General features: G+C 45.4%; 1 protein-coding gene across 1 annotated transcript; it reads right to left on the bottom strand.

The window, feature by feature from the left end:
* Positions 1-59807: 59807 nt before the first annotated feature.
* On the bottom strand, positions 59808-233060 carry GRIN2B (glutamate ionotropic receptor NMDA type subunit 2B). Its single transcript, XM_054386527.1, has 12 exons — positions 232650-233060; positions 179384-179982; positions 138117-138231; positions 90763-90971; positions 90272-90443; positions 89436-89589; positions 87777-87902; positions 84973-85202; positions 68453-68613; positions 66238-66425; positions 63534-63772; positions 59808-61715 (listed from the first exon to the last, which is right to left on the bottom strand). Exons 1-12 carry the CDS (start codon positions 233058-233060, stop codon positions 59808-59810), a joined length of 4512 nt encoding a protein of 1503 aa, XP_054242502.1.
* Positions 233061-288358: the final 55298 nt, after the last annotated feature.

Genomic DNA, 288358 nt, shown 5'->3' on the forward strand with positions numbered 1-288358 from the left:
AGCTCCAGATGGGAAGCCAGACCAACCACTGCTGAACTGCTGCTATAGCTGCTTGATGCTTCAGAGTGTTTATTTTTTTTTTTTTTTTAGTTTGCTTTTGGTGCTTTTTTTTTTGTTTGTTTGGGTGTGGGGTTTTTTTGTTTGTTTGTTTGTTTTTTTCAGTGAATAGGTTCCACTGAAACTCTCCATATCTCTTGATGCATTTTGAAGTCTGGTTTTGGCTCACAGAGTGAAAAAGAGGCATGTCAGAACTCCAACAGCTTGGGCTTCAGGAGGAGGTATGGCTTCTCCTCCAGGTCTCCTGCCATGGCTTGTATCCAGCAGCAGGTTCATTCACCCTCCATGGTTACTTGCAAAGATGAAGAGCCTGGCCTCAAGACTGTGGCTTCTTCCCTTCTTCTGGAACATGTGCTGATGTGTTTGGGGGTGGAAAGGAGAGGGAGCTCCACCATCTACGTTAACAGTGACTCAATGTGTTATTTCTGGCAGCTATTACACAAGAGGCTTTTTTTTTTCCCTCTACATTAAAATTCAGGAACCCAGGAAGACATCTAAGGGCTAGACTGCAGGATACTACATTCTGTAACTCAGAGCAATACCAAACTGTATAAATATATATAAAGACCACCCCTCCTCAATGTTCTTACTGTGAAAACCTTGCAGACATCCAGTAACCCAAATGTCCAAGGCCTGGGCAGCCTTGTGCTGTGCTGGTGCACCTGCCTTGGACTGGCATTTCAAGCTGTCTCCCTGCAACTACCACCCACAATGGCACCACCCTAGTACAGCCAGCTGCAGAGTATGTGTCCTGGCACACAAAGGATGGGCACTCATATCCCTGTCACTGGGCACTGGGCTGCACCACAGTGCCTCAGCTGCAACCTTTGAGAGAGGACAGAGGAGCTGAGGACAGAAAGAACCTCTGAGTTACTCAGCAGAAGGTACACAACTGTTTCAATTTTTGCTTGTTTTTTTTTTTTTTTTTCCAGCCATCTCCCAGCTGAGCCACTCAGCCCCTGCAGAGTGTGCAAAGCTCATGCTGGTCATGCACAACCTGGGGGCAAGCTGAAGCCTCTGGGGCCAGCACTGTGCTTGGTTCAAGATATGTGATGCACCCCTGATGGCTGGGCAAGGGGGTTGTGGGGTGCAGCATACCTACACCTCATGGGACCCCTGGGCATGCAAGGCACTATGAAAGTGCAAGGCACCATTGGATCTATTGCTCCATGCCCTCCATGCCCAGGTCATTCCACCCTTCCTTCAGGTTTTGCACAGGGGAACATCCACCTCCACTTTCTTTGCTGCTGACCCCTGTACACTGGCAGCCAACATGCAGAGATTAACCTTTAAATGGCTTTTACACCCTCCCTCTGTACCTCTGCCCATTCCTCTGCTGGCTGCTCTTTCCACATGCCAGCACATCCCTGGGATCCCCAGGGGCCACTGCTGGCCATGCAGCTGAGCTACTCTCCTCTTCTCTGGCATGCCTACCTGTGCCTGCTCATCCCTGGCATCATAGCCCAGCCTCAGTAGAGTTTTCTCTGGCCAATTTTGAAGGAATCACAGAGGTTGGTGACTGCAGGGTGCACAGGATGAAAGAATGAGACACACAGAGAGAAAACAAAGATCCTGGATGAGCAATAAGAAAAAAAAGGAACCCTTCTCACAGATTTAAGGCAGGACAGTAGTGCCAGGAAGGTAGAGGATGCCTTGAAGCAGAAGTAATTCTCTGCTGTGGTAGCCCAACCACCTTACACAGCCAAGCCAGGTCCATGGCACAGAGGTCATGTGCAGGAGCATTGCTGTAGGGAAAGTAAGACATGTTTGACCTGCAAGATCTCAACTCTGGATTTGGAGCTCAGCCTCCAGCCTTCAGTACTTTGCAGTGTGGCTCCTGGCTGCAAGCCCTTCTGCCTGCTCAGTTTTGTGTCCAAGTTTTTGTCTCTCCCTCTCTCTCCCTCACTTTCCTGCTTTTCTGGTCAAATAGGAGCTTCATCGTGGGTTGGATGGGGCTGGAGCACCAGCTGGGAGTGCAGGGGGAAGGAGCAGAGAGCACAGTGGTGGAGACAGGTGGTTGCTCCAGATGGAGGGGAGGGGACTTCATGGTGGGAGGCAAAGGCAGGGGAAAGGAAAAGCTGGAGGGAAGCAGAGGGTGAAGAGCTGGGGTGGAATGAGCTGAATGAGAAATTGTAAGAGGAATGGACCTGGCCATTCAGCTGGGTGCCACACATCTCACACTGCAAGTGGCTTCTCTCTCTCTGCAATGTTTTGGTTAATGCTGAGAAAGGGAATAAAACTTGTGAGAGCCACATATATATATATATATACATAAAATGAGGGGTTTGTGTGTTAGTAACAGCAATCTATTTACAGGCTATAAATTATACACTGTGAACGTTGCTCAGAGACAAGACATTAAAGAAAGTAAGAAAGAGAAAGAGAAAGAGAAAGAGAAAGAGAAAGAGAAAGAGAAAGAGAAAGAGAAAGAGAAAGAGAAAGAGAAAGAGAAAGAGAAAGAGAGAAAGAGAAAGAAAGAGAGAAAGAAAGAGAGAAAGAAAGAGAGAGAAAGAAAGAGAGAAAGAAAGAGAGAGAAAGAAAGAAAGAAAGAAAGAAAGAAAGAAAGAAAGAAAGAAAGAAAGAAAGAAAGAAAGAAAGAAAGAAAGAAAGAAAGAAAGAAAGGAAGAAAGGAAGAAAGGAAGAAAGGAAGAAAGGAAGAAAGAAAGAAATAAAGAAAGAAAGAAAGAAAGAAAGAAAGAAAGAAAGAAAGAAAGAAAGAAAGAAAGAAAGAGAAAGAAAGAAAGAAAGAAAGAAAGAAAGAAAGAAAGAAAGAAAGAAAGAAAGAAAGAAAGAAAGAAAGAAAGAAAGAAAGAAAGAAAGAGAAAGAAAGAAAGAAGAAAGAAAGAAAGAAAGAAAGAAAGAAAGAAAGAAAGAAAGAAAGAAAGAAAGAAAGAAAGAAAGAAAGAAAGAAAGAAAGAAAGAAAGAAAGAAAGAAAGAAAGAAAGAAAGAAAGAAAGAAAGAAAGAAAGAAAGAAAGAAAGAAAGAAAGAAAGAAAGAAAGAAAGAAAGAAAGAAAGAAAGAAGGGGAAAGAGAGGAAGAGAAACATAAAGAAGGAGGAAGCTGTGAGCTTCTGAACCACCTTCCTATCTCTGCACCTCGTGTGTTTGCAACAAAGGTCACTTTGTGTGCAAGAGGAACGATACTGAAGAAGTATTAGGGGTCATCTCCAGAAGCCTGAACCCCTCTTTCCTTCCTGCCATGGAGGAAATGTGTTGGAGCATTTCTGAATGAATCAGAGCATTTTCTAGGGCCTCCTCTGAGTGCCAGAGCACAGCACCGTGAAAAATATTGCACAGGAGCGGATGGCCTGTGGGATCTGGCACTCTCCTGTCTGCTGCAGACACAAGTGCATGGGCCACCTGGCAACCTTTCCTGGCCTTGCAGCAAGCAGCTTTGGAGTGCTTCAGAAAAATACCTTGCTGTTCTCCCCCTCTCTTTGCAGTCTCTTTTCTTGTTTCCCTCCCAGGAAAACCTCTCCCTCCTTTTGCCATTGGGCATTGGAACCCAAATTCATCTCCCAGAGTTAGAAACCAAATCATACTGCCTCCCTTTGCAGTCAGAAAAAAAGAGAGAGAGATTGAAGGCTTGGCCTCCCCATTATTTATAAGAAAAAACAGTATTTATTTGAGTCTAATATTTAAATATCTAATACTAGATGGGATAGGTCTAGGCTTTGTGAGAAATCCAACCAATTGTTTCCATCAAACTTGATGTTTGTGTACAGGACAAAACCCTTGAGGAGTAAACATGGGACATGGCAGAATAAAACCCAGTTTTATTTCAAGTGCAACTACTTATAAACTTTTCCATGAATCCTGAGGCTTCAGAAGGGATCACAGCAAATCTAACATGGCTTCCTCCTCTGAATCTTCCTGACCTCTTTCTTTGGATCTCTGAGCTTTGTCACCTGATTGTTCCTTTTTTTCCACAGCAGAACACTTCCCTTTTTCTCATCCAGATTTCATAATATTTTTAATATTCCATTGCTTGTATTTTTATACACTGGGAAAAGAATAAGAGGGCTTGACCAAGCTTGTCTATGGTATTAAAAAACACTTGGTCATCACTGAGGTTTCCCCCATCCATCCTGTATGATCAAAATGGAAAACCTGGAATGTGAAACCCACCCATTCTACAGCCCCATCATGAAAAGCACCATTTAGCCACCCTACTGGCACTGAAAACATACCCTTGAGTGGCAACCCACTGCAAAACATCTGTGAAGGAAGTCACAATCCAGATATGGAGCAGTTTTGGATGGTAGCCTACACAGCCTTGAATGCAAGGAGCATGTGTGTAGGCATACAACACTGAGATCCAAATCTTTTTTCTGGTACACAGATTTGGAGTGCTCAGGGTCAACCACATTCTGCAGGCAGGGCTTCCCTGCATTTCAGTGAGGACAACAAGGGATGCAAATATGGAGAACTGGAAAAAGATGAGAGAGATTTGTTTGACAGTCTACTGAATCATGAACAGTTGAGTAATGAGTGGCTGAGTAACTGGCTGGGTACTGCTTGGCATTGTTTCAAGCCACCTGTTGCTCAAGAGGAAGGAGCAATTTAATCCAATCATCCTCAGGTTGCAGCAAAAGGAAGATTCATAGATTCACAGAGTAGTTTAGATTGGAAGGGACATTAAAGATCTTCTAGTTTCAACCCTGCTGCCATGGGCAGGGATGGCTTCTGACTTTGGATCTGTGTTTGCAGGACAAACTCTAAGCCTCTCTTTATGAGGGGTGGCACATATATGTAAGATGGTGTCCTGTTCAATGCCGTGTAAGGAAATCAGTAAGATCCGTGAAAGCCCCAGCAAAGGGGAGCAACAGCATTGCAGTGCTTGGCATTGAGAGCCTGCCCTCAGCAGCTGCTGTTGCAAAGCAGCCTAGGACAGCTGCCATGCAGAGCAAGCCTGTCCACGATGAATGCCTGTTTGGCGACCTGTGTGCATAGGGACTTTCTAGTTCCACTCAAAAGGGCACAGGAACAGCACTCCAGATGAATCCAGGGGTAAATCTCATGCAGTGTTGCACAGAGATATCTGAACAGACTCTTAGCAAAATGCTACATCATACAGGGTCCCCTAAAAGTGTTCAGAGGTACTGATTTCTGCCCTGGAGGGATCATTCAATGCAGAGCATTCAGCAGATACCATGCTGCTGAACTCTCTTTGCACCGCAGCAGTAGTTCTTCCCACAGCCAGTAGAGGACATCCATGCTGGCAGTAATGTGTGGGCTGGGAACTAGCAAAGCAAACATCACTGCCAAATGAGCAGAAACTCAGATCTCCAGAGTTTTGAGTTTGGCTTGGAGGACAAGTCAAGCAGCAGAATGGATCATCCTAGCTAGTCCTCAGGGAACAGCTCCACCTAAGCACAGTGCACCCTTCTCCCTCAAGCTCTGATCTTGCCAGAACTCAAAATACAAGCAACATGAAAGGATATCCACAGCTGCTGATAAATTAGTACATGCTGCCTTCTGAGTCAGTGCTAAAGCTGAATCTGTCTGCATCAAATTAAAGGGCTATGTTCCTTCCCCAAACCCTGGCACCTGCAACCTCACCTCGTTCACAACCCCTGAAGCTCAGAATTGACTCCTGGACCAGTGGCCTTAGCAAGCAGACTGGCATCCTGTACCCTTGGCAGGGTCTTGCAGCCAATCTGTATTTTCACTGGTGCAGTAAATCAGAACTGAGTAGTCTCCTGATCTGAGCCTTGCAGGGCACAGCAGTCTCCAGAGCTACTGTCTGTAGTTTCCACGCTCATGCCCTTCCCATGCCAGAAATCCCTCTTGTCTTTGTGCCACACAGCCAGGCTGTAGCTGCTGCTCCAAGGGCAGATGCCTCACAGGGAGACCCATCAGGACTGAAGTTCTGCAGAATCACATCTGCTTCTTTGTCCTCATTTCCCCCAGCTCATGTATGATTTCATTCAACCTAAATCACGACAGCTTTTCCAGTCTACGTAGGCAGAGCAGATCCCTTCACAGTTAGATTTATTTTTTTAATGAGTATTATTTTGAGGTGGAGGTGGAGGAGATGGTGCTTAAATGCAAAAGTCTGAATCTGTAGCATGAAAACTGCACTCAGCCTTAAGGAAGAAGGTGGCAGATTGATGGAGAGCATCACCGTGTTGTGAAAGAACACATAGGGTGAAGATGCTGCCAGATGGGAAGCTGAATGCTCCCTGGCTCAGTGAGCATAGATATCATTGGTGGTGTACACACCACAGGCACATTCTGCAAACAAACTTCAATTTTAGCTGTAGCTGCCACCAAATTCTGACATTTTCTCTTTGTCTATAAGAAGCACCATAATATCCTACCCAGATGATCTGGGAGCTTGGAAAATCCTTTCCTTATCCCACCTGGCAGATCCCAGATTCACACTATCCTCACACAAGTGACTTTAGCAGTCACAGGTAAAAGAGACTAGAAAAATATTTCCCTCCCTTTCACCTCTCCAACAGCTGGAATCTGCTTGCAGCAAGTCATCTGGGAACAGTGGCTCTTTGCAGAAGGGAAGATGGTTTCTATGTGGGTGAGATTGTTGTGAGGGCTCTAGGGAAGGAGAAAAACTCCTCTGTTACTAAGCAGGGATCTGAAGGCCGTTGTTGGGGGAGAAGGCAGAAGAATTTCCATAAAAGGAAGAATTATTCTGCCTGCAGCCAAACCACCTCGACTCTGATCTTGTCAGATCTCACAGTAGCAGCAGGGCTGGTCAGCAAGGGGAGGCAAACCTCCCGGGGTGAAGCATGGTGTTGTGGTGATTCAGAGAAGAAGGGACAGAGCTCCTCACCCTTTGTGGTCAGTAAACACATAACCTGCCTGGACTTCTTCAGCGTTTTTTACTCATGATCTGAAGAGGAAGAGCCCTTTGTGATCTGGAGGGTGCTAAGTGCACATTACATGGAGCACCTCTCTGGCTTTCTCATCTAATTGCAGTGGGATTAATTAGATAAGGCCACAGGACCATCCCTATCTCTCTACTGTCTGTCTTCTTTTACCTGAGCTGCTCCAACTGGTTACCAGCCTTGGCACTGTTTGAACAACTGGGTATGAAAAATGGGAACAAAGCAACCCATTGCAAAGCCAGCCACTGGGACCAGAGTGACCCCTTGCTTGATTAGCAGGACCACTCCCAGGAATGCACAGGATGGAGGAGAGGGAACTTTGAGCATAGGATCTCCATCCATCAGTCCAATACCAGAGTCACCATGACTCACTGTGGACTGCAAGGAAGAAGAGGTAACCGCAGATCCCACAGCCCCCTTTTCTGCAGTGCTCAGGGATTGTCTTTTCTCCTTGCTTCACCTCTGAACTGTATCCTGTACAGACTGCAGAGCTGCAGAGGCTGACCCAGCAGCAGCACCCTCCAATGTCCTTGAATCCCTGGGACAGCTAACAGCAGGGTTAAGTGCACTCACAGCAACTTTCCTTCAGCTTGATCAAGCCTGTGTAGGTTTCTCTCCATGTGCTGGTTGTTTAAATTCACCATAAGACAAGTAGGAGGAAGAGAATAGATCAGCAAAAGTAAATAACCAACTCTTGTCCTACTGCTCTTTGGCCAGTAAAGAGATAAAGCAGAAAAGAGAGAGGAGGCTTTTTGCCCCCTGCATTTAGAAGCTGAAAATGGAAGAGCAAATGAAAAGTGTGGTTGAAGATAGCACAAATCCTTGATAAAACCTCCCTGAAACTTGATGAAAAATTTTAAAGTGCATCAGGAAAGCTGGGATTTTCTAAAGGATAAAGCCATCAGACAGGAAAAACTGAGAAGATACAGACACAGGTGGCTGATCTGTGGCTCTCTGGAGGAAGCAGGGCTGCAGAGTGAGCTTTAGCCTTCATGGAGCCTCTTGGCTGAAAGTCAGGGTTGGAGCATTATCATGAAGGGGAAGCACCCAGCATCTTCAGAGTCTGCTAGGCCTCTCCTGCCATTTCAGGAGGCAGCCACAACTTGCTGGCATTGTAGATGCAGAGGCTGCAGGAACAACCAAGAGCAACAGCATGGCCCTCATCTTTCCTTGCTCTCTGTCCACTTCCTTGCTTTAGGGGGAACACAAGCAAGCAGCACACTTCATGGCTCCCTGCCTCACCTGAAAAGCAGGGGAACATGCTTTACTCTGGGCACAAAAAAAGGCCAGGGTGTTTGCAGATGTGGTGTGGAGGTGTTTGTGAAGATATATAGATACTATCACAAACCTCAAGTCTTGGTTTTCTTTAGTGTTTCCTGCAGGAGAGCAAGCAGAAGCACTCTGTCTAGCTTTCCAGACCTGCACTAATTCAAGCTCCCCCAGTATGAAAAGATTTGGCCTGAATAACTTACCTGCCTTTCAAGGATTTCACCCCTTTCTCATTTCCAACAAATTGATCCCTTTGGAACAGGCCTGCAATTAAGAAACTGTACAGGGGACTTTGTCATCAGGTAAATAGAGAACATGGTGTCTGGAGAGAGAATTTTTCAATGAAGATTAATTAGGCAGAGTTCCTGTCCCATTCTGTCTGGCAGTGTTTGAACAGTGTTTGAACATGGCAGAGAAGCACTAATGCTCTCCCTCCCTCCACTTGCACATCCAGCACCCTCCACCCAGCAAGCAGCCCTCAAGGAGGCTCTTCAGAGGATACAGACAGCTTCTCTAGTCACAGGGCTTTTTTTGTGGAGGAAGAGCTGCTACTAAGAGTAGCTCCTGCAGCAGCAGGGACAGGGGCCAGAGAAAACACACTCACTCTCCATCAGAAAGAACCACATTCGTTTGCCTTATGTGCTGTGCAGGTTACACCCAACCCAGGAGGGGGTGGGCTGAAAAGAACCAAGCTCCAGGTGGTCAAAGAAACCTGACCCAGGTGGGCAGAGAGACTTGATCCCCCCCTTCCCAGGGGGAGGGGTCAAAGTCTATTCCACTCCCACTTGCTGTCCACAACCTTTTTAAGGGGAGCCAGTTGCTGTTTCTCTCTCTTCTGCTGCCCTTGCCTGCCTGGCAGAACTTCTGCTGTTGCTGTAACCAGGTGTAGAGCCTGTTCCATGCTGCTCCAGACTCCTGAGGACTGCATCTAAAGAGAATCCATCTTGCATCCAGGGAATCCTTTGCCAGCTGCAACTGGTTTTGTATGTATTTTTATTGTTAAACTTACCTTTTTACTACCAAATTGATTCAAGACTGTTTCTTTCATAACCTTACCTCTCTTTTCTCCTCCTGCCTAGTTTGCTTTTCCCTACTGGGATTAAAAAAAAAAGGGAGAGGGGAGACAATCTAAATCTGTTCTATTTGGGCTTTTGGACTCTGGGAAAGCTTAAACCTCAACATGTGCATCTGCTTCCCAGAGGGGATGTGGACAGGAACTGATGTTTGTGATGCACTCTGTGCTTGGTGGGAAGGCAGGTCCAAGAGAGGCAGTAGGACACAGCTATGCCTCTTCCTGGCAGATCATCCTGGCAACAGATGTTTTGCCTTAGGAGTCTGTGCTCTTCTGTGCCTACCAGCCAGCAGCAACCTGACTACAAAGGCCTGAGTCAGGGAAGGGAGCAGGAAACATGCAGGGATAAAGAAAAAGTGCAACTTTGCTCTATATGTTGAGTGGAAGAAAGAAAATAATACCCCATGAGGATAATGAAACACAGAGGCCATAGCACATGAAGCAAAGGGGTGGATGGAAGCATGATGCAGATCTTAGCCCAGAAACTATATTAAAGCAGTGAGGAGAAAGAGCTGAGGAAAGATGAAAGAAAGAGGAAAGATGTACCAAGCATCTGCCATTACAATTAATGAAATGTAGCCAAAAATTCATAGATTTATAGAATGTTTTGTGTTGTAAGGGACTTTAAAGATCATCTAGTTCCAAACCCCCCACCCTGAGCAGGGACACCTTCCACTAAACCAGGCTGCTCAGGGCCTCATCCAAGTTGGCTTTGAACATCTCTACGGAGGGGGCATCCACAAACTCTCTGGGAAACCTGTTCCAGTGTCTCACCACCCTCACTGTAAAGAATTTTTTCCTAATACTCGGTCTATATCTGGCCTTCTCAACCTTCAGTCCATTCCCTCTCATCCTATCACTACAAACCCTTGTAAAAGTCCCTCTCTAGCTTTTTTGCAGGCACCCCCTTCAGGTACTGGAAGGCTGCTATAACATCTTCCCTGGAGCTTTGTTTTTTTGTGGGTTTTTTTTGTTTGTTTGGGTTTTGGGTTTTTTTTTTTGTTTGTTTGTTTGTTTTGTTTTGTTTTTTTTTTTTTGTTCTCCATGCTGAGCAGTCCCAATTCTTGCACCCTGTCCCCATGAGGGAGGTGTTCCAGCACAAGAGAAGAGAGGGAAAACAGGAGCAGGTTCTGGTGTGGAGTGAGTTGTTGTGGAAGAGAGTGCTCACCCTTCCAGCAGGGGATTTGCATGCATAGCTCCTGTTAAAGGACAGGTGTGGGCAGGAGTGGATTACCCCAAATGAGGAGAGTCCTCTGGCTCCACCTTGCACAGCCATTCCCCTGCAGCTGAGTTTCATGTATCAACCCAGCTAGCAGGACACAGTCTCAAGCTGTGCCAGGGGAGGTTTAGGCTGGAGGTGGGGAGAAAGTTCTTCACAGAGAGAGTGGTTGGCCATTGGGATGTGCTGCCCAGGGAGGTGGTGGAGTCACCATCCCTAGAGGTGTTCAAGAGGGGATTGGACGTGGCACTTGGTGCCATGGTTTAGATAGGCATGAGGTTTAGGGTGACAGGTTGGACTCGATGATCCTTGAGGTCTCTTCCAGCCTTCTTGATTCTATGATTCTATGACTGGCAAAGACCAGAGTGGAAAGAGGTGTGTGTGGCTCAGAGGGGTCCTGTCACCATCATGACTCTCCAGTAGGCAGTGTGGCCTTTTTGGCTCTCAGCAGTAGATGTTTAACCTGAGATGAGGTTAGGCAGACTGGCCACCTCTCCTCATCCACACCTTCCCACTGGCCAGCTGTCAATGACAGGAGCACACAGCTCCAGATAACAGCCATAAAAGCTGCTGTTCATGCATAATACCCTGTTCTTTTAATAACTGTGACAATACCTGCACTTGGTGTTACAAACTCATGCCAGTGCAGAGAAGGGCAAGGAAGCTGTGAAGGGCCTGGAGAATAAATCTGATGAAGAGCAACTGAAGGAGCTGGGGCTGTTAATTTGGAAAACAGGAGACTGAGGGGAGACCTCATTGCTCTTTACAATCACCTGAAAGGATGTTGTAGAGAGGCTGGTGCTGGTCTCTTCTCCCAGTGACAGAACAAGAGGGAATGGCCTCAAGCTATGACTAGGTAGGTTTAGACTGGACATTAGGAAAAAAATTTTCCCAGCAAGAGCAGTCAGACATTGGAATGTGCTGCCCAGGGAGGTGGTTGAGTCACCAACCTTGGAAGTCTTTAAAGTTGGTTTGGAAGTGGTGCTTGGGGACATGGTTTAGGGGTGAACCTTGTAGAATAGGGTTATCAGTTGGACTTGGTGATCCTGAGGGTCTTTTCCAACCTGAATGTTTCTGTGATTTTGTGAATTCAGCCCTCATGACATTTAATGACAGAGTTCCAGAAAGCTGGATTAGCTGGCTGGAAAGGCATGGGCACTTCAGGAAACAGTAGGTCTCTGCTGGGAGGCACATGGCTCCAGGTAAGCTCTTGACCCAAGGCAGTGACTGAAATGCTGCTGACCTTCCCAGGAAGGAAGGGAGGGGAAAAAAGATATTACAAGAAGGTGAAGAAAGCCTTTGATGCTCAGTTTATTGGGAGGCATAATGTGATATATGAGAGATTTAGCCAGCATTATCAAAAAGAGGAAGAGACTGCTAAGTCCTTCAGAAGAGTGGTGCAGAGCTGTTCAGGACACTTCCAGAGAACTCATGAGAGGCAGCACTACTGCAGGTCTAAGAGACAGGGAGTATTGGGCTACTCCTTCCAGTTTGGATCCAGTTTGACTTTGACAAAGAACAAAAAAGCCTACAAGAGTAGAAAAGACACAGGAAGACTTGGAAGGTAGGATGTTCAGAGAAGGAAGAATCAGGTAGGTTGATGCAGCTCATGGTGACTGCCAGGCAGGTAAAAGGGACAAGACACTTAAAAAAAAAAAGCGCTCCAGGGACAAAGGAAGAAACAGAAGACATTCTGAATATCCCTGAATGAATTCAGGCTCTTTATTTTCATACTCAAAACAAGGTTGCAGGAGGCCAAAAGAAAAAGAGAGCTCCAGAGAGGTCAACCTGACAGGCAAGGACATAGTTAAGAGAAGCTGCATTTGACACAGAACCACTGAGGTGTGCAGAAGTAACATCTCACACCACAGAGTCCTTAAGACACAGGATCTCAGGTGCTATAATGAAACCCTAAAGGTTTAGGGTTTAGCTTAGCTTAGACTCTCAGAAGGTCCCAGAAGAGAGGCAAAACCCCCTCCAACCCACAACCCCTAGGCTGGCTCAGTGTTCAGAAAAAGCTCCCAGCTGGGGCAGGGAAGGTTGATTTTTATTCCCCCCCCCTGATGTGTTGTCAGCAGCTCCATGCTCTGCACTGCTCACAGCAGCTGGCCAGTTATTCATGGTGCATACAGAAGAGCTCAGCCTGGGCTATTTTGCCTGCAAAGCTTTCCCTAGGATGCAAAGATCTTGTTTTGGTTGGGAGATAAGAGCAACAGAGATGGCCTGAGATGTGCTCCTGATGTGAGGAAAGGGCTTAGATACCCAAGTGTGATTAATGCCCTGTAATTTTTGGTATCTAAGCACAGATTAACATAGCACAATGCAGGAAATGGAGCTAGACCTGGATGCAAAGGAGAGATAGGTACATTGTGATTCTTTGATCTGAGACAAGGATGAGATAAATCATGCTCCTCCTAGCCCATGGATATAAGAGGACTCTGGCACTGTGGTAGGCATCTATCTTTAGAGAGAGAAACTCTCCACCATCACAACTGAGAAAGGCTCCAGTTATTTAGGCCAAGGCACAACTATCCTGGCATTCTTCAGAGAGGACAGCAGTGGCACAGGACCCATCTGTGAAGATGCTGTGACTCTTTCTTCCCCTTAGACCACAGGTCACAGCTTGAGTCTGGGTGTCACAGGATCAGACAGACATTGAGGGGCTGGAAGGTGTCCTGAGAAGAGCACTGAGGCTGCTGAGGGGTTTGGAGGAGCAGCTGAGGGAGCTGGGATTGCGTAGTGTGGAGAAGAGAAGGTTGAGGGGAGACCTCATTGCTCTTCACAGCTACCCAAAAGGAGGCTGCAGTGAGGCTGGGGTTGGTCTCTTCTCCCAAGTAACCAGGGATAGGATGAGAGGAAATGTGCTGAAGCTGTGCCAGGGAAGGGTTAGGTTGGAGATTAGGAACAATTTTTTTTTTTTTTTCTGCAAGAGTGGTGAGGGGTTGGAAGAGGCTGCCTATGGAGGTGATGGAGTCCTCATCCCTGGAGGTGTTCAAGAAGCTGTAGATGTGGTGCTTCAGGGTAGAGTGCAGTGGTCATAGTAGTTGGGTTGTGGTTGGACTTGATGGTATTTTCCAACCTGGAGGATTCTGTGGTTCTGTCTGCATGTTGTTTGCTGCAGGACCATTCTCATGCCAGAGGGAGCCTATGAAGCTACCCTGGCCTTCTTCCAAGGCCCAGCATGGCCCCAGTGAATGGGCAACTGTGAAAAGCAGAGGCTCATCCCTGCCTGCAACCCTTCAAACAGAGCACCAGAGACTCAGACACCAACACCTTTAGTAGAAGAGGGAAGAAATAAGTAGTTGTCACTTCATGCACAAGAGAAATGAGCTCAACTATCCTACCATAGGAGCCTATCCTATCTCTCCTCAGTACCAAGCTGGAGCTACCACTCCACTTTGCCCAACCCCATTTTTTTCATTGCTCTGTTCCTTTGGGTCTCCTAGCCTTGGTCCAGGAAGGCCACAGCAGATTTTGTTGCTGGGGAGCATAGCCCAACAGCACAGCCTGAAGAAAGGGCAATTAGAGTGATCATTTTCTCTGCTTCATTGGCAGGTAAGTTTAGGGGGAGAGAGCCTGTGCCACAAACAGTGCCCAAGAAGTACTTCACAGAGAAACTAAGATGCTCTTGAAATTAAATTCCTGGTTTGGGGATCTAAAGAGAGGTTTCTGTTTAATGGGTACCACATGTAAGTGAGCAGTGACAAGTCAGGAGCCCATTCCCTCCTCTACATATGAGTAATTCCTGCTGGTCTCCAGGAGAGGATATATTGGAGATTGGAGAAGGATGTTCTGTTTTGCAGAGAGGTACAGAGCAGCTTCTTCCCTCTTCCCCCACCCCAGTTCTTCAACATGACTGTCTGAGGGAAGGAGCTGGCCTGCTCCACCTCTGGTATCTCCTCAGAGATTACCTAAAAGAACACAATTAGTTCCAGCTGCAGAAGGCTGTTAGTTTTGTACATGTGTGAGCATGTGTGCTGACCGTGTGAAAATGAGCTTGCAGAGCTGGAAATCATTTCCCTCTTGCATAAACTCCCCATCTTCTGTGCAGACATAGTAGCCTGGGCAGCAGCTAGAAACAGGAGAATCCAGTCAGAACCTGGAGAGCTCCATAGAATCAGAGAATGGTAAGGACTGGGAGGGACCTCTGGAGGTCAGAGTCCAACTCCCCTGCCAAAGCAGGATCACACAGGAATGCAGCCAGGCAGGGTTTGTAAGTCTCCAGAGGAGGAGATTCCACAACCTCTCTGGACAGCCTGTTCCAGTGCTCCAGCACCCTCACAGTAAAGTTTCTCCTCATGTTGAGGTGGAACTTTCTGTATTCCAGTTTGTATCCATTGCCCCTTGTGCTAGCAAAGGACACCAGTGAGAAGAGACTGGCTCCTTCTTGACACCCATCCTTCAGATGCTTATAAACATTAATAACATCTTACCTCTGTCCTCTCTTTTCCAGAGGTCCATTGAGGTTGAAGCAACATTTTACTGCTAGGCAAAGGTTGGAGGGAGACTGCCTTTCAGGAGGAGAGAGATAAGCCAGGTTTCTTTGCACAAAAGCACCCAAGGGGATTTTCCACACACAGCCAAGCTCTTGTCACATAGCAGTCTGGTTTATTGCATCTCAGCTCTCCTTCCACCTCATATATTCTCACTTGTGCAGTGGTACATGTGACAGGGGTAGATTGTAGGTGCTTTGGTTCTGCTCCTAGAGCTTTCAGAAAAAAGTCCTAGTCCTGTGTTGTTCCTGCTGTAATCACAACAGCCATCCACTGAGCCAAGGCAAGTTGAGGCTGTTCATTCAGGATGTGCTTAGGGAAGTTTCCCTTTTGGTTTTGCAACCACCAGCTCTAAATGATTACTTTCTAAAAGTATGCTGACACTTCCTGAAGTCACCAGAGTCCAAGCCTGGCACTTTATTAACAGTCCTATGCAAAAGCTAAAGAACTTCAATGACTTTCTTCAGTCTCTGGGGTTGCTCCTAGCTGTAAGGTCCTAGTTACAGTCTCTAGCTTCCACCCCAAATAAATTAGGAAACCAAGTGTCCTGCAAAATAAACGCAGCCCAAATCAGGCTGTTTAGCATCCATGCTTCTCACACTTCTTTTCTCTGTCCTGTCATCTTTCAGCTTTTGGCTTCTGTAAGCACAAGCTGTCTTTGAAGGCACCTCACCTATAGTACCTGGATTAAGAGCACAAACACAGCACAAGCACTTCAAACTAGCCACAGAAACCAAGTCAAACCCCAAAGGGGCTGGAGGCATAAGTCATGATTGACATTAAACTCCAGATGCATGACTTCACAAGGACCCAGGGACTGGCATTCAGAGCAGAGGAATTAGGGAGTTTAGATTGGAAGTAAAAGGCAGAAGACTTAGCACAAGATAGCCTGAAGGAAGTTAAGCACATTCATCTTGTCCACAGATGAATGAAATGTTATCAGTAGAGCCAGAGAGGATAATTTGACCTTTCTGTTCATCTCTCTCTCACTCTCTCCCTTCCTGCAGCTCAAGGAGAGAACAATAAATCCTTCACTAGTTCCTTCAACAAAATTTGGTTACCATTCTGTTCCCCAGGGCCTGAGAGTGTAGGACATAACAAAATACTCCTTGCACACAGGAGAGGCTCAGGATTCAGCAGAGGGTTAAGTGGAAGAGCAGAGCTGGCAGAAGGTTGAGCCTACTGGAGCTCAGAACAAGAAAATGATTTTGCTGGAACAAGTTGTGGAATGCCCAGAAGAGAGCAACAGGACTGCTGCGCACACTGAAGAGCCTCTGCATGGAAAGGTTGGATGAGTGGTTGTACAATGGGCCTGGGAGTGAGAACTCCTCATAGTCAAGCAGCTTCTCTTACTTCCAGCATTGAAGACTGTCATGGTTGCATGGTCTGGGACCTGTCATGGGGGCCAAAAAACAGAAGCAAGGCTCCAAGGCTATGTTGTGTCAAAGGGACCACTGCCCTGGTGCAGCATTCTATCTATGTTCACTCTGTGCCTCTTCTTTCAAGTTCCAGCTACTGCCTTCACAAATCTAAGATGTAATGGTGATTACAGGTGCTGGAAGAGAAGATGTCCCTCAGCTGGCTGGTGAAGTGCTCTGCACAAGCTTAACAACAGCTTTGACAACAAACATGCAACAAAGTCCAGTCTGAGGAAGGTGGGAGGAGGTGGTGAAGCCTCCCCTAGACACAGCTCAGTGGTGGTGTGCTATCTTTCTGACCTGAGAACTCCATCTGTGTGGATACTGCTCACACCACAATACCTTCTGGTCAGACCACAATACCTTCTGGTGGAAGTTGCATTCTGAAAGTTATAGCTTCTTTTTTTTTTTAATTTCTTTTTTTTGGAGGTGAGGCTGCAAAATACAAAGAAAGAAGAAAACTTCTGTGAAGTCCAAGAGTGGGAAAATGTGTTCAGCAGGAACAGTACAAGCACCACATGAGTGTGTCCCAGAAGCACTAGGGGAGAAGAAAGCAAAAAAAAAAAAAAAAAAATCTAACACATCATCTCTTCCACAAAGACCCAATGTGCAATCCCTCCAGTGCTAGACTGAATACAAAATCCACTTTTCCTCCAAAAAAAAAAACAAAAAACCCCAGCCTAATTGATGCATAGAAGCATGAGCACATTACCAGAAGAGGGAAGGGCTGTGGGTCTCTGGCTGTACAGGCAGGAAGGTGGTCCTGTAGGGATGGGGGACTGATGATCCCCAGCAGGACAAAAGGGAAGCAGGGTTGGCACAAAGGCTTCAGAAAGAGGCACCCCTCAAGGCACCTCACGACACCCCAGACAGCACTCAGTTTCCCCAGTGCTCAGGGGAGTGCACAGCCAAAGCTCTTGCTGGGAGCTGTTATTTAAACAAGCCAGTTGTTAATAAATGGAGCCTTTTAGTCCTAATTGGTGGAGAGCCACAAGCCTGAAAACCTCCCAGAGCTCTTCAATTATAGATACTGCCCCAGAACTGCTGGGAACAGCTGAGATGGTTTGAGAGTCACCATAGAGCTGCTCTGGCATGTCAGAGCTGCCATGATGTGGACCTTTCTTTATATAACCCTCAGGCAAATTCAACTATAGCTATCTGAAAGTCTCTGAACTCCAGAGAAGAAGGGCTTTTGATAGAGTTGTTTGCATCTATTCTGCATCCTGTCCCCTGCTCCCCACCTCTTACCTGTCAACTCTGAAGAGGGCTGTGTGACTCACAGGTCTGACTTGGATTTTGTAGCCAAGCAGTGATCAAAGGTTTCCAGCCACAGCCCTTCTGCTTGTTTGCTATGTCTCCCATGACTTCATAGGACCTCTCCCATGTCTGGAGTGCTGGAGAAGCCAAGAGGTGCTTTGTTTCCATACCCAATCAGAGACAGCTCAGCAAGATCAGAGCTCAGGTGCTGCTGTATTCCTTCCTTAGCACCGTTTCCATGCTTTCAAGTCAGGCTAAGGAATCTTTCCTCCTTTGATCTTTCCCTCTGCTGCAAGGTGCCATCAGTGCTAACTACCTTCCCTTGTGTCACCAAGAGTGACCCCTTCCCACCCTGCATCACATCAGATGAGGAGCTAGCACACAGCTAGTTAATAAATCTTCATCTGAGAGACACCAACGTCCACTGGAGGATCTAAAATCCCTCTGGTTCCACCAAATAAAGAATTCAAAAAGTTTCATTTTGCAAATGCCTAAGGGATGGTTACCCTTTGGATACAACAAAAAGAAAAAAAAACACCGACAACAACAAAAGGCACAAAATCCCAGAAGTTTCTTGGCCTGGGCACAGCTCCTGGACCCCAAGGCAGGAGGCTGGAGCCATGGTGAGGGACAATGCAGCTACTGCTGTTTTCCTGTCCTACCCAATACAGATTGAATATGCCCAAGCCCCATCTATGGATTTATCCAGTTGAGTACACTGCTGCTGAACAACAAGAGCCTCATGAATTGCTGTTTTCTAACAGAAGCAAACTCTCAAATCTTCAGCAAGCCCCAAGGCCCTGCACACCCTGCAAGACCCTACAAAATACAAGAAAATTGTCAGGGGTGTGGGGGGAGGGAAATTGTCTCGTGGTTTTAAATTAATGACTTGGACCCTCCTCTTTCTCCATAAGGAATTAAGTTCCCTGTCTTCTGGTACAGCTGTGTGCCATCATTTTCAGAGTGCTCAGATGTAACTCACGAAGATAAATGAGGCAGTACAAGGAAGAGGAAGCTCTGAGGTGGTGCAACAGGGTCTGTGCTGCTTCTCCATGGCCAACCTATCTGTTCTGTTGCCAGTGTCATGCAAGGACTGTAACTGTCTGCTCCTGAAGACACCAACATGCAGTGCAGGGAAGGAAATGTTATTTATTTTAAAAACCCTGCTCAGTGCTGCTGTTAGTTGGAGGGTCAGATGAGGAGATCATTCTCCTCTCCTCTCCTCTCCGAAGCACACCTAGGGTCCCTCATTCTCCTCTCCTCTCCTCTCCGAAGCACACCTAGGGTCCCTCATTCTCCTCTCCTCTCCTCTCCTCTCCGAAGCACACCTAGGGTCCCTCATTCTCCTCTCCTCTCCTCTCCTCTCCGAAGCACACCTAGGGTCCCTCATTCTCCTCTCCTCTCCTCTCCTCTCCGAAGCACACCTAGGGTCCCTCATTCTCCTCTCCTCTCCTCTCCTCTCCGAAGCACACCTAGGGTCCCTCATTCTCCTCTCCTCTCCTCTCCTCTCCGAAGCACACCTAGGGTCCCTCATTCTCCTCTCCTCTCCTCTCCTCTCCGAAGCACACCTAGGGTCCCTCATTCTCCTCTCCTCTCCGAAGCACACCTAGGGTCCCTCATTCTCCTCTCCTCTCCGAAGCACACCTAGGGTCCCTCATTCTCCTCTCCTCTCCGAAGCACACCTAGGGTCCCTCATTCTCCTCTCCTCTCCTCTCTGAAGCACACCTAGGGTCCCTCATTCTCCTCTCCTCTCCTCTCTGAAGCACACCTAGGGTCCCTCATTCTCCTCTCCTCTCCTCTCTGAAGCACACCTAGGGTCCCTCATTCTCCTCTCCTCTCCTCTCTGAAGCACACCTAGGGTCCCTCATTCTCCTCTCCTCTCCTCTCTGAAGCACACCTAGGGTCCCTCATTCTCCTCTCCTCTCCTCTCTGAAGCACACCTAGGGTCCCTCATTCTCCTCTCCTCTCCTCTCTGAAGCACACCTAGGGTCCCTCATTCTCCTCTCCTCTCCTCTCTGAAGCACACCTAGGGTCCCTCATTCTCCTCTCCTCTCCTCTCTGAAGCACACCTAGGGTCCCTCATTCTCCTCTCCTCTCCTCTCCTCTCTGAAGCACACCTAGGGTCCCTCATTCTCCTCTCCTCTCCTCTCTGAAGCACACCTAGGGTCCCTCATTCTCCTCTCCTCTCTCCGAAGCACACCTAGGGTCCCTCATTCTCCTCCTCTCCTCTCTGAAGCACACCTAGGGTCCCTCATTCTCCTCTCCTCTCCTCTGAAGCACACTAGGTCCTCATTCTCCTCTCCTCTCTGAAGCACACCTAGGGTCCCTCATTCTCCTCTCCTCTCCTCTCTGAAGCACACCTAGGGTCCCTCATTCTCCTCTCCTCTCCTCTCTGAAGCACACCTAGGGTCCCTCATTCTCCTCTCCTCTCCTCTCTGAAGCACACCTAGGGTCCCTCATTCTCCTCTCCTCTCCTCTCTGAAGCACACCTAGGGTCCCTCATTCTCCTCTCCTCTCCTCTCTGAAGCACACCTAGGGTCCCTCATTCTCCTCTCCTCTCCTCTCTGAAGCACACCTAGGGTCCCTCATTCTCCTCTCCTCTCCTCTCTGAAGCACACCTAGGGTCCCTCATTCTCCTCTCCTCTCCTCTCTGAAGCACACCTAGGGTCCCTCATTCTCCTCTCCTCTCCTCTCTGAAGCACACCTAGGGTCCCTCATTCTCCTCTCCTCTCCTCTCTGAAGCACACCTAGGGTCCCTCATTCTCCTCTCCTCTCCTCTCTGAAGCACACCTAGGGTCCCTCATTCTCCTCTCCTCTCCTCTCTGAGCACACCTAGGTCCCTCATCTCCTCTCCTCTCCTCTCTGAAGCACACCTAGGGTCCCTCATTCTCCTCTCCTCTCCTCTCTGAAGCACACCTAGGGTCCCTCATTCTCCTCTCCTCTCCTCTCTGAAGCACACCTAGGGTCCCTCATTCTCCTCTCCTCTCCTCTCTGAAGCACACCTAGGGTCCCTCATTCTCCTCTCCTCTCCTCTCTGAAGCACACCTAGGGTCCCTCATTCTCCTCTCCTCTCCTCTCTGAAGCACACCTAGGGTCCCTCATTCTCCTCTCCTCTCCTCTCTGAAGCACACCTAGGGTCCCTCATTCTCCTCTCCTCTCCTCTCTGAAGCACACCTAGGGTCCCTCATTCTCCTCTCCTCTCCTCTCTGAAGCACACCTAGGGTCCCTCATTCTCCTCTCCTCTCCTCTCTGAAGCACACCTAGGGTCCCTCATTCTCCTCTCCTCTCCTCTCTGAAGCACACCTAGGGTCCCTCATTCTCCTCTCCTCTCCTCTCTGAAGCACACCTAGGGTCCCTCATTCTCCTCTCCTCTCCTCTCTGAAGCACACCTAGGGTCCCTCATTCTCCTCTCCTCTCCTCTCTGAAGCACACCTAGGGTCCCTCATTCTCCTCTCCTCTCCTCTCTGAAGCACACCTAGGGTCCCTCATTCTCCTCTCCTCTCCTCTCTGAAGCACACCTAGGGTCCCTCATTCTCCTCTCCTCTCCTCTCTGAAGCACACCTAGGGTCCCTCATTCTCCTCTCCTCTCCTCTCTGAAGCACACCTAGGGTCCCTCATTCTCCTCTCCTCTCCTCTCTCTGAAGCACACCTAGGGTCCCTCATTCTCCTCTCCTCTCCTCTCCTCTGAAGCACACCTAGGGTCCCTCATTCTCCTCTCCTCTCCTCTCTGAAGCACACCTAGGGTCCCTCATTCTCCTCTCCTCTCACTCCTCATCCCTCTCCTCTCTGAAGCACACCTAGGGTCCCTCATTCTCCTCTCCTCTCCTCTCTGAAGCACACCTAGGGTCCCTCATTCTCCTCTCCTCTCCTCTCTGAAGCACACCTAGGGTCCCTCATTCTCCTCTCCTCTCCTCTCTGAAGCACACCTAGGGTCCCTCATTCTCCTCTCCTCTCCTCTCTGAAGCACACCTAGGGTCCCTCATTCTCCTCTCCTCTCCTCTCTGAAGCACACCTAGGGTCCCTCATTCTCCTCTCCTCTCCTCTCCTCTCTGAAGCACACCTAGGGTCCCTCATTCTCTCTCCTCTCCTGCCCTCTCCTCTCCTCTCCTGAAGCACACCTAGGGTCCCTCATTCTCCTCTCCTCTCCTCTCTGAAGCACACCTAGGGTCCCTCATTCTCCTCTCCTCTCCTCTCTGAAGCACACCTAGGGTCCCTCATTCTCCTCTCCTCTCACCCTATCCCTCCTCTCCTCTCCTGAAGCACACCTAGGGTCCCTCATTCTCCTCTCCTCTCCTCTCTGAAGCACACCTAGGGTCCCTCATTCTCCTCTCCTCTCCTCTCTGAAGCACACCTAGGGTCCCTCATTCTCCTCTCCTCTCCTCTCTGAAGCACACCTAGGGTCCCTCATTCTCCTCTCCTCTCCTCTCGAAGCACACCTAGGGTCCCTCATTCTCCTCTCCTCTCCTCTCTGAAGCACACCTAGGGTCCCTCATTCTCCTCTCCTCTCCTCTCTGAAGCACACCTAGGGTCCCTCATTCTCCTCTCCTCTCCTCTCTGAAGCACACCTAGGGTCCCTCATTCTCCTCTCCTCTCCTCTCTGAAGCACACCTAGGGTCCCTCATTCTCCTCTCCTCTCCTCTCTGAAGCACACCTAGGGTCCCTCATTCTCTTCTCCTCTCCTCTCCTCTCTGAAGCACACCTAGGGTCCCTCATTCTCCTCTCCTCTCCTCTCTGAAGCACACCTAGGGTCCCTCATTCTCCTCTCCTCTCCTCTCTGAAGCACACCTAGGGTCCCTCATTCTCCTCTCCTCTCCTCTCTGAAGCACACCTAGGGTCCCTCATTCTCCTCTCCTCTCCTCTCTGAAGCACACCTAGGGTCCCTCATTCTCCTCTCCTCTCCTCTCTGAAGCACACCTAGGGTCCCTCATTCTCCTCTCCTCTCCTCTCTGAAGCACACCTAGGGTCCCTCATTCTCCTCTCCTCTCCTCTCTGAAGCACACCTAGGGTCCCTCATTCTCCTCTCCTCTCCTCTCTGAAGCACACCTAGGGTCCCTCATTCTCCTCTCCTCTCCTCTCTGAAGCACACCTAGGGTCCCTCATTCTCCTCTCCTCTCCTCTCTGAAGCACACCTAGGGTCCCTCATTCTCCTCTCCTCTCCTCTCTGAAGCACACCTAGGGTCCCTCATTCTCCTCTCCTCTCCTCTCTGAAGCACACCTAGGGTCCCTCATTCTCCTCTCCTCTCCTCTCTGAAGCACACCTAGGGTCCCTCATTCTCCTCTCCTCTCCTCTCTGAAGCACACCTAGGGTCCCTCATTCTCCTCTCCTCTCCTCTCTGAAGCACACCTAGGGTCCCTCATTCTCCTCTCCTCTCTCTGAAGCACACCTAGGGTCCCTCATTCTCCTCTCCTCTCCTCTCTGAAGCACACCTAGGGTCCCTCATTCTCCTCTCCTCTCCTCTCTGAAGCACACCTAGGGTCCCTCATTCTCCTCTCCTCTCCTCTCTGAAGCACACCTAGGGTCCCTCATTCTCCTCTCCTCTCCTCTCTGAAGCACACCTAGGGTCCCTCATTCTCCTCTCCTCTCCTCTCTGAAGCACACCTAGGGTCCCTCATTCTCCTCTCCTCTCCTCTCTGAAGCACACCTAGGGTCCCTCATTCTCCTCTCCTCTCCTCTCTGAAGCACACCTAGGGTCCCTCATTCTCCTCTCCTCTCCTCTCTGAAGCACACCTAGGGTCCCTCATTCTCCTCTCCTCTCCTCTCTGAAGCACACTAGGGTCCTCATTCTCTCCTCTCCTCTGAAGCACACCTAGGGTCCCTCATTCTCCTCTCCTCTCCTCTCTGAAGCACACCTAGGGTCCCTCATTCTCCTCTCCTCTCCTCTCTGAAGCACACCTAGGGTCCCTCATTCTCCTCTCCTCTCTGAAGCACACCTAGGGTCCTCATTCTCCTCTCCTCTCCTCTGAAGCACACCTAGGGTCCCTCATTCTCCTCTCCTCTCCTCTCCGAAGCACACCTAGGGTCCCTCATTCTCCTCTCCTCTCCTCTCCGAAGCACACCTAGGGTCCCTCATTCTCCTCTCCTCTCCTCTCGAAGCACACCTAGGGTCCCTCATTCTCCTCTCCTCTCCTCTCTGAAGCACACCTAGGGTCCCTCATTCTCCTCTCCTCTCCTCTCTGAAGCACACCTAGGGTCCCTCATTCTCCTCTCCTCTCCTCTCTGAAGCACACCTAGGGTCCCTCATTCTCCTCTCCTCTCCTCTCTGAAGCACACCTAGGGTCCCTCATTCTCCTCTCCTCTCCTCTCTGAAGCACACCTAGGGTCCCTCATTCTCCTCTCCTCTCCTCTCTGAAGCACACCTAGGGTCCCTCATTCTCCTCTCCTCTCCTCTCTGAAGCACACCTAGGGTCCCTCATTCTCCTCTCCTCTCCTCTCTGAAGCACACCTAGGGTCCCTCATTCTCCTCTCCTCTCCTCTCTGAAGCACACCTAGGGTCCCTCATTCTCCTCTCCTCTCCTCTCTGAAGCACACCTAGGGTCCCTCATTCTCCTCTCCTCTCCTCTCTGAAGCACACCTAGGGTCCCTCATTCTCCTCTCCTCTCCTCTCTGAAGCACACCTAGGGTCCCTCATTCTCCTCTCCTCTCCTCTCTGAAGCACACCTAGGGTCCCTCATTCTCCTCTCCTCTCCTCTCTGAAGCACACCTAGGGTCCCTCATTCTCCTCTCCTCTCCTCTCTGAAGCACACCTAGGGTCCCTCATTCTCCTCTCCTCTCCTCTCTGAAGCACACCTAGGGTCCCTCATTCTCCTCTCCTCTCCTCTCTGAAGCACACCTAGGGTCCCTCATTCTCCTCTCCTCTCCTCTCTGAAGCACACCTAGGGTCCCTCATTCTCCTCTCCTCTCCTCTCCTGAAGCACACCTAGGGTCCCTCATTCTCCTCTCCTCTCCTCTCTGAAGCACACCTAGGGTCCCTCATTCTCCTCTCCTCTCCTCTCTGAAGCACACCTAGGGTCCCTCATTCTCCTCTCCTCTCCTCTCTGAAGCACACCTAGGGTCCCTCATTCTCCTCTCCTCTCCTCTCTGAAGCACACCTAGGGTCCCTCATTCTCCTCTCCTCTCCTCTCTGAAGCACACCTAGGGTCCCTCATTCTCCTCTCCTCTCCTCTCTGAAGCACACCTAGGGTCCCTCATTCTCCTCTCCTCTCCTCTCTGAAGCACACCTAGGGTCCCTCATTCTCCTCTCCTCTCCTCTCTGAAGCACACCTAGGGTCCCTCATTCTCCTCTCCTCTCCTCTCTGAAGCACACCTAGGGTCCCTCATTCTCCTCTCCTCTCCTCTCTGAAGCACACCTAGGGTCCCTCATTCTCCTCTCCTCTCCTCTCTGAAGCACACCTAGGGTCCCTCATTCTCCTCTCCTCTCCTCTCTGAAGCACACCTAGGGTCCCTCATTCTCCTCTCCTCTCCTCTCTGAAGCACACCTAGGGTCCCTCATTCTCCTCTCCTCTCCTCTCCGAAGCACACCTAGGGTCCCTCATTCTCCTCTCCTCTCCTCTCTGAAGCACACCTAGGGTCCCTCATTCTCCTCTCCTCTCCTCTCTGAAGCACACCTAGGGTCCCTCATTCTCCTCTCCTCTCCTCTCCGAAGCACACCTAGGGTCCCTCATTCTCCTCTCCTCTCCTCTCTCGAAGCACACCTAGGGTCCCTCATTCTCCTCTCCTCTCCTCTCCGAAGCACACCTAGGGTCCCTCATTCTCCTCTCCTCTCCTCTCTGAAGCACACCTAGGGTCCCTCATTCTCCTCTCCTCTCCTCTCTGAAGCACACCTAGGGTCCCTCATTCTCCTCTCCTCTCCTCTCTGAAGCACACCTAGGGTCCCTCATTCTCCTCTCCTCTCCTCTCTGAAGCACACCTAGGGTCCCTCATTCTCCTCTCCTCTCCTCTCTGAAGCACACCTAGGGTCCCTCATTCTCCTCTCCTCTCCTCTCTGAAGCACACCTAGGGTCCCTCATTCCCTCCTCTCCTCTCTGAAGCACACCTAGGTCCTCATTCTCCTCTCCTCTCCTCTGAAGCACACCTAGGGTCCCTCATTCTCCTCTCCTCTCCTCTCTGAAGCACACCTAGGGTCCCTCATTCTCCTCTCCTCTCCTCTCTGAAGCACACCTAGGGTCCCTCATTCTCCTCTCCTCTCCTCTCTGAAGCACACCTAGGGTCCCTCATTCTCCTCTCCTCTCCTCTCTGAAGCACACCTAGGGTCCCTCATTCTCCTCTCCTCTCCTCTCTGAAGCACACCTAGGGTCCCTCATTCTCCTCTCCTCTCCTCTCTGAAGCACACCTAGGGTCCCTCATTCTCCTCTCCTCTCCTCTCTGAAGCACACCTAGGGTCCCTCATTCTCCTCTCCTCTCCTCTCTGAAGCACACCTAGGGTCCCTCATTCTCCTCTCCTCTCCTCTCTGAAGCACACCTAGGGTCCCTCATTCTCCTCTCCTCTCCTCTCTGAAGCACACCTAGGGTCCCTCATTCTCCTCTCCTCTCCTCTCTGAAGCACACCTAGGGTCCCTCATTCTCCTCTCCTCTCCTCTCTGAAGCACACCTAGGGTCCCTCATTCTCCTCTCCTCTCCTCTCTGAAGCACACCTAGGGTCCCTCATTCTCCTCTCCTCTCCTCTCTGAAGCACACCTAGGGTCCCTCATTCTCCTCTCCTCTCCTCTCTGAAGCACACCTAGGGTCCCTCATTCTCCTCTCCTCTCCTCTCTGAAGCACACCTAGGGTCCCTCATTCTCCTCTCCTCTCCTCTCTGAAGCACACCTAGGGTCCCTCATTCTCCTCTCCTCTCCTCTCTGAAGCACACCTAGGGTCCCTCATTCTCCTCTCCTCTCCTCTCTGAAGCACACCTAGGGTCCCTCATTCTCCTCTCCTCTCCTCTCTGAAGCACACCTAGGGTCCCTCATTCTCCTCTCCTCTCCTCTCTGAAGCACACCTAGGGTCCCTCATTCTCCTCTCCTCTCCTCTCTGAAGCACACCTAGGGTCCCTCATTCTCCTCTCCTCTCCTCTCTGAAGCACACCTAGGGTCCCTCATTCTCCTCTCCTCTCCTCTCTGAAGCACACCTAGGGTCCCTCATTCTCCTCTCCTCTCCTCTCTGAAGCACACCTAGGGTCCCTCATTCTCCTCTCCTCTCCTCTCTGAAGCACACCTAGGGTCCCTCATTCTCCTCTCCTCTCCTCTCTGAAGCACACCTAGGGTCCCTCATTCTCCTCTCCTCTCCTCTCTGAAGCACACCTAGGGTCCCTCATTCTCCTCTCCTCTCCTCTCTGAAGCACACCTAGGGTCCCTCATTCTCCTCTCCTCTCCTCTCTGAAGCACACCTAGGGTCCCTCATTCTCCTCTCCTCTCCTCTCTGAAGCACACCTAGGGTCCCTCATTCTCCTCTCCTCTCCTCTCTGAAGCACACCTAGGGTCCCTCATTCTCCTCTCCTCTCCTCTCTGAAGCACACCTAGGGTCCCTCATTCTCCTCTCCTCTCCTCTCTGAAGCACACCTAGGGTCCCTCATTCTCCTCTCCTCTCCTCTCTGAAGCACACCTAGGGTCCCTCATTCTCCTCTCCTCTCCTCTCTGAAGCACACCTAGGGTCCCTCATTCTCCTCTCCTCTCGAAGCACACCTAGGGTCCCTCATTCTCCTCTCCTCTCCTCTCCGAAGCACACCTAGGGTCCCTCATTCTCCTCTCCTCTCCTCTCCGAAGCACACCTAGGGTCCCTCATTCTCCTCTCCTCTCCTCTCTGAAGCACACCTAGGGTCCCTCATTCTCCTCTCCTCTCCTCTCTGAAGCACACCTAGGGTCCCTCATTCTCCTCTCCTCTCCTCTCTGAAGCACACCTAGGGTCCCTCATTCTCCTCTCCTCTCCTCTCTGAAGCACACCTAGGGTCCCTCATTCTCCTCTCCTCTCCTCTCTGAAGCACACCTAGGGTCCCTCATTCTCCTCTCCTCTCCTCTCCTCTCGAAGCACACCTAGGGTCCCTCATTCTCCTCTCCTCTCCTCTCTGAAGCACACCTAGGGTCCCTCATTCTCCTCTCCTCTCCTCTCTGAAGCACACCTAGGGTCCCTCATTCTCCTCTCCTCTCCTCTCTGAAGCACACCTAGGGTCCCTCATTCTCCTCTCCTCTCCTCTCTGAAGCACACCTAGGGTCCCTCATTCTCTCTCCTCTCCTCTCTGAAGCACACCTAGGGTCCCTCATTCTCCTCTCCTCTCCTCTCTGAAGCACACCTAGGGTCCCTCATTCTCCTCTCCTCTCCTCTCTGAAGCACACCTAGGGTCCCTCATTCTATTCTCCTCTCCTCTCCTCTCCGAAGCACACCTAGGGTCCCTCATTCTCCTCTCCTCTCCTCTCCGAAGCACACCTAGGGTCCCTCATTCTGTTCTCCTCTCCTCTCCGAAGCACACCTAGGGTCCCTCATTCTCTTCTCCTCTCCTCTCCTCTCTGAAGCACACCTAGGGTCCCTCATTCTCTTCTCCTCTCCTCTCCTCTCTGAAGCACACCTAGGGTCCCTCATTCTCCTCTCCTCTCCTCTCTGAAGCACACCTAGGGTCCCTCATTCTCCTCTCCTCTCCTCTCTGAAGCACACCTAGGGTCCCTCATTCTCCTCTCCTCTCCTCTCTGAAGCACACCTAGGGTCCCTCATTCTCCTCTCCTCTCCTCTCTGAAGCACACCTAGGGTCCCTCATTCTCCTCTCCTCTCCTCTCTGAAGCACACCTAGGGTCCCTCATTCTCCTCTCCTCTCCTCTCTGAAGCACACCTAGGGTCCCTCATTCTCCTCTCCTCTCCTCTCTGAAGCACACCTAGGGTCCCTCATTCTCCTCTCCTCTCCTCTCTGAAGCACACCTAGGGTCCCTCATTCTCCTCTCCTCTCCTCTCCGAAGCACACCTAGGGTCCCTCATTCTCCTCTCCTCTCCTCTCCGAAGCACACCTAGGGTCCCTCATTCTCCTCTCCTCTCTGAAGCACACCTAGGGTCCCCCATCCTGCAGACCACAATGTCACAAAGCCCCCTCCTGGGGCTACAGAAGGGAATATGTGGCCCTGTGGCAGCAGGCGGTTGGTGGTGGGCACCACAGTCTGGTTGAGAGTTGGGCATGATGCTCTTAGAGATCTTTCCCAACCCAAACAATTCTGTGATTCTCTGACAACTTAACTGCTTTGAAACCAGCCTTTGCTACAACCTAGTTTGTGATTGACAGAAAGAAACAAGCAAAAAGACAAAGGAAACATGACACAGATTGAGCCAAGCAATTACACTACAGCGAGCAGCCCTTTTGATAAAAACCATTTTGTGAGACAGCCTCTCTGTCTTTAGCCCATATCTAGGGCTAAACCTGAGCAGTTGCTCTATTACCCAATGACACCTTCCTCCCCAGCATGGAAGAGAAATTGGGCAAAGGAGGGAAGACCCACAGGTTAAAGTGAAAGCATAATGAATGAAACATCAAAATTCATACCAATGTCAATATAAAGCAAATAAAGTTATACTTAGAGCAGTAAAGGTATGGCTGTCACAGTAAACAAGAAGGCAGCCTCCAGAAGAAGGAACAGGTGATTGAAGAGGAGCAGGAGCCCAAGAAGAAGGCCTCCTCTCCTCAACAAATTTCCTCCTTTATTAGGAGCCTAACATTCATTGTACAGGGTGTGTGTCCCTGTGCAGCAGCTCAGGTCAGCTACCCTGGCTGGCTTGAAACTGATACTGACCTGCAGACCATGGTTGCCTATCATTCTGTCCCAGCAAAACCAGGACAGCCTTGAAGGGGCTCCATGTGGCAAAACCAAGCCTGATGTCTTCACATTACCAAGACCAGTTACAGAAGTAGAGTTTGTAGTGGGAAACCTCACCTCACATGCCAGCAAAGACATTACTGCTTGACCTGGGATAATACACAGAGGAGCAGAGCTCCCTTTGACACCCACTAAAATGATTATTGCTTTGATTTATCAAAACTCCATTCCCCCCTGCCCTTTTTTTTATTATTATTTTGATGTTTTGGTTGGTTGGTTCTCTTTGGTTGGTTGGTTGTTTTGGTTTTGTTTTTTTAAATCAACTTTATGAATTTTCCTTTGCTGCATGCCAAGAAAAGGTTATTCAATGGAGCACAAACAAACAACTGAATGAGATTCATTAAACAGAACCTCTGTGGAAAAGGCAGCTGATAAAATTCCAGGAAAGTTTTTGCTAATGGGGAAAAAAACCCCACCAGTTTCTAAAAAAGCAGGACTTAATGCATAGAGTAGTACTTAAAATCTTTCTGCTTTGTTGCAGCTGTGTTGCTGCAGCTGAGTTCCTCATATGAAGAAAGGCTGAGAGAAGAGAAGGCTCAGGGGAACCTCATCAATGCCTACAAATACCTGAAGGAAGGGTGCAAAGAAGAGGGAGCCAGGCTCTTGTGATGCCCAGAGACAGGAGCAGAGGGAATGGGCACAACCCAAACCACAGAGGTTTCCCTCTAAACATCAGGAAAAGCTTTTTTACTGTGAGGGTGATTGAGCACTGGCACAGGTTGCACAGAAAGGTTGCAGAGTCTCCATCCTTGAAGATACTTAAAAGCCATCTGGATATGGTCTTGAGCAACCAGCTCTAGATGGTCCTGCTTGAGCAGTGAGGTTGGACAAGAAGACCTCTGGAGGTCTTTTCCTACCTCAACCATTCTGTGAACTTCCCTGGCAAGAGGAAAAGCCCTGGGGAAGTAAAACAGGTTGGAAAAGACCACATTTTCAAGAACACCAGTGCAGAGTGTTAGCTTGTTGGGGCTGTTGGAAAAGCATTCAAACCATGGCCTTTACAAAAAGTCTAAAGACAAATTGACAAAGGATCCATGGGGTTCCTAGAGGCAACTGATTGTCTTGGACTGAAAGAACCAGGGAAAAAAAAAAAAAAAAAAAAAAAAAAAAAAAACAACTTACTTTCATTTCTATGAGGTGAACTGTTGCACAACAAAGAGTGCAGGTAATAAAAGTTCAGGGGCTTCTGAACCAAGAAGTTTTGGGTGCATTCCTAGTGAGAAGTGATTCATCTGTGTGTTTCTCTGTGATGTGTTGGTTCAAGTACAGCCATCAATGCAGAGTCAAGTAGGGTAAATGAGAAATCCATACAGATGACAGACTACTAGAGGGATGAATCCCAACCTGATTCAAGTGATCTCTCTTAGAATGGACTAAAATACCTGGCAGCACTTCAGGACAGTCACTGTTTCAGAGATCCTTCATCAGGAACTCTGCCATCATCTACAAAGTTTCTGGATGCAAGGTTAATTGATACTGAAGTTGCTACCAAAAACAAAAGCCCTACCTGCCAGGAGACACAGCAGACCTCTCTAAAAAAAGAAGGTCAAACTGTTACTTGCTAGAGAAATGAGAAAGAATTAGATGTGTCATAACCACTAAATGAGACTATGTGGCAAAAGTGACCATGACATGTTTGTATAGAGACAAATTACACCAAGAGAGCTCGAAATAAAGGGCTGAGCATGAGTCTGCCTTAAAACACAGCCTGTTGGCAGTGAAATTACAGCATGACCAAGGGTCCAAGGGCACTGCAAATAGATTTAGAAAGAAACCAGAAGGGCTGGCTGCTAAAACACCTCTGCCACTCACATCCATGTCTGCAATGCCCCTCAGAAGTACCCACCCATGAAAAACAAAAAAATTTCACCTTCTTTCCTAGGATATAGATAAAGCTGCTAATCCTGCTCTGTACCTGCAGAAGTAACTCAGTGCCTCACGGCATGAAACAAGATTCTCCACCTGCTGGGAACAGCTCAGTGCTCAGTGACCAGAAAGGATAAGTTTGGTGAGCCAGGAATAGTTAGGCCCCCACTGGCTGACTTTCGTTTGCTGGCCTGAGTTCAGTATTATTTTCACCGACAGGTTTAGTGTGCTCCTTTTACAGTATTAACAGAATATCACATTAACACAGAGGGACCAGAATATGTGTCATTGAAGAGCCACTTTGCACTCCCACATTACAGTGCCACTTTCTCTGGTGAAAACAGATGTTTTTCAGGCACACAGGCCCTTCTTTGTGTCTGAGTGCAGCAATTTGGAAGGGCATTTATTTCTCAAGGCTTCTTTGCAGCCCTTTTACAGGATTAAGACTACTCCCCAAATCAGTTTTGCCTCCTGCAGATCCATAGACCCTCACTTTCATAACCAAGGCACCATCTGTATCACTCACACACATGGCAGACAGAAGTGGTTGTCAGGCTGAGTCTGTTTGCACTGGGGCTGCTGCATGGCTCCTTGAGCAGCCATGCAAACCTGCTTGCCCATCCTTGCAGCTACAAGCACTGTGGAAATGGCTCTTGCTCCTTCTGTGCCTGTCAGAATCAAAGCAGTGCCATGGGATGCAACACCAGGTGACAGCTCCCTGTGGAATATTCTTCACTCTCAAGTGTTTCCACTCAAGACACCTCAGCATTTAACAAAGCAAAGCAGCTAAACTCTAGATATAAGAGCGGTACAGAAGTCCCAGCAAAACATCTAAATCCATCCAGAGAGGAAATCCATCTGTGGCACTCATTAGCTGATCACATTTATATCCTGCCAGCAGGATGGATCCCATCTTATACCCAAGAGCAGGAAAGTCCCATGCAGAGCTGCCTCTAGTTGCTAACCCACTTGCTGAGCTTGCTTTTGATTTGGGATTAATTTCCAAGAGCACCCATGTGGTTTGGCATGGCTCTTTGTTCCTAAAAGCATTTAGCTTACCCTTCTGAGTTCTGCTTTTCTTCCACTGGAAGACAGAAGCCTCTCTAAGTGACTGAGACCCCCCTCAAGTACTTACAAATGTGATGTAGGTAGATTTTGAGAGGCTCACACTGTGTTTGTGCTGCTGTCCACCTCTGGAGTTAACCTCATTACAGAACAAAGTCCCCACCTGCTAGAGCCTGCACAAAACCAGATGAGAGCTAGTCCCTACCTTATGAAGTCAGCATACTGAACAACAGACAAGGTGAAAACTGCTGGCATGGAAAAACTTCCAGAGAAGGCAAAACCCATCAGATGGAGATGAGGCAGCAGAACCAACTTAGGGGCCCAGAGTGGAGATCCCCTTCCCAAGGCTTGCACCTGCACCCTGGCAGGTGTTATACCTTTGTAACTACTCAGTAGCAGGATAATCTGTGGTCATGGGATATCCACTGTCTAACCACTGTCAAGGACTTACTTAGTCATCACAGTAAAGAGAAGTCTGAACCTAGAGGGACTTTTAGAGTGAAGTAGAAGGAGAAACCACTGCTCCAGATACTTTTCTTACCTCTTCATGCATGCTTTTTACTGGGCAGTCTGGCATCCAAAGGTACCCACAGCATCTTCTTGCTAATGTAACCAGGGGGAAATCTCATCAGACATTGGTTGTTTCCACTTTGGGCTGAAAAAGCAATAACAGCGATGCTGTTGTCCATGTTGTATGCATCAAAGAAGAGCCAGCCTACTTTAGGTGGCTGCTACTAATCTCAACACACTTGAGTGATCCCTCAGAGCAGACATCCTCCTTCTCCTGCAACTTGCCTTTGCTATGGCCTAAAATGGACCAATAGGCAGTGTAATAGTTTCTTTCCCCTAGCTGAGCTTTATGCTATCCATAATTGAATAATCCTTTAATGTCCTACCCTATCCCTGCCAGAGATTTATTTATGCTTTTAATCATGCTCTTGGTAATTTTCAACCAAGTTCAAACTACTTGTTGGGTCACAGCACTCCTAGATAAATATCTAATCCGTAAATTTACTAGTCCTTGTTGCTGCTCTCTGACAGTGGCTTTTGGTCTGGAGAGGTGGGAATTGATGAACGTGTTCCTCTCTGAGGGATGCTTTGAGCAGTGAGAACTCCAGCTAGCTGGAGTGATGGGGAGCAGAGCTGTAAGTCTCTCTGAGGGGATTGCCCAGGAGCCTTGCTGTGAATAAATACCTGCCTTTCCACCAAATCTGTTGCTTTCTCTACAGTTGTTGTATGCAACAAGACCAAATCCCAGGGACTGATTAATTGCAGGGTGAGAAATGTAAGTACCTTTAATCTATTAAAAGGGAAAGCATGTAGTCTTTAAGGCTCCCTCTCTTGTACTAGGCTGACTTACAGTGTCTGTTAGTCTGTCCTTGGTCATTCATCACGTACCTGTTTATTACCTTCACTTCAGTCTCCAGCATCCCTTCATTCCTCCATGCATCAGATCCTTGCTCGCCCCCTGACAGCTCCTCAGTCCCTCTTTGGATCATTTGAATTGCCCTTCATTGGACCTCTATGATTTCTGTGCTCCTCATTAATTAAACCTTTCTCTTTTTTTTTTTTTTTTCCCTCCTCATGTTTATCCTTCTGTTTGCATGGGCACACCTCTGCTTGTTTTACAACCACCTGGCAACACACGATGACAGGGTGTTGAAACAGCTTAGCTGGTGCGGGCTGGAGAGCCGTCAAAGTGCCATGTTAGTTACACAGGTGCTGCTGACTGAGGAATTGCCTCAGACATCCAGTCACCTACAACAGCACACAGTCAGGTTGCCATACTACTGAGGTGAGGGAGCAGGAAGAGCTGCCTGGCCATGATGATCACTACCTCTCCTCTCTCCACACTCCTGGGTATGGGCAGAACAACAGAAACACCAGGGAGGTGATGAGAAAAGATAGAGTCTCCTTCCTGATGTGATGGAGACAATGGAGGAGGCAAGGCTCAAAAGAGATGCATAAAGCTGTTTGTTCCCAGCACCAATGATGGCATCACTTTGAGGCTGTGGTCTCCATCACAGGATGTTAGGGGTTGGAAGGGACCTCCAGAGATCATTGAGTCCAACCCCGCTGCCAGAGCAGGACCATAGAATCCAGCAACAGGCTGCACAGAAACACATCCAGATGGGTCTTGAAAGTCTCCATAATGAAAGTCTCAATAATGCCCACATGCTAAAGAGGCCAGGCATGGAGGTTATTTCTGCACTCCACAGCCATAACCCTCCCACCTACAGCTGCCTGGCAGCAGGAGCTGCTCTCCCATTGGAAATCCTTTCCGTCAGCAGCACCTACTGTGCTTACAAAAGGGTCACCAGCAATTCTGCCAGCTCAAACTCAAATCCTGTGTGACAGGGCATACCTGCAGAGACCACTTTACTCACCACTAGGATGCACTAACCCCTCACAGTCAGTGGTACCCAGGTACTCAGGTTATCACAACCTAGTATCAGAGGTGGGAAAAGGATGGACAGAAGGACAGGTCTAATTGCTCTGGGAGAGCAGCCTCCCAGCTCAATCAAACATTGCTTTCTGGGCGTGTGTCATCCTGCAGTCAAAGCTTCCCTTCCCTAGAAAATGATGAACACTATCACTCACAAAGCTAATGTGCTCATGTAAACTGTTCCAGCCTTGGCTAGACTGACTCCAGAGCACGTCACTGTACTGAGCTTTTGCCATGTCCACGCTGCTGAGTTCATTCACCCCTATGAACGGTCTACAGCAGGCAGTTTCCTTGGGCAGGCTTCGAGTAAGAAAACTCTGTCCAGCAGCCCTTCAGTCAGGCATTGAACCAAAGACTGTGCAGTAACCTTTTTGAGAATTGTTGGACAGGCTTTTGTCCTCCACATTGTTAATTAGAGAATACATCTGCAAAGAATAAGTATTGGCTCACAGAATAGTATTTTGCTGATTGCATCTCCTGAGCTCAGACACATCCAACTACTGAGTCCATGGCTGCTGAGTGAATAAAGAGCAGCATTCAGAGAGCTGGTGCAAGGAGCACTTTGCAGCAATAAGCAGTCAGGTTTGGGGAGATGTGGCTAACTCAGGGTGTTTTCAGTATATGGCTGTGCCCTCTTTCTGTTACATTTTCTTAGCAGGATATTATTGCTATAGCCCTGTGCAGTATACATCACACAGCCACAGAATTTAAGCAACGTGAATTGCAGATTTTGTTGCTGGAACAACTCAGAAGATAAAAAGAAGAATATAAATATTCATGCAAGATATTTAAGAAGTCACAGGAGAACAAAAAAAAAAAAGGAAAAGAAAAAGAAAAAAGTCAGTGGTATAAAGCCATAGTAGGGAAAAGATTAAAAAATTCAGCCTTACTCATTCAAAATTACAGGTAAAATCCTTAGATAAGAAGAAATTAATTATACAAGCTGGAACTAGGCCAGGACACTGTCCTTTTCTATACTACACAACGTTATCATGTTTGAACATGCTTGTAGCTAATGAGTCAGAGGCCACAATGCTAAGCATAACTTTCCTCTGCGAGCAGGACCAAGCCAGCACAGCCCCCTCTGGGTATCTCTGGTTCTATTGTCATGGGACATCCTGCTTTTGAACACAGTTTTTCTAGGGGCTGATCACTAAATCACCGAAGATCCAGTTTCTGACTGAGCACAGCCATAGTGAAGCACAAGGCACCACTGTCCTTCACGCTCCTGCAGACATTTGTGCTGATGTTACACTAGTTGAGAAGATGGCTCACCAGGATTTAGCTACAGAAAACACTCCTGTGCAGCTGTCACAGTTGAGCAATGCATGGGGACCTGTGAGCCCTCACTTGGGCAGTGCTTCATTTACTTCTTATGTATCAAAAAGGTAGAAAGGGAGGGGAAACACAACACTGAAGCTGTCTGCCAAGCCTCCTTCAGCTTTGTCAGTCCTAACTAAAAGCAGTAAGTACAGCTTACACCAAATGTTCCTCCTGTAGAATCATAGTTTCCCTCTCCTGTTAAGGCTTTATCCTATGCAAGGCACCACAGTGAGGACTTTTGCTTCAGGGTCCTCAATAAGCCTTCCTCATTTGAGAATAATGAAGGCTGAAGGGTTCCCATCCCGCAGGCCAGTCAAGGAAGAGAGCAGCTCAGGATAGTAGAGGTTGGGGAGGACACTAAATATGATTTAATTGTTTGCTAAATTTTCATTTCTCCTCCTGGGACAGAAAGTGACCCTCTTGCTCCCTGAATTTCACTGACAGTACCTGATGGATTGATTTCATTCCCCACACCTTGCATTGGAAAATGTTGCAATTGGCCCACCTTCACTGAAGCAACTGGATTTGTGCATACTTTGGGTTTACAGTTGAAAAGATCTGAGTAGAAAGCCCTTCTGAAGATGGCAGGCAGGGCAGTAGTCACACTGAAGGAAGGGGTTAGGAAACACCCACTCCTGGTGAACTGAGTCCATTTACCAGCATCTCCTGAAGGTGGGGGGGGGGGGGATTTCAGCTCACACTGACACAATGCCCCAAAGAGGTGGTGTTGCACCCAGCAGAGGACAGCTGGTCCCCAAGGCAGGTGCAGGAGCAAAGCTCCTTCTCAGCTACAACTGCACTGCTAGTTCTGTGGGGAGCATCAGGAGTCAGGACCTGAAGAATGGCAGAGTGGTCTTGGTTTGGACAAGCATGCAGGGATCTGCTGGCTGTGCTGAAGACAATGTCAGCTGCTGCACTCAGAACTACATCTGACTCCAGCTACATTTTTTCCCCAAACATGCACATTATTTTCTGACTCTTTCTGTTGCTTATTGATCTTCACTTGAGTACAGGCTGAAGTTTAATAACCTGTACAACTTTTCAGCTAGGTGCTGGGAGTTAGCCAGTTTTGAGGACAGTGTCCTGCATTTGAGTAGGAATTAATGCAACTCTGTCCTAGGCTTGCAAAACAGATTTTTGTTTTCTTAACAAAAAATATCAGGTGCTGTTGGAATTGGCCCAAAACAATCACATTCCATTTTTGCACAAAGACACTGTCCAATAAATAAATAAATACCCATCACAAGGGTCCTGTTTTGAATGCAGAAATACAAGAATAAGCACCTCTGTCTTAGTAGCTAAAATACCTGGCTTGAGACTAAAAATCAGACCCTCAGAATTCACCTTTCTTTTTTTTCTTTGCCTCCTGCTATCATTAAGGTCATTATTTCACTGGTGGACTTTGAGGTTGTGGATATCCACTGCCACAAGACCATCCACAGGACATTTCAATGCAGCAAGCCAAGTAACTTAGAGGTGTGTTATGGTTTAAGCTTTTCCCCAAGCCCCAAAGCCCAATGGAACAGATTTAGGTCGCCTCCCCTCACTCCTTTCTTGGGAGAATCAAAACATTCAGCAGGGGAAGAAGAGAGAGGTAAAACAACAAAAGAAAACTCTTGCATCTATTTGGAAGTAAAAAGGTAAGTTTAACAAAAAATATAAGACATTTAACTAAAAAGTAGGTTACAGAGGTATAAGGAAAAGAGATAAATAAAAATATATACAAAACCAGAGGCAGCTGGCAGAGGATTCTCTGGATGGAGGATGGATTCTCTTTGGATGCAGCCCCCTTAGATGTCTGGGCACAGATGAAGCAGCCAGGGCCATGTGGTTAGCAGCTCATAGCCACATTAGGAGACCATCAGAGAGCCAAAGGCAGGAGAAAAAGCAAGGGTCATGCTGTTGGCTCCCCTTTAATAGGGTTGTGGGAGTGGAATAAACTTTGACATGGAGGCCCCTCCCCCTGGCAGGGGGCCAGGTCTGCTTGCCCACCTGGTGCTAGGTTTTCCAGCCCATCCCTCCTGGGCTGGGCTTAACCCAGGACAAGGTGGTAAGAGAATGGTGCAGGTACTACAAGGGGTACAGAGCTGGGACAGTGGGGACCTGGAAATGAGGCCTCCCCCACCCCCCACTGCTGCACCCCTCAGAATGGTCCCCAGTTGGGTCTTAGGTAATGTCCCACTGCCACTGGTGATGGATGAGTGGCAGTGCAGACGTCTCTCCTATTTCATACCAAAACTTAGGGAGCCTTTCACTCTCTCCTGGGCTATTGTTGACTTACCTTTCACAGTTAGTACTTAACCTCTATTCTTAGGATTCTCAGTAAGCACATAAATGTTTATGTATACATAATTCTCTTTTTTTTTAATCCACCAGCCAGGTATTTTCTTTCCCTGCCCTGTAAGTTTGCTGCCCTTATCGATTATCTGCATTTGCTGATGTTTAATTTCAATCAGCTGTTGTGAGCTTCCATGGCTGAACACTGCTTTTCCTGTCCTGAATCTGGCTTGCTGCATTTGAGTGTTTCAACTGTGTTCCACCTTTTTAATTGTATCCCATAGGCAGTCTAGCATCCTCTGACTAGTTCAGCTAGTCCATTTGCTTTATTTTTAGCTCCCCTAAAAAAAGTTGACAGCCCTCTCACCATAAAAGGTGACCTGCTGCTCTATGTTTCCAAAACCTGCCACTTCTTAGCATTTCTTTATAAATAAACTCTTTGGTTTTTCCATTGGCTGGACGAGGGTAACCTCTGCAAACATCAAGCTCCCTGCAGTCTTGCAGGTCTTCATTAATGCTTGGGTGCCAAGATGAACTGACATCATCAGAGATTTCCCTAGTATTTTTGACACCCTGTCCTCCTCTGTTGCTCAAACTTGGGTTTTATTTTCATGAAGACAATGTGTTGATGCTTTGTCACTTGCTAAACTAACAGGAGGGGTTCAAGAAAGCTCCAAAATCCTACAGCTTTATGTGGCCTTCAACATGCAGCCTCCAGCCAATCTCCATGCAGTACAAGGGAAGATTCAACCCACGGATACAGTCTTCCATTCATGCTTCTGCCTCAGTAGATGTTTGTGCTTCTTGAATGTGAAAAGTGCTGGAAGCTCATCCACTCTCACTACGTAACCCCAAGATGTTAGCCTCAACCTACAGCTATTAGTGGACACCAGGGCAAAAGCCTCTCCCAGGCAATATTACATTCCTCATTTCCATTTGTTTCCATTTCAGGCTTTTAAAACATCACACAAGCAGCACAATTCCCAGGCATTCTCCAAGTTAAGAATAAAACAAATGAAGACAATCAAGAAAATGTTATGATTATGGGTTCCGATTTTTTTTTTAACCCTGATATTTTGTGGTAGGTTTCTTTATTTTTGAATATAAAGTGACAGAAATAATTTGTTGCTAGAAAAGAGAAAGTATCTGACTATTTACAGATTTTTGTACATCACAAAGGTTTTCATGTTTTTGTTGATTTTTCTTCTTTTTTTTTTTTTCTTTTTTTTCTTTACTTTTTTTTTCTCCACATCCTTTAAACAATGCTGAACTGGAAATCTCCACAGTTCACAAAAGTTCTCTTTCCCAAAAACACAAACCCCAATGAGAAACAGGAGAAATCAAAGGGGAAAAAAAATCCAACTTCTTTCATAGTTCTCTAGGAAATCCATTTGCTTAAATATATGCATTTATATACTTCTTAAATTATTTTTGTTTTCAAGTTCAAACACCAAAATTCAAGAGAGAAAAGAAAAGAACAAACCAAACCAAGTGTCTTCCCCACCCACCCCCCCTCCAGAATCTGTTGATCCCTGCTTGTCCAAAATCAGAAAGAGTTATTTACAGAAAGAAGAACCAGAGGGAGGTGAGGGTGTAGGGGAGAGGAGGATGAGACTGTGACTGTTGGAGGAAGGATAGTAGGGATTAGGGCCTCGGAGAGATGAGGCAAGCCTGAGTTTGACTGCGCTTCCCCTTAGGAAGACGCTGCACTGGGGAAGTAACCACAGTGTCCCCTTGCCCCCATGGGCAGTGCAAGGTTGCTGCCTTTCTGGGTCCCCGCTTACAGCCCTACACCAGCTGCTCAGTGGTCATTGTTGACCTTCTCCCCACACCTTCCACTGCTCCTCCACATGCCAAGTATCCAGCCCCCTCGCGAGAATCACTGCCAAGGTAACCAAGCCGTGACTGGCAGCAGCAGTTGCTGGCCCTTTCCTTCTCAGTGGTTCCTTTTGCTGCTCACCCATTTCATTCCAAGCCTAAAGTCACTCAGCACACAACTGTGTGTTCCCAGGAACCTGTTTCCAGGGCTACAGGGTCACATGCAACTCATCCCATTGCCATCCATCCTTGGCATCCTCTTCTCTTTCACGACTGTGGGGTATCAGCAAGCAGTAAGTGCTAAGGAAAGACATCTCCACCAAAAATCCACCTCTGATCCCTGTTCTTCCTTCTCTCCCTGCCTTACCAACTGCAACCTGCTGGAAAAGTTCTGCCCTACAAGTCAAATATTACACTGCCCAAAATGAAGTTTACCTTGCAGATGTGAGCCTGCAATTTACACCTGATTCGTGTCTATTCTAATATATTCATCAGGAAACACTATGTAAATGTGTGTAAATGCAAACCAGGATCTTAAATCAGTTTTGCATAATGCAAGTAAACAAATTAATCTCCCGATGCACTTCTAAATGTTATGCACTTCTAAATTTTTATCTAAATGGTAAAAACGTGACATTGAGCATTAAGTTCAGACAATGTTACTGGGTGAGGAAACAGTGTTGTATGTCACATGTGCCCTTCAAATGCAAATGAGTAAAATTCCCATGCCCAAGACATGCATGTTCCCAAGAACTCAACTTGCAGTTTGCTGTAAGCTCTACTTTTTCCATCAGCCTCCTCCCTAGAGAGAGTAAACCATCCAAAATTAAATGTAAGGAACCCTTGAATATTTGAAGCGTGGCAATGACTCTGTAAGCAGGAGTATGCATAATTTAAAGGGGTACTGGCAAGACAGACCTAAAATTTGGAGCAATTACGAAGCTGGAACTTGAACTAAGGAACCACTGTAACCCTAGGAAAACTGCCTTCATCATCCTAGCTTTTTGAAGACAAAAGGAAGTTAGGTCAGCCTCTGTTCAGTTGCATCCTTGTTTGCACTTCAAAGCATCCTGCAAGGTTTGGAAGTAAAGCCCAGGAAGAACCTAGCCAGGAAGTTCAGTCACTATTCAAGCAGACCAGGATGTCTTGGAGGAACTTCATCAAGAGACTCCAAGTTGGATGAGCACTTTGCATGGTACAAAGAAGTTCTTGATGAAGCCTCTCCGTTGTGACAGCCTGAGATGTTACTGCACACTGGTGAGGCCCAAAAAGGAAAGTATTTTCTGTACAATGTTTTGACAGCCGCTCTGTAAAAGCTGGAAGTTTGTAGCAGCCTGAAAAAAGCAGCAGAGGGATGCTCAAAGACTACCTGCGAGGAGTACATAAAGACCTTAATGTGCAAGCTTCCAAGGAAGGGAAATGAGTTGTATTTTGAATCCCAGTAGAGCCTCCATGATCAGTTCAGAGAAGGCAGGTCAGTGTGGCAGCAGAGGCTGAGCCCCATGCATTGCACACATCTTAAGAGAGCCTGTACAACACCAGCATCTCTGTGGATCAGGTCCATTCAAGCACTTCTTCACACTACCTGTAAAAGTAGAGCTAATTAAAAATGCACAGATAAAATTATCACCATTTGTGATTTGGGTCCTCTTTATCCAAGGCTAGGATGAGGTACAGCATCCTCAAGCAGCTCTGCCCAATGGAAGAAGTGAAATGAAGATAGAAAATGAGAGCATTGTCAAAATACCAAGATTTCTCACCAAACTCACCTGAAGCAGATGATTGCCCTGGACAGAGCTTTGCAAATAGGTCTCATCCCCTCATGACCTTCAAGGAGTTAAGAAGAAGAAATCCTGCCAGGTACTGAAGGGGTGACAGGCAAGTCTGGGGTCTGGTGTCCTGCTCCGATATGGATCACAGACTTACCTCCTCACTGTCCCCCTGATTGTGGAGGAAATTCTTGTCCCCTTTCTGGGTGGAAGGAGCTCAAGTGAGTGAAGTTTGCACAGTATTGCAAAAAGAGTGTTCCTTGCTCAAATCTCAAAAAAATATAAGAGGCTGAGACCCTGACTGGACCTTCAGGTTGAGGTGCCAACATCCCAAACCATGTCTCCCAGCACAAGCTTCCTGCACCACTTCTGACCACATCCTAGAGAGATGCCTGCACTGCTTTCCCCAAACACTGACTATGAACACAATGCTTTTTTCACATGAAAATGCCAAATGTCCTTTTCCTCTGCCCCCTTTGGCTATACCACAGCTCAGAAACAAGCCACATCAAGTCACCTAGCTTATCATATGCCTGGATGCCTCAATTATTTCCCCTAAAAGTGTGCATCTCATTTATTCACAAGAAAATTAGATGCAGATGAATGCAAGATTTCGGGATATTTGCATAATATATGTAAACGATGGCATCTGTCAATTTACTTGTTAATGTAAGTGCTAATATTAATGTAGTTCAGTTTAGCATCAAAATTGCAAACTCTTTGAAGTAAGGGCTATGGCAGTGTAAAGCACTGAATGGACAAATCTTGTTTGAAAAAAGGACATAAATGGTTTTGATCCATTTCATGTCAGGGTTTCACCCTGCTGGCAAAGTATTTCACTTTTCTTGCTGCTTTCTAGATTAAAGACTGATACAGACACTGTTTGACCAAAACAAAATTCCCCCTGAAGCCATCAGTCACTGTTTGCATTCAGTGTGCCAAGTGTACCTTCCTGAAGAAAGCCTGCCAAGTGTGCTGCCTACTTCCCCCTCCGTGGCAGGTGCTATCAAGGAAGGAGCTCCTGAACCCTCTGAAGGTAGCTTCACATCTTCAGCCCAACTCAGGTCATCATCCAGGAATAGTTGCTAGTTCACAGGATCACAGGATGTTAGGGGTTGGAAGGGACGTCTGGAGATCATCCAGTTCAACCCCCCTGCCAGAGCAGGACCATAGAATCCAGCACAGGTCACACAGGAACACATACAGAGGGGTCTTGAACGTCTCCAGAGAAGGAGACTCCACAACCTCTCTGGGCAGCCTGTTCCAGTGCTCTGTGACCCTCACAGTGAAGAAGTTCCTCCTCACGTTGAGGTGGAACCTCCTATGCTGTAGTTTATATCCATTGCCCCTTGTCCTATCACAGGGCACAACTAGGCAGAGCCTGTCCCCTCCCTCTTGACACCCAGTCCTCAGATATTTATAAATATTTATTAAATCCCCTCTCAGTCTTTTCTTCTCCAGACTAAAAAGCCCCAGGGCTCTCAGCCTCTCCTCCTAGAGCAGTGCTCCAGTCCCTTCATCATCCTTGTAGCCCTCTGTTGGACTCTCTTGAGTAGATCTCTGTCCCTCTTGAACTGGGGAGCCCCAAACTGGATGTGATGTTCCAGGTGAGGTGTCACCAGGGCAGAGTAGAGAGGAAGGAAAACCTCCCTACTGGATACACTCCTCTTAATGCACCCAGATAACTATCACAACACTTTAGGCTCAGGAGAGCTAAGCTGGTTTACTTCACTATTAAGTAGTCCAGACCCTTCATAAAGAGATTTTTTAAAAGAATAAACATTCTTGGCTTCTGTAGTGGGAATTTCTCAAAGCACCTGAGCAGCTGAGCACTGTTGGCTCTCAATGAGATGAGGTTTGTTTTAATAACTCTCTCAGGTGCTTCTAAAAATCCTTCCCTACTTGATTCACACATGTTACAAGATTAACTATTTCTTCCCAACATTCAGTGTGGTAGCCCCCAGGCACCCCCAGCTATCCAGGATGTGTAGTAGGGTGACCTGAACAGAGCCATGCAAGCACCAAGTGCCTGAGCCTCCAGACTCATGGGTCATCCGAGGTGGCAGAGAAAATGGCCCTGCTCTTTGTAGCAGAAGCTGTGCTACTCCCTCCGACAGAGGATATGGAAACATACCCAGAGCTTGTGTCTGGGCACCAGTCAGAGATGTGTCTTGTTCTACCACTGCAAAACAATACATGGAGAGACAATAGTCTGAGTTTCAAGTGAGGGATGAACCATGTGGTTACCCCTTTGGAGGAATATTTTCCTTTGTGAACAGGGGAAACGGACAAGGAGAAAACCCAGTCTCTTCTGTGGTGTGGCAAGCTTGTGGTGTAAGCCACTTAGCATTCCAGTGTGTGTCCCCTCTGCTAACAGTGCAGCACCAACCCACAGCCCAAGGGTGATCGCTTACCCAGAGCTTAACCTTGAGCTGGGCTGGCCCTGGTCTCTTGCCTCCTCAGCGAGGATAAACTAATCAAAGAGCCACAGAGAGAGGTCCAAAATGTCATGCTTCTCCAATTTTAATCTAATGCTTCAGATAAGAAAGGAGCCATAAAGCCCTTTCTCTCTGCATATAAAGAAGAGGAAGGTCAGAAGGAACAGCGAACCAGGCTACCACTGCAGCAAAGAGTGCCCTGAAGTGGCTTGCAGAAGAAGGAGAACATATGAAGGGTTAGTTCCTAAGCAGTATGAAGCTGCAGAGCTAGGAGAAGTGTCAGTTCATCACAGCTAGCTCTTTTTGGTTGCAGGTGGGATGCTTTCTCCTTTATCTTAGCACAGCAAGGTTCAGCTTGCAGAGCTGAAAAGGAGCATGTGTGTGCAGAAAAGAGCCACCAGAGCCAGTGGAAGTGCATTTATCACTTGAAAAAGTCCTTATGTGTAGAAAGCCAAAGAGGAGCCCTGAAATTGTTTGCTCCCAGAAGTGAAGAACCTCAGCTAATGTATCCCAGGTATGAGACATGCATCTTTGCAGATGCCTTTTCTGTAACTACAATCCTAGTCCTTTGTTCAAATGTCAGAAAGCCACATTGAATAGCTCTTCACTGACAGCATTTTGGCTTCCTCATGGACAATGCAAATCAGCTGTGAAGGCAAACAAACCCAGCAGCACTCGTGTTAAAAGACACAGAAGTCTTTCAAGGAGAGCTTCCAGGGCTTATGTGCTTGAAAATCCCAGACTCATGCCTTTACTGTACATGTGTGCTGGGAGGACTTCTGCCCTCCCTCTGGTCTGGTTGAACAACTACTTTGAGGGATCTGAGATTTGAAAAGTGAAGTGCAGAGAAGAGGTAGGAAAATGCAAGTTGTTCCACTTTGTCATTCGGCCTTTTGGGTCTAAGGGAAGAGATGAGCCTCTTGAGAGGGAAGGGGAGTGAGTAAGTGCAGAGGCTGGAGTAGAAGAATGGCCTCTGGCTGAGCTTCCAGACAGCATAACACATGGCCAGCATGGTCAGCAGCCTGGGATCTGATGTGCACCATGCACTTCCAGTACTGAGGTCCCTGCAAGTGGTCTGTCCCCATGCCCAGTATCATGTCCCTCCATGGGGCATCTCTGTACAAGGAAAAGAAAGAGAGACCACCTCTCAGATAGAAGAGATAGGAAGATCTGAGGGACATAAAGCACTGCCCTCACTCCACGCCACACTCCACAGCTGGTGAGCACACATCGCACACCAGCACAGCATTGCATGGTCACACACACGTCACCCTCCTTCTCCTTCCCTTCCCTGCTGCTACTGCCTTGATCCTTGACTCTGCTCTAAGGGGATGCATATAAAGAGGAGGCTGCTGGTAGAGCAGCAGTCACAGAGTGATCATCCAGGCTAAAGATAAGAAGCAAGGACCTCTTCTCTTAAGCTGCAAGGACAGCATACTACATACTGCTCCTCACAGTATGACAGTCTTGCTAGCAAGATTGGATGGCAGAAAGATGGGACCAGGAGATAGAACAAGTTGGAAGAAGGATAAATTGCCAAATATTCATGGAGAAACAGTCTAGATTTATGATTAATGATGCCAAAAGCTTCACAAAGCAGAAGAAAGTCACTCTCATCTTCCATATAGGAGTCAAAAAACAAAAGCAGGTGGTGCATGGGATAGGGACTGGCAACAGGCAGGGGCAGGATAGCTCAGACCTAGATAAACCAAGAAGTTGCTTCAGGTTTGGGTGTCTCTTATGCTAAAAGGACTCTCCCTCTCTTTCCTCCACCAAGATGTAATGTTTCCATGGATCCTCTTCCCTGAGGCAGTCTGGAAACCAGCATCTCCTGCCCTCTGACAATTCAAAGGAGCAATACCTTGATGTACAGCGGAGTGGGATGGGTGCTAACACTTCCTCAAAGGCAATCCAGCACTCCAGCAACTAGCATCAGAGTCCCAAAAGGTGTCAAAGAATACTGCCACCCCAAAGAGTAATGCCACCATCATTTCTGAAGTGCTGAGATGACACATTAGTTTGTCTGGAACTGGGAGAGGCAGTATGCTTCCTTTAAGAAATTTGTAACTGGGTTGTTTGGGTTTGTTTTTGGGTTTTTGTTTGTTTTTTTTGGGGGGTGGGGCATGTGTTTTATTAAAGAAGTGAAGAGTGGTGCCAATACATCCTATAAAAGGACATTACTTTGTGACCTTAGGAGGAATTATGACAAGACCCTTGTTTAACTCCTCTACCTCACATAATAAAACCCAGAATTTTGTCAGCCTTTCATTAATGCCTAACCTTCTTCACACCTCCCCCTCCCCACCCAGGACTGCAACCTCAACTACTCAAAAATCATAAGCCAAGCAGAAAAAAAAAATATTAAAATCCTAATTGCTGCTAACACTCATAGCAATTTATGGCCATATTCAATTTGCCTTTTGGTTTTGGTTGTTTGGTTTTGTTTGGGGTTTTTGTTTGGTTGGTTGTTTCTTGGGGGATTTCTTGGGGGGTTTTTTTGCTTGGTTTTTTTTTTTTTTTTTTTTTTTTTTTTTTTTTTGAGTCTTTGGAATTTACTTTGTTCTCAATTTCAAGATTTTTCTCCACAGCAACCGGAGGCAAATCCAGCTTTTCATATAAAGTAGGAGTTGTGCTGCTTTCTTTTGTGTTTTGTTTTTTTTTTTTAACATAATCACAAGACTTCTGTGACCAAGGTTGAGGAAAACCCTCACCTACTACGGAACTTACAGTAAAAGCCACGGCAGCAGCCTCCCTCTCTCACACACCACTGCTTCTCCCTTCTTGTCCCTCCACAACTAAACAAAAACACCCTCTGGCACAGCTTTTATTCTTGATCATTTTATTTTGGTGGTCGTCATGCTACATAAAAATTAGTTTTTATATCAAAAAATTATTCACAATATTTCCAAAATAGTTCAAGTTTTTTTTTTTTTTATTTTTTTTATGTTTGTTTTTTTTTAATATATTTTTAATGTATTTTTATTTCTTTTTGTTGTTGTTGTTGGTTTACTGCAGCTAGGGTTACAAAAACATCCCATTTCCTCTCGCCACCACCAATTCGCTGTCAGTTCGCTTTTACATTTGCATATGAAAAAAAAGAAAAATGAAAAAAAAGAAAAATGAAAAAAAAACAAAAGAAAAAAAGAACCAAGAAGCTTTTGTCATTCACTTGAGAAATAAGAAGTCATTTGGCACTCATGTCTCTGTGGCTCTGATTTTCGCCAGTGGAGTGGCTGGAGGCGGGCGCGTGTGCGTGCATAAAGGGGATGACGAGGAGGCAAAATTTAGGCAAAGATGGTCTCAGAAGTGGACAGGATATATCTGCTGTGTGCAACAGCTTGATGGGTGTCCAGGTTGACCACAAGATACTAACAGCTCAAGAGAAGAGGAGGTAGCAGTGTTGGGCAGTAGAAGACTTACGCTAGAGGTGAGTATTTCTTTTGGTTAATAGACTGAGCTCATCAAACGTGCTCTCCAAAGTAAATGTACATTAGGTAGAAAGCAAACACAGCTGAAGCTGATCTGTGCCAGCTATAGAGATGCTACTTGCCCCAACCCTAGCAGACACAACATCTCTCCACTACTGCTCTCAGCCACTTCCAAGTGCCAAAGAATGAAGGTGTTGGGCTTTCCTCTAGGTGTCATGACTTTGAGAACTGGCCAGATAGCTATGCACCACCTTTAACCTCTACTTCATGGTCTGTGAGACTCTGCTCAGCCTTGAATGTCATTGTCCAAGTCAAGGGTCAGCCCTACACTTGCAAATAGCTTAAGGGAGATGAAACTAACCCCCTCCAACACATTTAGGGTCATTCATTTGTCCTATTGCCAATCTATGTGCCTCAGCTGTGCTCCATTGCGAGAAGGGCTGTGCAGGGTTCAGCAAGCCATCTTCCTCTGCTTACCCTCCATCCTGATCCATGACCCACACAAGCCAGAGGATGATCCCCTATGGATGCTTGTTTGCTTTGTGTCAATCCCCTCAGCAGCCACAGGGTCCTTGTCTCAGAAATGGCCATGGAAACTGCCAAAAGAATTTGTCTCCCACCTCACCCAGGCAACCCTGCATGGCTTCAGGAAGGCAGGACCTAGGGATTACACACCCTTCCTTCCTAGTACCCACCTCACAGCAGCCTTTGAGGCAACTGCCAAAGCTTGCTGGAGAAACATTTGGGGTTTTTAAAGGGGAAAAAAATAATAAGATAGAGAGGGAGTAGCAAAAAAACCCCAACAAATAAAAAAATCAACCCCCAAGCCCACCTGTACAAAGGTTAAATAGTTTGCCTTCTGTGACTCGGCAGGGAAGTCAGTGAAAAGCTACTTCCCAAAAGGTTGCTGCCTCCTCTGTAGACCAGCCCTCACCTCCCATTACAGATGGTGCTTTGGTCACTGGCAGAGAGACATTTGAAGATAGCCCTGCCATTCAGGGAACACATGTACAGAGGAAAGACCCCAAACACAGCTGAGCCATACAAACGAGAACTGCACAGAACTGAGGTCTCAGAAAGTTGTATTGCTGAAAACACCTCCCTGCTCCCATTAAAAGGACTATATAAACAAACAAACAAAAGAAATCAAACTGTTTGTTGTCGGTTGGTTGCTTGCTTGGTTGTTTGGTTTTGTTTTTTCTTCCTCCAGGTTAGAAATTTTGAAAATGCAGAGCTAAAAAAGAGCAGTTTGCTGCATTTCTGACCACATCTGTGAGAGAGCCTGCTCCAAAGATAAGATGATAAACAACCAGACAGGCAAAGAGGCTTCCAAAGCTAGCAGCTTGCGGTGCTAACCTCCACAATAATTGCTGTCTAGTGGGAAGGTCATTTCCTACAGCACCTGTTGAAGGCTCCAGCTTGCTAGGAGCTTTTAGGTGTCTAGCATGTTGATAATATTAATAACACTTAAAATACACACACACAGGTGTATACACACTCACACACATGTATCTTCTCTTCCATAAAAGACAAGCCTGGCAGAGCTCAGGATACAACTTGATGAAGAGAGCAAAGAGCAGCTGAACATAGAAGAAAGCAGAGAAGGTGGAGGGATGTGATCTGACAGAAGTCATCACTGGAGGCCACAGATTATTCTGTTACATTTTATATATATATATATGAACAAAAAGAAACCATCAAAGAGACCCAGTGACACCAGCCCTAAAGAACTGGTTAAGCAGACTTAAGATAGTGTAGATGATGAGGGCCCTAGCCCCCAAATGTTGCTCCTTTCTTATCTGGCTAGTCATGGCATCTCTTCATCAGGTCCTGATTTTCTTTTCTGGCTGCTGACAGAGGACAGCAGTGCCTTGTTCAGCAGTTTGACCAGTTAAAGTGCTGTGCTAGTTGGCACTGTAGGGCTCTCTCAGCAGATTACCCTCTGTGGTGCTAGCAGTGGGATGGAGAACAGCTGCAGAAAGTTCATTTCCTCCCACCTTCCCCACTTACTGTCCCCTCTGAAGAAACTGAACTCTTCCAGAGCTTGGAATCTGCAAGGTCCTTACCCAACTTCAAGCAGCAATAGTAAGGTTCTTCCAAACAGGAGGAATGGGATATCAGTTCACCATAGCCCAGGTTTTCCCTGTGCCTATCTGACACAAGAGCAAGAAAGGACAGGCTAGGGCTTGCTTGCTTTCAAGTGGAACTCATTGCCTGTATTGCCCTAACAGGCAGCAAAAGAAATAGCAATGGAGTATCTTGTTTCAGTCACAGGGTGGATGGGTCAGATCTCTGCCAAAAGACCTTACCAATCAGTGCATTAGTGTCCTCCTGTTCCACCTACCAGTTAAGGCCAACGTAGGCAATGAGCATGGCACAACGATTTGGCAATGCGGCATGGATTTCAGCACAGACGTGGATGAACACAGCGAGTGCGTGCTGGATTCGAATCAGCTCCGGCAGGATTTTGTGTCCCAGCCTTCTCACTCATTCCAAGCTGGTCCCCCAAACAAAGCAGCCATGCCAAGGCCTACCAGGTAAGCAAGAGCAACAACAGGGTTGCCAATGTGCCTGTGGGTACTCATCACCTGGCTTAAGCAGCGTACAGCTTCAAACACTCTTCTCTCAGCTCAAACGCATGCATGCAAACACCTAGGCAGACTGTGGCACCACACATACAAATGTGTGCAGGCTGCATCAATACACACACCAACAGGAACTCAATCCTGGCCTCTACGAGAAGACATGTGCAAGAAATATAGACAAGCAGCAACAGGCATGCAATGTCATCATGATGATCCCAAGCCAAAGGAAACCCCTCTGAGCTATGTTCAAGCAAGGTGAGATCCTGTAAGATGAATCCTGGCAAAATGCATTGCAGGAAGAGGTCCACACAAGCAAGAAAATCCACAAAAGGCATTCTAGGCATCTAAACCCCTAAGCAGCTGTTTGAAAAGCTCCTTGAACTTCACAGGAGTTTAGCTGCTTGTGTCAATGGGTCTGGTTCCAAGGCCCAGCAGGAAAGCGGAGTGAGAAAGCACAAAACTTTGATCTTATGCCCTTGACTGATTTTTGTCAGTTCAGGAGCAGATGTAATCTTTCTCCAGCTGACATGGAATTTAGCAGCCTCTGCCCATGGGCCTCTGTAGAAATCTCACATGATGGATGCAATCTCTTTGCTGCAGGTATGTCATGCTTATGGCATAGTGATTAAGCAAAGGAAACATGGCAAAGAGCCTGGTGGTGTGGGAAAGATGACTCAGTAGTTGGGCCAAAAGCTGATCTATGAGATGCACTCCTAAGGAGATGCCTACCCACGTCACTGGGGTAGCACCAAATGGGCCAGCAGTTTCCAGCTTCACTGCTTTTTGCCAGGAGTCACTCAGATGCACAGACACACTCCTCCCAGACCACCAGGTGTGTGCAGCCATGTACTCACAGCTACACAGGCCACTGTAAACCATGCTGGGGCAGCCATGCCAAGGTCTTAGCAAGTGCAAATGAAAGGGAGGTTTGCCTTGCTTACACTTTGTACTGGTTTCTTCCACCCAGAAATCAAGGATGCAGGCCTGCAGGTTGAGTTAGCTGCAGCTGGGAGATTGCTGCTCTGCTTGTGCTGAGCTTGTGCATCGCTCCTTGTACTGCCCATATGCTTTCAAACCCTCACAGACCATGGACACATGGCAACACACACACACACACACACACACACACACACACACACACACACAGGCTGGGTGGTCCTTTCTCAGACTGTGACCAGAAGACCCATGTGCCTTCAGAGATGAGCAGTCAATGGCAGTGGAGGAGCGTGGGTTGATGGACATTGATTAAGGAACAATACAAGCTGTCCAAAAGGGAAAGTGGGAGGTGTCTTGACATCTGCCTAGAGCCCCTGCCAGTTTCACATTGACTCTGTCTTTGCTTATTCACTACATCACACCCTGTCACTCTACTTCCTTACTAACATGTCACTAGACAACAAACCCTAGACAGCTAGTGACTTGTCAGATAGAAAGGGACCAAATATTACCAGACATTCACTCCCAGGTTTGCCACACAACAGAACATCATGTAGGTGTTTACAAGACAGTGGCCTCTAGCCAACAAAGGAAAGTAGCCCTGTGCTTCTAAAAGGTAGCATACCCCTCTCCAGCAGCATTACTTTATTCACATAGAGAAAAAGCAAAGAAACTGTGCTGTGATGTGGGTCAACCTGCAGTACTGTATCTGCCTCTACTCTAAATTCACCAGTCAGCCATCAAGGACAGAAATCCTGTTCTTTCTCTAGACTTTCTCAAAAAAAAAAAAAAAAAACAAAAAGACAATTTTGCTGCTTCCTTGCACTAGGTAATTTGTCAGACTGATCATTTCTTATTTCTTGAGTAGGCAAGCGCAGAAAACCACCTCAGTGAAAGTGACAGAGCAGTCAAAAATAGCTACTAAATATAATGTTCTAAAAATCTGGTCAGGGCTAGAATTTTCCAGGTGAGGAAAAGCAGAGGCCTGCCCTTCAGTCATCTTCTGCACAGCATTGCACAGTCTGATGAAGACAACAGAGCAACAAGGAAGCAATAAGAAGAGAGAGTGGGCAAACAGCCAGCACAAGTCATTCTGTGGGAAGAGGCATGGAGATGAAATTGAGGAATCAGTGTGAGTAAGATGGGAAATAAGTAGCTAAGAGACCAGGAAGATGAAGCAGTAAACTGCTGGAGAGATCAAAACACCTGAAAATGAGGTTCTCTTTAGAGGAAGGACAGAGAGGATCTAAAGGAGAGGAAGCAAAGTAGACTAGCATGGCACAGAGGGTCCGAGACCATGTCACCTCCCCTCCCACCGATACTGGGAAGGCCACAAAAAAGAGGAAGATGGAACAGTCAGTCAGGAGATGAAGGCCCAGAAATCCCTGTAATCCACAGTAATGAATGCACTCTGCTGACATCCCAGGGAGAAGACAATCCCAGGGGACTAGGGAAGAGAAAGTAATCAGAGAGCAAAGCACACAGGGAAGGAAACAGCCCTGTGCCTCACACAAACAGTCCCTAGCAATCAACACAGCTTTTATTACAGAAAATTATTAACACCCTCTGCTACCCACCACCCCTCACCAATCCCAAACCTCCCCTCTTTGGGGACCCTTTCTTGGCACACACATATAACATCCAGATAAACTTTCTGAACCAGCAAAAGCAACCACTGAAACAACTTCAAACACCACAGACCAATAAAACCACAATTTAGAAGTTAACTTTACCAGCCCCCCCCTCTTCCCTCCCCCCCCCACCCCCATGCCATTATGTAATAAGGAAATACTGTACAGATATAAAACCCACCCTTTTCCCCAACCTGAATATGATTGCTTGAGTTAGTTTCTGTACATATATACACACATATTTACACAGTAATGCTGCTGCAGTCAAGAAAGCAGATGATGTAAAAGTCACAAAGTGAATACAGAAATAAAAAATAATAATAATAATAAAAAAACAACTACCAGTAGAAGAACTTCAGGAAAGGTCATGGTGTTCCTACTTGGCAAAAAAATGCATTGGTGGGACAGAGTCATGAAGCATACTGCAATGTACCATGCGTGTCTGTGCATGTCTGTGCCTGCACGGAGCAGGCACACAAGCCTCACAGCTTCCTGCTGTGGCAGGTGTGTTCATGTGTCTTTCACTTCCCCAGAATGTCTTACATATGTACCCAGAGGAACCCCTGTCCCACAGCGTGCAGTCTCTTTCTGACCTGTGGGAGTGCATACCAGTGCTTGCTGCGAACCTTTAACGGCAGGAGGCCAGCAGGTTAAGAGATCTTGAACTACTAACACATCACAGAGATCCTCCCTTACCTCAGCACCCAGGGTAAGTGGTGTCAGCAGGCAGGAGTCCTGCTCTCCATGATACGGTTTCACTGCCTTTTTCTCTAGACAAACAGATTCATGCTGTGTCAGTTTTGTTGTCAGCAATGACAGAAGGGTGCCAGAATTCACTCAAATACCGTGGCTAGGAGAAGAATTTTGGGGATGCTTAAGAGATGAAGAGAGAACTCAAAGCCAATTGCAAAGCGGATTTTGTTGGTTTTGTTGTTGTTGTTCTAATGGATAATACCCAGATCTGTGGGCAATCAGCCCCAAGAAGGTCCAGAGAGCCTGTGATGAAGATGAAGCAATAATATTCATATTGCCAGTGAGACAGTCAGAGCCCCAGGTTGCCTTTGAGGAGGGAGGGAACCACAGGGAAGTGTCAGTGGGTGAATGCAGCAAGGGTCTATGGCTTGGAAATCTATTTGGCTGCAAATTGAAAATAAGCCCTTGTGGGGACAACAATCAGGTCCCACTAGTTACTACCTCAATGTGCCCTGCAGCATCCAGCAGCATGGTAGGTGTGTTCCAGGTGGACACGCCAGGTGTGTTCAGCAGCAGGGAAGCACTTATGGGAAAGAGTGGATGCAGACGGGGATCGTGGCTTGGAGTCCGTCCCCCTTTGTTGCCAGCAATTGAGTTCCTTTCTCACACACTGCTCCCAGTGGCTCCTGTGGGGAGCCAGGCATATGCCATGGAGAGGCAGCATAATTGAACCCTACCCTTTGCCAGCTTGGATTGAGCAGGAAGAGTGAAAGTGTAATTCCTTAGAGCAATGGTGCAGAGAGTCAGCACTAAGTCCCTTCATCAGCACTCCTTGTCTTTATCTTCTCCCCTTTCTCTTTTCTTTTTTGGCAACCATGAATACATGGGAAGTGCAACCTCCCACCCTTCTCCATGGGAAAGGCTCATCAAAGGTTGCTTGACTGGAGTGGAGGATGTGTGAAAGGCCTAAGTCTGATCATTGGCTGTGTTCCCAGGCTTGCTTCCATCTGTTGGTAAGTAATGGACGTGGGAGGATATGCCACATTTGATAGAAAGCTCTAAAGCTAAGACTTGCCTATAAAGATCCCTGAGGTATCTCTGATCACTCTAACCTGTCACCGCCATCATATTCATTCTCTATCTCCTCCTCTCTCTTTTGCTGGCAATGCTGCTGTGTGAAACAACCCTGATTTGAAGGTATAAAGGGGCTTTACTCAAGATGGATGCTAGTGTCTTCTTCAAGTGAGGAGTTCAACCTCAGCACACGTTGCTGAAGAAGTCGGAAGTCAAGAGGCCCATCCTGGCAACTCTTAACTCCTCCACTAAATCCTTTGGGACATCAGAAAGGAACTTTCCTCCCCCCATGCACTGGAAATTGAAACATCAATTCCCCAGGGGCAAAGCTCATACTTGAATATTGCTGAACATTTTGAACCCACTGGGGTTCTCACCTGCTGACTTCTGACAACACATGCTGGAACTCAGAGAGAACAGGATGGGGGTTTTGATGAGGAGGTGGGACCAGTGTGCTTCATTGTCTCAACTGACAACAGGTTCTGACTGCAGCTTTTCTTTTCTGCTTATGATGTGACATGGCAAGTGCTGATATAACCCTCACTGGGAGGCATGATGAGAGACAGAGAATTACTACACCAGCCTGCGTTGTGTTGCACTATGGCAAAAAGCTGGCATGGATACTCCGAGAAGGTTTGTGATGTGGAGATTCACAGCTGCAAGTTCTACCTGCCAGCTGCTTTCCACTGTGCATGGTAACATTTCTGATATCGTTTGAACATTTCCTCTGTCTCCTTCATGTACATCCTCCTCCAGCTGAGTACATACGCTCTAGTACCACTTCAGAGGAACATGGTTCATGGAAATACTTCTGAGAGAGCCATGTCTGGGACTAGAGTGAGAGGAGGCAAATGTCAGAAACATTCACAAAGGTGCCTAATCTTTCCCGAGAGGTTTGCTGCAAATATACAGTAGAGGTCACCAAACTGTAGAGGACGCAATGGTTTATGCTCAGTGTTCTTGTGTGCAGAAACCTTCAGAGAGGGGGAATGTTCCCAGCCACTGCCCCAGAAAATACTGGTGTTTCTACAGGAGAGAGAGAGAGAAATGGCAAGAGAGGGGATGTGGAGGTTTGTCAGGCTGTGGTATGAAATCTCATTCTTTTCTGGACAGGTAATAAACAGCATATGGGTGGTTTTCTAGTACAGACAACACCTGCTGCTAATATTACCTGATTGATTCTCTTGAATGCTTAGAATGAAAATACACCGAATCTAAACTTCTAAATATATAATCAGAGTTTAATAACATCATTGATTCATCTTCTGGATTATGAATTACACCCACCCCCCTCCCACCCTCTCCCCTTCATCTCTGTCCCAAAATTTGTTGACCTGTCAGAACTAAAATAAACAAAGCAACCAGAAAAGATAGCTTACAGGAGAAAAGATTAACCTGATGGACACATGGCCTAAGCTCTTATGGGAGAAGGCAAAATACCAGGCTCCTGGAGTTAGACCAGTGGTTCAGTTCAGAATTTCCAGTTCTTTTCTGGTTGCCCTAGAGCATTCATTTGAGTGGTTTGTGGCACAGTTAGTATTCGCAGAGCACTCAGAGTGTTAAAAGTGCTACAACAGTATCAATGCTAGGCAATGATTTTGGCAAACTATCATTTGCCAATCAGTGGGACAGTTTGGAGAAAATACGAACCAACTTTCAACCCAGAACACAAAAATCAGAGCCTTTAAGAAGAGATTGGGGGGGGGGGGGGGGAAATGTTCCATTAACTTATTTTTGGTTTGTTTTCAGCTTAATTTCCCTGCAGAGCCACCCTCCAAGGTTTCCTCATTCCAGGTGGGGAGGGACGGAAAAGTACCGAGACAACCACCAAAGAGATTAGCTGCCCTCTCCAGCTGGCAAGCTCCCCCTCCCCACCCCAGGCCCTTAGGAAATACCAGAAATTGTCATGAGCTTTCTCAGGTCCAAGATTTCTAAACCAAAGTAGCATTGGAGAAGTCTCTTAATGTCAAAGTGATGGTCCAACCTGAGCGGCCAACTTCATGGTTCACCCCACCACTATCAAGACAGCGTAGTGCCCTTGAGGCCCAAACTCCACAGAGAGATGCTGGCACAGAGAGTTTTATACGCAAAAAGGAATTGGGGGTGTTCCCATCAAAACACGAAACCCTGCTGGCAAGGCTTGAAGTGACGTTCCGGCGTCTTCCATTCATGAAGATAAAGGTGACAGGGCAATACGGGGGGGCCTTGGGGGAGCACAACACACAAGGCTTCCTCTCTCTCTCTCTCCCTCCCTCCCTCCCTCCCCCTCATTCATACGGCCTCGACCCGCGGAAACCGCTTCCAAAAACGCAGCCTGAAAAGTCGTAGAAAACAAACAGAATGGAAACAAACTTCCCCTTCCCTCCCACCCCCACGACCTGAATATTCACGAGAAGAGAAACACCAATTTATACAAAAAAAAAAAATACCCTGCAATTAAAAAATAAATATTTACAAATGAAAGGAACGCCTTCTCGGTGGCCGCTGTCAGAGGCACCTGACCAGCTGCCGTGTGTTCTGGATTGCAGATCGCTCTGGTAATTTGTTTGGTTTCTTTCTTTCTTTCTTTTTTTCTTTTTCTTTTTTTCCTTTTTATTTCCTTTCTTTTTTTTTTTTTTCTTTTTTTTTTCTTTTCCTTTTTGTAATGAGAGAAGAGGGAAAGAAGAAAAAGTTCCCTTACCCCAAAGACTAAGGGGTGGCATTACAAAGACTCTCCCCCTCTTCCCTCCTTAATTTTCTCAGTGAAATGTAAGAAAATATTCCCCTCACCAACCCTGCCCGCCCTCTCCTCACACTCCTTGACTTTACACGCAAATCCCACCCTCCTCCCGCCCCAGCTTTAAAAAATAAATAGGTAAATAAATAAAAGGCCTTCCATTGGCTTAAAAAGAGAAAGGTGAGAGAAAATCAACCAGGGTGTGGTGAGGAGTGTGGGAGAGGTGGCTTTCAGCTCCGAGAAAAGTGGCTCATAAAGACAAGGCTGCCACCTCCTTTCAGAGTCAGTCCGCCAAAGTGTCCCCACGTGCTCAGCACAGGGCTCTCCCAACCCTTCCCCTGGTAAGCCACAGTCATTGAGACACGGAGACAGACCCAGGATAAGCAGGAGAGACTTTGCCATGTCTCTCAGGACCAGAGAGGTTGGCCCACACTACCACTTCAGGAGAAAGAAGACATATGAAAAGGAAGTTCAGCTTCTCACTCCTACCATTGCTCACTTTCTTTTAGTTTAACTTGCATCTGAAATGATACAATGGAAAGGAAAACAAAACAAAACAAAACAAAAACACCACCAACAAAAAAAACCCCACCAACCACTCTCTTTTTGATACTAGGTGCACCAGGAAAGCTGTCACTACAACTGCAGGGATGGGAAACCTTAGGCTATTCCAGCTTTGCACTTGTGCTAGTATCTCTTTCTCTCTCACACAGAGGCACAAGTACACGTACACACACATCTCAGCTTTGCACATCTTGTCTTCAGCCCTCATCAGAAGTTTCTGTGGCCTCTGGCATTTATTCAGGCACACCCCTTCCCAGGAAGACAAGCAGTGTCCTTCCCCTGTACATTCAATAGTAAATATACATAGGTATTTCCCATGGGTGAGCACACCATCCTCCCATTTCCACATGTGCAAGGAGGCATCGAAACAGTCCAAAAGCACCACCGCCACCACACGCACCCTTTCATGGCAATTCTTTTCCTCTCCAGCACCATGCCAGCATTGGCAGAGGGCACCCTGTTGATTTTCTTCCAACCTGATGGCTGAGGTTATGGAGGGCAGAAGGATGAAAACCCTTCTTTTCTTTCTCCCCTCACTGAAAGGACATGCCAAAAGAGGCTTGGCGTGCCCTGACGTGACAGTGACAAAACTCCCCACCTTTCCCTACTCTTTAGCTCCATTCCACTGTGTTTGTTCTCCAAACAATCTTACAGGATTGTGGGTTTATTTTGCTTTCTCCACAGACATTTCAAGTATAAAGTTATCGTATACACTCACATATAGGCTAGCCCATGCTGCATACTGCTCCCACCCTTGAAGTATGTCATAACTGGCAAGCAGTTCACAGCCAACAAACCAACGCTGCACCCAAACTCCTCTCATTTCAGTGCAAACCAGCATCCCCTGTCAGAGATCCCAGCAAACTCCCTGACTCCAGGGCTACTTTTCCAAACTCAGATCCCACTCCCTTCTCATCTCTCCAACTGGTCTGCTACAGATTCAACAGCTGTAACAGCCATCGTGAAGCCTCTAGCTGAATCCACAGACAAACCTTCTCTCTCTCTCCCCACAACCCCCAGCAGACAATTCAAAATTTTAGCATAAAATTTCTCAGCATATACGCAAATATATATATATATATATATATTTCAGCCCTAAACCCCCATAGTCTTCACAAAATAATGTAACAAGAACCTCGGTATAGCTAACATAGAAGTGCATCATCAAGTCAGTCGTGTTATTCTCCCTTCACTTTCTCCACCTATTCAAATGTTACTCTTTTCTAGGCAGTTTTAGGAAGAGTTGCCTGAGCAAGCATATTTTCCTGCATGGCCATTACACTGCTTCTGCTGTCTCCTCCTGTCACACACACGTGTGTGGGCACATGCCTTTCTTTGCTGGGAGCCAGCAAAAGTGAAACGCTAGAACCACTGCCACTCCCCCTCAGCCCACCCCTTCCCTGCCTTGTTCTCCACTTCCTGAAATCACGAGCAAGGATATCCAACTCCGATGTCACTGTAAAGTGCAATGGCCAGGAATGGAGGAGAATGGAAGGAGCGAGAATGTGGAAAAAGATAAAAGGGGAAGGGGTGGGAAAGAGGAGGAGGAAGAGGGGAAACCAAAGAGGTGGCACTTGTCACCAGTGCTGCACTACTCAGAACTCCAGTATCCTACAAAGTAAGGACAATCCAGGAGAGTAGCCGATGGGATTGGTCCCACCCCACCCTCCCATGCTCCACATACACTCCCAGTCCCTCCCCGTGCTCTTCCCCTCTCACTCAAACGTCAGACTCAATACTGGAGAGTTTCTCATAAACATGCCCGTTGCTGGAGCCATTGAAAGCCCTGGGGTTTTTGTTGTTAGGCACACAGGGGTTGGACTGGTTCCCTATACAGATGTCCTTCTGGAAACGGGCTGGCACAGCCCCGTGAAGGGCCGAGACCACCGGCTTGTTGGTGGTGACAATGGCTCGGAAGTCTGGCCTGGCTTTGGGCCCTCCTGCCACCACAGGCTGCCTGAAGAAATAAGATTTGCTGCCGTGGAGCAAGCATTGGTCATCCCCAAAAGTGGGGATGAAAGGGTTTTGGGTGACCCGGTCGGGGTAGAGCGACTTGCTGAGCATGTAGCCCCCGCTGCTGCCGGGGTTGTTGTGGTGGTGGTAGCTGGTGGCGGGCACTGAGGACTTGTTGTTGGCAAAGGTGGTATCACTGGCTGGCATCTCAAACATGTGGGCGTAGGGGCTCCCCTCCATAAAGCGGCCCTTGTCCTTGAGGCTGACGCTGCGGGGGGCCAGGGCCGAGTCATCCTTCTGCAGGTCCACAAAGGTGTCATAGGAGTGCTGCCGGCGGAGCTTGTTGCGGTTCTTCTTCTGCACCTTGGAGGCAGAATTGGAAGGGCTTTGAGGATATTTGGAGGAGGAGGTGGCGCTGGTGGCCACGGGCACAGGGGCAGGCGGCTGGTCCAGCTCTTGGAGCGAGTTGTCCTCACTGATGTCATACAGGTTACCTGCTTTCTTGCAAGCCTCACAGCGGATGCAGGCCTGGCGGGTGGAGTTCTGCCCCACCACCGATGGCGTGTAGTTGTGCAGCTTAGAAGGGCAACTGCGGCAGAAATTAGCCCCGGTCCGGTCCTCCCAGTCTAGGTTGGTCAGATTCTTCTCCCATGGCGCCGGGACCCCGCTCACGACACCATGCTTGTGCTCATTGCCTCCGCCAAACTCGCCCGAGCCGTGCTTGTGGTGAGCCCTGTTGGTGCAGGATCCACCCCCTCCTCCTCCTGTGTCACGCTTGAATTCATCTCCTCGCTCTTTGTAGATATCCGTCAGATCCACATGCTCCCAGTGTGGAGAGTTCTCCTTGGCCCTAAACTGGTCCAGGTAGAAGTCCCGTAGCCCTTCCTTGTCCCTGAAGTAGCGCTTGTGGTCAGGCGAGCGGGGTGGGCGCCGGCGGTAGGACAACTCTATCTCATCGAACTCCCGCCGGGACTTGGCAGAGGCCGGGCGCTTCTTCAGGCTGTCCTTGTACTGCTGCTTCCGCCGCTTCGCCGCGTTGCCCTCGATGTTGCCGTAGGTGACTGTGTGAGTGGAAATGTCAGAGACGTCTGAGCGGATCAGGTCGTCGTGGGCCCCGCTGCCCCCGTAGCGGTCGCCCTTGAAAGAGAACTTGCCGTAAAGGTCACCCAGCTGGCTGTGCTTGGCAGGGGGTAATCCCAAGTCCAAGGGCTTCTTCCCAACGGACCGTGACTGGGCATTGAAGGGCGGGTTGTCACAGTCGTAAAGCCCGTCGATGGAGCTGGTGCTGCCAATGCTGTGGGGGCGATGGTGGTGGTGGTAGTGGTCCTGATACACGTTGCTGTCCTTCAGCTGGAGGTTGCCAAAGGTCCTTTCCACCTCACTAATGTAGTCGCTAAAGAGGTTCTCCTCACAGGGTGGGTTGTTGTAGGACTTGCAGTCTGAGTGGGTGAAGCTGCGGCGGTGCTCAGAGATATCATAGACCGAGGATTCACGGCGGATGAAGTCCAGGGCACTCTGTGGTGAGCCGTTGACTCCTGACAGGTTGGCCATGTTCTTGGCTGTCCGAAGCAGGCGGAGGATGTTGGAATGGGTATTGTTCATAGTTGCTGTGGGAGAGTTCATTGCTGACTGGCGTTCCTCGATGGCCACACCATGGATGCAGCTATAGATACCCTGAAAGGAGAGAAAGCAGGAAGGTCAGTGGTCCTGCAAAGGACACACGAAAGGGGACCTAAGACTGGGAAGCACCTTGTGCAGCAACAGCATGTTCCTGTAGGACAGCAAGGCCTGTCAGACTTCCATCATGATGCACAATCAAATTAAATCAGACCTGCTCTACCAACCCCTACTGCTCTGCCCCTCTTCCTTGCCCCTTACATTTTTCCTTCCCCTCCTTTCCTCTTCCTCTGTTTTATTTCATGTCCTATCTGTAGGAGGTAGGGATGCAGGTCTGAGTCTGTTAGAGTTACTGAGATTCAGTGAGTGTAACATGGAATTGTAAATGGGGAAAATAATATTCTTGGAAACAAAAGCATCAAGAAATTATTTTGTGTGGCTGAGAGGAAAAAAGCCTGGTTTGGCCCTTGAAATTCATCTGGACATCAGTGAATCATCAAGAGAGGAGCTATCTTAAGAAGGGAACAGCTTCATTTGTCACAAACTTAGCTACATTAATCACTGGTACGGATTAGAAAAGGAAATGGAGAAAGGGAAGGGCTGTCAAATAGGTATTTAGGTTTTTTGCATCTGGTTGAGTGAGGTACAATAGAATATTTAATTGCATTCTGTCAAATTTAACAGTGATAACAGGCTCCAAATTGGCATCCCTGAAAGCAAAAGTCCTCTATTCAACCTCAAATCAGACAGGAGAAGTGCTTGATTCCTCCACATTCCCTATAACTTCATTCAATCTCTGACACAGACTGTTTGCAAGGGCTACCCTAGGAGCAGAAGGAAAAGGGCTAATTTTTATTCCCTAGCCTGCTAAATGACACTTGCTGTTCAGTGTCAGTTGTGAAATGGACACCATCACATCGTGTTACCATAATTTCTCACCAGCTACTGGATGACTAGCATTTTTCAGACTTCTCACCAACCTGCCCCAGGTGTACCAGATAACCCCAGAATGAAAGAACCTGTACTTTGCTAAAGATCACCAAAAAACCCACATCCCCCATCTCATCTTCGGAGTAAACCAGGTAAACTAATAAGGTAGGAGAGGCTGTACCTCTGCACTCAAAACATTTTGACATTTCTCTTCAACCATATGTTATGTACTCCTTGTACAATCAAAGTTAATTTTGGTACATAGGACACTGAGGCCAAAAATGCCAAGAGTTGACCTCACTCACTGGACTGAGACAAGTGACCAGTGACTTGAAAGAAGGGGAAAAAGCTCTAAATGGAGCATTGCTGTCTACAGAAATACTAGAAAGATGACTCAGAAATGTCTGGAATCTGCTTTAAATGTAAATATTATACCTTACGGCAGATTTGCATACAGCAATTGCTAAGTTTATGTGGTCATCCTCTCTGAAAGGATTTCTGTATGCTTTAGGGCGTGGCTTTTGGTTAGGGATTTCTGACTGTCCACGATAGCACACTTCTAGTTAACATAAGGTCAGCTGAAAAGCTGTAATGTAGAGGCCAATGAAAAACTCTTGGATTTCCAATCATGTTATCCACCATTACTTGATCCTCAAACATGGCCTCCTCACAACTTACTTTAAAGCAGTAGACAGTTCCAGTGAACTCCTCTTTATACTGCATTTTCATTTACATTTTCATGACCATAATCCAGCAGAGACCAGAGATGTCACAGAAACAATTAGATGCTCTTGAAACATGAGCAGCAAAATAATGCCAGCCTTTATCATGTAGACTACCACCCTGTGCCACCTGGGGGTGAGACAGTCTGGATGGATTTCCCCATCTCTAATACCTAGGACTGCAATAAGCCTCTATTCCTCCCCACTAGGTAATGACACTCACCCTGCTGATGGAGAAGACCACACCAGGCTTGCCAGAGCAGACACCCATGAAGCAGTGGCGGAACTGCCAGTAGAAGAGATGTTCACAGATGAAAGTGATGAGACTGAGGGCCATGGCTGCTCCCAGCATGTAGAAGACACCTGCCATGTTATCTATATCCAGCTGGCTGCTCATAACCTCATTCTTCTCGTTGTGACAAATGCCAGTGAGCCAGAGTGCTTCCAGCTCCTCCATCTCCCCTAGAAAGACAGGGGGAAGGGAAGAAGGTTAGATGGCTGCACAAAGAGCTTAAACTGGGACAGACTGAAAGCTCAAAGCTGCTCTACGGTCATTTCCAGATGCTCTACATCCACATCTATTATGCCCATGAAATATCCCAACTGCCCTTCTGATAGGGGCAAGTGTAATTTGTCATAGGAAACACCAGAGGATTTTTCCACAGCCAGATGTTAGCCACAAAAAGCTGTACTGCAGGGATATATCTATGATGCTTGCCAAACGTCCACAGGGAGATGCTGACAAAGTTGCCCACCAGATTACTGAAGACCTGGCCTCACAAATTTCCACTTTCATAGTAGGCCAGTGACAGGAGAAAAATCAGTGACTGATACAGGTAAAAATGAGTCTCTTTTAAATGAAAACACTAGACATTTCAAAATGTTGATTTTTTTTTTAATCAAAATGTCTGCTTTTGAGTTTGTTTCCATCTCATCCACAGATCATTAAAGCTAGGTGCAATGTTCCCAAAAATACCTGTGCATTTTTATTTGTTTTCCTTCCCTTCAATTTTGTCCAAATTCAACACTTTCAAGCCATTTGACCAATCAAAAATCCTACTAATTTGTATCAGGTAGGAACAAATGTCCTGTAGTCTAATTTTATACTCCACTTACTCCCATTATGGTCTTTTCGTGAGAGGAGAGAGAGAGAAACACTCACACACATACTGAGACATTCAGAAACAAACTCATTTTTCAGGTTGCCAGTTCTCTTCATGCTGTTAGGAAAGTTAGATTTTCACATTTTCAAGCTCCAGTCCACTGACAGAGGTTGGGAAAAAATCTTTATATTTATGTGGTGCCCTATCAGAGTCTTCAAAGCTTTATGGAGAACTTAGGTCTTTTTCTGAAATAATACATACTAGGCTGTTTAGGAGACAGAATGCCCTATCCATCAGTTGGCCAGTTTTCTACTGAAGTAGATCAGAGTGATGTTATTTCCATATTTATTAGACCATCTATTATTTTCAGATTTCAGGGGGGAAAATACTTTATAAATAAAATAACCTGTGAATTTTATTTAGAATCGTAGAATTGTTAGGGTTGGATGGGACCCTAGGGATCATCTGGTTCAAAACCCCCTGCTGTGGGCAGGGACACCTCACACTAGAGCAGGTTGCTCAGAGCTCTATCCAGCCTGGACTTAAAAACCTCCAGGGGTGAGGCTTCTACCATCTCCCTGGGCAACCTGTTCCACTGTCTCACTATCCTCATGGTGAAAAACTTCTTCCTGACATCCAATCTGAATCTACCCACTTTCAGTTTTGCTCCATTCTCCCTAGTCCTATCTGACATCCTACAAAGTCCCTCCCCAGCTTTCTTGTAGCCCCCTTCAGATACTGGAAGGCCACAATAAAGTCTTCTTCGAGCCTTCTCTTGTCCCAACTGATTAGCCCCAAGTCTCTCAGTCTGGCTCCATAGGAGAGGTGCTCCAGCCCTCTGATCATCCACATGGCCCTTCTTTGAACACATTCTAGCACATCCATATCTGTGTTGCAATAGGGGCTCCAGAACTGGACACAGTACTCCAGGTGGGGTCTCACCAGAGTGAAGTAGAGGGGGAGAATCCCCTCCCTCAACCTGCTGGCTACACTTCTAATGTTTACATTTATATATGTAAAAAAGAACATAGCAAGATGTAATGTGAATGGAAAGGGAAAGGCAGGAAAGTTTTTCCTAAAAAGGATTTCCTTAGCCTGTTAATATTTTTATTTCTTCTTTAATAACAGCAATTTCTTTGTAAAAGATGAAATTAACTAGGTAACTCTAATGTTCTGATTAAAACTCATTCCAAAATATGCCTCTGAGTCTCAAGTCCTTCTGATTAAATTTTGCTCCAAAATAAGCCTCTGAGTCTCAAATCCTTCCTTGGTCTTTTTTTGTTTGGTTGGGGTTTTTTTTGTTTGTTTTGGTTTGGTTTGGGGTTTTTTGTTTGTTTTGTTAGTTGGTTTTTAAGGCTTTGGAAAATGTGAGTTAATTTTTCTATCTATAATTTTTTTATCCTTTAATTTTGTAAATTCTGCATTGCTTGATCCTGTCTAGAATGATAAAGCATGGGATGACCATGGAAAGTCCAGTATAATTAGTGGGTTTAGTCATGACAAAACCTCAAAGGTAGTGAAATCTTTACACCAAAGATCTTGTTTTTACAAGGCATTCTTCACACAAGGTATTTTTCAAAAACACATCTGAGCTGGTTCTATGAAACCTTTAGTGCTTTTGACATTGCTTTTGATAATGAATCAACAACATAAAACAAGTGACATCCTCACATTTTTGGTGTAATGCCTCTAAACAAACCCTTGTTAATGACTTCCTGTTCTCAACTCAAATCTGAAGCACCAGAGTTAGGAACTTCTCTTTCTTCTGTGTAAAACTTAGTACTCCTTAGGAAAACTCCAATGCCTCTTTTTCTTGTCACTCACCATCTCCAAAAAGCTGTAGAATGGCAAGGTCGACCTGGCGCTTCCAGCCTGAGTCCTTTTGGATGGCAATGCCATAGCCAGTGGAGGCAAACACTTTCCCACTCCCAATCGTCACCAGCTTGCAGCCTTCATCTCTGCCAGCCATGTAGTTTAGCACTGCTGCATCATAAATGAAAGCGTCCAACTTCCTGCACAGGTGCAAGAAAGAAGAGAGGTAGAGTACACAAAGAAAGAGAATCTGTGTGAGTTCAAAGATGTTCTCAGGGTAATTAAGGCAGAAATGAACCTCTTGCAGATAGACCACAGTAGGCTGCATCTTCATTTTCATCAGAATTCACTCAAATCTGAGGTTACATTATAAATGAGGACTGTCTATTTCTTTCTGACTCTTTGATAATCATTTCTGATCTGAAAGAAAATTTGGAATACAGAGTGCAAGACAAAGATGAATGAAGAGGAAGTTGAGGGGATCTATCAACCTAAGAATAGCTCATGCTTCTGTACTGCCTTTCATCTCAAAGGAACCTAAAATGCTTTATAAAATGTATCAATAGCAGATAGCAAAGTAGGAGGTGGACTAAGGAAAAATTATCTCCAATTGGAAATGCTGGCATCACTTAAGTGAGCCAAATGGAATTTTTTTAACTCCTCAGTTACTGTGAAAAGCACTGCTGGATCTTTACCAATATAAAGTGGTCACAACAGAAACTTGATGGTTTACCATATTGAGTAGCTCTTTGGTGAAGAGTGCTTAGCTGAAAATCACAAGAAAAATTCTATTTCAATACAGAGAAATCTCCATTACGCTCTGGGATGGATAGACAGCACAATACAGTGATGAGAGCCTTCCTCTCACTGCAGCAAATTGATTTAGGTATGGGGGGCAGACTCAGGGGGCTGCATCTTCCACATAATCAAAGGCAGCCAACAAGCAAATCCTCCCACTAGATCTGAAATGAAGCACTCCCTGGTAAAAGACCAAAAGGTCTTTCATGTGCACATTCTCACACCCATGCTATTTTTTCAACCCACCCCCTTCACATATATTTTTCCAAGATGGTAATTATCTCAATTCAAGGGTGTCTCTGTGAGGAAGTCTGTCCAAGGGTGGACATGAAGCCAGGATGACATCTACCTCAAGTGAAGAGCTCTAGTTCATCCACATATTTCCAAGACACGGCATATTTATTTCCTGGATTATGACTATCCTGGCAAATCTACCTTCCCAGGATGGCATCCAACAATGGTACAATCATTTATAATGTGCTGTGTGCCTCTGAACCTGACAAACAGGTTTAAGAACATTCAGTCAATCTGCTAATTAAATTGGCTGAACATCTTCATTCGTGCTTTGGAATGAACTTTCTTGTAAGAGTGCAACAGAAGCATAAGCAAGTATGTGGTCTTCTTTTTTCCACTGAGGCTGGGCTCTGACAACCAAAAATGGTCATCTCTGGGAGGAAGGCTTGCAAAATGGCATTTCGGGTTAGGTCCTTTACAGATTCTCTGCTCTTAAAGTAGGACGAGCTGTTCAAACATACTTGTTAATGTGTTTTCCTCACATTTCCCAAATCACTCAAGGAAATGCTCCCATTTTATATACTTCCTTATTATTCAAATATTTGTTCAGCCCTTGATAGTAAAACATTCTAGACAGAAGGGCTACTTCCAAACTATTTGCTTCAAGTACACCTTTCATTACACTACTTTAGTTAGTGATACACTAGGGTAGGATTAGTCTGACAAAGATTGTTTCAGCTTCCTAATTAACATAATCTTTTATACACAGAAGGAGGGAAAACAAAGGAGTTTCCAGATGACAGCATAAACAATCTGAATAAAACTTTGTCCACAGAGGTCTGTGAGCTTCTCCTGTGTATGCATAAGGACCCATCAGCATGAAACATCTTAATGAACTAAGGTCTTTGGGATTAATATACACAAGGCAAATGGACATGAGGCAAACATATACAGGGGTACAGAAAAATCTCTGCTTTTTTTGTTTGTTTGCTTTTTTTAATGGTCTTATAAATGCAGCAAGCCCATAAACTGTTATACAGATGTCAACAGGAAAACACAATTATTCTCTTTCACTGTGTGTGGCCTTGGTATACTTTTAAACATGGGGATGATAATGGAGCCTCACTTTCCAAATCCCACCAACTTTTTTCCAGAAAGAAAGTCAGTGAGCACCCATGGAAGAAGAAAGCCTTACCCAGTCTTCAGTGAGAACAATGCATCATCCACCCCTCTCTGGTTGAACTTCACCATGTAGCTGTGCATTTCAGGGTAGTTGTTGCGAATGTTCCTTTCTGTGCTGCCGTTGGGAACTGTCCCGAAGCGGAAAGGGGGTGAGAAGTCATTGGGTTTCTGGAACTGGAGAGACAGAAAAAGAACATTTCTCACAATCTTTCAGCAAAAAGCAGTCATCTGAATGGGAGAGCACACTCTCCTTGGAATGTAATTCTGATTTATTTTACTATCATGTAGAAAACATTATTGAGAAGATATTATATGCAATGTTTTCAAGCACAGGCATCTCCTCTTGGTGCCTAGGAACCAAGAAGTGAATCTGAGCACCCCAGATTTTTGTCCATTTTGGATTAAGTGCATAAAATAGCTAGAGGTTAAAAGGAGGTTAGATAAAAGGGAAAAGGAAAAGTTAACAGCAGCTTTGAAGCACAGTCAGCTTAAGATTGTTCAATAAAATCTATATGCATTTTATCCAGTGCCATTTAGTTCCTAAGAATGATTTTTCTCAGCTCTGTAGATGCCATTGCACATCCTGATCCTGACTGAAGTAGAAAAGCAATTAATGAGGAGAGATGCCTCTCAGAACACCTCACACCCACTTCACCAAAAGAATGATCAGGCAAATGTCCTAAATGAAATGTGATTAGTGGCTGCAAGTTACTAGTAACATTTGATGCCCAGAACAAAGCTGGCAGAGTACTCCAAACCCTTTTGCTGCTCCCAAGAAATACATTCATCATAACATTGCCCTACAGCTGCAAGGCTGTGAGATTTTATATGCTACTTGCTTAACTCAAGACACAATCAATACTCTCTGGGGTTTTATGAGCAGTAAAATTTAGACTGTCAATTATGAAGACTGCTTAAAACCCCTAGAACCAGCAAATGGGAAGAAGCACAGAACTGTAAGCCAGAAACTGAATAAGCAGTAAAGAAAAAGATGCAAAGGTAAGTTCAATTGGAGGGAAGCTCCCTCCTTTCTTCATATATCAAACAGCTTGCCTGGTGCTAATTCTTGACTCCCAACTGTGACTGTGTGTTTACATCATCCTGAGAAGGACACTAAGAACACACTAATAGTCAGACCACTGTTCACCTGGTACATGAATATATACAGCCATGTACTGCCATCCTCAGTAGTGGAAATGGGCTATAGCTATAGCTTAAAATCTATACTCTATAGCTATACCTTAAAAACCATGTAGATGAAACCTTAAAAACCATGCAGATGACATTTGTTCTCCTGAAAGCCAGTTTGGAACCCAGTCAACTCAGCTGAGGCCAGAGCCACTAAAGCAGTGTCTCTCATTCAAAGCATATCAGCAATAAGGCCAACCAGGAGCTGTGTCTGTGGGTAAGTGAACACACTGTTTACATCACCTTTCTGTGTACCAGTCAACTCATTTGGCTGTGTAAGGAACCATCTCTCCAGTCTGGATGGTGAGATGGGCTAGCTTGTTCGTGCACACAAGTGTGTGAGAGAAGACTCGTGTCCTACTTCTTTAAGTCAACAGAAAACATCAGGACTGGGTTCTGAAGCACAGGTTGGCACATCACCAAAAAAAAGAGGTCTCACATTGCATAAAACAGGCAGTAAGGTGGCTCTTTGAAACTTGTCACACTCCCTAGGGATGGGGACAAATTCATAGTTATCAAAACCTGTAATGAAAGCAAACTTTGATGGGAGAAAAATCCCTGCAGCATGCTAAAAGTATTCCTGTTTTACCAAGCTGATTACCACAGCAGCTTAGGGGATCTATCAGAAGAAGAGCATTGCCATGCTGGATGCAAAGGAACAGAGCCTTCCCCCTGACATGCTCAAACAGGAGTTTACAAAGTGGGTAGGCTCTTTCCCCAAAGGCTGCAGAACCCAGCCTTGAAGACATATGGGGCACCCCCCCATCACCAACAGAGTCAAGTCAGCAGGACAAGCAGCAGACAGTCCCAACCACTTATGATGTGACCTCAGTTTCAGCATGCCCTTTAGAGGAGCAGCAGATATGAGAGCCTCTCTCTGGGCTTAAAGAGCGTTAAGAGAAGAAGAGGCCCCATGCAGTGTTCACCCTCCATTACCAGTGAAACAATCTCTAGTCTCATTTGCTTCCATCAGTGTGTCTATGAACCAGAGTAAGAAGGATTATAGAGTCAGGTTGAGCTGTGATAAAGGAAACAATCCCACCTCTGAACTATTCTTTGTCTGCCCTGTACTCAAGGGCATATCTTAGAAGCCAGAGTTGAAAGACTCCATATTTAACTTTTCACCTCCTGGGCAATCAATAAATAAATGAAGACATTCCTCTTGAAGGAAATTACTGGGTTTGGCAACTGGAAAAGCACATCTCTAGAGAAAGAAGCCAGGCTGATGGCTTCTACAAAACCACATACTTTGCATTCACTCATCATCCATTACTTCCTACTCATTCTTCACTTAGACCATAAAATCACAGAATAACAGAACGTTTGGGCTTGGAAGGGACCTTATAAAGACCATTTAGTTCCAACCCTGCTTTCATGGGCAGGGACACCTCCTACTAGACCAGGTTGCTCAAAGCCCCATCCAACCTGTCTTTAAACATTTCCAGGGTTGGAGCATCCACAGCCTCCCTGAGCAACTTGTTCCAGTGCCTCACTATCCTCATGGCAAATAATTTCTTTCTCCAGGCTGAATAACCCCAACTCTAAGCCTGTCTTCACAGGAGAGGTGCTCCAGCTCTCTGATCATCTTTGTGGCTCTCCCCTGGACGTGCTCTAACAAGTGCTGCAGACCTGGATACAGTACTCCAGGTCAGGTTTCATGAGAGCAGAGTAGAGGGAGAGAATTGTCTCCCTCAACCTGCTGGCCATGCTTCTTCTGATGCAGCCCAGGATATGGTTGCCTTCTGGGCTGCAAGCACATATTCATGGCTCATGGTGAGATTTTCATCAACCAACACCTTCAAGTGCTTCTCCTTAGATCTGCAAATAGAAATTATTCTTTGCATCTTACACAGACTTCACCCATGGAAGTGAGACAGAAATCAGTCTGAAGGGATCCAATTGGACCAACACCAAAGACCTTTAGCTTAAATGCCTAAAAGGACCACACACCCCCTCACCACTTCGTTGGATGTTTGCAAAGCTGAAAGCAATTGATGGCCAGCTCATTCCACAGTTCATGGAGCCAGAGACAAGCAGCAAACTTCTTCACATTTGAGAAGTAATAGTGGTACCTGCATGCAGCTTTCTGGCAGGAGATGGCAGCTGAAAAATCCTGATGTTCATTGCTTGGCAGTAGGCAGGCACAGCTCAGTCCAGGGATAGAGAGATCTCCAAAGAGCTCTCCAGAGCCAGACTGCTGCATCTTTCTGACTTCACTTCTGCCCCAGACAGCTCATACTGAAGAAGCAAGATGACACACAAGCCTTTCCAGAAAATATATGGGACAGATTAGGAAGGAGTGTGTCCTCTCCTAGAAACACAGTGGAGGAACATGTGTGGAGGAACCGGAGAAGATCCATAAGGAGGAAAGTTAATTGATGTTGCTGTCAAAGAGTTCAGTAAGGAAAGCCACTTGTGTGGCCTCTCACAGGGGCTAGGAAAATGAGCCTGGTCAGACATGTGAGGCTCAGGGAAGCAGGGCACTTTGGCAGGCTCATCTAGGAGGAGTCTGACAGATATGAGATAGGAGCTGAGGCACAATGCAGGGGCCATTACATGGAGGTAGCCTGTGCAAAGGTAATCTCAATGCCTCTGTAAATATTGACAAAGGAATTAACCACAGATATTGACAGAAAGGGTTAGAATTTAGATTAGTGAGAGAACTCTCCCATCATTTCATGTAAATGCTTCTCCTGCCAGAGCCAGAAGTCACAGCTACTCTACTCCAGGCATCTGCAAAGAGGAACTTTGTCAGGCTCATTCTGACAAAGAATTGTGATAACAGGGGAGGGTCAGTTAAGCAACTGCACCAGTTGCTGAGCAAACCCAGCTGCAGAGAGTCACAAGGAGTTGCAAACAGCTGTACAGGATCCACACTTGTAGGAGCCCCACCTCACACTTCCCTGCAGCAGGAGCCCTGTCCTCCTGTCCAGCTCTACCTAACTCAAAGGATTACTGCCTAGAAGGGAAACCACAGGGCTCAGCTAGGTGTACCCCACCCTGCAGTCTCCAGCTGACTGACCATGGGGCTGACCTAAGTCATGAGAGGCTCCCCTTGTGTCCAAGGGGATGAGCCACGCTTTGGCCCATGAGAGAAGTCTCTTACAGAGCTCGCTTCACATCAAACGTGGGAGGAAGGTGGATGCTAGGGATGGGAGTGGGAAGTAGAAAAGGGAAGTGTGCCTGAAGGGCTGGGGTAGCTTTGGGACATGAGACATCTGTGTTCAGAGCCCAGCAGTTTGCCTGCTGCTCCAGCCCTTCACTGCACAAATTGAAATCCAGACGCGTTAAACCCAAATCACACCACAGCTTTGGGAAAGCAACCTCTGAGAGTCAGAGAGCAGAAATCCTCTTGCTCTGGAGAGTGATAAACACACAGGCTGGGGGCTATTAGCACATTCAGAGTGAAGAGCCCCTTTCCCACTTCCCCCCACACCTCGCCATGAGAGCTGTCAGCAGCAGCAGTGAGAATGGGTTTAAGTGACTCGTCTGGCAGAGCCGTTTCATTAGCAATTTGGAGCCGTGCCGGGCGGAAAGCAGCATTGTTCTCAGATGTTCGAATATCAATCTGCATAATGAAACAGGTGATAGAAGCCTTTCCCATTCAGGCAGCCGTGATTGGAGGGGATTCAGGGATGAGGGGAAGGGGTTATGTCTAATTGGCCACAATTAATTCGATGAGAATTTTTTTTTCCGATATATTGTCTATTGCCGAATGGTTCCTACAGAAAAGCACATCTGCACTTATTTATCTGCCTGATGTAGGCTCTGTTTGCACTGTAAAGTGTTTGCCAATAGCATTGAAAGCAGTTTCCCAAACTCAGCAAGCTTTCACAACAAAAAGGCTCCTTTTTATCAGTTGATCTACTTCTACACTATTTTACAGAAAAAATAAAATAAAAAAATATCATCCCCTGCTGGATAACTTAATGAGCTGGCAAAACTTGGTGTGAACGTGTGTAGTGCCTTGCCCTTCCACAGCTCCTCTGGAAGGGCTCCTTTCACTTTGTAAGACCCAGACTTTCAGTTAAAATTTTCTAGCACAGGAAGCTCCACAGCTCTGACCCACTGAAATAAGGCCCTCAGGTTCAGCTCCTTTGTTAGCTGCAAGTCCCAAAGAGCTTCAGCCCACGATAGATACTCTGCATTTAGTTCATTTGCCAAGTTGAGATGCTCTGAGGAATTGCATAGAATGCCAGGTTGGATGGGACCCTAAGGATCATTTGATCAAACCTTTCTAGGTGAAAAGAGGTGGCCCAGCACCCTGTCAATCTGAGTCTTAAAAGTGGCCAGTGTAGGGGAATCCACTACTTCTCTTGGGATATTATTGCAATGTCTAACTGTTCTCATGGTGACAATTTTGCTTTTACAGTCCAATCAGAACCCCTCCAGGGGTAATTACCCCTTGTCTTTTCCATCTGTAAAAAGGAGTCTTCATCTTCTTGGTAGCCACCCTTTATGTGCTGATACATGGTAATAAGGTCTCCCCTAAGCCTTCCCTTCTCAAGGCTGAACAAACCCAGTTCTCCCAGCCTTTCCTCACATGGCAGGGCTTCCAGTCCTTTCATTTCACCCTGGAAGTCGGTGTTTCATAGCCCCTGTGTCAGATTTGCCAGCCTCTTTGTGATATTTTGGCTACTGTGATGCAATTAAATTTGCTCTAGACTTCTACATGTGCACAGCTGAACCTAGCCACTGGACCATTTGCCCCCTGGGACAATTTCTCCCACCAAAAGTACAGGGAGCCAGCTGCTGTGTGACCCCCACTCTCTGGAACTTGCTCATCAAGCATCAGTCACAAGCTTTTGCACAGGCACCTATAAGCTTGCTCTTTTGGCAGCTATACAACCAGCAGACATCTGTTATGGCATAGGCCAAATATCTCTGAAAAACATGGCATTTATTAGTCAGCTGCAACATCAGATTTAGTGACATGAGGCTAGGAAAGCAAAGTCCATGCTCAAGCACAACCTCTCTGTATTGCCCAAAGATTCCTGACTGGCCCCTTTTGCTCTACTTTTTGAAGACTGTTGAGCAGTTTCTTCTGCATGTTCTTGCACTGGGGCTAAAGAGGCACAGTGTCCTCAGTCTTTTTTTGCAAGCTGTGTTAGCAAGACCTGCAACCATTTTTGCTGCTGTCATTTGGCTGTATCTAGTAGGCCTTTCCTTGACTTGCCTTTGGCTTGGGAACATACTCTCCACTATACCATGAACAATCTGATTAGGATTCTAAGATGGTGAGAGAACAGTAAACTAAAAAACCTCTCAGTAAGATAATAAAAGCATTCCTAGTGAGAGTTCATGCACATGATTACACTCCTCAGTGCCTCTCCATGTTACGTAATTTCCCCCTCTGTCCTTCAGTCCTGTTATCTGCAGCTTGCAAGTTCTTCAAAGCTGTAAGTGTCCTGATCTGCATTCAAGTGGTGACCACTTTGTTTCTGGCATGTCAGTCATCACTGCCAGCACTATCTTCAGGACTCTTACTGTATTCTCTTCTTTATCCAGCTGGATCATGCAACAGGCACACCCACACAACTGTGTCCCACTACCTGTCCTAGTAGAAGAAGTGCTCCACAGATTCTCAGCGTGAAGCTTTGATGTGTTGGCACAGGGCACTTTTACATTAGCATCCCAGCTAGGAGTGTGCCAGCCCAACAGGGTAGGCAGAAAATCATACTGGAAACCTAGATCTCAGCACTGGTACAGTAATCTGGAGAGCAGACTAAAGAAAATATGCTGCTTATTCCTCTATTACTCATGAATCTCTTGTACAGATACTGCTCAAGTTTCATTCCTAAAGCATTCCCCTCTGCACAGTTACCTAGTTTTGACACTGCAGACACTCTTTACTCCCAAGGTGGAACTCACAGCCATTTCTAAGGGAATACAAGTTTTCAGATTATGTTAACTTCACTTTTCTCACAGGGTAGAGGGTAACCTCTATCTCATATACAGCATCTTCACAGCTCAGAATCAAGCCATCACATCAACTCTCCCTGATTGTTTGGCTTAGTCACAGAAATGAGCTCTAACACTGCAGTCATAAACCCATAACCCCCAGATTCTTTTCTTCACCAGACATACAATACATGCTTAAATAAAACAAAACAAAACAAAACAAAACAAAATGAAATAACAACCCCAAAGAAATAAACAAACAAACAAACCAAGAAAATGAAACAAAAAAAAAAAGAAGAATGGACAGCACCCAACCCCATATAATCCAGTTCTGGGAGGGCATAAAACATCTTGTGCTTTCTCAGACTTTGACTTTGAGGTTTATCTTATTATTCAGTACTCAGTGATGTTGCAAATTCTCTGGTCTTGCTTTGCATAGTGCTTTCACTCATGAATTTCTGAAGATATGTCTAAGAAAGGAGTTATCAGTTAGTGCAGCTGACTGCAGGGAAGCTGGCAAAAAAATAAAGTCACTTTTAAAGAAAAATGTAGGGTGGGTCAGACCCATAAGCAAGAAGAAAAAAAAATCAGTAAATGTCTAGTGGTGAAACAGGGACATACATGGGTCAGGGAAGGGAATGGAGCAACCTAGGGACAATGCAGAGGTTGGGGGTGGGGGGGAACAGGCAGGTAAAAGCAAAAGAAAGGAGTTCAAATATAGCAACTTCAAAAATAGTTGTCCTTGTAAAATAACTGATGAAGGCAGAGATCCAATTGGTGGAAGAAGCTGCCATCACATGTAGTTATTGCCAGAGCACTGCACACAGTAGGACTGTGCAGCCCCTCTGCAAGATGGATTGCTATGTGCAGATCTGCTCTGTGATGCTTCTGCACAGAGCAGAAGACTGAAAACCTTGGGCAGTGCAGTGTTGCCCCAAACAGATGGCATTTCAGGGGTCCCACATCTTCCATGGTCAGACCTCCATGTGCACACTGGGACCACACTGCTTTCCTGCTCTCCTAGGCATTATGGATACACCAGGCCTGTGGAGCCATTCCAGGATCAAACTAGCACATAGGGACAGAATCAACCACAACAAACTAAGTGTCTTCTGGGTCTGCCAAATGTGTGAACATTAGGCAGACTCTGTGCAGCTTCTCCACCCAAAAGGTTACACTAAGGCTTTAAAACTTTCTCAGGACACATTTGGCAGGCTAAAGACTTCAAGTCAGCCACATTGTTAGGTGTCCCTCAAGCTTGTCAAGAGAAATCACTGAGCTTCACCAGTCAGAGGCAAAAGCTCCTTGCACAACCCTTACTATTAGGTGTAGTATCAGATGAGCATAATCATATCTGTTACAATTAAGTAGGCTATGTATCTAAGCTAGAGTTCACTAAATTTTTGCTTACAAGCAGGTAGAGGATGTAGATCATCTAATTACCCCGAGTATCAAATCATGCCATGCATTCCATTCTTGGAAGTCAGATTCCTTGGAAGCTAAACACCATGGGGCAAAAGGCATCTACTGAATAATCTCATTCAAAAACAGAACAGAAGTTAGTGAGGCAGAAAGGTGCCAGTTAGCACACTCATGCTAACATCATTAGCAGTGTAGATGTTCACTCAGAGGGAGAAAATTAACTGATGAAAAAGACCTTAGGAGGAGAGGTGGCAGCTAAGTACAGAGGAGTTTGAAATCTGCTTTGTTTGCACGAGACAGCTGGTTAACAAATTATGAAGCACTGAGAAATGCACAGAGGGTATAGTTTGGTAGGTGAGCAATTCCATTTTGCATACATTTTCACAAAGAAAGACAGGTCAGAGCCTCTTAACTTCTGAGAGCTAATAGCAGCCAACCAGCTTCAGCACCTTGTGTGTGTGTACCAACCACTGGACAGCAGGACAAAACCCTGCCCAAGTCTGGAAAACCTCACAAACCTCACACTGAGAACAGAATTTACATCCAATTAGAAAAGCCTAATTATCACGTTAGCGTATTTTCTTAAGCACCTCTGTAGGGAAGAAGGCAAAGCCAAAAGTGCAGCACTCGAGGCAGGGCTGCTGGGGCATCCAACACCATCCCCGGGCTGGGAGATAATGCTCTCCTATAGCCTTCTGCAGAAAGCTGCTTCCCGTCTGCAAGCAACACCACCAGAGAAATGAAAGCTTTGTCACTCCCCTCTGAGTCCTGGGGCACTGAGCAGGTATATCTGAAGCAAGCAAGCCTGATGGGCCACCAAGACTCAGAGGAAGTTTGACCTTGATTAGCCAAAGGCCTGGGAGATGAAGGGCTCCTTTCACCAGGTGAAGCAAAAATGCCTGGGAAGATAGGAAGTTACAACCTGCCAAGTATTTATCAAGTATATGCATGTACACATAACTTCCAATGTCATGGTCACTAGGCATGAATAATGGAAGTGCAGGGAGGGGCTGCTGTGGGTATTTTTTTTTTCATTCTATAGATTTCTTCCTCCCATCCTCTTCCCCACAGCAACTCAGCCCGCAACATTCAGATGAAGGAGGCCAGCTCTCATCTCTCAGGCTCCCAAATCCTGGTGGCAGGGTCATTGTCTTTTATTTGACTGCAGAGTGCCAAGTACATTTCTGGCACCATATAAATAATAAATAAAAATATTCATTGCTTCCCTCTCTGCTGACTTATACTGATGTGAGAAGCAGGACAGTCCATTGCTCCCCCCCACCTTCTACTTACATAACTCTCCAAAGATGGCTTTTTCCAGACTGCCAAACAATTAGTAGGGAAGCAATCAAATTTGTCCAGAGCCTCCAAAGGGTTAGCTCAAGAGACAGTTAAAAGGAAGATGAAAAGGAAGAGCCAGTAAGGATCAAGACTTGGGAAAGGCCAGGACAACAGTGCAGCAGGGTGAGGACAGAGGGGGACGCAAAGTGGCAAACTAAGGACCATGCCATGGCTTCATAACTGACATCCATCGTTCAGTGACTCCCATCTGTGCCATCAGCAAAGCCCAAGGGGTTGCCTTTCTCCCTTCCCAGTAAGGATCAATTAAAGCTAAGGTCTGACTCGGAGTATCCCCTTCTCTTCTATCTTACCTCTCTGTGTTCTCAACTAAACTGCGTTATAACTGCCACTAATCCTGAAAAGTCCCATTACAAGTTTTTATTGCCATTAAATCCCTCTGGATCAACAGAAAAGAGAATCCTGAGAGACTGAGTCAAGGCTAAAGTGTATCATAGCCTCCTCGTGTCTCTGTGATACGCAGCACTGAGCTTAAAAGAAGAGGGAGAATGACAAAGAAAGTAGGACTGAAGCAAAGGGGGGGGGAGGGGGAGAAACACGCTTAAACCCCACTGACTTTAAACATCTATAGCCTTAAAACTACTGAATCACTTCCTAGCACACAGGCACAGAGGTTTGTTCCCAGGATCTCAGCCTAAAAATTGTGCCAACCCAAAGAGTGCAGCATGACTAAATCTGAGATAAACCTACCCAGCTACAACTGTGATAAATTACCTGCAATCTTTTTTATGTAGGCAATAAATGTAAGTTACCAGTTAAAGCAATCTATCACTAACACATGATATGCTGTAGGTACTTTAATAGCTTGGGATCATCAAGTCCAATTGATAACCCTACTCCACAAAGTTCACCTCTAGATCATGTCCCCAAACACCACATTTTAAAAAAACCTTTAAAGACTTCCAGGGTTGGTGACTTAACCAGCTCCCTGGGCAGCCCATTCCAATGCTTAACCACTGTGTGAGAAAAAATTTACTTATATCCAGTCTAAATCTACCCTGTTGCAGCTTGAGGCTGCTAAAGAAATTCAACTACCCTACACTGTATCCAGTTCTGGTGCCCCCATCATAAGAAGGACTTAGAACTGCTGGGTGAGTGCAGAAGAGTGTCACAAAGATGATCCAAGGGATGGAGCACCTCTGCTATGAGGATAGGCTGAGGACCTGGGGTTGTTCAACCTGGAGAAGAGAAGACTTCGATGAGAACCTTATAGCTGCCTTCCAATACCTGAAGGGAACCTACAGGAAGGCTGGAGAGGGACTTTTCTTAAAGGTGTCCAGCAATAGGACAAGGGGGAATGGCTTTAGGGAGAAGGAGAGTAGGTTTAGACTAGATCTTAGGAAGAAGTTCATCAGTACGAGCGTGGTGAGACATTGGAACATGTTGCCCAGGGAGGTTGTGGCTGCCCCCTCCTGGAGGTGTTCAAGGCCAGTTTGGATGAGGCCTTGAGCAACCTAGTTGAGCTGAGAGGTGTCCCTGCCCACAGCAGGGAGGTTGGAGTAGATGATCTCTATGGTCACTTCCAACCTAAGTCATTCTATAATTCTACAATTCTATGAGTCTATGATGTTAGGTTTAAGGGCTTGGGTCTTCCTTATACTTTTGTTTTGCTGGTCAAGTAAGGTGCATCAGACTGCATTTTTTTAAGAGGTTCTAGCTTATCACAAGAGGACAGAGTTGGAAGTGGCATGGTCTAACTTCTGTCTAGCTAACTCACATCTCTATAAAGGTCTCTTGACAATAAAACTCATAGCACTGTTGAAAGGGTTGAATATTTTCTGCCTTTGGACATGCACATAAAACTTTTTTTTGTACCGTGCAGAAACATGTGAAAGTCAAAGAAAAGACAAATATCTGCTGACAGTACAGTGCAGGGTCCCGTGGAAGATCTATGCTGCCTCCAAGCTATCCACTTAGACAGTCTTCCCCTTACAGACCTTACAAGGTACAAGATTGACCCCGCTTTTGGTCCCCATGGAAAATGTCTAGCTGACAGATATACCTGCTTAGCATTTTTCTTAGACTTCTCCAGAGCAGGTATTTGTGGTACAAAAGCTGCAAGCTCAGTAAAGCATTTGACTTCAATCATGTGAATAACAGCCTGTTGACTTTAATGTCTCCACTCATGAGCGCAGAGTTAAGCACCTGCTTAAGTGTCCTGCATATTTTGGATCCTCCTAAAATTTAGATTTAATGTGCCACAGAGCACAATGTGGGAAATCATTCGTTTTCCAGTTTTATGACCAAGCATCTATTACTGCAGAAATGCAGCAGATCATTTTTTGGGTTTTTCAGCAAGACTTTTTCTTCGTATCAATAGGAACTGTTTCCGTCACCTCAGAATAAGGTGTGCTGGTTTGTCTGCCAATTATCTCCTCCTGTCCCTTTCTATTTGTTACAGGAGAAAAAAAAATCTTTATTTTTCTTTTTTTTTTTTTAAATAGAGGCCAATTTTATGAGCAGTGCCTTTAGAAAATGACAAGTCAAAAACACAGAATCACAGAATCAATAAGGTTGGAAAAGACCTCAAGGATCATCAAATACATGTCTAAAATAAATAACAAATTAAGGTGGTGCAAGTATATTAAGATGAGCTAATACCAGAATTTCCCTCTGCTCTCTTATGCTCTCCTGGATTATTGATTCTTTTTTTCTTCAGTAAAAATTTGGACAGTTTTATCTCCAAAAGTGTATCTGTTGAAAAAAAAAAAAAAACAACCAGCTGACCTATGCTGCAGAGACACAGACCCTTTGTCTCAACGTTTCATGGACATCTGAAAAAGCAGAGAAGTCCAATACATGTGTGAAGTTTCAGCAATCTATATTAATTTGCAAGCATGTAGAAATCCACTTCTCTTCTTTTTATGTGAATTACAAAATTACCATCTTGATACTTCATCAGCTTCTTTGCCACTTCCAACCAATTTATAGGCATGGATACCATATTTTTAATTATCATTACTATTAACCTACTGCTTTCTGAATAATTTTATTTAAATGCCCTGCTGGCTGCCCACATTTCCTTTTTTTCATTCTGTTACTACTGCATATAATGAAAATTACGTAGAGCTATTAGATTATTTCACTCATTAGTTCATTTTATATAACCTTTCCTGTATTCCTGGCCTTTGTTAGACTGAAGTACCGCAGGCACTTGTTTCTCTAACGTGTCTGAAGCTCTCCTGTTATTGGAAATTGGGTTACATCTCCTGGTTACAGAATCCAAACCTGGGAGCTGCCTGCAGCGTTCTGCGACAGGCCGTCTAACCAGCAGGACTTTCACAGGGGGTCAGGGTTATAGCAGTCCCCCCAGCGTGGACCCCAGATGGATGCAGCCCTGCTGGTACTGTCAGTGAGGGACAGAGCTCTGGCCAGAGAGCAGACCTGCCCAGCGTGGCTCTGGCCCTGCAAGGACTACATCCAGCTGTTTCTCCGCACTAGGTGGACCAGTGGAGTCAGCAGGTGCAGGTTTAGCATCTGTGCACATGGAGAATGGCTCAGCATGCTGCAAGCACAAGGAGCTGGAAGGGAGATGCTGTCAGAGCAGGCTTTTGCCTGCAGGAATCAGGGGGCCAGTGCTGCTCTTAGAGATGAGTGGGTTTCTCCTCCCTCCAACTGCCTACAGCTGCCCTGGTGCTAAAAGCTGCAGCTGGAAGTATTATTTAGCAGCTACTAGGATTAACATGAGGGAATTAACAGCCAGCATCAGGTGGGTTCCGAGGTCAGCTGTGGCACTAGTTTTGGACCAGCTGAGCACAAAGAGGTGGCACTCAGCAGGGTGAGCATCACCTGGGCCAGAGACAGAATGGCAGAGGTCCCAAAGTTCATTACAGGGAGCCTCCCACCACCCTCAGTCCAACCTGTTACCCTGGAAAAGAAGTATCCATTCCAGCCCAGCTCAGGCAGGCCTGCTCAAGCATCCACACAGCACAGTGGGGACATGACATTAGTCATTGTCTTGCATGTCATTAGGGAGTAAACACTTGGGGATAGCTAAAATACCATCCAACTCCTTAGATAGGTGGAGTGTTCCAGCCCAGTTTTCTGGGGAAGCAGCATGTTGGCATCTGTAGGCACCTCTTGGAGCAGCTCTCCCCAGGCAAGACCCAAGTAAGAGGGTCCAAGGAGACCCTGAGGGTGGCTGTCACAGGGTGCAGCCAGCCTGACCTTGACAAGCGTTCCCCAGCCACACACAGTAATGGATTTTGTGAGTGCATCTGGCATTTTGGCCGCTGTACAGTGCCAGTGGGACACCTTCCCCAGGTACTGTCATGCTTACAAAAACATTTACAAGCAGATCTGGGTCTAGAAAGTAGGAACAATATCCCTTAAAATAACTTAGTTCTTTGCCTGTCGGCTTGGATTACATTCTCTGCTGGCACCTTGAGCTGGACACACTTGCCCTTGCCAGCTCATGTCACAGGCCAGAAGGTTGATCTGCCTCACTTCTGCTGTGGACACTAGATCACATATTGGAGATAGAACAGACTGGAAGCTACAGTCATTTCTCTTGGTTACCTGGCTTTGGTCAGTGACTGCCTCCTTTGAAAGTCTGAAATGGCTAATTTAAAGCAGGTGAAGCACAGCACACCTCCACCTGCCCTGGATGTGGCTGTACCCTGCATCCTGTCCAAGCAGCTCATTGAAGGAGCATGTGAGCTGCAAGCAGCATGTGGAAGAGGGAAAAGACAAGATTCAGAAGAGTTAATTCCTCCCTAACAAGGGCATCTTGAAGCAGCCTGTCAAATGCCTGAATGGCTGTTCTCAAACTCTGCAAGACCTCATGCATGTTCTGAGAGTGGAAATCCTTGAGGCACATTAGCTCAGTAGATCAACCTCATTCACTCACATCTTTTGGATAGAGTTAGTCCCACCTGTCTTTATTCTCCAGAGGCAGCAGCTGGCCTTCAGCTTTAACCATTTGATTTTCATCTGGTTCCAGATGCCCTGGTAGATTGTAATTTTACCCAAGTGTTGTATTTGCACTAGCAGCTGTGTTTGAGGCACACTGCAATGATCCAAGTGTGTATTGTGCCGTTTCTCTTCTCCAAAAACAAAGCACATAACGCTTTAGGACAGCAAAAGCAAACAGGTATGTTGGCAAAGAAAAGTAGAAGAAAATGACCTCAATCCAATACACACAGGCAGCCCTATGGTGAAATCTACTAAAATAGGCCCAGAAACTTGTGTCCAAAGGCTCTGTGAAGCTCCAGGAGCTACTGCCTTCAATTGGTATTTCATGCACATATCTCTGCAGGTATGAAGAGTATCTTGAAAAAACGTGAGAATGAAAGCCTGGCTCTCTCTGTGAGACCAGGCACAGCCTGAAACAATAGATCACAGCTGTGAACTATCCCATTTAGCTCAGACAGTTGAAAACCTAATGGTGACAGACTAATGTTAACTCTGATAGGGCTGGCTGGTTGTGAACAAAGTCTTCCAGTCTGAGAGAGACCACAGTTTCTAAGGAGTCTCCACAACAACTTCTACCTAGCAGAAGAGCATCCTCCCCTCCACTCCCTCTTCAACACAGCACACTTCAAATGTGGAGACATAGTGAAACAAACTGAGGCTGAAATTAAAACAAATAACAGAGTATTTCTGTGTCCTTAATTCCAGGAACATTATAAACAACAAAAGGGGGAAACAAACCTCTTAAAAATTAGTCCACCACAGAATTTCCATGCTGCTGGAAAATCAGGGCAGTGCATACACAGTGGGTCTGGCCACAGTTTATTTATAGACTGTCATGGCTGACACAAAAGACAGTAACTATAACCAGTCCAGCAGCAGCAAACTGACCCTTGCAGTCCTCTTGTTGCTGCCATCCCTGATAGCAGTGTGTGGAACCTGTTGCTGCTTGGTTGCTCTGTAATGGAATGACTAATTAAGCAGCCCCAGTGATTGAGTACCAAATTCAGCATGGGCAATAGAGCCTCACGACACTCAACTCCTTGTGAGTAACCTCACTGCAAAAGACAACAGAGAGCACTGTGCAAAGCTTCAGACCCTCATGAACCTGCCAGTGCTCCCCTGCAGGCATGAGCAACCTCTTCAAAATCCTCAGTGCGCAGAGCCCAGCACAGGCAAATGCTCTGTGAGGACAGAATGCAGTGCATGTAAGCAAGGCAGTGAAACACACTCTGAATAGGAAACAATTTCTAGTGCTAAGCTTCCAAAAGCCTCAAAAAAACACTTTTCTTCGAATGCAAGCAATAGAAACTCATCAAAACAATGCTGATTTACCCCCATGGACAGAACTTATTCCCAGAACAAACTAACAGCTCATATTTGCTAGCCTAATGGCCAGCCTTCCTGCTCAGACAAATTATTTTATCCTGAAAAACCAGGTTACAGCCAGCATACACCTTCTCTCCAAAGCTCCATTAGTTGGTTTCTTTTCTGACAATCAAGGTGTGGTTTGGGATCATGCAAGCAAGCACTGCTCAGTTCTATCTCTAATTCATTCCTGGAGAGCTTAAAACATGTAAAAATATAACTGAATACCAACAAAGAGCAGTTGGTGCTATTTAAACTAGGCACTAAAGCTATGATGTGGCTGAAAAAAACCTGAAGACTTTCCCAGCAGCAAAGGTAAAGAAGAGGACAGAGCAACCTCTTTTGTGGCAAAGGCTGCTTTGGTGGTTTGAGTGGATCCATTACCTTTTTGTCGCTCAAGCCAGACACCTGGTCCACGTATTCCTCTTGGATCATGAAGGCAGCCAGGTTGGCAGTGTAGCTGGCCAGAAAGATGACAGCGAAGAAGGCCCACACCGACACCATGATCTTGCTAGTGGTACCCTTGGGATTCTGCACTGGCACAGAGTTGTTGAACACCAGCCCCCACAGCAACCAGATAGCTTTGCCAATGGTGAAAGAGGGACCTCCTGGCTCTAGAGTGATTAAGAAATATGATCCCACAATGAGCATCTTAGAGTAAATGGTCTGCATTTCTATGCACATATGCATCTTGACTTCAGAGTTAAGAGCAGTATCTATTCTCACACGTGAGATGAGTGTTCACAGCAGCACTCCCCTGTGCTCATGACACCATATCTCAGCAAAGTGCAGCCCTGGAAAATGATTTTTTAAAAACATCCTTGGGCTCCCATATTTATTGTCTCAAAGGTTTCTGCTGAAACTTTATGCAAGGGGATTTTTTTGTATCTCGTTTGAGTAACTGAAAGTCCACACATTTCATTTCTGTTCAAATGCTGTCACCAGAAATAGTTTGCTCAGAAAAATTCTGTCTTCTTTTTCAGTTATTTAACAGTGATGTAGTCTTTAAAACCCCCATTACACCTGTGCAAAACATGACCTTCATGTGTGCTCATGGGCCTTAAACTTGTGAAATCTTCCCTATCTCCCAGCAGTCTCATATCCTCAGCATAAGTTGGTTCCATTAGTGGGAATCCAAAGTAAAATTTGCTCAACCTGAGCAGAAGAGGAGTTGTCAGGGAGAGTGCAGATGCAATTACTTCAGACACTAAGAAGACCCTCTGAGAAAGAGAGGCCTCTGGCACAGTTCAAGGGTCTGTCCCTTTTCCAGTGGTGCTAACCCGGCTCTTCAGCCTTGGGGGTCAGCATCCCATGTTTTATCTCCTCCCTTGAGTAGGCTGACTGATGCCTAATGCTGCTGCCTGTGGTTAAGGTTGGCTCCAGTAGGGCAATAAAAGAGAAGGAAGTTCTGACACTCCTCTGGAACCCCCTGAGCAGTGAATAACAGATCATCTGAAAGCACCATGTTACTCTAAATACAACTGAAAAATGCAAGGGGCTTGTTTTGCACCATGGGAGCTACATACCAGGCCCAAAGCAGAATCATCACCTGGTAAAATTGGAACCTCTAGGTTCCAGGGAGACAAAGTTGCTATAAGGAACATGACACAGGTACAAGGCCTGTAAATCATCAGTGGGAACTGATAGGTGTAAGGAAATCCTGATAAGTTCCCTCCTGGAGCCATCCTCTCTGTATTGATCACCCCCTGTGCTTCACAGTTACTTTTTCAGCCACAAACCAAGGCAGCAATGGGAGCCTCTGATCCAGATCAGTGACCTGGAATTCTACTGAACTCTGCAACTTTGAGTACAGAAACAACAACCCATTGTTTAGGGGCTAAATCAAGGCATACCCACCTGAACCTGGAGAGGAAATACTGGTGTCCATAAAGAGGAAATGCCAGTGTGGGATGCAAGGGTATAATGTTGTAGACTAGTTCAAATGGAGTCAAAGTAACATTAGCCAGAGAGTTCAGTACCAAACAAGCATGGCAGTCTCTGCAGCAGATTTCTACATCTTCACATTACCTCTATCAGGGATAATATCTTCCTGATCATGCAGCACTCTTCATAATTGCTCAGAAATATTGATACTTGCAGCTGCAGTTTGACTAACTCAATAACTGCACAGCTGCACACCTGCACTGAGAATTGCTTCCAGTTCCATATCTGCATTAGTATCTCTCAAGAGACTCATGGGTTTAATGGTATTTACTTTTGTCTGCAGATCCATGTGGTTAGGATCATTTGCCATAAAGGCCCTCCACAGCTCCATGTTAAGAGAAAAGTTCTCCACTTCAGCATATATGTGGTTCTGCCTGCAATCTCAGTGACACCTTTTTTTTTTCACTCCTCTCTAATTTGATGATGTAAATTCACTCAAAGCACTAGACTGGGGAGCAAATGAGTGCATTTTCCCGTAACTGTCTCTCTCCCACTACTCTGAACAGACCAATGTACCTAGAGAGGTTTGAAGGGCTGATTCATCAGGAGGTAAAGATATGGAGATGACAGAAGGCTCAACTTGCTAATTGTCTTTGTGCCAATAAGGGAAAAAAGGCTGCCTCTTAGACTGTCTATACTCTCTAACTCACCAGGTTATCTTCTGAAGATTAAGAGCACAGAAATGGGTCACTCACTTGTTCTCATCTTTCCTGCTCTTGCAAAATAATCCATCACTCACTCACAGGGAAATGAGCTTCCTACTTTCTCAGTCAGGCTTAGTAAGCCAGAGAGCCAAGTAGGGGAGGGACAGGTCCAGGTGACAGATGTGGAGTCTGGAGGACATAGCACTATGCTGGGAGGCTGGCAGAGTGGCTTGCTCTCCAGGGAGATGGAGATTGACAGCACTGAGTCCTCTCATTGCCTCACAGACCACAGCACCATGAGCACTGCCAGCACCAGCTACTGGGACACATTTTTCCTCGATGAGAAACAAGATGGAGCTGGTTCATGCTTTAGAGATGAAAGGAAACACAGATCCATCTCCCAAACCAAGCAAATTATCCATTATACACATCTGCTCTCTTCAGAAACCTTTTTCCACTTCCATTCCTGCCTTCTTTAGTCTGAACAGGATGCTCAGAGCAGGCTAGATTTGGGTCATGTTCAAAGAAAAGGAAACATCCCAACAAAAAAGATGGGATTGGAAATGAGGGAGGATCATAGCAAGGAGGGACTCCCCTTACCTCTGCCATCAGCAAGGCACCGATTATAGCCCACAGGGCTGAAGTACTCAAAGACGAAGACGGCCACCGCAGAGATGATAAGCAGCATCACAAACATCATCACCCATACATCAGCACTGAAAGGCTCTGGAGAGGAAGAGAACAACCATGGTGAAAGATCTGATACACCACCTCACCCCCTCCTCACCTCCTTGGCTTTCCAGAGCACCCCAGAGTGACCCTGGGGCAAACGGGGCTGGCAACAGACCAAAGTTGCAACAAAGCTTTCAGCTTGAGTCTGGAAACCTTCTTGAACTGGGAGAAGTTCAATTTCTGTCTCTGCAATGACTGTTACATTTATGACACAGGGCTCCATCTGGAACTACATGCAGCCATTGTGGCATGCATTGATAAAATTAAATGCATTGATAAAAGACTGTTCCCAGGAAGTCCTCCAGCACCATCTGGAGAGAGTGGGAAAAATCAGGCAGAACTGGCAGAGTTTCAGACAAGCACCCAACTTCCAAGATGCTATCAAGCCAAAGAGCATTTCTAAATGTCTGAGGTTCAGCCATAATGATAGTAGCTTTTTCAGCTCTTCCATTTGTGTAGCAATGGGAACACTGGCTCATTCTAGAAATTTTAACATTCATATTCTGCAAGTGTTTGATCTCTGCCAGGTTTTCTTTTTCTCTAAGCCTGAACAGATAATGATGAGACTGAACCAGATTAAAGAAACACATATGTTTGCTCCAGACTATAGCAAATATTGCTACTTGCAGTTAAACAGCAATTTAAAATTTCAGAGTTAACTTTATTGTTGCTTTTGCATACCCCAGCAACACACCTGCACTTGACTAAAGGCAAAAACTCCTGAAGAGTGAGTAGTCATGGAAATTCTACTTGAAGAAGTTAGAAAAAAAATCTTTTACCCATATAAAGCTATTTCTGTTTGTGAATGTTCTCAGGATGCTGGCAGAGAGCAGACAGTAATTATATAACTCATATACTGTGTTTGCTGCATCATAAAGCATTTCATAAAGCCAAATAGTGGATACTAGGAAGACATGAATGTCTGGGGGAAATGTACTATCATCTCTGCATTCTCTAATCACCCCCACCCCCCCCCCTACTGAAGGACATTAGAAATCACTTTTTTGGAAGACACAGTGTCAGCACAGAAGTGATGGCTCAACTCTTCTTGAAAAGCTCTATTGGAGCTCAAAATTCTACCAGTGCCCCTGTCAAGAAAGAGCCAAGTCAATGCCTTCTTTGCAAATAATGTCTCTCAAAGTGCAACAATTTATTGCTAATTGTTGTCACTAAGTACTATGGCATACCAGCTATAAGGCTAGAATCAATTTTCTTCGCCTACACTCCTTGAACATGCTATTAGTCGGGTCACTGGGAAAGTATGTGCTGTAGAGTAGATGACAACACTGAGTGATCCCATTCTTTGCTGGGACTGGGCACAGGACTGCTGAAAAATGTCTTGGAGCTCCTAGGCAGTGCCTGTTTGCATTTGCCTGGATTTAGAACTAAAACATCACAGTTTATTTTTGTATACCCGTCCCACAGGTACTTCCAAAAAGGAACTTTCAGGCTAAGAATTACAAGCAACCTTCACCTATTTTTTTGATGAACACTGGGTGAAGCTTCAGTTTTAGATTAAAATGATACCTAAGAAGGCAGAAGGTGAGACAGTTCCATTGCTACGTGACACCATGACACTGATTCCCGTCTCGATGAAGGGCACAGAGAAATCCACCACTTCGGAACGCTCCTCATTAATGGTGAGGGACCCCACAGCCATATAGGCCCTTTTGGTGACAACCTGGTGGAAGGAAAAGAAAAAGTCACAAACAAATCCAAGGCACCTCTCAAGCACCACAGCCAAGCCCTTTCTCACTTTCTTGCTTTTCCACACAGTCCTTTTACTCCAGTAATCCCATTCCCTATATTTTTTCCATCATCTCTCCTTCCTAATCTTTCATCAGGACACTTTCCTCTTTCAGGAAATCCATAGGCATTAATCTTCCCCTCAAAGCTGGTATGTGTATAAAATATAAATCTGCAGAAGTCTTGGGATAAACACTTCATCCACTGAGAAGACATCTTATCTCATTTTTCTGTCCTTGCTTTCTCCTCCCTTTAACACTGCAAAGTCTTATTTCATTCTTTATGTGCCTTCTATATGCTTGAAGCATAATCTAGGCTGCAGCCTCTCTGGTGCATGGATATCACCCTCTTTCTGTGGCTGTGAAGGCCAAATTTGTGACACTACAGAGAACAATAATTAATTGTCAAATAGGAAAGGTAAGTCATGGTCAAAGTGTCACAGTGTCAGAGCAGATTAATTCACTCAGAGCCTAGAAAGAATCCAGACCAATCATTTCTATTGAGCCACCTCTGTCCCTGCCCTGGAAGGGGGACCAATAATGATAGGAGACCAGACCTGACCCATGTCACCCAGCCCAGGGATGAAGCCCTCCATGCCCTCCCCCTTTGCTGCTGACCTCTCCAATCATTCCATTCCATGTCCCATTGATCTTTTTCCCATGTTTGCCATTAGTCACCAAGTAGAGGTCATAGGTAAACTTGACAGACTTTGAGATTTTCTTGAGGATGTCAATGCAGAACCCCTTGCAACATTTCTTCATGTAATCTGGCTCCTCATCAGTTTTGTTCCTGAATCATCACAACAATAATGGGTTAAAAAAATGGGGAAAACTCTCTTAATTCCTTTCTGTTGTCAATATGCCCTCCCCTTCCCACAATATAATGTGTAGAATTTCATTCATGCTGTCTGTGCTGGAAGGTGAAGGCATACACTAGGATGATTTGCCCAAAGAGATTAGTCATGAATGGACACAGGCCAGGCTGGGCAAATGGAGGTGAGATTTCCTAAAAGGATTATCAGAGTGTGATGGTATAGACCCAAAAGATGCTCTGTGTTCTGCTGAAAAGGGAAAGCTCAACAGGAGGAGAAAAAGCCAGGGATGCATACTCAGTCACGATGCGTTTTTGGCAAGGGACAGTGTTCCTCATGCAGGTGCCGCTGAGGGGATCCACGTTCTCCACAATGACGAACGGAGCCTCTTCCAAGGTCACGATGCTCAGGTGATCGTCCTCGCGCTCCTCAGAGTCAGGGTACAGCTCAAAGCGGGGCCACACGTAATACTTCATCTGCAGCTTTTTTTCCTTCCATTTCCCCACCTGTGGAGATACAAAACACAAAAGATTCCCAGCTGCTCCGTCGCTCTGCGCCAAGCATACCTCCTGCAGGCCTGAGCAGGAGGACTGCACTGGAGTACCCAAGCTCATAGCTCACGTAAGTGCAGGATATTTCTGGAGAGAAAGCTCTGGCTGAGTGGATTCAAACCAGGGGGAAGTGGAGAACAAGAAATGTGTCTGGCTTGACTCATCTCTGTGATGGTCTCACCCTCTGGGACAGTGAGTGGTTGACCAGGGGGATACCATCACCATGGTCAAACAGGCACCATGTCTTTCAATTATCTCAGCCAAATAACAGGAACAGTCTCCTGAAATGTTGGCTTCAGCTGACCAGCCACAATAAAAATGGGATTTTGTTTTTTACCTACTGAAAAAGAGGAGAAATATAAGCAAATGCCAAAACAAATGTCATTTTGAAACAGAGAAATCGAAATACTTCACTTAAAAAGGTCAATATAGAACTTTTGTGTTTTTTCAAAATCCTGTCTTCGTTAGATTTCGGTGCAATTCATCAAACAGACTCAGTTTAGTCAGACTTAACTTTATCCAGGAATAACTCCTTTTCTGGAAAAAGATTGCCCATTCCTAGTCAGGACTGAGTTCTTCCAGGAGACATGCAACTAAAGAGGGAGATTGTCTGCATTTTCAGGAACATCTTCACAGGAGAAGATCATACAGAGGTGTTTGCTAACAGTAGTTGTTGCTATTCCCTACTAAGGCCTTACTGAAATACCTGCTCTGTCCTTTCATGATGACTTGGTTGTATCCCTTAGCTAGAAACAAGGCTCTGTGTTTCTGATGTTGGGAGTGTATGTGTGTGTGAAATTTTCAACCCACCACACACATGAATAATAAAATCAAAGAGCACATATGATTTTTTTTTTACCTTTTTTAACCTCTTTTTCTATAATGATATATTGCCATTTTAAATCTTTTCATTTTCCATTTCTTAATAAAAGAGAGGTTATCTCTTCAGCAATCAGAAAAGGGAGGTGAAACTCAGTTGCCTTGTACCTAGTGCCATGAGTAGGAATCGTTTTGAATCTACTCCAGTCCCTGAAGGGATGATACATGTAGCACACCCACTGCCCATGGCAGACCATTCCTTGCAAAAATTCCAGAAAAAGAGAAAAACTGAACATCATCTATGCTTTCAACTATCGAAGTCTTGCCTTTGTTCTCAATCCCCTCCCCGTAACAGTTGGCACTAATTAGCACCTTAGCTGGCAGCTGGAGCTGAGAGGGCAAGAAACTCAGTGGGCTTTAGAAGTAACTTTCCCTGCAGGATCCTCAAAGCAAGCCCTCCAGGCCAGGGCTGAGACACATTGACTTGACGGCAGAGGCAATGCGGGTGTGTGGGAAGCTTGCACGACTGTTCTTAGCAGTGTACCTGCTTGGTGGATGAACAGAAAAGCTTCATTCCACTGCAATTCAACACCCCTCCACCCCTCCCACCACCCTCAACTTTCAGTAATTTATTTATTTAAGTGACAGGACAGGAGAGAGAAGCACTTATTAGAGGCTCATTAGGTGTCAGTGGTTATTCTGTGAAACTCAAAGCCCAGCTGGGTTTTGGCATTCGAGAGCAGCTAGAAATCACATAAAACACTTGTCACCTTTGAAACAAACAAACAAACCTTTCATCTGGCCATGAAAGAAATATCCACTCTGGGAGGCTTGTGGAGGGAGAAGAAAGGCAGAAGAAATCACCCAGACAGCCACCTCCCCATCCATCCCTGCTGCATGAGCATAGCACCCCAGTGAGGGCAAGGCAGTGGGTTTTCCAAGAAGGAGGTGAAGTATCTGAGCAGCTGGTCTTACCCTCACAAGAGACTTTGAATCAAGCAGGGGGCACAAAAAAAAAAAACATGCCAAGGAGAGCTTCCCCTAACATTCCCTCCACCCATAGAGTCATACTGCTTGGATTAGCAAGGAGGGTACACAACCATTTTTCTTATTTTTCTCTTAGGTTTGTTTGGGTTTGAGGTTTTGTTTTTTGGGTGGGGTTTTTTTTGGGGGGGGGTGGGCAGGGGAGGTTGGGATTTTATTTCTTTGATTGGTTGTTGCTGTTTTCTGTTGTTACTTGAGTGGGCAGGGAGTTGTTTTAACTTTGAAATACACTTTGAGCAGCAGGTGAAAGATGGCAGACTGAGCCCCAGGCACTGGTGGCCTCTTTTGTCCACAAAAGACAGTGCTGTTTAAGGCAGCACCCAGGCTAGTATCAGAGGCTGGATGCAGAGAATGCATTTTGGAGGGAACTAAGAACATACACACACACCCGCTCACCCAGGGTCTACTCAGCCCTTGTTGACCAAGCAGCCTAATTTACCATCATGTGTGCTGGAGGTTTCTGCAGTGCAACCTCAGCCCCCCCAAGTAACTGAGCTCAAATTCCCAAAATCAGTTCAGTAAAGTCTCCAGATAGGCAAGACAACTGCACTCATGGGGCTCAGAAGGGACCAGTGATTAAGATGCTGCACAGAGCAACCCAGTCTTCAGCTCAGCAACATTAACTTATCATAGAAATAAGTGGTTGATGAAAGAGACATTTTGCAGAATCTCAGCAGCACTTAGATATCACAGTAATAGGCATGATATAAACCCCTGAGTGATAAATTAGATCAGATAGGCAAACTCAACTCGTAATTACCCAGAAGTTCTCTGGGACAGAAAGGGGAGTCCATAAGGCTGTGTGCCAGGCACATTTTACACTGTTGTACTACAGAGACAACATTATGAAATTAGGATAACAATGACACTCTTGCCATAGCCAACTGCATGCTGAAGCACCTAATCTGCACGTACAGTAATACATATCCTTTCGTTATTATCCCCATAATTCATTCTAGATTGTCAAAAAAGGGAGAAAAACAGGATGTAAGGGAATGTTCTGACCTAAGTTTTCAAATGAACTATGGCATATCTCAAAAACACACACAAACATTACATTTTGTTGCTAACCTGGAAAACCAGACATGCAATATACCTGCAGATGTACACACATGAGTAAGCAAGTCAGAAAAGCATTGCAAATTAAGAGGGGGAAGACTTCTTTACATGCTTGTGCATGCAAGGCTCAAATTTATATGCACAGAGTTACAGAAGAGGGCTTAAGGAACATGTGGGCAAGGACAGTAAGAAACACCACATGTGTAAGAGGGTGGACACAATACAAGAGAAAGAAACTACAAATGTGCATCCTATGCTAGGTAATCTGCCTTAGAGGGAAGGAGCAATTCACTGTGGGGACAGAGGTTACCCACAACAGAATTAAATGTCACAGATTTGTCCAGGTAATGATGCCTACTCTTAAAGAATATAACCTGCCAAACGGTGCAGAGCAGAGCAAAGCATTTCTAAAGTCTCTGGGTATTTGGTATTAACAGCTTGTGAACTGTTATTACTTAGGTTTTCCTCAGTGCTTGCCTCAGCAAAAAGAGGAGAAATAAACCATCCCAATCATCCTACATATTTGTCACCCTGCAGTTTGAAGAACCACTGGGCGCTCTCCAATCAGAGTCTAGTCATCCAGATTCCCACTGGGAGCCCTGGAGGGTCACATAATCAGCAAAAGCAAGGATGGCAGCAATATTTAAAAACTCCTTTCTAATCATATTCTCCACCCTCTGAGTATGTTCCAGCATGCCTGGGCAGGGGTCCCAAATCCCACCTTAACTTCCCCTTGCTCTGTCTGTACCACACCTGCACTTGTCAGGAAAGGAAAGTCCCTTTGGTCTGGTGATGAATGTAGAGGTGTCAAGGGAAGGGAACAGCTTCTACCTTAACTGTAAGATCAGTCATATATGCTGTTGGTTTGCTATCCCAAGCAGACTAAGGGTAAGGTTGCCTATGTGAGGGGAATGTAAGTGAGAGCCTTCCGAAAGCCTTCCAGCAGGCTGGCAAATTGCCTTAACCGCGGCACAATGCAGCCAGAATCAAAGCGTTCTGCAGTATGCTAATGTGCATCCTTAATGAAAGGTATCCTACTCAGGCCCTGAAACTCATTCTTAACAGAGCTTTGCTCTCCTCCCGAGGGAAGTTGAAGCTTGTAACAGCCATTTGTGGCAGATGTTTGTCCAACCTGTCCTTACGCTGACAGTACCCATGGTCTCCGTGGGCAGCCTATTCCAGTGCTTAGCTATCCTCCCCATTAAAAAGGGGGGTTTGCCTGATGTCTAACTTAAATCTTCTTGCTTCAGCTTATACCAGAAGAGTATATTTCCTTATCCTTCTGCATGTGTTACCAAGTCATAAGATATGTATAACACAGAGGAGAAGGTACTCTCACTCGGTGGATATCTCACATGCCACTTTGGCAAAAGCCACTGCCTGTTCCGATGACCAGCACCCAGTCTCACCGATTACAGGATCCTTACTCAGCTGGGTACAAGCTACTCCCATGAACTTTCAGAACTATTTCAGCCAGAGCAGAAGCCAATATCCGAGTTCCTCCTAGTATGCCAAGGCAGGACTTCAAAATACAAGAGCATCTGCAGAAACTACTCTAAATACTGTCAACACATGGAAAACCAAAACCTCCTAGAAGTTTGGCTTTCAGCAGAATATAATTCTGGATAAACCCAGACATGTTCAGATACATTTCTTAGGCAAAATGCTGAGAGGCATTGAAATCATATTTGGGGTGAAGTTTCAAAGGAAAGCCTGAACCTTCAGGTGCTTGTTTTTCAACAGGCTGCAGGAAAACAATGTCTGAGCAAAGTCTTTCATCATTTATGTTTCACTCAGGCTCCCATTTTCACTGTGCCTTGCACCATTCTCTCTTCATTTAAAATCTTCCCTCAATACCTGCCACTCCTGATCTAGAAGAAACACAAATGGAACAAAAAGGGTTTGGTTTTATTTAAAGAATAAAAATAAGACAATTTCAAAAGCCTTAAAGACTTGAACTGCTTTCTGCTTTTCCCCAAAAGTTCAGTGTTTGCTGTCTTATTACACGGGGAAGCACTAAGGCTAGAGCACAGGGCATGGATCAGAAGGCAGCAATTCCCTATTCCACCAAGAACCACTGGAATATGATCTGCCCAGTGATATGATATGATATGTTATGCATCCACTCTGCATTGTGTGAAATCGAGCTAATGGTATGTTTTCATCCTTGGGGTACACTGGGTAGATAAACACAGAAAAGATCATGAGGCTCACAAATAGCATGGGTATGAGGAGACACACACATTTCATCTAGAGAGATGAGGGAACATACACAAGCATGCACCTTTGGATGGTGCAAAGAGGAAAACTTGCTTTCATCTTTGCTGTCAGATGAACCGGGGAAAGCTTATGTAACTTTTACACCTGATTTTAATACATGACAAATTGAAAATCAAATATAGAAAAGGTAAAGGTAAGATGTTGCACAGCAGGCAGAAAATAGCAGTGATATTGGTAACACAGCTGATGGGAAAGTATACCTCAGCCCTCTGGGAAGCGGGGAGAGTTCAGGGAGAAATAAGAGTCTTGTCAGTACAATTCATACAGACCCTGAATGAGGACATGGGAAAAGCAGAACAACTAGGCAGGACTTGAAAAGGACAACTGCAGGAATAATAGAACCACCATAGAAATAGCAATTATAACTGGGACACGGCCAACAGAACCATGCACTGCTCAGGGTACATAAAATTAAAAGTAAACCTGGGAGATGCTATTGTAACCTTAATGCTGCACTAGCTAGTGAAGAAATAAATCATGCATAAATAACATAGAATCATTTGGGATTGAGATAGTTTTTGAAAGGCTTGTGCAAGATATTCCACCAGGACTGAACTAAAGAGATCTGCTGTAGCTCAACAGGCTTGGCTTTCAGTCTGGGAAGAGATGTCATTACAGTTATTAAAGAGAAATTATATCAGAAACTAAGTCATTATGAGAGATTTTAGCTTTGTAGAGGTAAGGTAGAGAACAAATGCAAATTTTAACAGCAGCACACTAATGTCTTTCTTCTCTGAATCTGATGGTTGACACATTTCTTCACCCGAAAATGACTCAACAGGCAATAGGTCGTGCTGTTCTACGCTCAGTTTGGGCAAAGCAGTGAGGAACCTTGCAGAAAAGCTAGTTATCAGAAATAACCTTGGATTGAGTGATTAGGGAAACAGAGAGCCTGCCTTAAAGGAGGAGATTAAAAAGCTTGTTTAACCTAGATAAATGAAAGCCAGGAGGGGATATGACTATTCTGTATAAATAAAGGGGGGCCAGATACATAAGGGAGGAAGAGAAGTTTCTTGGGGTTTTTTGGGGTTGTTTTTTTGTTTTGTTTTGTTTTGTTTTTTTCTGAGTAGAAGAACAATGTTGGTACAGGAACAACTGGTTGTGAGGAAACTTGCCTTGAAAATAAGGTAGATTTTAACCATCAGAGGTGGGAAGCTCTGGGACAGCTGCCTGAAAAGAGCTATGAAAACAATGAAAATGGAGTCAGGAAGAAGTGCAACTGATTCGTACAGGGTTATATGATGTTGCTGCCTGGAGCAGCAGGGATGGGACCAGATGAGCCTTTCCAGTCCAATGGCCTTAAGTAAACAGAAGCAAAAGGAGGAATTCCTCTGTGGAAAACCTTTCCTCCTTGAATTTTCAGCCCTCACACATCAAAACTCAGTCTTAATCATTTTATATGTCTCCCATCCAACTCAGAGACTTTTGTTACTTGTATCTCCACCTCCAAGGCTCATACTTCCCTCACTGAGCAGCAAAACATTCTCCAGTGAGATTCACCCAAGCTGCCTTAGTCATGACTTTCACTCTTACAGTGCTGGCATCACAGTCATTACCAAAGGTGTAATTCCTGCGATGCTACAGGTCTGTATCCTCACAAATGCTGGTGGAGAAGATCCAGCTCTGTGGTGCCACAGAGCAAAAATCTCCTGTTTACAGACAATTAAAGTGATTAATTAGCCACATCTTCCAAAGTAGACAAGCAATGGTTGTGAATGCTCCACATGCAAAATTAATTAACACAGAAACAACACTCCTTCTGAACCTCAAGTTCACCTTCCACAACCACCTGGGGAAGGCTGGTTTCTTCGTTGCACCTGCAGAAGCAGGAATTGCTTCTAATGGCCTTTCAATTAAACATGTAGGCTGAAGGAGGATGGTGGAGTTTTTTTTCCTTCTGTGTTTATCCAGCACCTAGCATATCCCTGAGAGAGGCTCAGCTTAGAATACAGACAGGGTGAAGCACTTGCTCCTGCTTTACAACTCAGTCTGGGAATAAAAGCTCTTTACAGAAGCACAGTCCCCCAGCTCACTGAGGTCTGGCATTTACACAGCCTTTGCCATTTTTGCTGAAACACTTCTTTCGTGATGCATTTATGTGCTTTTTGCAATTGCTGAGGTCCAGTCCCCTGCCATGATTAGCCTGAGAAGGTTAATGAGACATACTTTGAGCACTTCTGACTTCTACAAAGTCAGTGAACTATGGAGTTCCACTGGTATCACAGAAAGGTCTGAGCCATGAGAAAGAGAACACATTTATTTTGGTAAACCATTCCTCCAAAGCAGAAGGTACCAACAGAGCTTTACAGGCATAAAACCAGCCAGAATCACTTGATAGCTCTCTCTGGGAAATGATGTTGTTCTTGCTGGTAGTATGAACTTTGCACCCCAGGAAGTGGTTCAGCCTGACAAGACAAGCTCCTGCAGAAGCAGTAAGGTTTCCAGAGGTACATGTTCAAGATCCTCATTGCTAACCATGATTTATGGAAATGTGTACTGCAATCAGCACAGCCATAATTAGGAGACATAAGGGAAGAGGTTAGAGGAAGCAGTTCACAGTAGTGTGGGCTATGGTCTGAGTAGGCTGGAGGATGTAACTCAGCAAAGTCATAGCTTCTAGGAGGGGCAAATCAAGTGCTGAGATTTGGAAGGAAGAATTACGTGGGGGGGGGGGGGAATATATATATATATATTTTAACAAACACTGCAGACTGACTGTACCATCCAGCATAACCCACCTCAGCTAACGGGCAGTGACAGCACCTGACTCAAGCTCTAACTTCAATAACGTTGTATCCTTAAAGTCAGCATGCCCTTCTGAAATGACTGAGCGAGGAGAGAGGCTCTTGATACAGTATCCTGAACTCCAGCAACATCAGTCTATTCCGTTTCAAGTCTGGGAAATAGAATCTAAAGCCAGGGACCTTATACTGCCCTCATCTAAGGTGAAAGAAGGTTTCACCTTGAGCATCTCTACTGCTCTCCTCTACAGAACCCTCAGAAAGGGAAAAATGTAGCAGGGACACTGATAAGATTGCAAGTTTTGTGTCACAGGGGGTTCAGGAGTCACAAAGGTTTAAAGAGAAATATATTTTAATCTGCATGTATAGGTAGCTAAATGCCTTAGGAAAGCATTTTGCTGTCCCTAGGAGTGCAGCCGCATTGTGCAGGTGCATGCCTGCATCCAGTACGTGTCCACGCATGTAATGCCCAATCTACTGATTTTTTCCCCTTGGCTCTCCCTGTTGAGTGCTGGGCTTGGGTTTGCATTTTGCTGAGCTTTCATTTCTTTCAGTCAGATTTTTTTTTTTTTTTCCTTCCTTCCCCTCAAACATGTTACACAGAGGGAGGGCTGGGCTTGCCGATTCACACTGCAGTCTGGAAGGTGGTTTAGAGGTTTGGCGGGTGAGTGGATCCTGTACAAAGGCATGCAGAAACCCAGCCTGTGCTTCCCTGTGCAGGGACATTTACTCTTTACGCAGAGCAAACATCTCTCCCAGCATCTCTTGGGACCCTAGGCTGAAGGAATGCATAAAAACGCAAATCCAGAAGAAAGCAGAAAACATTTCCTTGTGCCGAGAAAAGCTAAATGTTGAAGCTGGCTTCAGCGGGGTTAGGAGAGGAGGCAGCATGAAGAGGGAGGGGGCGGGTTGCCTAAACCTCGCTCTTTTCCTGAGCTGTGCGAGCAAGACCTACAGCACTACTTATGAAATTCATCTCTGAAAGTATCAGCAAGATCCTTTAACTTTCACCACAGGGTGTCACAGCAGGTGAAACAGAGCCCCGTTCCAAATACACCAGCCAGCTCCCCTGCCCTCAGCACGGGAGCCCTGCGCTGTCCCCACGCAGGCATGTGAGGCACCGGCAGGCAGGGCTGCACGCACGCCCCGCAGCAGAGAACTGCAAGGCGCTCAGCAGTTCCCTCGCTGGTGAGAAGGGGAAGAACACGCCTCCTCCGGAGGAATTACTGCCCGTTTGGAGCCAGATTCCAGAGAAGGGCAGTTACAGAGCTGCGTGCTTCTGTTTCTTTCCTTTCCCACCACTGAGAGCTCCGGGCAAATGCTGTCCCTATCCACTGCATACCCTTTGTCCAGATCCTGGCCCTGGATTCACACAGCCAGCCCCAGCACCTCCACACCTTCAGGGTGCAAACCTGCATGCCACACCCCTCACAACTGGCACATGGCAGGGGGCCTCATGTGCTGCACCAGAGCTTCCCAAGGGGTAGCCAAGCAAGCCACTGCTCCAAGTTGTCACCAGATCTCCAAACTGAGTAGGAACACCAGCTCTGCTCTGCACCCTGGTTCTCTGCCAGGTCTCTTCACTCACCTTTGCAAAGAGGCCGGATGGGAAACAAAGCTATGGGACTGGGGCAATCAGGGACACCCTTTCTCCTTCCGCTCTCCCCCATGTGTGTTTAAGGTTGCTACCTGGCATCCTTGCATCTTTTCTCTTCCACATTCTCCCTTGTTTGTCTCTACAGAGAAGCCATGGAGATAACCACATGCCCTGACTCAGTTTCTTCCTCCTCCTACTTTCTTTTATTCACTCAGGGTGCTCCCAAATAAACACAGGGGACAGGATAGGGATGGGGGCAAGCAGAGGCAGCAGATGGCCCCCACCTCACTTGCATGAGCAGAAGGGGTTGGTGGTCCCTCATGCTCTGGCTCCCACCCCCATTACTGGTGTGCACCCATGTATATAGTCCCCATTGCACCGACCTGTCTCCTCACTGCTGCTTCCATCATGGTTTCAGTCTGTTGCCCTGCTGCCCCCATGCCAGGACTTGTTGCAAGAGTGAGAACAGTGCAACTGCTGGAGAAACCCACAGGCTTGGGAGAGTAACTCATGGAGTGATTTTGCTTCTGTCTCAGCTTAGAGCTAGGTTTGTCCCCATCTCAACAGTGCCCAAAAGATAGTGTCACCTTTGTACTGAAATGAAGTGCTGGCTCAAACCACAGCAGTGTCAGCGCTGCACATCTCCACCAGCAGTAAGTGTTTAGCTAGAGTACCTCTGTCCCTGCTGCTGCAGACCAACCCCTCACACAGGAGAAGTCGACTGCCAGGCCAGCTCTGGACAACCAGAAGCTGGTGTGGGCTGTACTTCCCAGCTGGAGCCTCCTGTCTTAGGACATCATGCTTCAGCCTCTCTGGTGGCTGCAGACTACAGAAAGAGCCCAGGAGCTACAGGACCCCACCTGACCCACTGCTCCAGCCAAGTGCTGGGCTTTGCTTGGAACCCACAGTGCTCTGTCGTGTTTGGGCAGAGCATAAGACAAGACTTGCCAGCTCAACCTACACCCTACAGAGAAGACCTGACCCTTGGATGGAGCCCACCAGTGGGAGCGCTGGTTCACTGCACACATGTGCATTACTGCCATGCTGCTTGGAGCCAGCAAGCATTCTCTGAACAGCAGGGAGCAGCTCTGTCCAAGATTTTGCTTCTTTCCCATCCCATACACAGGTGCAAACAGACACACACACAGAGATACCCCCAGCAGCAGTTATCCTAAACTGATCCAGGCTTGGAGTCCAGGCAGAACTGCCAAGGGCCCAGCTGAGGCCATCTGGGCTGCAAGTCATCTCTGTGCAAAAGGAGTACAATCAGAACTGAGCATGGATAGCAAGAGAGGTAACCTTGAAAGCAGCTCTTTGGGAAAGAGAGAGGACACTTTGTGTTTGCCAACCCAGGCTAGCAAAGAAGGGTTAAGCCAAGGACTGCTTTCTTGGGAGCATGGCTTTAGAGAGATAAAATCCTCCCCTTCTCTCAGTCCTGATGCACCTCAGGCACACCTATTTTTCAAAGATTTTTCTATCATTTTATGCCTAAACATGTCAACACAAAGCAGATCTTGTGCCATTCCCTTTCTGCAGCCTAAAAGTAGGAGACCAAGCATGACAGAGGCAGTCCTGGAGACACAAGATGAAGTTAAGGCTCTCAGCAGGCTGTAAAAGGTCTTTTGTAGCATATATAAATCCACACATGGAATGACTTCTTGCAGTCTGGAATTAGCTGGATGGCTTCATATGTGCATTTAAAGGTGTGTGTACTGTGTAGCTACCTCAGTTATAAGAGGAATAAGTATTAAGCCTGTAATTAGGTTCTCTGACACTTTCCACTACAAGAGTCTTTAGACATGTTCCCCAAGAAAAACCAAGGCCTACAGGTTTTGCAACAAGCATTTAAAAATCAGCAGGATAAAAACCCTGAGGCTAAGGACATGATTTTGACTTTGGCCCATCAAATTTCATTCACTCTTAACTGCATTATAAACTGTTAAATAATCATAATTTCTTTTCTGTCACTTTCTTGCAGAAATCCTGGCAGACAGCCCAAACAGCATCTGAGCATAAATGTTTTATGAGCTAAGACCATCAGCCCAGTAAATCAGTGGGGACATCCCCACCAGTACTACAGTCAGTACAAGGAATACCTCAGGTTTGACAGAGCAAGAAGGTAGCAAAAGCTCGATCAGGCTGCCCACAGAACATGGACAAACCATACAGGCTCTCCTCTGTCTTTTAAACACACCCCACTGCAGAAAGATCACTTGCACTCCACCATTTAGGACACAGAAGAAAGGCAAACCACTCTGAGCTGTCGTGACTGGCTGGGGAACAAGTACAGGTTAGTCACTGGGCTGAAGGTTCAGCATGAATGAGAATGAACAATGTATTTGTACAGAAAAGATTTGGGGGTTTCCTCTTTAAAACAACACACACACAAAAAACCCAACCCATAAAGCAAACTACACTAGAAGAACTTTATTTAGGCTGAAATATTAGGAAATGGCAGATTTATGGTTTCCTTTTCAGCCTTTGTTCCAACCCACTTGCGTATGAACCTTTTGCTTCAAGTTTCAATTAATGAGTGCATGCAACTCTCTCCAAGGGGTCCCTGCCTCAATCCTTGAGCTACAAAGAAACTTGAAGGAGCAGAATTAAGGTGGCCCAGGAAACAAGACTTGCATTTCCTAGCTAGACTTCACAAGCCATAACTGAAATCATTGTTCTTTTTATATTCTGCATGTAATTGCTTATACAGCTTGAATGTGCACAAGCTCTTACAAAACCAAGAAATGGGCCAAGAAAGTATCAGGGAAGATGGAGAAAGAGCTATCTGTGAATCACCACCAATTGGCAGAGGAGAGAGGAATTAAAAAAGTGGTGATAGACAGCAGACCAATCAACCAATGCAGAGATTATAGAATTCCAAAAGGTGTGATGACCTTGCCAAGGGGATGAGTGAGGCAAAGAAAGCAAAAGCCAGTTTGGAAGGGAACATTGGAAAGAGGTGGAAGAGGGTGAAGCTGGCAGGTCCTTTATGGTCCCAGTGCCCAGAAGGTGAAAGGAAAAGAAGGCACTCATCAGACAGATTATGCTGCAGACAGGTTTCTCACAAGCATATTGCAGCAATATGCTTGTAGCAGGCTAAGGGAGAGAGAGGGCTGGTCTGTACAGGAGGTAAGGGCAGGGCCAAGCTGGCCTGGTCTGTCTAATCTTAGAGCAGAACCACAAGGGTGGAGGTAAGTAGCATGGATTCACCAAGCCAGTCAGAGTCCAGAAGCTGTCCAGCCACATTAGCCTAGAAGGGCTAAACTGAGAGCTGAGGCAATTTGCCAGGCTTGCACAGCTGCCTTGCACCATGCTGTGCTGCTGCATCCCTGTGGGTCTGCTCTGCACAGCATGGCTTTACCATCACAAGCCTGCAGCAGCACAGGCAATGCACAGCCAGGTTTCACAAGGCAAACTTGCCCTAAGGATTGCAGCAGCTGTTTAGAGCACAGATGCTTTCTCCTCAAATGCCCAGGAGTGAAGGGACCCTAGTGCTGGCTGTAATCTTGTCCCATGCTTACTCTGTGACCTTAAGCAAATCACTGGAGCTTTCTGAAGCTCAGTTTTCTCTCTAGAAAAGGCTCTTCATAATCCATCCTATGTTGCAAGGGGGATAAACGTGGACCCAACAGGTGGGAACAATGGCAGTAGTACAGTAAGGAGATGCCTCAATTCACAGAACCACAGAATGGCAGAGGGTGGAAGGGACCTCTGGAGATCGAGTCCAAGGTCATACAGGAACACATCCAGGCAGGTTTTGAATGTCTCCAGGGATGGAGACTCCACCACCTCTCTGGGCAGCCTGTTCCAGTGCTCTGTCACTCTTAAATTAAAGAAGTTCCTCCTCATGTTTAGATGGAACTTCTTATGTTTGAGTTTGTGCCCATTACCCCTTGTCCTGTCACTGAATGCCACTGAAAAAAGATTTGCCCCATCCTCCTGACATCCATCCTTTAAGTATTTATAAGCATTTATGACACCCCCCTTCAGTCTTCTCTTTTTCAGATTAAAAAGATCCAGTTCTTTCAGTCTTTCCTCATAAGAGAGGTGTTCTAGTCCCTTTATCATCTTTGTATCCCTTTTCTGTACCTTCTCCAACAAGTCTGTCCTTCTTCAACCAGAGATCCCAGAACTGGACACAATACTCCAGCTGTGGCCTCACCAGGGAGAGTAGAGGGAGAGAAGAACTTCCCTCGACTTGCTTGCCACACTCTTTTTGATGAGATTCATCCAGTTCATTCACCCCAGACAAAAATTGTGTGGCTGAGGGCTGCACCTACAACACCCTCACACCCCACACCAGAGGAAGGAGGTTTGCTGCAGAAGGGTGGTGGTGCCTGCAGAGTGGCCGTGCACGCAGGCAGGCAGCAGTGGAAGCTGTGCTGATTGATGAGAGAGCAGCAGCGCAGCCGCTCAGGCATGTGGACCGACAGCTGCAAAAGGAACAGTGGGATTTTACATGGTACTCGCTAAGGACTAACTTGGAATCAGGAGATTAACTAAAGCTCAAGAGCACATTCTTGGGTCCTCTCCAGCTGCTCTGGAAGCTGAAGTGGCACAAGTGACCAGGCAGCTGTCTTTCCTGGCTCTCTGAAGACACCTGTCCTGGAAGAGAGAACACGATGCTGCTTGAGCTGGCACACTGGTACTCAGCCCTGCTCTGTCTGACCTCCGGGAAGCAGACACATCTTACCTCCCATGCTCAACACAAAGCTCAAGGCCCCAGCTCTCCCTTGTGGCTCTGAAGCAGCTTCTCTGCCACCACAGGACCCCATGCAGTAGGTCTTGGAGGAACTCTCCTCCAAGGTGCTGTCTTGCACAAGAAAATGGAGGAAGCCTCCGAGAACTGGGCAAGAGAGACAGCCTTGGGAGAAGAACCTGCTGGTCAGCAGTCCTCAGTGACAAGACAGACGCTGTGATGGGGTGGCCTGCCAGGTGCAGAGCAGCTCCCATGGGCAGCCTGAGGCACACACAAAAGTAAATTTGCCTCACTGCCAAATTTAGCCCTGCCTAATTTTCTGCTGTGCCAAGAATATCCAGTAAGCCAGGCCTTACCCTTCTTGTGACAGAAAAGATCGTGCTTATGACTAAACATTTATCCTTTCCAGTCTGCTGATTATTTCACCAGGCAACCTTAACGTTCCATTACTATCAGTCTTTGTGGAGCTAAATATATACACTAAGCACATAGACAAATACATATAAATACATCTCTATCTAGCAGAGAATCCAATTAAGTGAATATGCTACGCCTTAGCAATTAATGAATTCAACAAGCTGAGCTGCTTCTTGCATATGATTAAAGTTCAAGCAATCTCAATCATAGCAGCCAAAAGATTCCAGATTTTCCTACAAGCTATCTACAAAGAGATTGGTAACATTTAAATCAATGGGCAAATTCAAGTGTGTTTGCAAATCTCTGGAAATTCATCTTTGCAGTGACATACAGCCTGTCCTTAAATTCATGGCAGCCTCTCAAACCATTCCTGCCTTCTTACATATCTTTCTGCAGCATTTTCTGGACAGTAGGTCTGAAAAAATGCTGGTGTCCTACAGGTCAAAACAAAGTAAGTTCCATGAATTAACAGAGTTGGGTCTCTAATTACTTAACTGGTGCAAATCTTTCCTTTCTCTTCCTGCTCAGTTGTCAGTTGTTTGCTTGTGCTGCTATGTCTGCAAGTGTGTGTTTGTGTGCACGTGTGTGTGTGTTCTTCTGCATCTCAATCTTTTTTTTTTTTGTGCACTTCCTACCTCTCAGCAATTGATAATATTGAGCCCTCTAGGGATTGCTCATTCCTTCTCTCACAATACCCCTGCTCTGCATTCATAAGACATTCCCATGGGGCAAGTTATACATAAATAAATATTTAAGTAGCCACTAAAGCACAGAAGGTGCCGAAAAGCACACAAGGGACTTGGCTCCAATATTCAGGGCACAGAGGGGAAAGAACAGAGGCATGGCTTAGAGAGCTGGGAGAAGGCAAATGATGAGAGTTTGAACTGGAAACACAATCACCCTTTCATCTTCCCTGACCCAGCTGGCATACCAGATTGGTTTTTACCCTGAGACCAGAGCTGATATAATACAAGTCCGTGTTACTACAGCTGCACAAATCCAAAAACCAAGAATGTGCCTTATAAGGAGGCTAGTAGAGGAAAAAGCCTTTAATTGAGACACCAAAGACACAACTAACTAACTGCACTTCTAATGCTGAGCATTTTTTATTTTAGCTGCTCCACTGTTCTCCTAGCTTGATGTCACACTCCAGAAAGAGGCCTCAAGAAGCAGGCTGGAGGCTCCTTTCTTGGGACCATTTGGGTCTGCCACACAGAGGTCAGGCCTGAGCCCCAGTCCTGGTTGCTCCTTTGCCCTCTGAACTGGGTATCAGGAGGGACAGCAGTCCACTCTCCAAAACCCTGCAGGCACTCACTCACCCTCATCCATGCTACATGGCTCGGCAGAGGCTGTTGTCCTATCAAGAGCTCCTTCCAAGCTTACCAGCTTGTGGGTCCTGTACCCACGCAGAATTATTTGTGTCTATGCCCACAGCACTACAGATTTCAAAAGTCTCTATAAGATATCAGAAAACAAAGTTTGGATAGTTTCTAGGCTACCTGAGAAACACTGTCTTGAAGGTGGGTATTATAGGGATTAGGGTATAAAACTGGTCACTTATGCCACTCATTTAAGATGGTTGTTTGGAGGAGTAATAGCCATATAAAATATGCCATACATCAGGAAGACACACTCTATTTGTATGCTTCCCAACATATCCAGAAGAGGTAAAAAGCCCTCAGAAAATCCAATCAAGAGCCAGTTTCTTGCAAAGCTGTGAGAGCACACTCTGGCATACATCTAGAACCTACAGCAGGCACTAGCAGACTTGAAGGACCACATATGTGGTCAGAGTAGGACATTGTTGTGCACTGGAATGCAGATGTCAGAAGGTGATGCTTCAGACAGATTTGGAGATCTTTCCTTCAGGAATATGTCCCAGAGAGCTGAAAAGGTCAAGGAAGGCCCCCACTCAGGTTCACTAGCTTTATTTTGTCCTCTAGGTACAAAGATGCTGGCTGCTCTTTGAGTTGTGGCAGGAGGAAAGCTGTCAATGAGAGTTTTGGGTCCAAAGTGAATGCAACCAGCCAAAGCCAATTCTTCCCTCTGTTTCAGCAATTTCTGCAGGTTTTCTTCTGCCTCAGCAGGGTGTTTTTGTCATCATTTTACTCAGCTCCACATCAGCGTCCTTTGGAGAAGTGAGACACTTTGGGGGAAAAGCTGCTTATTGATAATGAGAAAATAACTTATCTGCTCTGTATATAAACACCAAAACCCCCAATCTTTGTACATATGGGAACAAGTGTGCTAAAGAAGATGAGAGAAGGGATGGTTTCTTAACTGAACTCTGTGCAACAAACATGAAGAAATGTACCCCCTCCCCTAGACAGCCCTCTTTCACTACAGGGAGAAGTGCCCTGTCTCTCAGAAATCTGAAGAGTGAGAAGAGCCAGAAGTATCCACCAGAGCAGTAGGTCAAGGTGCTCTGTCAGCATGGTGTGCAGCACTGAACATGAGAGACCAGCCCATGCCTTCCACCCATTCCCACTTCTCTGCAAGCAGAGTGGAAAATTAAAGCACCTTTCCCACAAATAGTCATCTAGATGTCAAAGCATAACTGCATTTGTGCAGGTGGGATTTTTTATCCCACACAGGCTGATGATTCCTCAAAGTGGTTGCTGTATTGTCAGGCTGCTTGCAGTTTCCTTTCTCTGTGCCATCAAGCCCTTTCATCACCTTCACCTTGTCTGTGATTACCACTGCCTGTCAGAAGTGCAGTAAATATGTGTACATTTCCGGATCTCTCATTTCACACTTTGCAGAACTCTCCTGAAAAATGCAGACTTTCCAACCAGAGCAGACACTAATACAGAGAACAAGCAGGAATTCTTGACTGGCTCACCCCCTCCATTCACTATGCATGGAATTATCTGCAGCTAAGAACTTTTTTCTGCTTCCTGAAGGAGGTTATTGCATTTCTGCAGTCATGACATTGTAAAGCTGTTGTCAGGGCTGCTCATGATTTTATAGGTTAAGAAAGGGTCAGGTCTCATGACAGCTGGACAAGACATCTCCAAAAACCAGAAGTCTGATGACGTACAAGTAGTGCAGCAGGACTGTGAGTTCTGTGCTCCACCTCTTGGGTGTAGGAAAACAAACCCTGCTGCTGGACAGACTGACTTTTTGGAGGGCAACACAGCTAGGTTCCTGGCTCCACTTTGTCATCAAAAATTCAGGTCTGAGGTTTGGGATTAGGACCCAGATCTGCCGGGCTGCACACACTATTGTGGTCCCGCTCTCTTCCTTGCTCTAGCATCTGTTCTCTTTGGCTGTGACAAATGTCTCTCAGGCCCACACACACTGCTCAGCCATTCAAAAGGCTATTTCAAAGACCATTTGACTGGTAACACCTTTCCCCTTTATTTTCAGTCTTCCATTGTCTCCCTTCTTTCCCGAGACAATTTATGCCTCTAACCCCTCAGTTAGCAACAAGATGTGAGTGCTGACCTGCTCCACTTTCTTCAGTGGCTTTTCAGAGACTCACCTAGCTTTCTTCATTTTTGGCCTTCTTCTTAAGAGAGGTCCCATGAATACCAGTGAAATTATGTCATTGCTTTTCTTCATACCCTACCCAAGCCCTTTCTTTTACCAAGAGAGCTGCAGGTCATTTGCAACAGTCAGACTGCTGCAGAGCTAAGCTTACAGCTGCCAAAACTTAAAAATCCTCACCTATTTTCCCCTTGTATTGTCCTAGCACATCGATGCAAAAATGTTCACTGACATCAATGGCTCAAACATATCCTCTCTTTACAGACTTTCCCTGGAGTATGCATGGCAAGAAAATCCTGGATATTCACTGCTGCTCTTAACTCACTTGTGTTCTCTGTGCATTGACTCTCCCATCTGGCTGGTGACCATGCTTTCACAGCTGATACTTACACAGTGAGTGTTTAGTGACTCCAGCCATCATCTCAGGCTCTCTGAGCAGCTCCCAGCACAATGAGGCACTGGTTAATGGCAGGCTTTTTCAGAGGCCACAGTAATACAAATAACCAAAATAACCATAAGCTGCTGCTGCACAGGTCATGAATCAAACTAACCAGGGCTGCTTCTTTGCAAGAAAGAGAATGAAAGCCATATTGCAACCCCAGTGCTAGTCATTACAGTCTTTGTCTCTCTAATTACCCCTCCTTTTTCACCTGTTTCCTAAATTGCTGGATAGAATGGCTTTGAAAAGAGGAACTGCCACATCTCATCCTAAGGAGGTCCATCTGCGTCTCTACAGAGGGCAAAGTGATCTCTGCCAACAGAGCTCATTCACTGAGAGCTCAGGGACCCCTTGGGGTAAGGGGGGAAAAAAAGGATGTCTGTAATGTCACAGATTTGTCTCTGCTTGACCACTGCAAGACCACAGAGATGTGCAAAGTCTGTCTTGAGTTTATGTAATTTAATTGCAAATGAAAAAACGGCAGAAACTAAAGAAATGGACTTTAATTTTCTTCCATTCATACCTCAAAAGCCTTTCTCCCCATGCCTCCTTCCTCCTGTCCCAACACAAAACACACCCTAACTGCTCACTCCATGTATTTGACAGACTCTGATTAAACTCCCAGCTAATAACCTTGCAAGGCAGAGCCAAACCTGCAGCAGTACAGGCTGTTCTCATCACTGGCTCCCAAAAATAGTTCCTTGCCAATAAGAGTCAATCGGTTCAGGCTTTGCCAACTTGCACTTCTACTGTTGTCCCCACACACCAGGGGCTGCTGACATAACCTATCCCCTATAAAAGGGTTGTGAGACTCTAAAAACAGCAGAGTTGTGTGTCGTTGCTGAAAATACCTCAGCCTTGAAATGTTATTGTAAACCAGGCTTCCACAGGTCCTCCCTCTTTCCACTTCCTGGTATAAGGCAGAGAGGTGAGTCCTGGACTGTGATAGCTGTGAGATGGCATTTGTGCACTTGGATCTACATCTTCCCCAACTTCCTAAGACCTAGTGGCAATGATCATCCCAGGACAGCTGTTTTAGCTTTGTCTCAACACCACTTGCTGCAAGGACTCAGCACAACTGGCTGTAAAGAAGAAGCAGGAGGTGGGGAGCATGCAGTTTAAGGGAGTGTGATTACAGACAAACAGACCTAAAAGGATTTGGAAGACAACAGGGAGGAGTAAAGAAGGTCCCAAGACAGAAGTAAGCAGAAAAGGGGACTCTTAATATGCAAGGATGGAGTGTAGCACTGTCAACAAGCCAAACCAAGCACAAGAATGGGTCATTTTTGGGACAGAAACCATTCAATTATGCCTTGGTGGTGTTCCTTTTGATATCTACATTGCAAAAATTTACCCCTGATGTCAAGCAATGAATCTACTCTGAAGTCAATGGAATTGGAAGACACTTTTGCCAGAGATGAATCTGGCTCCCAAAGGACTTTTCTATGCAATGACTTAGATAATGACCCTGCAAAGCTTGTGTTGAAGCCATATCATGATAGAGGGAGAAAAGAGGCCAAAAAAGGCTGCAACAAAATAGGCATCCATCACATGCAAGTTCAGAGCTCAGCCAACACAGGATGGTATATAAAAAGGGCAAAAAATATTGGAAGTTAATGAGCACCCCTGGAGGAAGTCTCACTGCCATCTAACAGTATGAAACAGTACAGATGTGTTAATACAGGCACTTTTGTGCCAACTGCATCCCAGAATATTTTGCAAAGTTAAATACAAGGCAGCAAATGGCATGCAGCATAAAGAATAGCTGGTGCACTGAGCAATCAAGAGGCAGTGCAAATGGCCATATAATTTTGCTTTTTAAAAGCAACTTCATAAAAGCTCATTCATCCATAAAAATGCTGCGTTTCTCTTTTCTGTCTTCCTAAGAGCTTTCTTGCCTGCCCCTTTTATCAGCAGCTACAGACTTCAGATCTTCTCCAAAGAAGTAAGAACAAACACCTGCCCTTCCATGCCCAAATATTGCCTCCACATTTAAAGGCTGTTTTATATAGCTCCTGAGTATTGCCAGACAGAGATAGTTAAAAAGTTCAGAGGGTTTCAGATTTGCTGCACATGACAATGGGCTATGAATATACTCAACAAACAAACAAAAAAATAAAGGTGGATGTCAATGCATTATGTTTTCAATACATCTACAATTTGAAAATTAGGAATGAGTGGGGGATATGGTTTCAGGTATGGAAGGATAAATTCATTTCTTAGTTCTTTTGAAAACCTGGCACTCTGGTGTCCACTGGAATCTAGACATCATTTTAAAACACCATGAGATTCAGCTTTCAAACTCTCTTCAGCCATGATGTCTGCAAGATTTGCCTGTCCAGCTTACAACAGCTAGTCAGACAGGAATGTGCAAACACCATTGGTTATGTTATCATATCAATATCTCACTTCCTCATTACCCCCAAGATCTCCCATTCTCCCCATAGGCATGTTTCTCCCCATAGGCATTCTGCTTCTACTGCCCAACATCTCCTTTAGTAACCTGAAAGACTCATCTCTGGAAGGTATTTTCACAGTGCCTGATAAAAGACACCATAATATCAACATGAAAGATGAGAAAGTTGAGATCTGGAAGTCCAACAGAATTATCTGGAAGTCCAATAGAATTACAGTAGCCCAGATGGAAGAGGACAGAAGACATGTACAAGACAGACAGAGGTATACATACAGAAGATGCAGATGAAAAATACAATTCAAAAAAAACCAAACAAGGTCAATGATAAGACAATAAAAAGTAAAACCTGGCTTAAAGAAAGAAACAGAAGAGATAATGTGGATCCTTTATCCCTTTTTCCAGGCTTACAATGCTGTGCAGAAGACAGCCTGTCAGCCTTTCAACTTCACCTGGCATGCAGAACACACTGGGAGTGGTTATAACAACTCTTGGGCCCAAGCAGTCCCTTGCTCTAGTGGCACCCACTTGTTTCAAGTGGGAATAGATTCCTTGTGAGCCCTGCTCACTTGCCACTTTCCTGTCACTATCTTATGACAGTCTCCAGTGCCATTGTTGACCATGGTCCAAACAAACTGTTCAAACAGACAGGAACCACCTGAACTTCCAATCAAATAAATCCCATCACAGAAATACTTCCTCTATTGGGGACCAGGTAAGAGTTCTGACACTGATACTGTCACTGAGTGCTGTCAAAAGGATTGCTGCAAATGGGGAAGCTCTGAGATTCAGAATTCATTGCCTGTTGTGCAGTCTCTCCCCCTTTCTCTCCAGTCCTCTCAGTTTACAACTAAACAATCCCAACTCATTACATCATCACTTGTATGTCTTATTTTCCACACCCCTGATTATTCTCACTGCTTTCCCCAGATTCAAGCCAGTTAGTCCAGAATTTTCTTGAAGTGCTCTCCATGGAACTGCATAGAGTTTTTCAGCCTTACCATCACCCAGTAGAGTATAAAGATTACATCATGTGCCTTGCAGGCTAAACTCCTATTTATACATCCAAGTACAGCCTTTGCCTCTTTCTCAACAACACACAATCATGTTCAGCTTGTGATCCTCTTTTATCCTCCCTGCAATCCTTTTCTGCAGAACTGTGATCTAGTTGATCTTTCTCTGCTCTGTATTTATGTGGTCCATTATTGCTGCCAAGGTACAAGAGTTTGTTCTTGTCTCTATTGAATTACATGCCACTTTTTCAGAGTGTCTCTCAAATTTGTCAGGATCATTATGAATTCTAACCCTGTTATCCAACAAATTCACAGTAGTCCCCCCCTCCCCCCTCCCCCCCCCAGCTTGCTGTCATCTTCAAAACTGATATGAAAATTCTCCATCCATCTCCAAGGCTGTTAAAGAAAACACTGAACTGAGCACAGGACAGACCCTCACAGAGCCCTAGTCCCTGATCCATTCCATTTTGACATTCCTCTTCATTTTGCATGCATTAATTATTAGCTCTCCTCGAGACCCCTGGTCCTCTAGATTGCTAACAAGTATGATGAGAGATGGTAAAAACCTTACTGGAGTCAAAGCAGATGACACCTTCATTTTCACCTCTGTCCACAATGCCTGTTACCCTGTCACAGAAAGATATTATATTGGTCTGACATGACTTGTTCGCAACAAATCCTGGTGGACTTTTACACATCTCCTTGTTATTGTCCAGATGCTGACAAGGAGTTTGGTTGATAATTCATTTACTATTTTTTTTTTCTGAGGAGTAAGGTTAAGCAGCAGTGATTTCATAAATCTACAATTCTCAAGCTGATTTCCTCTCTGCCACACCCCCCTGCTCTTTTTTTAAACACAGGCATTCATGTTTCTCCAGTATCTGGCAGACGCTACCTGCTTCAGCTTTACAGGTACAGATCCAAAGCAGCATGCTCACAGAACACCATTTCTGTACATTTTCTTTGGGAAAAGGGGCAGGATGACTATGTAAAATGCTGCTGCAACAGCAGTAAGGAGTTTGTTACCTTGTCATGGGAAACACATACCCTTGCCCTTGTGCAAGTCTCCCTTGTCATGCTGACAGAGAACAGAGACTGGTATTACAATGCACCAGAACTGCTGGCCTACAACCCTGGCCCATGGCACAGCTGCCATTCCAGCCCTTGACAATAAGCAGTTCCACCAGTGCACCACAGAGCCCATCCAGGGCACCTCAACTGTTTTAAGTCCTTCCTCCCACTCTATGCCTCATTTTATCAACATACCTCTGTCCTGCTCGGCAGCATTCCCAGCTACTCAGTCATGCTTACCCTACCCCAGCTGTGTCCTTAGCAGGGATCAGTGTTAAACTGATGGCCTGCACCTTCCCTGACATGACAGTTCTCATCCACTCTTCCTCCACCAGGGTTGCAACCCTGACATCCTGCTCACTCCTGCACCTGCAGCTCTGTCAGCACATCTTCCACCTCGACAAAGAGCAGTTAATCACAGGCAGGCAACAAGTTATGCAACATTTCAGGATGATGATCAGGATGATGCTGCACTTGTTTTTCTCATAGCAGAGGAGAAGATGGACAACAGCGGTCAAGAAGCAACCCACTGCAGGAAGAAGGAGTTTGAACTGTGCTCTGGTGTGCCATGTGGAAATCAACAGCCACGTAGTGGGAGCATGCACAAGCTTTAGGCTGCAAGAAGTTAAGCAGCTGAGAACATCTGAGAAAGGAAGTTTGTCTATAACTACTGAGAGAACAATTAACTGGTATCCTGGGGAAACGTTGCTGTTCCAGGGATGAGCTCTGATGGGCAAAAGAGCTTTTTCATGTACTAAATACTATGTGCACTCTTCAGTGCAGACAAAGGTCCAGGTGCCCATCAATTATTGAGCTTGCTTGAAAAGGCATTTAGGGGAGTGCACAAGAGGCCAGTCTAAAGCTCTACCTCACTCCCAGATGGGCTGCTCTTAGAAACCCAGCCAGTGAGAAGGGAAGAGAAAGAGGGAAAGGGAAAAAAAAAAAAAAAAAAGGAGAGAGAGAGGAGGAAGTAAATAGAGAGAGAACAACAAAAAATTGTAGAGAAGAATCTTGTAGAGTCTTCTTCTTGCCAAAGGAAATCAGGCACTGTACAGGAAAAGCCTCCTCGCTGCCTTGTACTATCATTCCTGTGGTTTCTCCCTCTTCTTTCCTACTTTCTTGGATGAAAACAGTATCCCTTTTTTCTCCTCAGGGTTCAGCCCACACTCCCTGAGGCCAGCTGCTAGCCTACAGTGAAGACCTTTGACTCCTGTCAGGTAAAGGCAAGAACACAATGTTGGCCCAGCAAGACTATTACCACATCCTGACCACTTTACTGCCCAGACTTCAATGGACTTTACAGCTTGATTAAGAGCTCCCAGTTCAGTGGAGTATGGAACATCCTAGGCTCTTTGTGGCAGCTCCCTTTTAGAGAAAAAACTCTTACTGCTGCCAGCATGCAAACTCCCACCTATCAACATGCATCTTCACCTGGATCTGCACAGAATATTGGCTCCTGAATAGAACAAGGCCATGCATTTGCTGCAATTTGTCATGCATGTTGGACATAGGTAGAATTTAGCCTTCATTATTGCTTTGAAGATAAAGTACAACTCTCCAGAAAATCATGTCTAGATGCAGCTCTCTTAGAAGATACAGCTGATGTGTATTCAAAATGACAAAAATAAGAAGAGATTTCAAGGGACATCTGTGATCTCAAGGAACACTCACTCACAATCTCTCACAATATTTCTGTTTGGGAAACAGATTTACTTAGAGGTAAAAAAATCACTTATGCCATTGAACAAGCATGCTGCTAAAATCTGATCAACCACAGAATTATCTAGCACTAAGAAGTGTGGGTTTTTTAATAAAAAGAGGTAGAGTTTTTTTGCCTTCACAATAATATAATTTGAAAAACATTTAGTAAGCTCAACCTCTGTCTTTGTTTTTGTTTTCTTACAGTTTCGAACTTTTAAAGAAACTTTTGGTCAAGCACATATCAAAATAAGAGTGTTTTGGATCATCACAATTGTCAAAAGGCAGAGCTTTCTAAACTAAAAGCTTTTGTAGGGCTAGATTCAATCACAGCAGACAATAGAAGATGTCTGGAGAGTCTAATCGCTTACAATCCAGGAAAGAAAGTCTTACTTTTTGCAGTCTGGAGCCTTTATAAAGCAGCTACAAGTTTCTTTCCTTGCATACACACTTTTGAGACCTAGGAAATACTTTTCCTTATGCTAGAGCATCATATTATGGAACTTGCTGTCATAGCACCACAGTGAGGAACATGGCTTGATGCCAGTGAGGAAAGGACTGAGAACCTCCAGGATCAGGAACCATTCCCAAAGCTACAATGGCAGTGATTAGAAGAAAGCAAAGACTACAAAACTTGGAGTTACAGCAGTAGGCATCTCTGCTGCACTGGGAGCAGCAGCAGACAAAAGCCAGAGGCTAGCTCGGGTGAAGTGTCAAGTAGGACACAAGATTGCTGCATCAGACATTCACACCTGGCATTTTGGCTGCCAGAGATCTTTGGCCACTGAACAGTAGTGCCCGACAGCAGCCAAAACAAGATGGTAGAAAGGATTGAAAAAAAGAAAAACAACAACACACCACCACCAACAACAACAAAACACCAACACAACATTACCCCAAAACTAAACCCTTGGGCTATTTTCCCTAAAGCTGGGGAGGCTAGCTGATTTCATTATGTTTAAACCATTCTAAAAGTAAATCTACCTCTGTTGCCTGTCCTGGCCTAAGGAAAGCTCTGAAAAGAATAGAGATTTCAATACAAAATTCTGCCAGAGCAGTGCTTATCTCTAGCACAAAGTTTTCTTTCTTTTCCTGGGCCCCGAGGGACCACACACTTAAAATGTCTGAGTCCAAATCACTGGACACGAATATCTCCACCAGCATTTTTAAATCTTCTTAGCATCTGAGGAGGAGATTGGAATGATAGCCTAGAGATCAAATTCACTTTTTTTCTCCAGAGAACATAAGCAAAAGCAGTCCTACCTCGTTACTGAGAAAATGGGACATTATATCTTGAACCACAGTGAAACCTCCCACATCGTTTACTGCCAGTACTAAACAACAATGAACTCACAATCTGGTGTGGAGATGCTATGCTCTTAGCCATGGACAGAAAAACCTGTAGCATAGAGTAAAGGTTTCTTAGCAGATGCAGAAAGAAAGTACACTATTTCTGGTCACCAGTGAAAGGCTCCTGTTTTGTGAGCACCAGGAAGTGTTGGACTTAAGGAGATCTTCAGGATTTAACAGGTTCTTTCCAAAAGCACTTCTGTCTATCACCCCTTTCTCTTGCCACATCTTAATTCCAGCTGCCATTTCTCCCAGCTGCCTCTTCTTGGCAGCCAGGAAAGCTGGCTTCTGGATCTAGTGTGAAGGGGGAGGGAAGGGAAACTCACAAGGACAGCTCCACCTCTCCTCCCTCAGCTTCTCATGGGGTGTTTGTGTAGAAATTAAAGATAAAGGAGGAGTGAATTGGTCCATGCCATTCAGACTGCAGAGGTACTACCAGAAGGACCTAGAGCAATTGAGCATCACTTCTGCAGAGGCAGCTGCACCCTACAATGCTGCTTTAAAAAACACTGCCACGAAACTCATAATAAGCAAACGACACTTGCCCAAGGCCACAGGTCAGAAGATCTTTGATTCTCAGCATGGCTTCAGGATAGAGAACACTAAATGTCAAGGCTTTCCTTTTCTCAAGGAAATAAGTCTGCTGGAACTGGGAGTATGGAGGACATTTTCATTCTTGAACAATGAACCTTAACTTGATCTATCCCAGAAATACACCCCTTTGTAAACTGTATTGCCAAAAGACCAAGAATTGAAGTCAAAGTAAATAAAACTTTGTCTCCTTAAAGTGGATTTAGAAGAGGAATCATCAAAGATAATTTTAGTGAATTACCTCAAAACAGTTTAGGGATTTCCTCTGGAGGTGGCAAACTTCAAGAAGCAGGGGACATCGTTGTAAGCTTTGGTCTGAACTCTTCTTCCGTAGCCATTACTACTCCACTGCAAGTATCTCCAGATGACCGTGACATAAACAGGAAGGAAAGTGTTATCTCTGCAACATGAAGCACCCATGTTGATAAAAGGAATCTGTGTAGATCAATCTATCCTGAAGCCAGAAGGTTTCTCTTGCTGCACTGCATCAGTAGAAAGAGGAAACTTAACCTCATGCACTGCTGCAGCATAAGGGCTTGAGGAGCTTCCCAGGCTACTGTGTTGGTCCTCCCTTATTGATCAAGCCTCATTTCCTGGGACTCCTCCTGGAAGAAGCTGTCCACAGCACATCAGTCATTTTGCTTAAGGAAATTAGAGGGATTGTTCCAACCCTGATGAAGGCCACTTTTTCTGACCCCTCTCTTCTGACTTGATTAATAAAGGAATCAACAAATCCCTCAGCATCAGCCTGTCACTTTGTACAGTCCACATTTCACTGTTCCCTACCTCCCTGCATCCCCTCTGGTTGAAGTGTGCCTCCTCTGTTCCCTGCCCTGCCTTCCATTCCTTAGCATTTCTGGTGCTCGCTGTAAGAGAGAGATCCTGTGAGAACACTTTCTCCAGAAGAGAAGCCAGAGAAAGAAGGACAAATAGTTTATTAGCCACGAAGCAGGCTCCAGGAACCACAGATACAAGATTTGCCAGATCTCATAAGATCATTTGGTTTATTCTTTTCCCATTCCTTATTGTGTATTATTTCAATCTCTCCAAGTGCAATAGCAATAAAATTGAAAAACATCCATGGAAACACTTCCAATTAACACAAGGTCAGAAAATTGACATTAGAGACCTCCATAGGCCATAAAGAAGAAATACACACTACACCTCAGCTGTACTATAATTCTCCTCAGAAATAGCCTCAGCAAGCAAGCAGGGAGTCTACCTTGTCTTAAAGATGAGTACCCTTCATCTACATTTTACCAAGGGCATGGAAGAGAGTATCAGTACCTAGCACCCTGTACCAAGATCCCACCACCTGTACAAACCTACAGATTTTTATCTCAACTAACTAACAAATTTTGATCCTGGTTGAAGCATAAAGCTACAAAAGAACTCAGGATTACAAAGCCACAGAAGGCTCTGGGGAACAAATTCAGTACCTTCAGCTGCATCAGAAACACAAAAGACAGTAGGCACACCACTGCAGAAGAGATGTACTGTAGGGTCAGTGCATGAGCATTGTTCAGTGAAATGGTTTAACCTCACTATGACTTCAGCACAGGCTCCTGTGCAGTGCTCTGTGGCATTCAGTAGCAAGAAAGATAATGAGTGCAGCAAGGAGAGCACAAAATATAACAAGTGAAACAGTAGTAGTAGTAGTAATAATAATAATCATTAATAATTAATAATAATAAATGTTTTTAAACAGCTATTTCTTGTCTGTATGTCCTATACAAAATAGATGGGACACCCTAGTAGCTAGAGGTCACACATTCAGGCTCTTTTCACAGGCAAATTGGGATATAGTCTAGTACTTCTTTGAGCCCTTGAGGTCTCTTCCAGCTAAGCCTCAGTCTCCAAAACCACCAAAGAGATGCCCATGAGACCTCATCCCCTAGACCAAGAATCCTTGTGAAGCTGAGCACTTATATCAAACTACCCTGCAACCAAAGGGAGCTGAACAGGAGTGTTAAGAGGAGATGTGTCTGACTCAGCAGCTGAATCCTGGTATTCCAACTTTCACAATTTCCCTGTTCCCAAACCTGGGCTGAAATAGTTGAAGAAAACCAGAGATCTTCAGACCTGCTTCTCCACAGGAAAGTTAGCAACCACCTTTGCCAGCAAGGAAGGCTTCTGGTAGGCAGGCAGGCAGATAGATAGATAAAGGGAGCACTCCTCTACTTTGAAAGATAGCTGTTTACATATCTTCTATAGCTATTCAAAGGAAGCTGGCAAACTCTTTCCTCCTTCTACAGAGGTCAGAGTGATATCAGAATCCTTGCCGCCAGTTCCAGCTTCCAGCACTGTCAGTGTTGTGCTGCAGGTAGATAGCTGACTGGCCACAGTTCACTGCTCTGCAAAGTGCTGCAGAAATGGACAACCAGTAACAGCAAAATTCTAAGCAGAAATAACCTTGGTTTAGTCTCTTCTCCAAAACATGAGTTTGTAATCAAGGATGCAGTCAATCTGCTTCCAGCACAATTCTTATGAAAGTCATTAATTTTAACCATTCCCCTCCCAGTCCCTTCTCCCTTTGCTTGGCTGTCTTTGTGTTCTGGCTTTGCTGAGCTTTGTGCCACTATTCCTGTCCAGCACTGTCTGCAGGAATAGTGCTGGGAGAGCATAAAATGTGCATTTCACATAAAGAACTAGACAAGGACTGCTGTTCCAATCCACCAGAGGGCAAAGATGGTGTTCAAGCCCCAAAAAGAGGGGCTAGGTTAGGAACCAGTACCAATTTTACAGAAGTATATCTCAGAATGGTTTGGGTTGCGTCAACAGAACAGCCTCTGGAGTAAGGAAGTGGGAGAGGGAGAGAGTGCAAGGCAGCAAGAAAAAGACACTACAGAGGATGGTGTCTAAGTGGCCAGTGAGAGAGGCCTTTTGAGAACAGAATATCTCTTTTTTGCCTTAATTTCTAGGAACTATCTTGCAAAGTTATGCTAAGTATTTATCATTATACCTCATGGCAATAATTTCTGTGTTGTTCCTGCCACACAGCTGTGCATGTGCTCACTGTAACCTTCATGAGCCCTCAGCAGGGAAAGAAATCACAGTTTCAGATTTGTCCAGGGTCTTGTCCTTGAACTGGTATCCATCCCTAGTTGTTTCCTCAGAGATCAAGGTTCAGTTACTTCCTCAGCATCTGCACAGCTTTGTATTTACCATCGCAGAACCTTCTGGAGTAGGGAGAGATGGCAGTTCCCTCTGAAGGAGGTATACTGGCTAAGAGTATGTTCTTTTTTCAATCCCAGAATCATCTGGTTTGTATTTCTGGCTTCCTGAAACACACTGAAATATCCATTGGAATATAAATGAGGGGAGGCCCTTGACATTGCTGAAAATTTCAAAATACTATTCACAAATCTGAGAACAAAACAAACAAACAAATAAACAAATCAATTTGTACATGTTTGGAACAATAAAACCTCCCTGGAATGTCGCTTTTCAAACTTCTCAGCCTTCTCACCAGAAGTTGGAGCATCTCAAGGGAAATAAGCACCTTGCATGAAAAATGTATTGCAGCTGCAATACTGTATTGCCACCAAAACCCTTTCAGAGGATTTTCTGCAAGTTGATTCAATACAAGTTGCTTTTGGTCAGAGTCACTCAAATAGATATGTTGGGATCTGCAGGGCCTCTTTCCCAAGGCCTAACACTCAAGTACTGTAACACATCAGCATCAACAGCTCTTCACTTGACATATCCCTGAGACAAGTCCCAACGAGCATGGTAGACAAATGACTCTTAACCAGTGCTTCTTCCAGGATAATAGTCACACTTTCATAATGCAACTGTCTTTGTTATACTCCTTTTGGTGCATTTCTCTAAATGAAATGATACTAAGAGCTGGCCTTCAGGGGACAATTTGCCAGCCAAAGCTATGCCAGTTGACAAGCCTTCAGCCTGAAGTCTCTTGCTGACCTTCCATCATCCCATTAGAGAACCTCCGCCGCCTCCACGTCACCCCTGCACAGCTGTAATTGCCTCTGAGCTGAAAACTGATGTGAGACACAGCACCCAGCACAACAGCAGAAAGGTAATGCACAACATCTCAGGGCCTTGAGCTGTGGGCTCCATCTTCACCTTACATCCCTGTCTATCTGCTGCAATCCTGGCTGCCTTGCAGACCAAAACAAACAGCAACACCCCATAACATACTTCTCCTGCATCTGGGCTCTACAGAAAGGTTCAATGTCCTCAAGGCTCCATCTGCTGGGTGCCTCCACTCTGGCCCTACAAGCATCAACTGGTATCTTCAAATTCTGATTTTGCCCACTGCTCCCCAGTTCTGCTCTCCACAGTTCTCACTGTTCCTCTTCATGTGTAGTCCCTGAGGGCTTGTCCTAGACCATGTTCTGGCCTCCACATAGGTCCTCCTACTTGATCCTTGAGTCTCTTCTATAGCCCCCCCTTGCTCACTTCTTGAATGACAGGTCATTGCTGCCGTTGGCTCTGTGCTGCCAGGAGTCTTGGCTATGGACATACACAGCCTATGCAGGACCTCTGAACTGCAGTGCCAACAGAGCAATAGCACTTCTGAAGCAGTGAGGAAACCTTGCTGAGATCCAGGCTTGTCCTCACTTGAGCCTGCTGAGGTTGATCTTTGCAGGCTCTTTCTGTGTAAGAGGAAGCAAAGGTGCTTTGGAGCAGGAGTCTGCCTTTTACCCACTCTGAATTGCCTCTTGGAGCAGTCAGTCTCACCACTGGTCATAGATCCAACCTTATATAACTTTTGCCTCCCTATCCCTTGTGGTCCAAAGCTTTAAGCCTTCTCAGCAGAAGCAGAGCCAAGCAGCACCCCAGCTGCCAGTGAGGCTTTGTGCCTATCTCCCTCTCCTGTCTGTGCTCAAAGGTCCTGTCTTCCCCAACTTCCCTCATCATCCTTTCCATCCTCCTCCCATAGCCAAAGCACAAAAAAGGCAAAGGTTCTCCTTTCTGGGGCAGGAATCAAAAACTTCTAATCCTCCACCCACAGTTCCTTCATTTGAGATCCTAACTGAAATCATAGGGGACTGTTTTTCTCTCTCACCTACCCCTCTCACTGCCCTCTGTCAGAATTATTCAGCTCTCAGAAGCATACAAGCTACACTATGTAGGAAAGACATGGCAGAAGAAATTAAATAGTATTGTTAGGTGTCTATAATTACTCCAAGTAATTTTTTCCACAGTGCAGCGATTTCAAGTTCCTCACAGCACTCTCTTTGGAAACCAGATGTTGACCATGTCAGCTGTGTGCTAAGAATGCATTTTCATGAGCTGCATTATTTGGAGCTTGCAAAGCAATAGTTGCTGGTGGAGGGGGATGCTCCTGGAAAATTCCACCCATGCAAAAGCAGAGAGGGCAGAGCGGAGGCCTGCTGGCCTCCTCAGGGCTCAGGAAACTTCTCAAACCTCTCCTTCTGTCACGCACAAACTTGGCCCCTCTCCTCAAGCAGAAAGAAAGGGAAATTTCTTCCACCCTCCTGCCTGCAGGAGAGCAGACAGGGCAGCTGAGGGGAGAGTCCATCTAAGAGATGTTGGATTTCCCCCAGGGGTGCTGTGCTGCCCACCCTCCAGAACAACATACAGACAGATAGGGAATAACAAAAACAAAAATTTGGTGGATGTGTCTCTGGTCAGTTCCTCTTCAGCTCCCTCACATTTGGTCTGTCCCATTCTATAGACAACTACTGCAGCAACCAGACTCCCATCATGTTCATCAGACAATTGCTTTGCATTTCCTAAAAGAACCCACAGATCCCTAACACTCCATTCAAATACACTTTTGCTCTACCTTCTGCCTCCCCATTACTCTTTAATTACACTCATTCAGATTGTGCTAATGAAGTCATCCTTTTCCTTGTTGAGTATTCCTTTCAGATACTTGCAGAAAATTATCATATTCCTTATCTGGCAAAACTATAAACTTGGAAAAACTCTATCCTCAGCAACCAGGCAAGGGTCCAGTAAGACACAGGCTACCCAGAGAAAGCAGGTTGTAACTAAAGTTCAAGTAACATTGCACAGTAAACCTTGGGAATACTTCAGAGTGTTTATTTGAGACAGGGGACTTGTTAATGGAAAAAGTCCTTAGTGCAGATTTCAGTAGGCTGCACTCTTTTAATCTTTACTTGCAAGACAGTGTCTGCATTAGTCCCAGACTGGAGCAAGGTGTCTGAGCAATGAACAGGAAAATATAGAGACACACAGGACTTACTCTAGGACCAAAGAGGAGACAGAGCACAGATGAGAGCAACTCTTCAAATACACACACACACACATCTCTATGGGTCTGTTTCTCAGCCATCCCAAAAGCCAAAACCTCAAATAGCTCCCATCTGTAAGAAAAAGGATAAGACATGAAGCTGGTGGAAACTACAAATCCAGGCTGATCTATATATAGCAGAAGCTCAAGGAAAGCAGCTGTCCACAGATAGCTTGTATCAAAGGCAGGAAAGCTACAGAAATGAGATGCTGCCATAATCTCAACAGTCTTTACAAAGCAAACATAATTAAATGCAGCAATACAAAGAGCTCTGGCCTTGGTGAAAATGAGTACACATCCAAGAAGGAAAGCAAATAGCTCCCACTTCTGAAAAAGAACAAAGTAATGCACTGGCCTGAAAGAAGTGACCTGAGCAAATCTGAATTCTTAAGTCACTCAGATGATGCTTGGAGCAAGCAGTTAAACTTGCCATGCAGGAGCTGATCTCAGGCAGCAGACTGCAGAAGGGATTCTTTCTATTATTTCCAGATCTCAAGGTTTGGATTGTGAGACTGCCCTATGGCTTAGTCTTCAAACCTTGCAGTACACCTTTGCTGTCCAGTGCTGCACCCAATATAAATTGATCTACCAGCAAACACTACTTATTCTCAAAACCTATAGGATTACACAATACCAGGGTGGATCTACTGGGAAAACAAAAGATTTGTGGAACCATTAGAATTAATACTTCCCCCCCAGTTTTCCTCCATTTTTCCTCTTTTTTTTTGTCCTTATTTTTTCTTTTTTTTTTTTTTTTCCTCCAAAGTCATGCTGTGTGGTGGATGGCAAGCTGTCCTACTGCAGTTTCCTCAGTCTTGTGAAGACCAACCCTTCATGCTCCAACACTGACCAAAACAGTGTTCTGATCAAGCTGTGTAGAAAATAATTTTTCAAAGCAAAGTCTGAACAGGATAGGGAGGAAGAATGTAAAAATGTGTTGCTTCAATCTAAACCCAGGGTTTATTTTGCTTTTTTGAATTTTCTACTAAGCAAACCTGTTCCTTCAACACACACACAAACAAATAATGATCTTTATCAGACATGATCAATTAAAGTGATGGAAATTTGGATCCAAAGGAACACCTGCAAAGGTACAAGCTTGAACATAGAAGATTTCACCTCAACATGAGGAGAAACTTCTTTACAGTGAGGGTGACAGAGCACTGGAACAGGCTGCCCAGGGAGGTCGTGGAGTCTCCTTCTCTGGAGACTTTCCAAACCCACCTGGATGCATTCCTGTGCAGACTGCCCTGGGTGATCTTGCTTTGGCAGAGGGGTTGGAGAGCCAATGATCTCTAGAGGTCCCTTCCAACCTCTACTGTACTGTGATGCTTTGAATACTTGCTGGTAAAGGAATTCCAATCAAAAATAATACTATTTTTTTAAAAAGAAAAATAATCCTAGTCCCAAGGGCTAGATGTCTTTCCTGAGAGGTGACAGAGATCACAGTTTAAACCTTCATCCTGAGTGAGGCAGAGGGGACCTGAATGCAGGTTTTCCATTAGCTAGGAATTTGTCCTCACCATCTGCCCAAGAAGGCTCTGGGATCTGGGGGAAGATGATGCCATTTCCTTCCCCACATCACCTCTGTGAATGGTATCTAAAGGCTTTTGTGAGTTGACATGAAAACACTAAAATGTCAGTTCACAGCTATAAAACTTCCAAAATAAATCCTCCATATGTGACCAAAATTAATGAATATTTTTGTTGATCCTGAACTATGTTCTATGAACTATTCACAGAATTTGTTTGTTCCTCCCACTGTATTACTGAGGCTTGGGCATTAGCATCTGGAAAGGGAAGGACACAGGCCTTATCACTCCTGGTCTTTAATGATCTATGTTGTTTGCCCCAAAACGAGACTTGGGGGTCAAAATTGGCTAGAGTCCCATGAAAAAATTCCTCACCTCCTTCCCTTTGAGACTCCTCTTTCTCACCCTACAGGACTGTGCAGTGCTGTTTTGCATCATTAAACAACCTAACCCCATTCCACCACACGAGCTGCTGCACATTGCTCAGAGTGAGATGCTGCCTGTATATTAATTTTGCAAAGTACTTAGGATCCTTCTGGAAGGAAGGAACAACAGAAATGTAAGTCATTATCATGTACAGGAACCAGGGCAATAAACCTAAGGGAAACAAGCACCAGAAACTGTCACACAAAATGCAGACCAAGTCGAAAGCTTAAACAGGAACAAGAAAAAGGCTGTCAAACAATCTTCCAGGCTTGGCATGGTGGGAGACGTTGCAGAATGCATCTAGCCTGGCAGAAGGAAAATAAATAAGCCTGGCAAACTGCTGACTCAGCAGAAGACAACACAACCCCCAGCATGTTTTAGAAACAAACCCAAGTCAGTAAGTGCCAGAGCCTTTCACGAGGAAGAAAGGCCAAAGAATAGTGACAGAAACTCTGACACCACAAGGAGGCAATGAAGGAGTGAGGGCTGGAATCTAACATTACCAAAGGCAGTATGGAAAGATTACAGACTCAGGGAAAACACAGTTCAGGCAGAGGGGAAACAAATGATACCAAACATATTGTACACTCAAATCAATGACACTAAAGGCATGCCAGAGTTCAGGAGCAGCATGAATAACTCAAGCACACTAGCTCCAGTGATAACCACAGTTTTAACAGTGAGATACCTTTGAAAAGCAGCAAAGAAGTTAATACATAACAGCAGAAAGAAAGTCATGGGGGGAAAATCTGCCTTGGTCTAGTGAAAAATGCTATGAAGGTGCAGGTCAGCATTGATCCAAGTTGACCACAGTCAGAATTCAAACCCAAAGCAAGGAGCATGTGAAAACTGAGCACAGAAATGCTAGTCAGAACCAACTCCAGAGGAGAGAAACCATGACAAAGAAACATCAAACCAGCTATTACAGAAAAGAAATCTGGGTAATTTCATATCAAGAAAAAATAATTTCAAATGCATTCAGAAGCAAATGTGACCGGATTTCTACTGTAGGAAAACCAAATTGTCAATACCATAGCAAAAAAATTAAAAAAAAAAGAGGAAATGGAGGAGGAAGATAGAGAAAAGCAAAGGCAAAAGAAAGAAAAATGTAGAAGCCTATGAATATGCAGATAAGGGCACAGCAGCACCTCCCTTCTCTCAAGCCACATGGAAGGAAAATCGAATCTTCAGTTGACAGCATTCAGGAAATGTAAAAATAGAACAAGCAAAGGATTGACAAGCAAAGACATTGTCAGCATGGGGAAGGGTAGATTTAGATTAGATATTTGGAAGAAGTTCTTTACCATGAGGGTGGTGAGTTGCCTGGAGAAGTTGTAGGTATCTCATCCTTGGAAATGTTTAAGACCAGGCTGGACAAGGCTTTGGACAGCCTGGTCTGAAGGTGTCCCTGCCCATGGCAAGGGGGTTGGAACGAGGTGATCTTCAAGGTCCCTTCCAACTCAAGCCATTCTGATTCTATGATTCTGTCAGACAGAGTCTAAAGTAAATGCAACCAAACAAATGAGAACACACCCTGAGGCACCAGGGGCACATTCACTGACTGTAAGTGTCCTTCAGCAGAAGCCATACTAGCACATTCTCCAGACTCAGATTGGTTGGCTGCTTCCTCTGTACCCTCAGCTGAAGTCACAAATTTCAGATCTTAAAGCCATCAATTCCTGAAATTCCCAACATTTCCTCAGATATCTTTTTGTTGCATAATCTACAGCCACTTCTGGGGAAGACAGAGGTGATAGAGGAGGAAGGCTTTGTGTATGAAGAGCCTTGACACATAAACATGTGGTGGGAACAGGTCACTTCTGGACCCTACTGCATTGGGGCAATATCTTCTACACCAGAGGAATATGCTGGAGGGGAGCAAATCCCTTCTGCTTAATGAGGAGGACTGGATTTGGGGTCCCAGTTCCTCAATGTACTGTGTAAAAATCTTGTAGACCCATCTCATCTCAAGCCATCAGATTGCCTTGAGCAAGCTGGTCCCCTGGAGGCTGTCCCAGGCCATGGCAGGGAGGTTGGAACTAAATGATCTTTAAGGTCCCTTCTAACCCAAACCATTCTATGAATCTGGCCACCAAGAGCAAAGGGAAATAACCTGCCTCTTCCAAAGGGCACTGGGAATCTGTGTGGTTTCTGACTGCTACAGACTCCTTGATGCATGTGGCTGGGGACAAGGCAGAGGAAAGCAAAGTCTGCTGCATTGTGTATCCATCCAGTATTGTAGGGCACGTGTCCATGTCACTCCTGAGTGGAGTACAGCTGGAGCAGTTACTGTTGGGCTGATAATTAGACAGTTCACACATACACAGATTTTTGGGGGAAAAAGTGATTCTTGTTCTCAGTTTGAAATTAGAGAAGAGTTTTGGCCTGAAGAAAAGGCAAAGAAAGAGATTCTTGGAAAGGCAGCGTGTATGGCTTGGACTTTGCTTTGCTTGAAAATGGCAATGCACAAAATGAAAGCTTCAGAAAATTCCATTTTCACATCACATTTTGCTATCAAAATGGGTCTCTGTTACAAAATGGTTTTACTATAATTAAATTAATTCCTTCTTTTTTTTTTTTTATTTCTGGCCAGATCAGAAAATCATCCTGTGTGAACTCAAAAAGAAATTATAGAATGATAGGAATTGAAAGGGACTTCTGGAGATCAATGAGTCCAAACCAGGATCATGTAGGGCAGGTCACACATGAAGGCGTCCAGACAGGTCTTGAAAATCTCCAGAAGAGGAGACTCCACAACCTCTCTGGGCAGCCTGTTCCAGTGCTCCAGCACCATTGCAGCAAAGATTCTTTTTCCCTCATGTGAGATAGAACTTCCTGTGTTCCAGTTTCTGTCCACTGCTCCTTGTCCTATCACAAAGCACCACTGAAAAGATATTGGCCTCATCTTTTTGACACCCACCCTTCAAATGTTTGTAAAGATCCCCTCTCAGCCTTCTCTTCACCATACTAAACAGTCCCAGGTCTCTCAGCCTTTCCTCACCAGACAGATGTTCCAGTCCTTTAATCACCCTTGCAGCCCTCCATTGGACTCTCTGTAGTATTATCCCTGTCCCTCTTGAACTGAGGAGCCCAGAACTGGACACAATATGAATTTGCTTTCATTCACCAAAATAACAGAACAACATCTATGTTTCTTTTTTTTTTTCATTTCTAAGCAAATCAAATCACCCTTCCTGTCTTTTTGAGCCTGTTGTAGACAGATCAGGGATGATAGAATGGATTCTCAAAACTAGGAGTATTTATTTACTGTACCTATGCTTGAAAGCTCATCCTCCTGCTATTACCTGAATTAAGATATGGATGATTATTGTCCACATGCTGGGATAACAAATTTGCACAGTCAGTTAAATGCTCATGATGAAAGTGACACAAATACACAGCAATACCTGACGTGTGACAGAAACCTTCAAGCTGGCAGCAAGCAGGAGCAATGAGGCTGTGGCACCAGGACACCAGCCCTGCACTGAAAGGTGGTACTGCATCCCAAGATGTAGCTTTACCACAGGCTCTTTTGGTTCTCTCTAAAGTTCTCTCTAAAGATTATCCCATTGGGACTGACAATTTTCCAGCAGCATCAGGTGTTTTTTGAGCTGTTGCACCTTCTCAGCTGCAGCTCTACAAGCACACAAAAGCACCTTTACTGATTTTTTTTCCATCTGCCCTTCACACTTTCAATGAGACCCTCATAAGCTTGCATAAAACCAGTTATAACTCTCTGCTGCCTATCAAAGCCTTCACCAGAGTTAGGCAGTTGGTGTGTAAAGCCTGCTGCCTACCCTGCTGACTAATGTTGTCTGATTGTTCCCTTGTACTCCCCCGTTGGTCCATCTGTACCCATCTGCTGTCTTTTGTCTTCTAATTAAAGTGTAACCAGTTCTGGGGTAGGAGCCACCTTTCTGGTTAGTGTTCACACAACTCCCTGCAGAGCACAACGGGTCCATAACTGGGTGTTGGAGATAGCAAGGATGATATGCAAGAGGTGACTTGCATGCACATGCAGCAAGAGGGAACAGTGGCCCCCCCTCACTGTGTGGTATGAGCAAGTCAGCTGGAAGAAAGCCTCAGACTGGAGCTCTCATCCAGAACACAACCAATGCTGCATTAGTACACTGGGCACAGTCTCCAGGGTTGCTCTATCCAAGGAGTCATTTTGGCAATCCCAGTAAAGGTCAGATGGCTACTATCACCCTCATCAGCTACACCATCACAGAAATGGTAGGAGGTATTCTAACTACAACCTGGGCTTAATAAAGATCTCCAGATTTTCTGGTATCTGATTTACATTAGAGGACAAAGTCTCTCCAAGAAGCTGTCATTGTTTCAATGTATGAATTCCCTCCAGTAGTCAAGGAGTAGGGCCTGGTGGAGAAGAGCCAGAATATTTTTCTGCAGGCTCATGAATGATATAAATACACTCCAAAATTCAAGCAAACACCACCAGGAACTGTTTCAGTAAGAGGCAAAGAGAGCAAACAACTTACACTCAGTCAATATACAGTGGTTAGGAGGAGACACCCAGCTAGTGTCCTCTTTGGTCAAGGAGATGGAGTAGCTCATTATTGCAGGTTGCAGTAATCTAATCTAATGGTCTGATCTGATCAGCCAGCAAAGATATCAGTTGATCAGCATGTCCACAAGATTTACACAGGAGGCTTTTTCAGAAAGATTGTTTCATTTATTGCCTGATAAGGAAAGCTTTGTGTGGCTCTTGCATCTGCCCTTCTCCTTAGGAGTCAGTGTTAGAGTACCATGGTCATAATTAGCCACAAATACATCGAGTTACAACCCAGGCAACTGTGAAGAGCCAGGCTGAATTCTGACAGTGGATGCAGCATAGGTGCACAAATAAAGCCATCTGGTTGTCTGATGGAATCAGGGTCATTAACAGAGCCATCAGATGTGACCTAGATCAGGTATCTGTGGGACACTCACTTGTGAGTGAGAAATCCATAAAATATGTATTCTTTGATGCAAGTCTGCTGTCTAACAAGAAGCAAGGGATTTAGGAAATTAGGATCTCTTAGAGAAATGTCCAGAAAGAACACATTAGAAATAAAGGAGGAAATATGTTTACAGACTCACATTCTAATTTCAGCCATATGTGCTTAAATTCAGAATAGTTCATCTGCTCAAAGTGAAGCTACATCCTTCTAAAAACTGGTTCTATGGGAACAGAATCAGTCTCTAACTATGAGTAAGATTTAAAAAAAAAAATCCTGTGCCATTTCTTCTCAGGGACAGTGAGTCATAAATCCCCATGTACACAGGGAAATTAGCAAAACAAGACATTGGCAAAAACAATCCAACCTTGTCTCACCATAAAAGGAGTCAGGGGGATAAAAAACATTCCCTCCATGAAGTCCCTGGACATTATGTCAAGGTGCCAAAACTCCACATGCAGAGAAGAACCTGACCAAAGACAGTAACTTTCAACCCTGGGAGGCAAATACATCAGTGCATGCACGTGTGAGTGATCAGAAAAGCTTGCTTAGGTGGGCATCAGACAGTACAGGGAGGAAACTGTCTCAGACAATCTAGTCATCTTCCTAAAGGCAGGGGAGGGCCTTCAGAGGAGATGCATGGATTTGTACTGCTACAGGTTTCACCTCACAACTCCACATTCTTGTTCCTCTCTTATTTTTAAAAAGCCTTCTTCAAAGATTTAAAGAAAGAAAGAAATCTAAATCCTTCCTTCTACTGAGAAACCTAACAGGTAGATGATTCATCTTGGTTCTTCATGGAGCTACCAGGACCATGCCAAGCCTTACTAAAAGCCAAGAATACTGATCAGATTTTTCAGTCCTCTTCTGCCCTGTTATTTCTGCTACTGGGACACTGAAGCACTCAAAGAAATCACAGTGAATATTTCTTCTAGTGCACAGAAAGACCAGGCCTGAAGGCTCCATTATGAAAAGCTACAGCCCCTTCAGCATCTCTGTGGTGTTCATCAGCCTTCCAAAGCTGCAGACTGCAGGAGGTGACAAGTGTCTTCAATAAGGGCTTTTGTTTGCAGCCATCCACAATAGACTTAACGCAGCAACTGCCTGACCACAAAAAAAGGTATGTGGTGGAAGCTTGCAGAAATCATGTCCTCACTGGAGCCAGGCTTGAAGTTTCTGCTGATCAGCTTGTCCATAACCCAGTTTTTCTTTTCTATCAAATAAGTGGTCTCTTGTGAGACACTCTTCAGGTTCATCTTGTTCATCTAATCACTGAAATGTAGGCTGGCAGAGAACCACAAGAAATCACTTACTGCATCCACCAGCTCTAAGACAGGACAAGATAGATTTAGATCTTTCACTGTTGGATATTTTTCTATGTGTCCTCCAGCAAATGAGCCTCACCAGCAAATGAGCCTCACCATGTCTCACCATGCTATCAGTTAGATTTTTGTTAGATATGTAGGAAGATTTCTGCTTGAAAATTTTGCAGAATTCCTTCTCCTTTCTGCTCACTGTGGACATGAAAAGCAGCTAACCACAATATTCTTTTTTCAGCATTGAATTAGATATCCAAAGACTTATCTTCTTCCCCTTCCTCTTTTTTTTAGATAGAACACAGATTTTGTTTGTTTTTTTTTTTTTTTACTTTTTTCTTTTCTAAATTCTTCATTCCTTTCTATAACTTCTTCCCACATACCAAGGGAATATTTTTCAAGCATGGATGGGCAGTGACACTGCTCTCTCCCAAGCAGAGGACAGTGTCACACAAGTTCACTAACTCACCTTATTAGGAACATAATCAACATGAACTCATCTTTGGAAAGCCCACCTGGCAAAAAGAAGTGGGAGCATTTTTCACCCCATTTCAGCTTTAGGGTGCAGTGGAAGTCTACAGTCCCTGAGGCAGCTGACAGCACGTCACAGCAAATGGCCCTGTTCCCAGGGAGCACTAATGTCTGCAATAGTGTAGGAGAACAGGCTAAGAGCAGCCTGTCCATGAATTTGTAATCATGGCCACACCAATGGCTAGAGAAAGCAGAACAGATGCTGCTAATTGATTTTCAAGAGTTCAGAAGTCAAACACTGATAATTATACAAGCAGGAGCAGGCAAACATTTTATCTGCTGAGAGGGGGTGAGGGTTAATGGGGACAGAGGATTAGCACATCCAGCAGAAAGAATGAGTTTTTCAGCATGTTTCCCATCTGTCCCCCTCTAGGGTGGCATGTAGTGGCATTCTGGCCAAACCCATCTCCTGGGACAGACTTTGCTTGTCCAGCCAGAAGCAGGAGTTACTGGAGCATGTGTGGTAGGAAGTCTGCAAGCAAAGGGCTCTGTGGGGTGGTACAGGAGGTCACTGTTATGAGCCACATGGAAAAGTACTCTGAAACTCCCCCACTGACACACCTATAGGAAGATGCAGAGAAGTATCATCAAAAGGGAGAGGCTGAGAACAACCTAGTGAGAGAAGTGACACAAAACTCACTAGAAATTAAAGAAATTAAAGAGAAAGAATCCCAAAGAGGGCCTCAGAGATTTGTACCATCTCCAGGTCTGCTTGGGGAAAGTGAGGCACCAGACAGGAAGATCTGGGAGCTGAGGGGATAGGATTGTTGTGCCCTGCCTCCACAGGAAAAACAGATGTGAACAAGAGCTGCAGAGCAGCACTTGCCACAGCAGCAGCTCTCACAGAGGGATCATAAACCTAGAAATAAGTCCTCATTATATGCAGAATAATAGAAGAGCAAAGGAGAGAGGCAATCAGTAAAGAAAAAGCCTCAGTGAAAAGTCTTCCCACACAAAACATCACAACCCACAGACACAAAATCTGGAGTAGCACCAATCCTCTGGCTTACCTTGTGATACCTCTGACCCCAGCTCACAGCTGCATTGAGGAATGGTCTTTCATGGGGCATAGGGACGGACCTCTTTCACCACCTCCTTCTCTATGGAACAGGAGTTTCTTCTAGGCACCCAAAACACACCTGGGCTGTCTGGTCAGTGAAGAAAAGAGCTCTACTAACTAGCTAATTAAAAGGTGGTGAGGGAAGACATGCAGCCTTTTGTCTCTTAGGGGCAGAGGACAGAGAAGTGAATGAAATGCAACACATTTGCTCATCACAAGAGGAATCATTACTCACGGCTACAAGGGCAGACGAGCTCAGATCACTGGTCCTTTCCAGAAAATGGTTACTCAATGTGTTCCTTCATGATTGTCAGCCCTACAAGGCTTCAGTCTGTCTGAAGGACACAGGAGATTTATCATCATCAGAACCTGAGGACAGCTGTAGCTCTTTCAGAAAACGAATTTCTGTTCTGAAATAACTGGTGAAGTTTTGAAGATATTTCTTCCCAAACTGGAATGAAAACCCAGCATCTCCAAAAAAAAAAAAAAAAAAAAAAATTCACAGACCTGAAATCCTGAAGCAGTTGACTATCTGCATTTTTGCTGCTCAGAAAACGGAAGGCTTTCCATCTGTTTAAAGCATTTCTTTACATATGTGTGTATATATATATATACACCATGTGAGATGTAGTCCTCACAATCTATTTGCCACCTTTCAAGAATCAACTGCACCAAGCTGTAGGGAGCAGCAGATTGTCACTAAGTCCAGAGGAGACTAAAAATCAGAAGATTAGAAAACATTACCTACCAGGAGAGACTGAACAAATTCTTGTTTAATCTACAGCAGAGGCAATTGGGAGACAACATGATAGAAGCCTTCAAATGTACATGGGGAAGATAAAAAGAGGAAGAGAATAAACAATTCTCTAGTTCCACTAGGGAGATGACAACTAGTAATGGGCTTAAACTGCAGCCAGGGAAATCTAGGTTAGACATTGGAAAATTTTTCTAGAGTAAGGAGAAAGAAGCCATGGAAGAGATTGCCTCAGAAATTCATGGAGTTTCTAGCATCCAAGGACTCTCAGAACAGGTGAGACAAACATCTGTCAGGAGTCATTTCAGTCTAGTTGATCCCTCCCTTGAGCACAGGGAGGAGATCAATGACCTCTGGATGTGCCTCCTAGGCATATTGGCTGATCATGGATAAAAGTGGGCAGTGATGTAATCAAAGACTGAGCTACAGTGAACACACACAAGTGGATTCAATCAGTGTTTCCCATGTAACCTTTCATCTCTCCTCACCTGCTGCCTCAGAAACTCTCCTGCACTTTGCACAACTTCTTCTATAAGTTGCCAGGACAAAGCTCCTTGCTCATTCAGCAAAAATTAGTGAGAGTTTGGATTATTTGACACTGAAAAGCAATGCACTTACAAGGCTATTGGGATTGTGTCTTACAACATATGGACAATTTATGGCTGGTATTGTGGCATTTCCAAGAAGCTGCTGCTAAGGGTCAGAACTCTGCTTTTTCTGATTCTCTGCAAACACACAACAAAAAATGTGGTTCAGTAAGGTGAAGTGCAAGGTCCCACACCTGGGTAGGGGCAATTCTCAGTACCAATACAGGCTTGATGAGATTGAAAGCAGCCCTGTAGAAAAGGATTTGGGGTATTGGTGGATGAGAAGCTGGACATGAGCCAGCAATGTGCACTTGCAGCCCAGAAAGCCAACTGTACCCTGGGCTGCATCACAAGAAGCATGACCAGCAGGTCAACAGAGGTGATTCTGTCACTCTGCTCTGCTGAGACCTCACCTGGAGTACTGTGTCCAGATATGAGGCTTCAACACAAGGACATGGATCTGTCCCGAAGAGGACTACAAAGATGATCAGAGGACTGGGGCACCTCTCTTATGAAGACAAGCTCAGAGAGTCAGGGCTGTTCAGCCTGGAGAAGACTCCAGGAGAACCTTGTAGCATCATTTCAATATCTGAAGGGGACCTAAAAGAAAGTTGGGAAAGGACCGTTTAGAAGGGAATGTAGAAATAGGATGAGGGGCAATGGCTTTAAACTAGAGCAAGGTAGATTTAGGTTGGACATTAGGAAGAAGTTCTTTACTGTGAGGGTTGTGAGACACAGAAACAGATTGCCCAAGGAGGTGGTGGAGATCTGATCCCTGGAGGCACTGAATGTCAAACTTCATGGGACTCTGATCAACCTGATCTAGCTGGAGATGCTCTCTGCAGGGCAGTTGGACAAGATGACCTTCAAGGGTCCCTTCCACCTCAGTGCATTCTATGATCCTGATTAAAATTACAATCTTTGCCACAAAGACCTCTGTTTCACCCTTGTATTTTACTGTTTGCATTTACACTGAATGGAGAAAACCAAGAAAAAGGGTATGAGGTTCCAGGTGTGAAAGGTATTTGTGATCAGAGCACGTTGGAGATGACTTCTACATTTTCCAAGAAAAGTCTGCAGTGTAAAATTCAAACAGCTCAGAAGATTATAATAATCTGATCTTCCCACTGAGCAAGACACCCACAACAAGGTAAAACATTTGTGTTCAGGAAGCATTATGGGCTTTTCATACCATAGTTCATCACAGTCTCATTTCTATCCAGCACCAGCTCCTGTGAAATTAAGAACTATTCTGGTTTAATGAATGTAGTTCTCATAGACAGCAAGACTCAGGCAGGTCCCAGGTCTAACCTCAGCATTCCAGCTCACAAGCATCCCTTCCACTGTCTGGTTCATCTGAGAGACCATAGATATGCTCTCAGAGGCTGAACAACAACACTTAACCACCCATGAAAGCCCTCAAGCCCTCACTGAGGGTGCAACAGGGTAGTGCATATGACAAGCATGATAAAAGCAGGACTGCATTTAGCTGTGCCTCCCCAGAGCCTGTAAAGCACTCCAGCAACAGATTCCCCACAGGGAGCCCTGCTAATAATCCCTAGCAGGATTCATGCTGCTACCGACTCATTTTCCTAACAATTGAGATTTCCTCTGTGAGGACAAATCTGGTGCCAGCAAGCAACAAGTCCTCCTGGACTTTGCCTGGTGGGCTTTGGTGAAGTTGTGTGATGGACAGAGCCTGGTGTGAGTCTTGCTTGCCCACCCTCTGGGCGCTATCCAGTCGGGCTGCTTCCAAACACGTCCAAGAGTTATCTCTACATGCTCATGCTGTGCCATATGTTTCTTCACACCCCTGTCCCACTCAGCCCTCTGCTGATTCTCCCAGACCACACATTCTTATCTGGTCTGCACAGTGGCAATCCCAGTCTGCCTCATGGGTCTTCATGGAAACCAGGCACAAGCCTGGAAACCAGGTCCCTCAAACTCCAGAATATCTTTGTGCCTGTCAATGGAATGGCTCTTGTGCTTCCTTCAGAAGTTGCTCCCACAGGCCTTTGTTGAGTGTGCTTTTGCCCATAGTTCCCTATTTCATTCTTTTTTCCCCATGAATTTCTTTCTGCCTTTGCCCATGCAGGCCACTTGCAAGTCTGTGTAGAGAACAAGCAGCCAAGGAGAGAAGGCTTTTTTGTGCAGGCTGGGGCAAAAGATTTTTCTAAGCCACATATGATCACATCCAGACCAAGCTCTGCTTCATAGCTATTGAATGTTCTGCTGAATTCTCCCTGCTTTCACCCTGACTTCTCACCCTTATCACTTTTTCATATCGTATTTTCTTAGCCCCCAAACTACCCCTTCTACTTCAATTCAAACCCTTTGGGAGTGCTTTTTCTGAGCCAGGACCACTGACATTTCTGTGGGAGGTGAAATGAGCCAAAGCTTTGCACTAAGACAGAAATCCACATCATTTCTAAAATGGTGCTTTGGGTGACGTGCAGGTTATTCAGCAGTATAGAAATTTGGAGCTTTGAACAACTTGGCATGGTCTCACACACACATCCTGCTGAATGCACCATCCCATTGCAAATGACACTGGCCAGATATATCAAGCAGTTAGCACTGGCACATATTGCTAAGTGTGGTTGTAGCTCAATCACAGTCATTCAGCACACAGAACCTCGCTGCCTCCAAGCCACGCAGAGGAATATTTTCTGTCTGCCATTGAAACCCATGGCACAGAGGAGGTCTCTTCTCTGAAAGGCAGGAAAATTTATGTTCTGAGGTTACAGAAGGGAAGCTGATGAATTTTTTATGCATGCTAATGGAAGAATGTAATGGCATCCTGCATGGAGAAGACAGCAGCCTGGGTATTGGAGATACCAGTGGTCCAGGCTGCAAGGAGATTGCCAGCCCCTGATAAGAAGTACAGAAAAGCAGATGGGATTATTTGCCTGAAATCTTCCTCCATCCTCCTCCTTGATGCAGTTTGAGAATTACCAAACATGTCCTACCCTCTCCCACTTCCTCTCCTTGGTCAGAAGGATGACCACCAGCTTGGGATGCATCTGGTATCCGTCTTCACTGAACGACAGATTCCTGCCTTCGAAGGTAACATTGATCAGGTACCTGCAGGAGACAGAAGAGAGCAAGGAGAAGGTTAACATTTGGGATCTGAACCTGAAACAAAAGCTTGCCTCACCCCTGCAGCTTATGCAAGGATGGTAGAAGCATGGTGCAAACAACAGAAAATCTAAGAGGAAGGGGCTCAAGAAACAGGACAGCTGCTCCAGCAAGGGGACAATCAGGCAAGGCAAGACAACTGCCTGTGTTTTGTAACTGGGATAGGGAAGCCAGGTCCCATCTTGGTTCTCAGTGAATTCCTGAAAGCACAACTAATGCCTCCTCCTTGGGGGTGTTCAAAGCCAGGTTGGATGAGGTCTTGAGCAGCTGAGTCTAACTGAGAGGCATCCCTGCCCATGGTGATGATCTCTAAAGTCCCTTCCAAACTAGGCCATCCTGTGATTGTATGATCTGAAGCAGATCAGGAACACAGAGAGTGGGTATTTAAATAGTGCAGTAAAAGTCCGTTTCCCTAGGGACAGAATCATGCCTTGCACCCAGCAAGACCAAACTAAACGGTGATCATCCCTGCAAGTCACCACAGCCAACGTAATGATTCTCTCTGTCTGGAAAGACCCCATCACTTCTGCACAAGGTACTCCCCTTTGAGGCATCTGCTGGCAGCTGTACATATGCACTGTTAAACAGTCCTGATCCTAAGGCGTCTTCACTCAGCTCTGGCAGTGGACCAAGATCACAGCTGCACTCATTTTGAGGCCTTGCTGCATGGTGAGAGCATGTTAAAGTGGGGGTGCTGTAAATGAGAGTCAGGTATATTGTTTTCTTAATTGTCAGATCATCCAGAATGACACTGTGAGAAGAGGAGGAGGCAAATACACATTTCACAGCTCAGTGGCTTATATGACATCTCCATGGCACTCTGACAGTTTCTCCTGTTCGTGTATTTCACTTCAGTTCACACACTTCAGCTCACAATCCTGTTGCAAGAAGTAGCTTTTGCCTTTATACACCTGCTCTGACACCAGCAGCATCACATCCACTGTCAGAGGTGACCAAGCTGCCTGCAGAGCTAGCCCCAGGACTCTGCTTTCCTGTGCTTTGCCCAGTTCTCCTATAAATTACACAAGCCATATTTCCATTACAAACATGAGAGGCTCTCATGCTCTATTACACCATGACACTAGCAAACGTTTCCTGGTATTTAGCTTCAGTTCGTCCCTTCTGAACTCAGTTTGAACCAATTTCAAGGAAAAAACCCAAAATCTGTTCTTCCAGTGGGTTCACACCTTTCTACTATCTACACATAGAGAACTCCCTGCTAATTTAATGAAGGGATCGGTAACAAGGAAACTTTTTCAAACAAATAAAAAGCAGGTCATGATTTTAGTTTCTTCCTTTTCCCAAACTTTTTTTGTCCTAGGTCTGTTAATCAACCAAACTCATCCACTGATTTCCCCTTACCAAGTGCAATCAGCAATTATGTTTATTTCTAAAGGCATACTTGGTCCATGTTGTGACCTTCAGGGGACATGCACAGCATAGAAAACACAGCCATAAGGGAGCACAGTGTGAAAAATTTGCATCAGGATGATTTTCAAAGGCAGTCTATTCATTATTTTTCAAAAGTTGGACTTATTCAGCACCCAAACACCCAGAGACTCCCAAAATATCAGCTGCATGGAAAAATCTTAGCCACACAGTTGTTTGTAATGATGTAAAACATCTGAAGTCAGGACCACAGATACTCTTTTTCCTGGCACTTCTTTCAGAGCTATTTGCATTGCTCTGGTACTGAGGAACACCAAGCACAGACCACCACTGGGTACGTGCAACCTACCAGACCTATGTAAAGCTCTGGCAGTGGGAAAGGCCTTCCAGTGGACCAAGGTTACAGCTGTACCCATTTCATGAATTGTCTGCACTGGCCACCAGAGTAAAGACAAAGCAAGTCTCCAAGAAGGATGCCTTTAGCCTGATGGGAGTTGCAGCTTTTTGTAAGTCAGTAGTTAGAAAGCAGAGCCATTACCAGCTAGTTAAACAGTCAGCAATATTAAACAGTTCTCATCTCCTTCCCCTCCCACCCAAGGATGATGCCACTATGGGAATCTCCCTTGCACAGCCTGACAAGAGTTCACAGAAAGCAGCACTAGCTATGACACAAGAAGGTGTCATTTCTGTTTGTTTTCCACTGGAAAGATTAGAACCACTAATAGTAATCAAGGAGGGATCATCATCAACTCCAATCCTTGGAGCTGCCTTGAGATTTACACTTAAAGTGGCACTAAAATCCCTCACTTTGCACCTTAATGATCGAAATTAGTCACCAAATTTGGCACAATAACTCTTCAGAGGGTTTTCTCTCAAACCCATTAACAACATGTTTACAAAAGTTTGCAGGAGGAGTGCAGTAGAAGCAGTTGCTGCTTCTTTAGAGTCACCTACACAAGGATGCAGGGTGAGAGCAGCACATGCAGAGCTGTGGGGCTTGCTCAAGTGTGCTGAGCTAGGAGACTCCTGCATGACAAAGAATGAGGGCTTGAAGGACTGCCTGGCAGCGTGCTGCAAGGCAGCCACACTCGAGTGGCTCTGCCCTCCATCACTACTGTAGCGAGAGCCATTCTCTTCTGCAGCAGCACTTCCCCAACGTGCCAGCAGTGCTGCTGCCTGCCCTGGTCTCTGCAGCCTACACAGGCTCCAGCCCCCAAACATGCAACCAATGGCTGAGCCATGAGCTGCAGCATGAGGCACAACATGAGGGTAGCAGGCTGTGCATACAGGTGAAGTAATCCAAGATGAAACTGTGCCTGTAGAGGACTTAATCCATGATTTCCTGGATGGACTAGACTCTAAACTGGAAAGAGAAAGGGGGCAGGAAGGGGGCAGACACTGGCAATGTAATTTAATTTCCTGGAAACATCATTCAGCAGAGAATTTTGCTTATGTGAGCATTTCTAGTGCTGCTCAATTCAAGTACAAAAGGGTAGAGCCCTTTCCCAGCCTGGTGGAGATGCAGTGGCCCCAATGCCACAACTGAGTCAGGCAGAAGCAAAACACACAAGACACTGTGGAAACAGATGGACTTTGTGAGCTCTTTGGGATGGACAAGCAGGCAGGAACAAAGAAGGAAGGGACATGACCTTGGGCAAAAAGCAAATCAGAATCAGGGGGACTTGACTCCCTACCCTGTGCTCTGACCATTAGGCAGCATCACCCCCCCTAGATGTGAGGCTGTCTGCCCTGCAAGTTAATGGAGAGTGTTTCAAAGGCTGGATGGCATAGGAAATAGAGCATTAAAACCACATCAGATGGCAAACTTAGGACCAGCAGAGAGATGTGACATTTTAAATGGTTTCAGCTAGTGATGTCTCGAGAAAGTGTGGAGAGGCAAATGTGGCAGGCAGAGGTTGCTTGTGGGGAGACAAGGAGGGTGTTAACCAAATGTTTCTCTACCTCAAAGACAGCTCTTAAGAAGATGCATCTAAAATTACCATTAATTGCTCCTAATTCTGTGTCCAGAGCCTTGCTGGGAATCAGCTCCTCCTGACTGGGTGGGCAAATGTGGACATTGCCTTGATTCAGTCCATCACACTCTTCACCTCACACGTGCACACACACTCACTGCTCTGTGCCCTGTCAATGCTTGTTATGCTCCAGTGAGACAAGCAGTCTGTCTGAAATGGTATGATTATCCTAACATCCACTGCTTCTCTGAATAAGATAGGTCATATAAATAAAACAGCCTCTCCACCATCTGCATCAGTCAACTCAGCAGTCCAGCACACGAGGGAAAAGCAGGGTGTAGGTGGAGAGTGGGGAAAGAAAGGCTGTGGGATACTGCTACCAGATCGGATTTTCAGGGTAAAAGGCAGGTGGAATGTGATGCAGGATAAGGAGTTGGGGATGCAAATCACTATCAGCCTCTTTGGCAACTCACAGTAATGAGAAACACTGAGGCAGAATGTTAGCAGCAGTGAGATGCAGGCAACGAAAGACCTTGACCCCAGAGAATCTATGTGGTGGCCTTTCTCTTTCCTCTAGAGACAGCATTTAAAAACCCACAATCCAAAGGTACCAGGGACAGGCATAGCTGCCTGCCCACGTCCACTTCATGCCCAGGAAAGAGCAAAGAGGGGTATGTAACTGCCTTTTAGCACAAATGCCCACAGCTCCAAACCATGTTCTCTCACTCAGCACCAGTGGGACCTACCCAGCCTGAGCTGATGCAAACAGCCTGGGCAAAGTGCACCAGTCCTGCCCTGCAGCAGGTCCTGGCCATCACACACACCTGCTCCAAAACAAGAATGGACAGACATAAAGGTGGGTGGGCTCAAAGGACAGGGAAAGGAAGTTTAGAACCAGTATATTTATCTACAAATGGGAATTCTGACCTTCAAGTGGTAAGTGATTGACAGGCAATGATTTAACCAGCACTAGCTATGCTGTTAATGGCTTCTGCTCTCATCTGAGAGACTGAAATGTGGTAGATGGCTCTTTATGAAAAAATGCAACCGATCCCTTTGACTTCTGATTTAAATCCCCATTTTCCAAACCCATTGAAAGCTTAAAATAATTTATGTATTTTTCCTCTATACCATTGCTCAACATTTCCACGGCTGCCTCTGCCTCAGAGGACAGCCAATCCATGCACAACAGCCATCCAGACTCAGCTGTAAGTGCACAAAGTCTCTGGAGAGAAGGCAGTCTGAACAGGGTATCAAACCCATTTTTTGACCCCCAAAAAGGTAAGAAGAGGCTTAGTCTGGACCTTTGATTAGTCTTCTTCATGGCTGGTACTGAAGGTAGCTGAGCCTTTTTCAGTGGCTCTCCAACACATTCACTGCCCTGCACTGCCCCAGCCTCCTGCACTGTCTCCCCCTGCTCCAGTGCTGGTAGCTTGTGAGGATGTGAAAGACAGGCACATCTGGCTGTGTTTGTGTAACATCTGTCTGGTGTCGAGTACAATTTACAGCCAATGGATTCCACGCGAAGGGCACAAGTGCAGCTGATTTTACATAACGAGGGGCACAGACTCTGTTCTTTCTGCCATCATGAAGAACAAAACCAAAAGCAGATAGGAAAAAAGTAGAAGCAGCCATTGACTAGGAAAATGTAATCTTAAAGGCACAGGATCTCACACTTCCTTTGCTCCTTTCTCTCTCATTGCCAGCATTACCACTGCATTTGGGAACATGCATTGCAAGAAAGGAAGCACGTGTAGAAAAGAGACCAACCAAATGCCAAACTGTGCAGGCATTCTGCACCAGAAAATCTGTCCAGGCTACAGTCATTTTAGACTACTGGGAACCAGTGTGACCAGCAGGCTTAGAGAAACGCCCAGAGCTCAAGATTGTTTGCTTTATGCAAAGAGGTTAGAAGAGCATCTAGAGTAGGAAATATCCCTCAGGTTTCAACATAACAGAGATATGAGCGATTAATTTGGTTTTTCCCTGCTGTCCACATATTTTTTTGAAAGACAAGAGGCAGATACCAGACTGGAATAAATCAGTGATAGCCAGCTGACAGCCATGGAGCAATAGTGTTTGATCTGCTGAGATTTTGGCCCTTCACCTCTAGGAAGATTAATTTTCTTGGTGCTAGTTCCTGACCTGCAAAATATTCACTTTTGGTAGAAGACAAGTATCTACTTATTTGTCCTTGCTGTTTCTCCATCATATTCAGCAAATCTGTGTTGAAAACAATGTACACGTGTGTGCTGAGACTTCCAAGTGACAGCTCCTATGTCCAGTGGAAGCATGAATCTTCTCCACCACTCCCTCTCTTAGTTGAAAAAAAAAAAAAAAAAAGAAGGAACTTCCACTTTATTCCCATTTCTTCTACTTATCTACCATGAATTTGTCATTTCAGAAAGACTCTGAGCTGACAGTTCCTGGAGACTGAGAATATATCTATCCTCAGAGTACATAGGGAGCCAGAGCAATGCAGGGCTACCTTCCCTACACGCACTGCTTGATCCTAATGAGATGGGATCTTTCCTGAGAACAAGGAGTGAAGCTCACTTTCTACAGCCTGTACAGTCCCCAGTCTCCCTCCTGAAAATGTAAGAGGAAACTCAAGGACAGGGGTTAGCAGCATGGACAGATGTCTGTCAGGAAGTGTATGGAGGGGGAACTCATTGTGCAGGGTCATGAAATTACCCCAGTGGGGAACACAGGCTCAGCTCCAACCCGGGGCAGAAATGACAGTAACAAGACCCAGGTAAAAGGCTGCTTGTCCAACTACTTCAGGGAGCTTCAGAGATTCCACAAGAACTTTTTCTTCCTTGTACCTAATACCATCTAGGATTTGATCTCTCACTTGTTTTTCATCCTGCACAGTCGTTGCCTTTGATAGAAAGGGAAAAGATGTGTTGCCATTCAGGTCTAGCAGCGTTTTACACTCCCTTTGCCAGGATGCTGCTGGCAGTACCAAGGCCAGACTGTGGGAGTTAGGTCACTTGTAAGAACCATAGCTATACATTAGGATGAAGTGACCTATTTATGGAAAGAAAAAAGGGCAGAATAAATCTTCATTTTGCCCCATCTGCTATGTCGGTCAAAGCAACATCTTGAAAAATTCAATCAAAGCCAAATTTTTCTCACACATATCCTGACTGACCTATTTTCACAAATGGCAGAGCCAGGCAAAAGTACCTATCAAACTCATTTTTCGAATGGGAAAGTGGGATTAAGAGCTTGGCAACAGCATTTTTTCATGAGGAGGTCAACATGTTGTCAGAAAGAAAGAGAACAATAAGATCTAAAAACCATAATGACGTTGGACAGAAAACAAAGCTTCTGGCATGGTCCTGCTCCCACACAGTCCAGTCTGTTGCATGACACCTGAGCTCTGTTTTATGGAGAACAGCCCCAGTCAAACTACAGCTACGATGTGCCACCCTTAAAGTGTCCTACAGAGAACAGCATCACCTCAACAGGGGAATGGATATCACCGGAGATTTAGTCCATCCTACTATAATGAGGGAGGAAAAAATAATATACATTTTCCATACTTGCAATGACAAGAGACAGTAAATAGGATTCCATGGCAAAACATGTCATCTTGAACTCAAAATATTTCATTCACAACTTTTCTTCCAATTTTTCTTTTTCTTTTTCCTTTTCTTTTTTTTTGGCTGGGAAAACAACCAAGTCCTAAGTAACTTGAGACTATACCACTGCACCTGTCAGCCTTACTGGAAATAAAACAGAAACAAGGAAAATGTGTTTTAAGAGCACACTCTGGTTAAAGCTGGAAACATCTGCAAGTCTCACAGGAAATCAGTCTATTCTCAGAAAGGGTTGGGGGTTTTTAAAATCCAAAAAGGTTTGATAAAAACAAATATACTTTCTGAACTGACTCACCAAACCTTTAAGTAATAGAAAGTGGCCAGTAGAAAAATAGCTTTAAGGTCAAAATTGTACAGTGACTGGATAAAATAAAAACTAAATGTTCAGTCTAAAATTGGATCAAGCTGCAAAGCTTTACTGAGTTAATAAAGTCCTGTCAAATACTTTCTTAAAGTATTATTTTTTTGTTGCTATATCTTTCCTTTCTTCCTTATTCATTAGGAACAGATAACAAATCACTTTTCTCCAAAGCAAAGCTAGGCTTGAAGGTATTTCTCCCATTTGAAAGGACTGAAAATCTGCTTACACCAGGCAGTAAAGGCACAAAAAAATTACATTTGTCAAAACAACTGACAATGGGTTGTAATTATGTCTTGGCACCCACCTAACAGGTCACTGATGGAAGCTACACTACTACAAACAGGCAAGTACAGAAAGGTTAAGTGATGTCCTTCAGATCTGTTTATCTGTCTTAGGGCACAGTCATACAAACGTTGATAGGACAAAAAGTCACAGAACAGAAATCAAATGAGGCTCTTCACAGTGATTTGTCACCCAGGATGATGTTTATCAAGCTCTGTCAATTTTCAGACTGGTAAGAAATATTCCACTTGAACTACTGTTGCCATACAGTGAATTTCATCCCCCTGCCAACAGCCTTACTTTTCTTAATCATTTCTGCACATCCCTATGAGATCTCCCATGGACTGCCATGGTCATGGACCACAGCTTAAAACAATTGGCTGACTAGATGTCCATGTCAGCAGCCCCTTGGGCTTCTGCAGGTGGCTGGTGTGCTGGGAGTCCATCATCAGGGCATCTCTGTATTTACCTAGAGGTCATTCCAGTTTCTGTTCTGAGAATCGCGACCAGCAAGCAGCTGAGCAGAAATCTGCCAGCAAGGTCCTTCCACCACTGCCAGAAGCTAGACAAGGCTAAACTAGCTGGAGACATTGAAACAAATCCCTTTATTAGATTCTCTACAACAAAAGACTAACTCAACGTTTTTTGACCCACCAAGAAACCACAAGTGATAGAGGGGTTATTCAATGTTTTTAAAGAGTTGCAAGCATTCAGGCATATGTAAAGGCAGCAAATCCACAGTGCTCACAGAAGCAGAGTCATTGCCTGCAAGGAGACTCGGTCCAAAAAGTGTGACTGGATTTTTCCTGGCTCTGTAGTGGTTCTGCCAAGACAGCACCCTTTCACTTTCTTCCCTATTACATCCCCAAAGGGGAATTGATTAATACAAACAAAAAAAAACCAAACAAACAAACAAATAACCATTCCTGTCAGTAACTGTGTGGGGGTCTGGAGGCTGCTCCTCCTTTGCCAGAGAAGCCTCTCTCTCTCAGCTGCTGCTCCCTTCTCTCTCATTCTCTCCCTCCGTGGGTTGATGTTTCCATGGAAACGTGTTCTTCAGTGCCGCTGAAATTACATTGCATTTAAAGCATTAACCCTTCCTTGGGCTGAGGAAGGTCTCAGACCAATTAGGGTTCTTCTGGGTTTTTTTGCTCCCTCTCCCCTTTAAACTCCTTGTGATATTTTTTTCCTTGCAGCATTAAAAAAACACCTCATTCTTCCAAAGAAAATCTTCCAGCCATCATTGATCCAACAAGGGGCACAGGATGCACCACCAGTGGGATAATGTCTAAATTAAGAATTTGCTTTTCCTCTTTTTTTCCCTATACGAAACCATTAATGCCTTTTTCTCCACACTACACACAAATGGTGAAAATGCTGCAATAGCAAAGAATGTGAAGAGTGAGATAGGAGAAGCAAGTAAGGCAAGAGCTTCAGATTAACACCAGAGCTGAACCCCTTGCAGCCTCACATTGAGCAGCAGATTCTTCGATGCAAAGTGCCATAATTGTAGATCTCACCACCCCTCCTCAAGCCTGCCTCCTCTTCCTCTTCACAATCATGTCTGTAATTAGCCACTCTTATCTCCACTTGTAGTTAGCACTCCGAACGTTACTGTAACACTTACTGCAACCAGTATCCTCCTCACCACCAACAGCCTTCCCTGTGCCTCTGCTTCTCCACCCAAACTGCCATGTCTACCATCCTTCCCATTGGCTTTCTATTGCTAACCATCCCCTTCCTCAGCACATCCAATGCAGCCGTTGCTGGGGTACTGCTGCCTCCACTGCAGCCAGCTCAGCTGCACAACCGCTGGCACTCTCTGTGCTCTCACTGTGGAGCAACAAGGCTCTGTGAGCTACAGTGTCCCCATCCAGGTGCTCCCTGGACCCCAGGTCACAACTTAAAAATTATTCTGCAAACCCTCAGCCCCCAGCCTTTGCTTATCCTCACCCCTGTCACAGCCATAACCCCTCTGTACTCTTCTTCTACATCATTCCTTTTTCATAGAATCATAGAATCAACCAGGTTGGAAGGGACCTCCAAGATCATCCAGTCCAACCTATCACCCAGCCCTATCCAATCAACTAGACCATGGCACTAAGTGCCTCATCCAGGCTTCTCTTGAACGTCTCCAGTGATGGTGACTCCACCACCTCCCTGGGCAGCACATCCCAATGTGCAATCACTCTCTCTGTGAAGAACTTCCTCCTAACATCCAGCCTAGACCTCCCCTGGCACAGCTTGAGACTGTGTCCTCTTGTTCTGCTGCTGGTTGCCTGGGAGAAGAGACCAACCCCCACCTGGCTACAACCTCCCCTCAGGTGATGTATTTATCTCCCTTTTATATCTTCCCAGGGTCTGAAAATATAAAAGGGAGATAAATACAAAAAATCTCTTTCCAGTCTTTCACCTAGGTTGCTACACTCAGACATGATTTTTTTTCTGCCCCAAAGGGCCATAATTTGACAGTTTGCAAACCCATTTCTTTACCTCTACCTGCATAGCTACAGGGTCCATATTGCCTTGCACCACCTATTTTGGATTTCCCAACACATGCTGAATCCTTCAAGCATATCTCACCATAGTCAACTCTTGACCCAAAAGTCAGAGTGTGAAGCCTCATGCTTTGAGCTGGGTGCATATGTAGTGCCATGAGGATGGATCAGTGTGGGAGGAAGAAGCTATTCTGAAATGAATTATAAATATGGATAATAAATTCAACCTAAGTCTTTTCTGCCTGTCCCTAGTGGGTTCCCAATATGGGAGATGGAAATATCATGGGTACATTTTGAACATGGCTGGGCACACTGCCAAAGTCCTACTCAGAGTTCACACATTTACATCATTTATATCACATCCGAATTGTGCTTTGTATTATTAACTTTGCAGAGTGTTTTGTGATGTAGTTTGTAGTCCAGGCTCTGTTAAATAAAGTTCCATGCCCTCTCTCTCTCTTCCTTTTGGCAAAAGAGTGATGTCTGGGGCTATTCGAGGTCTTGCTAAGTACAAGGAGGGCAACTGGCTCTGTTGGTAGGTCAGTACACTCCTATGTTCTTACACAGTGCTCTGGAAAACCTTTTGGGATCCATCCCTGGTGCTTGAAAGATGCAAAAAGAAAGGAAACATTTGCCTTTTGGTCAGTGGTTAAGCTCCTAGAACAGATTGAGATCGATAGTGACTGTGAAACGTACAGACGGGATCCACATGAGAGGTGCCCAATATGGCACTGCAACTATTCAGGCTTCTTTCTCAGCAGTGTCAGAAAAAAGACTGAAGACAGGAGGAGACAAACAACCCAGGGCATGGGACTGAAGAAATTATGCTTGCCTGCAAGACAAGAAAGACAGACCAACAAGGAAAGAGCTAAAGCATTGCTGATGGATCAGACTTTTTGCTTTCTGTGGGTTAGATCACAGCCTGTGGCAGCTGAAGATCCATCACCTTCCAGGAACTCATGCAAAAGAAGAGAAGCTACAATGACCCAGAACTGTGACTTCATGGTTTTGTAAATCAATCATTTTTCCAACAGCTTGAAAAGACTCCAGGTTATGCTCCATCACCTACTTCACATGCCCAATTTAGTCTCTGTGGCTATTATGGCATCTGAGGCCAGGCAAGCAGCAAGTGACTCATGTGCCTGGTACACACAGACAATGGAGAGGGGTACCCACAGTGCATGGGTTAGGTGTCTGTAGCAGGATGCCTGAATGCAGTTGTCTATGTAAAAAACAAAAGTGAGAAAATGTTCAGGAAACATTGAGGATGCACAAGAAAAGAGACAGAAAGAGTCAGCTTCAGCCTGTGTGGCTGCATCTCCAGTGAGTAAATGTGCCATTTTACTCTAAAGCTGCATTTGATCTCAAATTACTCCTTTGCTTCTTCTCTGGGAAAAGGTCAGTCTAAAGAAGCCTCAGGCCTGGTGGTAACATTGCATCCAATAAAAGACTCTCAGAAGGTCTGAAAAAGGTACAGGGTCCAAATCTGAGATATATTATTGAAACCTTTTGCTTCTCCCTCCTGAACAGTCAGAGCAGGAAATCTCCAATGGATATTTCTTTGCTCTGGAGACTTCCAGACCTCCTTGGACCTAGAAACACTGTGAACAAGGTTTTCCAACATGTGTTTGAGGATTCCAAGCCACAGTGCCCACTGCAGGAAGCCTGAACACAGTACAGATGGAAACAGCAAGCGTGCTGGGAGTGAAACTAGAGCATTTCCATGAAGATTGTAGCAGAGGGTCAATTCCCACATCTACTATCACACCAGAGGGTAAATTCCCACATTTCCTCCAGTTCAACCAGTTCAGAGCTACACAGAGCAGTAAAGCTATCAGAGTGCCCCAGTGCTTTTCAGAGATACTTAGGCAAGTTTATTTAGTCTGGGAACAAACTGGACTGACTTCACCTTTAATTGGTGCTAAAGCTAACACATGAAAACATAACCCACAAATCTCACACACAAGTCCTGACAGAGTGTGGACATACCCTGAAAGCTTGGGAATTATCATGAGCACTGGGTGGGATAATGTGGGCTCTCGTTCTGCTCTCATTCAGGATCTTTGGCTGCTTCGCTTCCGCAGCTCTCGCTGTGCACATATTGTAGCAGTGTATGAGTTGTCTGCACCCTTTTCTGTTGGCAGCCCTCACTATGATCACTTCAGAAAAAGCAGCCTCCAGAGCAGGCACCTCTCAGAAATCTCTCACTCCTCCTTTTTTTGCCAACGTGTCTTGGGCGCTTCAACGTCATTGATTCAGAAACCAGACCCCAAATGACACAATCCCTTCAAAAAACTGGTCACAACCTCCAGTGCCACATAAGCACTTCTCAAAGCCATAACCCTGCCAAGGACTTCATCCATTGGAGCTCTTCTCTGCAGCTTCCCACCACTCTGCTTCCAAAAGGACCTCCAGTCCGAGACACAGACTTCCCTCTTGCCCAAGGACAAGGTTTCAAAGGGGCAGATGGAGCCTCCCCACCCACACATTAAACTGAAAAGCAAACTTTTAACACCTAAAAAAACCCAACCCGGTGGGTGGGGGGAGATCTGAAATTCTTTGTGGATTATGGCTTTTCCATGGCAACAGGCTTGAGAAACAGGAGGGCTGGAGAGGGGGGCGAGGAGAGGGAGGGTGGGGGAAAGGAAGGCAGAGCATGAAGAAAGAGCTAGCAGCACTGGTACATTGCCATGGAAACCCTCTTGCATCAGCAGCCAACTGCCAAAGTCAGTCAAGATCCCAGAAATGGGCTTGGAGGGGGGCCCAGGAGGGGTTAGGGAGGTGGGAACCATCAGCTGGGCAGCCCTGAGACTATCCCAATCCTGCAAAATCCAGCCCTACTCCTCTCAACCCTTCCCTGCCAGCCATGACACTCTTGATGCCATTGTCCTTGGCAATACACAGCCAAATTTGGCCCAGCTGAAGAGTGGGAGGAAAGATGGATCAGCAAATGGAACAACCAGGGTAGGGGGTTGAAGGAGCAAGGCAGAGAGGGATAATTTTTCTGATGGTCATTGGTTTACTTTTCACCTTTCAGTATCGATTTGGACCACACAGATGTATTTGTTTTCACACCCCAGATGGCTGAAAAAAGGGGATGTCACTCCTAATCACTGAAATCAGGATGGAAATGTTACTTCCCTGCAAATTTAACTACTGAGGCAAAAAGAAGGGCCATGTCTGACTAAAAGTTGCTGGGTCCACGTCTGCATACGGCCATGTCCCTTTCAACTATGTCTATCCCACTTAGTACAGCAAATGTCCAAACCTATCTCCAAGACATGACAGATGTCACCATGTTGTGGCCAAGTGAAAAATTAGAGGAGATCCTGCTAATGGAAACGAAGCAGGCTGTGAAAATGAGCTAATGCTGCCTTCTCAACCTCTTCTGCAACATTTGGAGGGCAGGCAGCTCACTGAAATTAACGATCAGCCACTCGCACCCCTTTTGCACTCTGTGTTTCTCCAGAAGCCTTTTGCTGCCATAAGAAGCATTCAAAGACAGACTTTGGAGAAAGAACTTAAAAAGGGCTGGCAAGTTCTGCTAACCCTTGCTAGTATTTATAGTCGTACCCCTAGGATGGTAAGGGATGGATGAGTCGTTTCAGGCTGCAGACGGCTGCAGACGGCAGGAAGGAATTGACTCCTACTCCAACCACACAACTGGCTAAGCAAATTGTGGAGGAAGATTCCCTTCTCCTGAAGCATCTGTTGTCACCCATCTGATTGCACAATGAATCAGTAGTATGAGGACAGGCTGCTGTGAGGGTGGGGGAAGAGGGAGAGAAAGACTGCAAATCAGACAGTTACAAAGCACGAAGATGCCAGTTTCCACTTTGTCACTGGAAGGACACAGCCCAAAGAGAAAGGGTCTGGTTTATAGCCTTTTAAGCTATGTCTTTGTGTTACTACTGAGAGTATAGCATCAATGAAGTAGCTTCACTTTTAATGCAACAGTAGCTTGGTTTTCCTATATATCTTTCAGAGCAGGAGATCCCAAAGTGTTCTGCACTCTGACCATTCATCTCTAAATCACTTGTGCTGATGAAATAAAGCAACCAGCCTGTACTGAAAATGCTGCAGCACAAGCAAAATCCTCAGCCCAAGCTCCAGAGCCCAGCCACAGCTCTGCTGGACCACAAAGTGATTCATCTATATTGCTCTGCTTACTACTGAGATTAGAGCCCAAGCCCAGGCCAACAGACCTATGATATTCTCACCACTAGCCATGCTATTTGAGACAAAGAATGAGCATGCATGGTAGGAGAATTTTTCCCAACTTTCCTGATGAGGGAAGAGCACCTGACTGACCCTTCTGAGGTCCATAAATTCCTGACTTTGTCTGGTACAAAGCTATCACAATGATGCCTTCATGAGTTCAGCATCAGGGTGAAAATTGTCAATATTGTCCCAGGCTCCCCTGTAGACTCCTGGTGAAACCTGAAATCAGTCCACATTTTGGATGAATTAAAAGGAAATTATAATAAAGACCTGTTACAGACTTAAGTAGTAAATAGGTCAGTGCAGAAAAGAGTCAGCACAGGATTAGGTTTTTTCACATGGACTTTGCTTGGGCAGCAACCAATAAATCAAGTCCACCTCAGTGCTGATTTCCAGATCTGTATTGAGAAAATCCTGGCAAACCTCTACAGCTGGAACCAGGTGCTAACAGGTGAGCTCACAAAGGATGCTTCTGTTCAGGCTGAGCTCATTTAAAAGCTTGAGGTAAGGTCATGGCTGTCACTCTGTAGAGCAATATGAGGGATGGTGCTGGGGCAAGGTAGTGGGCTCAGATGAGTACAAGTTTGGGTCATAGCTAGCTGCAACATGTGGTCTGATTTGGAGCCTAGATAACATTCCATGCCCTGTAGGCAGTAGAAAGATTACAGAATCATGGAATCACAGAAATGATCTCTAAGGTCATCGAATCCAACCATCAACCTAACCCACTAGATGAGACAACACTGTGATTCCTATCCAAAGAAAAAGTTTCTTTCCTCAGCAAATCTGCATCTTTATCAAAGGTGAGTGCAGTATCCAAAAGACACTGCTCCCCTCAGAGGACACTTCTCAGCCCAGAGCCCATCACTGTTCATGCAACAACTAACTACACACCAATGCAAGGAGCCAGTTTGAGATTGTCTCCTCCTGACCTCACCATTGCAATTGCTCTTCAGGAGAGACCTCCAACAGAGGATTCATGAGTCACAGGGGCAAAGAATGATTTCTTGTGGACCAGAATTTGATTCCAGAAATCTTCCATTCCTGAGCTCAGTAGGGGTTCCCAGCCAGCCCACCCCCAGTTATTTACTGGTCACAGAGAGTACCAAACAGAAGCCTAGCCTGGAAGCTGGATTTTATGGGCTGCCTTGTGCCTGACACAAAACTTTTCTTATCCCTATATGTTCTGCACCTGCATCTGCCTTCAGAGAAATGGGTAGGCTATTAAATATGGACTTGTATCACTTACAAGATCTTTGCTGGCCTATCTGTGAAATTGCTCTCTGTCTCTTGGAGGCATGCACAAGAGACATTCTGTTCCCCCCTGCTCCTCATCCTCCATTGATGGATTTGGTCTGTCAGCTTGTCAGCTTTCATTGGGCACTGTTTGACATCAGTCCACATCGGGGCAGTGAAAATCTGTTTGCAGTCAGCTCTTCCAGTAGCTCCTGTGCAAGAGGGGAGGCTGACCCACTCCAAAATATGCTGCCTCAGCTGGCTAGAAAACAGTCACAGATGATAGTGTTGTCAAAAAACAGCTTGAGTCAGGGGACCAATGCTACAGGTTTCTTCAGGATCTGTTTGGCATGGCAAGGAAAACTGAGAGGTGGGATGGGGACCTCAGGCTCCTGGATCCCACTCATAGATGTTGACACCAATATCAGTAACTGCTGACTGAAGAAAAGGAATTTTGCATGGTGGAGGTTGTGCAGGGACGCAGCGCGGAAGCGTGGGCCCTGGAATAATGTTCTGAGCATCTCTGGCCTCTCAAGTTGCAAATGTCATCTGTCAATCCCAGGCTCCGTCCTTCTGGAGCAGTCCTGACAAGGGTAGCTGAGAAGAGACATCAGAGGCTAGGTGGGCCTGCAGTGCCTCCAGAGGGTCAATTGCCATGGTACATCAAGTAGTGAGTCATTCAAAATAGGGTTTCTTGACCCTGCTTTCTTAATTTCTAAAAAAATTATGCGTTTGCTATCCCTGAATATCCTTCTCAGAATCTTTATAGAAAGCCAGAATCAGGGCTTTTGTGGCTATCATAGTGTCTGGGAAGGAAAATACTAAATTATTAGGAATTATGAAGTTGCCATCATGACCCCCTCCTCTTGGATTCATTTTATCCTGACATGGGAAAACCCATGTGAGAACAGCTGGGTTTCTAGCAGTGAGTTGAGGTGTTATGATGGGCAGTTCAGAGACTGGAAGACTAACTGTGGCCTGTAGAGATTCCCAAAGGGAACCATTTTGACAGGGAAAGAGTGAAGCATGCTGAAAAATCCACGTATGGGTCCAGTTTCAGCCTTGCAGCTCCACTTCCAGCTGCAAGCCCTCATTTAGCAATCACTGCAAATGTAGAGACTTTGACACCATTTGGCATTGCAGCCCTTGATTGGTAAAACACTTCTACAGATGAGCTCTTCAAATTGTAATTTTGTGCTCTCCTGCAAAGTAAGATTTATTAAGGCCATGAAAGGAGAAACACTTGATTGGATTTTTGTGCCTAGAAAACAAGATTCCAGATAATGTCCAGTCCCACCACACCATGCACTGTGAGATGAGCAAATAAAAACATACCTCAGGATAAGAATATCACTACACCAAACAATTGTGAAGAGTTATAGAGAAACTCAGGTTAGAAGAGGGCTCTGGAGGTGACCTGGTACAGCCTTCCACTCAGTGGAGGGCCAGCTTAGGTAATTTTTTTCACATCTATTTTACAATGAAACAACCAAACATCAAACTATGCTTATTAACTTACTTGTCACCTATTGTTTCATGTCACAGCCACCCATTCTTACACACCTGCACAAAGCTTTTTAGCCCACCTTGAAGTAAGTGTGGACAGAAGCAAGAGGTCTTTCCAGTTACTCTAAAAAACACCATAATAAAAAGCAACTAAATAAAGAGAAACACTAAATCATCCTTCAGTCACATATGGGTAAAGAGGAGGAGGAGGAGGCTAGACCAAGAAAGGAAAGAGTGAAGGGCAAACAATGTGACTGTAGAGAAGGGTGGATAGAGAGGCAGAGTGTACTGGCAGGGGGAATCTCTGGATCTGTTTCAGCAGTAGTAAGAAACATTAAAAACCTTGCAAGTAAGGTTTGGGGTTTCTTTTTCAGGTTTTAGGCCAATATGTATGGACAGTTGAGGTAGGTAGCCATGGTTTAGATACTGAAGGGAGCTTCCTTGCTCTCAGTCTCCTTCCCACAGAGCCACAGTCAGTGGCAGCTGTCCATTTGGGGTCCCTGACCACAGTATCTGCTCTCCCACCACTTCAGTCAGGAGTTACCCTAGGTATAGGTGGAGGGCCCCATGGCAGAAATGGCTCAGGTGCACAGTTATAAGGGTGAAAGAAAACTAATGATGATATTGGAGAGGGAGCTGCAGTTCCCTTCCTTGCACCAGGACATACAGCAGAAAACAGAGAGTGAGCAGTAAGCATATGGCCAGCCTGAGTCACTTAAAGACAAGTCTGTTCTCCACCTCCCAGCCCTGCCCTGTGCATCAGTTTCATCGTTATCCATGACAATGATGACAGAGGATTCCCACCCTGGAACAGAGCTAGGAGAGCATCTGCAACTCCCTCCCAACACTGCCCAAATGAGCTTCTTCCTGTCTCTGCAGGATTGATGCATAAGCTTTTATTGCTCCTACCAAGCTGTGTGTAATAGCTGGGGCTAGTCCTCTTCAGAAAGCTGGCTAATACATACTGGTAGCTTTTGTTGAGCTATTTGCCATAACAGTCCCTTAAAGCAGCTATAGCCATACATGAATTTTCTCCTTTTAGCATTTTACTCTTCAAGCATTCTACATTTGCTGTATCTTAACCCCAGAAAATACTATTTGCTCTTGGCATAGTGAAGAAGGTATGGGAGAGTCAAGCAAAGAAGTCTCAAGAAATCAGTACTGAGAAGGAAGAAATATGAGCAAACTCAAAGACAAAGGTCAAGGCAGCTGAAGGGCTGGGAAACACACATGAAAGGAACACCTTGAGAGCACCCTGCCACAAGTATCAGCAGGGAGTGAGGGGGAAAGAGGTGAGAGAAAGGATGGATCTCTTGGTGCAGGCTCTGGTCAGTGCCACTTGACAAAGAGTTGTTCTTCCACTGCACCCATGGCAGTCCTGGGCTAGACTTGGCAGAGGAGTATCTTTGCCAGTTCCCTTTTATAACAGGGCCCTCTTACCCATGAATCTTTATGAGGTTCTTCTAGAGTCACCAATATGGCAGCTGACTACCTGAAGGAATTTCCTATAAGCCACAGATCTGGAGAGCTTTCTTTTTTCTCCTACCTCCCAATCCTTGATAATGACATCAAATAAAAGGGGTTGAAGTGGGGTGGAGAGAACCAAGAGTTCCCCAGCACTGACTGGCTCTTCAAGGGTGTGCAGCACTGCCTGAAGTGCCAGCTTGCTATTTCAAACCACAGTAAGTCCTGCTGCTAAGGGCTTGGCACTCAGTTGGGACTAAAAAAAGAGTAGTTCTTATTAAGGAGGCTGATGTAAAGCCCAGAGCAGGGGGGAGGGAGGGGAGAGAGGATGGTGATGTGCAAAGGGAGGACATGTGATATTCATTCAGTAAAAGCAAATGAATAGCTAAAGAATGTGCAAGGTTAATATCAGCTGGTTTTCCTGCCCTCAAGCCTCTTGGTGCTTGGAAGCCCAGTTGTCTGGGGTGTTTTCTTCACACCCCACCCTCCTCCCAGAAACATGCACCACACACTACATCAGTCTCAGCCTCCCACACTTGGAAAGAGAGCAGATATCCAAATCATAGATCAAAACAAAGAGCTCTGCAGGGAGGGGTGCTTAACTTGAAACAGGCTGGTCCTAGGTCAGAAACCATCAGCAGCTCCAAGGCTGAGGGCAGCTTTCCTGATGCCAGTTGTCTCTAGCCCCCATGGATGCATGCAGCCACTCATTGCAAACTGGAGAGAAGGCACAGTGCCTGTGGGAAGCACATGCAGGGTGAGAACACCCACACCTTCCCTGTATCTCTCTCTCTTTGTTACTCCTGCTCTAACCTTCTGTCTTTCTCAGTCTCAGTGCTAGAGCCTCTCTCACTGCAACAGCCTCTGCGATTCAAGAGACTGAGGGCAGCACTGCCTCTAGCTCCCATGGTTCAGCACAGTTACCTCACCCATGGCAAGTGCCAAAAGGAGAACTATCTCCAGGTCAGTAGAGCTGCTAATCCCCAGGCTCCACCCTGTGTAATTCTGGGTCTGGTTAGCAGTGGTCCTTTGGCTCCAGCATGCACACTTAGATCTATCCTCACTGCTTTCAGTATGGTTTATACCTGGATTTCCAGATGCATCTCATCATAAATTGGTCCTGCTCTGCCTCCCCAAGGCACAGTGCAACCCCTTTACATGGTGGTACATGTCCCAGAATCCAGGATCACTGCTAATCATATTTGAAAGGGAGAATCAATGGGGGAAACAAGAAAGTCCATTTTAGCTTCAAGTGACAGCCAGGGAGAGCTAACGAAGACAAAGCAACAAGGGTGGCAAAGTGAGACAGATGGAAATACAAGGAAGATGGCACAAAATTTATATTTTCTATTACCCAGATTTAAATGGATTTGTTGCCTTGCAGCAATTTACAGGAGCTGGAAACTGGTGCACAAAGCCCCAGAGGGAATTAGGATGCTGTAGGGACCCAGAGAGCTAAAAGGCCAGCTTCAATGCTGAGCTATTCTTCAGTTGTCCTTCTAGATTCACAGCCCAACCAAAATGCTGGTCTTAGTATTTTCTTCACACCATGACCAGAAGGGTAGAAGAAATCTGCTCCACTGTTCACCCACCTCCCCCAACCTGAATCAGCCATGTGCACCACAAACTAATAATGCAGTCATGCATGCTCGCCACACTTTCACTGCAGCCCACATGCTCACCCACCTGCTGCCAGAATAGGCACCCCCCCATTGCCAGAGCTGGTCAGGCATGCTTCTTCTCCCACTCACACAGTCCCACTCAGCTCCATCTACACCCCAACTCTGTCTGCCTTTAACAATTATCTCCAGCTCTGAGAAGCACTGCAGATTTGCATCCCAGCCTTCCCTCCAACTGCTCATTCATTGCATCACAGACCATACCCTGAGCTGGAATGAAATGTTACCCTTTGCACATCCTTACTTACTTATTCTTGCTGCCCATATTGGTTGTCTAAGGGATGGGAAGGAGGCAGGAAGGTATTAACAAACTCTCTAACATGATACCTCTGGAAACAAACAGCTGCTGCTATCTGCATCACTCTCGTTCACTTCAGTGAAAATCAGGCAATGGACTCACCCCAGTCCTGGCTGTTTCTCTATGCCCACATGGTGCTATATGGCACACCAGGAGTTTGGGCTCTGCTGCTGTCCCATCATTTCTAAATCTAGTCCTTACACACTAGGCTCAAGCTTTACAAGGTGTGAGACAAGAAGTGGCTTCAGACACTCTTCAGAGCTCAAGAGAAGGTGATGCTCTTGTGGAGACAGAGCCTTTTACAATTCATGTCCATTCTTCTACAGGCTTTCAGATGCACACATCCTCTGCTCTCTCCACTGCCTTCCTGAAGTCAGTCACCAAGATCTTCCTTTCACCTTCCAAAGAGCCACGAGTTAAACCCAGTGCTTAAAGCACAGGGTCCCCCACCACAGGCTTGGGGGAGAGTGGCTGGGAAGGTGCTCAGCAGAAAAGGACCTCGGTGTGCTGGGTGACAGCTGGCTGAACATGAGCCAGCAATGTCCTCAGGTGGCCTAGAATGTCAACACCATCCTGGCCTCCATCAGGAATAGTGTGGCTAGAAGGAGTAGGAAAGAGAACCTGTCCCTGCACTCAGCACTGGTGAGGCCACACCACAAATACTGGGTTCACTTTTGGGCCCTTCACTACAAGAAAGACATTGAAGTATTGGAGCATGTCCAGAGAAGGGCAATAAAGCTGATGAAGGGTCTAGAGAATAAGTCCTACAAGGAACAGCTGAGGGAACTAGGATTGTTTAGTTTGGAAAAGAGGATGATGAAGGGAAAGCTTGTTGGTCTCTACAACAACGTGAAAGGAGGCTGTAGTGATGTGGGGTTTGGTCTCTTCTCTCTAGTATCAGGTGGTAAAATGAGAGGAAACAGCCTGAAATTGTGCCAGGGCAGGTTTAGATTGGATATCAGGAAAAAAATTCTTTACTGCAAGAGTGGTCAGGCATTGGAACAGGCTGCCCAGGGAGGTGGTGGAGTCACCATCCCTGGAGATGTTCAAGACATGGCACTTTGGGACATGGTTTAATGGCTATGGTGGTGTTAGGCTGATGGTTGGACTGGATGATCTTAGGGGTCTTTTCCAAGCAAAACAATTCTATAATTCTAGGATTCTAAATGCCTGACTGTTCACATAAAGATATCAAACAGGGTCTCCCTGGGAAGGCTCCCTAAATCTGAAGTTTTAATTTTAATTTCTCTAAATTCTTTCTCCTGAAGTAATTTTATATCATAGAAGCCTTAGTCTGTGGTATTCAAGGAGAGTACCCTTGCAGTGGAGTACTGTGCCAGCCCCAGCATGGCTAAGGACAGACCTAATTGTACTGATACTTAAAGACCTGTGCCACCCCTACAGCAGATACATCTTGAGGTCACAGAAATACCAGGTAGGGTTTCTTCCCTAGTACAAGCATTTTGTGTGTATAAATAACACCAGGCAGAGGGACCAAATCAACTTTTTTCTCCCAGTTTTTTGCCCTTCTCCATTGATAGGTGGCCCAGGATACACACAAATGGCAGCAAAAAAACCCAAACCAAAACAAACACACACACACACACCCCCGCAAACAAACCCACCTCTGCTTTTTGTCATGCTGAAAACTATATCTTTTTACTCATGCCAGCTCACTGAGTGTCCCTGAGAACTACATCTTTTCACTCATGCCAGCTCACTGAGTGCCCCTCTCCACTACTAAAGCCATAGAGTCAGATTTCATTTCAGGTAAACAACCATGACTCCACTTAGTTTTCCTCTGCTGCTCAGTTCTGCAGCACTTCACAGAATCATAGATTTAGACTTCCTTATTTTGGACACTCTGGTATTACAGATTTATAGCACAATAATTAAGAGTAGAGTCTGAGTACATCTCTGCTAAGACAGGTTTGCTGTAAAAGTGCTTGGGGAATTGCACTTCACAGGGCAAGTAAATTCTCTATCTCTAAAGGACCTCACCTGAGACAGAAACTGTGCTTCCAATTCAGTTAAATGTTCATATCACTCCATTACACACATCTTAATTAATCTGCTGATTGTTCCCATACTCTCCCAGATTAGGATGCCCTCTTCTAGAAAGCATTAGCTTATTAACCCCAGTCACTTCTGCTAAAGTATTCCCCAAACAGAACATTGCCTACCCACTAAATGCCAAGGCATTCATAATGTTCCGATTTACCAAGAGGCACTGCAAAATCTCTCAGAAGTATTTGAGTGGAGGAATAACACACAGGCTCTTTTAGAAACATCATTAAAACCAGTCAGACCTTTCAATCCATTTAGTGAAGTGCCTGAAGGTTGCCTTTTCAGAGAGGGGAAACAGAAGTAAATACAGCATGCTGAAATTGAATACATGCAACGCCACAGGCACCAGCCCTCTTGCACATCATTGCAGATGCTGATGTTTATTCCTGTTTCCTCTTTTTCTTCAGTCTGTACTCAGTACACTTCAGGCTCCTGTTGGGAGGCATCATAATAGCCCTGGAGATTTTTTTTTTTTATCCCTGAGAAAGGTATAAAGCGGGCAGTAGCCAGGGCAGTTCCCTCTGCTGTCTGCTGAATGGCAACCAAGAAGGGTCACTTACTTGCTAGGGGAAGGCAGTTCTTAATTCAGCTCCACTTAAGCCCCTGCCCCTTCTGCTGCAGACAACCCACAGCAACTAGGAAAGGGACAGGCTCAGAAGAGAGAATATCACATCTGAACCAAACTCAGATACCTTCTTCATCTTGTGAGTGCCATTAGTGGGCATTAGTCAGCCATTTAGTCAGCATTAGTGGTGAAGTTCAAGGCTGCACAACTCTTTCTGAAATCCCCTCCCAGAGCAGAGAATCCTGTCCTGGAGTCCACAAAAGTGACACTTTCCACTGGGTTTTCTCCAAGGAGAAGCCAAGGAAGCATATAGCAAGCGTTAGAAGATGCTTGGCTGTTAAAACAATTTGCCAAATCTCCCTCAGCATCCTGACCTCTTCCACTGTGCCACACTCTGCAGCACATAGCCAGTGCTCTCAGCTGGAGCCTGCAATCTCTGCACAAAAAACTCTCTACAAAAAGTGAGGAAGCCAGCAACTCTGTTGCTGTTTTCTTTACATCAAGGCCTCCCACATTTGGGGATGATTCATGAGCTGCATGGGTTAATGAGCTTTTGGTGAAGGCAGGACTGCAAAATACAGCCCCATAGCTGAACACTCACGACTGAAGCAAGGAGGGAGGGAGAGAAGGAGGAGAAAGAGAAAGATGGCTTGTGGAGGATTGGATGTTTTCCACTCTTTGCTTGTTTGTTCTAACTGCTTGGCTGGTTGGTTTTAGTTCCACGCTGGGGACTGGCACTGATTGTCTCTCGTTGTGTGACATGCATTTTTAAATGAGTATTAAAGGTGCTGAAAGCCTGGGGTAGGCACTTTTTTCCTAAATTCAAACTGAAATAAAACAAATTGGTTTTTTGCTTGTTGACTCAGTCCCAGGTTTAAGTCTCTGCAAGGACATGTTCAGCCAGTGGGGAGACTTTGCTTGGCTTTCTAAAAAAGCTCCATGAAGCCCACGGACAGAGGTGAGATCTGCATTGCTGGGGCTGGTACCACTGTCTTTTTGGGTTGCCTTCTGCTTCCTGATGTAAAGCCTTCCTTGCAGATTCCTCTAGGTATGCCAAATTTTGTCTTTCAGACTGACATTTTCCATATCAGATGCTGATGCCAAGTTTGATATTTGAGCAAAATGGAAGCAAAAGTGGTTTGTTCATCTCCAGAAACAGGATATAGGAAAGGAGCTATTTTACCAATGTGAAAGGGGGAAAATGACCTTTAAAAAGCTCCAGTAAGTTCTCTGCTTTCGAGGGACTTGAATTTTGATGAGACAGGAAACAAAAGATTCCTTTCATGTCACATGCTGATTTTTTCCATACTTGGTGAAAAGGTAGACAGGTCATAAACCTTTGGAAAAACTGCAATTTACACTTGTTCAACAAAGACTTAATAGAGCTTTAAAAAAACCAAACAAAGAAACAAAAAAAATCTGAAAATAAACCCAAAACCTTTACTAAAATCCTCTCTTCACTGGGCCTTCTGTGGTCTAAAGGATTTCCTCTAAGCATGAGCTTAAGGAAGGTCTATGTCTGGACTGGGGATGCAAGAAAAGGAGAACTGCACCTGCTGGGTTTGAATCTCCCCTGATCCAGCTGCTCCCTGTACACAGGGATCACTGGAAACTAAGGCTGGCTAATTCCAGAGAAGTAGGAAAGAGCCAAGGAGGTGATCAGGATACATTGCCTTGGGGCACTGGGAGAAGTATGAGGCTGAAATGCCACGCAGGAGAAGAAAATTGAAAGGTGTGACCTCTGGATCATTTAGGCAAAGAGACTGGGACTTGTTCAGGCTGAAGGGAGGGGAAGACAGATAGGACAAGGAGCCAGAATGTGACAAGACTGGAAAAGGATGAAAACAAGAGTACAGAGTCCAGAAGCAGAAGCTAGATTTTTCTAGATCCATGGTCTAGAGCTTAGAGAACACATCTTAGGCAAGAACCAGATTGGACAAGTCAGTCCAAAGACTGGACTTAGCCAGAAAGGGAGAAAAAAAGGAAAGCAGGAGACAAGACAATAGAGGTCAGTGGTGGAAAAGCTGAAAAGTTCATGACCACTAAACCATGCACTTTGGCACTGCCCAAATGCCTCTTAAACACTGAGAGGCTCAGGGCATCCACCATCTCTCTAGAATGCCTGTTCCACTGTTTGGCCATCCTCTCACTAAATAAACACTTCCTAATTTCCAGTCTAAACCTCCCAGTGCAGCTTTTGAACCATTCCCACATGTCCTATAACTGGACACTAAGAAGAAGAGGTCAGCAAAGTCTCTTAAACTAGATTCCTCACAAGCAGTCACTAAATCTCTGCACCTTATTTTCTGGATGCCTTTTAAAAAAGCTGAGGAAATCTTTTGGCTTAGTGTTTTTTGTTTTGCTGGCGGGGGGGTGGGGGGGTGGGGTTGTTTGTTGGTTTTTTTTGGTTTGGGTTGGGTTTTTTTTTTGGTCTGGTGGCAATTCCAGTCAAAACTCAGCTGTGTATTGAGAGCCCAGTTTTGGCACATCAATAAGTAAAAAGGTTTAACTTTGTTGAAAACAAAAGTTACAGTTCAGATTGCCCCTCTTTTGAATCTGAACATTTTCAAGCACCTTTTTCCAAATAAAAGAAAGATACACCTTGGAATTATAGATGAATTGGAATAAGAAATGAAATGCTTCCTCTAAAATCTATTGAAACAAACACTTCAAATTAAAATTAAAGAAAGGAAACAGTTTGGAGACTGTTTATTTCTTTCTCCTGGATTCAAGATCATTTCAGCAAAACAAACAATTAAGCTGGATAAAAACAAACAGCCTCTATAACTTATATGTCACCTTTTCTACAGCAATAAAAGAATCAATGAAAAAATGATGCTCAGTCCTAGTTAAGATGTGGCAGGGGGTAATTTGAGGAATTGCTGAGTTGAAGTCAAAGAGAAATTTGCTTTGAATACAGAAAGCATTCTGTAATGATCAGTACTTTGAATAATGAGATTCTAGATGTCTCAGATGGGTCATGAAAAATTAATAGATGTTTTTGACCTTAATCTTGCTGCACCTCAGTTGTCTGCCTGTACAACGGATTTACATTAAGAAACTTGTGTCCTCTTATCACACAGGAGTGGGGTGAAAATCCATGAATTTCATGATCTACTGAGATACTGCCCTAACAGATTACACCTTGAGACAAAGAACCCTTTCTTCTCAGCAGAAAGCAGGCACAGTACAAAACTTAAAGTCTACATATTAAACAAGGCAAAGAAAATAAAATACTGAACACTGCTCAGTCAAGAAATGTCACCATCCCACATACAGAAGCAGGCAGGGGTCCTGTCTTGAAAGGGAGTATGCAGTCTTGAAACCACTACTCTGTAATGCATAGACACAAGAGTGCCAAATTAAGATTGCAGCCTTAATTCTGGCATTTTCTCCTGTTTGAAGTGCTTGCCTTTGCAACCTAAATAATATTCGTTTGACACAGTTGTGTGTACATAATATATGAAAGGCTCTTGGCTCAGGGGCCTTGGACTTCACAGAGCATTGCAGCAGTCCCCCTGAGTTTTCCTCCCATGATATTTTACTTCCAGCTTGTACTGGTTCTGCAGCACTGTATTAGAGCCTGTCTTTTCCCTCCTTTACCACATGCCCTTCCTCAGATCTGCTTTCTCACCTCCAGCCACCCACCCCATCAGCTCCCCTGGGCTGACTTTCATTGCTGCTTTGTTAATTATTTGCTTGGGCAATCATGGTCGTAGGACTGCAAGCACAGACAGAGGTCTCGCTACATTAGATATAAAGCAGCAAATACATTAGTTAGAGATTTCCTAATTTCAGGGCAGAACTGAAACAGTGTTGGCTTTCTGCATCCTTCCCAGATCTGGTCCATGCTGAAGAGGTGCCTGTATCTATCACTAACTCCTTTGCAACCTTCCACCAGTAGAAGGGAAGCAGAAAGAAAACCCTTGATTCATCATATCCATTCCTAATTGCAGTTCTCATGCTCCTTCTATCCCCAGATTCTCTACAATTTTCAGCCCTGTACAGTTTCTGTGGTCTTACAGTCTTTATCCATATCTCTTTACCCAAACATAAGCTGAACCATCCACTACTTCTCACTTGAAGAATTCAAAAGCTCTGAAAACTTCTGTTGGGGTAAAACTCTATTCAAAGAACCTCTGGTATGGTTTTGTTCATCCTCCAAGCTGTGCTCAAAAGCCTTATGTAAAGAGCATGCAGACAACACACTTGCAACACATCAAAAGAAACAAAGGCACCATATTAGGGAGGAGTAGGGGCTGATATTTAAAAAACTCTTTGCAGAGGGGAAAATCATTTGGAAATTGCCAAAATGTAAATACTTTAAAAAAAAAAAAAAGTTTAGAGGTTTTATTTTTTCTTAATTTTGATTTTTTTTTCCTACAAAGAATACGTTCCAAAAGTTGAAAATATCAAAACAATATAAAAAGACCAAGCCAGTCCAAAACATGGATAATCCTCTTCTCCCTGGCATCATGACAACAGTCAGTGCAGGATTCCTCCTTCACTTACATCCCTTGTCCTGTCCTGTTGTAAAGAAATGTCCTCATCCTCCCTCTTAGTCCCTGTCTCCCTTCCTCCCTCTCTCCTGGCTCTCTCCTCTGGCTCTCCCTGGTGAACAGTGAGCCGTAAGAAGGATTCCTGGGCTAGAAATTAACATATTAATGAAGAAAGAGCCTTGAAGAAGGGTTGAGAGATGGGGAGAAAACAGAGAGATGAGGCAGGCAGAACAAAATAACAAAGGGAAGATATAATGAAGAAGGGACACAGAGCCAAAGCACAAAAAAAAAAAATGCCTTTCTCAGGAACTTGTGCTACTTCAAACACTTCCATGGGAAGAAAAGATGAAAGAGAGGAAAGAAAGGGGGTGGGGAAAATGGGGTGGTTCTTCAGTTTTAAACCAAGATTTAATATTTCTATAGAAAATAATTACCTATTGAGGAAAGGATGAGATAGATGGAGGGTGAGAGCAAGGGAAGGATGCAGAGATACAAAGGGGACGTGACTGATAACAAGAGCCATGAGCTCATAACTGGCTGTCTGCAAATCACCATCAGCATGAAGGCATGGATATATCAGAGCAATCTTAGGGCTTTGCCTGTGGGTTATTGTCTCCCCTGCAGCCCTCCTATTCTCTCCTTCCATAATGCATTCCTGCAAGTATGCCCCAAAAATATGTTTAAAAAAAAAAAAAAGGGAGAAAATGTGAATTAGCAAAAATTGCTGTTGATCTGCTGAGCTCACAAGTGTCCCACTCCCAGCCCCTCTCAGTGCTTTCTCAGGCAAACAGTGGGAAACCCATTAGGATCAAAGTGTTGAGAAGGAAATTTTAAAAAATTCTTAGTTAAAACATCTAAGTACTGTTCAATCATCTATTCCTCTACCTGATTACCCACCATTCACAACCTTGGTTAGATGCACTGCAGAAGAACACATTCTGAATACTGCAGAAGAATATATTCTAAATTTGCTCTTGCACCCACTGGTGAGAACAAGCCCATCATCCCCATGCCTGCTAACAAGATGAAAGGGTGAAAAAAAAAAAAGAGGATTCCAAGCCCAAAGAAGGAACATAAAGGAACAGCATCTTCAGTGGTAAAATACAGAGCAGACCTTGCAAAACCAAGAGATATAAGGATCTGATGAGGAAAACAACCTTCTTGACCTAGGTTAGATCAGTAAAGGTGTGAGCTGTTGCCAGAGAGCCGTTCCTGTAAACCAGATCTCCTTCAGTCTTTCACAGTCCCACCAGCATGTGCCACTACAGTACCTGTTCCACAGCTTCCTGGTGGTACCAAACCAGCTCCTTGACACATCACCAGAGCATTGCTATACTGAGAGCATCCTCAGCACCCTGAGTGCTGAGAGTTCATGATCTTCTGCAGCACCCTGCTGGAGATGTAACGATTAAGTAAATAGCCGCAGGCACAACAGCATTTGTCACCTTGACCAGCTCCACATCGCTTTTCTTTTGAAATGGTGAGGGGAGTAGACCAAGGACCATTTCTCATTCAGCCATCTCCAGATAAGACCCTTTAGGTGCTAACACACAGCTTTCTTTTCTGAGCCTTAACAAAAAACACTTCCAGCATGAGCCTCTGTCAGGAACGTGACAAATTTGTACTGCTGCTTTCCCTTGACTTCTCAGGGGACAACAGAAGGCTGTGGGAATTTGCTTCAGGGGAATGGCCACAGCCAAGGTCACAGCACCCACGTTGGGTCTCCAGCTTTCAGCACTGCTGGTCTGGTCTATGACCACAGAAAATGTAATGATGCTATAATTCAACAAAGGAATGAAGGTCAGTGCCATCCACAGCCCTCCCACTAAGGGAGACAGCTGTGTGGCAAGCTCAGCAGGAGCCTGCATGCCCTTCCAAGAGGGTGCTGTAAAACCAAGCCCAATGATGCTTTTTATTTCCTCAAGTGCTCCTCCTTCTGCACCACATTCCCATGTCCTAATGCTGCCTTTCTGTCAGTGCCTTTCTTTGGGGATCTGCTTCCAAGCTGCTGACTGATGGGTACAGTGAAGGATTCAGAGATGTCACAGTTGAGCAGCAAGATGCAGGATGCCTTCTCCAAGGCTTTGTGAGGATCCAGAAGTGGATGGGGAAAAAGGGAGGCATGCAATAACAGCACAAACTAGCCTGATCTCCAATGAAAGCTGATGGATGCCTCTCACCTGAGCAATGTTCCACTCCTCTGTGGCTAACCCTACCACTGAATGACTACATACCCTCTGTGCTGGCTTACATGGTACTACCACTGCCACTCACAGTTGGGAGTGCCATGCACTTCTCATTTGGCTCCCTTACTCTGCCAAACTTCCTGATTAAGCAATTTTGTGGAACTATAATAAACTATCCCAAATCAATTTCACAGCATTGCTAAGCTTGTGCCTTCATCAATTCAGACTTGATCATTCCATGAAAAATTGCTAGGAGAAAAAAAAATACAAATCAGTAAATTAAGTAAACTCCTCACTCTAGCTGGTCAAGCTGGAGCCTTTTCCAGAACTAGCATCTTTCCACAGCCACCACTGTGACTTGGCACCATCTCCAAGGTATTTGTTTCATCCAACTGTTGGACTCATGCTGGCAAAAAAGCAAGACCTCCTCTTCTCCTCCTCATTGCTACATTAAAACTGAAACAGATATGCAAGAAGGGATCCCTCAATATCTCAACCTCATGCCTGCAAGGAAAGAAAAGGAAAAAGAAACTGACATGAGAGCAGCAGATCATGCAGAACACTGAAAGATCAGTCCTGCTGCACCTCCTGGATCTGGTGAAGTCAAATGCTAGAAAGCCCAGCATCCCATGCTGCCCTCCAGAACAGCTATTTAACACAAATAGATACCAGGCATTCTGAAGAGCAGTTGCTAGATGTTCAGATTTATTCAGAGGCTCTAAGCATCTGTACTTTGCACCTCAAAGTCTTCACAATCCCTTGGTGATGCTGGAGAGTGTTTCGTTATGGCTTAAGTACCAGCTCCTCTAAGCTCTCACCATGCCACACGTCACCACTCAGACGCAGAAGGGCAGTGTCAGCATCTTTAAGAAGAGAGTGGAAAGCATTTCTTGCAGCAGCCTGTGTTTGAGGTACCTCATGTCACTCACAGAGCTTAATCTGCCAGTGCCGCATTATTTTAAACGGGAAGAAGGTGATGAGAAACATTTTGAGGGGGACATCTTTCACTTATGGCATCTATTACCTATGCAGCTGCATCTTTCCAGAGCTTCCTTGCAGGTGACACTTTTGCTCCCCATGCAATTCTGGTTATGATTTGTCTATACCCAGCAGCAGGTACACAGTAGCTTTGTTGGACATCGACCTCTGCCCAAGGCTGAACTTCCAGAGGGAAAAAAGCAGACAATCAGCAGAGAACCAAGGTACATTTGCCCAAAGCATGGCACGGTCTTGTGATGAAGGAGGTCTCTGAATGCAGAGATCATCTGCTGGTGAAGCCTGCACACTGGAAAAGCTGCCAACCTCCTTCCTGAAACCACTCCTGGAACTGCTGGCTGCCTGCTTCACGTAGGCACATGAGAGGCATGTGTGACACTGCCGCTAATCTCTTGCGCTTATTAAACAGCCCCAATGTCTTGGCAAAAATCCACCTCTAGCAATTTCATCCTGCCAGCTGAAATCCCTTGCACAGCTCCAGTGAGGTGTGGCACTCATCTCCGCTTCAGACTCTGTGCTGTTAAACAGTTGCTCTATTTCACCCCAGAGATGGCTGAATGTTAGCGATGAATTAAGCCATCCCTTCCTACTTTGTAAAGTGCAGATAAAAGATACTACAGCCTTGGCATAAATAAATGTAGGATGCTGACACTGCTACTGGAGGTAGCCATCTTGCTGAAAAATTATTTCATTTGTGGCACTAATAATACAGGGAAGAACACTAGGCAAGACACTGAAAACTCATTTCCATCTCATTTTAATACAGCTCCAAAAGCAGAGGGAAAAAAAAAAGTCAGTGTCGAGTCAGCATTTGTGTTTTTAACCACTGTCAGGCCACAGAGATTCACAGGTTTTCAGCCCAGTGTGGCAGCTCTCTTCCACCTTGGCCACATCATCAGTTGAAATCTTCACCTGCTGCCTCACCTGATCCTTAACAAAGACCAACCCTAATTTCCCCAAATCTGTTCTTCCAGCATTTTTCACAGTGCGTTACTGCAGAGAGGAGCTCTAATCAGCTTACAATCTTGATTCCATCCAGACAGGTGTGGAGACCTGTTCAGCGTGATACAGCAAGCTCAGAAATCTCTCCACAGGGGTGGGGAAAAAAAGCTTTCTTTGTAGGAAGAGGGCTGGCAGCATTCACTCTGATTGAGCATTTCAAGGGCACTGTGGCTAGATTTTAATATTCATTTTATATTAAGGTGCTTGCAGGCTTGAGTAAGGACATTTTTATTACTTAAATCAGGAGAGGACACACTACAGCAATAATAGAGCAGTAGAGTACTGGACAAGCTGACATGTCTCTGCCATTTCTAATTTCTTTGTTACTAGTTCACTCAAATTTAAGCATTTTAAATACGACATTACTAGACTGTCTTTTATCCAACTACCTCAATAAATTTCATGCACAGAGGAAAAGACACTAAAGTAACACACAGCACCTTCCTATATTCATATTCAATTCTAAATCAAACTTTCCAGCATTAACAAAGCAGGAATCCCTTCTCTAACACTGCAAACCACTTCTTTACGTCTGAAGTGAGTTGAGTTATTTGCCCACAGTATCAGAAACACCACCAATGGATAATTATTTGAAAGCAAAACAGATCGCACATTCTCATAATTGAAAACTGGATGAAGAGGGGATTTTTGCACAATTGTTTGTTTTTTGTTCTTTTTGTGTTTGTTTTTTTTTTTTTCAAATTGTTCACCTTTGGATTGAGAATGAAAGGGGAAAAAAAGAAAGAAAGAAATTTGCAGCATGAAACAAAAGGTGCTTTTAAAATTACAGCTGCCTGAAAATAGGTCAGTGGAGAGGTCTGGGAACCACAGAGGGAGGTCTGGATTCTGTACAGGTAACAGGTGTTTAAAGCCACAGTTTGGTTTGGTCCCTTTAAGATATGTATTCAGCTGTCCCAGAGATATGGAGATCCATATTTTCCAAAAATTTAGATGCAAGACTCAAGTACAGCCTTAAAGCAATGGTTCTGAGAGGAATTTCAGCAGCAGCATCTAGTCAGGAGTGTTCTAAGCCTTTATTCAGCAAAGCACTTAACCTCCAGCTTAGCTCAAAACCTGCACAATGATTTCTTAGATGAAGCATATAAGGCAAAGACCACTGAACGGCAGGAGCCTCTGGAGAACAGAGCAGACGTTCGTCAGGGTTCAGCTCCATCACACAGGAGAGTAGGACAGAAAGGGGAGAAGAATACCCCCCACAGGAATGGCATGAAACTGCAGAACACAACAGGAAAAAAATCTCATCCTGGATGAGATGAAGAGAGAGTTAATTCCTCTCTCCTCCAAGAAAGGCCATTTGATTTAATTATTTTTTAAAAACTATTACTCACTAATTTCTGTTAACAGTGAAGTCTGTGGCGGTCCCTCCACCCCGCCGACAAGGGAGCCACCAGGCGGCGAGCTGGGCTGGTGTCTTGACCAACCGCATCGTGAACCCAAATTGCATCAAAGAGGAGAGGAGAGAAGAGAAAGCTGCTCCACAGTTGCACAGGCAGCCATAGCAACGCGGCAGTTCCTATTTTTAAAAACTTGAAAGATAGTAAGAACATTAAGTCTGAGGGGAGAAAGAAAAGAAAAAAAAACAACCACCACGTTTCCATCAGAAAGGGAAAAAAAAAACACCACCAAACCTTGCACATGTTTGTTACAGGCTCTAGTGATGAAACTGCTTGTGGCTAACCATCGATTTGCAGGTGTGCACGTCAGAAAATACCACAGCCTCAACAAGCTGGTCCCTGAAGGAAAGAGGCTATTTCTCACCATCCCTCTGCTGATCTGCTAAAATAGGTTTTCAAATTCTCTAGGGCACTTTAAAGCCCACAGGACCCCAACTGTATTTTGTGATCAGGGGAAGATGCCACTGTAGCTGGTGCTAAACTGTAGCCAGAGCTCGGGCTGCGGTGCTGCACTGCTTCCTTCAGCTCCACCACAGAGGAAGGATTCTGATTCACTTTTCATGAAAAGCAGAAAGAGCCTGGATGCACAAGTTAAAGCATATTGTTACCAACAAGTGAAGTTGCCACGGTATTAGCACTAATTGGACTTGGCTGCAGAGCAGGAGATGTCTCAGAGGGCTGGAAGCAGAACATGGACATTTTCCCATCTGGAAACTGATGGTGCATACCAAAATACATTCCCAGCTGGTGGATTTAGAAGGCCTTTATGAAAGGGTCTGTCCTCTAATCAAAAGATAACCCTTGCCAAAAACCCATCACTTCACTTAAACACTCCCATCCTATTTTAAATGCTATGAGAATGAGAAATCCAGCTGTCTCCACAGAACAAGTGCCTCCTTTCCCCCTCTGACAAAGCCCTGCTCTGTAGGACCAAAGCATCCTCTGACACCTGCCGAGGAACAAACATTTTTTCTGTCCCCCCCAAAATATACTCCCCTTGAGAAGCCAGGGATCTGCAGTATCCTCGCAGTGTGCCAAGCTGGTCTGAGGTTAGACCTTCCCCTGCAAGACAGTCATGCCTCTCACTGCCCAACCAGCACTGCTTAAGGGCTGGGCAAAGCAAGGAGGACATTCAGGCACAGACCACATCCTTCTGCATCAGGCACCCTTAGCAGCTCACCTGTATGGGAGAGGTTTGGGTCAACAGTGCGTTACAAAGCTGCCTTCAGCATCCACCTTCAGGGGACAGAAACATCTGAGTGAGAGGATGCCAACACTGCCTCTGAGCTGTGGTGGCACATGGATAAATGTTTCCCCTGCCCACTGCTCACCTCCTGGGCAGGCAGCGTGCCTAACCAGCAGCCCCAGGGTTACACACCTGGCACCTTTCCCCAGCACCAAATAACTACTGAATAACAGGGAGCAACACACACACAACAGATGGGGGATGCAAGGCAGGGAGGGTGAAAGAGGCAAATAATAGCAGTATGCAGGCAGCAGAGAGTAAGGTGATGAGAAACAGGGAATGCAGGGGGGCAGAAAGGCCCTGACAGAGGCAGGAGGCACAGGCCAGTGCTGGCCTCCAGCTACTGCTGGAGCAGTGACAGGAACAAGCAGATTTCAGCAGCAGGGATCTCTAAGCAGTGGTGACACCACGTGCTGACAGCTAGCACCAGCCTGACGGCAGCTGGACACACCAACCAGCAGGAACACAACAAGCTGCTAACAAGACACCAGCTCAAAGGTTCCAAAAGGTCAGAAGTTACACGTGCTCCCTCTCCCTCCAAAGTTCTTAAATGGGCAATTTCTGCATTCATGGGAACATGCCTTTTACACGCTCTCTCCTGTCCTCCCTGGAGTCAAGAAGCAAGTCCCAGCATCATGCCTCCCACCACTGGAGAAGTACTGGGCTTAAGGGCTGGAACAAGGCTATCCAGCCAGCTGCCAAGCAGGTAGGTGCCACTCCACAGAAGCCAGAGACCTCAGTGCTGGCTAGTGCTCCTGAGGTTAACTCAAAATGAGGTTAATTCAGCATGAGGTTAATTCAACAGTCTAGACACAAATGGAGAAAGAGAGACACAAATGGAGAAAGAGAGACACAAATGGTCAAAGAGAGACACAAATGGTCCTTTCTCCATTCCTGCCCTCGATTCCCTTGCTGCACTGTGTGAAGGTATGTGACTCACTTGACTAAAAGACAACAGAGATTGGCTCAATGGCAATACCTCCAAATGACATATGATGTTCTCTGTGTCCAACATGGCAACTGATAGCTGCTGTGAATGGAGAGGAGAGGATAAGAGGGTGAGTTGGAAGAGGCCCAGGAAACAAGGGATGGTGCTGCCTGGGCACTGCCCTTGGCACTGACCTGGGGAAATTATGTCCAGGATACTTTGGGCATGGTGCTGCTTCTGGGTATCAGAGTGGCACAACACCCTGAGAGGCACTGCACCTTTCCAGGGGCACATACAGCCCCTGTGGTCCTGAATCTCCAGGGGAGCAATATATTTGTACAGTAGTATTTGTACAGCAAGTACTTTTTCTGCTCAGCTGTACAAGCCCCAGCAATTCCTAGTTTCCAAGAAGAGAATGTGGTCATGTGAGAGCAGTGCTTGCCTTGGATGTTCCAGAGAAAATAGTATTCAACCATTCCTCAAGGCCTCTTTTGCATTTCCTAACCAGTTGGCATGGAAAGCTCCAGATGAAAGTTAGCATTTTCCCCAAAGTGGAGGTATCATATCCAAACACTGCACCAAGCTAGCTTGCCAGCTGTTTCCCTATTTGAGGAATGGGAGGCACAGAATTGAACCCAGCTTTGTTCCCCTCTTAATGTATTTCTGTGCAAAAGCAATATAACTCCACACTTGTATTTCCATTCCAAAGCAAATGCTTCACTGCACTTTTTATTAAAATGAAATCTGGTGTGTGCAGCCTGGTGTTAAATGAGAGACTATTAAAGCCAATCAGTGGAGAACTCATTAGTAACCCAACAACTACAAACTAGTAGTTATGGCCCAGCATTCACAAGCAGCCATGACAACCAGTAGGAAGAACCCAGGTCCCTTTGAAGGCTATAATAAAAACACAGCTTCTGTAGCCCAGCTACTGTGAATATCCATACAAAACAACTGAGCTTCTATTCTTCAAATATGTGCCAGAAATCATATTCTTTTCTCATGACTCATCCCTGAATTCCATTCCCAAGAATGCTGCTGTCATTTAGTTATTTCTTCCCATCTCTAAAATGCAATGAGAAGCACCAATCTCAAGCTCAAGGAAATCTGTCCCATCGATTAAAATAACGAAATAAGCAGAAGGCTGCCTATAAACACATCCACCTCTGCCCACTCACTCCTCAGCAGCCATGGTGAAGGGAGAACAGATGAACTTTGCAGAATGTCTAGAAGGTTAGCAACTCTCTTGGAAGGGCCAGGAAGGGAGAACTGCACATCTGTGCATCTCTCCAGAGGAAAAATCTGTTAGAAACTCCTTCTCAGAAACACCTTTGTAATCTTCTCAGTCTTTGTAATCTTCTCAATCTGGTAGAGCGAGCAGAGAGCACAGTGGTTTGCAGGAAGCCCAGAAGCCCAGCCTTTGAGACAACTACAGACTCATCTGACTGGAATATTCCAACCAGATTTCTTTCTGGGACAATGAAGGAAACAATGAGCAGGTAATTGTTACTAGCAAAACAAAGAATGAAAGAGTGTAACTGAACTGGAAAACAGCACCTGGATGTTTGGATTCAAAATAATCACCTAAGCCTATTATCAGCATAAATTGAGGTAAACCCTTCACTAGAGGAAAAATTCTGCAAGAATCACTCAAAAATGCAACTGACAGTTCTTGCAGAACAAATCTTCCTTGAAGCATTACTTTGCTACTAGTCAGTTGTCTCAGTCATTGGGCTCATTTCTATGACAAAATCTGCAATGTTCAGTGGTCGTGATCATACTTCTGCAGGCCTGGCTTAACACAAAAGAGAGTCAGTTTCAAGACAGACAAGAAACAGTTGCTATGAGACCATTATTAATACAGGAAGATGCAGACCAAACATCTACATTGGCAAGAAATGGCATTTAGGTAACTGCCTTGTTTCTTTTTCTTCTTGCAGCCACACTTTGAGGGAAACTTTGCACAAGCACTTGCAAAACCAAACTGGAGGGACAATGGAAGAAGGGGGAAAGACAACAAAAAACTTCAGCTTTCTTTCTAAAGCTGAGAAACATTCAGCTGATTTTCTCCTTACACCTTGCTCAGCCACCAATTGATTTCTCATCGAGCAAGGCCATTTGATTTTAGCTGCATTCATAACCTCTACCTTTTCATAAAGAAAGCAAAAAAAAAAAATTCTAAGAAATGGTCAGGGATCAAAGGCAGATCTTGGGAAATGACTAATTCACAGTCTTAGTGTCGGAAGTGCCCCAGCTGAACCAAATTACCCATTTTTTCAGGTGGATGTGTCACTCTCCGATGAATGGGGCAAATGGGAAAATTCCTTCATCTCTTTGCCTCTCAGCTATGGATTTGAAGAAAATTGGACCACTTTGGATTAACTTCAAGAGTTTCTGAAACACCAGCTACATGGTGATGCATTACCTGAGGTCACATACACTTTGCAATCTCCCTAGATATCAAGCCCACGTACATACATTTCTCTGTTCTGTGTAGGCATGTAGAGGGAGAACTGTAAGATGCAGATGGCTGAATATAGTATTACCAGGTCCAAGGCAGGACTAAAATTAGTTTTCCAGAACCTTCAGTCCAATCCAAAGAAAGACAGGCCATGTCCCAGACAGGCAGGGACTGCTGCCTGCTGCACTCCTGCCTGCTATATAGAATGCACAAACGCTGTGCGATCTTAGTAAGTGGAAGGGGAAGATATAAAGCAGCCAGGTCTGCAGAACCTGTAATACCCCAGATAAACAAAGTATATCAGGAGAGGTTTAAAGCTTAGCACATAGAAAACTCCAGACAATTCAATGGGACTTAAAGGCATGAACACAGATTACAGCCATGAATCTCTGTAGGTGTTGGTTCAGTGAGGTGATCTTGTATCTTCATGTTTCTTCTATCCACTTCTTCCTCTCCTCTACCCTGCCTTCTGTCCAGATTCCAGGCTAAGGCTAAGCTTGAAGCCATCACATTGCTATTGAAACTTTGGATTTGTAAAGGCAGTGGCTGATTTTGGACACCACTAGCTTTTACACATCAAAAGGTGCCCCAAAGTAATTTGATTTGAATGGAAAACCAAGCACCTAACTCATTGAAGTCACAATTTTTAACTGCCTCACTCGGAAGTAGGGACAGGGTGGCAGCATTTGGGGAGGGCAGAACCCCAGACAGACAGAGAACAGACCAGTGCTGTTGGAGGAAAATTGAATATTTGCACTCACAGAAGCAACTGCAACACAGTGTAATTATTTCTGAGCTAGCTCAGGTGCCTGCAGCAATCTAGGCAGTGGCAGAATGGAGCTTGGCATGAACTAATTGACTCTACATCTTAGCAAGACTAATGTCAGCACCCAAACTATGCTGGGTATATCTACATGTATCTGCAGTCATTCCTGTGAATGCTGTGTACCCAAAGCAGACAATGGAGAAGGAACAGCATAATTTGGGCCATGAAGCTAATAAGCTAATACCTTCAAAAGTGGCAAGAACTGCTTTCATATAGGGTGCCCAGGCTTGAGGGCATGTCTATGCTGCACAACAATACTGTCATATTCAGAGAGTCAAGATTCGGTGAGCTGGGGACTTTTATGCAAGCAAAGAAGTGCAATGTAGAGACATTGGGTCCCTGAAACAGTGCAGATCTATGGGCATCATGTTTTGCACAGGCTAATATGGTGTCAACTGAATAAGTTAGCAGAAGGTCTCTGCAGAACATTGCATCACCTTTCTTACAAGGAGTCACATGGGAAACACGAGGGGCAATGGGTACAAGTTACTCCTGGGGAAGTTTCAATTGGAATCCAGAAGAAGGGTTTTCACCATTAGAATCTCCCAAGGGAAGTAATGGATTCCCCTACACTGGACAGCTTGACAGGGTGCTGGGCCATCTCATTTGAACTAGACTATTACCCAGAAAGGTTGGATCAGATGATCTTTGGGGTCCCTTCCAACCTGGCATTTTGTGATTCTGTGACCACATGGCAAGTAACAACATTTTATTTTCCAGAAAACTGCTGGAAAGATACATCACAGCTCCTCCTGAAAATCCCTATTCATTTGGAAAGGCAAAGCAACAGCCTGCCTTGGTGCCATTTCTGATACCTTTGCATATATTTTCTCTGCTTAATCATTTAATCACAAACCACACCTTACCCCTAAACCTAGCTGGGAAGGAAACTGAAAGCATTGGGCACTCTTCGTTGTTCCAAGGCTTGCATAAAACAAAAGGAAGAGGAAGTAAAGGCAACAAGACCTGGTAATATGTCAATGGATCATAGAGAAAGAGAGTAAATAGCAGATAGTATTATGGATGACAATAATAATGGGTCAAAGAACAGACTTTTATTTCAGTCCCCACCTTTCAGGCAAAGGAAAACCTGCTTTCTTGTCTGCCAGTCCCTCTGCCTAGTACAGCTGACACTGAAGGGTGACAGCATGCAAACCAATCCATTACATTTACTCTGTTCCCTGATTCATCATGACAAATGAGCAAAATGCTGAGCACTGTGGTCACCTCTCCAGACGGCTACTGCCTGGATTCCCCTTGTCCTGGTACAAAATTTGCCCAAGATTTTTGCATGTAAAATACTAGAGAATGACAGCTGACTAAGGCAGGGGCATCTGGCTAATTGCAGATACCACCTCCCCCAGTTCTTCCCAGTCTTGTTATCTGGGTTGCTTAGCGACATTCAAACTCCAGCTGGGACAGAAAGGAAGATCTAGCAATCAGAGTGCTGTTCTAGAGCTTGTTCCACCACAGGCTTTCTCTATGACCTTAAACAGGTACCTTAGCACTGTTTCTTCAGCAAATCTGAATCTGGATCAACAGAAGATGTTCATTCAAACAGGTTTTCCCTATTTTAAAATTCTCTTTTCCATCTAGAAAAAACTTGTACTTCTGATGGAAGGGCCCAGGGTCTCTGCATAATGTGCTCCAGAGGGAATGGAACCCAGATAACACAGCAGACAATGGCCAACAAGATGCCAACAAGCTGGGTGATAGCACAAATAATACTTAAGTATTCTTAAGACACCCAAGGGCTTTAAAGGCTTCAAGTAGAAAGCAGAAGCTGAACAGAGCTGTTGACTAACTTTCTCTGCATCTCTTAGTTCTGTAGATATCTTTGCACTTCCTTCTCTCCTATAATTCAGAGCTAATGGGCAGCAGGACACATGGCTCTCAGACAAAAGATGCAATGAAACTATTCCAGGTGCATTAAACAACTATCACCTCTAAAGGACACCTGCTTCCATAGTGCTGGTGCCTGGAAGAGAACCTGGAGCCTTCTAAATTTCAATACAAAAATCCCCACTGCTTGTAGCAAGAACCCACCTGGGAGTTACAGACCCATTCATACAAAGACCTCCAAGAAGTTCAGTGCTGTTACAAAAGTAAAAATTGGGGCATGGAGGGGCACACTTAGATTTTTGCACTATGCCTGCCTTGTTCCTGTTGCTCCTGCTGGCTGCCCCCTGTGTTGCATGGAGGCTTTCTAACAGGGTGACAGTACTGCCACTCATGACAAACAGTAACACAGGTCCCACCATCGGCACGCTTCCCCTTGCCCAGAATCTGGCCAACATTGCCCAATGCCCCAAAGTGTCACATGACCCAGAAGAATGATTTTGGCCTCAGAGGTCCTCTGTGACCCCTCTTTTATCAGGCTAGTCCCTTCCCTTACCTGTTGAGCATGTTGGACTGGTAAATCCTTTTCTCCTGGGTGTTGTAACAGCTGCTCTTGGGTTCAGGGATGAAGCTGTGTTCAGACAGCATATCAGAAGCAGCCGTGGTGATTATGGCTATTCCATCCCTCACTCTGGCAGGAAGACCATAGTCCCATTCATCATATGAGACAGAGATGAGCCCGGTGGGGAACTCGGATGGCACTGTGTCTGTATCCCCTGCCACCAGGCTGGGCACGATCCACGTGTAACCATAGCCTGTCAGACCCACAGAGTTGGCCACCTCAAAAATGTAGGTGGCCTCTTCCTTTGTGCAGTAGAGGAGGATAACAGGGCTTTGGAGCTTCTTGAGCTGGTTCTGGATCTTTGAGTCCCCATCGTCCAGGGACATGTCCAACAGGAGGACCTCCTCCAGTTCCCAACCCACAAAACTGTGCTCAATGGTACTCCGGATCTTGTTCACAAAGTCCTGGTAACCAGGGAAGTAAGTAGTGACAATGGAGAAGATGTACCAGTCATATTCTTCCATTATGTTGAGCATGACAGAGGCTTGCTGTTCTATTGATGGGCCAAACTGGAAGAACATGGATGACTCATCCTACAACAAGAAGTCAAAGAGAGAAAAAGAAAACAAGAATAGGTCAAAGGAAATAAACAGCATTCCTAGTCAACCCGTTAAACATGGAGCGGGAAGGCACACAGCCAGAAACTTACACTTCATGTCCTGGCCAGAGCTGAAGAATTTTTAACTTTAAAAAATTTAAGTGAAGCAGTGGGAAGGAAGTAAAAATCTTTTTATGACCAGCTGTTCTTCTTTTATTTTTAAAGGCAGGTTGCCAAAATGACTTAAACGTTTCAAACGTTAGGCATGATTCTAACAGACAGGGAACAAGTGGTACACAAGTGAGGCCAGAAAAAGAAAATATATACAAAATATTTCATGGCTGTAAAAATTACCAGCTAAGATAATCAAGAAATTATCATCACCTTTTATGTAATATAAACAGGATTCACAGCAGCTTTGGTTTTGATTTAGTTTGGGACAGTCAATCTAATCTGAGTATCCAGACTGAAGAGTAGGTAAAAATCATTGAAATAGCTCTGAGGGACTCGACTGCAAACTCTTCTCAAAACAAGCAGTAGCACAGAATGCTACAGTTGTGAAGACTCAGTCCCAGAACATCATAAAACATGTTAAAATGAAAAAAAAAAAAAACTCTAAATTATCATGGGGTTTTGGTCACACTGTGTTTTAGAGAAATGTCAGCTCAGTATTTCTTTTGCTGTAGCTTTCATATCTTCCTACCACAGCAGGTTTGTCTTTGCAGAAATCAGAATTTGTACCATTTTATAACCTCCAAAACTCAATGGGAGTTCTGCACAGATTTCAGCTCTCCAATGGTATAATGCAAGACTTTTTCATCTTGGGCTTTCACAAGATATCAGGCTTTCAAATTTGTGACAGATGCTGAGAATCCAAATCCCTACTTTTGCCAAATTCAGGATGGAAAAAATGGAGAAAACCTTTCCCAGTATGCTTTCCTATGGATTGATCTTTTACTTTTTAAAATCAGCCACAAACTCCCACTGACTTGGGTAGAGTAGGATTGGATCACAAACAAGCAAACAAACAAAGGCAGAATTAAACGATAACTCTCTGCAGAGATTCCCATTATAATGAGGAAGTTCTCCAAATCAAATAATCACTTTTGGAAATAAGATAGCAGCTCTGTCTTCTCTCAATGAGCTAGAAGAGCTGAACCAGAGAACCAAAAGGAGATAGTCAGCAGGTTTAGACCTGGGAAATTTCAGTGTGCAAATACCTGAAGATATTCACATTTAGAACATCTCTCTAATAAATTTACTCTGCCACAGTGTGGCAGGTAAAGCTGGTTTTCAAGAGGGATGTCAGTTCATCATCCATCCATCCATCCTTTTTTTTTTTCCCACACATGGTTTTGATTTCCTATAGAAATTTTCTTTATTGACAAAATATGCCATAGCATGGCAAATCCAGAAAACAAACTCTGATCCTGCACCCAGGCTGAAGCTGGTTTTGTTTTAATTTCTTAAACCCCCTATGGGTCACATCCTATAGAGAAGAGTCTTGCTCACAGAGCCCTATGCCTCTCTTCTGAGGTTTGGTGATTAAACTCTGTGCACTTCCTCCACACAGCTCACCACCCACTTGTGAAATTACAGCTAGGGATTTTTTTTTTTGCTCATTGGAAAAATAAATGTACAGGAAAAGAGAGGGGAAAACAAGGAAAGGGAAAGAGGAAAAAAGAAGGAAAGGGAAAGAGGAAGAAAGAAGGAAAGGGAAAGAGGAAGAAAGAAGGAAAGGGAAAGAGGAAAAAAGAAGGAAAGAGAAAGAGAAAAAAACAAGGAAAGGGAAAGAGGAAAAAACAAGGAAAGGGAAAGAGGAAAAAACAAGGAAAGCGAAAGGGGGGGAAAAGGGAAGGAAAAGAGGAAAAAGAACAGGAAAAGAGAGAAATAAAGAACAGGAAAAGAGAGAAATAAAGAACAGGAAAAGACAGAAATAAAGAAAAGGAAAAGACAGAAATAAAGAAAAGGGAAAGACAGAAATAAAGAAAAGGGGAAAGTAAAAAGAAAACATAAAAGCAAATAGGGGGGAAAAAAAAGAAAAATAAGAAAGAGAGGAGAAAAAGAGAAAGAAAAAATAAAATAAAAAGAAAACAGCAACAAATTGGAGACTAGTCAAAAAAGCCAGGAGCCGCAGAGGAGCCTCTCAATCTGTGGCAAACATCATAGTTCCTATCACTGGAATTCATCCCCTTCTCCCAGAATTGTGCTCAAGAACAGAAATTACTCCTTCAATATAGAGATACTTCCTTTTCTTTAAAGCTTATGGAAAAAATCCAGAAAGCCAGAAGAAAGACTATGTGATTGTCACAGCACCTGTCAGAGTTTGAAGACAGCCTGAACAGGCAGCTCCAATACCTATCATTACCCTGTGCCTTTGAAAGCCACCTGTACTGAACTGAATGCTAGCCTTAGCATTACAGGTAAAGGCAAGACAGCTACATCAATTTGTAGCATTAATTTTTATATTAAATTCACCAAAACCTTTTCTATGCTTACCTATAAGAACCTCTGAACAGACTGCAAATTCCCAGTTTCTAGCTGAAAGTCCAAGACCTTTTGAATTTTGGGAACATCTGACCACACACACAAGTGTATAGCTCAACTGTTGAAGGGAATTTGACCACAAAGGGAAAAGAGATCATGATTCCTTACGAACCAGAGTGCATCAGAACATCAAAAATCAATACACCAAATCCATAGCTTTATCAGAACTGTCAGGGGTTGTGTTGAATCTGCTGATATTCAGTACCATCATGCCAGCTTCAAAATGAAAGCTCTGGATGGAGCAAAGTGCCAGAAGGCTTGAAGTTCAGATTGTAACACTAGAGGCTTCCTGTTCTAGTTGCTGCTTCTGGTTCTTGGGGTTTGGAGTGTTGGTGCTTTCCACTGGACTGGCTTCTGCATGTTGCTGCAAATAGGCTAAGGTAATTGTGCTTTGTATCACTTCCATTACTCTTTATCTCAACCCAGAGGGTTTCTCTCTGTGTGTGTGGGGGTGTGTGTGTGTGTGTGTGTGTGTTACCTTACCTCCCAGTCGTGTGGGGAGAGAAGGGGGCTTGCAAGACCAGGCTGTGTTAACTCAGGACAACAACCCAGCTAAACAATTCCTCTCCACCAAGACATGTAAAGACCCCTCCTTAAATCAAACTCTTGAGTAACTGCTTGCTTTTCTATTATAGAAGCAGCAAAAAGAGGTACCTTCTATTCAAACTGAGAACATTTAGAGGGTGTGAGCCAGTCTAGCTTTTGGCTTGCCAAGATGTGTCTTGGCACTTAATCACCCCAATACTTGGGCTAGCCAAATGATTTTCATTCCCCAACCAACTCAGCACTCTGAAAAGAGAGGGACGAGGGAGGAAGAACAGTCACAGTGTAGAGGAAAGTGTCCCTCATAATAAATCAGGAGAACTGCTGATAGAGCTGGATGGGAGTCTCAGTAAGTACCTTTTGGGGCACAAAAAGCAAATTAAGAAGTCTACCTGAGAGCCACAATTTCCTTCTTCTCTTTTTTTAACACACCTGATGGTAGGTCAGGAGAAAGAGAGGGACCTAAACTGAGAGAACCACAGGGCTATCAAAGCAGGAATTTGATCCAACTGTGGTGTCACACTGAAAGCTTTTAAATTGGAGATATCAATAAGTAGGGGAAGGTATCATTTTTGCACATATAAACCCCATACAAATATTTATTGCAATCTAAAACCAAAAAGAAATATTTTACCCCTCCAGACATGAAAGTTTTTACAGAACATTACAAGCTCCTATTTTTCTTCTGCAGAAATTTCATGCCCTCCACCTCTCCTTTTCACACTGGAACAGTCGGCACTGCCACTGGGAGACAGATTCCTAGGTTTGGGATAAGGATAGGCTGAGTTCAAAGCAGAAGCAGCCCCTCACACTACACATCATCCATGTGAAATACAATCCCCTGGCTAAAGGAAAAGCTTGTCTTTCTCCTACAGCCCTTTCATCTGCAAGCCCAGGCTTCTCATAGCAAACCGCTGAAAGAGACAGAAAGGTGCTGCAGGGTCTCCCTTACTCGGTCTGAAAGAATAGAAGCTCTGCTACGGGATCTTAATACCTCCAGAGATCCTAATGCTCCTCCTGCGCTGTCACCCTGCAAGGTCAGGAATCGGTAGTTTGCTGTGCTGAGCTGAGCTGGAGCCGATCAATTGACACAGCACCACTCCCCAGCTAACAGATGGCTTCCCACAGAAAATCTGCTCAGAGTTTGCTGCTACTGGGACAAGAATGGCTTCCTGGAACCTCCTGCACACTTAACCCCCCAGATGAGGAGGCTGGATTGCACATGGTGAAAGTTCGAAAGCACTCACCATAAAGCCTTCCTTTGGAGACTCATGGTTGGTTCCTAGGTGGAAGGAAGAGGATTTGTGGAGATGGCACAAGGTTTAGAGAGCAGCCATGCATTATTGCTACCAACTCTTGGTTGCCCAGGGCCTTCAGTTTCTCAGAAGCAAGGCCAAGGTCCGATCCCCCCACACTCTGGATGCAAGCCCCCAGCAAGGCTGCAGGTGACTTCTCCAAGAGCCCTCCTGCAGCTGCACCATCACTGCCATTTAACGAACCATTTACCTCAGATGTGGCAGGAGAGGTCCCCAGGGTGCTTTTCTCACAAGTTCCTTCCTTACAGCCTCTCTGGATTCCCCAGGCAAGCAAAAGCAATTACTGCCTCACAAACAACATCCTATTATCCAAAACAAAACTGTTCCCTCGTGTGGAGCAGGTTTAAGAACACCCCTAAAGCAGAGGAACACAGGATCTTCAAAACTTGCTGCAGTAGGAGAGTCATCTCCAAGAACCAGAGAGCATTCCACCATACCATCATGGGGAATGAGAAGATCAGCATGTTAACGATTCCTCTGTGCAACTTACCTGAATGCAGTCTGGTTCTGTGCACCATCCTCCCATTTCTGGGCTCCCAACAGGTTTTTTGGTACTGGTGGCAAATTTCTTTAGCTCCAGTCCAAATGCCAGGTCTCACCAGGGCCAGGTATGTTAAATCATGCACAAGGAATTTGAGTGAGGAACAAATCAAAAGCATGTGTTGTTTTCTAAGATTTGGAAAAGTAAATCATGCTTTTGCAAAATTCCTTAGGCTGCTGTCTCCATGTGGATGCAGGAGAAACACAATTTATGCTGTGCTGGGAGTAGCCCCTTTTTAGTAGGCTTTTGGAAACAGCAATATTTCTTACCCCACTTGCTGATGCATTAAGATTCCTGTGCAACCATAATCTAAAAACTGAGGTCTGTCCTTCCCTTCCTTCCTGGTTTGCAAAAGGGATCCTGTGAGACCTTCTACTGTCTCAAACAACGTGCAGGGATACCTGACCTGAATACACAAGGCAATGGCTTTTGATGGCCCTCAGTAGCTCTCAATGACTTCCTCTCTGGAGCTACTGGCCAGAACTGTTCGTGTAGATGGTTTAACAATGGGAAGAGAACTTCTGCATTGGTGGAATTCTGTCTTTTCCTTGCTCTAAACCACTGCAACTGGGCCTTGGAAAGCCCTGTGCAGGCGTTACACTGGAGGGGCCTTGTGCAAATCCGTATGGGCTCCCCTTGTGAATTGGGAGGGGCCCCTGCTGGATGTACATCTGCCACCAAAGAACTTGGACAAATCTCCTGAAGACATCACTGGATCCAAGGGTGGATCCTGTTTCTCTGTGACTTATGTCTCTCCCTCCCTCTCTCTCTTCTCTCCTTTTTCTTACTATTTCCTTCTCCTCTTGTCTAAGCACACGTCTTTAAGACACATGTGACCAAGATCTTTCTCATCAGGCTCCTTGGATCACATAAACAGAGCTCATCAGCTGTTTGGAGTCCATTCACCTTCACTCACTCCAAGAGAATTTTTTTAACCCAGCATGACCTCCTCACTACCCAGGGTTGGGTTGGGAAATCAGGTCATGACAGAATTCTATAAGGTCCTAATGACTCAGGCCACTATCACTTCCCAAAGCCCTCTTCTCATTTTCCTGATTTAGAAGAAAAGCTGTTCATGTGTCTTTACTACAGACTTGATTTGCAAAATTCCTCTATGACCTGCAGACAAATCACACAGAGCTGCCTCTTGTTTAGTGTTCAGCACTGCCTATCACATATTTTGTGGAGACAAAATGGAGTGAGCAAGCACCAAATAACTTCTGGGAAAACACAGACCTTAATTTCCCTTTCTATGCTTTTCTTTCCTTCAAAACTGAGCCACCACTGCGTACCTATTTGTCACAGTCCTGGTGGGATACCTGATTCAGTGGGAGTTTTATTGTTCGTGATGGAAAATGCCACAACAGTTCAAAGACTTATAATTAAATTTTCTATATTTCTGAGTCCCATTTGTTATAATAGATTTGACAGGAAATCAGGATCTTTGTTGCTTAAGTGTTTATTTACTCCTAGTTATTCTTACCACAAATGCATCACTGCCTCAGGCAAGCCTGCAGTCAGGATGTTCTGCCTGTTTATATTTTGCCCCCACGTGTAATTCTTTTTTTTCAGTTTTCAGTGACCCAATACAACAAAACTCTCTAACATTACATGCTGCTTCATCCCGTGCAAGTCCTTTCCTTGAGTGCTTGCAGTAGAAACTATGAGAGCACAGTGACATTAGAGCCATGGCACAATGTTCCTGTGGTAGAAGTAGCATCTAGAAGAGCATCTCTGTGTCTCTCACTCTCATAGTTGATCACATTTCCATAAATAGACAGCATAACCTATTCAAAGTAAGGTTAAAGTATATCAATACCTCTCTGCCTAATCGATACTAGTTAGTAGGATTTAAAACCTTTCTTGTCTTATTGGATCTGGTTCCCTAGGATATTTCCCATTTTGGCTTGGACAGCAGATGGAGCAGATGACCTCCTTCAATCCTTCCCCAGTGCTCTGATTCACTGATGAGTGGATCGTGCTTGGTGAAAATCCTCAGAGCTGCCCTGGGAACGTGCCATCAGTGAGAAGTTCACATTTGTAAGACGCAGAAGCGTGGTTTATATAACCATGGCATTTATCAGTTCCCTCCCTTGTTCTCATCATAAGTGCTGATCATTGCTAGTATTACTTGACAGAAGGATACAGAGCTCAGAGAAGTGAGCACAGTGAAGGGAAAACCCCAGTTCAGAGTCCCTACTGATGGAAAGGTGGGTAGGACATCCTGCAATGAGTTAGTGGAGGGCTGTAAGATCCCTCTCTTTCAGGAGTGCATGTTGCTGTCCTCTTCCCCCTACTAAGCAGGGCATACAAGTGACCAAGAAAGAAGGCACAGACCTAGCAATCAGGAGAATGATTGTTCACTCTCTAGGTCTTCTCTGGAAGCCACAATCCCTGGTAACTATTGAGAATACCTGTATTATGAAGTCTATAGAGTTGCTGGAGCTGCTTGGTTTTGTTACCCTGGTAAATGGTAACAAATGTGCCAAGACTCACAAGTACAATGACATTACCTATACACATAAGTTATTATCATATACACAGACCCCAGTCATGGCTTGGACACTGATCCCTCTGTAGCAGCAGAAACATCTGCTGCAGAGCCCTGGCACGGGGGCAACTGTCTAAGTGCTGCAGCACCAAGGAATTCCTGAGAGCTGCAATAAAAAGGTCTCTGATTAAAGATGACTCAAGGGCTGAGAAAAGCTGATTTCCACTTTCCATTTAAGGGTCTATAGAAATCACTCGTTCTAAGCGTTTTCCAACGGAGGAAGACAGAAGATACCCTAAATTCTGTCATCTTCATCTGGGGAGTGTTTCACTCCATACCACATGAAATTAATAAAAAAGATGAAAGAGTCCAAAAGTCGTTTGGCTAAGGAGAGTGCATCATTTGTGAATTTTATACACAGCTGCTGGCCAAAGCAGGCTAGTATATGATGTTATGCCATAGCAGCTTCTCAGAGCATCACCTATGGATGCCAGCACTTTTTCATGAAGGGGAAAAGGCAATTCACAAGCTGCCAGGATAAACAGTTTTCACACCAGGCTTCCTGCATTTCCATTTTCACCTCTGTATGTGTGTGCTTCCTTGTTTGATGAGCTTACATGGATGGAGTAAACCACGGGTCACTCTGGGTAGATTCTGACTACCAGGTGCCACTGTTACACCATGCTGGCAGCCTGCACAGTGCAGCCTCAGACAAGCCCACTAGGAAAGTTTGACAGCCTGATATTGCCAGCCCAAAACAGCTAGAGGAAAGTCAAACTGCACCATTACTCATCCATCCAATTACATCATCGTGTTTGCCTGGGTCTTCTTTTCTGGCCATCTTACCCTCCAGACTAAGGACTAAATTTTGACTATTAGCTGAATAGGGTGTCACTGATATAGCCATATTAATCAATAGCAGTCATAAAACTATCCAGCACTCTTTAAAAAGTCCTGTTACAGTATTTGGCAAGATGTCATGGAATAAATTTCTCAAATCAGCTATCCAGGGTGAAATACTAGTTCTTTTTATAAATTCTAAATTAACTGCTGTTCCATTTCATCAAGTATGCCTTTGGTCTCTTATTATGAGAAAACCTTATTATGAGACAAGTCTTCAAATGTTCTATTTAGATAAGCCCTAGAAGTTCAGCATTGCATCTTCTGAGCCTTTCAGGAGCTGAAGACCTCTTGCCATGGTCCAGCTGTGGACAAGTCAGCGTGTCTATAAGGGCCTCCATTCCCCTTCTGTCTCATGAAGTAGTGATACCTCCTTTCAAATTCTGCATTGCTTAGACATTAACCTCCTGTGGGCATGGCTGTTTGTTGCTCTGCATCTTAACACATGGCACCTACAGTCTTGATGATGCCAAGGTCTATTCAGCCTGTGTGGATAGAGTGAAGTGGACTGTGCCCATGCTCTGAGCTTGCTGGACCACAGCTGAAGCAAAGCAGTCAGTTTAAGGTAATTTTGTACCAGGGTTTAATCTTTTCCTAGAGGCTGGCCTTATTAACCAGTTTAGACAATTTTCAGTGCATTGATGAAGCTTACATACCTTTTGGGTCAGAGCTGGCTTGCCTCAGAGAGCAAGTGGAGGCAAAGTCTGTGTATATGTGCCCTCTACTTTCCTTAAGGCAAGGAGCAGTAAAAGGCTTCAGCCTCATCTCTTCTGCCCAGTAGGAAATAAGCAATGCTTTTACTCAGAAGCAAAATCCAAAAAAAACCCCACCCACAAACCTTACTTAAAATGGGAGAGCTCTCTAGCAAGGGGACAAACCCAGAGGGCTGAGATCTGACATGATTACATGGACTCCAGATTTCTCACTGTCCCATACCTGGCTGCCTCTTCTCTAGGAGAGTCAAAATTGATGCTTGGTCCCAGTCACCAGCAGAGTTTCCCTGGCAACCACAAACAAGTAATGCAGCCACGGCCATAAGCTCCTTGCAAGAGCTTTAGCTCATTGCTCCCTGCAGCTCCATGTGGGGCACAGCAGAGGCTGTGATAGCTGGGGTTGGGTGTCACTACCCTCACCCCAAAGCGGTACTCATCCCCCAGCAGCCTGCTGGAACTTCAGAGATGCTCAAGAAGAAGAGCAGGGCTGATGGACCACCCACTTGGACCCTGTGTCAGGTAAGTAGGAGCAGGCAGGAGTCAGGTCAAGATTTCTCCTCAGCATGCCCACCCAGGCCTCCTTCTCCAGGGCTGGCTCCTGACTGCCTTGGTGCTCCTTGGTGCTGTTTTGTTATGTGCTGTGAGAGGAAGAAGTGAAGCACATGTGCTGCCTTCCTTGCTTCCCTGTATTCACACTGCTCACTCAGTCCCACAAGAACTGCTAGCCCAGGTCACTGGCTTCCTGCCAGGAAAGGGACACAACAAAAGTCAGAAAGAATTCTCTTAACCATAGGAAAAAGCATTCAGCCAATTCATATTCAACTTCCTGACATTGTGAGGATCCAACACAACTCACCTGCACCCTCCAAATCAGATCCTATCGTTCTGGAAAGGAGGTGTTGCTTGCTCAAAATACACCTCTTCCCCACTCTGAGGTCTCCCAAACCTGACCCACCCCAGCTTGTTCCAACCTGTGTTTTCCAGCATGGACTGGAACAGGAGCAATGTCAAACCTTTGCTTTGGATCAGGCAAGAAAGCAGCTCTGTGTGGTGCATTTTATGAGGGACTTTGCCACCTCCCTTATACTGCCATGACAGCATGAAAGAGACTGGGCATAAAGTAAACAGTACCCTGGTCCAGTTTGCTTTTGACAGGCTGCTGGCAAACAGCTGTCTCATTAGCACATAGCATGTATGTCTGCACCAGGCAACACAAGGCACACAAATCATGAGCTGGCCCTAAGGTATTCATGTGTTGGTACTGTTTGGAAGCTCCAGCTCAGGTCCAGTAGAGCTGTCATGTCAGGAGAGTGAACTAGTTAAAATCCTGGCTTTCATCGCCATGGTGACACTCCTCCTGGTATCAAATTCTCTAAGCCTGAGGAGAAGAACCAGAGGTGGATTCCTTAACCTTTGGGCCTGTACTCTGGATTCAGCCCCTGCTTTGGAAAGTGACTCTGTCACTGTGTGACTAGAGTCCTCAGCTGGAACAATGAACGAGGATTTCAATATGCAGCCTCATCTGTTGTGCTTGAAGGCCTGATCCCCATCAGCTGGCTTTGGCCAGAGCTAGTTATCTCTCATGCTCCAGGATGGATGAAAGCATGGGAACAGGGAAGGGGAAGTTATTAGCTCCCCTAGTTTGTCCAGGGGGGGTCTTGTACTGTTTATCAATTGTAAATACCTGTAAATATTGTATATTTTGTGCATATTCATTGCATTTCATTGTAGAATGTAGTTTTGCTTGTAAATACAACTTCATTTGCTTCCAACTGAGCTGGTCTGGCAATTCAATGTTGGGGGGGAATTTTCAATCCACCACACAATACCTATGTTCTTCCTACCCAGCTCTCCTTCCTGATCAGCCAGCAAGCAGTGCCTCTGTTGGAGAGCTGTGGTCATGCCTGTCTTGCTCATCTAATTGATTCACAAAGTTTTAAATTATTATCGATTCTCCTCTTCCCCACTGTGGAGACTTTGAGACCAAAAAAGCACATGGAGTTATTTACACAGATATTAGAAAGGAAAGAAACTCCCTCCTCAAATGTTCTTCTTAAGCTCCCATCTATTAAGTCTCAGAAACACAACAGGAAGTTTCCTACAGCTTTATAGACTAAAAGACTCACAATTGTATGAAGTCCCCTGCACGTACACATGCCCATCCAAATGTTTGCAGGATGTTCTGCCAAATCCACACCTGCTAAATTATTGCTTACTATTATTTTGTATTGGGATCGTAGCTCTTAGATCCTTTTATTTGCTCTGATGATTAGCATTCATTTGCCATACCCCTTGCTGCTATGAGACTGAGGCAGAAATTGTGTCAAGCCTTCTATTCAAGGAAAAGCCATTTTTGAGCTCCAATGAATTGCAAGTTGTTTTTATTAAAGGACTGGACCATAGGAGACTTGAAGAGCTAGAGCTTGTAAAATCCTCACAGTTCCAGAAACAATTCACATTCATGGTTGCTACAATGGTTGGTGCTGTAGGGCCCATTATATCCCTCTCCCTGATCTAAGCACATGAGCAATTACACTCCTCAAAGTCTGGCAAATAGGATTTGGAAAAAGGAATCAGTCCATCTGACTTTGCAGCAAGGGTGTTATGGGTTTCATTTATGTGCTTCTTTTTTGGCTGCAATGGAAGTCAACAAGCCCATTCCTCCTCAGCTTAACTTTGTGCCAGCACACGTAATCAAATTCACTGTTTTATCTACACTTACCTGCACATTAACTGCACATATATATATTCAATATGCCCTTGACATAACTTAAAAGCAGCAGCATAATAAATAAGATTATCTTTTTGTACTCAAATTCAAATTTTTCTATCTCTATTAGGCTTTGTACTTCTTTAAACAAAACCCAAGGCTGGGACTGAACTGCCATATCTCTTTCAAGATCACACACGCACACGAGGCACCGAGATTTCTGTTGAGGATCGGCACAGCAAAGAAAGGGATTGATGGAGCTGCAAAAGAATTTGCCTCTGCTGGCCGTTAATAATAAGAGTAACAAAAGCATCTGAAAAAAATAAAAGCCAGGGTGAGGCTTGTAAGGTATAGAAATAGCTCTTTGACTGACTCAAAGGCAAAGCTGATGCATCTTGTTTTCCTGCATCTCCCGTTGTCAGTCCTCTTTCTTAACCACATGCTCCAGCACAACAGGGGAGTGGGAAAGTGGATGGAAGCATCAGCAGGAGCTGCAGTAAGCCAGCAGAAACAAGCTATTCAGTCTGAGCATTGCCTGGCCAGGGCCAATGACAAAAGATGAACAAATGAAAATATGAGAGGGCAAAGAAAAAAGTCATGTCCAGGACTGTACCTCCTGCAAGGGAAAAATCCATTGGCTGTGATGCATTGCCTTTCCCTTCCACTTTGTATCACTCTGTCTCATTATCTCCTGTCTTCCTGTACATAGCTGCCTCCAGGTTCTTCAGTGCATACAGGTGTGTATATATATACACATACACAAGCAGAGTGGCTCATCTCCAATATGCCAGTTCCACTCCAACTCAGGCTGGCAGCACCCAAAGTGGATTAGCATCTGAGAATGATCCCTGTGAAATGAGGTGATGGTGCAGTCCAGCCTTACTGAAGATTAGTGTCTACATCACACACATGCGTTCAGAGCTAATTAAGCCTCTGGTTAGCACTCTCAGAAAGATGCCAAGGATTACACAGGATGTTTCACTACACAGCCCTGGCCACAGCCCAGAGGAAGAGAGTTTGCCTGCCTTCAAATTGTGGGTGTAAGCGTTGGAGACCTAGTTTTAACAGACTTTATTCTTCCTGATGAAGTACAGTCCTTCAGGACTCATCTTTTATTGAGGCAAGTAGTCACCTAATTAACATACACCCAAATGATCTGAGTTCAAAAGAAAAACAACAACAAAACCAAAAACAAACAACAAAAATAAAACAAACAAAAAAAAATCCCAACAAAACTGTCTTTCTCTTATGGAGGTCAGAAGAAGGAATACACGTGGGAAAGGGGTAGCCACACAAAGGTTTATTTTAGGGTGCAGCTAAGCAATTCTTAATGCTGAGACTATGTCATCACTCTGGTCATCTAGCTTCTTTTTTTTTGTTTTAGTTTTGATAGTAGGAAGAAGTGCCTTTTCTTCTTTTCATGCAAAACCTCTGAATACCTGCCTCCTGAGAAGTACTGAACTGAAAAACCTTTTCTTCAAGCTTGGTGACTAGTGCAAGAAGCTCGACCTTTTCATTATCTCACTGGATGCAGGTTGTGTACACTCCTACACTACATATCTGTCTGCACTGCGTAGAACCCTGCAGCACTCACTGTGCACGTTTCATCTCAGACAACATTCTCCTCTGTGCTAAGAGAAGAAGAATCAGAGTTCAAGGACTATGTACGTTCATCATCTTGGCACTGGTGCTCTTCAAGGCATGAAGCTGGGCAGAGTGGGCATGCTCGGTGAATGAAGCACACTGCGTGGCAGATCTTAACCCTGTGCTCTGCAGCCTGTTTGGTGTCCAGCTGCTCTTGGTATGTTACCCAGTAATTTCCAAGGTCTGGTAATAGATCTCTTTCACTCATCAAGCTAATCCCACTAACTTCAAGTTCATACCTCATCTCTAGGTGAAACTGAGAATGTGATCAGGATCCTTGTGCATTCAGCAACAGGCTATGGACACAACCTCTCTATTCATCAGTGGGTAAACATGCCCTTTACAAATATCCCTCAGTGGCCTTCTTTCCAATGGAATCTCTCTTTATAACGTAGCTCTAGGATATCCAAGGAAGAAAAAGTATGCAACATAGAATCATAGAATTGTTAGGGTTAGAAGGGACCTCAAGGATCATCTAGTTCCAAGCCCCCTGCCACGGGCAGGGACACCTCACACTACATCAGCTTGCTCAGAGACACATCTAGCTTGGCCTTAAAAATCTCCAGGGATGAGGCTTCCACCACCTCCCTGGGCAACCTGTTCCAGTGTCTCACCACCCTCATGGGGAAGAATTTCTTTCTAACATCCAATGTGAATCTACCCATTTCTATTTTTTTTCCATTCCCCCTAATCCTATCACTACCTGACACCCTAAAAAGTCCCTCCCCAGCTTTCTTGTAGGCTCCCTTCAGACACTGGAAGGCCACATTGTTAGGCATTCATATGTTTTAAAATGTACGTAGTCCATCCATACATAAAGAGCTGAGGATGTTAAACCTTTTTTTACAGGGAGCTTTCTGAAGGCCCTGAGTTCCTCTGCAGCTGTCTGCTGTGGGGGACTTTGCACATTGCTATGTAAAAAGGAAATTGTTGGGTTCCCAGAAGATTTTCATTTCGTTCCATAAGCACTTTGTTTCAGCAAAGATTAATCATCCAAGCCCTTCTGGTCTTGGACACAACCCTTTTCAGAGCTCTTCTAAACAGGGCTGTTTATTTTACTCACTACAACCTTTAGAAGCCTGGTGAGGCTACTGTTGGCCTCCTCTCACAAGTAGCTAATGACAGGACAAGAGGTAATGGCCTCAGGCTGCACCAGGGAAAGTTTTCGTTAGATATTAGGAAGAATTTCTTTACTGAAAGAGTGGTCAGGATGCCCAGGGAAGTGGGGAAGTCACCATCCCAGGTGGTGTTAAAAAAATTAGTACATATGGCACTTCAGGACATGCTCTAATGGGCACATAGATGTTAGGTAGAAGGTTGGACTTGATCCTGGAGGTCTTTTCCAACCATAATGACTCTATGATTGCTGCACAAGGTCTGTTGCATGTCTTGGACTTCAACAAAGGAAGCCCTCAGTCCTCTGGGCATGCTGACAGCAATGTTTTAACAAGGCGCAGCAATGCTGCCCAGTGCTTTACAGTCTAAACTAAAGATGAACAGCATTTCAGATGGAAGCAGCAGGAACACTCTAAGCAGGCTGGTCATAAACCCTCTTTCTGAGATGTGAGCAGTAGACATAAACTGGTAAAGTCCCATTCCCACTGAGCCTTGATAGTGGATTTTTCAGGACTGTAAGTAGGCAACCTCTTCCATCCTACAGCTGACACCAAACCAGATCCCCCAACAGTATCTTGCAGTCTTTAGAGACTCCAAAGGAAGATTAGTGCCTCTTGAAGTGCCAAGAGTTTTTGCTATAGCTTCTGGGCTTTCCTGAAGTGCTTCACTCCAGGTGTTGAATAGGCTAGGTATTACAACTGAAAAGATTTTCATTTAGCAATTTTTTCTTCTCAGCTGATGTACTCAACGCAGAAGGAAAATAATAGATGAGATCCCCTTTGCTCACCCATATCTGCATAATCTTGTTTTAAACACATTGCTTCAACTTCCCAACAACAGCCTCCTCACATCTCCATGCCTCTCAAAACCATGCTTGGATTATGCAATGCCAACAGCCCTACATCAGAGATGCCAGAGCTAAGCTGGGCAACCTAGTAAGCAACCTAGTAAGGTACAACAATACCTTGCAGAAATATTAGCTTGAATCCCTTAAGCTGAAGAGCATTTTCAGTACAGTCCCTAAGGTAAATTTGTGATGACACCATCATACCACCCCTGGAGCTAGCCTGCTGAGTGCTACCTAAAGGTATGTGAACCGTGCCAGGCAGCTATGACTTCCCTAAGACTCACTCCCTTCCTGCAGTACCTCGGCACCCCCAGTATCTTGAGCTGCTTCCTACCACAGCTGTCATGAGACACTTAGCCTTGCTGCTCACTCCTTGGGCTCTCTTTGCCCCCACTGCCTCAGCAGAGGTTGTTCTTGGCTCCCCAGAGCTCAGGGAACATTTTAAAGCTTTCCTCTCAGGATGACTTTAAACCCTTCCCCTGCACCCTGCAGCCCCACAGGGTCCCTCCACATCAGCTCCCCTCCCACTTGCTGGACACACAGTGGCTGTGACCGTGCTGGGACTGGGGCAGCAGGAGGTGAGGCCAAAAGGACAGCAGACGGAGGGTTCACATCCACATCCCCGCGCATCGCGATTAAGAATCCAGCTTTGTTTCTATGGCAACGTGCAGAGCCGCAGCAGCAGCGCGGTCGCTTCCCGCTCAGCGCTGGCTGTGGCGGCCGTGCTCTACACCGCTAAATCCTCCTGCCGCTGCCAGCCGCTGCCGGGGCAGGCCAGCGATGACCTCTTATGTGCTTCCCAAAGCCCGGCAGATTAGGGCTGACAGATTTCCTGCTCGTGATGTGCCATGCAGAAGCAGGCAAATACAGATGCACCAGCTAAGAGCAGTAACAGAAACACCAGCGCTCCTTGCAGTCAGGCTGTAACCCCCTCAGAACAGCATTACAGACAAACGTGGGTTCTTTCCTGAAAGACGGCAACGATCATCAACAGTTCAGGGACTTAAAAGAAGGTAATTTTCCCTACACCCAGGGAATCACAGAATCACAGAAACATTCAGGTTGGAAAAGACCCTCAGGATCACCAAGTCTTTAGCACACAGCCAAGCAGCTAGCATTCCCCTGGATCTACAGCCAAACGCTACTTGCAAGCAAAGTCAACTTCATCTTGTGGGACAGGTTGTCCCATGTAAGCCCACTTTCCCACGGGACAGTACTAACACTCCTTCCTAAGAAGGAGAAGCCCAGGCTGTTCAGCGGCTCCACTCAGCCCTCTCAGTAGGGAGGTGAAACACAATGGGACGGCTGAGACATCAGGTCTGGGTGCTCATAGGCTTCTCAGCACCTTTCCAGGGAGAGGCACGTTAGATGCAGCCAGATGTTTCTTCAGGCCCTGTGCAGTCAGAAAATTTACTTGCCATCTCAGAACTGAATCACAAGCAGGACTGAACTGCTCATGATTTCTTCGTCATTTCTACTACATGTCTTAAGGGTTGTCTGCTGAGGAACGATTGGAGAAATTAATCCAAATGAACTAAAGATGTGAATTTAGCATGAATTCATTAAATCACATTAGCCTTGAATGGACACAGTTCTTCCAAATTAAAGCAACTCTTAGAAGAAAATTGAACCAAACTGAATTAAGGTCCTTTTAATTCTGAAGAACACAGCGCCTACATGGGGTTTGATGTGATTAAGAAACAGCAGTCTGGAAGGGACGTCCCAGCCCCAGTCTCCCAGACAGCCTGTTCGTATCTATTCTTTCCAGGAACCTATCATGCTCTCAGGGAACAAGGGTTAGGCTTCTTGCTTTCCCTGTATGGCTTGGAAGCTGGGGCAGAACCTTGCTGTACCTACAGCTTTCTGCTGAAGCCCATTCCTGGCCAGTTAACAACTAGCTGCTCTTTACTTTAAACAGCTCTCCTACTGCCAAGGTATTTTCCTCTCACTCTTGTTTTAATGGAAGGCAGCCATTTATATTCTCTCAGCCTGCATTTTGCCAGGTTAGATGAGCTACAATATTTTAGTCTCCTCTTGTAAAACCTGTTCTCCCTTCTCTCTACCAACTAGACACTTTTCTGCCTCCATTTTGCTTTTATTGGGATAACTGGAATTATACACAGAATTATACACAGAGGAAATTACAGCAGAGTCTTTTACAATGATACTGATATTTCCCTGCCTTGGCAGGGAATATTCTGCCTGGCACCTAGGAACATAATTGCCTTTTATGCTGATGTCTCATATCAAAAGCTCAGTCATCACATCGGTAAATAATACTCCCACATTTTCTCTTTTTCATTTGGTTCTAACTGATAATCCCATTGTTTTTAGGATCAGTTGGTAGGAGTAACAAAGACTCTTCCCATAATGGCCAGCAGGCTGTGAAAAGTCACCCAGACCAGCTAGAAGAAAAAGATGTTAGGTGCTGCATTCTCCAAACAATTTGTGCCTCAGGTCCTTCGGATCTAGTGTGGGTTCTACCACGGTGGCTTCAAACCCAGCACTATAGACCTGTCTATGTGCATGATCCTGGACTTCACACTGGTGTATTTCACCCTCTTTCCACACTGTAGTCCTCAAGACTGCCCAGTCCTTCCTGCTTGTTCCCTATTGCACTTTGTGTCGATCATGCTACTCCCAGCTGCGTACAAATGTCCTCATGAAATATGATCTCTCACACTCCTGCACCATAAACCAGAGCCAGGTATTTTGAAACATTTACAGTTCCATGGCTTAGAAAGTTTCAGATTAGCCACACTACGCTTCATCTCACTTCTGATGGGGGAGGAGGGAGGGAGGGAGACAGATTAGAAATGGATAACGAATGGAAGCAAGACAGTCGTGTCTCCCGTTCAGACAAGGACACGAGCATATTGACTGCAGGTGTCACATGAATACAGCCAGTTTAAAAAAAAAAAAAACAGAAAGCATTCTTGCATACACAATATGTGCCCAAGCTGGGGACTATATTACTACAAGAAATCATTGTACTGAGCAGCAGAAAGAGGCAAAGAGGTAAATTATTAGGTTCTGATTCAACACGCCATTATTGCCATTCAAGACGCCATTTATCAAGGACCAGGTTACTTCACTGTAAAATTAGACTTTTGTCCTGGTAATTTAAGCCCCTTAAAAATATTCATTCACATTTTTAATGCAAAATGGCTTAGACCTGGCTTGTCTGTGTTTGTTTGCTGTCAGCACTCCAGTATAGGAGCTTTATCTGCATACTCATGCATGGAAATGCACAAAAACCTGCAGAAGTGTACATCTTCCATGTTCATATGCAAGTACTCAAGCCAGAAGTGCTTGTGTGCTCATCCAACAGGGGAATAGAAACAATGCCAAATAGATCTCTCTGACCAACCATAATTAAGTAACTCAGTCTGTATCAATCCATAGAGTAAATATTTTCCAAGAAGTTCACTGAATAAATTCAAATAAATTTGGGGAAATTATGATCTGCACAATTGATATTCCACAAGCATAAAAAGAAGTTAAATTCACTGAATAAATTATGTGTTGTGAATTAGTCCCCCTGCTCTAGCAATTACTCTGGCTGGATTATTAAAATGGATGGATAATTCAGCATCAATAGTACTATTTTTTGTTCTGGATACCCAAATAATAATCCTTACTTTCTGCATAGCACTGCTTGAAATAATTTCAATGGCAGTGTCATCTCTTTTTTTTTTTTTTTTAAACAGAGATGGAAAACAGAAAAACAACTTAGGTGTCACTGTGTACCAAATTTCCCATTATGTACCAGCTCAACAGAATGAAGGAAATACAACCTACATCCCTGAACAGCCAGCTAGATGCTCCCTCCAACGAGAGCAATAGAACTGTTTAGGACATGATCCTACATGCACATTCCTTGTCCTTCTCTATGAGAAGACTGCTGCATTCAGGATGAAGGAAGAGTAGGGATCCTATTAGCCTAAAGACAAGAGGCAACAGTTACTGTCTGAAAGTGTCTCACCACATTTAATGAGCTAGTGAGCACTAGATTTGCCCTTTTAGAACAGGTCCTTTGGGGAAATCCATTATTAATTGTGATCTCTTCTGTATTGTCACCAAACTGTGATGTTCAGCAAACCATACTGAAGCCTGAGTGGTAAATGAGTTATTTAGAGAGCTAGAAATGAAATTGAAATCAGCCTATTACCACAAAATAATTAGGAAAGTAAGCTGCAGGATCTCTGCCTGGCTCTCTGTTGATCTCTCTGAATGCAACATGCACAACTGCTGCCCTGTGTAATGGCGTTAGTGTGAGATCACTGTTGCAGGAAAGCAAAGGGTGGAAGAGGTTTGAGCTGCCCACTGCCTTCCAAGCAGGGGTTTCCTGAAGCAGGTCTAAGAACCTGGTCCAAACCAGAAGAAACGGAATGGTGGCTGTGGGACAGCCTCCCCTCGTGCTGTGCCTGGGATGGCAACTAAGAAAATAATTTTGTGCTGCGAAAACTCTCAGTTTGGCTCCCTGCACCTTGCAGAGCTGTTCACTCTAGTTAAAAGCAACAAGGATGCAATAATTTCACCAAAAAGAAAATCCTGAGCCTCCCAGCCCTGACGTAAAGCCATGGGTTAGTGTCTGTCCATTCCTCCCTTCCCCAGGTGCGCTGCTGCCACATGCGAGATTAACAAGGAGGTTATATTTAAACTTCCAAGAGGAGCTGCTGGGCGATTATGGGTCTATTTAAAATCCTCCGGGCAGCTGCAGTACATAATAACAAGTCAGCGGGAGGGAGAGAGAGATGGGAAGGAGGAGAGGGAAGGGAAGAGTGGTCGGGAACGTCACGGATTGTCTCCGAAAAATTGATTGCCAGGAGATGGGAGGGAGTGAAGTCGAGTTAAAGATGCCCCCTGCGGGGAGTGAAAGGGAGACAGGGGACTTGTGAGAGAGGTGCCAGCACTGGAGGAGCACGCTGAAGGCAGCGGGGGAATTGAAGAGGTCGGCATGGAAAGCTGCCAGACGTGAAACCTCAGCGCCTCGGGCAAGGACGTCATTCCCTTAAACCCACTTCGCTAGCTCCGGAGGGCTCTGTCACACGCCACTGGGTGCCTGTCCAGGCTTCCTCAAATCACAGGCATTTGAATGAGTAAATAGCTATTATTAGATTGTCCTCTCTAGCCTTCCCACACATACACCTCACCTTTAGGCCAGCACAATAGCCTCCCAAGGCTTTACCTAGTCCTAAGCTTCACTATATCCCCTGGGAATCTGTTCTTCTGTCTAAACTGTGACTACAGAAGAAAGGTTTCCTCACAAGACCAGAACTGACACCCAGCTCTTCCTGTCTCATCATAAATCATGTTTTCTGGGCTTTTTCCCATCCCATTCACCAGCTGCCACCAGGGAACAGATGAGATGATCAGGGGCAACCTCCTAAGGTACTCACTGACAAATGTTCTAGGCTTGCTGTGACATCAGAGCTCACTTCTCTGCATCACTGGGGGATGAAGACTAATTCATTTTTAATTTCAGAAATTATACCTTTCAAACAGAGGTGTGTTTCAGAAAAGTCACATCCCATTGCAGAGGCTCTCATCTAATGGATTTCCCACCTCCCACCTGCCTGCCCTCTCCAGTCCAAGTTCCTCGTCCTTTCAGTTGCTGCAATCCAGCCAAGATGGCTGCATTTCATTGCTGACTGGAGCCTTTGCAATGCACTCTGTAAAACACTTTGGGAGCTTTCCAGAGGAAAGATGCTCAAGAAACATCAGTCACAGCAGTCCACACACCTTTTCTGATAGTATCCTTTGTGACCCATTTCCAATCTTCTTTCTTCCCCATCTTCCCCATCAACCATTTTCAGTACTGGAGAGTGCTGCCACCAGGCAGGGAAGGAGTGTCTCTCCAGAATGAGATTTGCCTCAATTTCCATTAGCAGCAGAGAAGAGGGGGGAAAAATGTCCAAATTAAGCTGCTTGATTACTGAAATTAGTCTTGTCACTTAGCATCCCTGTTCCACAGAACAGGGGCTTTGATTAGCCTCCTTGTTTCAGAATATTACAAGCAGATGTTTATTAAGTAGAAGGCAATTCCCCCACAGGGGGAGAGGGGCAGCTGATTCCCAAAGGAAGGCTGTTCTTGGGATATGAGACAGCCACAGCTTCATCTGCCCTGGAAACTGAGGGGCTGCTGTTCTGGTAATACAGCCAAGGTCCCCCAAGGATTCTCCAAGATCCTCCCCCCAACATATGACTAAGGACCATCCTGTTGTTACTGTCACAGACTTGGTATTTGTAAGACTGACAGCTCCTGCAGCAAGTTATCAGTTATTATTACCATCATCCTGACAGCCCTCAAAGGTTGTGAGGTGCTCAGTGTCCCCCCTGCCTGGCCCTCTCTGACCAATAAGTGGAGTGGAATGGGGAGCACTCCCCATGGAGACCAGAACAGTGGACCTGCACATGGGACCTTCGGCACCTGCACTTCCCTCTCTGCTTCCTCTCCAGCTCTGTGCTGCACCGCAGTGACTTTGCACATCCATGTTGTCAGAGGCAGCTATGTGCTTTTCCACTCCACAGAGCACATGCTGACCTGATGTGGTGTTGCTGGGAGGAGTGGCTGATGGGAGTGGGTGAAGGGAGAGCTCAAAGATGGCAATGGGATGCCCCAGGGACATTTTTCCAGCACCCAGAAAATTTCAGAGCCCATCTTCCCCTAGCAGGTGTCATCCAGGAGCTCCAGAGCCCAAAAATATCACTGCTGGTGTGGAAGTGCATAAGAGAGGGTAAAAAGAAGCATCACATTCTACCCTCAGAAGAGGGTAGAATGGCTTCTTCTGACTACCCATCCCCAGCCAAAGCGTGCTGGCATAAGGACACATTCAGCAGCATTCCAGGCAAGTCAGTGGCTGATTTTAAGTAGGCTAAACTGATTACACCAGGCAAAGTCAGCCAGCACTGAAATGCTGTAAAATCAAAGACTGACTTTTATTCTACCTCCTTTTTCTTTCCTATGCAAAGGATATTTTTTTTTTTTTGGTACTGTAGGCTTAATGCTCACAAGCATTGCTATTGAAATGACTGTATTGCAAGCTCTGTGAGCTACAGCATCACAGTGCCAGTGCTCCATTCTCAAAGAGAAATACAGACCAGAGGAAACATGAGGGCAAGGCCTGTCTAAGCTTTAGGTACAACTTTTTGCAGCTTGTTGATCTGGAAGGTGGCAAAATTTTCTAGGTTTCTAATGGCTTTCATCAGAGAGACTCACATTAGATTCCAAGGACTGAGTTTCACAGTAGCCCAAATCCTCTAACCACTTGTTTGCACTCACCAATGAAGTCAAATTTGTCCAGCCTATGAGGAGGCATCAATATCACCTGTGTTCTACAGATGAGTAAATGAAGGCATGGACAATCCAGGTGATAAGCCAAGAATAGAAGAGACCTTTTCTTGCCTTGGGTCTTCCTTAGCCCTCTGCATCCCCACTCTTTGCAACACAGCCACTAAGCTTCCAGGCTGTGTTCAGCAGCCCACATATAGCAGAAGATCAAATATCCTAGGATCTTATCAAACTTATTTGAACCTCCAAAACTATTCTGTGGGGCATAGATGGAGGTGAGGACGGCAGGTGTGTAACAAGTTCTAATTTTAACTGACTTGTGCTTGCTCATCCTTTCCTCCCCCAGGGTGGCAGGCAGGGCTGCAGGCTGAATGAGAAATTGTGTTCTAATGAGGCATCTACAGGTCTGGTGCGATTTTGTTTGTGGGTTTGCTGTTTCTTGGGTAGCAGGGCTGCGTGGAGCATTGAAATTCCACCCTGAGCGGCACTGAGCGGCAGAACCTGGTTTCCATAGCACTGCCATGGAAACTGCACTCTGTGAATTTGTGCCTTCGGGCCCCTCTGCGGCTGAAGCATCTCTCTGCTCCTCCCCAGCACCCACCTCCACACTGCAAGCCCCCAGACCTCCTTCTATGCCTCAGAAGATTAAAGGGTGTGGTACAGGAAAAAGTAGGGCTCTATTTGGCTCCTCCCTGGATCATAATGTGTAAAAGTGTTCTTTGAAGAAAATTACTAATAACATACTTCTCTGCTTCCACACACAAAAGTAGAAAAAAGCCTACAGTTAAAATTCCTCAACTTGAAATTGCCCAAGTGAAATTGCACCTGGTAACATGTTGAGGTGCAAACCTAATAATCTCATGCATTGAGTTTTTTTATCTTCCTTTGTCTGCATGTAACACCAGCTGGCAAAAGTGAAGCATTTAATTAACTGTTAGAATGTAGAACAGGCTCCCCTTAATATTTTCCTCTGGTTTTGGGTTGATTTGGTTTTCTGCTTCCTATTCCATGCTAAAAAAAAAAAAAAAATCATGGCAAGAGCTCCATAAAATGGAGGGAGAAGTCAGACAATGAGCGTATGCAAGATCTGTGTTATTTCCTCCCTGCATCTGCTGACTGCTTGGGAAAGTGCACACTGCAATCCACATGGAGTTAGCATTTTAACATGTCAAAGAGATACAGCCTGTGAGCTTAACAAAGAATCTCCACTGGCTGGGAGGCCACATGTTCAACTAGCACCTTGATAGATCGGTCTTTAACAGCTTCCATCATCATGAGAAGTTTGAGTTGCAGTGCTTAGGCCCTCTTATCAAGGAAAGGAACAGGAAAATGAAGGTCTAAATTCCTGACAGTACCAGAGAAGCAAGTGAGAGTCAAGACCTGGCAGGGAGCAAAAAGCAAAAGTTGCTTCTTATGACTCTCCACCATGGGTCCTGAGGGAAAAAACACACTGAGAGTGAGAAAGAAATCTAGTCTCTCTGCTCTACCAGCACCCTGGTCTCTGGTATGATTATGGGAAAGGACATTGTGCTATCAGAACAGGCCAGAAAATTTTTTCCAAGTGCCTTGGAAATCACCCAGCAGCCGATGATACAGAGCTGCATCAAATACTGTCAAAACCAGAAGCTATCATCTGACATGCATGGAGCAAAGTGAGTCTCTGGATGAGGGGGAACAGTTCTAACCAGCTTAGGTCAGAGTCCATTGAGGGCACAGACCCTCACATCTTCCCTTCCCAAGCAGGTGTCAGCACAACAGCAATCAACAAATATCAACATAATACCAAATTTTGCATATTTATAACCTGTCCACTGTCTCCTCCAACAAACACATTACATTACACTCTGAGGTGATCAATGCTGTCATGTGAAGCAGCTCTTCTCCGTGCGCACAGCAGTGTCGAGTCTATCAGTCGCATCGTGACCAGGGCTACATCTCACCTGCTGTGGCTGTAACTCTCCTGAAGCCTTGCTGAGCAAAATGACTGATTCACTGCACTTCTTTGTGAAGCGTGAAGAGGATCACCTGTCTTCCATCATATGCATCCACCTGACCTGACAGTATTCTACAATAACAGAATATTCTCCTGTGTTGCCAGGCCCACCTCTAGCTTTTCTTATCTAACGTGCAGGTGCATAATACTACTTCATGAAGAAAGGAAGCTTCTCAGACCTCAAATGTTCTCAGATGTTTGTTTTGATTTCCTTGTTCTCTTCTAGCAACAAATCCCAAGTGACTTTGACCCCAGTTCTGGACTCCAGTTTTCTGAGAAACAAAAAGCCTATGGGAGGCAACTCTCACTCTGCTGATGGTGTGATGTGATTTAAAAGAGCTTAATACAGCTCAAGCTACAACCCCCTCCCCCCCCCCCCCCATCATTTTCACTCTGTTCTTTATAATTTTAATGAGGTTTTCAACCCATCTGTTAAATCATGGATGAAGAAAACTAGCAGTTACATGTCAAAATCCAGGCAAACTACTTAAAATTCATGCCTACTAAACTGGCCTATAGTCAGATGTTACTAAGTCAGGTGTACTGCATCTGGAAAAGCAAATTTGGTATGCATGATCACCTACTTAGCTGGAGTGCCTTCTAATAAGGTTAACTTGAGGAAGTGAGAATAATAGCTGGGTTTACTTTTTGTATTGTTTTGTGCTTTGGTTTTTTCCTCCAGCAGCAAGATCAGTGGCTACTCTACTGCAAAGGGGCAGTTTTCCTTTAGTACCACAATCTCTGTCACTTGACAAGGAATACATTTTTGGTGTGTGTGTGAAAAGCTTTGACAGCCTCTTCAATATCACTGCTCTTCTGAGCTCAGGACAAACCTCTTTGGCCCCTCTCAAGTTCCTTTTAAATCCCTAAATTACCTTCATATAATCTTCAGTCTCTCATCTTGTATTCACTGGACATCTTTGCACAGCAGTGCTGTCAAGACTAGGGCTGCTGGAACTAAATGAGGTGATCCTGCTTTGGCAGGTGGGTTGGACTAGATGATCTTTTGAGGTCCCTTCCAACCCCTAACATTCTGTGATTCTGTGATATTTCTTTCAGAGATCATGGTACCTTTTCCTTGTCTACGGGGCAGTATTGGTGATGCTGTGATCTACCTCCATTAACAATTCTTCAGAATATGTCATTTACGCTACATTGGTACCATTTCCTCACAAAGCTTCTCAGGTCATTTGGCAATAGCTTTATGGAGTTTTAATGCAGCTCAAAATCTCCACTATCTAAATGTTCATGACCTCGATATCAGAATTCCTCCCCTCACAGTAGCAGGAGCTAATCTATTTTTAAACATTTATTTACTCTTTTAGTTCCTATGTGTCCAGCTTTACATGCCTCACTTCATCACCTGATGATTTCCAGAGAAATAAAATCTTTGATTTACTCTTATCTCCACTTGCAACCAAAAGGGAATTTTCTAGGGTCATGAATCATGGGCTGTCTTGGCTTCTACCACTCAACGCTACAGCCAGGCTGCTTTCCTCACCCCAGAAAAATATCCTCAAATGATTCCTTGAGAAGACCTCAGCTTAGCTGATTTTCAACTTTACAATGAAAACATTACACGTCGATCCTTCTCAAGTTTCTTGGGCTTTTAGCCATTCAGCCAGTTCTCTGCAAAAGGCCAACTCACTCCCATTTATCCTGAATTTCTGTACTTTATCACTTCCTTCCCTCAGTCTTTCTTTCAAGGCTAATGTCATTTTTTTTTTCTGGCATCAGACTAACATATTTTTATGCAGCTTCAAGAAGTATCCCACTTTGCTTTGATGCTGACAACAAAATCATTTGCTATTGCAAAGCTGTCCTTTACAGCTAGAAAGAGCTGCCCAGTTTTAATGATGAAGTTGGCATCTTCTTTAACTATATTGGGAATGCATTTTCAAAGCAAAGCACAGCACTGCAGTTCTCACATCCTTTTCTCAAATGTCGGCACTTTTGGTTCTTGCTGTCTGCTGCAACCTGAGTAGCTCCCTGGGTCATTTTTGGTGGACTCTGACTTTGGAGCGGGAAGGTGGCCAGAGCGCTTTTGTAGGTTTCTCCTTTCACAGCATATCAGATTCCTCACCAAACCCAGGCTCTCTTTGAACCCAGTGATTCCTACCCTCAGGAAACTGAGAGTACTCTTCTGAGGTTTACCATGAAATGCCTTGTGCTCATGTTCTTTCCCCAGTCACCCTCCCTGAATTCTGTCCCTTCCTACCACCATCGGTTCTTTATCAGGGATTGGTTCAACCTCTCTGACTTGCCAGATAGGGTCTTCATCCCTCCTACTCTCATAAACCCTCTTGAGTGTTTTGTCTTTTTTTTAGTTATCTGGTTCAAAACCACAGGGTGAATTTGCACTGCCTCCATTTATATTCTCATTCCAAATGAAACCTCACATGGCTGAAATTCCCAGAGAAAAGCCCTGCTCCCACCTACCCACACTTTGTGCTTTACTTACAGGTTTAGGGTTTGTTACTGTGCAAGCATTCCCTTGCATCACCTGCATTTCCAGAGAGACTCAGCTCTGGCAGGGCTTTTGTCTGCTCTGTTCTTCTATTCAGCATGTTTTCTTAGCTCATTTTACTCCTGGTGCCATGTGCTTTCCAGCAGTTGTTCCGAGCCAAGGAGCCGGTTTCATTCAGCATTCATTCACAGCCTGCTCCACAGCATTGAGGGGAGCTTTCCTGTAACACAACAGCTGGCTACAGCTGGTTCCTGCCAAAGCATCTTAAAGTTGCATGTCCCCACAAGCACTGGAGAACGTGTGCTCTGTGTAAGGGCTTGCTCAGGCAGAAACACCTAGTCAAAAGCTACTCAAAATGAAGCACACCTTACAAATCAACAGTAGCCTCACGTGCGGGATTTCCCCCTGTGTAGCCCGGTTTAGGATACACTTCCAGTGATGGCTGAGCCTTTCTTGGAGAGGCCCAGTGACCATTTTCCAAGGGATTCTGGTTCTGCAGAAGCACAAGCAGATGCTATAGGTGAGAGACTGGTCACCCTCATCACAAACTTTGGAAGTAGGTATGCATGAGGAGGTGTAGAATGGACCTCCCTTAACAAGCAGGTCTGTTTCAGTTATTTCACCAGCCATGTCCCTCACAGAGCTGTCATTTCTGCATCCTCATAATCCCTACTCATAGCAATGTAGTTTGACGTTGCTTTGCAGGATGACCAAGATGATCCACAAAGGTTACCCTTCTCACAGTCACACAATGCATCAAATTGCAGACAAGTCCCATTACAGAAAGTAAAATCATAAGCATCCTAGCCAATTACCATACAGAGTCCATCAAAGCACCTCTGCTACCCACCATGCTACTCATCAGGACTTGGAAGAGAACACAGACCTGTATGGGAAACGGAGAAAACTCTTTCACAGGTGTGGTTTTGATATACTAGGACTAGCCAGCAGCATGTCGCAGCAAAGTCAAAAAGCATCCTTTCTTAATCTAGACTCTCTTGAAGATTTATTTGCAGACAGAAGTATGCAGACCTGACATCTTGGACCCACACAAGCACCCACTGCATGCAGCAGATCGAGATGTTATGCAAGATGTCAGCAGTGAGCGACGAGCACAGCCCCTCCCCGGCACACCATGCGTGTGTCCTCAGAATGGAAATCTCTTGCTTCTCCGCCTGTCCTGCCCCCCCAGCCCATCTGCCTTCCCCAGATCTCTAACAGCTTCAGCTTGATGTCCCCTCCCTGCTCCTGGCAAACACAGCCTCTGTCTCCCCAGTACTGCTGTCACAGAATGTATCATCCTGCACTTACAAATTCCCACTGCCACTTCTCCTCCCTTTTCTCCTACAAGCCCAACAGGCCACCACTGCCCCTCAGAAGAAGGGATATGGGACCTCAACAAGGGGGTGCAATGGGGTTAGAGATGGCTTAGATGAGACCCTAACCAAAGGGGGAACTTACATCAAAGAAAGAAGCACCAGGGAAATCGTACACACTAATTTTCTGCAACTCTCTTCCATGCTCCACGTTTTCTGTATGTAGCCAGCTCTTTTTCTTTGTCCCATCCCACCCTATACCCTGCACCTAAATAAGACCTTAGGACAGGGAAGCATCAGTGCAGTGGGTGACAATGGGGGGCTGAAGCTGAGAAAGCTGCAGACTACCAAGACCAAGATAAGATTTTGATAGCTATGGGCTCTGCATGTTTTAGGGTTTTGCTGATGAGAAAGACTTCAGAGGAGCTTGAGAGGCATTCCAGCAGTGGATTTTGTCTGAAGGGGCACATGTGGGTAATTGTGCTGCTTTTCTTGAGCTGGCAAGCAGGAGGAAGTGCTGTGCTCTTTGTCATCAGAAGGCACAAAGTTCTCCCATTATTAAGTATGAAAAGTCAAATATTTTACCAAATTTGCAAAAGAGAAATATTCAAAAAAAATCCATCTGGGGACATCAGAAGAAGATTATTTCTTTATTTTTGCCTGTCATCTACTCAGCTGGCTGGTGAGGGATCTGGAAGAGCTGCACAGCCTCTCTGTAGACCGCCCAACCTGCTTTATTTCCATCCACAGTTGTGACAGGCCTGACACATTCCCAGGGGACTTTTCAATACTGTAGAATGAACATTTTCCAGCAGGAAATTGTTCCACTAGAAAGTCTTCCAGGCAGCTCTACTATACATTTAGGAACATTTTTATATACCAGTATGCTGAGCATATATTCACACTCTGTTCATATTCTATAATCTCCAGATCCTTTAAATGTCTATCCCCAAAGAAAGAAGAAAGTAGAATATTCCCCTCAAAATGTCAATCACATTTAAAGTGACAAACCATCAGCATGAGCTTTTGTAAGAGGAACTCAGAAGTGGAATTAGGAGTTTATGGACTTATCAGTGTTTTGTGTCTCTACAAAAGTAATTAAAACTAATTTCTTCACAGAAAGAGAGATTGCCCATTGGAATGGGATGCCCAGGGAGGTGGTGGAGTCAGTGTCTCTGGAGGTGTTTTGAGACAAGACTGGATGAGGCACTTAGCGCCATGGTCTAGTTGATTAGACAGGGTTGGGTGATCGGTTGGACTTGATGACCTTGGAGGTCTCTTCCAATCTAACTGATTCTGTGATTGTGTGCCTTTAAGTTTTATTATTTCCCTTCATTCCATCCAAATGCTCTGGTTCCTTCCTCAGTTTTGGTTAGCAGCATTTAGTTGCTTTGGGCTCTGATCTCACTGCTGACTGCAGAGCAGTTTCTGCCATTCCTGTGGAGATCCTCGCTGGAGTCCATAAGGAGGAGCTGGAGTCACACCCATTCCATCAGCACACAGATTCCAAGTGTGCCATCCTGGTATGTTTTCTGTCCCTCAGAAGTGTGGGGATATTGCACATGCACACTGGGTTGCAGTCTCAACTTCATCTTTTTTCGAGAGCTCTCCTCATCCCCGTGAGCTCTCTCCTCTGAGACTCCATGGCTGAGAAAATTAAAATTTTGTTTTGTCTCCTTCAAATGCTATGTCTCTGTTTTTCCTAGAGGCAGCTACAACTCTTTCTCTGTGATCTGAAATTGCAGCAATAATTATATTCCCTATTTTGTTCACTGTAGTTGACTGTTTTGGCAGTCATCCTGTAGCAGTAATCCACACACAAAGAACCATCTTGCGTTTTTCAGCCCAATTTAAAGGGAATTGTCTCTCAAGGAAAGCAAGGGGGTTAAAATGTTCCCCTTTGGCAAAAACTTCAAGTAGTTGGATATTACATGCAAGAATTTAACCCACCTGTCTTCTTCATCATTGCATTTTACAAGCACTGATTTAAATTCTTTGTACTTCTAGAGAGGCCTGAGAGTTTCTTCATGTTGCTTTTCCCTTAGTCCTCCCTCAATTCTCTCATCCATTCAGAAAGAACTTCGGTTCCCTCTTTCTGGGTGATGCTCAGAGCACTGAATGCTCTTGTTTTCTTCTCAAGTTTTGTTCTGGGGCTATTTGTTTGTTCTAGACTGGGGAAAGGATGCAGTAGAAATTAAGGCAGGGATGCAGTAAGAGGCAAAAGAATAATTATTCATTCTTGCCATCAGCTCATTCTCTTGGTTTGATTTACACAAGTTTGCTGCAAAATTTTCCTTCTAATTATTTTTACTGAAATACCCAGAAGCCTTTAATAATGGCATTTACATGTATAATGTAGCATTATTCATGTTAAACAAAATCTTTGAAATCCCTTCCATTCTGCAAGCCCTATACCCTTTCAGAATAAATTCTTTTCACAGTAACCTCTCCTAGACACACACCCCCCTACTGCCTTTTTGTTACTTCCAGATACTTCTTCCCTCCCCCCATTCCCCATTCATTTCCAATCTTAATATTTCATAAGTCAAGAAGATAAAAGTTCAGCACAACAATGAAGATGCCGGTGCCAGAAACAGCTAGGGTTAGGGCAGACATAAAATAAGATAACCAAAAATTCAGCTTTTAAATCCTGAACATTTAACTGCTGAATATCTGAATTCCAGACTTGGCTAGCACCTGAAATAATATCATTACAAAAAAGAGAAGTTTCAGGAACTACTAGAAAAAGAAAGTACTGAAAGTTCAGGAAGCAGAATTGGGGTTTTGGAAGCATTGTACCTCCACAACCCAGCACAAATAAGTTTTCCAGCTTGCACCACCAAAATCATCTCATCACCTGAGGAAGCTTCAGATACATCTATTTCAATTACAAGGAATCTTAGGAGCTTTGTTCTGTTCTTTTTAATTGTTGCTTTAATTGGTTTTTCCCTCTCCCAGGCATGCAATGATTCAGGTGTCAGCTGTTTCTACAAGACCTGTGCTTCATCCCCCTCTGTGACCCAGATGGTGCTCTGCTTAGCAAACCAAGCTCACACCAAGCCATGCCCCATGCCTTGCTTTCTGTTAGCAGGGTTGTGCTTCAGCATTCCTGCTCACCTGGGCAGGCAGCATTGGTGCACCACAGACAGGAGCCTGAGAGCAACATCAGGGCACTTCCACAGCAGCAATCCACCACATGGCAGCTTCCTGGAGGTACAGAATCCACTCCTGGGGCAGAGTGCTAAACACCTGCCTGAGCATCATTACAACCCAAAACCTTGTAGTGTGTTTGTTAGGAGGAGGCAGCAAGGGGAGAAAACCCTAACAGATCAATGCCAATACAAACTGAAATGGCAGTAGGTTTAAGAAAGAGTTACAAGGAGGTTTTGTACCATAGGGGCAGTTCTAGAAAGTTTCTGAACCCCAGACATCACTTTTGGGGGCAGCACAGAAATGCTGACAGGACAGAGCTTTGAAGGATCCCTTTGCAATGAGACCATCACCAACACAAATCAGCTATAGCTGACCTCTGGTCCATTGTTCCAGCACTGATTAAGGAAAATGTTTTTCCTAACATCCAAGGAGATACCATGGCCTCTCATTACATTCTCTGGCATTACCAAGAACAGTTTCATTCCATCAGCTTTGAAATTGTCCTTCAAATAGTGATGGGCACCTACATCTCTTACCCACACCTCAAAGGGCAGAGCCAAAAACAGTCCCTTAGGACAGTATATTATACCTGGGTCAAGGCCAGCTGAGTTAAGACACTGTTAGTAATGCCCACAGGCTACAGATCTTGCTTGTTTCCACTGCAGAGTCTCTGTTGAATTCCTTCCCCAATAGGTTGCTAAAGATACACCAAAAAGGTATGAGGATGGATGATACAACTGGCAAAGTCATCCAGAGAATCAACTAAATAAATGACAACCCTTGTGCAGAAAAGTGACAACTAGAGGGGAACATAATATGGACTTCTAAGATCAGGGGCTGGATAGAGAAGGTGAAGAAGTAACAAGGGTTAGCTACTTTTTTCTAGTAAAAGAATGAAGAGATATCAAATGAGAATGCCAAATGGCAAGTTTCCAACAAAGAAGAACTTCTTCACCCCATGAGCAGCTGAGTGGTGAAACTCCTTGTCTCTTGGATGCTAAAAAGGTTCACAGGTTCACAAAAGCCAAGAATTTGAATGTGGGTAAGTGTATGGAAGAAAAACCCATCCAGTGCCACTAAATACAAAGATAATCTGACAAGCTTAGAAAGTCCCAAGCCATAACTCACAGAATGCTTGGGGAATACTGTGAGGAAGTATTGTTACTTGATGTTCTATCAGTTGTTGTTGGATGCAGAACACTGGGCTAAATCAGCTTTAGATCTAAACCAGTTCATACATCGTTATGAGAAGCTCTCTAAATTAACATTTACTGGACAACTCTAAGTCTACTGGGACAGTACAGCAAAGTCTCTACCACCTTGGGGCAAATCAACTTACAAGTCCATCTGCTTCTTTGTTTAAATGCTGCATTATTAAACAGAATCAAGACTTCAGGCTCTCTGGAGAAGTGTGCCTGACCACCCCATCTGTTCAACAGGACATTACTGCCGTCCCATGGCCAGCAAAGGTGCAGAGCACCTGGGATTGAGCCCAGGGACTTCAGCCATGGCACATCACACTACTAACTTCACTTCACAGCCAGCTGCCCCTAGCTCCAGAGCATCTTTTATGAAAAACAGCAATGTCATACCATGGCCAGGATGGAACAGACTCTGAGGCCAATCATCTTCTCAACCAAAAATTTGTACCTTCACCTCCAATCCAGACATTCACATTTTTACCCTCCTGTGATTTTCTGCTCTCTGCTATACATGAAAGTCCCAAAACATATCACACAGTTAAAAATTGTTCTTGGGGTAGTAGCTCATTTGGCCAGGGCAGGAATGAGCAAGTTAATCTCATCACATCACATTTAATTTCTGCTCTGAAGGGTAGAAAACACTGGCCTGCACTGCTGTGCCACATGTCACCTCAAACTGCCACAATGGCACTCCCTTGGGACAGCTCTTGTGTGCTCTCAGCCACCAGGACCTACCCATTACAGGCATGCCTCCATTTCTGCAAGTTTCTAGCTCTGTCTGTGTCAATTCCTTTCTCTTGCTGCTCCCTTGATTCAGAGCCATAGCCCAGGGAAGACAGTTTGGCTGAAGGCATCCTGGTGTCAGACTCATCCCAGATGCCACAGGGGCCCTGGGAGACTGGGAGCAGCCAGAATAAACTGAGGTGGGTCTGACTGACACCAAATCCCAAGCCAGTAAGGGGACATACAGGTGCAGCAGTGGTGAAAAGCCACTTGCCTGCTTCAGCACACTGACATGTGCTCAGCAGATCCAGGGGACAAGGCCCAGCAGCACAATGCCTGGAAGAGACAAATGACTCCTATGGTCTTGCTGCAGGTACCTGCTCCATAGAGAATGGGACTTGTGGAGCCAGGGATCTTCAACAGATGTGTGCACAGCAGCACATTAATGTTCACCCCAAGTTTGTTCCACCAGCTTTAATGCTAAAATACATTTTAAACTAAGCAGGTCTCACCCCAGCACCTAGCTCCAGACAGCCCCAGCAGCACCCAGGTTGATGAGGCAATGGTGTACAGAGCATGCCGGTCACACACTGCCATACCCCCCTGAACTCATCACCACCGCAGCTCTCTCTCCTGCCCCTCCTCACCCTGATTCTTTGTTGGGTTGGTTGAGGAGCAGAAAGTTGCTCCTCACAGAGCCAGAACATGCCAAGCTGGCACAGGCTTCAGAAGAATTAATTCAGACGGGCAAAGTCTGATCCCTTTCAGGGAGCCTGCGAGAGAAGAGGCAGCGCTCAGCACTTCGGACATCAAGGAAGAGTAAGAGAAAAGGAGATGAGAGAAAGCCTCCCATAGAAAAGGCAGCACGAAAAATGTCCTAATTTGGAGAGACAGGCCTCATTGCCATGGCAACCCAGAATCACCCCAGAGCGGCCAGATCTGACTTTGTATGTGGTGTTAAACGATTCAACCATTAAGGGAAAATACTAAGGGGAAAAAATAATAGGGCTGTGGAGGGGAAAGTGTTTGGCAACAAAGAGTTTTCCTCCAGGGGTACTCAGACAACTGAGTTGAACCCTTTGAGTCTTAAGCTGTAATTTTTTTCTCCCTCATCATTAGGTGTGGACATATTTTTGTGCATTTGCTTCATTTCTGGAGAATGGGTTACTCCTTCCTCACACTGAGTCTTCCCTCTCCAACCTGGTGCTCACCAGCAGTGGGGCCAGATCCTGCCTCCTGGGCAACAAAGGGATAAAAGGCATCTGGAGCCCCTGTTTCTTTCTTTAAAGCCTCCTACAAAGTCCCCCCAGAACAAGGCAGAAACAGAGAACACATAGCAATCCACATGGGGAGAGTGCAGGATGCACATCACCAAGGAGGTGGCAACAAGATACAGGGTGACAGTAGCCATCAGCAGCTTCAACCTCTGGCCTGTGGCCTTCAGAAGGCACATATAGGATGTTTGCAAGAGAGCTGAGGGCTGCTAAGCATATCTGGCCATGAGGTGGTGGGAGAGATAAGCTGACTGGAAGTCACACAATGCATATATTGCTGGCTAAGAAAGGAAGATGCATTCTTGCAGTCATTAATTAATCATCTGATCTCACTCTGAGACCTTTCTGGCTGCTTTAGTCCATGGATTACTCTGAACATCATGTCAAACCTCCTCTTCCCACACCCTCATCTCCTCCCACCCTCACTCTTGTGGTACCCTAAGCCTTTCCTTCACACTGCTGCCTCTCATTGAACACACCCATTCAGCAAATCTCTTCATCCTTTTCTTACCCTTGGAGCAGCTCTGCTACCTTTCCTCACCTGCAAGAAGAAGTTCCACCCATTCTGCAGTGGCTGCTCCTCAGACAGTGCTAGCACTTGAAGGTGGACAGGTTGCCCAGGGAGGTGGTTGGGGCCCCATCTCTGGAGATATTCAAGGTGAGGCTTGACAGCGTTCTGGGCAACAGGATCTAGTTGAGGATGCCCCTGCTTACTGCAGAGGGGGTTGGACTAGATGACCTTTGGAGGTCCCTTCCAACCCAGACCATTCTATGATTCTATCATGCAGTACAAAGAATTGTAAGTCCAGGTGAGTAGCAGGAGAGGAATATCAGAATATGACTTTACCCTCTGGAGGTTCCTTCCTTGTAACTGAAGGAACAAATCCCAGAGGATGAATTCCTAGAGGACAATCCTCTACAGATTCCTAATTGCAAAGAGGCAAATTGATTGTCACAACAAGATTCCTGTCACCTTATAAGTAACCTACTTATGTTAGCTCATTTCCCTACCTGATTTGTTCAGCAAATGGCAGCAAAATATTTGGCCAAAAGGATTCCTTGATAGCAGAGTGTGGAGGAGGACACAGGACATGCTTCTGCTCAGGCAGAGTTACAGAGACACAGCCACATGCCTTCCACCTGCTGTTAACCATTCCTGTACAGAACCACTTCTCCCTGGCCATAGAAATCCAAACATGCCAAGCAAGAAGATGTTTTTCCTGGTATTGCAGTCTAGACCAGACCAAGTGAGGAGGGAAAGGAAAAACTAAACTCACTCCTCTACTACCAAACAAAAAAGGCATCAGAGAATGATTTGAGAGATTTGTATATTTTAAAGCAGCAGCAGCACAGCAAGAGCTGCTGGCTGGCTCCTGGCACTCTGGAAGAGCCAAATGCTTCCCCACAGCTTGTATTGTATATTACTGAGCATTACTCCAGGCACACCTCAAGACACAGAGCAACACGTTGCTGGACCAGTACAGTGACCAGTGGACAGAAATGTGAGCCTAAGCACACAGGAGACAAAATACCATTCACAACTTCCATTTCTTATCCCAGTGGTCAGCACCACGGCATGGTTTTGCCAGCTAGTTCTGCCTCTGGGAAGAAAGCTGCCATCCACAGCTTCAGTTTACAACAATTAAGCAGCTGAAACTTCAAATCCACATGTGCACATAAAATCTTCAAGGGGAGCATGGGCAAGGGCAGAGGGATCAGACAGAGAGAACAGCTTGGCACAAGCCCTGGTGAGGATGAGCCCCACAGCCTCATGCCAGGACATGGAGACAGTGAAGGTTAATGGCAGCATGGCTCATTGGGGGAGAATGGACCATGGGCACGTCCCAGTGAGGTCTCCAGCCATTCACTAAATGAAGCTGTTCCACCATCTGCAGGCGAGCACACTTTAGCATTAAACATTCTGCATGAAGGCTTAATTAATGGAGCACAAAGTGACTTATTAAATTGAAATTAAGGAACCCATTGACTAGCAAAAAAATAAAATTAAAAAATAACATCTCTGGTCAGGTAATGACTGTATCAAACATTTGGACACGCCAAAAGTCCAGCAAAACTCACCTGTAGCAGATTCCAAATAAGCAAAAGTTTACCAAGAGCTAATCAGAGCCTATTAAACAGAAGACAGAGAGGTCATATGAGTTTGGAGACTGTTAGACGACCAAAAATAGCAGAAGGAGAAAGCTGTCTGGTTTATCCTCTGTCCAGTTCCTCCCTATCTCCTTACACCTCAACAGTGCTGTCTTCTGCAGGCATGCACATACTCCAAAACTGTGTCAGTCTCATTACAAATTATTTCAGTGTTTATACTGCAACTGCAGTTAGCTCAGGGAGCCAAGGAGGACTCACTGCTCAGAGACATGTCCAGAGTTTGCTGTGCACTTCCCTGCCCACCATTTCTTCTCATTATACTTTCCAGACCTTCCCATCTCTCCCCTTCCCAGGGGTTCAGCCCTTTCAGCACATCCCCTCCCCTAGATCAAGGGATACACACACCCTTATTTTCATCTTCAGGCACTCACTTATTAAAGGTCCTTCAGTGTCACTTAAGGAAGCAAAACCACCACACTTTGCTGTAGACTTCCCACAAGGCTAAGAATAAGGCTGGACAAAAAATCTCAGCTGGCCCAAAGGCAGAAAAAAAGTGGGACAGAAAACAGATGTCTGCTTGTCAGTTATGAAGAAAACCAAGGTGCAATCCACATTTTAAGTGCAAATTTTAAGCCTCTCCATTGAAGATACAGTTACAGGCACATGCCCTCCTCTTCCATAGAGGACACTAATGGAATGATCCAATTACTGCTGCTGTCATCAGGCTAATTTCTTTTCTCAAGAGGTCCAGTTAGGGATAGAAATATTAAAATCTCCAAGCCTTGTGCCATGTTCTCCTTCAGAAGCTGATAGGAGCATGCAACATCCTCATCCCTGGAGATATTCAAGGACAGGATTGACAAGGCCCTGAGCAGCCTGGTCTAGTGGAGGATGTCCCTGCTGAGTGCAGAGGGGTTGGACTAGACGACCTTTGGTGGTCCCTTCCAACCCAAACTGTTCTATGATTCTGTGAAGTGCCTTTGCAAGATTACATCTCGTTTGCTGCTGCCATCCAAGCCACCAGGGTGCCAGGGTGAATCCCAGAGCTCATGGGTGTGCTGAGCACCAGTGGGAGGCACACAGCCAAGCCCTAGAGACAGCATTGCTCCGTTCCACGCCTGTCGGTGTGCGTCGCGGAGCAGGCTGGCGCTGGGCTGAATCCCAGTGAGTCACCGCGGGAGCACGTGGTAGGCAGGGCCAGCAGGCTGCAAGCCTGTGCATGGGTCACTTGTGCAGCAATCACAGCTCCTGAGGGGCACCAACACACGGCTTTGCATCCAGTTTTGGGCTCCCCAGTTCAAGAGGGACAAGGATCTGCTGGAGAGAATCCAACAGAGAGCTACCAGGATGATTAAGGGACTGGAGCATGTGCCCTGTGAGGAGAGGCTGAGAGCCTGGGGCTTTGTAGTCTGGAGAAGACTGAGAGGGGAGTTAATAAATGTTTATAAATATCTGAGGGTTGGGGGTCAAGAGGGAGGGGACAGGCTCTGCTCAGCTGTGCCCTGTGATAGGACAAGGGGCAATGGGTATAAACTGCAGCACAGGAGGTTCCACCTCAACATGAGGAGGAACTTCTTCCCTGTGAGGGTCACAGAGCACTGGAATGGTGTGTGCATTTGTGCATACATGAGCCAGGCTTCCTGGTAACACTTGAACCTGCTGGCCAATTTCCACCTGATTTGACTTAAGGAGAAATAAATCCTTACTGTGCTGTACAAAACACAGCCTGCAACTGCATGTAGTCCCAAAGCCTTTGTCTGGCCCCACAGCAGTGTGTATGATTCACCCACTCACAGTCAAAGGCTCACCAGGCAATCAAATAAATTTCATCCTGACCTGGCAGCAAGCCTGTAGTGGGCAGCCCTTATACACAGAACCCCCAGGGCACCACAGCACATCTCACTTTTGCCCAGCCAGTGTGTGTAAAAGACACAGTGGAAGCTGGGGGAAAAGGAATAGGACCTGCAGAGAATGAGGATTATTGTAGGGACAAGGTGCAGCCAGCTCCTGAAAAAATGAAGCTGCTATGGGCAAACCCACTTGGACTGGGCATCTTCTAGTTGAAGCAGGGCAGTGGGTGGAGAAATAAGATCTTTTAATGCCCCCAGTCCTCACCACTGGGGGAAAAATGAGTTCAGCTCTATGGACCCTCTGGTTACGAAGGGCTGAATTCATATTACAGTCTTAGCATATAGTTCAGTTAAAGAGTCAATTAACCATGAGATGTGAATCTGCTGAAAACAGGATTCATTCATTTGGGAGATGACAAAATTACTTGTTCCATCACCATTCCACTCACTCTGTCTTCTCAACAAGCTGCTCCAATGTCAGGTCATAAAATCCACGTTCAAGTGTGCCAGATTTAGAGAGGGAAGAAAAGCCTCTAGTTTGGATTTGCAAAAGCAGTGAGGGATTCTGGGTGTCTATTCAGAGACACAATATAGAAGGCCCAGCTTTCAGAAGGTGGAGATGCCCAGCACGTTTTAAAATTTGGGCTGCCTTAACCTCTCTCATATTAGATACTGACAAAAAAAAAAAAAAAAGGAAAACAGCACCTGTAATCACTGTTTACACTCAAACCACTTTAGCCTACTTACTCGATTGCCATCGCTTCCTGGGAGGCTGGCAGAGCCCATTCAGATACCAGGTGTCCTGCACCTGACAGCTTGGCAGGCAGTACCGCATGGAAAAGGTGCTCCACTCCACCAGCCCTGATGCCACCTGTTCCCAACGCTCCCACCACCCACCCAGCCCTGCCATGTCGAGGAACAGGCTGAGCCTGGCCCACAGCCCAGGCTGTGAAGGAGCCCAAATGGAGCCAGGCAACTTGGAGACGTGGAAGGCACTTCTGAGAGATGCTCTCTCAATACACCATTATCTGACAATGCACCATTATCCAACAAGAGCCTCTCTCTCCACTTCCTAAGTGACTGTCTCCTTTGTTGAGAATCCATTGACCCTTCCTTTTTATCTACAGTACCTTCAGAAGAGGGCTGACTTCCTTACATTTCCCCTGAGCTCACCAGGTGTTTTGTGGGGGTTTTATTAACTGTCTCTAGTAGATAACTAAAAGATAATGGTAACCATTGGCTCAGTCCATCCCCTGAAGGAAAGCATGTACTCTCTCAACCTCCTTCCATACTGCACTAGCATCAGAAGATTCCCTGCTCACCACTAGCCTTTGTCAACTGGAAGTGATGGAAACACCATAATTCCAGTGGGAGAAGTCTCAGCAAGACTAGGCTATCCCCATTGGAAAGAAAGCTCAGATATTTCAAGAGGGTACTTGCAGCCACTTGCAAGGAAGAATATTTCTGGTGGTGGCAGTTTTACTTCACACTCAGTCCCGCTCAGGGTTCATGAACCCTGTGATTTGCCAGATTTAAATAGAAATCCTCCCAGATCTCTGACCTTTGAGAAAGAAGAGTTGGTTAATGCAGCACACCAAACATTCAAACTTCACCTCAAGTGGTTTTGTGTTGGAGGGTCCCCCCATCAGCTGGGAGCTATGAACCCTCACCTCACACTACACCCTCACAGGCAGCTCTGCTTCAGCTGAGGTTACACCATATGTTGTCCCTGGCCAGGTCTTTGTGGGCCCAGTAGCCTCATCCCTTAGTCCAGGAGGAGTAACCAGCGATGTGCAAGGCTGTCAAAAACCTTTCCCCAAGCTTCACCTCTCCTTAACTGCTTCTGCATAGCATGGTAGAGAAAATGCTAGACTGCATGTTTGGTTGCAGTGAGAGGATCACCAGCTTTTCAAGCTGGTGATGTGGAGAATAGCATTAACTGAGTAATTAAATCATTTCTGTAATTACTCTCACACAGCTATAAATAATGTAAGCCCACACAGTTCTCTCTGGAAGCCACAATAGCAAGAGAAAAGAAGGTGAAGGATGCAAATGGAAAAGGAGAAATAATAATAATAATAATAAAAGCATTTAACACATACAGAACATGGCATTTTGAAAGCACAGTGCAAACAATAATTAAGAAGTGGGTAGAGTGACAGACAGGAGAAGGTGAGAGGAAAGGAAGTAAGGAAAGGATGAAGAGGGGAAGGGAGGCAGGGGTGGAGGAGGATTTGAGACCCAGCAAGGCTCACAGCCTGCTGGACGTGCTGCCCAGCCCCCTAGCAGGGCCATGCCATGTAGCTCTTCATCCCACACCTCTGCACTGCTGCAGCAAGCCACGGGGGTAAGGACACAGCTCTGCCTCCACAAAAAGCAAGCAGCAAGCAAGTGCCCAGGTGGGAGCAAGGATGCACCTGGAGGAGCCATCACAGAGCATCCTCTTGATGGCTTCTGTCTGCCCCTTCCAGCACAGGGGTTTGACAGTGACCATGCTCACCGCAAGCCAGACAGCTGGCAGAGACTGTGAGAGGTCTGCTTCCTCCTCCCAGCTTTTTCCTCTCCCCAACAGGCCTGGGGCCACTGAGCAGGGTGTGCTGGCTAAGGAGGGGCATAGCCAAGTCAGCCTCAGGCACGCTTTGAAAGACCCACTTGTCTTCCCCCAGGGAGAAGCACTGATGACAGTGTCTTGTCCCCCCCACCTGCAGCCATCTGTGACTCCCTTTGTAGCTCAGTGCAGAGCAGGAAGGGAACATTTCTGTCTGACTGGAAGGGGAAGAAGTGCTCCCAGGGAAAGCATTATTGCCTGATCCCACTGCCCTGTGCCCTGCCTCAGCCCAGACCTGCTCCCATCATGAAATTTCCACCTGACAGGTTTTACACTCTCATTTCCCACTCCACATCTCATAGCAGTTCTGCCACACCCCACTCCCCAGCTCTTGCTCCCATGGCAAGGCAAGCAACATCACCTGCACAGGCAGCATCACCTGGGCAAGCACATCTCTTCCTCTTTCCTCTCCTTTCCCATCTCCATCTCCCGTTTCCCACTTTTTTCCAGCCCCCATTCCATTTCCTTGTTTCAGGATCTCTTCCAAATGCTCCCACTATGCACTGGTCCCTCATCACACCCTGCATGCCCCTCCACCTCACCCATGAACCCAGATCCTCTGCTGCACAGCACATTTTTTCTGGCTGGATCCCACCAGGACCCCACAAGACATCTCCAGCCCCAGCACTGCCTGTGCAGCCCCAGGTCCAGGTGCAGTTTCGAAACACAGTCTGCAAGGACAAGTTTTTTTCAAGATAGTTGGCAAACATCTATAAAGTCTCTGCTGCACATACAGAATTTCTCAGGCTTTTAACAAGGCCAAACTTGGTGCAACCTATGCAGTGGTAGAAGAATACATCCCTGGTTAAAAGTCCTCCCCTGCAAAACATTCATTCCAGCCCTGTGCCCTTCCTCTGAGGACTTGTGATGTTCAGGCAGAACCTTTGGAGGAAATCATTCCAGCACGTGCCACGTGGGTAAATCACGTATCTTCCTGTGCCACGATTCCAGAGAAAGCTGTTTTATTTCCCAAATAAATAGCTAAATAAATCAATCAGCTTGAGGCATACACCTGGAATAGGAAATTTTGCTCAAACAGTCGTAGTCTGGCAAAGTTACAGGAAAGCCCCAAGAGGATCTTATAATGAGGAACGCTGGGCAAGCTTACAATAGGCAGTACTATCAGCCCTGCATACAATAAGTTCTCCTCCATGCTGCAGCTATTCAGCCACCTCTAATAGGGGTTACAGCCTCTCCTCCTGGAGTTCAGATTTTCATATGAAGCATTGTATTTACTTCAGCTAGAAAAATCCATTAATTGCTCCCCAGCAATTAGGTAGCCTTTGCCTTGTGTAGAGCTCAAAGCACTTCACAAAAACACTGTTAAGAGTCTTTTTGCAAAGGGCAATTGTTGCAGGCAGAAGTTGAGCAACTATCTTATAGTCATGATTTACAGCAGAGCTGCAGTGAGGACTTGGGTCTATGAAACTTGTTTGATTCCACTGGCACCCTTTAGATCAGTCCTGCTCACTCTGTGTGCCTGCCTTTCTTGATTTTTGTCCTGTCCATCCTCAGACTCTCCTTGTCTTTCATTTCTTCTTCATCCCTTCCTACAATACTTGCATTTATTGTTAATATCAGATACCTCATAGATACACAGCCAGAAGATATTGTCAAGCACAGAGTAAAATTGCCTCAACAGAGAATTTAGGGTTTGGTCTTTTTTTTAGTCACTCTCAGAACTTACTCTCTCCTTTTTCCTTTTTTTCTTTTTTTTTTTTTAATTTTATATTTCCCCCCCTAGATTCAGGAGATGCAGGGGCATCCTCAACTAGATCAGGTTGCCCAGAGCCCTGTCAAGCCTCACCTTAAATATCTCCAGGTCCAGGGCCCCAACAACCTCCTGGGCAATCTGTTCCAGCATTCCACTACCCTTACGGTAAAGAACTTGTTCCTAACATCCAATCCAAACCTACTCTTCTCTAGTTTGAAGCCATTGCCCCTCGTCCTATCACTACAGGCCTTTGTAAAGAGTCTCTCTCCATCCTTCTTGTAGGTCTGCTTCAGGTACTGTAAGGATGCTTTAAGGTCTCCCTGGAGCCTTCTCTTTTTCCAGGCTGAACAACCCCAGCTCCCTCAGCCTGTCTTCATAGGAGAGGTGTTCCAACCCCCTTCTTCATCTTCTTCATCTAATCTCTTTTCTCAGCTTTATCCTGTGGCTCCTACTTTTGTCAGATACACCCAGCACTATTTTCGCTAATCTCAGGCTACCTCTACCCACTGCATGTATAAACCCTGCCCTGAGTCACTGCTCAGCCAACCCACAGCACTCACAGAGAGCTCTTTCACTCTTTCTTCACATACCAGTTCCTCCAGCCCCTTCACAGAGTCACAGGCCACAATTATATGTTTGTCTCTATTCTTTTTCTCCCCAGCCTGTGTGTACGTGCAATTCCCTTAACTTCCTTCATAATCCATCCCCTCCAAACTTGGTTAATGAGGCAAATAAAAGTCAAAGTGAATAAGAGCCTCCCTGGAAAGGATTGTTTCTCTCTGTCCCGCGGTTACTGGGGACTGACACACGGATCTGAAGCAGCAGCAGCAGCAGCAGCAGCAGCAGCGGGCAATTTCACACTCAGTGTTTTCAATTTCATTTCCAGGCCAGTCTAGGGTAGGGACAAATTTGAGTGTAATTAATTTAGATTTTGTGAGACAAGTAACTGCTTGGGGTTGTAATAAAGGGCTGCCTGCTCCAGAATGAAGAAACTAATCTCCTTGTCCGGCTGGGGATGGCACAAATTGATTTAATACTTTTGTGTTGTGCTTTTCATTTTGAAGAAAGGGGTTATAATAATGATTATAAATAACTTTGGGTCAAATTCCATCAAGCTCCCAGATTTTCTCTAGATAAGTGCTTGCAGATTTGGACAGCTACTTAAATATCATCAGTGTGAAAATCAAGGTTAGAAATGTAATAGGAAATAACTTGTTCATGAAAGCCCCATTACTTGCCAGGTTCAAGCTGGGTGGAAATCAACCTTTTCCTCACCAATGTTTCAATACTTCTATTTCCAGGTAGACAATGGCAACACAGGATTTAAATATTAATAGGAAAGAGGAGAATTCAGCTTCTTTTTCTCTCAGGTAGTCAGCAGTGGTTGCATTCAGAGCTAGGCAAGGAAAGGTCTTCTGTCACTCAAAAAAACACATCACTATAACAACAGAAGAAAACTAATGCTCAGTACTCCTGGAAGAAGAATTCTATGACCCAAAATAAAGCAGCTTATAAATAGCAACAAAAAGCTGATGTAAGGGAATCAGACTTCATGTTTGCCTGGTGTTTGTCATCTGGGACAGGTTCTGCCAAAGGAAGGCATCCATGCCTCTGTGTAGCCATCCTCTCCTTCAGCATCCTACCCCTGCTCCAGCACTGCCACTGCAAGTGGCACTTTGGTAGGTTGTGAGCCTCACCAGGGCCTCTCTGGGTTTTATCCTCCTCAGCATTTTAACACTCAAGTTCAGATGGTACCTTCAAGGTTTAAAGTGCCCAAGGCTCTGCTTTTCCCATAGCTTTAGTGAAGATACAAAGTACATCCAGTAGAAATTATTAGGGGGCAAAAAGTGATGGGGATATTTCAGAAGAAGCTATATTTCCATAAGATTTTTTTAGGGGGATTTCTTCTTGCTTTTTCTTAAGTGGAAAAAAAAGAAAAAAACAACTACAACAACATCACCCCTCCAGATTTCTGTCTTGTGACTCTAGAAAACAATACTCAAAAAAAAAAAAAAAAAAAAAGTTAAGGCCTTGAAATGGAGTTCCCTCTAAGCAAATGGGAGACAAAATAGAGAAAAACTTTTAAAATAAATAAATAAAAATGGCTATTGTTAAAATATGTATAATAAAAGAAGCAATTAATTTCTTTGAAAAATCTTCTTTTTTCCCCACTGAAATAATATTGACAAGAGCACTTGAGCTCTTGTTTAGAAAATGAGAGTTAACATTGAAGGATTAATGGCCCTGGGGAGAGGTTAAAGCTCTTAAAAGTTCATTTCCAGGTTCCCTAATATCTGAGGGATTTTAAGCACTGTAATTTATTTGTGAAGTAGTCAAAATTGCTCTAGCGAAATTCACAGATGTTAATTAAGCTCCACACAAATACACTACCTATGTTCCCCTTTCTTTATATGGAGAAAAAAATGGAATTTGGTGTGAATGGATCAGTCACAGATGTAAACTTCAATTACAGATCCACCTGGCGTGTTAGTACATATGTATACCCAAGGGAAAACCATCATTGCCATACAATACTGGCTTTTATTCTCTAGATCTCTGTGACCTACCTTTCTTATTCCCTCCCCAACTTTTGCAGCAGATTTGTAGTTTGAGGACACATGATATTTAGTTCATTACTTGTCAGCTACACAGAGCTTTCATTTGGCAGCAAAAGGAAACTGAGTACTAAAAAGCAAAAGAAGTGTATTCATCATGTCCTTGATAAAATTATTAAGAGCTTGCAGGGAAACTGCTTATTTTGATTCGACCTGATTTTTTAAAATCAAACTCATCTTTGCTAATCAGTAGATTAATCTAACATTTAAACCATTACTATCATCAAATGCAGCTTCAGAGAAATGAAGATGCTCTGTGAAATTATATGAACGGCACATAATTTTGCTTTGGAGGGAAAAAAGGGATAGAAATCTTCTACCAACATTGAACCAATACCTCTTCCAATGTTTGCAGAACAGAATTTGTCTTTTTCTTTCCCTCCTTCTAAGCAGCATTTTGTTTGGAATTTATTTCACTTCAGTTCGTATAATCCATTCAAAGAGAAACTGCTTTTTTTTTGTTTGTTTGTGTGTGTTTGTTTCATTTTGTTGTTTTGTGTTTGTTTGTGGTTTGGTTTGGTTTTGGTTTGGTTGTTGTTGTGTTGGGTTTTTTTAACTGAACTTCCTTCTCACAAGGGCTCTAAAAATTATTTCAGCTGTCATCCCTAATGGAAATTAAACCAATTTACATCCAAAAAATGAGGTTTGCATTCCCCATGCATCTCTCTTATTTAACCTTTGGAAACCTGAGAGTAAAAGTGCTTTGCTTTTAATTACAGATGTTCTGCTTTTAGCAGCACTGTCCCAGTGTCTTTGACTTTGTCCTGGTTTTAGTGTGTATCTAGGTGCTCAACTTATTCATCTACTTTTGGCTTCCCTGTACCTGCAGCATCCCCTCACCTCAGTCTGACCAGCAGCTAGTTTTCTTCCCTGATGCTTTACACTTACTGTCCAAGTTTGGACTTGCTCCCCAACAAAATACCAACAAATATTGCTGCAGCAGCATGGCCCAGGCATGAAGCAATCACAGCAACCTTCAGCATTGAAAGAGAGAGGCACAACATGTCTTGGAAACCTCGACAGAAAACAAAACAAAAGGGGACAGGGATTTATGAAGTAGGGATGGAAAGGTGAAGGAGAAATTGCAGCAGGAATGGGGTAAAAAAAGCAAGGTAGTGGAGAGAGTAGCAGAAAAGTCAGCCCTATGATGTGTGAGAAAGGGAAAGAGAATCTGACCTAGAACAGGTCACAGTGTTTAGATCTCAGGTTAATTTCATGTAGATTTTATACTGATTTTATTGCAGGCACAGCCCAATTTAACAGATCGTTCTTTCTTACAATTTTATTTCCAACAGTTTGGATACCCTGTGTGAGCAAGCCCTGGAGAAAATAGCAAGGGGCACAGAGATAGAAGAGAATGCTTTTCAGCTGGGAAAACATAATCATCCTTCTTTTCCAATATATTTTTCCTGCCTGTGCTCCATTGTGTTACTATAAAGCTGCACTGGACAAGAAGCATTGGCAAAATGATGTGACCGTGGAGAAACAGCAAGGGGCAGTTCCACCAAAATTATAGTCACCAGCTCCAGTATAAGAGAACCCAAGGTATTTTCTGCTCTCACCTTTTCCTTTTTCATTCTCACCAACTAGGTTGGTTTTTTTTTTCTGTTATTTTAAAAAGTAAAATAGTCTATCATCACAAAACAGACCAGTCAGCCAAATGATGTGGTCATTTTTTAGGCAAGAAGCTAAATCTTTCCAAGCACAGTAAGTGTCCTAAATCTGGACAACAATTTTTTCTTAAGGCACCTATAAATGTGCATTATTATTGTTATTTCCTTTTTCTGCTGCTTTAACTCCTACTTCCGCACAGAAGTGGGTTTAGGTAATATTGAAAATATAATGAAGGAAAGCCCAGTCCAGATTTCCAGTCTCAGGTCTGCAAACACAAGATATAGGTTCACGTGCTTAACTGAACTGAAGTTTGATTTGTAGCCTTGAAGGTTTCCTCCCACCGTCAGTCTCCTGACACAGAGCATCCTCATTCATCAGCTATTTCCAGAATGTGATAGGATTTAATTTCTGATTTCAAAACAACTGGGGAGAAAGGAGAAATTATTTTAAACACTAGAATGGGAGCAGATATGCTGACCGGTCACAAGTGCTTTGCAGTCCTCTGGACAATACTGCTTAAAATCAGGCAACACAAAGCTATAAAAAGAAATGTCATTGCAGCAGCTTTGGGCAAACTGAAGAGACCAACTTCAGGCAAACTGAAGAGACCAGAGAACTTCCACAAGCAAAGTTCTTGGATCACAAGATTTCAGCATTAGCCCATTTCCTCCCTCTCCATCTCATCTATTCCAGATTAAACACAGATCATCAGTGATCTGTGTTATTCCCTTTTTCATCAAAGGTCTAGGTGAGATGATGATATCATCCTAGTCCATTTTCAAGGTCTTAGCACAAAAACAAGGACTAAGTGCTTCCTTGTAGGGCTGAAACAGTGTGAACACTCTTCTCCCCTGCCCCACAGCTGCAAGGCTTGTTCCTCTGAGAGAAGCTAATGCAGGGACCATTAGACACCCCCACTCCCCCTGCCCCCCTCAGCCACCACTCCTAGGCCACCAAACCCTGAAAAAACGACTGCTGTTTGGTGCCACTGCTGGCACATCCATCAGAGGCCAAAGGAAGTGAAGGAGCTATGACAAGGCTCTCCCTTGGCAAAGTGGCCTCTCCAGAGCTCGGCTGGGGCACGTCATGTCTGTGCTTCACCATTTTCCTGGAACTAAACTCAGATCACAGTGTGCACACAGATCATCTGGTCATTTTCTCCTGATGCCAAATTAGGCAGTGATTAAGTGCAGCACTTTGCAACAGCTGAACAGGTGTGCTTTGGGACATGAACACCGAGGAAAGAAACAGCAAAAACATATGCAAATTCTAATACACTTATTTTTCAGAGGGAAAAGGCATAATACAGGGGAAATCGAGAAAATACAATCATTATCTACAAATTCTAATCAAATGCATTATTAAAGAGTATGAGTTTGAAGAAAACAATCAGGAAATCCAGATGTTACACTTTCAGCAAGATACCTCCACCTGCTGTTTATACCTAGGGCAGGTTTCATTGCATTTACCTGGAGACACCACAAGCAAGTCAGGGTGTAGCCATCTTCAGTAGTCAGTGAGGGGACACAGGACTGTCCCACAAGCATTTCATTGCACCTTGATACAGGTGAGGTGAATTGTCCTCAGGAGTTACCTCCTTCCCTACTGATTGTACTGATGCCTAGACCTCTACCTGGCAGGCAGCAAACTTCCAAATGAATGTGAACTGAGATGAATCAGCCTGTGGTGCACATTATACAACATTTCTGTCTATACAAACAGGGGAAAAAATTATTCAGGCTTGTTATAATTTATTTTTTTTTTAAATCTTATTTTTCCTGCCCTTTTGGTGTCTCAATTTACCACCTTCACAGTATATTACAAAGCCTTTTTTACACATGGACCTAAATTTCCTCCTAGACACACTTATTAAATCCTCATTGAAGGTGAAACAGAATTTCACATGCTACTCTGGGGAAAGTGGTTTAACTGAGGAGGTTGTTTTGTTTTTTTTTTTTTGCTTTCACATTCAGAGAAGAAAGGGCTTGTCAGACACACCAAGGCATCAGTGTTTTGCAGCATTCTTTAGGTTGCATTGGTGCTACTGATCACAAATGCACAGGGAGCATAACAAAGCTGTAAGTGCAGGTCTGAACCTGTGAAATGTTGAGCCAGTTCAATCTTAGCTGACTGCTATGGGTGTTGAGGGGGTGCTGGAAGAAGCAATCCATGCCTGCAGGATCAAGCCCCAGCTACACAACTCATCAGCAAAGAACATGACAAGAAGGACATCAAACTGTTGGAGCAGGTCCAGAGGAGAGCCACAAGGATGATCAGAGAGTCGGAGCACCTCCCCTATGGGGACAGGCTGGGAGAGTTGGGGCTGTTCAGCCTGGGGAAAAGAAGGCTCTTGGGAGACCTTAGAGCAGCCTTTCATTACTTGAAGAGGGCCTACAACAAAGCTGGGGAGAGACTTTTACAAGGGCTTGTAGTGATAGGATGAGAGGGAATGGATTGAAGCTGGAGGAGGGTAGATTTAGATTGGATGTTAGAAAGAAATTCTTCAGAGAGACAGAATGGTGAGACACTGAAACAGGCTGCCCAGGGAGGTTGTGGATGCCACTTCCCTGGAAGTGTGCCAGGCTGGGCAAGGCCTGGAACAACCTGATCTAGTGGAAAGTGTCCCTGCCCATGGCAGGGGTTTGGAACTAGATGTTCTTTAAGGTCACTTCCAACCCAAACTATTCTATGATTCTATGACTAAAAGTCACTAAAAGCAGAGCCTCTCTCAAGGCCCTCTGTGGAATATAGATTAAGGATTTACCAGTCTGACTTTGTATTTTTAGTAGAATATCAATGTCTTGGCTCTCTAATATACTTTAGTTCAATTCATCAAACGAATATTATCTGTTAAAGATTATGCACCTGTGAATCAGAAGCTGTAGAGGTCAGCCATTTCAGTTTATCTTTAAAAGAAATCTTGGCCTTCCCTAAAATTCCAGATCTTTGTACATAACCTGTTTCTCCTGTCTCCAAAACTGGAGAGAAGAAAAAAAAAAAGAGGATTATGATAAAACAGAGGTCTTCATTCATAAGGCTTCCACCTTTGAGCTCCCCATGGGCTGCCTGCCTGCCAGAACGCTCTTCAGAAGTGAGCCAGTGGGATACACAGGGCAGTCAGAGGAGATGCTGCCTTCCCAAGGAGAGACTAGAGACAGGTAGAAAGAAAAGTCTTTGCAAAGTTCAGCAGGCCAAATTTCTCTTTGAATTACAGCAGGACAAAGCTGATCTAATCCTGCCACAGGCAATGAGGCTATGCTGGGTTTACACTGCAGGAATCTGAAATCAGAATTTGGCCTGCCACGTTCAAAGTCACAAGGACTTTTTCCCAGTGCTTAGGAGGTCTGGCATCAGTAACACTTCAGCTTGTTCAAAGAGGATGTAAAATGCCACCATAAGTGCTAAATGCATCGCTCAAGTAAAGCTTCAGGCCTCTTTTGCACAGACATCGATAACCAAGCAGCGAGATGCAGCGCTGTTGCCTGACTGTCCTCCAAGGCAGAAAAGCTTTACTGGGGGTAGAATGGGGCAGGATGACTTTACCACATGTGCAACTATTCAAGGAGAAAGAAAAAAAAAGGTCTGTGGTTATTTCACAGTCTCACAGTATATCAGAGGTTGGAAGGGACCTCAAGAGATCATCAGGTCCAACCCCCCTGCCAGAGCAGGATCACTTAGGGTAGTCTGCACAGGAATGCATCCAGGTGGGTTTGGAAAGTCTCCAGAGAAGGAGACTCCACAACCCCCCTGGGCAGCCTGTTCCAGTGCTTTGTCACCCTCACTGGAAAGAAGTTTCTCCTCATGTTGGGGTGAAATCTTCTATGTTCTAATTTGAACCAATTGTCCACTGTGAACCACCCAAAAGTGCCTGGCCCCCTCCTCCTGACACCCACCCCTCAGATATTTATAGACATTGATGAGATCCCCTCTCAGTCTTCTCAAGACTAAATAGCCCCAGGGCTCTCAGTCTCTCTTCAGAGGGGAGATGCTTAAGTCCCTTAATCAGCCTCGTGGCTCTCAGTTGGATTCTCTCCAGCAGGTCTCTGTCTCTCTTTTATTCAATGACTACTTTATTTCAGAGACTGATAGAAGAAAACAATTTTTTGCAACTGAACCATTGGTCAAAGACTGAGAAAATAATTTGTGGTTAATTTATTCCCATCTACTCACCTATGATAATCTGCACTGGATTTTTTATTTACAAGGTAAACAAAAGAGGAAGTGCCTGAATTTCTCAGCCCACTAGATCTCTTTCCAAGGAAAGCCTGCCCCCTTCATCCAATTAGACCAAATTCTGACCAATTAAATATCTCAGATTCAGCTAAGAGTGATCTGCAAAAGAAAAAGGTTATCATCTCATGTTCCTCTTTACTTCTTCGTGAAGCACAAAATGTGATCAAGAGGATCTTCTCAACAAAGGTCTTGGCCCTGACTCTGTGTGGCACCAAGCCTGCAGGGAAAAGGACAGCCAGCTTCTTTTGGGTATCCCACTGGCCCACAGCTGCACGGAGGCCACTGTGGTGTGAGTTGCTGAGTCCCCTGTTCCTCCCAGGAGGATGGCTTGTATCCGGTCCCTGTGAAAGCTCCCCTAAGGTGAGAGTTACCAGCTGGCCAAAGATGCTTCTCCTTCTGCATTGTGCCCTATGCAAAACCAATAGTAGGAAGGCTTGTTTGGGTAGTAGTTCCCCAGAAGACTGGCTGGGGCCTGGGAAAATAGTGGAATGTCAGTGATATGAAGGAATAAATTAGTGCAGAGAAAAAAAAGAAAGATTTAGCTGCGCTGGTTTGGACTGGTTAGTTGCTATAGCTAACACCTATTTAACTTCAGGAGCTAATGAACACTTCTGAGAGAGGATGGCTTTATTAAAGATTCAATTATTTTCCAATTAAGATGTAAGAGCTGCATTAAATGTCCCTGAAAATACCACAATGTCCTCCCAGCTGCATGCAGGGAAAAAAAAAAAAAAAACAAAAAAAAACACCCCAGGATAGCATCCTTGGCTCTTCTATGGTAAAACACAGGCAAAACTAAAACCTTTCAACAAAACAACCCTCAATTGTCAGAGACTCTTTACCCTTCCCAAGGAAAAAGAAAAGAGATGATTTTTTGACAGCTCTCTTCTCCTGCTCCTTTCCTTCCTCAGTTCTTCTCTGCTGCAGATAGCTCCATATGACTAATAGGCTCTTCTCAGCAGTGCTACACACATTTATCTCTTTAAATCTCTCTTTGAATCTGAGACTGTCTAATCCCCCAACCCTTTGGCCCCATGAGACTATACAGAATAAGATCACAAAATAAGATATTTCTTTCTGGTTTAAGTTTCAATCTGCAGGTCTGTGATAGAAAGAAGCTCAAATTTACCTTATCTGCCATGATCATAGAGGAGCCTCCATGGATGCCCAGGATGGGAGTGAGGGTCTGGGCAGAAATGAAGTCCAGGATCTGGGCAATGGCTTCCTGGTCTGTGTCATCAGCGAATACTACCCCTTGAATCTTCCGGTCTGACATGAGGTCACAGATGCGAGTGATGATGCTCTTGGGATCTGTCTCATTCATGGCCACCAGTTCCACCCGAGGCACCACTGAAAGGTGGTGGAAGTCATCTTTCTCGTGGGCATCTTTGATGGCCACTTCGTCTGAGGTCCCCACCAGGATAACCGCGATGCCAATGCTCGGGTGGCTTTTCTGGGCATGGGCCCCGCTCCCTGTTGCTGCGAGGACTGCCAGCACCAGCCAAAACCTTGTACAGGAGCACTCCCCCCTCGGCCTCATCTTCAGCTCTTACACTCCCTGAAGGAGGAAAGAAAAGTAAGAAAAAGCGAAAGTGATTAACTGACAATCAATCATGCACTGAGCCTTCAAGGCAGGTCCATTGATCTTCCTCAGCCACCAGCCCTCCTCCCACCAATCCTTTTTGCCTAGCCCTGTGGCTACATTTAGGAATACACACTCTGATAAAGTTAAGGGAGGGGGTCAGCCCAGCCCCGCCCCTGCTGCAGAGTTTGGAGTCACTTCATACAACAGCTGGCAGCAGAAGATGAGATCATGTCATCTCTCAGGCCCAATGTCACTCTAAGACCCAAGTCAAAAGTGATAGAGAATTGTCCTTTGACAGCCAACTGGCTGTCTTTGTGAAACTAATTGCTTATGTCAAGCCCAGGTCTAAGTGCTTGCTCTCAACACAAAGGAATTAGTGGTGCTTGTGATCACTTTGGCCTTCTGCTGGAGGTACAGGCAGTGAGGATGGCTGAAGGGATCAGGCAAAGAAGGACTCCCTTCTCCTTTCTCAGCACAGCCCAAACAGAATAAAGTGAGGACAAATGGGCAAGGTCATTGGATGAATACATACATGCACAGGTATGCACGTGTCCATTGCACACCTTTCTGCCACCAGGACACATACACAGCTCCAGCCTGCAGTACAGTGAGCCCAATGCCTTTCATCCACACAAGGTTCATTTCTTTTTAAAAAGCAAGGAACACAAGATTTCCCCGGTGGTCATGGCCTAATCTGGATCAATGTAATGTGGGCAAGACGTTTCCTCCAAGCCCATATGACAGCTATTTTTGCCCAGAAGCAGAAAGACCCACAGAACTTACAAAGATTCACCCTCATCTATGACAGCCAGGGATGTTACACCAATCTGTTCCCTGAACTTGGCCACTTTATTTCATAATCATAACAGCAGAAATGGAAAAACCCGATGAGGTCATCTCTCCAGCCCCTGCCTGAGTGGGACTGTTCCCTGTGGGATTGTTCCTAGCTCTTTCTTTATTCAGTCTAGTTTTAATAATAGTTTGCATTTCCACAGCACTCTGTCCTCAAGGTGCTTTACAAACCCTACAAATTAATCCCTGCAGTACTTACGCAGTGTGAATATCAGAACCCCTCCTGGTCTAGCAACAAACAGATCAGTGTCCCCCTGTCTGTTCACCACCCTGTGGGAAGCAGCATTGCTCAGTGTGCTCACCCAACATCATGCTGCTGTCTCCAGGAGATTTCAGGCATTTCAAACTAAATGCCTACAACTATATTCTTCATCAGCCAGGCTCACTTGGAATAAATGTACCAGCCCTGTGCTTCTTTGCACTACGCCTCTGGTCTTAGGGGATCATGAACAGAACCCATCCATACTGTTCACTGCTACACATGCCTCTATCCAATTAACAGGAAACCACAGCAGCAGGGACAAGGCTGGCAAGGCTTTGATGAAGCTGGAGGTCCGCAGCACAGCCATACCAATGACCCATAGGGAAAAGGCATAAGAGACCCCATCTTGCCCTGCCCAGGAGAGCACATAGGCTCAGCACCTGCTCCCTCATTGTCATGCTGAGCAGAGAGAGAGAATGTATCCTGCACTGATATTACCACATAAACAAGCAGATAATAAAATAGATAATAAATATGCACTGGAGGAACCAAATCCACTTAGGAGGCTGAGAGGGACCGCGGGTGTGAAGCACCAATCGATTCTGAACTCTCTGACGGATCCACTTCCTGAGAGATGCTCACAAGGAGAACCAAGAGACTTTGAGAGTTTGGCAAAATGAACAGCTAACTTCATTCCAGCAGGACTGTTATCCTCCAATTACGAGTCACTAAATTAGATTCCTTCACAGTGAAATGCAGTCCCCACTACTGCAATGCTTTATTAACTTTAATGCACTCCATACACTGTCTCTCACTCTCTTGCTCACTCACTTTAATGCTATATTTGTTCTCTTTAAAATATGTCTCCTGCGATCTCCCTACACAGACTCACACAGTGTATTATGCTTGGTTAGGCAATGGCTTGCTGTGATGCTCAGGGAGCAGAGTGTATTTTTTCCCAGACTCTCTTCCACCAGGAATACTTTACTAGGCCTTCCAACCCATGGCTTAGATAACAGTGATGCAGGAACTACGCAGGCGATTGTGGCAGCTGTCTGCCTTCATGCCCAGACATGGACTTCTCCCACTGGGAAAAAATGCTGGCCAAGAAACCCATTCCCTTCTCTTCACCTGCACCAAAGCACACAAATCTCTAGCACCTGCCTCCCAGCAGCAGCAAAGAGCCTAGATCCTAAAGAGCATGTAGACACCAGTCTGTTGAGTGCCTAGCACGTGGGATGTGCTCCCAAAACAGATTTTTGCATTCAACACATGATGGATTTCACTGCACAGTGCCAGATCCTTGGGCTTTGGGCACATACACAGGGAGCAGACAGGGCTAGAAAGAGGCTAATGCAAAGAGGAAGTCTTTTGCACCTTCAGCCTGGCACCTCCAGTTCGGATTCTCAACCATAGACTCCCCTAGATCAAGCAGAGCAATGCTTGTGTAGCCTTTGTTGTAGCACCCTCGACAGCTCTCTCTCCATTTCTCACTCACATGTAACACTTCTGTCATGCTTCACAGGTGATCTGCATGCCAGATACCAGTGTCCTTCTGAGGGAACAACAGGTACTGGGTCCTGGCTTGGCTACTTCACAAGCCCTATGAGGAGAGGCTGAGGGAGCTGGGGGTGTTCAGCCTGGAGAAGAGGAGGCTCAGGGCAGACCTCACTGCTCTCTACAACTACCTGAAGGGAGGTTGTAGCCAGATGGGGGTTGGTCTCTTCTCCAAAGCAACCAGTGACAGAATGAGAGGATACAGTCTCAAGCTACACCAGGGGAGGTTTAGGCTGGATGTTAGGAAGAAGCTCTTCACAGAAAGAGAGATTGGCCATTGGAATGGGCTGCCTAGGGAGGTGGTGCAGCCACCGTCCCTGGAAGTGTTTAAAATAAGACTGGATGAGGCACTTAGTGCCATGGTTTAGTTGATGAGATGGTGTTGGGTGATAGGTTGGACCTGATGATCTCAAAGGTCTTTTCCAACCTGGTGTGATTCTGTGGACAGGACCCAGGGATGCAATAAGGTACAGGAACACCAATAAATCACACCTAACTGAGTGGTGGTCTCCATCATTCAGCTCCCACAAGGCAGCAGCAGGTTCAGTCCCAGTGCAGAGTTAAGTTGCTCAAAGACTGCAGCAGGAGTGCTTATGGTGTTGCAAGCCCTCCCCTCCCCGGGGCTGTGTTCACAAACAGTAGTCACTGTCCACACTTTGGCCCACATACAAGTGCTGGCTGTTGCAGAAGGGGGCAAATGTCCCAGCACCAGCCCCAGGTCACTTTCCTCCTCTGGTCTGGCTCACTGCAAGTCCCTTTTGAACATGTGCTAGAAGAGCAGAGGCAGGCATGAACCAGCACAGACACTATCAAATGAAGGCAATCCCAGAACTACTGTGAAGATGTACTTGTGCATATACAGCAGTAAATTTTATTCATTAATCTCTACGTTGTTCAAATGCAAAAATTTGAGGCACCCAACCAAGGAAGCACTGGAAGAAGCATGCAGACCTCCTGCTGAGCAGTGTTCTTGTTTCCAGTGAAGAAGAGAAACTGAGAAATTCACAAGCACCTGAGAAGGCTGCAGAGGTAAAGGCAGGCATTTGCCTTCAGTTGTTTCAGGTAACTTTAATATTGCTGGAGTCTCATTTCACCTGTGCAGAATGGGGTTTTTAATGTGCCAATATATTTTATTTCCAAGTATTTTTACATGAGCAGATTTTTCCCTTGGTGATGATGTGGGGAAACAGAGTTTGGCATCTTTTCTGTGATTTTGCCACCAATTTAGCAAATCCCAAACTCCAGTCTGGTAAGTCAAATCCTTTACACACTACTCCACACTACCATATTGTCCCTTACTCTCTGGGAAATAACAAGTGACAGGGCTGTTAGACAAAGTCGGTTTACAGACTTATCTATATTTAGGTATAAACATTCCTGTAAAACCATTACACCTCTATAAGCTCATTTTTACTTACCAATAAAACATTTCCACCTTGGTAGAGGAATGCAACATCTACTCAGTGCTGTCGAGCATTGTTACACAATTGCTGTTAAAATGGGAAGGGAAAGCTAACTCCTCCAATTGAAAATGTAAGAGGAATGTAGGTAGTCAGACAGTAATTATTCAGCTTGGAATTTGGCCAGGACCAAAGGTTAGATTGCTTTAAAATATCATCAGAACCTTATTTGACACTGCATTTTTATGTGGATCAGATCTAAGTTCAGTATTAATAGAAAATTATTAGGCTGCACAGGCAAAATACAGCGCAGCATTTAGAGATATTTCTGGATCATATTTCAAAACACAGAAAGTACACAAATAGGTCACTGTGCATTCAGCCAGGCTAACTGCAAATAAAGAGCTACTCAGGTAGTGTACAGCAGAGGTAGGCAATCTTCAGGGTAGATCAAGAAACTGAAGAGAGACATGGGCTGCTCCCAGGAGTCTGGGGACAATCCTGTTGTGTGCTGATGCCGGTACTTCCTCCTGCTGCAATTGTGCCAGCCTTGGCAGCCTTGCACAACAGCACCTCAGGAGGGTATTTGCAGGTCTCCAAAACCCTATCTCCAAACTCAAGAGGAAAAGAAGCTCTGTAATACTGAAGTCTCAGATAAAAAGCTTTCTTGAAGGCAGCTTTTCTAATTAGGAAGAAGACAATGACTGGGACAATGACTGAAGAATCCACACTAGGCACCAGCAAAGAGGACTTCACAGGGACATGGGCTCCATACTGGAGGAAGAAGAGCATCACCTACCTCCAGCCTTCTCCTGTACCTCCCTTGAGGGCCACATAGAACTTTATAATCCAGTGCTTTCTGGGCTGTGCTCACTGGGAGCTCTGATGATGCCCCAGAACTGATTAGAGGCCTCTAATTTTGCATCTGCCCTGACTCCAGTGCTAATTCCCAGCCCTACTCTCATCCCTGATTACTAGCCCAGTTCCAGGACTCCCACTACTCTCAATCCCACCACTACCTAGAGAGAGACATCCTGGCAGACCCAGTGTGACAGTAGCCATTGGTATTTGTTCAGCTTTGACAGCATCTTAACTCACACTGGATTCATTTCTCAGACAGTTTGACCAGTATCAGACAACGAATCAAAAGGCAATTCTTGCATAACAGGCCCTGCTTGGGGGTAGAAGAAATCCATCAGCTGTGAGATACTTTACACAGCTGGAAGGTGCTTTGTGCCTGGTGTCCAACACAGCACAGGGAGTAACAAGTGTTCCAGAAGAAGCTGTATGGAAGTCAACATTGCATTAGACACGTTACTTCTCTGTCTGGCAAGTAAGTATCTGTGCATCCAGATCAAAGAAGAACACTATTTCTGTGCTTACCAGCTGCAGAAGACTGGTGCATATTTAATCTTTTTGTCTGCTACCCACCTTACAGATAAACTACAGGAGCTAAGAAGACTCATCCAAAGAAAGGGCCTGGACAAATTGCAACCTTATAAACTCTTACTCCTAAGACCTAGGCCTTAAAGCTGTAAATCACACCATAATCTACAGCTAAGTTTCTCCAACTCCCTGATTTTGGTACATAGGTCTAACTCCCATGGTTACTGTCATCTCCCCAGTCCAGACAAGGCTGCGCATTGTATACCTCTGAAGAAGCATTTCCCATCTTTTAACCACTGTTCTACTGCACCTTCAGCTCAGGCTATTTGTATGCTGCTAACTCTTGCACTGCTGTTCCTCATATTACTGCTTACTAGGTAGGTGACATAAGTGCCCATAAATCTTCTGGCTCACAGCCCTGTTGTTCCAGGAATTTTGTAAACAGAAACAAAGAAGAGGGGGATGGATCTGGGGCACGACGGACGTGTCTTAGAAGAGCTCGCACGCCTCAGATGCTGAAAAACAGAACAAATGATGCTGCAGGAAAATCTCCATACATTTGGAGTAGGGAGATGACAGAGACTAGAGACAATAGAAAGTGCCATGCACAGTGATGAATGCAAGGACAACCCAGCACCTGGACCAAAATGGTTCATTATGGTGACTCTGACTAAACACCCCTTCAAGGGCATTACAGTAGTTTTAGATGAGAACTGGTATAGTTTAATTTGTTTTAACTATCTTTCAGCATCACTTATATTCTTATTCTGATATTTGACAGTATTAGAAACATTTCTCCAAGGCGTTTTGGGCAGGTGTTCCTTCTGCTCTTCACAACCACACACTCTCCAACATGTACCCTTGTCCATGACTTTAATGTCCCACGCACTCTAACTTACAAAATACTTTTTTGTTCCTTTATTTCTCCCAGTCAGCCTTTTGTCTTTTGGGGAAAGCATCGCACACCTCCAAAGCCTTCAAAGCTCTTGGAGTTCTCTCATTACCTCCTTCTGTGGACACTGAATAGAAAGGTGCACATGTTCAGTTCTATTCTCTATTTTCTTTCAAGCTGTTCTTTATTAAACTAGGTACAAACTCCTCCCTGGCTTAGGCATGGTCAGATTCATCCCATATACCACACAGTCATTCATCTCCATTTCCGACAGATCTATCTATCCCAGGATAAGGTGAAAATGTGCTTCCCCTTTTTCTGCCCCATGCAAAGGAGAAGAGCAATTCTCTCCTTACACTTAAGGCAGTACAAAGAATGCTTTGATCATCAATTAGACCCATATCATTCCCAAAAGATGAAGAACTATGTCTCATTGTAAGCTTGCCCAAGGGTAAGTTCTCAATGTCCTTCCCACTTCCTCCCACCCACATATTTTACATATCATGGGTTATAGCTGATACTGCCACATCCTGAGAGCTTCTGTTAAGACCAACACCAAGCCATTCACAGAAACTACAAATTAAAATCCTCTGCTTAATATTCTTGCCCTTCTCCCAGCTGCTTCAGGACTGCTGTCTTTGGCATCTGCTTTAGCACACTACCTGCTCTGAAACAACTCAAACAATAGAATTACCACTGCTAGGTTATGGCTCCAAGGCTCACTATTAGAAACCTTTCTCTAAACTCAGCCTAAATTTTCCCTCTGCTTAGCTATCCTGTTACTTTAATAATACTTCATTCACTTAGCCTCCCTCTCGACTCACCGTTTCCACCCTGAAAATGCTTGTAGATGGTTATCTGATCAGCCCTTGGGACATCCTTCTGCTGCAGCAGTTCAGCTGTGTTCATCCCTCCTTGTAAGGGGACTTCCCTTGGGTCCTCGTCAGGCTGAAGGAGGGAGGACGAACACAACGGCCGGGCAAGGGAGAACAGAAGCGAGTCTGACCTGCTTACCCAGGCTGGCACACACATGCAGAGCTGCAGGAGTCAATGTCACACACACAAAAGCCATTAAGTGAGACAGCAGGTCAGTCTGGCGTTGCCCAGTGCCAACTTCTAAATGCCAGGGCATAGAGGCTTGGCACGGCCTGCGCTCTCTGAGAGCCTGGCTTGCAGAGTCAGGCTGGAGCCACAGTTCCCCTGCCAGGATCTCACAGCCCCCAGCATCCTGCTTGGACAGGTTTAGAGGGATGAGACAGGCCCTCCCTGCCAGAGACTGAAATATCCTCACCACCTGCAGGGTTTCGTTGCCACAGCTGTCACTCCATGCATACTCCATTTGAAACAGAGGTTTCAAAGTTTATGAGATGTGCACTGTTTTCCACTTGTTTTCCACTGTCATCTGCCCTATCTCACAAGTGGATCCAGGCTCAGAGCACGATCCTCCAAAGGGAGGGACGTGTTGCTGCGTGTGCAGGGCCCTGCCAAAGGGATTTCAGCATAGCTGAGAGTAGCTTTGCCTCCCCCAAAGTGCAAGACTGTAGGCAGCAAAGTGCTGCACCAGAGCTATACTGCTTTTGTCAGTTAAATCAAACTGGAACTGTTCAGTAATCCATGCAGCAATCCTCTTCCTTCAGTTCTTAATTCTCCACTTCCAGTTTTAATTTCCAAGCAGGAATCAACAGCACACTAATAATGTCAGGACATTAAAGACTGCAATTTCCAAAAGTTAGGGATCCAAATACTTCTGATCCATGAATACACATGAGAAACACACCTTTAACTTCACTTGGATGGCTTGGGTATGCACATCTTCATCATTTCTCATTATCTACTGTATTAATTTGAGGTTTTCTATTAAACCTTAATCAGCTCTGCATTTCATGCATTGGCAGATCGATACATTTCAAAATTAAAAAAAAAAATAATAATTTTTCTACTGTGGTGGAAGAACTTTCCCATTCCCCAGATTGTTTCATACACCTCCCTCAGTACCTATGTGTTCCCAGAATCATTTCCTTAAAGGGAAAGCACAGAGCAGGCAGATGGAAACTCTATTGTCTGCTGAAGGCAGCTGCCAAACACCACACTGGTGCTGAAATCCCCTGGGTTACTCAAAGGCTCACATCAAGAGATAGTCTTAAGTTCTTTGGATGCCAGACTTAAACACTACAAAAGCCAAATCACAAAAGTTTTTTTTAAAACATAGTTTAAACATGAAAGAAAATACTATTCTTACTCTTTTTTTAGGCAGAAATTGAGTGACTCCTTCTAGAATGCTGAGAATCCCCTAAAGGGCATCTGAACCAGAGGGAGACAGCCCCAAACTACACCTGCACTTTGGACAGAGTTGTCCAGTTTGATATCAGTCTCCTCAGATATAACGTATGACATGGGATAAAGCTTTAAAACATGAATCTGCCCTTCTCTTAGGAAAGAGGGTGCATGTTTCAGCCTTGCAGTCCATGCAGCAAGGGCAAGCTAGGAGAAGCTATTTGCACCACCTCTGCTCATTATGGCACCACCATTACAGCCAGTCTTAAACAGCCCTAAAGCAGGGTGCCAGAGCTCAACAGACCTTATCAGACTCTCATAAAGGTATTACCGACAGCAGGATGACAAAGAAGGTGGCTCAATGCCCAAAACATCAGCCTTTGTGACTTCTTGATTTCCATAGGTATGCAGTATTTTGAAATATACTGGCATGAAAATGCCAGCCTTGCTCGTGCAATGAGACAAGGAAATAATCCGAAGTGAGAGGGACTAAGATGTGGGCAAAATGCATGTCACAACCATCAGAGCCAAGAGGGGTCAAAAGCTGGCTCTGGTCAGGCTGTTAGAAACGATCACTGAAACTTTGTTGTGAGTTTCCTTCCTTGCAATTGCCTGCCCTTTGTCCTTTCCCTCACTCTGATCCTTGATAAAGAATTTTTATGTTTCTGTTATCACTATTTATAGAAAACAAAACAAAAACTACCTAGAAGAATCATAGAATCATTTCAGTTAGCAAAGATCTTTAACATTGAGTCATATCACTACCTAACTTTACCAAGTCTGGTGCTAAGCCATGAAGAAGTAGAAGTAGTAACAAGGAAAACCCAAAGTGTGACACCAAAGAGCAGACTCCCAACACAAAAGCATCCCAGACACCACTCAACCACTCATCCCTTTAGAAAAACTTGATCTTTACAACAAACACTAAAGCCAAGATGAAGGAAGAATCAATGACTGTAAATCAGGAAATATTTTTGGTGGTCTCATTTTAATTCTTCTTTCTCTCTTTACTCTCCTTACGCAGCACTCTCCCTGTTCCCTATCTTTCTGTTCCTGAGTTCAATGACCAGGAAGGCACCAGCCATCAAGCCTCTGGATACAATATGCTTTCACAGTACATTAGTGCTGTGCACCAGACCATGCTGTGCTGCAATTGTATGACAGGTCAGGGCCGATTCGTCTTGCTGAGACCTTCAGTCAATAGTGTCTGGAAAGCTTTCCCAGTCGGAGGGACCCAGCCCAGTAGCTGCTGACCTCTTCCTCTGCTCAGTACTCAATCATATTTATAGAGTTGCAATGATGGAAACATACAGACTCAAATCCACATCTGGACCACTGCTAGTCACTTGTTAATGCTTCAGGAACAGAGATGGGAAGGTACAATCCAGCACAAGCAAACAGATTAGATTTGAATCAGTTGAACACCATTTCCATTCATTTTTCCTCTATTGTTTTCTCCAGCCTCTCAAATTCATTCATGCTGGCTGCTTCAGCCTCCTTTCCCAGTGGATCACCTAACTGTTCATTCCTCCATGTTCCAGCCAAAGCATACATGGATATATCAACCCATGCCTCCTAGCAGCCCAGCTCCACCACTGACTTTCTCAGGGTGTCACAGTATCACAGTATATAAGAGGTTGGAAGGGACCTCAAGAGATCATCAGGTCCAACAGTGTCGTTCAGCCCCCTTGGGCCACATCTCATTTACACAAAAGTACACTTGCAGCAGGGGAAAAAAATAAAAAACAAAACATTAGTAGCAAGAGTAAGAGAGACCAACAACCAAAAGCAGATAATTGTCACAATAAAGAACACCATACCAGCAAATAAAAATCAATACTTTGGGTAAAGTGTAGCCATGAGTTGCTTATGCTTTAAGGTCACTGCACTGCTGAACAACGTAAGAGGCCTTAGTCTAAAAGAAAATCTGAAGTTTCAACATTCTCCATGAACTTCCTTCAAGCCACAAAATATGCCTTCATCCACCACCCTTCTCAACTTCCTTCATTCATCATTTATCTCTAATTCACTTTTTTTTCTTCATGGCTCCCATAGTCATTTCATTCCTCACTTTAAGCACTGTCACGGTTTTGGTCCAACCACAACACCTCTTAGCTCACTTGCATTCATGCTTGGAGGGAAGGAATCACAACCAATGAAGCTTTGTTCTAATCCCTCATCCCACCATCTAAAACCAATAAGCATTTTTTGAAAGTGTAAACACCATTGTTTTCTTCCTCACCCTTTGCCTTATTCTACTCATCAGAAAGACGGAGATGCATCTTCTCTGCTTCATAGAGTTAGAATGTTTAATTATTTATGATATTTAAAGTACTTTTTGGCTCGCAAGCAAAAGAAACTACAGGACCTGAGATGATTATTATTGCTTTCCATCACACTTCCCCGAAGGCAGCAATGTCTTCTTGTGAGATCATATCCAACATTACTCACAGGATCCCAAGAGAGTGTATTAAAACCTGCATGTCCAAGATCTTCAGGACAATAAATCCTAGTCTAGCTAGAAGCAGAGAAAAAGGAATTGCTGTAATGTCAGAAAGAGTTGTCCGTTTCCAGGCAAATTTCCTGATACTCAGTATCGACTTTGCCACAGACTCAAACTGAAAAATACTGCTGATCAGTAGTTTCTGATGAAACAGGTTGTCAGCAAATGAGGGTTTGTTAAGCATATTCTCAGGAAAATATTTCAGTTCACAAAACATTGTCACCAACTCCAAAGCAGCTCCTTTGCTGGCAAAGAGCAAGGCAGAGCACCGGGGAGCAAGGCAGAGCACTGGGGAGCAAGGCAGAGCAAGGCAGAGCGTCGGGGAGCAAGGCAGAGCAAGGCAGAGCGTCGGGGAGCAAGGCAGAGCAAGGCAGAGCGTCGGGGAGCAAGGCAGAGCGTCGGGGAGCAAGGCAGAGCGTCGGGGAGCAAGGCAGAGCAAGGCAGAGTGTCGGGGAGCAAGGCAGAGCGTCGGGGAGCAAGGCAGAGCGTCGGGGAGCAAGGCAGAGCAAGGCAGAGCGTTGGGGAGCAAGGCAGAGCAAGGCAGAGCGTCAGAGAGCAAGGCAGAGCAAGGCAGAGCAAGGCAGAGCAAGGCAGAGCAAGGCAGAGCAAGGCAGAGCTGCAGCGGGCAGCAAGCCTCCAGGGCCTGGACTGAAGGTGCAGATCTTCTGAACATCAGGACCCATCCATGCAGCAATTTTAACCCACATCTAGAAAACTCCTGTTTCATCAAGGGATCTATCCTATGGGTCTGTCATAAATCCAGGGAAGCTGGTTCCAGTACCTGTTAGCCACTGGAAATGTAAAGTCTGGTTCCAACTCAATTCACTTGCAGAAACTCCAAATATGCAATGTCCTAGCCTTGGGTCTCAGAAGTGGATACATTCAGACCCTGGATTTAAACAGACCTGGATAAAGTGGCCAGACCAGAATCACTGGGCTTTTATTGTATGGCCAGAAAGTCCTGGAAGCTCTGGTTCCCTCCTAAACAAAAATCCTGTTCTTACACCATGGAGCCTGAAGACCCCAAGAGTCCTGACTGGGGCTAGAGTGTCAGAGGTGCCAGAAACATGAGATTTGTAGAGAAGCCCTCAGATGCATTTCTGAAGATCCATGGCCTTGGGCCAAGCCATGAATGACAGTGCCTCACAGCTGCAAACCCTCCAAGCCCTGGGAGTCAGGAGAGGAAACTAAGATCTTTGATATTTTCACTGTAGTTATTAGTCCTTTCTATTAGTTCCCCTGAATGTTTAGTTTCCCCAATATTTCAGGGAGAAATATATATGTATTGTTTAATATTATTGTTTATCTTTATCTCTGTAAAATGAGTATATATGCACTCTGTCTCAGCTTGGACAATCAAACAGGACTGCATGTCTTTGAAGGATGGTCAGTTACCCCTTTTCTGCCAGACATTAAATGGTACCAGTTCCTGAATTCACTAAATTTCTGTATTTCTGACAACAGGAGAACTCAGTAACACCCTGGGAAGGTAGAGACAACATTCAGACTGCACCCCTTTTATATCCCTTTTACATCCAAGCTGGTCTCTTTAGCACATCAGCCTCTGAGACAGAAGCCCAGACCTTGCTGCCATGCCAATGGTAAGCCCCTGTCATGGATCACCTGCTCTCCCTCCTGAGAGTTGTTTCTAGGGTAGAGGGAAAGGCACCACTCAGCCAAGAGCTGAGGGTTTATTAGATAGAGTGTCAAGTCTGCTTTGAAACTGCCCATCTTAAAGTGCTGGAGTAGCACTGAGGAGCCAGTCTGGTCTTGTGAAGGACTTTTGTACAGTCCTGGGGTTACAGGGCCATATAACCATCTCGTTCAAGCATTCAGTCAGAAACAGGTTGCACTCTTTAGCTAGGTCTCACCTTTGTTTGTATATGACAGTCCCAGTATTGACATCCTGCATAGCCAAAGATTATGTACTGCAAATATCACTCAGCCTCTAAACTGGAGTAGAGGAAGCAAACCAGGTTGCCTGAATGAACAGCCTCTCCAAGCCTTGCCTTGAGCACACCACTCATCCCCCTGTAACTTCCCAGAGCTACACTCACTTTTAGGTTTCCTTGTTTCTCCTCCTTGCAGCATTGACACTTCTTCAGGTCAGGTCCAGGCCACAGGGCTGAACTGCAGTTCCATGAGGTCTCCAGTTTCAATTTAAATAGATAGAGGATAGATGATAGATAGATAGATAGATAGATAGATAGATAGATAGATAGATAGATAGATAATGAGCCCTTAGATGTCACAATGGCTTCCTACAAAGCCTCTATGACACAGCCTCTGCTTTGGTGCCCTGTCAGGATGACACTGTGATAGGACCTCATTCCCAAGCCAGGAGCCTCTTTTTGCACACAGCTGTGTCAATTGATATAAATGTGAAGATGTCCAAGTACAGTAAATATCCCATAGGCCTTTACACTATGTGTTTCCTCTGCCTCTGTGCCAGAGGGGTGTAAAGCCCCTCTAGTCTGACATAGCAGCATTTTAAACTCACTCTGGACAGGCGTTAGCACCTTTGTGAGGCACTGGAAGATGGCCTCCCGATCTATAAACACAGCACACATCCAGAGAGCAGCTTCTTGCCACAGTTCCTGTGACATTTGTCTCAGGAGAGGGAGGGAAATGCTGGAACAAACAAACCATGTATGCATTATCACCTGACTACACTGCCTGGTGCTGCTCTGAGGTCCCCTTCCTCTTGTTTGTACTTTATCTTTGGAGCCTGCAAAGCTTCAGGGACTCTAAATTACCTCCCTGACCATATTCCTAGCACAGCCCTATCATCACTTCATGCAGCAGCCAGGGATACTTCAACAGCAGTAAAATCAATATCCATTCATTATTTCTCCTTTCTTATTTAAAGAGATCAGAGGACATACCAGATCACAGCTGGGCTTTTGGCTGTGGAGCTGAGGTGAGTTGGTAGCCAAGCTGTGCAGCCCCTCCAGCTGATTCATTCACCCAGGCATGCAGCTAAGGGAGAGCTCTCTCCAGGTCCATCTGTCTTACAGCTACCTCAACTGCTAAAATCTTTATTTCTTTATAAAATCCATTTTCTAAAAGTATACATATAAAAAAAAAATCCCAGAACTTCAAACCCAAACTCTGACATTAGGAAAGAAAAAGCACTCAGGCAATGCACAAATTCCCAAAGGGAGATGCTCATGCTTGAGTTACTACCAAGATGACACCTGTAGGGAAATAAGTCACCAGATGCAAGGAAATAGACTGGAGAGGCTCAAAGCAAGGAGGAGGAGAGGGTAGAAGAAAAAAAAAAAAAAAGAGAGAGAGAGAAATAAAAGGAGAAATTAAGCAGGCCAGTCTGCCCATCACTAGCTATTATGCTTTACAGAATTTGTAGGTATCTTTCATGCCTTATCTCAGCTGAAGCAGCTTTCCAAATGTCCCAAGTACCTGCTTCAAACCTGGCCTGCCATACCCCCTCCAGCAGACTCACAGACAAAAAGGTACCCATGCCTATTCCAGCAGAGCACAAAAAGAGCCATCTTCTCTAGCCTGATGAGCTTGCTCTCCTCTTTCTCTACCCAAAATGCCCCCACCTCTCCCACAAACCAAACCGATGTCAAACACAAACATCCCAGCTTTCAAAGCAATGCACCTTCCCAACCATCCCTTTCAGCAGTGGCCATGAGGACACAGTCCCACCTCCCTCACACCCTCAAGCCCACTCTAGTGCCACAGCTCCAGTGGTGTGAGTGAAGGATATATTCTGTGCCAAATAAAAAGTGAAATGAAGACGTTGATCCTTCACCAGATGGCTTCAGACTTGTCACAGCAGGCAGAGAAACCCACTTGAAAAACTTGGCCCTGGTACTAATCATTACCTCCTGGTCTGGTAGCACAGGACCCCTGAAGCAGCTGGGGCTGAGTACCAGATGTGAGATGACATGAACACAGAGCAGCAGTCACACAGGGGGAAGGTGGAGGCAGGGAGAACCACAGGCTTGCTCTGGGAGCACAATGACATGTTCAGGCAGGCAGCAGGTTTGGAAGAAAAGCAGAGAAAAATATGCACATAACAAACAGTGAAGGGAGCAAAATAATAAAGAGAAAAGCCATCTAGCCACAGCTTATAATGGACATCATCCAAACATTGCAAGCAGTGGGTTAATGAAGGAAAGCAAGCACTGCAGTATGAGATATGCAGTGCACCAGCCAGCCCACAGAACTCAGTAGCCCAGGAGAAGTTACCCTTCCCAATCCAGTATCAGCCCAGAACCACAGCTAGTGCTGGTGTCCGTCCTTGTTTCACACAGTCCCTCGAAGAGGCCATCTCCTTAGACATCACACCTCAAAACCCAGATGACCACCAGAGAGTTGTACTTTGTACCAGGGAAAGCTGCTATTACCCAGCACTGAAGGAAGGTCCTTGCCCCTTCTGCACTGCTTGCTGTGTCCCAGAAGACAGTCCTCTGCCAGTAGAGTAAAATGCCACCCCATAGTGAAACCTTGCACAGAAAATACTATCCCATATTGCAATCCCCATTGGATTTTTGGGTTTGACAGGTCTCATCCCATCACTGAGGGTGTCAGCCAGTTGTGTAGGCACAGATGACACACAAGCCTGCTGCAAACCTACGACTGCTGGGACAAAACCCCACAAAGATGGATGTGACAGTGCTGCCAGCTGGATGAATGAACCCATACACACTTCTCCTACAAAAGTTTCAGCCAGAAGGAAACTAAAAGGAAAATGGCTGTCCCATATTTACAGTCCCAGAGCAGCTGGCAAAACAAATAGTGGTTGCACATAGATGAGTTGCATCATGGAGAGAAGAATGATAGACAAGGAGCTTTCCCTGACTTGAGGGGCATCCACTGCTCAAAAAGGCCACCACAGCCTGCACTCTTCTCTAGTCCTTTTCTGAGCAAGTGAGAATGCTTGGTTAGATACAGTCAGTGCCTCCACTCCACTGGGGGAAAGCTAAGGGGAAGGAAACAGCAGGGCAGAGAAAGTGAAGACAAGAATAAAAGTGAAAAGTGAGAGGGATAGTGAGAAGAGGAGATTGGTAGGAGCGAGGGCACAGAGAGAGAGTTACTTTGCAAGCAGTAGCTAAAAATCTCCCAACGTTTACAGCAAATGATGCATGAAATACACTGTCAGGAATGTGATGCCCAGAACCTATTGCTGCTAAATATTTAATCTGATTGGCAGGGAGCCCTTAAAATCTCAGTGTCTGGATCTCAGGCTTCTACAGAACAACAGGTATAGTAAATACAACAGCATGTAGTGATTCACCTTGGGTGCCATCAGCCTTTCCAACCTGCAGCATTGTGCAGGAAAAGTTGTTGTCAATGGATATTAACAACAGCAGAAACAGGCTACAGGAAAGACAGAGCTCATGTGCACTGACTCCCACTGCAAGCTAGAGACAAGTAGAAGATGAGTCCACTGAGTGTTTTCTCCAGAAACTACAAGACTCTGCTGCAGAGATCTCATACAATGGAGTTCATGCCTCTGAAGCACTATGGAGTCACACAGAACTGAGGTACGTTGAGGCTGCAGCTCTAATGGCTCACACTTCCCTGCACACAATCCCTGAAGCCAGTCTGTGAGTAGACCAAAGGCTGCCTCTAGCAATCAGCTTCTACTGCCTGTCAAGCATGAAGCAGGTCAGAACATCCTATATATGTCTCCTAATGCCAGCACAGCAGGGCTGGTGGGGTACATGCAGGAATGCAGTCCTTTTGAGTTAGGAAACCTCATTAGCCACTACTGCAGCACAGTGGGGGCATAGCAGGACAGCCAGCAGCTAGCAGGGGCATACATGTGTGTACATTTGCACATCCAGTACAGGCTGAATCTACCCACAGAACCTTCAGAGTGGCTGCTGTCCATGTCAGCATCTGAGCCAGGTCTATGCTCCCAAATAGCTGCTTCCTGGAGCTTTGCAAAGGAGAAGGATTATGTTTGGGCAAAGGTTTTGCAATTTCAAACCACAACTCTGTTCTGACTCAGAGGCAAACCTGGCCACCCAGAGAAACAAACAGACTTTCTTAATCATTTTCTATTCTCCAAAACAACTCAGTTCTAGAATAATGGGGGGAGGGGGAAAGGGAAGAGGGAAGAATAATTATTTAGCTATAATGTAATATTTTAAATTTTCCACAGTGAACTTAAAGGCAGAAATACTCCACTCTGTTGTAGAGAGCTCCAGACCAAGATCCTCACCATCATCCAATACACCAGCAACAGGAGTGCAGCTCTTCCTAAGGACTCTATGGGTCCAGGGTATGTGTCAGACTCTGCACTGGCGCTGACAAGTCACAAACTGCATGAGGTCAACAGCTGCCCTCCAAACAAATAATAAATAAATACATTCATACATAAATACATAAGAAGTGTGAAGTCATAACAGTACTTGTTTCACAGAGTACATGGGATTTTACTGTACCTAAAACCCTGTATCACACAAGGTATCTGCAAATCTAGTGCTGGCTGCAGAGTCTTGGAAGTCTGGGATGAGGGCTTCACTGGTATCCACCAGCACAAATCTCCCATCATATTCCCCTTTCTGTATTTCTGGCTGCTTCCCTGCCCCTGTCACAGCTGTTCAAGGAGCTGACTTCATCAGAATATGCTTTGTGAAGTATTTTTCTGCTCTGTATGATGCTTTTGCTTTATTTCTTTCAGCAAGTGCCAAATCACTGAAGAATGCCAAGGGTAGAGCTCTGAAAGTCAAGACCAAGTAAAAGATTTTTTTCTATAGATCATCATCAGCTGAAAAGTCTCAGGGCATCTCAGAAACACCAAAGAAATTGTGAGTTTTGAATACAGCTGTATGACGGGGTGTGGGAGGGTGTGGGGGTGTGTATCATCTCATGGGCTCTGATAAAACTCTTCTACTGCTTAAGACTTGTCCACAGCCATGAGAAGGTACTGTCTGTAGCTGGCAAGGCAGGAGACATCTACCTGCATTTCAGTCAACAGTCTGACACACTGTGCTCAAGTAGCAATGAAGGTGGGTTTGCCACTAATATGTTGCAGGAACAAACTGTTGGGGCAGGGAAGGGAAGTGACTTTATTGGCCACAGCTGTTCACTAAATAAATAAAAGCCAATGTATGGAAAAGTCAGAACTGGAATCCTGCTGACTTGCTTCCTACCTCTATCCCAAGCAAAGCCTTCCTTGTAGCCCAGGACAGCACGGCCCTAATAGCATGCAGATGCAGTGCATGCCTTTGCCTTAGAAGGTGCTCTTTCCAGTTTAGGACAAGAACTTGTTTCTCTAGCACTGGGCTCCCTCTTAGAATTGCCCAGGAGCTAGCTGTGTCACTGACACACTCACTGTCATAGGAGGAGCTAAACTGAAGCATTTCTTTTCCAAATGGCCCTCCAAACAGATGTCACAAAAGAACAATTTAGAATGGTCTTCACAGCAGGCTTGACAGAGTCATTTACCCAGAAAGACTGGAGCCACCAGCTGAGATACTGCACTGGCTCATGGCTCTGTTTCTTATCCTCACCTCTTCATTTCACTTGGACATGCTCTCATTCTTGAAAGCAGATCAGGAAATGAACATTTCCAGGTATGGAATATCCTCCTAAAATGTGAAAATGGACGTTATGTTAAAAGGAAAAAAAAAAAAGTGCCATTTCTGAAGTACAACTGGATGAGAAACACTGTGATAAGAGCTCTTGCTTCATGATATTTTCCTGTGCCTGTCAGAACAAGGAGATATAGTACTGCCCAGAGACTTTTTTTTTCTTAGAGCTAATTAAGCTATTTCATACCTCAGAAAATGATTCACACTGAAGGGGCAAAAAAACCCCAGCTAATCCACACTCTCCTGGAACCAGCTCCTCATTGCATTTTTTATAAGCAGTATGCATTTCAACTGGAGTCTCTCCACTGTGAAAGGCAGAGTTTGTACAGATTCATAATCAAAGAAGAAAATATAATTAAATAGAAACATTAACAAACATGTCCTGAATAAATAATCTGCAAGGGAAAAAAGCACCACAGAGCTGGCTCATTCAGAAGCTCAACAGCCTTTTAAAGACTATGCAATCATATGAAATCTTGCTGAAACAGGATTGATTTCCTGATGTCTGTGTTGCCCCCTGATAAGTGAGCGTCTTGTCATGCCTGGGTGTCTATACCCACAGCAACTCCCCCATCCTCTCCTAGCTTCCTTCTCACCCAACACTTGAGCTTCTCCTTCATACAGATCCTGCTTTTCCCAGCTTCAGCTAAGGACCCAATTTTTTTTCAGATCTACCTTTAGTGACTAAAGGGAATAATTGGCCCTTGTTCTCTCTTTATAACAGTCCTTTACAGATTTGCAGACAGTTAGGTTTCCACCCACAGTTATCTTTCCTCTAGACTGAACATGCCTGGCTCTTTTAGCATTTCTTACAGGACATGGTGTCTGCTGTCATTTCTCCATATCCCCTTGCTCGCTTTCCTTCCAGCCTGCAAACTGGCTTTTTAAAAAATCCGGTTTTAATCACAACCAAGAGGACAGCAGGGAAACAATCCACAGGTCCTGTAAATTGGAGTGGGAAGACTCCCACGGGAACATCATATTCTTTCCTTCCTCTCCTGGAGAATTTTGGATGCTCATCATAGCAAAGCTTCCAGGGCTACTTTCATTCAGAGACTGCATCGCTTCCCTGGGAATCCTACTTTGCCTCTGCCATGCTTCACAGCAGGAACTGTGCTGTATATTCAGCACCTCCTTTTGTTCAGTTTGCTGCTATTGTTTGGTCACAGTGACTTCTTCTTCAGTTCTGGTAAGGCTCTCGCACAACTCCCGTAGCAGTGCAGACCAGGCACCTAACCAACAGCAGCTCTGACAGCACTAACAATTCCTCATTCTCCTCTCTCCTCCATGTTTACATTATTGAGCATACACTTTAAGGCACATCACATCTCTCTTTTAATTGTCATTTGGCCAAGTTAAATGTAATTAGTTACTTTAATCTTTCCTCTTAGATCAATCCCTCCAGCATCTTAATCATTTTTGTTGCTCCACTGAATTTGTTCTAATTTGCTGCCATCTTTGGGGCACTGAGCTCTCCGAAATGAACTCAATAGCCTAGGTACACTCAGACCAGGCACATGAAGAAAACATGACTAGAAACACGTAGGAGACATTTCCTTGCTCCAAGATGCAATAGCTGTGTTTATGCAATCCAGAAATCACATCAGCCTCTTTGCTGCCGCATTGTATTGTGAGCCTGGATCTCATTTGCTAACCAGTGTAACCCCTGTGTCACTCCTGGCATTACTGCTTTCCAGGGGTGTACCTCTCATCTCTGCTTTCTTTCCGAATGCAGCCTGATTTTAACTCCTAGTATTCAATTTATTATCCACTCTGCTAATCCCCAAATCCTATTCTGAGGTATGACTGCTTAGCCAGCTATATATCTCAAATCTCTTTGATTTCCAATGGAAATACTCTCACAAAGCAAAAAGCGTGGGGTTTGTCATCTGAGGAAAGTCAAGGCACATCCCTAAATTCACAAGACAACATAGATTTTCCACAGGTCTGTCCTCAGCACCATTCCCTCACCAAAAAGTGCCAAAGGGTTTTCAAACACTGCAATTTGGCTTTGGTGACATACCAACATTGTGCTGCTGCCTGATGGCTTTGCATCAGGCCTTGATGCTCTCAGAAAAAGCAGTGGCCCCTTTAGACCTATGAAGACCCATGAGAGCACTGGGCAGGTGCCAATCAAGCATCATCAAAATGTACCACTGCCTTCCTCTGTGTGCACCCTCAACGTGGGCATAGCTTCCTCTGAATGCTTGTGTCAGTCTCCCACTGTCCTTTCCCCTGAAGGGAGAGGCTTATTTAAAGCCTTTCTGTGAGACATCACATTGGTGTAAAGCATCCCAGATGTTGCCTTGGCACTGGACAGTCACAGAAACAGGACACGGGTACAAAGAAAATTTTCCTAGAATGCAGAAGAAAGAGATGGGGATGGAGAGCTAGTCCTGGGCAGCAATGAAATTGATTCATTGACTCCGTGGTTGTTCCTCTCTGTGACGGAGATGCTGCTTATCTTAGTCCTGCTTCTGCTAGCCAGCTGCAGCTCAGTCTAAAAGTGGGTTGGGGGTTTTGCCCCTCTGCCTCTGGCCGCGTCTGTGCCCTCTTTGTTCGGAGCCCCAAATGAAAGGGGGCACATCTACCCACACCAAGCAGGCTGAAGCACCACTTTCCCTCTCCCAGAAAACAAGGGAAAATAAAGCATTGGCTATTCCCTCCCACCCTCTCCCATGCATATGTACTGCCAGGGCAGGTAAATTTATGGCTCAGCTCTCTCAGTCCCTCACGGTCCAGACCTTCCCAAGACTGGAATGCAATTTACTGCCAGCGAAAGTCCAGCAAGGCACATAAATCTGCTCTCCTGCCACCACCTATTCTCATGACCCAAGTCATCCCACTTCCTCCTCACCAGCAGCAGCAGAAGGTCTTCTGCCAGATGTGCCAACAGAAAGAAATGAGGGAAGAGGTTTAGCTCAACTCCAGTCACTTGAGAAGCTGCAGTGTGTGTGAATTGGCCTATTCTGTGACAGTCATTGGTGTCACCACAAAGATCCTCGCTAAGAGTAACAGGAGTAGTTCGAGCAGAGGAAGACAAAGTGGACTGAATGAAAGTACAAAACTGCAGAGTATCCATCCTTTGAATGCTTAGAAAATGTGAGATGGTGCAGATGCACACATACACCTCTCCCACCTCTCATTTTGCACTTACTGGAAGCCCATTGGCCATCCATGCAGGAGACTAGTCTACAATATCTTGGGATGTATTTAGCCTGAAAAGAAAGACTATATCTATGCATACATCTAGAGGAGAGGAGCTCCAGCCAAACCACCTGACTGTATCTCCTGGCACAGACCAAGGATGGGCACCTTCTGCCAAATGTTGATCAGCATATACTAGACCAGCTCAGCCAGGATGGACAAGGTCAGCTTGGCTTCAGCCAGCTGGGAGCTGACTATGGCCAAGAAGAACCTAAGTGTGGTTCTTACCATCTCGCTCTAGCAAGCAGTGAGACAATTCTCAACTGCATCTTCTTCAAGCCCCTCAGTTCTGCACCAAGAAACTCCATCCATTCGGTGCACTGCAACTGCTGCTCAAGGTTGTATGGCTGCTCCCCAGTATGTCCTATTTACTGGTGTGAATGTCCAATGTTTCCTTTCCAGTTATATTAAGAAGCACAGCTTAACCTGCTGCTTCCAAGTGAAATTTGCCTTCTCTTTGCATTGCTATGCAGAACTTTATACAATTTCTGTATTTCTGTAGCTGGTGTAATAAATGTGGCATTTCAGTAAAGCCAAGGTTCAAGCTGAGTCTTTTACATATGAACTTCTCTAAACCCCTAGGCTTCATCTAAAGAACATGTCGATTTGTTATATCCAGGAGGAGCACTGGACCAAACACTGTCTTTCTGTCACCTCCTTTAAGTTCAGGAAGTATTTAGCCATCCTATAATAAAGGAAATTAGGAGCTTTAAAGGGACTTTAGGTGTTTAACTCTTTCTTTTTTTCTCTCCCTTCAGATGTCTGACAGTAAAATCAAGTTCTATGATCATCCATCAGGTTTGTCCTGCAACTGTTAAACCATCACTTTATCTCTCTCTTTCAAAGTTATTCAAATTATGGGAAAAGGCCATTAAGTTGCTTTAGAAGTCTCAAGTCCTGTTCAAATAGAAATCTCAGCTATGTCAAATACAGCCATTTTAAGCAGTTCTTACCAGAGCACCATTGATTTTTCTCCTCCAGGCACAGTCCGCGAGGATTTGGGGGAGGAAACTCAACACAACTTAATCTGATCCCAAAACTGAATGTCAACCAGATTCTACACTTATTTTTGCTTTATACTGCAGGAAAAGCAATGCATTAGGTGATCAAGAACACACCTGAAAACTTACACAGCAAAAGAAATGTTGATGAATCTGTTTGTATCCTTAAAATCATGTCACACAATGCTTGAAAAACAAGGAAATCATCAGAGACAAAAACAAAATAAAACCCACTGTATGCAGCTAATGTTAGGGATTTATGCAGCATTCATTGCAGGCATCAAAATAGCGACCTAGACAGTACCACAATAGCTATTTAAGATGTTCCTCAGATGTCAGAAGTGAACAAGTTTCTAAACAATGATGTAGTTTGAAATGAAGCTGATCCGAAGAGATATTGCAAGCCCTTGTGCCTCATGCAACAGGGCAGACATCCAAAGTCAATCCAATTCTCAACACAGCCGATGCCGAGGTTCTGCCTGACTTCAAAGGGACAGTGGATCTGGCTCTGGGCTGCAGCTGAACACTTGCCTAGGTACACATCACAAGTTGTCATGCCACAGTTGCCCAGTATCACAGAAGACCGTCATGTCAGAGAAGATACACAGATTTCTGTATTACTCTGTGCACTTAAAAGGACACCGTTAGACTGCTGGGTCAAACCTTCACTCTCATTTTCTGTTTTGTTTGATTTTTATGCTTCATCATGCAAGCAATATTTACTTATGAAACATCTGCCTTGGCAGAGATGGGTAATGCTTCTAAACACATGTAGACAAAGATGTACAAAGACATATAATTAAATGTCATTCTCACACCAGCTCCCTTCTGAGAAGGAATAAGCCCTGGCCATCTCTCCCTAGCCTTCCACAGCATCACAGTCTCACAGTATATCAGAGGTTGGAAGAGACCTCAAGAGATCATCAGGTCCAACCCCCCTGCCAGGAGTACTTAGGATAGTCCACACAGGAATGCATGCAGGTGGGTTTTGAAAGTCTCCAGAGAAGGAGACTCCACAACCCCCCTGGGGAGGCTGTTCCAGTGCTCTGTCACCCTCACTGAAAAGAAGTTTCTCCTTCTGAAGAAGGAGGTTCTCTGTGGGGTGCCAAGGACTAGCCTTATGATACCTGGTCACGTCAAGGGACCTCATAAGCCAATTTGTCACTCTCTGGCTTAAAATTAAAGTCTGAGAAGTCCAGAGATTGTGACTGGGCTGAGCTATAGGGACATTGATGTTTCTTGCAAATTGAAATCATATTTGGGAACCGTTTACATCAGACCCAGACTGAGGGTCTCCAGGCCTTCACATTCAGAAAAGTTTTAACTATCAGGCAGCCAGTTTTTGTGCAGTGGAAAACTACAGAGGACAAGGAAGTAGGATCCCTCCTGGACTGTGACTCTTTTCCAAACTGGGTGGTGAAAGAGGGATAATTCAATACAATTTCTGTCTTCTCCAGCCCCCCATCCTGTACATGCTTAACATGCATAGACACAGAACAAAAGGGAGATTTAGAAGTCTTCAGGAAGCTCACCTGTGTAAGCTGCCTTTGTAGTCAGTAATTATTAGCTTCTCCAGAGGGAAGCTGGAGCACATTCATTAGGCTTCTGCTCTACACTGCCGTTCAAAGGACCCGCTCTTTCTTCACTGACTCTGAGATTCTCTGGAAATAAAGTCTCCCACAGCTAAGGTTGGCTTCTGGAAAAACCACCCTTTCTGTATAAAAGTCAAACATCTCTCCAAGCTTACGAAAGCAAATGTAAAATGAACAATGAGAGGGGATATGCTGAGGGATACAGACTGCAGGACTGAAAATCCCAAGTAATTTTAAAGATCTGGAGATGACTTTGAAGAGCTACCTATGCATTAGAGGAAACGATAAAAATTTTTGTTGAAGCAATAATTCTTGGTCTCCTGCCACAAAGTCTCTGCAGTTCTTATTCCATACCCTTTGTTTAAGAGTATTTTCTTGAGGATCAGAGCTTTGTTCCCTGGGAATTCACCTCCTCCTGTCACTTTTTCTTCCACCTGAAGTTAGCACCAAGCTAGATGCTAAATGAAACATTTTGTTGTCACTGGGAAACACAAACGCATTCAAAGTTGAACAAGAACAAATCTGCACTGCCTAATTTGGAGGGAGAATTAGCTCCCATGTCTCCCATGTCTCAGAGGACTTCACAACCTCTGGGCTATGGAGCCTGCTTCTCCATTTCTTTCATGCTGAAGTAATTTCCTTTTATATAAGTAATTACTTTATATTGGGCCAAAGGAACAAGCTACCTCCACAGCCAGTCGTTAGAGCACTCCCTCTCCAGCACAGTGAATAGGCATTTATATAAAGTAGAACACCTCCAACTGGAAAAGCTCCAGCTGAGAAAGCATTACTGCAGAGGACCCAGTAGACTGGGCCCTCCTGTTGGCTAGGACAGCCTCGGGGACAAGGCCACACTCTAAAGTATGCAGAACAGGAATACGTCACCCCAACCTCAGCCATTCTTTGCTCACCAGGCTGCTGGCTCCTCTAGGCTTTTGCATGAAAACACTTCAAAAGCTCTAATTAATTTCAGCGCAGAACTAGCAGAGGTTGAGGGTGGAGGACAACAACACTAAATCCATTTCCTGCCATACTCACTCCATCACAAACCTCTTTTGTCATAAACCATCTCTAACACCAAAAGCTGAAGTCAGGGATCTCTCAGACTGTGAGCCAAGGACATGACTTCACCTCAAAGCCCTAACAAAATAAAGTATAAGGGTATTAAGGCAAGGTCTACCATTAACCAGCACTCATCTCCTGTTGTGTGTATCTCCTGTTTTTTGAAAGTAATTTCTCCTTCCAGTAAAAAAAAGCCACTGCACAGAAATGGTTGCTCAGGCAAGACACCTGCTGTGGGCATCCAGCCTCTGCTTGAGAGAGTGCTGAGGCACAGGCACTCAGCTCTGGCAAAGGTGTCTGAGCCCTAAAGTTCAAAGAACCCTTTAGTCCCTTTACCCCTCATTGAAATGATACTACTTAAAGTGGATAAAGCATGATTTTTACAGCTCTCTCCAAGTCCCTGCTTGGTAAGTTTGCAAGCTTTCAAACCAGGCATTCAATAAGTTTGCCATAAGAGTCACTGCATCTTTCCAGGTAGCCATTCCACGGCTATCCTATTTTTCACAGATTCACAAATTGCATCAGGTTGAAAAGGATGAAAAGGTCATCTTGTCCAACCCCCCTGCAGTCAGCAGGAACACCTCCATCTAGATCAGGCTGCCCATGGCCACATCAAGTCTGATCTTGAATGTCTCCAGGGATGGGGCCTCAACCACATTCCTGGGCAACTTGTCCCAGCATTTCACCATTCTCATTGTAAAGAACTTCCTCCTAATGTCCAGCCTAAATGTACCCTGCTGCAGTTTCAAACCATTGTCCCTCAACCTATCACTACAAGCCTTTCTCAACAGTCCCTTCCAGATACTGAAATGTAGCTCTAAGGTCTCTCCAGAGCCTTCTCTTCTCCAGGCCGAACAGCCCCAATTCTTTCAGCCTGTTTTCATAGGAGAGGTGCTCCAGTCCTCTGATCATCTTTGTGGCCCTCCTCTGAACCTGCCTCAGCAGGCCCATGTCTCTCTTATGCTGGGGACCCCAGAGCTGGACACAGTACTCCAGATGAGGTCTCACCAGAGCAGAGTAGAAGAGCAGAACCACCTCTCTCTATCTGATGGCCACACCTTTAAATACAGCCCAGGATGCAATTTGCCTTCCGGGCTGCAAGTGCACATTGTCAGCTCATGTCCAGCTTCTCATCCACCAGTACCCACAAGTCCATTTCTGCAGAGCTGCTCTCAATTTCGTCATCCCCCAGCCTGTATCAAGGATGGCACCAACCTCATGAGATTCTCCTCAGCTCACTTCTCCAGCCTGTCCAGGTCTTTCTGGATGGCATCCTGTCTTTCACTCTTGTTTTTTTAAGCTATTTCTGACAGTTTTCTCCTCCTCTTGTTTGGAGCACAGGCCACCCCATCATGTAATGAAATGATTGCAATGTCTTTGCTGAGATTCTCTTTGTGGGTTTGTGGCATTTAGCACTTTGGTACTTCCAGATGGAGTCTTAAAAGCCTTCTACCAGAATACTCAAATACATGGTAATTCAGACCGCAACCAAGCTGTTTTTATACTTTGACTTTCAATGTTTCAGGACACTATCTTTGCAATTATATATAATATTCACCTTTTCAGTAATGAGTGAGAGGGTAATTTGAAATTGCACCAAAAACGTGGAGAACTGAAGAGGAGAGATTGTGAGAACAGATTATGTCATTCTGTCACTTTCATTAGACTCTCCCTTGGGGATTGTCAGCCTCTGATGTTTCAGCTTGCCTCTGCTCAAACACATCTGACACAAGGGAATCTCCCCCGAGATGCTTAGGCCATCGACCACAGCAGGCAGCAATAACTGAGAATTGTAGAGGAGGAGAGAGAGGGCTGCAGAGATGTGCAGCTCCCTCCTGCCTGCTTCCCATGCAAGTGCCTGCCTGCATGTGAGTAGCCATGAACTAGTGCATTTTTGTGCGTTTCCTCTGCCACAATGCATCAAATGCATTTCTCAGTAGAGTCCTGTGACAGTCATGTGTAATTAACTTTCTTCTTTACCTGGCACAAAGGGATTTACACCAGCGACCCTTTTCCATCCTCCTCCTGGAGCAGCTGGCAGCATCCCTACACCTTTCCATGCAGCAGAGGAGCCACTCTTCAGCCTGTACAGGCATCAAAACCACATGCCCCCAGATGAAGCAAGTATTTAGGATTGCCTTTGGAATCATAGCCAGATTTAGGCTCCTAGCAGATCTTCTGCAATTTATTTCCAGGCAGCATTCACACAGAATCACTCTATCAGGACCACTACTACACCATATCCATGAGCACCATACCTAGATGGCTTTTAAATACATCCAGGGATGGTGATTCAACCACTTTCCTAGGCAGCCTGTTCCAGTCTTTGATAACCCTCTTGGTTATCATTCATTTAGGGCCTTCACCTTTCACATTCCAAACATCCACTGCGTACCTCCAGGACCTCATTCCCAGCTGGGGGTGCTGGAGTAGCAGAAGTTTCATATGACAGAGGGAAACCATAGTCCCTCAATACAGCAGACTACAACCTCACACCTACCTTGTGTCCTGTTCCTGGCCTGCAGCTGGAGGCAATGAACAGGCACTGCTATCTTCAGCTGTCATTAGGCTGTTCTGCCTATCACCTGAAAACAATTTTCTCTTCATTAGGCACTCAGCTGTGATGTAAGACATGGCATTTGTGCTAGTTAATTATCAGCAGGTTCATGACACCAAATCTTGTCTCTCAGCCAGCTCCTAGTAACCATCTCCACTTCTAGTCTGTTTTGAATAGTGAACTTAATAAGTTTTATGTTTTTTTCTTTTTGCAAAGTCTCCAGATTTCTTTAGAGGTCATACAGGCAAGAAGCTGCATCCAAGTGAAAAGAGTTGTGCATATCATCTCCTCAACAGTGTGTGGCGACCCTAACTAAGAGATCGGGAGAAGATGTGAAATAAAGAAGTTAAATCCAAATATAAGAAAAAAAGAGAGTTTATCATGTCATTTCCTCCATTTGAGTTTGTTCTAGACACCTGTATAGAAAACTCCTGATTCTCACAAAAAAAACACCAGAGATCAGGATTACATCCTTGTTGCTGTGCTTAAAAAATAGTGTATTCCACCAGCAAGGCTGCACCACAGTCCTTGCTTCTGTTGCTTTAGGTCACACAGCAGGTTCCCAATGCTGGCCAAATTCAAACTCAAAATGGCACTTTCAGTCCTCTCAGCTACCGGCAGGAGAATCTCCATTGACTTAAAGTAAGGAGACCCCTCTCTGAACTCAGCTCTGAACAGAGCTGCCCTTCCAAACCCCAACCATGCACAGGAAGGTACTCCACCTCAGAGCGCAAAGAGGTGTGACTCTGAAGGCTGGCCAGCAAAGCGATGATTCTTGGGAACCACGATGTACTAGATCCCCAAACCTCATTCTATCTTCTGGAAGCAGCAAAGGTGAGTAGGCACATTTAAACTATAGCTTACCTTGCAAGACACAAGAATGAAATCATGAAACAGCAAGGAGTGTATTTTCTTCTCTTTCAGTATGTGATGATGTACGTATCTCCTGCTGCAGTATCAGATTTTGGCACACTAACTATTCCAACGCTTGTGATAGTGTGAAACATTGACAGTGATGGCCACAGATGGGCAAAGCTTCCTGATTAAAGGGACGTGGTCTCAATCTAGAACAGCCCAATTTATCCCAGGATCTAAGAAGTGAGCCTGAGAATGCTGAAGTGTTGTTCACATGGAACAGGTTTGTAAGTCTCTTCTGCACAGTTTTCTGTACCTTAACTCCAGCTGTCCCCCAGGATGGTACACACTGTCACAACGTACCAGGGGTTTTGAAAACCCATCATCTTTGGGCAGCTCCCAGTATCTTAAACTGTGCCACCAGTCAACACCATCATGTTGACTCTTACAGGTACCATATGAGATTTGGAGCACAGGACCAAACCCACTAAGGTGAGGAGGGTTCGCTCCAATGGGACAGTCAGTCCCTCCCTTCCTCCTGCACACAGAGCAGATCAATCTCATTATCTTTCTTCCAAAATTGTTTGGTTAGGCATGCAAATATCATGATCTATGGTTCACTAGAGACAATCTTTATTAGATACTAAATCCTGATAGTTTATCACCTACATCTAGCTTTAAATATCTTCAGTCACAGCCATTCTGTCACATTTATCAGCATCTTCTACCATCACTAAACCATTATTGCAGTAAACAATCTGATGTTTAATCTGTATTCTCTCTGCTTCATCTTACACTCATTTATTTCCTGATCTGTCCTCAGTGACTAATGAGAATAATTGGCCCCTGTCCTCTTTCTGTAACAGTCTTTTATGTATTTGCAGACAGTTGGGTATCCACCCACAGTTGTCTTTTCTCCAGAATGAGCTTGCCTGGCTCTCCCAACCTTTCTTTACAGGTCTCGTTTCCTCTGATCTATGACCATCGTCTTTGTTCACTCCCTCACACTCTCCTTCCCTCTCTTAGAAGTGCAGACTCTGAGCAAAACGCAGTTATCTATGCAGGGCTTAAGTACATCCATAAATAGGTGCTAGACATCTGACTTCACCATTTGAACAAACAAGGAGCTCAGATATGGGCTGGGCAGCAGGTCCAGTGGAGGATGGTGGTAGCTAGAGAGAGACATTTTTTTGATCTGTGGTTCAAATCCAGACTGGAATTGCGCTAAGCAAGAACTGTTCCCATTTCACAGCTAGATAGCTACACACAAAGTAGTGTAGACTGAGAAGTAATTTACGAGTTTGTCACATGGAGAGTTAACTGGACATGAGCTCCTATGTGTCTGGCATGCCAGGAGTGAGTGGGAGTGACAGAATAATGTCCCGTGGATTATTCAGGTCAAATAAACTGATGGTCCCACAGCTGTTTTGGTGGATAAGCCATCAGCAGACACAAGCCACCAAACAGATCATGAAGGTTTTCCCCTAAAAGTGTTTCTTCCCTGGAAATATTTCAGCACAGCTATGCACACCAATATTAATGACATTGTATGTGATCTGGGAATAGAGAAACATCTTCACTGTTCAGAGCTGGCAATCTAACAGTTTACTTGAGCCACTTTCAGTGACTCTTCAGTTTTGAACCTTCCTTGTGGATGCAGTTAGAGGTGTAAGGAATGAATTCTGCAGAGGTTTCGGTTTAATATTCCTTTCACTTTGAGCCAATAATCACAGTCATTTGAAATTTCTCTTTTTCCCCAGATGCTTAATCAATCCATCTGTATTGGTGGCTCTGAAACAGGGTCTTTGCTTTTGTTAGAACAGGAAGAGAGCCACCCAGCATACTTTACAGACTGCAGATACCCTCTTTTTTAGGACATATCAGCGGACACCAAGTCTCAGAAAACGTATCCTTTTCCTCTCCCCTGTTTCAGCAGTACCCTTTCCCTCTTCCCTATTTTAACAGCCCTGAGTACAGAAAAGAGAAGATTTTCATTCCCCTCACATAAAGGATATTTAGTGTACATATGAAAAAAAAAAAAACAGCCTTGCCTTGAAAGGTCCAAATTAGCCATGATTTGAGTTGACTTGATCACAGCACAGTTTGCATACCGCCTAGTGCCGTGTATTTATTTCTGAGCACATACAGAGGTGGGTTTTTTTTCTCTGCAACTGACCCCAGGCTCATGGATGTACCCTGGCTGGTTTGCACAGACCACCACTGTGCACTTGGTCAACTTTTAGACACATCAGATCACACGTCAATGCACAATTCTATCTGGGAGATGGTGGGTTGCAGCTTAAGGAAGCCATGAGCTCTTGAACCTACCTCTTGAGGTAGGTTCATGTGAATTTTTTTTTCCCAATATGAAAAGTACCTTTGGCATTTAACCCAGCTGGGTTAGTCTCCTGGTTCTCCTGGCCACTAATTTTGCTAGAGCAGTTACTAGTCTGTATCTGCCAGAAACCTCTTTTGTCTTCAGACGAATAGACAAGCAAGATGGATAAGTCAGAAGGATGGTGGAGCCCCCTTCATGGCTGGAGAAATGCTTTTTTTTAGTTCCCATTATGATGCACTCAGCTGAAACGAAAGCTCAGAAGAAGGGACAAGGCAGTGGTAGCAAGAGGGTCATGCTTAGCTTTAAATATCTTATTTTCCTCTGGTTCCCCTCACACATATTTCAGTGCTGTGATCTTCAAACTGCTATTTCATCTTATGCAGGGAGGCACCCAAGGCAGAAGCTAGTCCAGCTGACTGCGGTGATGCAACAACATTGGTAACTTGAGGCACTGTGGTTTAAAGAATTCTTGTGGACAGGCAGGTGGAGGATGGGTCAGAATAACAGCAGATAACTTATCAGGCATATTTGTCCCAACCACTCCCTGCTTCTCTATCAAGTATAAATGTACCTCAAGGAAGGCTAATCCCAAAATCACCAGAGAGTTAAGCAGTCCTAGAGACTCAATGTCAGGCAGAGCAGATACTACCAGCATCCTGCTGTAGGTTAGGCAATCCCAGTGGAGACATCCCTCTCAAACAGATCATCGGGTCCACGTCTCCTATTAACTAATCCATTTCTTGTCATAAATTCCTGCTTACACAATGGTAAGTAAAAAAAATTACCAAAACCTTCTGCATGTTCTCCACCTGCAAGATAACTCTCTTTCCCTACTGCCCATGAAGCTGTACTAATCAGTACAGACAGGCAGAGTAGAGCTGTGGCCTCCCTAAAGGCTGAGATTAAACCTCCAGAGACCAACCCTCAGTCTGGACGATCTCACAGGCAGCTTTTGTACATCCTAAGGACAAAAGATGGGAGCGAGGAGTGAAGCCCATTGCAGAGATGAGCAGTGCTATCTGTACAGCACTCCCATTCTCTGCCAGTTTGGGGGAATGAGAAAAAAGCAATGGGAGTCAAATCCAGACCTCCCACATGATACTGCAGAGAGACAGACTCCCAGTGCCAGCCCAGGCAACGTGAGTCCAGCCTGGGAAACCAAGTGCAGCTCCATGCACTAGCGCAGAATGGCTCCGGCACCTGAGACAAGATCCACCTGCCCTCTGCCAAACCAAGCACAAGAAGCAGCTCCAGATGAACTCCAGCAGCAAATGAAACACAGAAATTACAGGCACCACCTTTTCCCCCTGTAGGTGAGGGTTTGGGGATGGGGCACTGGTTCATAGGTTGATAGGATTTTTGTACAGAAGCAGCTGGTAATCCAAATTGAGGGTATAACCTGTCAAAGCCTAAATGGTTAGAAGGGAACAAAAGGTTGAGATTTTTGCCCCGATCTGTATTTTCCATCTCTCCACAATCTCTTTGTGCTTTTTCATGCACAGGTACAATGTAAAATTCAGCCATCAATGCAGGTATCCTGGGAACCCTGCCCAGACCAGGATGGCTGAGGACCACTCCTGACACCTTCCTTTGCCCAGCCATACACTCACTGACAAAGGGATGGCAAGAGGCACCAGGACTCATGCAGGCTGAACCAGGCTGGTGCAGCAGGTGTGTGTCATTGGATCAGAGACCAGGCTCCTTGGGAAAAGTAGCAGCTTCAGCCATGCTTCTTTCCTTTTCCTGCTGAATCTGCCCCTGCACACCATAGACAGAGACAAGAGGAAGCTAAAGCAAGTCCCACCATCCCAAGGCTGATTATCCTAGTCTCACCATCCTAAGGCTGTTTTCCCACTCCACCCTTGAGCTGCTCCATCCTGTCCCAATCCTCTGAGACCTTCACCTATGATTGGGAGACAAGCTGATGTGGTGGGGGACCAGAGAAAACCAGGATATGTGGAGGCGACACAAGCTGCTGCTCTAGGTTGGCGTGGGTGAGTGCTTGAAAATCACCCATACCCACATCACTGCTTTACAGAGCACCCTGCACCCACACACACACCACTGCTCTCTCCAGAGCAGCAGTTGGGCCACACCAGGTCACCCCACGCCCCAGGGTGCCATGCCCCTGCTTTGCTCCCTAAGGCTTTGGGCAGTGGGGCAGCACCAGGGCCCCATCAGATGGGGGTGTTGCATACCCAGACCCCGCTGCCTGTCCAGCACAGAGCTCAGGGAGGACCAGCTGCCCTCCCTACACGGCTTGCAAGGCCTGAGGTAGTGATGATTAATGGTGGGGTGCAATATTAAAGGGCATCTCCTTTTGCCCATGCTGGATCTGACAGGGAACGTGAGGAAAAGCTGCAGGTAAAGGCAGCAGCAAGAGTGACTGCAGGGTAAAAGGAGGATGAGGATTCCCTCCCAATTCCCATCCACCCTGCTCTGCCTTTGCCCAAACCTGGGCCAGGTCATGTCTGGGAAGGGTCATAGCAGAGATGTGGCACCTGCTTGGGCCCGGTGCCCTGCAGACAGGTCTGGTAGCTGTGGCAGGCAGCAGGTGGGCAGTGCTGGGCACCGCTCTTCAGCGAAACAGCCCAGCCCGGCTGCCGGGGGCTGCCACTGCTGCTAGATGTCCGGGAGGAGTTTTCTCTTCCACCTGTCTGCAAAACCCTGAGCATGGTGCAGAGGGGCAGGGGTTTAGCCAGGCTCGCCCAGCCTCTGCCCTCCTCTCCCCTTGCCGCCCCGGGCGGTGCTGGAGTCGCGGCAGCAGCCGTGAGCTGCGAGGCCTGAGAAATTCCTCTCGAACACAGGAGAAAGGCTCCCACACGCCTTCCTCCTCCTCGCACAGGTAAACTTTCTGCTCCCACTTGCAGAGGGAGGGAGCGCTCTGGCAGGGAGGATCCAGGCGCGGATCAGCCCTGGAAAGCCTTAGATATTTATAGAAGCACAGCCATAATACGGCAGGAAAGGTAGCTCTCAACCCCTCAACGGGGAACCGCTCCTGGTTTTTTTAACCATAGCCCAATGAAACCACGTCAGAAATGTGGGAACGGGCCACAGGAAGGATTAAGGAGAAGGAGGCGGCGGGTGAGGCGCACCCCCGCCGCAGTACGCTCCGGTGGCAGGGCTGGGTGGGCGCGACTCCCCTTCTCCTGCTGATCCACGCTCCGTATTGCCTCCCCTCTTCCGCTGGCAGGCCTCCGGGCTGATGCAGGGATGAGAGAAAGGGGGAGGATGGTCGAGGGGAGCCTAGGCGGGGGGCTGACGGTGAGGGTAAGGGTGGTCGGGTTCGGCCTCAGGTGCAGCAGCTCGCCCCTAGTCTCCCCCCGCCCCCCCTCCCCTCTTTCTCGGGGCGTGGGCGCGCTGAGTCCCACGCGTGCCGGGTGAAGCAGCGCGGCGGGCACGGACTTGAGGCTTAAAATAACCCAGAGACGTTCAACACCTTGTGCCCGGCGCTCCCGGCGGGGCGCGGCGGCTCCCGCACCCACCCGGCTCTTCGTTCCCTTTGTCTTGCCACCATCTTACGGAAAGACTCACATGTCACGTTACGGTCGGGATGCACCGGTGTCTCTCGCGTATCTACAGCCGAGCGGCACGATAGCCATTTTGCATCCCTCCCAAGTGGGCTGGGGAAGGGGCTGCCTTTCGTGGGAACGTTGGGTGGGGTGGGGAGGCTGGGGTGGGGGGTGGCGGAGAGGGGCCACGATGCCCGCTGACAGCACCGAGGGGACAGGGATAAATTAAAACCCGTGAAGTTGCCTAAATACAGCGCCTCGTAGGTTCAGGTTAAGTCTCTTGACGTGCTTGGACTTAAAATAGCCCTTCACCTCCACGCAAGCAGGGCGGGCTCCTGCCGCGGTGCCAGGGGCGGCCCCGGCTCTCCCCCCCCACCCCAACCCCCGGTGCCCTAGCCCCGGCCCCCGCGTTAGGCCGCTCACGATCGAGATGCCGGCGTGGGTTCTAAGTAATGCACCACCCTCCTCGGCAACAAGCAGGTTCCTGTGCACTGCTATTCCCAACGAGCTCGATTTTCATATCAAAGCATGACAAGGAGCCGCTGGACCAGTGAAAAGAAAGAGGCAATTTACGGATGGATGGATGGATGGATGGATAGATGGATGGATGGATGGATGGATGGGAATTATCTTGGTTTTCAACTCTTTTCCAAAGCCATTTTCCTTCTCCTCGTGTCTACCCCGACCCCACCTGCCCACCCCAAACAAGCAAAATTTAAAAAAAATCACAAGGGACTGTCCCCCCATTCACAACATGATATGTAACTCAAAGCATCCCTTTATCCTTCTTTTCATGTGCTATTTGGTGAGCCAAGAGGGAATCAACACGTCTAGTGAATGTTTCCTCCTTTTTGCTGGGTTTTCTTGGTGTTTTGGGGAGGATCTTTTTGTTGTATCTGCTATTAAGAGCAGCATCCCTAAACCTTTTGTTCTACGGTGAGTAGTCTTCCCTGAGCAAACCCGTGTACCAAAATGAGCTGCCAGCAAAACCACAGGAATAGGAATTTCCCTACCTTGGTTTGTAGAAGCAGAACCTCTAGACGGACAGATCAAGGGAGAGAGCATGTTGGGAATGTCCAGTCTCCTCTTCTTGCTTGCATATCCACATAAGAAGAATAAGGGTCGGGGAGCAAACGTGGGGGAATGAGTTTGTTTGTTTGTTTTTAAAAAAATCCTATTTGGCTGTTAAAAAAAATAAATAAAACAAGGATTCTTTGTGGCAATCTTGCGTCTTGAAGCAGTGCAAATTCAAAAGCCAGCGAGAATCACTTCAGAGGATACTCGGCGCGAGTGGCAAGGATCGTCAACTGCAGGTTCCAGAGTAAGCATTCCTTTCGCCTTTTTAATTATTATTCTGACAATTATTCTCTTTTCTTTTTTTCTTTTTTTCTTTTTTTCGCCTGTAGCCCTAGTGGAGGTGGTTGTGTTTAAAGCAACTGGAGGTCGGTGCCGTTCTTCTGTGAAGCATGATTATCCTCAAAGCGTCCCCTTCCTGAAGGGAAAAATAAGCATCAATTCTGTATTAGACGGGTCTGAAGGGGATAAAAACCGCTCCCCAACAAAGACATTAATAGATTGAGAAGAAAGGGAGGCAAAACGCATTTCCCAACAGTGTACACAAGCAGGAAAATAAAATCAAATAAAAAATAAATAATAAAATTAATTTTTAAAAATTAAAAAAAAAAAAGGGGGCAACCAAAACCCAGCTGGCACGAGTCTATAAATAATTCAGATACGGGCTGACTACACCATTCCCGGGATAGGCATGCATACGAGACGGGAAAGCGGGCGCGATGTGAATCGCGGAGAGAAAACGATCCCTCCCTCCCCCCTCCCCCCACACGGCCCCCTCCCCACGCACGCACAGCATTTTGCCCACCCCCGGGCCCAGCCCCCGGAGGGCTGGCGAGGGCCGTGCCCACCCCTCTGCAGTGCTGCCGGCAGCGCTGGGCTGGGTGGGCAGCGCGGAGCGCACACCCGCGCACAAGCACAGCCCCCCGCGGGGAGGGAGGAGGAGGTAGCTGGGGCTGCTTCACCTGCGACGGAGCTGGTTTGCACCATGCGGCCCCCTCCATCGTCCCTTTGGCTCTCTGGGGTTTGGGTTGGGCTCTGGTGGTTTGTTTCTTTCCTAGGCGTGGGTTGTTGGCTGAGGGTCTCTCCCCAGCACCACCTCCAGAACAGGCGGGTAGGGCTTACAGCTATGCGGGCATTTATTTAATGAACTCGCAGGTATTTATTTTCAATTTTTTTCCCCTTTCCCCCTCCCATCTCGCGCGGAAAACAATTCACACACTTACAGCTGTCAGAAAATACAGACCTACATACATACCAGCAAATCCTTCTTCAAGCACCCGGGTTGCTCTGAGCAGCTACTGCCCCCCTCTCTCCCTGCAAGGCTGATCCACCTCAGACATGCTCAACTTCTTCAGTCTCTTCTCTTGATACTGCCAGTGTAGGAGATATGAGGTGGGGAGGGGGAAGTGTTCAGAGCATCACCCTAAAAATACATAATCTTAAAAGAAAAAAAAAAATTCATCTGCAATGTGAAAGCTCCAAGAATGCTTCCCGAAGGTGAAGAAAGCACGGGAAGGTGAACTAATAAAGAAGCTTAATGATTAATAATAATAAAATATACAAGCGGAAAATTATGGGGAAGGGGAGAAATATCAAGGCAGGGGGGGTGAGGGGTGGGCTGTGCGAGTGAAGAGAGGGGAAAAGGAGAGGAGGAGGAGGAGAAGGAGAGACCATGCATGGAAGGGGAACTGAACCGCTTCCCGGCGCCGGAGGGGGAAGGTCTCAGCCTCCGACGCCTGGCGGGGGCGAAGGGGGAGACCCGTGCCCGGGCGCCGAGCCGCGGGTGGCACCGGTGCCTGCTGCCGGGCCAGGGGCAGGGACGAGAGACAGCTCCGCGCAGCACTGCGGGGCGTGCCCGGGGCTCCGTGGGTCAAGTCCTCCGGGACCGAGACCCACGCGGTTGGATGCGACCGAGAGAAGGAATGTTTCAAAAAATATAAAGTATTAACAATAACCATAAAGCAGCAATAATAAGAAGAAAGGAACAGGCTCCCAGCCAGCAAGCAGGCAGCAGAATTGGACCTGAAGGAAGAGAAAGGAGCGAGAGCAGAGATAATGCTACTCTCCAAATTGGATACTCTACAATTAAGCCTGGTGCTTTAACTGCTATTCTCAGAGCCCCTGGAAGCTCAGCAATGTGAAATTAGTCTGAACAGATAGCAACGGGCTTTTGCATGCTCCTCCCTGCCCACAGTGCCCTGCGTGCCGTGGCTGCGCTCCTGCCACCCCAGGGTGCTCTCAGCTCACCCCTGCAGCGTGATCCACTCTGCAGTCAGGGATTCATCCTTGTTCTCTCCCGTGCTTGGGTTTAGTTCTGGGTGGCCTGAGCAAAGCAGAGCATGGCCACCCACCCTCTGCAGCACTGCAAAGCAGCCCTAGGGGAAATCTGCCCCAAACTGGGGTAAACTGGAGAGGATAACAAGTCAGAGTCCCCCCAAGTGGACTTGCTAAGTGAACTCTTCAGGATATGTAGTCACTCTAGGATCACAAATGCCCACCCTGACTCAGGCTAGATCTTGGTAGGAGGTTTGGAAGGACTCAGCCAGGCCTTGGTGAGGCCCTAGAGGCAAGGGCAATGAAGAAAGCCCTCCGTGTGCTACCCTGACAGCTAGACTTGTCCTGCCCTGAACACTATTGGCTCTGCTTTGGTTCTGCTGTGGTCTGTATTGTCCAGCCTTTGCATTCCTTTCAGCGAAAGCACCCTCCAAGGAAAACACAGTAGCCTGTATTCTACATAGACATACCTTGTGTCCAGGAATGGTGAGAAAGGTAGTCCTCAAAAGACAGGCAAGGAAGTTCTGGATTCCACATGCTGAAGAGCTGTGTTCCAGTGAGCAGCCAAGCACCTTTGTTTCAGGTATGTACCTGCAATGAAAAACAGGGATACAGCCAAGGTTCCTGAAGAAGAAAAGTCTCCTGCAAGAACCACAGCAGCTCCAGAACCTCAACCCCCAGGTTATTCCAGTTTGTATCTCAGAATCCATCCACATGGTTCAAACAGGGTTTGATGATCTGTAGGGGAGGTTATGGTTGAAAATGCAGCTGTAGAATAGCAGGCATTTATCAGTAGGCCTTCTGAAGCTTGAACAAACTCCTGTGTCCACACAGAGTGGGTGTACAATGCTATTTTTTGCGTAGCTGCAGTGACCACAAGCAATACCAATCTGTGCTTGACCTTCTTGCCAAAAGCAGACACCAACATTTTTATTTCAGCACCCAGGATCTTCCTAAGAGTGCTGGTAATATCTGTTCTGTTAGAAAGATTTTCCTAACACTTTTCATGCATGCTTTAAAAAAAAAGTGACTGTGATCTTCTTCATTCTAATTTCAGTAAAAATGGAAGATGTATTAGCCAAAGCCAGAAGTAATCTCAAATTATCTCAGAGCAGTTGGAGGAAAGAAATGTAGAGTGATACTTACATACAGAAGTTGTTAATAGCTGAAAAGATTAGTCATTTGACTTTCCCATTCCTTTCACTGATAATAGTGATACAAGAATAGCAGGCAGGATTTGGCCAAGGGATGCTTTTCCCTTCTGTGTGGCAAGAAAGGATAAACTAGGACTGTGCAGGTCATCCTGCATTCCCATGGATGAAACAGGGGGAGACGAAGCTTGACAAAAATTTAAAAAAAAAGACAAGACAGGAAAGGAAAGGAAAGGAAAGGAAAGGAAAGGAAAGGAAAGGAAAGGAAAGGAAAGGAAAGGAAAGGAAAGGAAAGGAAAGGAAAGGAAAGGAAAGGAAAGGAAAGGAAAGGAAAGGAAAGGAAAGGAAAGGAAAGGAAAGGAAAGGAAAGGAAAGGAAAGGAAAGGAAAGGAAAGGAAAGGAAAGGAAAGGAAAGGAAAGGAAAGGAAAGGAAAGGAAAGGAAAGAAAAGAAAAGAAAAGAAAAGAAAAGAAAAGAAAAGAAAAAGAAAAGAAAAGAAAAGAAAAGAAAAGAAAAGAAAAAAGAAAAGAAAAGAAAAGAAAAGAAAAGAAAAGAAAAGAAAAGAAAAGAAAAGAAAAGAAAAGAAAAGAAAAGAAAAGAAAAGAAAAGAAAAGAAAAGAAAAGAAAAGAAAAGAAAAGAAAAGAAAAGAAAAGAAAAGAAAAGAAAAGAAAAGAAAAAAGAGGAATTGTTTTCATCAAGCATATTACTTAGAAACATAAAATGGAAGGTTAAGAAGTACCTTAGGAACAGTTTCTGAAAAGAAATCTATCAAGAACAGCTGCAATTATTTTAAGCAAGTCAGCAATATTTAAGATTATCGTTCTGTGTGACCCTAAGATGAAGAAGTTCATCAACCCCAAGTTTTCTTTCTAGAACTGCACAACTCCACAGTTCCATGGTACACAGAATCATAGAATGGTCTGGGTTGGAAGGGATCTCCGAAGGTCATCTAGTCCAGCCCCCTCTGCAGTAAGTAGGGGCATCCTCAATTAGATCAGGTTGCCCAACAGCCCTGTCAAGCCTCGCCTTGAATATCTTCAGGGGTGGGGCCTCAAATACCTCCCTGGGCAACCTGTTCCAGTGTTCCACCACCCTCATGGTAAAGAACTTGCTCCTGACATCCAATCTAAACCTACTCTTCTCTAGCTTGAAGTCATTGACCCTTGTCCCATCACTGCAGGCCTTTGTAAACAGTCTCTCTTCACCCTTCTCATAGGCTCCCTTTAGGTACTGGAAGGTGTTTATTAGGTCTCCCTGGAGCCTTCTCTTTTCCAGGCTGAACACCCCCAGCTCCCTCAGCCTGTCTTTGTAGCAGAGGTGCTCCAACCCCCTGGTCACTTTCATGGCCCTCCTCTGGACCCTCTCCATCAGGTCCATGTCCTATATTGAGGGCTCCAGACCTGGACATAGTACTCCAAGTGAGGTCTCACATGGCAGCCTGTGGGATTGTTCATTTTTAAGGATAAGGCTAGTTGCCTTTCTACGTAATACATACATCTTACATAAACATTATATATATTCATATTTATAATTCTCTCTTAAATACATCATAAGGGCCAAGTTCCCTATGATTAGGGGCCTGAGAATCTGATTTGATACTGTTTTCAGAGAAAGGTGGCTTATTTCCCCTGACCAAAGAAATCAGATTCAATTACAGGTTTGAATTAGGGCACACAAAAATGCCAGCTGCTCCAGAATTATCTTCTTCTCAAGATTCTGCACAGCATCTAGTCCCCAAATTACTTTTACATTAAGATGTAACATTTATTGTAAATAGTTATTACGGAGGTAGGCTTCAAATAAAAATTGTCACAAAACTTCCAGCAGCATAGTACTATGTCAGGGTTCACTCTCACTAGCTATGGTTGGCTTTTATTTTTGTTCCAATCAGCTAAGATGAATGAACTTCATAAAATGAAACAAATAGCATCTCTGATGGGAAATTGGGTTTTCAAACATCTCTTCAGTTCAAAAACACTGAAATGTTATTTGTAAGGCAAATTGAGGGATTTATTTTAAACGTGTCCATGCTTACTATAAATTAAGGGCCATATTATTTTTATCCTGCCTATGATAAAAGAATGTGGATGAAAGTTCTTACATCAAAAGCAGCCAGGGCTGGATGTGGCAGTAACAGTGCTGGGGAGGATAGAGAGCAGCAGAGCCATTCTGGCCACCACAGAACAGCATCTGTATCTTCCAGTACCTAAAGGGAGCCTATGAGAAGGGTGAAGAGAGACTGTTTACAAAGGTCTGCAGTGATGGGACAAGAGTCAATGGCTTCAAGTTAGAGAAGAGTAGGTTTAGATTGGATGTCAGGAGCAAGTTCTTTACCATGAGGTTGGTGGATAACTTCATAAAATCAGAGCCCACTTCCAGTGCAGTATGTCCCTAGATAAAATGGGGTTTGCAGGTAAAGACTGGCAATTCATAGGTCATCTGCATAAACACAGTTGCATCAGTGTAAGAAAAGCCATGTCTGTGAAGAGCAATTCCTTATAATCAATCAAATGGATCATTTGTTCTGCATAATTCACACCATAAAGAGGTTTCTCATAATATCATTTCTTTGGGTGCTTGCATATGGGCTGCAAAGCATGATAACCAAGTCTCCAGCTACGTTTATCACACAGGTTGGAAGGGATTCCAAAGATCATCTGGTCCGACCTTTCTAGGTAACAGTATAGGTTAAATGAGATGGCCCAGCACCCTGCCAAGCTGAGTGTGAAAACTGTTCAGTGCAGGGGAAGACACTGCTTCCCTTGGGAGATTATTCCAATGTCTAATTTTTATCATTGTGAAACATTTTCTCTGGAGTCCAGAAGAGGTGCTGGGAGTTTTTCAAGTCCACTCCTCCAGACACACAAAACCAGTTCTTCCCCTCTAAAGGCAAGGGAAGCAGGCAAAAAAACAGACTCTCTTGGCTTAATAGCGAGCTTGTGGGTCTGCTCAGAACCAAAATGGAAACATACCAGAGATGGAAAAATAGAACATTACCTGCTGAAGATTACAAGAGCATTACCAGAGTATACAGAGATGTAGTTAGGAAAGCAAAATCTCAGCTTGACCTGGAATTAGCCAGAGATGTGAAAAAGTGTTCTTCAGATTTGCTAATAACAAGCAGAAATAGAAAGAGACTATAGGCCCACTATTAAACAGGAGATGTGAACTAGCCAACAATGCTGAAGCAGCAGAGGTCCTCAACACGTTCTTCACCTCTGTCTTTACCAACGCTGTTGGGTTCCAGGCCACGGGAACAAAAATCCAGGTTGACACAGACCCAGAGCTGCCTTCATTGAAGAAAGAGTTGGTTTCTCAAATATTACAGGAGCTTGATTCTTACAAATTGATGGGCCCAGATGCCATCTACCTGAGAGAGTTGGCTGATCTCATTGTGAGGCCACTCTCTGTAACCTTAGAGAAGGCATGGAGATCACAAGACATCCCTGAAGACTGGAAGAAGGCTGATGTCACCCCTATCTACTTTTATATGGTTCTCTGTGCTCTACACCACTCAGCCAATCTGATTATGAAGCAGCTAAATACCTCTGTGCCCATATCCCAGATCTTCCCACTGTCTGAGACACTGTGAGAAGTCCTGGTGTTCAGGTGCTAGGCCTATGATGGTTTTGGAAGATCACTGTAGCGTTGGTCACAGGTCCTCAAGCAAGGATGCCACATCATGCTGCATAACAAACAGCATCAAGAAATTTTACTGGATAATTAAAAGAGAAAGCAAACAAAGAAACAAGCACAGTAACCTGACACTTGGTTGAAGGACTCAGCTGAATTTGGACATGAAATTTTTTATCCTTTCTTTTGAACATGGCTCAGAACAAAGAGATGCAAAAGCAGAACTGAGCCAGAAGTCACTGAGGTGGGTATTCTAGTCAGTGCCTTGCAAAGACACCCGGGTGCAAGGTGCTGCTTGCTTTGTTTGCTGTCTCAGAGGACACTCATCCTGCCAGCAGCCCTGCAGAAAAGAATCACAAGCACTGCTGCATTTGCTTTGAAGTGATATACATGTTCTCAGCTGTCATACCAGAACACTTAGCTGAGCTCTCAGTGTTTTACGTCACAATAATTGTAACATTCTCTACTGTCTGCCATGGTCAGTCTGTCCCCAGAAATCCTAAACCCCTAACAGACTGGGCTTTTTGTCACATAGAATCAAAACAATCGAGAAGCAGATTAAAGGAGAAATAGCTTTCTCTGTGTCTTTATAGACCTGCTTTATTCTTTTGAGTCAGAAGCATCAGACTCACTGAAATCGGTTTTTCTGGATGGTCATTTATGTATGAAATACATACACATTAAACTAAGAAATTGTAGAGTTCTTCCTTTCAAATGAAAACGTGTTATTCTTAAACTGCAAAAGCACAGACCAGATTTCAAAGTGATACTGTAATTTTTTTAAGATGATGTATGGATCTTCTACCTATATAGCACATCCAGACTGAAGAAAAAGCCACCTCATCTAATAATAAATAGTAATTATTATAGAATCACAGAATGGTCTAGGTTGAAAGGGACCTCCAAAGGTCATGTAGTCCAGCCCCCTGTGCAGGAGCATCCTCAACTAGACCATTTTGCCTAGAGCCCTGTCAAGCCTTACTTTGAATATCTCCAGGCATAGGGCCCCAACCACCTCCCTGGGCAACCTGTTCCAGTGTTCCACTACCATCATGGTAAAGAACTTGTTCCTAACCTCAGACGCTGTACTGGCTATCATCAAAGCATGGTACAAACATTAGGCATATAGATGCCATCCTTTATCATGTGCCAGTCAGAAGCATGAAGGAAAGGCTGAAGAACTGCCTGGCACCATTCTGAGACAGAAGCCACTTCTGGGTTGTTAAGATCATTCCAGCGGCTGGAGATTTTGTCCCATCTCACTGGTCTTAACAAGGCAAGGTTTCCTGACACACTTGAATGAATGGGAAGCCATAGCCCTCCAGGCAGTCATCTCCATCTTGTTCCAACTCTAATGAGACAAACAGATTATATGGGTTGGGTTTTTTCTCAAAAATCAACTTTCTGCTTGATGAAAACCTTATTGGTCCTCTCCAGATTTCTGTGAGGACACTTTCTTTACTGGCAGAGCTGCAAAATGGATTAGGCAGATTGTCTTCATGGTTTAAAGGAAACTGGAAAACTGCTTTCAGTAAGAGATAAGGTGTAGCTTTTGCCAGCTTATCATGATGAAAAGCTGAAAAAGAGTCTCTTCAAGAAAGTGCCTGCATTCACCTCTTCTTCTGTACAGGGCATACAGCAGTCAGGAAAATCGCCCTTATGGCTGAAACCCATCTTCAGTGTTCTAGCAGAGGATCCATCAGAGCATTCAAAACTAAATGAAAACCCCAAGGAGAAATAGGGGGTTTAATTCTAGGATTAAGCTTTGAAGATATTCCCAGGAAATAAATTATTATAGGATGAGAACCAACACACCAATTATCTAGTTTACTGCTCATGCTACTGAGAGCTGCTGCACACACCCTCAGAGATCAGATACCATGGCTCTACCTAGCCAGTCTTGTCTTTAACACAATAGCCACATAAAGGCAAAAGCTCAGCTATCTGCATTCCAAGAAACTTAGCTTCCCAGCTCCCTATATTAATAGGAAAACTGCCCACTACAAAAATACAGGGCAATAAAATTCGGTTACTTAAGATCCTTGATTCCCATCTTTTATCCTGATTCACTGTAGACAACAGAATAGTTAATAATATGCCACTTCTTTGCTCTGTGTGTTATATTCAGGTCAAAATACTACAGTACAGGGGCTGCCATGAGAAAAAGCATATTTATTTTTCTTCCACAGAAGGCCTACAGGCTAGTTAAGTAGCAGGCAAGCCCTTCTCCACTCAAATGGTGGCTAGATGAAGCAGTGGGACACATACAGCTTTTCATTTGCTATTCCACAAATTACTTCAGGCTACCCAGAATACCTCACCTTTACTGATGCAGCCTCAGATCCTTAGTGCTTGTTCAATGGGACGTTGCTGCAACAAGAACCATCTTCTATGGAAGGAATAAGTAAAATTAAATAGCTCCAAGACTGATAAAAGTGTCTGGAGCAAAGCAGAGTACAGACATCAGAGCTGATATTTCACTCTAACTAAATGCTACCAGTTAATCAGTGCTATTATAAACTCACTCAGAACATTAAGTTACTGAGGGTAAAAAATAAATCCTTCCCTCTTAAAAATACACGTGTCACCACTGAGGCAAAAGCTGGCAGCAGCAGTGTACACAGTTACTTGATTTTCTCCCATGTAATGTTTTTTGCTTGTTTGTTTAAACACCTTATGACCTAAAAATACTGCTACCAAAGCATCACTACCTTTTCTTTCCTCCCAAATATGTGGTTCATGTCTTTTCTCCATGGATTTCTTTCAGTCCTTAACACAAGGAAACGATGTATGCAAAGCAAAGGTGAAATTCCACCCATGTTCCATGTCCCCCTGCAAGTTCTGTCAGACCTTTTGATACCATTTAATACACACATCTACATATGGAGTGGGGCACAGCCAGCATAAGGACTCACTTTAGTGGCAATAAGGCAAAGAGGAGGCACTGGTTAGCGTCACCAGCTGGGCTCCCTGCCAGCACAGCAGTTCTGACAATCCCCATTGCTCTTGACCTCCTATCAGACCCAGCTTTTCTCAGAACAGTGTGGGGTTGATAACAGCACTAAGTCTCTCTCTGTTCCTCTCATTCTTTCTTCAGGTGAAGCAGATGGTATTTCAAATAACTCACCAAGCTGGTGTGGGGGGAGAAATTGTAGCAAAGGAAAATATTATTTGTACTGTCAAGGATTCTGAACAAGGAGCTACATGACATTACAAAAGTAGATCCCATTTCTAATAGACATGTGGGTCTGAAAGCATTCTTCTAAACAGAAATAAGAATGATTTCATTACCAAGCCAAGAGCCTGCAAGCTGGGAATATTCCCACAGGGTTTGGGGCAGGTGCTCACTCCAGTGTTTGTGGTACATTTGTATTGACCATCTAATTTAAGACAAACGTTTTCTGTAGACACATTTTATAGTGAAAAACTATCTCAGTTAGCATGCAGCTATGGCCCCTGAGATAGCTCCTTGCCCAGAGGCAAGAAATGTTAGCAAGCTCAGAAGTAGCTCTGAAAACCATTGTGTCCATAGTCAGTTGAGAGCCAGGGTCACCTGCTCTTGTGCCCATTCATTTTTTGAGGAAGTGGAAAAGTTTGTGCTAAACCTGAATATCCACAGAGCAGGGAAAGAAAATTTACCCCCAGCAACTCAGGTTATCATGTTGCCCCATCACCACAACAGCTTCCTGAAAAAAGATACCTACCCTTGGCAAATCACTTTATGCAGATGGAGATAGATTTCCTTTGCCTGAGCTGTTTCTAAGTGAGCCAGCTGACTCAATAGTTCAGCCCTCTAGCTGGAAGAAGCATTAAGATTTGTCAGATTGCTCTATATTCTAAAGAAAACTGCCACCTTCTTCTCTCCTTTACTTAGACATCCCCTTACTTAGACATCTAGGAAGAGGCAATAAGCAAAATACCTCTGGTATACATCAGCTGCCTCTTTTAATCTACCATCAAATTGAAATGGAGGAAATTCATCTCAGCTGCTTTGAAGCCCAGCAGCCCATTTTTCGCTCTTATGTTAAGTCTGACCCAAACTCAAGCCTCAGCATCATGATTGCTTGCACTACCTACATACTGTCTAACGGGGTTTTTCTGTTGTTCCCATGTATCAGCTGTGAACCTGATCCCAAGACCAGGCCTGGTTACTCACTCTACACTGCTACGAACTCAGCAGAGCAAGGTTTGGCTTCAGCTGACCAGCTTCTATCCTCCAGCAAGATCGCCTCATGTGTTACTGCCAGGACCCAAGTGCTGATTATGTTTCTATGCCCTGGAAATGGGTAAATGGAAGGTACAAACACTTCCCATGCACAGGGCATGCCTTCTCCTCATCCCTTACCAAGCACCAAATCCAGAAAAGCACACGTTGTTCTGTCCCTCTCCCCTCATCATCTTTAGAAAATGTCCACCTAGAGCTTTGGCCACACTCTGGCAATTTTCCCAGTCCAAGGACAGAGGCTGGGCATTAAAGCAAGGCAACATTTATTTGGAAAGACAGCTCAAAGCAGCTCACAGTGAACATTTTGGCTTCCTCTGGCCCTTGTAAACAGGTTTATCTGAGAAGGGGGAAATCTGTGATTATATTTTGTGCTCTTTTCATGCCATTCCCTTGCTGTTGTGCTGTTTGGTTTAATGACAAGGCCATTTGTCCTTTGTTGTGCCCTTTAGATACAAGCACATAAAGCTCCTGTAGAGCTGTGGCTTGTTCCCCTGGCAAAGGAGCAGCTGGACATCTCTGCTCCAGCCCCTGTGTCGGTCAGTAGTCAGTACTCTGGGTTTGCCATGCTACCAGGCTTTCCTGTGCTGATAAAGAGCAAGCCTGCAGGCTCTTGTGTCCTTGCTGGTCATGTCCTTATTCCAGGTCAAGGATGGCCTTTCAGTTCATGCTACCTGAAGGAATTGTAAGTTTTTTTCTCATTAACTAATCTGTGTCTCTCATGTGACTCGCCTTCCTTAAGTCCCCAGCTTCTTGCCTTTGCCACCTAACAGCTTTGCTCATGGGGCACAGTCTTTGCAGAGGACACCATGGCAGTAGCACAGGTGACACAAGGGACAGTAAAGCAGAGGGAAAAGGGGATATCACTAATGCCACTTTTTCCACTTCAGAACCATCAGAGAAGGTCTATGTTTCAGTTACATCGTTCGTTGGGGGAAGCAGAGAGAGGAATCATAGAATGCCTTGAGTTGGAAGGACCATGGGCAGGGCTACCTCCCACTAGACCAGACTTGACCTTAAAGGCTATGTGCTGACAGCATGAGATCTGTGCATGCTCACAGCACAGCATGTCAGAACGTCTTCCTGTGTATACAGGTCCCCTGTACCTGCTGCTGCTGGCCTTCCCACAGACAGCAAACAGCATGGTTCCATGCAGCACTGGTCCCCGCTGCCCAGAACTGATGCTCCATCACAGAGAGGCAGGGATCAGCCAGGCAGTTGCAAAAATCTAAATAGCTCCCCAAAACCAATGGGGCCAGATCTGCATTTTTTCTGTTTTCAGATATATTAGGTTCCAAAGTTGAGGGCAGATACAATTCTGGAAAAGCTTCTGATACAGAAGAAAAGCCAGCAGCCCACACACATAGGATCCCTGACCGAAAATATCCCATGCAATAGGAGAAGAAAATGGGGGTCATACGTGTGGGTGATGACTTCAAACTGGAAGAAATCAGATTTAGATTAGACATTAAGAGGAAAATCTTCACTGTGAGAATGGTGAGGCACTGGGACAGGTTGCCCAGAGAAGTCATGGAGACTCCAACCCTGGAAGTATTCAAAGGCATGTTGAACAGGGCCTTGAGCAACCTAGTCTGATGGGAGGTGTCCCTGCCCATGGCAGGAGGCTTGGAAATAGATGACCATTAAAGTCCCTTCCAACCCAAATCATTCTATGATTCATACAAGGCCTGGGTGCAGGCATCCTGATCCCAAGTTAGCAGAATAGTTTAAGCTGTCTCTATTCCTTGGGTGATTTCAATTCCCTCTCTCAGGCTTCATCCTTTAACAATGCAAAGTGAGTATTTGTCCTCTCCAAGCACATGAAAGAAAGACTCAGGGACTATAAACATCCTATCTCCAACGAAAGAGTGAGGAGGCCTGCACAAGTAACTGCAGGAATCCCCATCTGAAATGGCTGTATTTGGAACAGGGCACTGGACCCAAGTGGGCCATTCTGGGCACTAGGAGCTGGAGGCAGGCTGATGTTGAGCAGGCCTCCACTACTCATAAAATGACTGCTTTGCAACTCAGTACTTATTTTGAGAAGCACACGTGCACTTGAACACAGCACTGACATGGAGCAGAGTAAGTATCTCCTGGCTTCTGGGCTGACTGGTAAGGCAGTCATGGACATTGTCAGCAAGGAAACCAGCTGCTATTGTCTGCTTCTAGAGTACTCCAGCACACAAGTCCTTAAGTACACCAGCTGTAAATAAACAGGCTGACACAAAAGACACACTGTACAGTCTCTCTGCTCAGCAGAAACAGCATGGTAAGATGCTGGCTAACTTCCTGGGCCACAGAACAGCAATATCAGGCTGGTGACAGCCTCGTTGCACCTCCCCCAAACTGTCACCAGAATCTGCATCACTCTTCTGTGCAGCTACCAGCAGCCAGAGCTCAGCTGAATAGAACTGAAATAACTAATCACACAATCTCAGCTAATAATGGTAGTCCTCAAGCTCTATGATTGCAAGCATCTAGCATATGTACAGAAAATAAATATCCCCAGAGTTACTGCTCACAAGGCCAATTTCTGAGTCCTTCATCAGAAAGGACTGACTCTGTAAAAATCTGCTCTTGCTTTTCAAGTCTGACAGAGGTCAGAACTTCTTGGTGTCTTGGTGTGCTGCAATGAATGTGTGGAGTGCAATCTCCTTCAAAGGGGGGTGAATGGGAACAATTGACTTCACTAATGACTGCACATCTGACTGTCATTGTATCTATGGTACTTTTATTTTCAAGCTACTCTTGTTGGCCACAAGGGTTGGAAACTGCAGAGGAGCTGTATTCACCTGAAGTGTTTGGTTCTGTGGCAGTCATACAGCACAGTGTGACAAAGGAACAGCAGTCACTCCTAACCACCCCAAAGTCTCAGGATCATAGGATAATTGAGGTTTGGGGGGACTTTGGGAAGCTCCGGTTCAATCTCTTGTTCAAAACAGAGTCAGCTATGAGATCAGGTAGCGTTGCTCAGGGTTTTAATGAGTTGAGTCTAGAAAATATCCAAGGATGGAGACTGCACAGCCACCTCTGGACATCCTAGCCCATGCTTTCATGTCCTCAGTCAACATCTGCAGAAATACAGAAATGCACTCTGTAGGGTCATTGATGCTGACTTTCTAAGAAAGTCCATGCTGGCTAGACAGACTACAGCTCCCAAGCTTTAATTTACCAAGCATGCCTTCACAAGGTCACAGGAAGGCATGCTTCAGGATCCTTATACTTCATATAACTCTTCAAAACCCTGGTGTCCAGCCTTCTCATCAACTGCTCTGCTTACACCCCTGTAGAGCATCAAGATGCTTGGCAACTCCCTGTCCTCACCAAACCCATGAGGAACTATACACAAAGCCATAACTAGACCTAGTACTTGTTCCACCACACAGCCCTGAGCACAGCACAAACAATGTGGACCATCATGGTTATTATATTTACCCCAGCCCCCCTTTACCCTCCCGCTAGCAGTGTCCTTCAAAGTGCCCCCTCCTCAGATATTGACAGTTGAACCTTGACAGCAGGGTTGCCAAGCAACACAAATTCTGCAAGCAACCAACCATGCAGATCATAGCAACCCTCACAGACTGACTCAAAAGCCAGGAGGCCTCCCACCATTTTGTCTCTTAGCAGCTCTTCCATCCAGCCATAGCTAGGATCTACTCAGGTCCATCCTATTCTCTTCCCTCGCCAACCAGAGCACCAGCCCACACACTGATGCCACTGCCAGGCAGACAATATGTTCACAGCTAATCAACACATGCTCACAGTGCACACAAGCACAGAGGCCCACCAGGGGTGAATTAGCACTGCTCTCAGCCTAGCCCCATCTCTCTACCCTGCCCATAATCATGCTGCATACCAATGTTCAGCTCCCCTACATCAGACCAAGTTCCCTCCACTTGTTCCCTGCAACAGGACTGCTGCAACACACAGTGTCTTCTTGAGCTTCACTCCAGTCTTTCAAAAAGAAGCAGTTTTCATCCACCTTTGGAAACATATCTGGCGCTTGCAGACCCTCAGCAGATGCAATGGCATGATAATCCTGTAGAGGAGAGTGGTTCAACAAAACACCCTCACCACAGGATAGGCAGACCCCAGTTTCTCTTGTGCACTTTTGGAACAGGTACCCTACAATGGCAGGGGACAAACTCACAGCAGTAAGATCAACAAGTGACTAATTTGCTGCAGCTCCTCTATGCTCTTTCTTCAATTTGTCTCTTCTGCTTTTCATAGAATCATTTAGGCTGGAAAAGACCTTCAAGATCATCAAGTCCAATCCTACTCTACCAAGTCCACCACTAAGCCATATCCCCAAGCACCACACATACACAGCTTTTAAACACATCCAGGGATGGTGACTCAACTACCTCCCTGGGCAGCCTGTTCCAATGCTTTGACAACCTTTTCAGTGAATTTTTTTTTTCTAACATCTAACCTAAACCTCCCCTGGTGCAGCTTCAGGCCATTCCCTCTTTTCTATCACTAGTCCTCTGGAGAAGTTACTTTTCTTAAGGAGGTAGTCACAGCACCTCCTGGTACCAGCACTAGTGATTCCCAAACACCAAATCTCTTGTCTCACCATCACTTAGGTTCCTATACAAGAAAGCTGGAGTCAGAAGGTCCAGTGTCTGTGCTTCACTGTCATGAAGTTTTAAAGCAAATATCATGAGCATGTGGGAGGCAGTAAACTCTTGGAAGGCATTCATGGCACTTGGGAGAAATTGAAAGCCTGGCCCCGCTGAGATCTCAGGGTGAGCAGACTACTATCTGTACTCAGCCTGAGAAAGAAGCTCCCCAGGCTGCCTTGGGCAATCACAGAAAGCTCCCCAGGAGAAGACCAAGTTCAGGGGCTCACATGCTGGCACCATCTGTCTGGTATGTTGGCACACAAGGGCAGCCCATCTAGCTGAAGGACTCTTTGGACACACTGTTTGTACCAGGCATATCACCCTTTGGGGTCAGGAGCAAGCCCACGGTTTGCTCCAGGTTGACTGTCTGAGGACAGAAGGTTTAGAGGAAGGCACTGTCTTGTTCAAGGCAACAAGCTCCAAGCACAAGCCACAGTTTCAAAAGAAGCTTTTCAGGAGAGCCAGAGCAGAACCATCTTCTCTCGGAGTTATTTGGTTTTCACTTCACATCACAACTGTACAGAGCTCAAGTCCAAGGACCTACTAGGAAGACAAAGATCTCTCTGCCACAAGCAGGGAGCAGCATCTGCACAACCAAAGAGGGCAGTGAGGAAATGAGGTTACAGAAAACCCCCATTCCTCACCCACAAATATGAGTAATGAAAGCAAAGATGTTTCAGCCTCACTAAGGAGCTGTTTCTTTCAAATGCATGTTGCCTTGTGTTCTGACTGAGGGACCTGGGGAAAGGCCCTGCTCCCCAAGCTGAACACTAGGCATATGCCAGGGCATGCCTGCACTGCTCCATCATAGAGTACACTGATTTGAAACACTCCTAATTGTGACAGATAATGATGCTAATGTGGCATTGCCCTGCCATTAATCAGCTCAGGAGCAGTAGCCTGCTGATACAAATTCTGGGTTTGCTCTGTCCAGACCCAGCTTACATACACCCACCTCCACCTCCATTGGCTGTGCAGGCATCTCCTTGTTAAATCAATTCTTCCACATATAAGGGCTGGATAAACTTAATTAAATTGATAATTGGGCCAACCTAGATTAAACTGGTGCAAATTTGGGTATAGGCAAGGCTTTATTTTTCTTATTAAAACCATTAATCCAGGCTGTATGGTAACAAATGTGAGTCTTCAGTTCAGTCTTCTACTGCCTGTGTCTCCATCTGGTCTCAGATACAACACATGGAAGAGCTGGGAACACTCTTGATCCTGCCCTCAGAATTCACATTTAGTGAGTTCTTACCTGAATCTCAAAAGATCCAGTAAGACTGCTGCTTTTTCCATAAAAACAACTTTATGGAAGCATCTAGACAACCATTCCTCACAAAGGAATTTGAGCAAGGCTCACTTTTACAGAGAAGCTAATTTCTGGAGAAGCAGCAGTTAACTAGATCATTCTGTTCCAGCACCTCATCTGTAGGCCCTGTATAGGGATGATGGTATTATCCTATTTTTCCTTCCCAGCTAGTTAATAGGAAATCCCCTTTCAAAGGCAATTTCCATTTTAAATCACCCACATTAAGAGAGACATGTTTAATACCAATAAATCCGCTTTCTTAAAAGAGACAGAGGAGCCAGGCTCATCAGCTGACTAAATCCTCTCCCCCCACCCCCATTGCTGCCTTACAATCTGTAGATCTTGCAGAAGGGCGATCTAAGACGTCTGTAGTTAGCTAGCTACACGTCTGAGCACTAAGCCTCTCCTCACTTTGTATTCACTCTGTGCCAAACCAAAGTCACAAGGACACAAGGAGCTAAAATGCTTTCCTCACTTAAAGGGAGCAGGAAGCTCAGACAGAGATGCTCAAAGGCTGGGTTTCCACACACCTCCCATGGGAGCCTCTCCCTACACCAGTCTCCCACTGCAAGTCAGTGTGGGCTGAGTGCTATCTAAAAGCTTTGCAGGTGAAATTACTTTCCATCCTCAAAGCTTCTTGTAGCACACCTAGGAGAACCAGCCACTGACTTCCAGATGGATTCCTGTGCCTAAAACACATGCCCTGAGGGCTCCTCCTCTGCTGTGGGGACCCTTCTCCATCCTCACCATCAGCACTTCCTCCATCCAGGAGGATGTATAGCCTCATTGTTCTTGCAGACCTATCTTTGGCAGAGAAGCTGGTGGCAGCTTTTCCACAACTCACATGCTAAAGCAGCAGCCATCAGTGTGGCCAATGCTAAGGCCATGCTTCATCAAAGCCAGAAAGGTGTGACCTCAAGGCACACCCCCTCACCCCAAGGTCAGGGTTGCACCACCCTAGTGGCAGAGTATCTCACTTGTCTGACAGAAAAACACACAGCTGACTAAGGGGGAAGGATGAGGAGCTCTGAAATCTGAATAAACTCCCTTCTGCTTCCCACTGCTGTGATAAGGATCAGGAGCAAAAAATACAAAGATAAGGCTTTAGAGGGGAGGGGGAAAACTCCAAGATACAGCAGAAAACCTTGGCCTGGCTGCCCTTAGAGCTGCCAAGAACAGACCCAAAGCCACCCATGTGATATTCCCCTGCCTCATCACAGAGCTCCAGTAGCCAGACCTGCTGGCAAGTACAATACTGTGTCTCTGCAATGGCCTGTCCTAGGAGACAACAGCCAGCTCCCTTCACTGAGCTGAGATTGTGACATATTGGTAGAAATCCTGAACATTCCTTTGAAATCTTCTATTTGAAGCAGATGTTGGAGATAGAGTATAATTCATCACATTTGTCACCAGGTGGAAAGTCTGAACACCTTATCTGGCAAAACAATTCTTGTTTGTTTGACAGCAACTGGACACACCCCTGTTCCTTCATCCATGCTCCAGCTCTGCAAGCACCCCTGTAAGCAAGCAGAGTTGCTGGAGCATGTCCAGAGAAGGGCAACGAGGCTGGGGAGAGGCCTTGAGCACAAGCCCTATGAGGAGAGGCTGAGGGAGCTGGGGGTGTTTAGCCTGGAGAAGAGGAGGCTCAGGGGAGACCTCATTGCTGTCTACAACTACCTGAAGGGAGGTAGTAGCCAGGAGGGGGTTGGTCTCTTCTCCCAGGCAACCAGCACCAGAACAAGAGGACACAGTCTCAAGCTGTGCCAGGGGAGGTTTAGGCTGGAGGTGAGGAGAAAGTTCTTCACAGAGAGAGTGGTTGGCCATTGGAATGTGCTGCCCAGGGAGGTGGTGGAGTCACCATCCCTGGAGGTGTTCAAGAGGGGATTGGACGTGGCACTTGGTGCCATGGTTTAGATAGTCATGAGGTGTAGGGTGACAGGTTGGACTCGATGACCTTTGAGGTCTCTTCCAGCCTTCTTGATTCTATGATTCTATGATTCTATGATATGTATGCCAGAAACAAGCATGGCCATCACCAAGTATCTACCTGGGCTCCTATATGAGGTAGGGCCTGCCAGAGTGGGGGACTGAGCCCAGAGACCTAGGAGATCCCATCAGCGGTGTCCCAACCCTGTGGCAGATCAGGGTTGGATCACAATCAGATCCTTCCCTTTCAGGAACACTGCTCAGACAAA

Source organism: Indicator indicator, chromosome 14 (genome assembly GCF_027791375.1).
Source record: "Indicator indicator isolate 239-I01 chromosome 14, UM_Iind_1.1, whole genome shotgun sequence".
Taxonomy (NCBI): Eukaryota; Metazoa; Chordata; class Aves; order Piciformes; family Indicatoridae; genus Indicator; species Indicator indicator.

Bases quoted from the DNA above. Each gene is read 5' to 3' on its own strand.
- GRIN2B (XM_054386527.1), bottom strand. From the start codon at position 233,060: ATGAGGCCGAGGGGGGAGTGCTCCTGTACAAGGTTTTGGCTGGTGCTG. The intron at 89,590-90,271 runs GTCAGCAGCAAA...TCCTTCCACCAG, and splicing joins GGAATGGAATGATTGGAGAG to GTTGTCACCAAAAGGGCCTA. The intron at 68,614-84,972 runs GTAATGGATCCA...CTGTCTCTCCAG, and splicing joins CTGGCTTGAGCGACAAAAAG to TTCCAGAAACCCAATGACTT.